Source organism: Chiloscyllium punctatum, chromosome 17 (genome assembly GCF_047496795.1).
Source record: "Chiloscyllium punctatum isolate Juve2018m chromosome 17, sChiPun1.3, whole genome shotgun sequence".
NCBI lineage: Eukaryota > Metazoa > Chordata > Chondrichthyes > Orectolobiformes > Hemiscylliidae > Chiloscyllium > Chiloscyllium punctatum.
Window position 1 is genome coordinate 59,553,076 of NC_092755.1, and position 264,461 is coordinate 59,817,536.

At 42.7% G+C, this 264,461-nt stretch overlaps 1 protein-coding gene and 2 non-coding genes across 7 annotated transcripts; all 3 read left to right on the forward strand.

Annotated features, from left to right (window-relative positions):
- Positions 1 to 4,888: 4,888 nt before the first annotated feature.
- On the forward strand, positions 4,889 to 235,009 carry susd2 (sushi domain containing 2). Of its 5 annotated transcripts, none has more exons than XM_072587276.1 (16): positions 4,889 to 4,903; positions 105,058 to 105,232; positions 132,617 to 132,821; positions 136,613 to 136,764; positions 145,650 to 145,817; positions 149,511 to 149,685; positions 151,264 to 151,465; positions 154,865 to 154,950; positions 161,923 to 162,191; positions 164,898 to 165,053; positions 174,008 to 174,172; positions 178,913 to 179,161; positions 183,807 to 184,079; positions 184,560 to 184,736; positions 191,989 to 192,085; positions 234,919 to 235,009. In XM_072587276.1, the coding sequence occupies exons 2-16, from the start codon at positions 105,151 to 105,153 to the stop codon at positions 234,992 to 234,994; spliced, it is 2,532 nt and encodes an 843-aa protein (XP_072443377.1). In that variant the 5' UTR covers positions 4,889 to 4,903; positions 105,058 to 105,150; the 3' UTR covers positions 234,995 to 235,009. The 5 variants fall into 5 exon arrangements, with proteins under 5 accessions (XP_072443377.1, XP_072443375.1, XP_072443376.1 ...); XM_072587274.1 differs by lacking the exon at positions 4,889 to 4,903 and adding an exon at positions 72,502 to 72,567; XM_072587275.1 differs by lacking the exon at positions 4,889 to 4,903 and adding an exon at positions 77,767 to 77,865.
- LOC140488248 (U6 spliceosomal RNA) lies at positions 174,291 to 174,394 on the forward strand. Its single transcript, XR_011963043.1, has one exon. It is a non-coding gene; the product is annotated as a U6 spliceosomal RNA (small nuclear RNA).
- A 27,340-nt stretch (positions 235,010 to 262,349) lies between the features above and the next one.
- Positions 262,350 to 262,456, forward strand: LOC140488245 (U6 spliceosomal RNA). The gene has a single exon (XR_011963040.1). It is a non-coding gene; the product is annotated as a U6 spliceosomal RNA (small nuclear RNA).
- The last annotated feature ends 2,005 nt before the right edge of the window (positions 262,457 to 264,461 follow it).

Sequence of the window (264,461 nt, forward strand, 5' to 3'; positions counted from 1 at the left end):
GTACCAGCCTCCACCACTTCTTCTGGCAGCTCATTCCACACTCGCACCTCCTTTAGGTGAAAAAAAGTTGCTTCTTAGGTCTCTTTTAAATCTTTCCCCTCTCACCTTAAACCTATACCCTCTAGTTCTGGACTCCCCCAACCCAGGGAAAAGATCCATTTACCTTATCCACGTCCCTCATGATTTTTTAAACCTCTACAAAGGTCATCTCTCAGCCTCCAATGCTCCAGGGAAAACAGCCCTAGCCTATTCAGCTTCTCCCTATAGCTCAAACTCTTCAACCCTGCCAACATCCTTGTAAATCTTTTCTGAACCCTTTCAAGTTTCATAACATCCCTCTGATAGCAGGTGTTTATTGCTAATATGTTTTCAATGGAAAAGTTGCAACATTAAAAATATTATACCTAAATTTGTGAAGGATTAAGAAGCTCTAATGAGTTTGAAACCTGAGTGGATCTTTGCTGCAGGTGAAGTTTAGCCTTTGATGCATGTGGAGTTGTCAATTTCCATGAAGAGGTCTCACATTGCTGTGCTTTGGAGTCAGAACAACAGTACAACCAGAAACTGCACCATTACCTTTTACATTGCAGTGACCATTAACTTGAGGAAAGAAACGGGTCTACTCAAAATCTGCTGGTTTTCCAGTGTATAGAACCGCCAATGACTGAGGGTTGCAGACTGGCATATTTCAAGGTCCAGGGCTACATATTGAGAGCCACTCTAAAGTGTGTGGCATGGACTGCAAATAGGCAAAGAGGAAAGATACTGCCCAAAGATTTTCAGACAAAGTATACAGTGTTGTTGGGAATTGGGTAAAAATCCCTTGGGCTTTGGCATGTAACAGATATTATAAATATGTGTAAATGTAATAGCTGACAATATTAAAGGGCTGGCTACCAAAGTGTAATGCCAACTTTGTCAATGGCCATGCAATGCAATTGGATAGTTTTTACGAATTAAGTATGGTTTTGGAAACAAGATACTTCTAAATGGCTGCCAAATGAAAAATGCTTGATTAGGACACAAACATGGCAGTGTAGTAGCATGCTGCCTGGGGTCTAGAAGCTTCCAGGAATAATGTAGAAAGACATTAGGCAGTAACGAGGTGTTATCACTGCCACCCCCTCTACACTATACATTCCTCTGCCACACAATATTGTTCATAAGAAGTTTTTGCTTACAGTCATTGCTTCAATGAGAATTTTCCACTGATATCAATATTGAGCTGTTCTTGCTGAGTAGGGCTTCAAATCAAGCAGCATTGTCCTGTAGACATTCCTGACAAATCAGAGGTGTAGCCTGGTGCCCAGTTTTAAGAAGCCTGCACTAATTTGTATAGAAAACTCCTTACTGTTGTCATAATGTGGGGAACATTTAACGTTGCATGATGGGAAAAATTGGCCAACTCTCGACTTATAGATCAGTAAGTTAAAAAGGACTGTGACAAAAGGTGAAAGACAATAAGCAGGCTGAATGCATACAAAATCTCTAACCTTGTAACAGCTCCGCACATATTTTGAACTGCAGATTTTAGCCTAAACAAAACGTCCGTACATAGAAACAAAGTTATGGAATGACGTGAATGATTGATGTTTTGAGAAACCAATAAGGCAAAGTTCAGTGTTATGGACGTTAAACATTTCATCATAATCTATCACTTCTCAACATATTTTAACGTACATAAATGCTATTCTTTCCTTTGTAAAGGTGCAAAAAAAAACTTGGAGAGTGCTGGGATCCTTTGGTTTCTCCCTCTCTTATGTTTTTTAGCCAAGAAAAAACTGCATGTGGTGTTTCTTTTAATAAAGACTGAATGTTTTTCAGTTCAAGGTTGTTTTTGAATCTATGTCTAAGTGTTGAGTTTGCTTTCACAGATCACTGCTAATTAAAATCTGATTCAACACTGTATCATACCTAGTGTACAGCCAGGTGTACATTACAATTCTTTTACCTAACAGGCATTTAGCACCATTCAGGTTCAAAACAGAGCCACCAATGAAAAGATCTGATGAATCTGAGAGTGACAGTGAGCATGATGCACCAATGGTCGAATGACATGGGGTTGTCTGTGTATAAGGGAATGGAATGGAGATAACATTTCCAGCCAATGAGAGTTTAGTATTCCAATAAGTATCCTTTGAGTCTCCTTTTATAGAATCATAAAGTCAGACAGCATGGAAACAGACCCTTCAGTCCAACACCAACCAGACATCCCAATCTGACCTAGTCCCAGTTGTCAACATTTGGTCCATATCCCTCTACACCCTTCTTATTCATATACCCATCAAGATGCCTTTTGAATGTTGTAATTGTACCAGCCTCCACCACTTCCTGTGGCAGCTCATTCCATACATGCATCACCCTCTGTGTGAAAAAATTGCCCCTTGAGTCCTTTTTAAATCCTTCTTCTCTCACCTATGCCCTCTAGTTTTGGACTTCCCCACTCTGGGGAAAAGACCTTCACCCTATCCATGCCTCTCATGATTTCAAAAATCTCTATAAAATCACCACTTAGCCTACGACACTTCAGGGAAAACAGCCCCATCTGGGCTTCTCACTTGGCTGTCCCATTCATGAGAAGCTGTGGGACCTGAAAGCTCACATGCCCATTCCTGCTGGATCTCTGATATCAACACCTTTTTGAAAAAGGAGCCATTGAGGCCTACATCCGTTGAGGAAGATGTTTGCCTCAATTATGAGTGGAAAGTGCTGGGGAAAATCAGCCTGTCCAGCTATGTCTATGGAGTGAAAAACAAGAGTTAACATTTTGAGCTTGGAATGGCTCTTCTTTCAAAGTTGATATTGGACTAGAAATGTTAACTCTATTTGTATCTCCATAACTACTGCCAAACCTGCTAAGTTTCGACAGCATGATCAGTTTTTGTTTCAGATCCCTAGCAATTTGCTTTTATTCGAGTACAGGGCTAAAATTTGGTCAAGTTTTAATATCTCATATGCAATTGAACTTGTTGAATTAGAATCCCTACAGTGTGGAAAAAGGCCCTTCAGCCCAACAAATAATCCCACCAAGACCCGTTCCCCTATGTTTGTCTAATTCACTTAACCTACACATCCCTGAACACTATGGGCAATTTAGCATGGCTAATTCACTTAACCTGCACATCTTTTGGATTGTGGGAGGAAACTGGAGCATCCCAACCTATGTAGACACAGGGAGAATGTGCAAATTCCTCACAGATAGATGTCTAAGGCTGGGATTGAACCCAGGTCCCTGGTACTGTGAGACAGCAGTACTAACCACTAGACCATCATGTTGCTTGAACTTCTTCTAGTTAGACTCTTGCTGGTGGCTTCCTTTCCAATATTTTAATCCTAAATAGATTTATCATAGAGACCTATCTCCAGCCAATTAATTATTAAGATTCTTCTCCCCTTTACTTGACTCCTTCCAGTATGAAGTTAAAAGAAAAAGTTCATGCTTGAAGCCAATAAATTCTTAATCAGGTTTTCTTCATGGGTTGGCTCAAAGCCATTAAATCATGAAAGATCCTTTTCCTTTTCATTGGCATTTCAGCTTCAAGTGGATAAATTATTAACTGAAATGTTTACTTCATGTGTCAGTCAAAAGGCAATTAATTACAAAATGATTAGCTCTGCTCACACTTTGACTTTAAGTCAATAAATAATTAATCAACAAAATAGGTCACTTCAATCTCTTCAAGTTCACATCCATTAGAATAAGATAAATATTTTCACGCACACCCTGACTGAAAGTCAGCTGCTGCTGATAATCAAATAATGTGTTTTGCCTCACCTACCCGTTGCTAAGTCTATCATCATTTGAGAGCTATATTTTCCTTAGTTTAACGAGAAAAAAAACTAGTGACAGAAAACAATGGATTTTCTTTCATTTTTAACACAACTAGTGAATTGCTGATTTGATAGAATGGATTTATTGCTCTGCCTTAAAAGTACTTGCTTGGTTTAAATACAAACAAAAGAAACTTACAAAACTGTTAAGGGCGGTTTTATAATATTGAGATGGTTTCTGCCCTAACCACTGAGTGTCGACTTCCTTTTTAGCACAACTCTGTTGTGGAATCATTTATGCCCACCCTTAAATTCATAACATTTCAATGGATGGAACTTATATCTGTCCTGTCCCTTTCACTTTAACATTGCCCACCCCCCCGCCCATCTTTCCTTGGAGCTGTATTTCCTCACAGCTGTGGAATTTATACAGCAGAAGTTATGCTGCTTAAGGTCTGAACATGGTTCCAATAGTGAGAAGCCATTAATTACATGAGTACTTAATGACAGGGAGAGATGTGACCTCAGTGGAGAAGTCGAAACTGCAGGGTTGAAGATTGATGGTGGAACAGAGAAATTGGGGTACGGAAAGATGTGACATAGTTATTTTTTTCTGGGACTGAGGAGGGTGGGATGACAGTGCAGTTGGAGAATGACTTGAGACCAGGTAAGCAAAAATAAGCGATTTTAAGTTAGTGTCATTGGGAAAGTCAGTGGGATAAAGGGGAATGCAAAATTGCTAAGGAGAACTGCATACCAGCTATTAAGAAAGTATGAATCCCCAGAGTGGAACTTGAACCCAGAAGCTTCTGACTCAGAGCTGAGAGTGCAGCAGGTAAGTGATACATAGAACCTTCTCGTGTTCTTTGATAATCTTTGCCAGTGCAATACTTATGAATAAATAAATAATGTTACATGATTATCTGATTAACACATAAAGATTGCAGCACAAAGCCAATTGCCTGGAGGCTGATTTTCCTTGAAGGCAAACAGAGATGTTCTCCCAGCAAGGTTCAGCCAGAGGTCAACTGCTAATGGAAAGATCCAGATATGCTTGGCCACCTAACCAAGGAGCCACTTTCCAGTGATATCCGAGACAAGCAGCAGCCCTATCCTCCTTTAATTTCCACCAGTAAGTTATTCAAACACTACCTTGATTCTGGTTCACAGGATATGGGTCATGGACAGGGTCATAGGTCCATGGGAAACTCTAATGTTGCAGCAGTAGCAAGTTTTTACTGACCTTCTAATCTTTGAAATTCTCAACCTGAGATTACTATGGATGCTCAGTTGTTGGGTTAAGTCTGAGATTGATAGAATTTTGTGTAGTGTTATGGGTTAATTTGGGTATGTAAGTAAGGTAGTTGATAGCATCACTTGTGTTAGATTTCATGACTGCCAGAACCACTGGGAGATATTTCGATGTAGAAGCTTTGTGTATCTGATCATATATAGAGTTAGCAAGCAATGTTCAATAAAAGGTAATGTTTATCAATAATAGGGACTCCTGCAGTCTCTATCTACCCAAATGCCAGATATAACCAGATGCCAATCACAGATGGTGATAACAGATTGTGGAATCCAAGAGAGGGAATAGATGTGGGATAGGACAGGAATGTAGAATTGAAGTAAAAGATGAACTGTGATTTTATTGAATGGCAGAGCAGTTTGGAGAGGCTTTATTTGTTAATTTTGTTCCTGCTGTATGCTCTTCTGAAAAAGACATGATCAGCTGTGGGACAGCAGAAGTGTTGGGGTGAATAGGCCTGGACTTGTGGGGTTCGCCATCTTGGACGTAATTTCCATGTCCTATCATGTAAAGAGTATTTTTGAAACATCCACCCCATTGTGAACTCTTGAATTTGTTAATTAACAAATCCTGGAACTGGAGATAAAGTGGTTGGCCTGAGAGTGGACACCTTTTTAATGTTTTTACCTGAGTGGATTTTAGCACAACAAATCAAATCCTTTACTTTCTCATTTAGCGAAACTCTTTTGGGCTACACTTTTGGACACATTGGCAGATAGTCAAGTATAGACTGAAGAGGCACCATAACCTTTTAAAATTCAAAATCCTGTTACTATCAAACAGGACATGGGAAAAGAAGGTAGCTATTTCATTTCTCAACTGGTCATAGCAATTGTGAATTTAGAGCAGGATAGCGACTGTGATATCACTAGTGATAGTGACAATAATAGTGATAATGATATTGAGGGCCACAATGATCATAGAATCTCTACAGTGCAGATAGAGGCCATTTGGCCCATCAAGTCTAGACTGTCACCCCCCAAAAAGCATCTCACCCAGCCCCATCCTATCGTAGCTTTTCAGCGCTAGCCCACCTCACCTCCACCTCCCTAGGCACTATGGGCAACTTAGCATGGCTAATCCATCTAACCTGCAAATCCTTCAACTGTGGGAGGAAACTGGAGCACCCAGAGGAAATCCACAGAGGCACAGGAAGCATGTGAAAACTCCACAAGGCTGGAATGAAACCCAGGTCCCCAGTGCTGTGAGGTAGGAGTGCTAACCACTGAGCCACAGCTACCTGAAGAAGGAGTGGAACTCCAAAAGGTTGTGGTTTCAGGTAAACCTGTTGGACTATAGCCCGGTGTCATGTGATTTTTGACTTTGTTCACCCCAGTCCAACACCGGCACCTACACATCCGTGATGGTGATACCAGTAGTGATAGGGAGGGTGATAATAATAGTGACAGCAGTAGGGATAACAATATTGATAGGAAAAGCAAGAGTGATAACAATCATGATAGCAACTGTGATAGCAATAATAATATCAACAGTGACAGTGATAACAACAATAATAGTGTTGGTGATAACAGAGATAGTAATAGTGATAGGGAAAACAACGATGACAATAGTGACAGTGATAGAGATAACAATAGTGATGGCAATAAGTTTAGCAATAGTGATAGTGATGGCAATAGTGCTAACAGGAGTGATGGTGTTAGCTCTAATGATAACAATATTGATAGTGATAGCAATAGTGAGAGTGATTACAATGGTGATAGATTTCAATAGTATGTAAACAGGTATAATGGATATACATAGGAAATTTAATGGAGAGAAGTGTGAAGGAATACATTTGATAGGAAGAACAAGGGGAGATAACATAACCAAACCACATAATTCTAAAAGGGGTGCATGAATACAGAGGCCTGGATCTATATGTGCTCAAATCTGGCAGTGCTTAAAGAGGCATACAGGATCCAAGGCTTTATAAATTGAGACATTGAGTATTATAATAGAACATTTCAAGATCATGAGAACTGGGTAAATAGGATAAACTGATCCTATTGGAAGATGAGCCAAGAATGAGAGAACACAAAACAAAATGATTGACAAAAATATTTAAAGCCGACAAAACATTTTTATGCACTGAGTAGTTTGAATCTGGAATGCAATATCAAAGAGTGTGATGAAGCCAGTTTCAATTGTAGCTTTCAGAAAGGAATTGAATTAAGTCTTGGAGATAAAACAGTTGAAAGGGAAAATGGGACTGAATAGGTAGGAGGATGTTTTTGACCAACACCAACTATGGAGAGAAGATGGGGTTCAGGAACAACTAAACTGTTCTTGTAGGCATGGACATGATGGGCTGACAACCTCTTTCTATACTGCAGCTCGTCAATGATTATCGAATCATGTGGAGCACAAACACCAGCACAGATGAGTTGGGCTGAATAGCCTGTTTGTGTTCAGTGAAGTCCATGTGAAAGGACTAGAATGATTCAGTCCTCCCTCCAGTAGTTGCTGCTGTGGCAACTTTTCTATTTCCCAGCAGTTTGGTGCTGGAAATGCTCAGCAGGTCAGGCATCATCAGTGGAGTGAGAAACGGAGCCAACACTTCATCAGAACTTTTATTTTGAGTATCCAGCATTCGTCAAAGAGTGAGTCATTGCAGTTATCCAGTTTGTATGGTACAACAATGAACACCACATTCTGTACCATTGTCTACTTACAGAATGTCTTTACGAAAGATGATTTACGCAGCAAATGGCTGCATTCAAACCTGAAGGGGTGAATAAGTTCCTCTCCTTTCACCAATGAAGTTGGCATAACAGAGTTTTGAATTTATAAAAAGGTATGCTTTTTTATTCGATATGGGGAAAGATTGGAAGGACTGGGCTTGATTTCACAGGAGTTTAGAAGATTGATAGGTGACTTAATTGAAGTGTATAAGATCCTAAATGGTCTTCTCAAAGTGGATGTGGAAAGGATGTTTCCTCTTGTTGGGAAATCCAGAATTACGGGACATTGTTTTAAGATTAAGGGTCACCCTTTCAGAACAGACATAAAAGGTTTTTATCTCAAGAGGGCTATGAGACGGTTGTCCATATATTACATAATCATGACAATGTCAAATGCTAAGCAAATGTTGATCAATATCGTCTGAGACCAACAGCAACTTAAATTTATCTTGTGTCTTTAATGTATTAGAGGAGTATTTTGACGCAAAGTATGACATGGAGTCATGACAGGAGATTTTAGGGAGATGACCAAAAGTTAGGTCAAAGAGGTAGGTTTAAGGAATGTCTGAAAGGAGGGAAGTGAGTTACAGTAGTGGAAGTACAGGGATGGTTTTGATTCAAGGTAATTGAAGGCTCTGTCACCAAAAGAATATGAGTTCTCTCATAGGGGCTGTTAATCTGGTCCAATCAGGGAGCCCTGCATGACAGATAAGAACAGGAGTTCTCACACCTGCACACACACAACATGGGTGCTGGGGAAAAATAAGTACTCCTGCAGTTAAGCGGTAGTGTGGGGGTAAAAAGGGGAAAGAAAACAAAAGAAAAGAAACAGGAGTTCTGTTCAGAAGTTCTGTTCACTCTGAGAGCTGGCTCTGAGGGAGCTGGATCAGTATCAAGGACTCTTCACATGTAAATAAAGGGTGACAGGATACCAGCCTCTGAAGAGTTATTTCATCCATCTACCCAGGGGATCAATCCCGGTTCAATGAAGAGTATAAGAGAGCATGCTCGGAGCAGCAATAGGTTTATCTTGAAATGAGATGTCAACAACTGAAGCTACCGTACAGGATGGCTTGGATGCTAAGCAATGGAAGCAGCACGCATCAGTCAGGACTGAGTGATCCCACAGTCAAAGGATCAGAGTTCCTCTGCAGTCCTGTCACAGCCAGTCAAAACTATGGGCAATTAAATAATTAATAGGAGAAGGAGGAGGAGGGTCCACAAATATCTCCATCCTCACTGATGGAGGAAGCCAATACAGCATTGCAAAAGGTAAGGCTTGAATCCATTTTCAGCTGACACAGCCAATTGTTGTCCTTTTGAAATCCTCTCGACCATCAACAAAGTGATGGAAGAGATCCTTCTCAGCCCTGTTAAACAGCACTTACACTGGAATAACCTGTTCATTGATGTTCAGCGTAGATTCCGGTGGACTTACTCCGCTCCTGATCTCATTATAGCTGTGGTCAAAACAGAGAAAAAGGAGCTTAATTCCGGAGGTGAGGGGAAAGTGACTGCCTTGACATCAAGGATCCAGTTGATTGGGTTTGGCATCAAAGGTACCTAGCAAAACTAGAGTCAAATGGTATTGGGGGAACCTCATTGCTGATCGGCATCACACTGAGCACATAGGACCGTGGCTGCTCCAGGACATCTCTGCAAGAGGTCCTGAGGAGAGTGTCCGAGGCCCAACCATCTTCAGCTGCTTCATCAATAAGGTCAGAAATGGGGATGCTTGCTGAAGATTGCACAATGTTCAGAACCTTTTGTGACTCCTCAGATACTGAAGCAGTCTGTGTCTACATACAGCAAGACCTGAACAATACCCAGGCTTGGACTGTTAAATGACAAGTAACATTCGTACCACACAAGTGTCAGGCAATGACCAGCTCCAAATAGAAAGAATCTATCTTCCTTCCCTTGACACTCCATGGCATCAACATTGCAGAATCACCATCCGCGCCCCCCCCCCCCCCCCCCCCCCCACCTCCTTGTCAACATCCTTGTGGTTATCACTGACCAGAAACTGAACTGGACTGACTTCATAAGTGGCTACAAGAACAAATAAAAAGCTAAGAATTCTGTGGTAAGTAACTCATCCTCTGTTTCCCCAATTCCTGTACACCATCTACAAGGCACAAGTCAGAAGTGTGATGGAATACTCCCCACTTGTCTGGATGAGAGCAGCTCCAACAACACTCAAGAAGCTTGACACCATCCAGGACAAAGCAGCTGGTTTGATTGGTGCCACAGCCACCACCTTCAACAATTACTCTTTTCACAACTGGTGCATAGTGATAGATCTACATCTAGATGATGCACTGCAGCAACACATTAAGGATCCAATGACAGCACCTTTGAAACAGCAACCACTTAATCCAAGATGGAGGACGGGAAAAAATTTCTGGTTGTAAGAGCTGCTCCTTTTTTTGAGGTATTTTAGGGGTTGGAGGTGATTTCCTCGAATTGCAGGAGCAGCAATTACTGTTTCACATGTTGTTGCATTGTTTTGGAACTTTGGAAAAAAAAAGTCAAAGCAACAGCAGTTTTAAAAGGGAGAAGAGCAGACAAAAGAAGCACATAGTGAGGACAGTGCAGGAGAGAGAGAGCGAGAACCTGCACAGTTACTGCCTTTGCTGTTTGAATTCGTGTATCGCTGGACATCGGAGTGCATCTGGGAAAATTAACAAACAGTGAAATTAGAGGAACTGTTGGGTGAAGTTCACAGCACAGAATCAGATAAGTTAATCGTGGTTTTAAGTCTGTTAAGAGAAAGGCTGCATGAGTGAATATAGTGGATTATTTCTTGATTATATGTTTTTGGAGATAAGTCTCTTGATTAAACTTAAAATATAAGCCATCGTTATTAATTAACCTGGGGCAGTGTTTGTAGAGGAATAAGATGGTGTTATTTTCTGGGTCTGTAGATTGTGAAGGAGCAAAAATGGCCTTTAGTACAGTGATATGTACTTCTTGTCAGATGTGGGAGTTTAAAGAGAGTTTAAGGGTTACTGTGGATTATATCTGCCATAAATGCTGTTGGATGCGAATCTTATCAGATCGAGTGGATCGGTTGGAGAGACAGATAGAAGCGATGAGGAATTTGCAACAGCAACAGTATGTGATGGATGGCAGTTATAGGAAGGGGGGAAGTCTCAGATACAGTCATATAGATGGGTTAACTCCAGGAAGGGTAAGAGAGGTAGGCAGCTACTGCAGGAGTCTTTTGTGGATTTACCCATTTCAAACAGGTATGCTGTTTTGGAAAATGTAGGGGGTGATGGATTTGCAGGGGAACATAGCACGAACAGCCAAGTTTCTGGTATTGAGACTGTCTCTAATGCAACGAGGGGCATGTCGGCTTCCAAGAGATCAATTGTGTTAGGGGATTCTGTAGTCCGAGGTACAGACAGACGTTTCTGTGGCCAGCAGAGAAAAAGCAGAATGGTGTGTTGTTTCCCTGGTGCCAGGATCAAGGATGTCTCAGAGAGGGTGCAGAATGTTCTCACGGGGGAGAGGGGCCAGCAGGAGGTCATTGTTCACATTGGAACCAATGAAATAGGAAGGGAAAAGGTTGAGATTCTGAAGGGAGTTAGGCAGAAATTTAAATAGGAGGTGCTCAAGGGTAGTAATATCTGGATTCCTCCCAGTGCTATGAGCTAGTGAGGGCAGGAATAGGAGGATAGAGCAGATGAATGCATGGCTGAGGAGCTAGGGTATGGGAGAAGGATTCACATTTTTGGATCATTGGAATCTCTTTTGGGGTAGAAGTGACCTGTACAAGAAGGACGGATTGCACCTAAATTGGAAGGGAACTAATATACTGGCAGGGAGATTTGCTAGAGCTGCTCATGAGGATTTAACTTAGTAAGGTGGGTGAGACCCATGGGGATATTGAGGAAAGAGATCAATCTGAGACCGGTACAGTTGAGAACAGAAGTGAGTCAAACAGTCAGGGCAGCCAGGGACAAGGTAGGACTAATAAATTAAACTGCATTTATTTCAATGCAAGGGGTCTAACAGGGAAGGCAGATGAACTCAGTGCATGGATAGGAACATGGGACTGGGATATCATAGCAATTACAGAAACATGGCTCAGGGATGGGCAGGACTGGCAGCTTAATGTTCCAGAATACAAATGCTACAGGAAGGATAGAAAGGGAGGCAAGAGAGGAGGGGGAGTGGCATTTTTGATAAGGGATAGCATTACAGCTGTGCTGAGGGAGGATATTCCTTGAAATACATCTAGGGAAGTTATTTGAGTGGAACTGAGAAATAAGAAAGAGATGATCACCTTATTGGAATTCCCTCTCATAGTCAGGGGGAAATTGAGAAACAAATTTGTAAGGAGATCTCAGCTATCTGTAAGAATAATAGGGTAGTTATGGTAGGGGATTTTAACTTTCCAAACATCGACTGGGACTGCCATAGTGTTAAAGGTTTAGATGGAGAGGAATTTCTTAAGTGCATACAAGACAATTTTCTGATTCAGTATGTGGATGTACCTACTAGAGAAGGTGCAAAACTTGACCTACTCTTGGGAAATAAGGCAGGGCAGGTGACTGAGGTGTTACTGGGGAGCACTTTGGGGCCAGTGACCATAATTCTATTCGTTTTAAAATAGTAATAGAAAAGGATAGACCAGATCTAAAAGTTGAAGTTCTAAATTGGAGCAAGGCCAATTTTGATGGTATTAGGCAAGAACTTTCGAAAGCTGATTAGAGGCAGATGTTCGCAGGTAAAGGGACGGCTGGAAAATGGGAAGCCTTCAGAAATGAGATAACAGGAATCCAGAGAAAGTATATTGCTGTCAGGGTGAAAGGAAAGGCTGGTAGATATAGGGAATGCTGGATGACTAAAGAAATTGAGGGTTTGGTTCAGAAAAAGAAGGAAGCATATGTCAGGTATAGACAGGATAGATCGAGTGAATCCTTAGAAGAGTATAAAGAAAATAGGAGTATACTTAAGAGGGAAATCAGGAGGGCAGAATGGGGACATGAGATAACTTTGGCAAATAGAATTAAGGAGAATCCAAAGGGTTTTTACAGATATATTAAGAACAAAAGGGTAACTAGGGAGAGAATAGGGCTCTTAAAGATCAGCAAGGCGGCCTTTGTGTGGAGCCACAATAAATGGGGGAGATACTAAATGAATATTTTGCATCAGTATTTATTGTGGAAAAGGATATGGAAGATATAGACTGTAGGGAAATAGATGGTGACATCTTGCAAAATGTCCAGATTACAGAGGAAGAGGTGCTGGATGTCTTGAAACGGTTGAAGGTGGATAAATCCCCTGGACCTAATCAGGTGTACCCGAGAGCTCTGTGGGAAGCTAGAGAAGTGATTGCTGGGTCTCTTGCTGAGATATTTGTATCATCGATAGTCACAGGTGAGATGCCGGAGGACTGGAGGTTGGCAAACGTGGTGCCACTGTTTAAGAAGGGCGGTAAAGACAAGTCAGGGAACTATAGACTGGTGAGCCTGACCTCGGTGGTGGGCAAGTTGTTGGAGGGAATTCTGAGGGACAGGATGTACATGTATTTGGAAAGGCAAGGACTGATTCGGGGTAGTCAACATGGCTTTGTGTGTGGGAAATCATGTCTCACAAACTTGATTGAGTGTTTTGAAGAAGTAACAAAGAAGATTGATGAGGGCAGAGGAGTAGATGTGATCTATACGGACTCCAATAAGGTGTTCGATAAGGTTCCCCATGGGAGACTGATTAGCAAGGTTAGATCTCATAGAATACAGGGAGAATTCGCCATTTGGATACAGAACTGGCTCAAAGGTAGAAGACAGAGGGTGGTGGTGGAGGGTTGTTTTTCACACTGGAGACCTGTGACCAGTGGAGTGCCACAAGGATCAGCTCTGGGCCCTCTATTTTTTGTCATTTACATAAATGATTTGGATGTGAGCATAAGAGGTACAGTTCGCAAGTTTGCGGATGACACCAAAATTGGAGGTGTAGTAGACAGCGAAGAGGGTTACCTCAGATTACAACAGGATCTGGACCAGATGGGCCAACGGGCTGAGAAGTGGCAGATGGAGTTTAATTCAGATAAATGCGAGGTGCTGCATTTTGGGAAAGCAAATCTTAGCAGGATTTATACACTTAATGGTAAGGTCCTAGGGAGCGTTGTTCAACAAAGAGACCTTGGAGTACAAGTTCATAGCTCCTTGAAAGTGGAGTCGCAGGTAGATAGGATAGTGAAGAAGGCATTTGGTATGCTTTTGTTTATTGGTCAGAGCATTGAGTACAGGAGTTGGGAGGTCATGTTGCGGCTGTACAGGACATTGGTTAGGATACTGTTGGAATATTACATGCAATTCTGGTCTCCTTCCTATTGGAAGGATGTTGTGAAACTTGAAAGGGTTCAGAAAAGATTTACAAGGATGTTGCCAGGGTTGGAGGATCTGAGCTATAGGGAGATGCTGAACAGGCTGGGGTTGTTTTCCCTGGAGCGTCGGAGGCTGAGGGGTGACCTTATAGAAGTTTACAAAATTATGAGAGGCACGGATTGGATAAATAGACAAAATCTTTTCCCTGGGGTCGGGGAGTCCAGAACTAGAGGGCATAGCTTTAGGGTGAGAGGGGAAAGATATAAAAGAGACCTAAGGGGCATCGTTTTCACGCAGAGAGTGGTAAGTGAATGGAATGAGCTGCCAGAGGATGTGGTGGGGGGCTGGTACAATTGCAACATTTAAGAGGCATTTGGATGGGTTTATGAATAGGAAGGGTTTGGAGGGATATGGGCCGGGTGCTGGCAGGTGGGACTAGATTGGGTTGGGATATCTGGTCGGCATGGACGGGTTGGACCGAAGGATCTGTTTCCATGCTGTACATCCCCATGACTCTATGACAACGGCAACAGAAGTTGGGATCCCCATTGTCTGCAAGGTTTCCTCCAAGTCAACACCAATCTGATTTAGAAATATATCGACATTCCTTCACTGTTGTTGGATCAAAAATCCTGGAATATTTCTGTGCTCACCACCAACTTCTCCAGGGCATTTCAGATAGGCAATAAATGCTGGCCCAGTCCATGAAGCTTACATCCAACTTTGAAAGTATTCTAAAAGTTTTCTAATGAAAATTAGAATGTGGCTTGCAGTCCCAGAGGCTGGTTCAATTGTGGGCTTCAGGTGGCAACTGGATAAGCATCTTTCGAGAAAACTGAATTGGTGAGTGGGGCTGGCTACATTGTTCTTTCAGACAGCTATCCCATACTCAATGGATTTAAAGGCCATTTCTGTACTATTAACCATTCCATGATTATATGATGCAAAATGGTTCTTGTGCCAGCCTGCCTCACGCCAGTGAGGAGTACTCTCACTGACTATGTGGTGCTGGAAAACACAGCAGGTCAGGCAGCATCGGAGGAGCAGGAGAATTGATGTTTCAGGCATAAGTCCTTCCTGATGAAGGGCTTATGTCCGAAATGTTGATTCTCCTGCTCCTCAGATGCTGCCTGACCTGCTGTGCTTTTCCAGCAATACACTCTCGACTCTGATCTCCAGCATCTGCAGTCCTCACTTTCTCCCACCGACTCTGCCAACATTGGTAGTGCCAAGTTCAGGGACGGTGTATAATGGTGGGCACAGTGATTTAACATCCCTCATAATCCCTCTCCTGAATGCTGCTAACGTGCTTAATCAGGGACTTGGGCCACCATCATTGACTGAATTTCACATTTGTCATGTTTATGAAAAAAGCCGTGGCTGAGGGTAAAGTCGTTCTTGCATTTTCTCTTGGCTGTGGGCAGGGAATCTACGTGGTGAACCTCAGCTGTCTCCCTCGATGCTGTGAATGTCTTTGACTTGGTTGACTGCCTGTTTGTAATGAATACCTAGTGGCAGATGCGAATTGCTCAGCGTTGCCTTAAATGGACCTGCATTCTATTAAGACATGAGCGGGGTTACCAACTCTGATTGGATCGATTCTGTCAAGGTTTCTCACCTGCCCTGCCCTCTCAGTGCCACCAGTAACCACCTGATATTCCTACCATCATATGCTGCCCACCTTCCCCTGAACGGACAGTGAAAAGATTCCTAATTACTGGATTAGATGCTTCCTGACTATCAATCAAACCGTTCCTTAAACGCCCTCATTTCCAATGTTTCTACAACTAGAAATAAAATTTTTCAAAACAAATAAAATCAGTTTTAAACATTTACTTTTATATTTTTCTCCCAGGTCACTTGCGGGAGATTATTATTTATTCTCTTGAAACTCTAGGGCAATTCAGCCGCTGAATGGACTCTCTAACTTCAAATAATGTCGATCCTGCTGTTGTTGATCTTACTTTGTGCACCTCCTGTACAGCCATCAAGTTGTATGCCTCACTTTGTCTAAGCACCTGTGATCTGTCCTTGTTTGCTATGATCTGCCGATACTGCTCGCAAAACAAAACTTTTCACTGTACTTAGGTTAATGTGACTACAGCAAATCAAATTGCAGTATGACTTGGAGAGATATTTTGCTGAGGGCTAGAATCTGAAGTAATATATATCCCACTTGAGGTTCATTCTCGAAGCAATGCTGTGTTACGGACTCTTGGGTCTTAAAATTAAACTCCCTATGATAGCATTTAAGCATGAAGCATGAAGTGATGGAAGTAACAGATTTAAAACAAACTTCCCAGGGCAATCAGGAGCTTGATTTGGAACCAACTGGTTCTGTCCTGTGTTGCTATGGTAACCCCTGGCAGGGTGTGGTTGGGTGAAGTGATGCCAACAATCTTCCTTTCTACTGTTTTGAAAATTGAAACACTGAATGGTTTAACCAGCCTGTAATGCTGCATAAACATCAAAATGTCACTGGAAACCTGCAAAATGATCACAGAACTTCTCAACGTTAAAATACAATTTCCAGGGGTGATGATGCACACCATCTCACTGCACTACTCTTTTTCTTAAATCACAAAAAGATTCCTCTTCCTATTGTGTGGGCCTGTTCAGTTAAAGACCTGCTTCGTCAACTGCTGTAGGGGGTATCTCACCAGTCAGTCTTAACAAGGAGATATAGTTTACTGAAACAAGCACAGGGAATACTGGAGAAACCCAGCAGGTCTGGCAGCATCTGTGGAAAGAGAAACAGAGTTGATGATTCAAATACAGCTCAAGCCTCCTCCCAGCTCATCACACTATCCCCCTCCCTCCCTCCCTCACACTCCTAAACTGGCCAGGATCTCCATTTGCCATTTGGATGCAACATTACGTCAAGTCCCTGTCTCCCCTTAGGTAGATTTCAAAGTTAATATGTCACTACTTTGGTGAAGTGCAGATGCTCTGCCAAATATTAATACTGTAATTGAAATTACATGGTAATTTGTTTCATTATTGTCTGAAGGAGTTTGCCAAATGCAAATTACAACAATAACTACATAGAGTCATGGAGATTTACAGCACGGAAACATGCCCTTTGGCCCAATTTATACGCACCTCCTAGTTTTCACAATTAATCTTACTATGTCTTACTTTATTGTACAATTTTTTGAGACATCCTGAGTTGTTTTGTTCTTTATTGAGTGGCAAAAGTCTTGTGTCTCCAATTTCCACAGACTGACCCTCTCGGTGCCTGAAAACGAACATAAATAGTTTCCTGCATAGTTTGAAATGCTTTTGTGGTCTGTAACTGTAGAGAAGCTCTGAGAAACATTAAAATTACAATGTTTGGTTTGATTGTTTTTCTTTTTCTGCAAAGACTGTACAGAACTGATTTAGAACCTTTGTATGTACTTATAGATGATTTTAATGAATAAAGTATATTTTTGAAATAGTAAAAAAAATCCACAGAGTAATGCACTCTTTCCATTTTGTGATTTTTCATTGTGAAATAAAGGTCTGAAACATCTCCAAAGGAAGAGGATAAACAGGATTTCAGATTAATCACTCTGTTGCATAGTTATATTGTATTAAGGACCATCTTTACTGATGTATCTCAGCTGGTTTCACCCTGCCTGTAAAAGTATTTTCTTTTTTTGATTGACAGCCACAGCTGGGCAGGTTTGGAGAAGAAACACATTGAGCAGTAATGTTGGCGCATGTAGCCAATAAAGGAGCCTGACCCCTCAGTGTATTGTGTGAGATCTATTTGGCTAGGCTAGCATTGAGTTACTGGGCAGTTAATATCATCTGGTATTCCCCTCAGTGATAGAATCTGACATATTCCCCATGTTTGAGAGTCATTGATTGGGTCTTTGGATGATAGATTCCCATAGCTCTGTTCAGCAAAAAAAAAAAGAAAAAGGAAGAGCAGTTTACAGTCTGGGTTGATGTGGTCTCATGTGTGACATTAGACTAAGTCCTGATTGACATCACTGATTGCAAACACTGCCTATGAAGCCAGTGTTGGAGCAATGGGTAGAGGGATTGTCCTTGTATCATACCTATTTGTTTTGATAATAGTTGAACTTAGCCTCCCCAAATATCAAAACTACTCGATGTCAGAAACTTCTCCATTTGATTCATTCCAAATTTTTTTTTAGAACCCATTAATTTCATTTGCAGGCTTTTTTTTTGAATGGTCAAGTGTTAAATATCTTGCTGCAGAGGATTTATTGCACAGATAATAAATGAAAGAAAGAGACTGATATTACTTATGCCATTCCGTTTAAATAACAGCAAAATTGACCATTATTTAAATGGTGAAGAATTGCAGTATGCTGCTGTGCAGAGGGATCTAAAAATTCATGTGCACCCGTCACAAAAGTGGGTTTGTAGGTCCAACAGGTGATTAAGAAGGTAAAAAGGAATATTGTCCTTCATCGCTACAGGGATGGGGTTTAAAAACAGGGAGGTTATGCTACAGCTGTATAAGGTGCTGGTGAGGTCATGGCTGGAATACTACACACAATTTTGGTCTCCTTACTTGAGAAAGGATGTACAGGCACTGGAGGGGGTGCAGAGGAGGTTCACTAGGTTGATTCTGGAATTGAGGGTGTTGGCTTATGAGGAGCCATTGGCAAGACTGGGACTATACTCATTGGAGGTATTCCTGATGAAGGGCTTTTGCCCGAAACGTCGATTTCGAAGCTACTTGGATGCTGCCTAAACTGCTGTGCTCTTCCAGCACCACTAATCCAGAATCCTCTACTCATTGGAGGTTAGGAAAAAAAAGGTGGTGGGGTGGGGAGGCGTTAGATCTTATTGAAACAAACAAAATGATGAAGGGAGTAGATAAGGTAGAAGCAGGGAGGTTGTTTCCACTGTCAGGTGAAACTGGAACTAGGGGGCATACCCTCAAAATAATGGAGAGCAGATTTAAGACTGAGCTGAGGGGGAACTTCTTCATCCAAAGGGTTGTGAACCTGTGGAATTCCCTGTCCAGGGAAGCATTTGAGGCTACCACGTTGCACGTTTTTAAGGAAAGATAGACAGATTTTTGAACAATAAAGGAATTAAGTGTTATGGTGATCTAACGGGTAAGTGGAGCTGAGTCCACATAAAACAATCAGCCATGATTTTATTGAATAGCACAGCACGCACAAGGGGACAGATGGCTTACACCTGTCTCTATTTCTTATGTTCTTAAGCCATTGAGTTATACTGGTTTCATTTATTTGCAGTGACAAGCCCTAATGCAACATTTAGATCAGTTCCTAAGATGACACTTCAGCTCACTATTTCAAAAGACAAAGATTACCTTTCAAGGGACCCCAGCAAGCTTTCCTATTCTTTTTTGAAAAATACAGCATTATATAAAACTAGACCATAATACTTTTCCATCCTTCTTTTCTGATCAGGATCCCTTTCATTGCTCTGTAAATTTTAAAGTCCTAAAGAAAATGTATCCCATTCCATTGGAAACCCACAGTGATAAGGAGAAATCATTAACATTTTCTTTATTCTGTCGTAGGGTGGAGGTGTCATTGGCAACACCAGTGTCTACTGCTCAGCCTTGAACTCAATGGTATTAGGTTATTTCAGAAGGCAGTTGCGAACCAATCAAATTATTCTAGAACTGTAGTCATACATATGCCGGCCTGGGTAAGAATGGCAGATTTCCTTCCTTAAAGGACATTAGTGAATCAGATGGGGTTTTTTGGGGACAACCAATGAAAGTTCCATGGTGAATATTATTGAGACTTGCTTTCAAGCCTGAATCTTTATGCATTTTAATGTAAATGCTACCAACTCCCCGATGGGATTTCAACATCCATTAGCCGGTGCTCTCGATTACTCACCGATTAGATTACCACCTTTTCCCTGACAAATATCACTAGTGGATGAAGAACTTAATAGATGAATAGGTTGGTGCAGTGGTTTTAATTGAGTTCATTGTGGAACTGTGAGCCAGGGCTCTTGTGGTACATGATGATGTACTTAGTTCTGAGCCAGGAAGACCAGCTTCAAGCCCCACCTACTGCAGAGGTGTGTAACAATATCTTTGAGCAAGTTGATTAGATAATGTCTACAAATGAGAACCAATGGTGCTACTGCATTACCTTCCCTCCTCAGTGGAACCTTGTGATCCACGCCAGGCCCTGGCTTCATTGGTGGAGTTAGGAGCTTGGAAGTTTATTATTACTCCTGGGACAAATTCTACCTGCTTTCCTCTCTTATTATCCATCATTGTTCTGTTGTATGATTGTTGGGACCTTGTTTTTCACTGTTAGGCTTTGATGAGTGTAGACGTTATTTTGCTTTCATTTTTTGTTCTCCCCTCTCCAGTCTAACACCATCTACACCTCACTCTATTCCTTTCACCCCCATGTATCCAACTAACGTCTCCTCAATTACATCTATCCTAATTCTTTCATCTATTCCACACATGCAATGGCAAGATCTCATTCATACCTGCTGTCCTGAGAAGGGAAATTCACCACAGTATCATCACTGTTCATGGGAAGCATTTTATGTGACTTCCTTCTGGAACCTGTCTTAAGTCTATCCCAAATGGAAGGCCTCAGTTCTATTGGCTGTCTGTACAATTCTTCAGGAGATTCCTTGATATGGGAGATCCATGAGCTACTTATGCAATGGCTTAGAGAGTCCTGTGTCTGTAACACAAATACTGCATGCATTTCTTTCTGTTGAGGTTGTGATGGCTCTGTAGGGATTGTGTGGGATGTTCACCATCGCTTGCAATGAGAAGACCCCTCCTGCCCTGGTTATCCTTTAGTGAGCAGAATTAAGGAGAATCTCAAGGGCTGTTATTCTTATATAAGAAGAATGAGAGTAACTAGAGAAAGGGTTGGTCCACTAAATGATAAAGAAGGAAGGTTTTGTGTCGAACCTGAGAAAATGGGTGAGATTCCCAATGATTACTTTGCATCAGTGTTCACTGAGGAGAGGGACATGATGAATGTTGAGATTAGAGATAGAAGTTTGTTTACTCTGGATCACGTTGACATAAGGAGGGAAGACAAGTTGGGTAGGCTAAAGGATATTAAGGTGGACAAATCCCCAGGACCGGATGGGATCTATCCCAGGTTGCTGAGGGAGGCAAAAGAGGAAATAGCTGGGGCCCTGACAGATATCTTTGTAGCATCCTTAAACACAGGTGAGGCACCGAAGGACTGGAGGGTTGCTCATGTTGTCCCCCTGTACAAGAAGGGTAGTAGGGATATTCCAGTTAACTACACACCTGTGAGCATGATGTCAGTAGTGGGAAAGTTGCTGGAGAAGTTTCTGAAAGATAAAATCTATTTATATTTAGAAAGGAATAGGCTTATTAGTGATAGGCAACATGGTTTTGTGCATGGGAGATCGTGCCTGACCAACTTAATAGATTTATTTGAGGAAGTGACCAAATTGATAGATGAAGGAAGAGCTATAAATGTCATATATATGGACTTTAATAAGGTTAAATAAGGTTCCCCATGGTAAACTAATGGAGAAAGTAAAGTCACATGGTGTACAGGGTGTTCTAGCTAGGTGGATAAAGAACTGGTTGAGCAACAGAAGACAGAGTAGTAGTTGAAGGGAGTTTCTCGAAATGGAGAAAGGTGACCAGTGGTGTTCCACAGGGATCAGGCAAAAGTGAGGACTGCAGATGCTGGAGATCAGAGTCTAGATTAGAGTAGTGCTGGAAAAGCATAGCAGGTCAGGTAGCATCCGAGGAATAGGAAAATTGACATTTCGGGCAAAAGCCCTTCATCAGGAACTCTTCCACAGGACTCAGTCCTGGGGCCACTGTTGTTTGTAATATACATGAATGATCTAGAAGAAGGCATTGTTGGTCTGATCAGTAAGTTTGCAGCTGACACGAAGATTGGTGAAGTAGCAGAAAGCATTGGGGACTGTCAAAGAGTACAGGAGAATATAGATAGACTGGAGAGTTGGGCGGAGCAGTGGCAGATGGAGTTCAGTCCAGGAAAATGTGAGGTGATGCATTTTGGGCAGTCTAATTCTAGAGCAAACTATGCTGTAAACAGAAGGGCCTTGGGAAAAGGTGATGAGCAAAGAGATCTGGGAGTGCAGGTCCATTGAACCCTGAAGATGGTTGCACAAGTGGATAGAGTGGTCAAGAAGGCATATGGTCCTTGCCTTCATTGTTTGGGGTATTGACTATAGAGCTGGCAGGTCATGTTAAAGTTAAACAAGATGTTTGGCTGCATTTAGAATACTGTGTACAGTTCTGATCGCCACATTACCAAAAGGATATGGACGCTTTGGAGATGGTGCAGAGAAGGTTTACGAGGTTGTTGCCTGGTATGGAAGGTGCTAGCTATGAAGAGAGGTTGAGTAGGTTAGGATTGTTTTCATTAGAAAAAAGGAGATTGAGGGGGGACCTGATTGAGGTCTACAAATCATGAGGAATATATACAGGGTAGGTAGTGAAAGCTTTTTCCCAGGGTGAGGGATTCAATAACATGAGGTCACGTGTTCAAGGTGAGAGGTGAAACGTTTAAGGGGGATACACGTGGAAAGTACTTTACACAGAGGGTGGTAGGTGCGTGGAGCACGTTGCCAGCACAGGTAGTAGAGGCAGGCACGGTAGATTCATTTAAGTTGCATCTGGACAGATGCATGAGTAGGTGGGGAGCAGAGGGTTACAGAAGCTTAGGAATTAGGCGATGAGTTTAGACAGTGGTTTTGGATCGGCTCAGGTTTGGAGGGCTGAAGGGCCTGTTCCTGGGCTGTAAGTTTTCTTTGTTCTTTGTACTCTCTTCCACCGGGCAGAAGCTACATTTGGCAGTACTTGAGATTGCTGCCTGCTCATTGGATCCTATTTGAGGTCACATCCTTAAGGTGATCCTTATAAGAGCAAATGTCAGCTTCCAGTGACTTCCAACAAGGACGTAGCTTGTCATGTCAGCTTATCTCCTGCTGAAAGCTTCATCCGTGCCTTTGTGCTTTTAGCTTTACCGTTTCAGTGCTCTCCCTGGTACGACCCTCTGCAAAATTGAGGTAATTCAAACCTCCACTGTCTCTGTCCTAACTCACACAATGTTTTGCTCATTAGCTCTCTCCTGCGCACTGATCTACATTGATTCCAATGTCAGCAGTACCTTGGAAAGTTATTTGGGTGAAACTGATAAAGAAGAAAGAGATGATCACCTTATTGGGATTGTATTATAGACCCCCTAATAGTCAAAGGGAAATTGAGAAACAAATTTGTAAGGAGATCTCAGTTATCTGTAAGAATAATAGGGTGGTTATGGTAGGTAATTTTAACTTTCCAAACTTCGACAGGGGCTGCCACAGTGTTGAGGGTTTAGATGGAGAGGAATCTGTTAAGTGCGTACCAGAACATTTTCTGATTCAGTCTGTGGATGTACCTACTAGCAAAGGTGCAAAACTTGACCTATTCTTGGGAAATAAGGCAGGGCAGGTGACTGAGGTGTCAGTGGGGCCAGCGATCATAATTCAATTAGATTTAAAATAGTGATGGAAAAGGATAGACCAGATATAAAAGTTGAAGTTCTAAATTGGAGAAAGGCCAATTTTAATGGTATTAGGCAAGAACTTTCAAAAGTCCCTTTAGCCGGTAAAGGAACGGCTGGAAAATGGGAAGCCTTCAGAAAAAGGACAACGAGAATCCAGAGAAAGTACATTTCTGTTAGGGTGAAAGGAAAGGCTGGTAGGTATAGGGAATGCTGGATGACGAAAGAAATTGAGGGTTTGGTTAAGAAAAAGAAGGAAGCATATGTCAGGTATACACAGGATAGATTGAGTGAATCCTAAGAAGAGTATAAAGGAATAGGAGTATACTTAAGATGGAAATCAGGAGGCAAAAAGGGGACATGAGATAGCTTTGGCAAATAGAATTAAGGAGAATCCAAAGGGATTTTACAAATATATTAAGGACAAAAAAGGGTAACTAGGGAGAGAATAGGGCCCCTCAAAGATCAGCAAGGCAGCCTTTATGTGGAGCCGCAGGAAATAGGAGAGATACTAAATGGGTATTTTGCATCAGTATTTACTGTGGAAAAGGACATGGAAGATATAGAATGTAGGGAAATAGATGGTGACATCTTAAAAAATATCCACATTACAGAGGAGGAAGTGCTAGATATCTTGAAATGCATAAAAGTGGATAAATCCCCAGGACCTGATCGGGTGTACCCGAGAACTCTATGGGAAGCTAGAGAAGTGATTGCTGGGACTCTTGCTGAGATATTTGTATCAATGATAGTCACAGGAGAGGTGCCAGAAGACTGGAGGTTGGCTGACATGGTGCCACTGTTTACGAAGGTTGGTAAGGACAAGCCAGGGAACTATAGACCAGTGAGACTGACGTTGGTGGTGGGCAAGTTGTTGGAGGGAATCCTGAGAGACGGGATGTACATGTATTTGGAAAGGCATGGACTGATTAGGGATAGTCAACATGCCTAGTGCGTGGGAAATCATGTCTCACAAACTTGATTGAGTTTTTTGAAGAATTAACAAAGAGGATTGATGAGGGCAGAGTGGTAGATGTGATCTATATAGACTTCAGTAAGGCGTTCGACAAGGTTCCCCATGGGAGACTGGTGAGCAAGGTTAGATCTCATGGAATACAGGGAGAACTAGCCATTTGGATACAGAACTGGCTCAAAGGTAGAAGACAGAGGGTGGTGGTGGAGGGTTGTTTTTCAGACTGGAGGCCTGTGACCAGTGGAGTGCCACGTGGGTCAGTGCTGGGTCCACTAATTTTCATCATTTATATAAATGATTTGGATGTGAGCATAAGAGGTATAATTAGTAAGTTTGAAGATGACACCAAAATTGGAGGTGCAGTGGACAGCGAAGAAGGTTACCTCAGATTACAACAGGATCTTGATCAGATGGGCCAATGGGCTGAGGAGTGGCAGATGGAGTTTAATTTAGATAAATGCAAGGTGCTGCATTTTGGGAAAGCAAATCTTAGCAGGACTTATACACTTAATGGTAAGGTCCTAGGGAGTGTTGCTGAACAAAGAGACCTTGGAATGCAGGTTCATAGCTCCTTGAAAGTGGAGTCGCAGGTAGATAGGATAGTGAAGAAGGCGTTTGGTATGCTTTCCTTTATTGGTCAGAGTATTGAGTACAGGAGTTGGGAGGTCATGTTATGGCTATACAGGACATTGGTTAGGCCACTGTTGGAATATTGCATGCAATTCTGGTCTTCTTCCCATCGGAAAGATATTGTGAAACTTGAAAGGGTTCAGAAAAGATTTACAAGGATGTTGCCAGGATTGGAGTATTTGAGCTATAGGGAGAGATTGAATAGGCTATGGCTGTTTTCCCTGGAGCGTCGGAGGCTGAGGGGTGACCTTATAGAGGTTTATAAAATCATGAGGGACATGGATAGGATAAACGGTCAAAGTCTTTTCCCTGGCATGAGGGAGCCCAGAAGTAGAGAGCATACATTTAGGGTGAGAGGGGAAAGATATAAAAGAGACCCCAGGGGCAACTTTTTCACGCAGAGGGTGGTACGTGTATGGAATGAGCTGCCAGAGGATGTGGTGGAGGCTGGTACAATTGCAACATTTAAAAGACATCTGGATGGGTATATGAATAGGAGGAGTTTGGAGGGATATGGGCCGGGTGCTGGCAGGTGGGACTAGATTGGGTTGGGATATCTGGTCGGCGTGGACGGGTTGGACCAAAGGGTCTGTTTCCCTGCTGTACATCTCTATGACTCTATGACCTCTCCCTGCCTCATCTCTAGGATCTCCCTCAGCCTTACATTTCAAATTCCCAGCACTGGCTGCTATGGCTTCAACTGCCAAGGCCTTAAATGCTGGAATTCCTGTCCTCAACCTCTCCGCCCACTCTGCCTCACTTTCTTCCTTTGAGGACTCTTTAAAATCTACCTCTTTGGCCAAATCTGTGGTCATCTGGTTTAATATCTCTTCTTGTGGCTTGGTGTCAATTTTCTATTCTATCACATTTGCAAAGCACCTTGAACCGTTTTTGCATGTTAAAGGTGCTATATAAATGCAAGTCGTCTTTGTCTTACATTCGCTCTTGGATTAGCTAGAAACTGGGGTCAGCTCTGGAGTTTGGGACCCTCGCTCTGCATAACAACAGTGTGATTATTCATGGTGCGTACATGACTCTCTCGATGACTGGGGTCACTAGGTTCCCTATTCTCGTTGCCAGCTGTTTGCCCTTGCATTCGAATAGACTGCAGACCTCACCAGCGGCGTTTGCCACTTAAGCCTCGTCTAGTGTTACACACGGACACACAACTCTCGTATATCTTTGTATTAAGACTGCATTCGTTAGCCGACCCTTACAAGGGTTGAACTCAATAGTGACCCCAAAGTGACCAGTATAAAACCATGAATTGCTGGCCCAGCAACCAATTATGACTTGACCTACAGCCTTCGTCACCTTGTGTTTATGGACTGGACCCTGCGTTTCCGTTTCTATCTCGGTAACACGGCAGCAGGGTGTCTATGCTTTTCAGGCGATGATGACCCAGGATGCAATGAAATGGAAACCCCAAGGGTGAGGGTTAGTGTTCAGTTTCAAACTCTGACTCTCCCCGGACTGTATTTGAAAATAAAAGACGTGACATTTGGACTGACTGGGCTCGGGAAAAACACTCTGTACATTATGATTTTGGCAGCTTCGTGTTCCCGCTCAGTCACGCAGACTGAGCGTCTCAGACCAACCTCCCCCTGATACAGCAGCTCCTCCTCCTGCCAACTGTGGACATCTTGAAGGAGTGGAGCCTTCCAGATTGGCTGCACCATCAACCTCACAGAGTTCTCCTTATCCCATTATGGGACATCATGACTGAACGCTTGAATGTTTTGTATTGTTCACCACTGCTCTTGAATATTACTATTCGTGGGAATTAGTGTGTAAGTTCATTGCTGCGTTTCCTACTTGAAACAGTGACTAGAATTCAAAGGGTACTTTATTGGCTCTTAAGGATGTCCTGGGGTTGTGACAGGCGCTATATAAATGGAAGGTATTCTTCCTTCTTTCGAAGAAAAGACATTTTCTACGGCTTTGGGTGCCCAAGGCACGACATTCAGTGAGGCTAGACTGGCAAATACTATACCAGATGTACTATACCTAAGTTATTACTTAAATTTGCACCCCTGTCAGAATTTACAGTCATTTGATTGGGGAAGGCTTGTGGCACAGTGACTATTGTCACTGTCTGTGAACTGGAAACTGTTTAAACCCTGGGATTTGATGGATGGGGAAGATGTGTTCATGTTGTGGCCAGAAAATCTGGCTATCAACCTTTTGAGTTCTTCCAACACACACAAATGACAGGCACTGAGAGTTGGAAAGAATGTTGTAGCCTCGAACATCACTATCACCTCGAACACCACTAAGCAGAGCTCTCATTGGAGAAAGTTCCCATTTTTACAGCAGGTGTAACAATGACAGCACTACAATCCTGACCAAAAATTGTTTGGGAGCACTCCATGTCCATGTCAACCCGAAAACTAAAGGAAGTGGAATGGCCACGTCAAAGAAATGTGGGGCCTCAGAAATGGGAGGTTAACCTGTCGTCCCAGTGAAAGTGCAGCAAGGTTTAGGCTTGCAGAATGGAGTTAACAACAGCACAGAGACAGGAGCCCAGTCCCGGAGGCAAATCAAGAGAACTACCATGGGATAGATGGAAAGGCAGCACTGATTCTCTTCTGTAATCACAGAGAAACAAATACAGTCGTCAAAATGCTCGTGTTCGTATGAAATTCTGAGATGTGTGACTCTTTTGTGAGATGTTGTCCCATTTTCATTAAAGGAAAAAAAGTAAGACTTGCAATTGTATCTCCACTGAATGCCTCCAAGTACTTTATAGTCATTGACATACTTTCTGAAGTGTTGTAATGCAGCAGCTGTGGCAGCTAATTTGAATATTGAATCAGTGAATCCCCAAAGCTTGGAAGCAGGCCATTCAGTCCATTGAGTCCACACTGACCCTCTGAGGAGCATCCCACTCAGACCCAAACTCCCTATCCCTGTTATCCTGCATTACCCATGGCTAATCCACATAAACCACACATCTTGGGACTGTGGGAGGACAGCCATGCAGACATGGGGAGAACGTGCAAACTCCACATAGACTATCACCCAAGGGTGGAATTGAACCTGGATTCCTGATACTGTGAGGCAGCAGTGCTAACCACTGCTAAGCACTTAGCAAACTTTCACAAAGTGCCTTTTGTAAACTGATGATGCTTGAGGGATAAATATTGGCCAGGACAAAAGAAATAACTCCCTACTTTTTCTTAAATCAAACCATGGAATCTTTGAAATCTACCCGAAGAGGCAGAAGAGGCCTCTATTTATCATCTCCACAGTCCCAGTGCTGGCCTTAATTTCTGTGGTTAAGCTACAGAGTGGGAATTGAATGTGGAATTTTACAATTACAGAGATGAGCATGCTGCTAACTGAGCCGGGGCTGATCAACAGTTGATGAGATGATGGGATGTAGAATATTTGGGAAGTGGTCCTGCAGCTGAGGAATGCAGAGTTGTTTGTGGATTGGACACATACAAGGACCTCAAGACTCTGGTAATGTTGGGTTATGGTCTAGTACCGTTGCGAGCCATGAGATCTGACACTGGTAGCATGGAGTGGGATAAGGCTAGGGGCAGGGAATAAGGTTCACATCATGATTGAAGGAAGTGGATGGATCAAGTTAAAGTAGTTTAACCTCCCTGGGGCTATGTTTAGTCCACCTTGTACCTCTCCCTTGCCAGCATCATCCATATTATTGGATCATGATATCCAGGATGTTATAACTGGCCGTGTGTGTGGTTGTTCCATTTCATTTACTTATAAACAGTGGGTTTCAGCAGGATAAACTGACTGCAAATTTAAATTTGTGATAGTAATATTCAATTCCTTAATTAAATAAAACAGAACAACTTACTGACATTTAACCAACCTGAGAAACCTAACAAGGAATCTTCACTTGTTGGGACTCCATGGCATAGGTACCTGAGAGAAATGCTGTCAGTGACCCCCATGGTCTCTTTCTGCTAATTGTCAATGCAATGGGGAGAGACCACATTCCAGTCTGTCCAGTTGATGTAGCTGTCTTGGTCAGGATGCAAAGCCCTTCATCTTTATCAGGAGGCACTCAAAATCAGAGGTAACTAACGTGTTATGGCCAGGGACCTTTTCTGATTCATTCATGGGACAAGGGTATCACTGGCCTGACCAGCATTTATTGCCCATCCCTAATTGCCCAGAAGGCGGTTAAGAATCAACCACGTTGCTGTGGGCCTAGAGTCCATTTAGGCCAGACCAGGTAAGGATGGCAGTTTCCTTCCCTGAAGGACATTAATGAACCAGATGGTTTTTTTCTGACACTCAGCAATGATTTCCTGGTCATTGCCGGACTCTTATTTCCAGAAATTTATTGGATTCAAATTCCACCATCTGCCATGTACCTTTTGAAGAGGTTGTATCCAGGATGAAGGAGTTGACTTATCAAGAAAGGCTGAACAGGTCAGGCCTTTAATAGTGAGGAACAATCTTATTGAAAGATACAAAATTATAAAGTGACTTCACAGGGTAGACGTTGAAAAGATGTAAGGTAAAAACAATGACTGCAGATGCTGAAAACTCAAATACTGGATTAGTGGTGCTGGAAGAGCACAGCAGTTCAGGCAGCATCCAACGAGCAGCGAAATCGACGTTTTGGACAAAAGCCCTTCATCAGGAATAAAGGCAGTGAGCCTGAAGCATGGAGAGATAAGCTAGAGGAGGGTGGGGGTGGGGAGAGAGTAGCATAGAGTACAATGGGTGAGTGGGGGAGGGGATGAAGGTGATAGGTCAAGGAGGAGAGGGTGGAGTGAATAGGTGGAAAAGAAGATAGGCAGGTCGGACAAGTCCGGACAAGTCAAGGAGACAGTGCTGAGTTAGAAGTTTGAAACTAGGATGAGGCGGGGGAAGGGGAAATGAGGAAGCTGTTCAAGTCCACATTGATGCCCTGGGGTTGAAGTGTTCCGAGGCGGAAGATGAGGCGTTCTTCCTCCAGGCGTCTGGTGGTGAGGGAGCGGCGGTGAAGGAGGCCCAGGACCTCCATGTCCTCGGCAGAGTGGGAGGGGGAGTTGAAATGTTGGGCCACGGGGCGGTTTGGTTGATTGGTGCGGGTGTCTCGGAGATGTTCCCTAAAGCACTCTGCTAGGAGGCGCCCAGTCTCCCCAATGTAGAGGAGACCACATCGGGAGCAACGGATACAATAAATGATATTAGTAGATGTGCAAGTAAAACTTTGATGGATGTGGAAGGCTCCTTTAGGGCCTTGGATAGAGGTGAGGGAGGAGGTGTGGGCACAGGTTTTACAGTTCCTGCGGTGGCAGGGGAAAGTGCCAGAATGGGAGGGTGGGTTGTAGGGGGGTGTGGACCTGACTAGGTAATCACGGAGGGAACGGTCTTTGCGGAAGGCGGAAAGGGGTGGGGAGGGAAATATATCCCTGGTGGTGGGGTCTTTTTGGAGGTGGCAGAAATGTCGGCAGATGATTTGGTTTATGCGAAGGTTTGTAGGGTGGACGGTGAGCACCAGGGGCGTTCTGTCCTTGTTACGGTTGGAGGGGTGGGGTCTGAGGGCGGAGGTGCGGGATGTGGACGAGATGCATTGGAGGGCATCTTTAACCATGTGGGAAAGGAAATTGTGGTCTCTAAAGAAGGAGGCTATCTGGTGTGTTCGGTGGTGGAACTGATCCTCCTGGGAGCAGATATGGCGGAGGCAGAGAAATTAGGAATACGGGATGGCATTTTTGCAAGAGATAGGGTGGGAAGAGGTGTAATCCAGGTAGCTATGGGAGTCGGTGGGTTTGTAAAAAATGTCAGTGTCAAGTCGGTCGTCACTAATGGAGATGGAGAGGTCCAGGAAGGGGAGCGAGGTGTCAGAGATGGTCCAGGTAAATCTAAGGTCAGGGTGGAATGTGTTGGTGAAGTTGATGAATTGCTCAATCTCCTCGCGGGAGCACGAGGTGGCGCCAATGCAGTCATCAATGTAGCGGAGGAAGAGGTGGGGAGTGCTGCCGGTGTAATTACGGAAGATCAACTGTTCTACATAGCCAACAAAGAGACAGGCATAGCTGGGGCCCATACGTGTGCCCATGGCTACGCCTTTGGTCTGGAGGAAGTGGGAGGATTCAAAGGAGAAATTGTTAAGGGTGAGGACCAGTTCGGCCAAACGAATGAGAGTGTCAGTGGAAGGGTACTGTTGGGGACGTCTGGAGAGGAAAAAAAGGCTTGGAGGCCCTGGTCATGGCGGATGGAGGTGTAGAGGGATTGAATATCCATGGTGAAGATGAGGCGTTGGGGGCCAGGGAAATGGAGGTCTTGGAGGAGGTGGAGGGCGTGGGTGCTGTCTCGAATGTATGTGGGGAGTTCCTGGACTAGGGGGGATAGGACAGTGTCGAGGTAGGTAGAGATGAGTTCAGTGGGGCAGGAGCATGCTGAGAAAATGGGTCGGCCAGGGTGGTCAGGCTTGTGGATCTTGGGAAGGAGGTAGAACCGGGCAGTGCAGGGTTCCCGGACTATGAGGTTGGAAGCTGTGGGTGGGAGATCTCCTGAGGTGCTGAGGTTCTGTATGGTCTGGGAGATGATGGTTTGGTGATGGAGGGTGGGGTCATGGTCGAGGGAGCAGTAGGAAGAGGTGTCCTCGAGTTGGCGTTTGGCTTCAGCGGTGTAGAGGTCAGTGTGCCAGACTACCACTGTGCCCCCTTTATCCGCTGGCTTAATGGTGAGGTTGGGATTAGAGCAGAGGGATTGGAGGGCTGTGCGTTGTGAGGGTGAGAAGTTGGAGTGGGGGAGGGGGGTCGACAGGTTGAGGCGGTTAATGTCCCGGTGGCAGTTGGAAATGAAGAGGTCGAGGGCAGGTAATAGGCCAGCGCGGGGTGTCCAGGTGGATGCAGTGTGTTGGAGGTGGGCGAAGGGGTCCTCGGAAGGTGGGCGGGAGTCCTGATTGTGAAAGTAAGCTCAGAGGCGGAGGCGACGGAAGAATTGTTCGACGTCACGGCGTGTATTAAATTCATTGATGCTTGGGCGGAGGGGGATGAAGGTGAGTCCTTTGCTGAGGACTGATCGTTCGTCCTCAGTGAGTGGGAGGTCTGGAGGGATGGTGAAACCTCAGCAGGGCCGGGAGCTGGGATCTGGTGTGGGTGTGGAGCTGGGAGTGGGGTCGGAGCCAGTACCTGGAGTGGGTGTGATGGTGGGGGGAATGGGGGTGGAAGCATGAGCTGGGGTAATGTTGCCCTCGGGGTTCTGGGGTGTGGGGATAGTGACAGTGGGGTCTGTGGGGGGCGTGTCAGCAGAATGCAGGTGAGTGGCGCTGGTGGAGGCAGAAGTGGTGGTGATCATGGCAGCAGGGGTGGCGGAAAGATGTACTAATGGGGAAATCTCAAACTGATGGGGACATCGTTACAGACTAAAGGGACATTTATTTAAAACTGAGATGTGAATGGATTGCTTCTCTTGGAGGGTAGTGAATGTCTGCACTTCTCTTGTGGAGTTATGGAAGCTAGATCACTAAAAGTACTGAAAGAGGATGTGGATAGATTTTCAAATAATTGAGGAGTTGAAAGCTTTGAGGAGCTGGCACAAAAGAGGAGTTATGGCCTGGGGCAGATCAGCCCTGGAGGGGTAGGCTTGAGGGGCTGAATGCCCTACTTCTCTTCATGTTTCTAATGTTCTTATGTACCTATGATAACCTCCTGGATTATGAATATACACATACACTAATGGTATCATTTGGCTTTGGGTGATGGTGTAAAATGGGCAATAAAGGATTATGCTTGTTGTACATCTCCCTGATTTTTAGATCCTTTAGAGAAAGAAATTCCAGAGAGTGTAAAGCGTGATATGTTAGGACTTGAGATTAGATTGTGGAAACAGGTCCTTCGGCCCACACCAACCCACTTGCCTCTGACTAATGCGCCTAACACCATGGCAATTTACCTGCCCGACACATCTTTGGACTTTGGGAGGAAACCCACACAGACAGGGGGAGAATGTGCAAACTCCACACAGACACTTGCCCAAGGTTGGAATAGAACCTGGGACCGTGGTGCTATGAGGTAGCTGTGCTAACCACTGAGCCACCTGTGCTAACCACTGTGCCACCATGACACCCCAGTTGGGGTTTGAGATTATTTTGAGGTTTGAGATTATGTTGGGGTTCGAGACTGTGTTGGTGTTTGAAACTGTGTTGGGGTTTGAGATTATTTTGGGTTTTGAGATTATGTTGGGGTTTGAGACTGTGTTGGGGTATCTTGCTGCCAGAACCATCGGCTTTTCAGTCCTTTTCCCACTGGTCCTTTTTTCGATCATGGCTAATGTCTATTTCACTTTGGAAATGACAAGGCCACCAAAGGTATGCAGTAGTTGATTTGCTAGTGACGGAATGGGATATTGGCCAACTTCCTTGTCCTTTCATTAACCAAAGGAAATTGAAACCATTCGGAGTGCTCCAATGAGTTAGGTAATTCAACACAGTCTGGAATTTGAATTGTGGGCCTCTTGGTCTGTTTTTTATCGAACAATCATTAATCCATTTTCCACCAGACTCTGAGTGAATAACTGAAGTTGGTTTTTTAAAAAATTATTAGGTTTCCCCTACTACTTCTGTGAATTTATCCACAAGTTCAGACGATGTTATTAATCTTGAAAACTGTACAGATTTATTTGACTGAAATTCAATCAAAAGAGATGCTGACTTGAAGAGATATTGCTGGGGTGACTGAAAGCTTTCTCAAACACACTTTTTAAGAAGGATCATAACAGGTAAAATAAGCGATGGAGTAGGGAAGGAATATCAGTGCGTAGGGGTTAGTTGGTTGAAATCATGGTTACTAATGATGTGGTAAAAGGAATAAAAAATGCAGAAGAACCCAGTAAAGAAGGAGAGCAGAGATATTAAAGGGTTACAGGGATGGAGTGTTATCATTTAGTAGGGTCTGGCATGTTTGTGTGTGGTCAAATGAACCAGGAAGCAAGTGAAGTTTATATGTTTTTCCATAATATTAGTGTAGGACCTGGGTGTGCATGTGTATTTATATATGGGGAACAAGTGGTGGAGTTTTGTGATGTGCAAGTTGAAATAAAGCTCACTAGAGAAGCAGAATCTAACCAACCTTTAACCTTGACTTTAACATGGAACTGGTTATAAAAGTTGGAAAGGTTGGGATAAAGATGATAAATCTGACATGATGGGGGACCGGGTTCCAGTATAGGTTGGTGGGAGACACTTGAGATGAGATAGGACAAGGCTAACAGATGCTGAAGGATGGGAATAGAGCTGCAATAGTTGTGTCTGTCAGTGACAATGTATCCAGTAAGTAACTAAGCCATTCAGACTAGAGATGTTTGAGTTTTATTGCCTGCTGTATTTGCTGATCACAGTTTGGGCCTCTTGAATAGGCGTTACAATTGTCATCAGAACTCATCAGTTTTCACTCAGGAAAAGGAGAATATTGTAGAGTAGAAGAATGAGGTACGAGATATTCAACTAGAAAGGATCGAGGTTAGTTACGAACAGCTATTATCAATTCTAGAAGGAGTGAAAGCAGACAAGTCCCCTGAGCTGGATGGGATTTATCCAAGGATTCTCTGAGAAGCTAGGGAGGAGATAGCAGAGCCTTTGGCTTCACTATTTGAGTCATCATTGTCTACAGGTTTGGTACCAGAGGACTGGAGGATTGCAAATGTGGTGCCCTTGTTCAAGAAGGACAGTAGAGATGACTAAGGTAATTATAGACCAGTGAGCCTTACTTCTGTTGTAGGAAAGGTTTTGGAAAGGATTATAAGAGATAAGACTTATAATCATCTAGCAAGCAACAATTTGATTTCAGATAGTCAACATGGTTTCGTCAAGGGCAGGTCATGTCTCACAAACCTCATTAAGTTTTTTGAGAAGGTGATCAACCATGTGGATGAGTATAGGGCAGTTGATGTGGTATACATGGACTTCAATAAGGCCTTTGGTAAGGTTCCACATGGTATGCTGTTGGAGAAAATGCAGAGGCATGGAATTGAAGGTGATTTAGCAGTTTGGATTAGAAACTGGCTTTCTGAAAGAAGGCAGCGAGTAATGGTTGATGGAAAATATTCAGCCTGGAGTCTGGTTACTGCACAAGGATCTGTTTTGGGACCACTGCTGTTTGTCATTTTTATAAATTATTTAGCCGCAGGCATAGGTGGATGGATTAGTAAATTTGAAGATGACACTAAAGTCGGTGGAGTAGTGGACAGTGTGGAAGAATGTTACAGGTTGCAGGGGGACTTGGATAAACTGCCTGGCAAATGGAGTTCAATGCAGCTAAATGTGAGATGATGCACTTTGGGAAGAATAACAGGAAGACAGAGTACTGGGTCAATGGAAAGATTCTTGGTAGTGTGGATGTCCAGAGGGATCTTGGAGTCCATGTACATAGATCCCTGAAAGTTGGATAGTGCTGTTAAGGTGTGTTAGGTTTAATTCGTAGAGGGATTGAGTTCTGGAGCCGCAATATCATGCTGCAACTATACAAAACGCTGGTGCGGCCACACTTGGATGTTTTGTACAGTTCTGGTCCCCATATTTTGGGAAGGATGTGGAAGCATTGGAAAAAGTGCAGAGGAAATTTACCAGGATGTTGCCTGGTCTGGAGGGAAGGTCTTATGAGGAAAGGCTGAGAGACTTGAAACTGTTCTCATTGGCAGGACGAAGGCTAAGAGGGGATTTGATAGAGACATACAAGGATGATCAGAGGATTAGATAGGGTAGACAGTGAAAGTCTTTTTCCTAGGATGTTGATGTCAGCATGTATGAGGGGGCATAACTACAAATTGAGGGGTGATAGATTTAAGATAGATGTCAGAGGCAGGTTCTTTACGCATAGAGTGGTAAGGGCGTGGAATGCCCTACCTGCTAATATAATCAACTCAGCCACATTAGGGAGATTTAAACAATCCTTAGATAAGCACATGGATGATGATGGGATAGTGTAGGGGGACGAGCTGAGAATAGTTCACAGGTCGGCACAACATCGAGGGCCGAAAGGCCTGTTCTGCACTCTATCATTCTATGTTCTATGTTCTAACCCTTTAGCTAGAGATGGAAAAATGATTCCTTCTCCTAGTCACCATCTAGCTTGTATGGTTGGATGCAAATGAGATCGAGCTGATGGTGATGCCTCCCGAGTCGAAGAGCTTGCTGGCTTGTTGTACATGCTTGTGACTGAATAATGCTCGTAAACTATCAGTCAGTCTGGACAAAGTTTGAAAGAAAATCAGTTTAAATAAGAAAATGCTCCAATCAAAATTCGCCAGTAGATACTGATGCATTGCAATCAAAGTGACGAATAGATAAAGCAGTTAAAACGATAGGGAAACTCTTTTCGCTTATTCTTGTTGACAGTCAACGTTGTAGAATCAGAATTATCTAAAATAATGTGCCATCCTTCAGAGCTTCCTTACGTGTGTAAGATACAGGCAAATACAGTTTGCCTGCTTGAGGTATAGCACTGAGTGTAGCTATACAGGCATTTGCTGGGTGTTAGTCAGAGGGTGGAGGTTGCTGTTGAACAAAATAGGAAGATAATAAGAAAGTAATTGTTGTTGCTGGACTTCAGGAATGCAAAGAACATCAGGGAGGAAAGTTACACTGTTTCAGCACACTGGTTAATCTGTTACCTGCCCAAAGACGTCAATAACCAACTTTGGCAAGAAGGTGCTATGATCATGGAACATTATTGTGGCTGCTGTTGTAGTACAGTTCAGTCATCACAAAATCCAGTTTATTGTCGTATTTCTGATGATTTATTTCCAATTGGCTTGAGTCAGTCAGTTGAACTTTTATCACTTAAATCACTGATGCTGGTATTCTCAGCCGTGACTGAAAGCAGCTAATAGATTGTACGGTATAGTTTTGGAGGTGTTCACATGTGAGGCATGATGTGGAGGTGTTGGTGTTGGACTTGGGTGGACAAAGTTAAAATCACACAACACCAGGTTATAGTCCAACAGGTTTATTTGGAAGCATTAGCTTTTAGAGCCCTACTCCTTCATCAGGTAACTAGTGGGGCAGCAATATAAGACATAGAATTTATAACAAAAGATTACAGTGTCACACAGCTGAAATTATGTGTATCATTTCAGCTGCATGACACTGTAATCTTTTGCTATAAATTCTGTGTAATATGATCTGTTCCACAGCTACCTGATGAAGGAGCGACGCTCCAAGAGCTAGTGCTTCCAACTAAACCTGTTGGACTATAGCCTGGTGTTGTGTGGTTTTTAACTTTGTCCACATGTGAGGTGAGAGATAATAATAATCTTTTGAAGAATTCAGAATAAAGGAGTTACATGAAGTATTTCATTTTCTCCTTGTTCAGGTGCTGACTGAAATTTGGGTTGGTTTTACGTGGCCTTAGCTTGGTAATGTGAGATAGAGTCATAGAGTCATACAGGACAGAAACATACCCGTCGGTCCAACCCGAACATAATCTTACACCAAACTTGTCCCACCTGCCAGCTCCTGGCCCATATCCTTCCAAACCTTTCCTATGCACGTATCCATCCAATTGTCTTCCACATATTGTAATTGCACCTGCATCAATCACTCCCTCAGGAAGTTTATTCCACACGCAAACCACCCTCTGTGTAAAACATTAGCCTCTTACCTCTTTTTTAAATCTCACTCCTCTCACCTTAAATATGTGCCCCCTTGTCTTGAAATTCCCCATCTTATGGAAAAGAGAATTACCATCAACTCTATCCGAACCTCTCATTATTTTATAAACTGCTATCAGATTACCTCTCAACCTGATGCGCTCCAACGACAAAAAGTCCCAGCCTATCCCATCTTTCTTTATAACTTGAACCTTCCATATCCGGCAACATCCTGGTAAATCTCTTTGAAACCTCTCCAGCTTGACAATATCCTTCCTATAACTGGGCGACCAGAACTGGACACAGTATGGATCTTCTCAAAACTTGCTAGGACGCAGTGTTCCAGGAGAAGTACAACCTCAACATAATGTCCCAATCCCTATACTTGAGATGTTGTCAGAAATTGTAGTCATGTTATGCTTAATCTACCCTCCACCCTGGCTGAAAAGGCCCTTGTGATTTTTTGCTCTTGGCTGCCTATGGACAACGTCTTGCATGATTTACCTAATGTGCATTACCTAATGTGCATAAAGTGTTTTCTGCTTTCGTCTTAGATTTCCAGCAATCTCCATTAAAATCATTCCTGCTTGCTTAGCCCTAGTCTCACACACAATCCTTTTGCATCGGATTTTCCCAGAGCGAGCTGAAATAGAAAGTGGGGAACAGCAAACAACTGGAATTTTGCCTGAGTACAGGGCCTTAGTTTATAAAGAGGTGAGTCTGCTGCACAAGTGGCAGGCAAAGGCAAGAGAGTATGGGTGGGTTGTCTCCCCCTTGGACAACACGGAATGAGCCATTGGCTGCTGCTGGCCGCCAACTCAAGCTGTAAAGAAAGTGGGGAAAAGTGATGGAGGGGTATGTCTAAAAGATTGTGAGTGGAAGCTATGGATTTTGGATGGAAACACTTCTGTTAAGTGCCCATTTCCTATTTTACAAGAAATGCAAGAAAATGTCTCTGCAAGTCTCTTATTCTCTACCTTAACATTCCTTGGTCAGGGCAATGTGTGCTTCTCAAAATTCTGTAATATGGATATTGTTGGGATGCTGTATTTTGTTTTTTGCGGGTGTATGCAGACTGTGTTGGGCAAATATTACAACTGAAAACCAAAGCCGCAAAAGCAACATGGCTACACATTTTGGGGGGGGAGGATGCCTGGAGAAATGAACACAAATACATTCAAGAAACCCAATTGGATACTCAATTTAAAAAAAAATCACCTGCATTTAACTAACTTCATAACATTTCAGGGAAAATAAAGAGTTTGGTCCGTTTGCTTGTCTTGCAACAAAGCAGGAAGCTGACCACACACATTTGAAGTTATGAAAGTGTGCTGTTGGAAAAACACAGCTGGTCAGGCAGCATCTGAGGAACAGGAAAGTCGACGTTTTGAGCATAAGCCCTTCATCAGGAACCTTGGGGCGGGGTGGGGGGGTTGGGAGTGGGAGGTGGTGGTATGGGGGGGTAGGCACCAAACGTGGGGGGTTGGTGGAGCTGGGGGGAAGGTAGCTGGGATTGCAATAGGTCGATGAAGGTGGGGGATAATGGAGCTAGGTCAGACTGGAGGGTGGAGTGGATAGGTGGGAAGGAAAATGGACGTGTAGGACAGTTCACGAGAGTGTTGCCAAGTTAGAGGGTTGGATTTGGGATAAGGTAGAGGGGAGAGGAGGAAACTGATGAAATGGAGCCAAGTCTATATGTGAAGGTAGCTATCACTTGTTTGTTATTCTTTCACAAGATATAGGCGTTATTGGCTAAACCAATGTCTACTGCCCATCCCTAGCTGTGGAGGAAGGTTGTAGTCAGCTGCCTTCTTGAACTGCTGCAGTCTATCTGATGTAGAGACACCCACAATGCTGTTGGGGAAGGTGTTTCAGGACTTTGACCCAGTGACACCAAAAGAACAGTGATGTGTTTCGAGGTCAGGATGGTGAGTGGCTTGAGGGGATCTTGAAGGTGGTCATGTTTCCATGCATTCGCTGCCCTTGTCCTTCTACAACAGAGATTGTTGGTTTTAGAAGAGCTGCCAATAGAGCTTTGGTGAATTACAGCGGCACATCTTGTACTTGATATGAGGTTTGGATGTTAAAGATGAGGTGTTAAGAGAGCAGGTTGCTTTGTCCTGGATATTGTTGAGCTCCTTGACTCTTGTTGGAGTAGCACTTATTGATGCAAGTGGGTTCCAAAGCCAGAGTTGACAGTTTGAAGGTACAGGGAAGACCATTTAAGACTAAGCTGAGGAAAACCTCTTCAGCCAGAGAGTGATGAGCCTGTGGCAATCTCTGCCATAGAAAGCAGCTGAGGCCAAAACATTGAATGTTTTACAGAAATAGTTAGACATAGTTCTTAAGGCTAAAGGAATCAAAAGGTATTAGGGGAAAATGGAAACAGGGTGCTGAGTTAGTTGATCAGCCATGATCGTATTGAATGACCTACTCCTGCTCCTATTTTCTATGTTTCTATTTTAGTGATCAGGCTTTGAGCAGGCAGGAGGTGAACTCTGCAAAACCCTTGTACCCGATATGGTCTCCTTTATTGGTCAGAGCATTGAGTACAGGAGCTGGGAGATCATGTTGTGGCTGTACAGGACATTGGTTAGGCCACTTTTGAAATATTGTATTCAGTTCTGGTCTCCCCATTATCGGAAGGATGTTGTGACACTTGAAAGGATTCAGAAAAGATTTGCAAAGATGTTGCCAGGATTGGAGGGTTTGAGCTATAGGGAGAGGCTGAATAGGCTGGGGCTGTTTTCCCTGGAACATCGGAGGCTGAGGGGTGACCTTGTAGAGGTTTATAGATGCATGGACAGGGTAAATAGACAAGCTGGGGAGTTAAGAACTAGGGGCATAGGTTGAGGGTGAGAGGGAACAAATTTAAATGGGATCTAAGGGGTAACTTTTTCACACAGAGGCTGGTGTGTGTTTAGGATGATCTGCTAGAGGAAGTGGTGGAGGTTGGTACAATTACAATATTTAAAAGACATCTGGATGGATATATGAATAGGAAGGGTTCAGAGAGACATGGGCCAGGTGCTGGCAAATGCGACGAGATTAATTTAGGATATCTGATTGGCATGGACGAGTTGGACTGAAGGGTCGGTTTCCTTGCTGTACATCTCTATGACTCTAGGACTTCTGATCAATAGTAACTGCAGGATGTTGACAGAGGGGGATTCAGCGATGCTAGCAGCTTTTAATATCAAGGGGAAAGGTTCAGATTCTCTTTCATTGGAGAAGTTCATTGCCTGGTATCATGCGGCATGAAATTTACTTGCCACTTGTCAGTCCAAGTTTGAATCTTGACGACATCTCGCTACATATGAACACAGATTGTTTCAGCGTCTGAGGAGTTGAGAGTGGTGCTGAGTATCGTACAATCGTGGGTGAGCATCCCCACTTAGTCATAGAGTCATAGAGATGTACAGCATGGAAACAACCCTTCGGTCCAACCCGTCCATGCCGACCAGATATCCCAACCCAATCTAGTCCCACCTGCCAGCACCCGGCCCATATCCCTCCAAACCCTTCCTATTCATATACCCATCCAAATGCTTCTTAAATGTTGCAATTGTACCAGCCTACACCACATCCTCTGGCAGCTCAGTCCTTACATATACTACCCTCTGTGTGAAAAGGTTGCCCCTTAGGTCTCTTTTATATCTTTCCCTTCTCACCCTAAGCGTATGCTCTCTACTTCTGGACTCCCCGACCCCAGGGAAAAGACTTTGTCTATTTATCCTATCCATGCCCCTCATAATTTTGTAAACCTCTATAAGGTCACCCCTCAGCCTCCGATGCTCCAAGGTAAACAGCCCCAGCCTGTTCAGCCTCTCCCTGTAGCTCAGATCCTCTAACCCTGGCAACATCCTTGTAAATCTTTTCTGAACCCTTTCAAGTTTCACAACATCTTTCCGATAGGAAGAAGACCAGAATTGCACGCAATATTCCAACAGTGGCCTAACCAATATCCTGTACAGCCGCAACATGACCTCCCAACTCCTGTACTCAATACTCTGAAGGAAATAAAGGAAAGCGTACCAAACACCTTCTTTACTATCCTATCTACCTGCAACTCCACTTTCAAGGAGCTATGAACCTGCACTCCAAGGTCTCTTTGTTCAGCAACACTCCCTAGGACCTTACCATTAAGTGTATAAGTCCTGCTAAGATTTGCTTTCCCAAAATGCAGCACCTCGCATTTATCTGAATTAAACTCCATCTGCCACTCCTCAGCCGATTGGCCCATCTGGTCCAGATCCTGTTGTAACCTGAGGTAACCCTCTTCGTTGTCCACTACACCTCCAATTTTGGTGTCATCTGCAAACTTACTAACTGTACCTCTTCTGCTCGCATCCAAATCATTTATGTAAATGACAAAAAGTAGAGTGCCCAGCACCGATCCTTGTGGCACTCCACTGGTCACAAGCCTCCAGTGTGAAAAACAACCCTCCACCACCACCCTCTGTCTTCTACCTTTGAGCCAGTTCTGTATCCAAATGGCTAGTTCTCCCTGTATTCCATGAGATCTAACCTTGGTAATCAGTCTCCTATGGGGAACCTTGTTGAACGCCTTACTGAAGTCCATAAAGATACATCTACTGTTCTGCCCTCATCAATCTTCTTTGTTACTTCTTCAAAAAAATCAATCAAGTTTGTGAGACATGATTTCCAATGCACAAAGCCATGTTGACTATCCCGAATCAGTCCTTGCCTTTCCAAATACATGTATATCATGTCCCTCAGGATTCCCTCCAACAACTTGCCCACCACTGAGGTCAGGCTCAACGGTCTATAGTTCCCTGGCTTGTCTTTACCGCCCTTCTTAAACAGTGGCACAATGTTTGCCAACCTCCAGTCTTCCGGCATCTCACCTGTGACTATCGATGATACAAATATCTCAGCAAGAGGCCCAGCAATCACTTCTCTAGCTTCCCACAGGGTTCTCGGGTACATCTGATCAGGTCCTGGGGATTTATCCACCTTTAACCTTTTCAAGACATCCAGCACTTTCTCCTCTGTAATCTGGACATTTTGCAAGATGTCACCATCTATTTCCCTACAGTCTATATCTTCCATGTCCTTTTCCACAGTAAATACTGATGCAAAATATTCATTTAGTATCTCCCCCATTTTCTGTGGCTCCACACAAAGGCCGCCTTGCTGATCTTTGAGGGTATACTCCTATTTTCTTTATACTCTTCTTAGGATTCACTCGATCTATCCTGTCTATACCTGACATATGCTTCCTTCTTTTTCTGAACCAAACCCTCAATTTCTTTCGTCATCCAGCATTCCCTATACCTACCAGCCTTCCCTTTCACCTTGACAGGAATATACTTTCTCTGGATTCTTGTTATCTCATTTCTGAAGGCTTCCCATTTTCCAGCCGTCCCTTTACCTGCGAACATCTGCCTCCATTAAGCTTTCGAAAATTCTTGCCTAATACCATCAAAATTGGCTTTTCTCCAATTTAGAACTTCAACTTTTAGATCTCGTCTATCCTTTTCCATCACTATTTTAAAACAAATAATATTATGGTCATTGACCCCAAAGTGCTCCCCCACTGACACTTCAGTCACCTGCCCTGCCTTATTTCCCAAGAGTAGGTCAAGTTTTGCACCTTCTCTAGTAGGTACATCGACATACTGAATCAGAAAATTGTCTTGTACACACTTAAGAAATTCCTCTCCATCTAAACCTTTAACACTATGGCAGTTAAAATCCTCTACCATAACTACCGTATTATTCTTACAGATAGCTGAGATCTCCTTACAAGTTTGTTTCTCAATTTCTCTCTGACTATTGGGGGTCTATAATACAAACCCAATCAGGTGATCATCCCTTTCTTATTTCTCAGTTCCACCCAAATAACTTCCCTCGATGTATTTCAATGAATATCCTCCCTCAGCACAGCTGTAATGCTATCCCTTATCAAAAATGCCACTCCCCCTCCTCTCTTGCCTCCCTTTCTATCCTTTCTGTAGCGTTTGTATCCTGGAACATTAAGCTGCCAGTCCTGCCCGTCCCTGAGCCATGTTTCTGTAATTGCTATGATATCCCAATGCCATGTTCCTAACCATGCCCTGAGTTCATCTGCCTTCCCTGTTAGGCCCCTTGCATTGAAATAAATGCAGTTTAATTTATTAGTCCACCTTGTCCCTGCCTGCCCTGACTGTTTGATTCACTTCTGTTCTCAACTGTACCCATCTCAGATCGATCTCTTTCCTCACTATCTCCCTGGGTCCCACCCCCCCCCCACCTTACTAGTTTAAATTCTCTCAATCAGTTCTAGCAAATCTCCCTGCCAGTATATTAGTCCCCTTCCAATTTAGGTGCAATCTGTCCTTCTTGTACAGGTCACTTCTACCCCAAAAGAGATTCCAATGATCCAAAAATGTGAATCCTTCTCCCATACACCAGCTTCTCATCTGCTCTATCCTCCTATTCCTGCCCTCACTAGCTCATAGGAGAAAGTGAGGACTGCAGATGCTGGAGATCAGAGCTGAAAATGTGTTGCTGGAAAAATGCAGCAGGTCAGGCAGCATCAAAGGAGCAGGAGAATCGACGTTTCGGGCATGAGCCCTTCTTCAGGAACGTCGATTCTCCTGCTCCGTGGATGCTGCCTGACCTGCTGCACTTTTCAAGCAACACATTTTCAGCTCACTAGCTCGTAGCACTCGGAGTAATCCAGGTATTACTACCCTTGAGGACTTCCTTCTTAAAATTTCTGCCTAACTCTCTGTAATCTCCCTTCAGAATTTCAACCTTTTCCCTTCCTATGCTTTTGGTTCCAATGTGGACAATGATCCTCTCCCCCGTGAAAACATTCTGCACCCTCTCTGAGACATCCTTGATCCTGGCACCAGGGAAACAACACACCATTCTGCTTTTCCTCTGCTGGCCACAGAAACATCTGTACCTCTGACTACAGAATCCCCTAACACAATTGATCTCTTGGGAGCCGACATACCCCTCGTTGCATTAGAGCCAGTCTTAATACCAGAAACTTGGCTGTTCGTGCACTTCTGACCATATGATGGAGAGGAGGTCATTGATGAAGCAATTGAAGATGGTTAGGCCTACGACACTCCCCTGAGCAGCATTCCTTCTAAACTGCTCATGACTGCTCAGAGATTCTGCGCATGGTGCTTGCATACCAATCGCCATGCCATCACATAAACCTTCGATTACAAAATCTACTGCCATGTATGAACCTCGGTGGAAAGAAATTTTGGGATAAAATAGCTTACGAACATCATCAGCTATATCCCAAGCCAACTTCCAACAAATACAACCGTCTTCTTGTGCGCTAAAAGTCAAATTTGGGATTGAAAACCAGTCTTGTAATTGTGAACATGACAGTTAACATTAGTTGTTGCTGGCGCCAGTCTGATTTGTGAATGTCTTTTAGGGAAGGGAATCTGCCATCCATTCCTGGTCTCACCCACCTGGGACTCTTGATACACAGCAATGTGACTCGAAATGTCCTCTGAAGTGTCGTAACTAGCCACTCAGTTCAAGGGAAATTAGGAAAAGGCAACAAACGCTGGGGTCCAGGTAGCTACACCCATGAAAAAAATAAAGGGAGAAAGAAAGAAAGTATGACTCCAACATTGGAAAGATTTCCTTTGATTTCTGTTGTCTCCAATTTTCTAAGCTACATTGCTGTGATTACCTTTTGCTCTCTCCATGTAACAGGAATTAAGTCTATGGATTCCGTCAGTTTGAAGATCTCTTGTGTGTTTATCTACAGCTAAACCTATGGCATACAATGCAGAATAATTGCTAGACACATACTTGGCTCAGGATGCTACAGGGCAGAATTGCTGCATGCTCTGGTCATATGATGATATTCTGGCACTGGCCCTCCCTGTCTGTTGAGCTGTTAAAGCAGCACCTCTCTTAAAACACTGATACAACAGCCACTTCTTTCAAAGGACATACCTCAAACATTAAAAGTCAAAGCATATAAACATTGGGTAATGGCAAAATTAGCTATACAGAGATAAGAATTGTAAAATCACCAAGTACAGAGATAAATGTTGTAAAATTTAGTCTAAGAGTCCATATCTTGTTTTGGTGCTTGAACGAAAACTTTTCCAGAACTCATTACGGTGTAACGATTAGGAGATGCTGATTATGCCCTTGGGTGTTCTTGTTTCACAGATGCACTGTCAGCTGTTGACTGTTGTCCTGGAGGTCTGGCACACCGTCATCAGTTGGGTGTGTTGCTTCATATCTCCTGTGCGCAGTTGGTATATTGTGCAATTGTAGCTGGCTCTGTTCCCCCGCAATGTTGCTCAGCTGTGCGCTATTACTTGTAAGACCTCTGCTCACTGCATTTTGGATAACTCTGCAGCTAGCCAGGCTCCCATTGTAGAGAGCACATGTTATTGCTCTTTGGTCCCACATGTACCTGAGGTAGTTCCACACCTGCACGTCAAATCATGTGCCATCTTTATCTTCCCTTGTCTGTTGGGAAGTGTGTTCTACATCAAGAGAATTTGCTCTGGTGGTGCCTTGGAAAGACCATTCTCACTTACCTTGCGACGGTAACCCTGTAGCCAGAGATGTAGCTCTGGGGTGTTGAGTGGCAACACAAACACGCTACTTCATTGTCCCAGCCTTAAGAAATTGTGATTTAATGTTACACACCAATTTTTCAGCAACATCGTTTGGCCTGGTAAAATGCGATGTTACATGATTCACAGCCAATTTTACAGCTGAGTCCCTGAAAACTCTGACCCTGTACTGCAGCCCATTACCAGAGATGATTTCTTCAGGGGTCTCGATGCTTAATAATTTATGCGATGTCATCTCCAGCGGTTTGTGATTAGTTTCTACAGAGAGCTGCTAACCAAACCGGTGAGTGTGGGCTCTCATGATCCCAAATACCAAAGTGAGTGTATCATGTGATTATATTGGAGTAATCGAATAATTCCTGAGACAGGCTTTTGGATTGGAATGCAAACAAGAGCTGAGTGAGCAGGTTATTGCTGAACAGGTGACACTTCATTTCACTGACAATGATACTTTCCATGACTTTGACTAATGATCTCAAGTAGACTGATAGAGCAGCATTTGCCCAGGTTGAATTTGCCTTGATTTTGTGGATGGGAGTAATTTTCCACATTGCTGGATAAAAAGGTCAGCATTGAGGATATATTGGCACAACAGGGCCAGCTCTAGAATTCAAGTCTCCAGTAAAGGGGCTAGTCCCTTGGGCATTGACCCTCCAGCACTCACAGCGTCTGTGGAGGGTACATGGTGGTCCTCTAATATGGAAGAATGTATGGCCCAGTGTACCCCTCAGAGAATTTCTGAGATTGACACCTTCTGGGCTCAGGCATCACGCTAGCATAGTGCCTCTAATGATTTGGAGGAAATGCCCCTCTCCCCTTCATCCTGCAGTGCTTTATCTCTCTCTCTCTGTCTTGATCTAGCAGTAAAAATGAGAGCATACTGTGTGGGATATGGTGCGTGGAGCTCGCTTCCATTCCAATAAAGTTGAATGAAGAGGCAGTGACAGAGACAACAAGGGGAACTGGTAAGAAGAAGTTGGTAATGATGAGAGTGCCACCCAAGATGCATAGTCATTGACGAGGTCTCTCTGTATGTAGTTTAATCTTCAGGGGGAGAGTCACAAGACAACTTATTTGAAAGCAAACACGATGGTGGTGTTAGTGACATCAGCATTGCACAGCCTTCTGGTCTTCAACACTAATGAGGTCCTGGTGAATCTTGCACAGGTCCCAGCAGAATCTATAGGCCCTCCTTCCCCCACAATCTTACCTCAGACAGGAGCAGTAGGAAGAGGTGTCCAAGGGAGGAATGTAATATGTGATGAGTGGATCCATCCATTGAAACAGATACTGCAAACCTGGTGGGTTTTTCCTTATGTTTAGAGAGAGAGAACACAGCCCAAATGTGCAGGAGGACTGTCCAAGCTCCAGGCTTCTGAGGAGAAAGCACCTCGGGTGAAGGGCGGCCAGTCACACTCACAGAGACAATAGGCTGCCTGTGTGATGAAGGATGTTGAGAGCCACAGATTGGAGGCTGTTACTTGGAGCAGGGACTCTGGATAGGATCCTACCTGCTAGAGTTCCCTGAGGCTGTGACTGGAGGTGTCCATGCAGCAGTAGGGACTGTGCTGAAGTCCTAAGTAAGGGTAACTGACCTTGAAGCGTTTAATCCTTTCTCACTTTATGGATGCTGTCAGACCTGCTGAGTGTCTCCAGCAATTTCTAACGTTCTATTTTTGTTTGGTTCACGCTCTTTTTGTACCTGGTCAAGTTGTTTCTTGAGGGTATGGAATGTTTGTCGGTATGCCGCTGTTACTAAATAGTACACACTAAGAGTAACCTCTCCTGCTGCTTCATGGTCAGTGGTACTCTGCTCAGACATGAATGAGTAAACTTGATAAGCTTTCTCTGTCAGTCAGTTCTGGACCAACAGTGAACATTGCTGGCTGAATTAAAAATCACACAACACCAGGTTATAGTCCAACAGGTTTAATTGGAAGCACTAGCTCTTGGAGCGCTGCTCCTTCATCAGGTGGCAGTGGAGAACACAATTGCAAGACACAGAATTTATAGCAAAAGTTTACAGTGTGATGTACCTGAAATTATACATTGAAAAATACCTTGATTGATTAAGTCACTCACCTGTTAGAATGACCATGATAGTTTCACTTCTTTCATATGTAAATCACAAAACTTTTTTAAAAGTTACATTCTCAGGTTAACTGGAACAATTGGTGTCAGCCAGATAATATGTTGAAGGTGTTAGCCCCCTGTGTTCCCTGTCTGTGCCATAATGTTTAGACTGATTCTAATCTAAAAAGTGAGTTAACAGAGTCTTACATGGATTCATGTGGGACTAGATTGGGTTGGGATATCTGGTCGTCATTGACGAGTTGGACCGAAGGGTCTGTTTCCGTGCTGTACATCTCTTTGACTCCTGATTGTGATCGCGGTAGTCCTAGAGCAGTGGCCTCTGGTTATTGGTGAGGCAGCAGCGGCAGAGCAGGGGACTCCTAGTTGTGGAGTGAGTGTATGTTCCATGGCGTCAGTGAGGTGGGCCCAGTGGCGAAGAGATGGCGCCTAAAGAGTGATGTTGGTGTGTCCAGCACAGGTGGTGGTGAGGCAGTGGAAGTCTCCCTTTCAGATACTGGAGGCTAGGTGCTTGTATAGACTGGGCCAGAAAAACTGTCATTCTGAACTTGTTCATTTCTTTATTTTTCCAATTTATTCCTATGATCTGTAATGCTGGATTTTTTACCTTTTTATTTCTCTACGTTTTTTCCCCCAAGAATTTGTTCTTAAAAACCTGTACCTTTCTACCTAAGATGACACTGTAATGTGGCAACTTCTAAACTTTTCACTATACTTATTTGAGTACATGTGACAATAAAGCTAATTCAATTTAATTCAATTTACCATCCTCTGACTGAAGAAATTCCTCTTCATCTCAGTCCTAAATATCTTGTGTTTGAAGTACTTTATTGTTTATAAACAGCTTTTCAAAGAACAATTTGATTCCCCATTCCAAATGTTTCCTTAATCAGTGGGTTCTAATCATATCAGGGGTTAATGTCTCCTTTCTTTACTCACCCCACTCAGTCAGTCACAAAAAATATTCTTTCCTTTTTTCTTTTTAGCACATACTCAATTCAACTTATTAAACCAGATCAAAAATGAAGGAGAACCAATTCCAAGGTTTAACTGAGTGAAAGAGAATGGTTGCTGGTTGGGTGACATGGTGGCTCAGTGGTTAGCACTGCTGCCTCACAGCGCCAGGGCCCTGGGCTTGATTCCTTCCTCGCGTGACTGTGTGGAGTTTGCACATTCTCCCAGTGTCTGTGTGGGTTTCCTCTCGCAATCCAAAGCTGTGCAGGTTAGGTGAATTGGCCATGCTAAACTGTCCATAGTGTTCAGGGATGTATTGGCTAGGTGCATGAGTCAGGGGCAAATGTAGGGTTGGTGGCTGTTTGGAGGGTTGGTGTGAGCTCGTTGGGCCAAAGGACTTGTTTCCACACAATAGGGATTCTAAAGAGAGTGGAATTTGATTAACTATTAAAATAGGAAAATGTGATGTGAAACACGCACAACAGTTTACAAAGTATTGGGGGAGTAGGTATCTTAGTATAGGCTAAGTTGTTGAGTTTTAAGATTAAAATTTGAGTCCCAACTATTTGGTTGTTATTCTGTTTCCTCAGCAATGATGAAGCTTGTAGATAATCTTGAATTCTCAGTGAAAGGTAGTTTTACCAAGTTGCTTTTATCATTGGCACTATCTTGAGATTGAGAGTCAGTAGAAGAGAAGAGATTTCAGTCACCCCGCTGTTATCGCTCCATTTTGCTTTCTCCCTCCCATTGTTCAAATCGATCTGCTTAAATATCAAACAATTGCACATTCCAAATCAAGCTCCATTATCTTATTCAAACCGAACATTCTGCAGGTAACCTTTAATATGACAATATGTGAAGTAACTGTGAATAAGACAAGAGATGTGAGTTTCTTAAAGCCCCACTGAGCCCCTTGATTAAAATACTAGTTCCGAGACAGCTAACTTTTTTTTAGATTAGATTAGATTACTTACAGTATGGAAACAGGCCCTTCGGCTCAACAAGTCCACACCCGACCCGCCGAAGCGCAACCCACCCAGACCCATTCCCCTACATTTACCCCTTCACCTAACACTACGGGCAATTCAGCATGGCCAATTCGCCTAACCTGAACATTTTTGGATTGTGGGAGGAAACTGGAGCACCCAGAGGAAACCTCTTATATAACATATGGGTTGTCTGTGTTTGCCATGTGCCATTTTAGGCCAGTTACATCCCTTTGAAAATCATTTTTAGCTGATTTAAAATCTTGGTATTAAATTCAAATAATTAAAGTTGAATATTGATGGTCCAATTTCTTTACAATCGTAATATTTATCATAAAATCAGAAGTAGGAATGTTTGTTGAAGAATTTACGGTGTCCAGTTCCATTTGCAATCCTTCAGGTACTAATGAATTGGAGATGCCTGTGTTGGACTGGGGTGTACAAAGTTAAAAATCACACAACACCAGGTTATAGTCCAACAGGTTTAATTTGAAGCACTAGCTTTCGGAGCCCCACTCCTTCATCAGGTGGTTGTGGCTATAAATTCTGTATCTTCCAATTGTGTCCTCCACAACCACCTGATGAAGGAGCAGCGCTCCGAAAGCTAGTGCTTCCAATTAAACCTGTTGGACTATAACATGGTGTTGTGCAATTTTTAACTTCAGGTACTAAGTGATCTATGTTCACACCTAGCAAGACCTAGAAAACATTCAGGTTGAATTGAATTGAATTTATTGTCCCGTGTACTGAGGCACAGTGAAAAGCTTTGTCTTGTGAGCAATACAGGCAGCTCACAGAGTTAAGTAGCATAGATAAGTAAATAATAGGTAAACATCAGCAAAAACAAAAACACAGGGACAAGCGAGTGTTAAGAGTTTGAGTCCATTCAGTTTTCTAACAACATTGGGTAGAAACTGTTTTGAAACCGGCTGGTGCATGTGCTCAGGCTTCTGAACCTTCTTCCCGATGGTAGGTTAGATTACTTACAGTGTGGAAACAGGCCCTTCGGCCCAACAAGTCCACACCAACCCACTGAAGCGCAACCCACCCAGACCCATTCCCCAACACCTATCACTACGGACAATTTAGCATGGCCAATTCACCTAACCTGCATTTTTTTTTGGATGGTCGGAGGAAACCGGAGCACCTGGAGGAAACCCACACAGTCACGGAGAGATTGTGGAAACTCCACACACAGAGTCGCCTGAGGACGGAATTGAACCTGGGTCTCTGGCATTGTGAGGCGGCAGTGCTAACCACTATGCCAATGTATCCATGGTAGAGGTTGTAGAAAAGCATTGCCAGGGTGGGATGGATCTTTGAGAATGCTGGCAGCCTTTCCTTGACAGCGGGCCTGGTAGATGGATTCTATACATGGGAGGTTGACCTTTGTGATTGTCCGGGTTGAGTCCACCACTCTCTGTAACCGTCTCCGATTGTAACTTGAATGGTACAGTTGCCATACCGGGTCTACATCAGGTTTGGCCTGATAAGTGGCAAATAATATTTACACACATGTGTGTGAGGCAACAACTCTCTTCAACAAGAAAATCTAACCATCTCTTCTTGATACTCAACTCTATTAGGATGACAATGTTAACCAGACATTGAATTGGACCCTCTGTACAAAAGCTGTGGCTACAAGAGCAGGTTAGAAACTGGCAATCTTGTGATTCATTTTGAAAGCTTTTCCACTACCTACAAGACACAAGTTAATGAACCAGGAGTGTTATAAACTACTTCCTACTTACTTGGATGAGTGCAGCTCCAACAGTACTCAGAGAGTCTCTTATAAATGCAGCCCACTTGATTGACACTTCATCTATCATGTCAAACATTTCCTCCCTCTATCACTGATGAGGATTTGCAGCAGAGTGTATCATTCACAAAACACACTGTAGCAACTCACCAAGACTCTCTTTCACAACACTTCCCAAACTCATGTCCAGTTCCATCTAGAAGGACAAGAGTAGCACTTGCATGGAAACGCTATCACCTACAAGTTCCCTTCCCAGTTGTGTGCTATTCTAACTTAGAAATATATTGCTCTTCTTTCAGCATCATTCAGTCAAGAAACTCTCCACCTAACAGCATTGTGGGAATATCTTCACCACGTCGAATAATAAATCCCCGAGCAGGCCAATTGAGTCCATGTTAATCCTCTGAAGAGTATCACCCCCTTACCCTGTATCTTCCTATGGCTAAATCCATCTAGCCTACACATCCCTGAATGCTATGGGCAATTTAGCATGGCCAATCCACCTAACCTGCACACCTTCGGACAGTGGGAGGAAACCAGAGCACCCAGACAGACACAGGGAGAATGTGCAAATTCCACACAGACAGTTGGCTAAGGGTGGAATTGAACCCAGGTCTCTGGTACTGTAAGGTAGCAGCGCTAAGCAATGCGCCACTGAGCTGCCCCAACTAGAATGATTCAAGGAACTAATTTACCATTCTGTTCTCAAGGGCAATTAGGGATGCACATGAACACTTGTATTCTTGTGAAAGGCTAGCAAAAGGAATTGATGGATACTGTTGGAAGCAAAGGAGACAGGAGTGGAGTCTTGAAAGGAATTTTGAAACCTCTTAATAAATGTATGTAGCTCCATGTTTTACAGAGCAGAACACCAGCCCTTTAAAGTGATTATGTTTATTTGCAATGTACCTTTGGATTAAATTTGAGTTTTATTAAAACTGTTGGAACCTAGTTCATTTTTAATTAGTCTTTTATTCCTTTGCTATGATCTCAGTTGATGTTATTACTGGATAAGACAGATCCCAGATTGAAATCTGGCTTGATCAAACAAATCTTATTTTTCTGGTGTTAACAAGGTGAAACCTAAGCACACAAAGCTACAGATTTGGGTTTAACAATAAAATAGAAGTTAATTATGCAAAAGAAGGGAAGATAAAATAAAATAAACCTAACTATTTACATATAACCAAAATTCAAAGATTTCAAAATACATATCTCATTAATGTCAACAATGCTCCTTTCCAGCCCTCAGACCAGAGAAAATTCCTTTCCCTTTTACATCTCTCGGGCTTAATATAACTGCAGCTTCAATTTCCTGTCTTGTGAATCTGATAGCCTCTTCCTGGAGTTTTCATGCAACTGAGCTTTGACTTTTTCAGTTTCGAATATCTCCTTCAGGGTTTTACAAATACTTTAGTCCTGGATTTGAAAATTAAACTGTTCAGATTGAGGCAATCTCTTTCTTAACAGTCCTGAAATGACTTCAATTTCTCAGGAGCAACTGTTTTGCACATTCAAGAAAGACTCCTGCAAACTGTCCCAAACTGAAACCAAAAACCATTTTACGGGTGTCTTCCCTAACAAAACTTCCAGAATCTTCTGTCTGGAAACCTTCACTTTGTTTGTTTGTATACTCTCCTGATGTAAACAAAACCTCATTGCTCTCTGGGAAGGAACTCTCTCATATGTCATTTTAAAAGGAAATCACCATAGCTACAGAAATACTTGCAGGTTAATCATTAAATCCCTCCAGAAACATTAAAAAACCTCATATGCCACTAATTCAAAATTCAAAAATCTAAAATAAATGATATTGAAATAGATATAATCACACATTGTACAGCACATTATTTCCAACAACTTCTTCCCCTCTTCACCGTTTCGCCTGAACTATACTGAGGTCTCCTTACAACTGTACTGTAGATGCGATATGTTATTTTATGCTTTGTCAAATGAACTTTCTTTGGACAAGTTGAGAAAATGAATACACTTTGTTTGACCTATTAATACTCATAGACCTTGACATTGTAATTTGGGATTGGTTCATCAAACCTTCACCTGATGAAGATTTTACCAAAACTCTACACTCCCAAGTTTCATACTGGAGAAATCAGTTATATTAATGCCAATCACAATGTCCTGCCTTGGCTTGTGGGATGAGATCAGGGTTGCTAACTCTGGCTGGCCACGTCCTTGGCAACTGTCCCATACTGGAACTCCTAATCATAGATTATCCAACAAACCAATCCTCATTGGCTTTTGCCATCACGTTCCAATTAGAAAGCAAATAGATGCTTCAATATATTGGGCCTGTCAAGCAGCACATACTTCCCATCTTTGATACTTTTCTACCTTATAAAATTATTCAAAGATACTTTAAGGAACAATAGTAGTCTTAATTTGGAGGAGCCGGTGTTGGGCTGGGGTGGACCAAGCTAAAAATCACACAAGACCGGGTTATAGTCTGATAGGTTTCTTTGGAAGCACTAGCTTTTGAAGCGCTGCTTCTTCATCAGATGTATACACACCCTCTCAGACTTATACCCCATTAAACTCACATGCATACACATGCACACACTCTCTCACAGACACTCACACACCCACACACTTGCCCAAATGCACACATTTACTCATTCACCCCTGCATGCACACACATATAGGTTTGTGGGGTGAATTTGTACTTGCAGAATTACATTTTATTTTGTGCAAAAACTGAATAAATCCATGCAAAATTCTGTAAATCCCACTTTAGAAATAGAATCAGTCTGACCTAACATTGGGACACAGACAGACGTTAACCTCACACCTGCATTATCTGAGCTGAGATGACACCTATTGTTAAAGCTATCTTGAGAATGTAATTTTAAAAAAGTTCTGGGATTTACATATGAAAGAACTGAAACTAACATGACCATTCTAAAATATGAAACACTTAAGTTAAATTTGTTAAATATTACATTCCATGCCACTGTAATCCTGTTGCTATAGGTTCTGTGTCTTATGATTCCGCTCCACAACCACCTGATGAAGGAGCAGCGCTCTGAAAGCTTGTACTTCCAAATAAACCTGTTGGACTATAACCTGGTGTTGTGTGATTTTTAACTTAAGAAACAATACAGTTCTTAATGCTTTTTGCCTTAAAGTCCTCATAGGAGTGTTTTTTACATCTACTATGAGATGCAGGTATTACTGGCTTGGTCAGCATTTATTGCCCATCCCTAGTTGTCCTTGAAAAGGTGGTGCTGACAGCTTTCTTTAACCACTGCAGTCTATGTGCTGTGGGTAGATGCATAGTGCCCTCGTGGAGGGAGTTCCAGGTGAGCAGTAAATTAGCCTTCATTCTGGAAGTAGGTTTGCTCAATGAGCTGGAAGGTTTGGTTTCAGATGTTTCGTCACCATACCAGGTAACATTATGAGTGAGCCTCCGGATGAAGCACTGGTGGTATGACCTGTTTTTTATTTAAGTGTTTAGGTTTCCTTGGGTCAGTGGCATCATTCCCTGCAGTGACGTCATTTCTTGTGGTGGTGCCATTTCCTGTACTTTCTCTCGCGGGTGGTAAAGGGGATCCAAGTCAATGTATTTGTTGATAGAGTTCTGGTTGGAATGCCATACTTCTAGGAATTCTCGTGCATGCCTCTGTTTAGCTTGACCTAGGATGGATGTGTTCTCCTAGTCAAAGTTGTGTCTTTCCTCAGCCGTATGTAAGGATACTAGTGATAGTGGATCATGTTGTTTTATACCTAATTGATGTTCATGTATCCTGGTGGCTAGTTTTCTGCCGGTTTGTCCAATGTAGTGTTTGTTACAGCTCTTGCATGATATTTTGTAAATGACATCGGTTTTGCTTGTTGTCTGCACAGGTCCTTCATGTTCATTAGCTGCTGTTTTAGTGTGTTGGTGGGTTTGTGGGCTACCATGATGTCAAGAGGCCTGAGTAGTCTGGCAGTCATTTCTGAGATGTCTTTAATGCAGGGGAGAGTGGCTAGGGTTTCTGGACGTGTTTGTCTGCTTGTTTGGGTTTGTTGCTGAGAAATCAGTGGACTCTGTTCATTGCGCACCTATTCTTTTTGAATACACTGTATAGGTGATTTTCCTCTGCTCTTTGTTGTTCTTTCCCACAAAAAAGCGGCTAATGAACTTGAAGGACCCTATGCAGACAACAAGCAAAACTGATGTTATTTACAAAATACCTTGCAAGAACCGTAACAAACACTACATTGGACAAACAGACAGAAAACTAGCCACCAGGATACATGAACATCAACTAGCCACAAAAAGACCTGACCCACTCTCACGAGTATCTTTACATACAGATGAGGAAGGACACCACTTCGACTGAGACAATACATCCATCCGAGGACAAGCCAATCAGAGACATGCGTGAGAATTCCGAGAAGCATGGCATTCCAACCAGACTCTATCAATTAACGCATTGACTTGAATCCTATTTACAATCCCTGAGAAAAAGAACAGGAAATGGCATCACCACAGGAAATGACATCACCACAGGGAATGACACCTCCAACCCAAGGACGCCTAAAGACATAAATAAAAAGTGAGTAATACCACCAGTGCTTCATCCAGAGGCTCACTAAAGATGTTACCTTGTAAGGTGATGAAATATCTGAAACCGAACCTTCCAGTTCAGCGAGCAAACCTCCAGAACCTCAATCTGAGCTACAAACCTTCTCAAAACTCATTAGCCTTCATTACTGGAGGACACTTGGCTGTTACCAAGTCTCTGGTCTTGAGACTGGCTCTAATGCAACGAGGGGTACGTCGGCTTCCAAGAGATCAATTGTGTTAGGGGATTCTGTAGTCCGAGGTACAGACAGACGTTTCTGTGGCCAGCAGAGAAAAAGCAGAATGGTGTGTTGTTTCCCTGGTGCCAGGATCAAAGATGTCTCAGAGAGGGTGCAGAATGTTCTCACGGGGGAGAGGGGCCTGCAAGAGGTCATTGTCCACATTGGAACCAACGATATAGGAAGGGAAAAGGTTGAGATTCTGAAGGGAGATTACAGAGAGTTCGGCAGAAATTTAAAAACGAGGTCCTCAGGGGTAGTAATATCTGGATTCCTTCCAGTGCTACGAGCAAGTGAGGGCAGGAATAGGAAGATAGAGCAGATGAATGCATGGCTGAGGAGCTGGTGTTTGGGCAAAGGATTCACATTTTTGGACCATTGGAATCTCTTTTGGGGTAGCAGTGACCTGTACAAGTAGGATGGATTGCACCGAAATTGGAAGGGGACGAATATACTGGCAGGGAGATTTGCTAGAACTGCTTGGGAGGATTTAAACTAGTAAGGTGGGGGGGGGGGGGGGGGGGGATGGGACTCAGGGAGATAGTGAGGAAAGAGATCAATCTGAGACAGGTACAGTTGAGAACAGAAGTGAGTCAAATAATCAGGGCAGGCAGGGACAAGGTAGGACTAATCAATTAGAGGAGAAAGTGAGGACTGCAGATGCTGGAGAACAGAGCTGAAAATGTGTTGCTGGAAAAGCGCAGCAGGTCAGGCAGCATCCAAGGAACAGGAGAATTGACATTTCGGGCATGAACCCTTCTTCAATGTCGATTCTCCTGCTCCTTGGATGCTGCCTGACCTGCTGCGCTTTTCCAGCAACACATTTCCAGGACTAATAAATTAAACTGCATTTATTTCAATGCAAGAGGCCTAACAGGGAAGGCAGATGAACTCAGGGCATGGTTAGGAACATGGGACTGGGATATCATAGCAATTACAGAAACATGGCTCAGGGATGGGCAGGACTGGCAGCTTAATGTTCCAGAATACAAATGCTACAGGAAGGATAGAAAGGGAGGCAAGAGAGGACTGGGAGTGGCATTTTTGATAAGGGATAGCATTACAGCTGTGCTAAGGGAGGATATTCCCGGAAATACATCCAGGGACGTTATTTGGGTGAAACTGAGAAATAAGAAAGGGATGATCACCTTATTGGGATTGTATTATAGACCCCTCAATAGTCAGAGGGAAATTGAGAAACAAACTTGTAAGGAGATCTCAGCTATCTGTAAGAATAATAGGGTAGTTATGGTAGGGGATTTTAACTTTCCAGACATCGACTGGGACTGCCATAGTGTTAAGGGTTTAGATGGAGGGAAAATTCTTAAGTGTGTACAGACAATTTTCTGATTCAGTATGTGGATGTACCTACTAGAGAAGGTGCAAAATTTGACCTACTCTTGGGAAATAAGGCAGGGCAGGTGACTGAGGTGTCAGTGGGGGAGCACTTTGGGGTCAGCGACCATAATTCTATTCGTTTTAAAATAGTGATGGAAAAGGATAGACCAGATCTAAAAGTTGAAGTTCTAAATTGGAGAAAAGCCAATTTTGATGGTATTAGGTAAGAACTTTCAAAAGCTGATTGGAGGCAGACGTTCGCAGGTAAAGGGACGGCTGGAAAATGGGAAGCCTTCAGAAATGAGATAACAAGAATCCAGAGAAAGTATATTCCTGTCAGGGTAAAAGGGAAGGCTGGTAACTATAGGGAATGCTGGATGACTAAAGAAATTGAGGGTTTGGTTCAGAAAAAGAAGGAAGCATATGTCAGGTATAGACAGGATAGATCGAGTGAATCCTTAGAAGAGTATAAACAAAATAGGAGTATACTTAAGAGGGAAATCAGGAGGGCAGAACGGGGACATGAGATAGCTTTGGCAAATAGAATTAAGGAGAATCCAAAAGGTTTTTACAAATATATTAAGGACAAAAGGGTAACTAGGGAGAGAATAGGGCCCCTCAAAGATCAGCAAGGCGGCCTTTGTGTGGAGCCACAATAAATGGGGGAGGTACTAAATGAATATTTTGCATCAGTATTTACTGTGGAAAAGGATTTGGAAGATATTGACTAGGGACATAGATGGTGACATCTTGCAAAATGTCCAGATTACAGAGAAGGAAGTGCTGAATGTCTTGAAACGGTTAAAGGTGGATAAATCCCCAGGACCTGATCAGGTGTACCCGAGAACTCTGTGGGAAGCTAGAGAAGTGATTGCTGGGCCTCTTGCTGAGATATTTGTATCATCGATAGTCACAGGTGAGATGCCGGAAGACTGGAGGTTGGCAAAGAAGGGCGGTAAAGACAAGCCTGGGAACTATAGACCGTTGAGCCTCAGTGGTGGGCAAGTTGTTGGAGGGAATTCTGAGGGACATGATGTACATGTATTTGGAAAGGCAAGGACTGATTCGGGATAGTCAACATGGCTTTGTGCATGGGAAATCATGTCTCACAAACTTTATTAAGTTTTTTGAAGAAGTAACAAAGAAGATTGATGAGGGCAGAGCAGTAGATGTGATCTATATGGACTTCAGTAAGGCATTCGACAAGGTTCCCCATGGGAGACTGATTAGCAAGGTTAGATCTCATGGAATACAGGGAGAACTAGCCATTTGGATACAGAACTGGCTCAAAGGTAGAAGACAGAGGGTGGTGGTGGAGGTTTGTTTTTCAGACTGGAGGCCTGTGCCACAAGGATTAGTGCTGGGCCCTCTACTTTTTGTCATTTACATAAATGATTTGGATGCGAGCAGAAGAGGTACAGTTAGAAAGTTTGCAGATGACACCAAAATTGGAGCTGTAGTGGTCAGTGAATGAGGGTTACCTCAGATTAAAACAGGATCTGGACCAGATGGGCCAATGGGCTGAGAAATGGCAGATGGAGTTTCATTCAGATAAATGCGAGGTGCTGCATTTTGGGAAAGCAAATTTTAGCAGGACTTATATACTAAATGGTAATGTCCTAGGGAGTGTTGCTGAACAAAGAGACTTTGGAGTGCAGGTTCATAGCTCCTTGAAAGTGGAGTCGCAGGTAGATAGGATAGTGAAGAAGGTGTTTGGTATGCTTTCCTTTATTGCTCAGAGTATTGAGTACAGGAATTGGGAGGGCATGAGGACATTGGTTAGGCCACTGTTGGAATATTGCGTGCAATTCTGGTCTCCTTCCTAGCGGAAAGATGTTGTGAAACTTGAAAGGGTTCAGAAAAGATTTATAAGGATGTTGCCAGGGTTGGAGGATTTGAGCTACAGGGAGAGGCTGAACAGACTGGGGCTGTTTTCCCTGGAGCGTCAGAGGCTGAGGGGTGACCTTAGAGAGGTTTACAAAATTATGAGGGGCATGGATAGGATAAATAGATAAAGTCTTTTCCCTGGGGTGGGGGAGTCCAGAACTAGAGGGCATTGTTTTAGGGTGAGAGGGGAAAGATATAAAAGAGACCTAAGGGGCAACGTTTTCATGCAGAGGGTGGTATGTGTATGAAATGAGCTGCCAGAGGTACTGGTGGAGGCTGGTACAATTGCAACATTTAAGAGGCATTTGGATGGGTATATGAATAGGAAGGGTTTGGAGGGATATGGGCCGGGTGCTGGCAGGTGGGACTAGATTGGGTTGGGATATCTGGTCGGCATGGACAGGTTGGACCGAAGGGTCTGTTTACATGCTGTATATCTCTATGACTCTATGACTCTAATTGAGGGTAATTCTGGATGGTTGGTAACCAACAATTTGAGAGCGTTGTTTCACCTTGGTGATGGTCTTTGAGATATAATTTAGGCAGCTCTCATGGAAGGAATCTTACTTTTGATTTATGGGCATCTTCCTGTCCAACTTATACATCTCCTGAGGATGGTTCACAAAATGCTTCTTTCTTTTCCTTTCTCTTGAAATAAATATTACAGAAGAGAAGATTTAACAAAATATAAAGGCAGATAAATCCCTGAGACCTGATCAGTTGTTTCCCAGAACTTTGTGGGAAGACATAGCTGAGCCTTTTGCTGAGATATTTGTATCATTGACAGCCATGGGTGAGGTGCTGGAAGATGGGAGGTTGGCTCATCTGATGCCATTATTTAAGGATGGCAGTAAGAAAAAGCTGGACAACTGTAGACCGGTGAGCCTTATGTCAATGGTGGTTTGTATCAAGGTTGTTGGAGGGGATTCTGAGTTTGAGACAAAAAAACTGCAGACAGTGGAATCCAAGGTAGACAAGCCGGAGGCTGGAAGAACACAGCAAGCCAGGCAGCAACTGTAAGTGGAGAGGTCCAGTTTTCGGGTGTAACCCTTCTTCAGGCCTGAGGCATTCTGAGGCAAGGATTAATAAGGGATAGTTTATCTGGCTTTGTTTAGATGGACCAATTATCTGAGGAGTGACAGATGGAGTGTAATTTAAATAAATGTGAGGGGTTGCATTTTGGTAATGTGAACCAGGCCAGGACTTATGTACTTAATAGTGGGGCCCTGAGGTGTGTTGCCAAACAAAGAGACCTTCGGGTGCAGGTGCATAGTTTCTTGAAAGTGGAGTCACAGATAGACAGAATAGTGAAGAAGGCATTTGGCAAACTTGCCTTTATTTGTCAGTGCATGGAGTATAGGAGTTGGGAGGTCATGTTGTGGCTGTTCAGAACATTGATGAGGCTGCTCTTAGATTACTGCGTACAATTCTGGTCACCCTTCTATAGGAAGGATGTTTTTAAACTTGAGAGGGTGCATAAAAGATTTACAAGGATGTTGCCGGGACTGGAGGGTTTGAGCTATAAGGAGAGGTTGAATAGACTGGGGCTTTTTCCCCTGGAGTTGGAGGCAGAGGGAAGACCTTCTAGAGGTTTATAAAAGCATGAAGGGCGTGGATAGGGTGAATAGCCAAGATATTTTTCTTAGGGTGGGGAGTCCAGAACGAGAGGGCATAGCTTTAATTTGAGAAGGGAAAGTTTTAAAGAGGACCTGAGGGGTAACTATTTCATACAGAGATTGATGCATGTGTAGAACAAGCTGCCAGAGGAAGCGATAGAGGTGGATACAATCACAGTATTTCAGAGGCATCTGGATGGGTACATGAAAAGATGGGTTTAGAGGGAAATGGGCCAAGTGCTGGCAAGTGGGGGAGGTCTGACTGGGATGTCTGGTTGGCGTGGATTGTTTGGACCAAAGAGTCTGTTTTCATCCTGTATGAATCTATGACTACATAAATGACTACAGGTCCAAGATATGTTGGGCAAACTACGTACCCAGACTTCATTTAGTCCTGGGTCTGTTACTGGACATGACATGAGATATCAATCTGCAAGTGTTATAGTCTTGTGTAAATAGTACAAAAAGTTAATGAGGTGGAAGAGCTGCCAACATCACAGTTCAAAGTCAACCACTAAAGGAATAAATTATTTACTTTTTCCACTTGTCTTTATGTCAATAAATAATTGACCACACCCTTTGACTGTCAATAATCACTTAATAAATAGTTAGCCAGCTCCAAGCTACAAGGAACAAGAAGGTCATGGATTTATTCCTGGTATGTGCTGCATTAGTCACAGCCACAAAGGAAGCAGCTATAACCTGCCTTAAAGTCCATGGGTCAGCCAGGGGAGGAATCAAGCGAAGTTTCAACTTGTCCAGTTATCCAGGATGGAAGCAGACGCAAGTGAGGACTGTGTCAGGTTTAGGGCGAATGGAGATAGGGTTTAATAAGTGTGCAGATGAGCCAATGAGCTACATTGTCATGTAATTTTGACCTCAACCACATTCTCAGAGGGACTCTGTTAGAAGGTTGGAACTGAAGCAGATTTGGCTAAAGATGACTGCTGCAAGATCCTTGTGCGTAAAGTGTTAGGTGAACACTGTTTGATAAAACATCATGAGACCTGGGCCTGAGGTTACCTGAAGAACAAATGAAGCCAAGTAACACATGGTGGCAGACATCAACTGAGAGTTTCCTCAGGAGAATCTGAAGAACCATGAGGTGAGATTGCAAAACCATGGGCAAAAATCCTGAAAAGGTTTCCCAAATAACTGGAACTTTAACTTACTTGAAGTGAGGAAAGTGAAGTACATGCTGCATGCTGACAAGTAGCAGCAGGTCATAGAGTCATACTTCTACAATTCGTCAATGCCATTAAAAGACTAAAGCAGCTACATCGATGGGTGCCATGGAACGATGCCCAAATACTGAACAGCTTCAGATCTTGATTAGAATCAGCAACAGTAGTTTCTTATATGCTATAGTCCCCATTGTGGAAATGTCCTCATCAGACAGAGAATTGATGAAACCTCCACAGATTTAGTCAATCCTAAATCTGTCTAAATATTGACTAGTCAGTGTTTGGTTCCTAATTTAGCTCCAGGAGAAGCCTTATTATTAAGGTTTCCCATTTCACCCAGTGATCCCAGAAGCTAGGGGAATCGATGCACTCCTTCATTAAAGATTTATATAGATTGGCCAATTCATGTGACCACCACAGGTCCTTGATGACAACCTCTGATGACGAAGAGTCATCTCGACTCAAAACGTTAATTTGCTCTCTTATCATGAATGCTGCCTGATCTGCCGTGATTTTCAGCGTTTTTTGTTTTCAGTTCAGATTCCAGCATCTGCAGTAATTTGCTCCTAATCTCTGCTGCTTTGAGAAGACTTAATATTAGAACTCACCAGCGTTCAAAGCCAGCCACATGGAATAAGCTGCTAGAGGAAGTGATGGAAGCTGGTACAATTACAACATTTAAAAGGCATCTGGATGGGTATATGACTGGGAAGGGTTTAGCTGGATATAGGCCAAATGCTAGCAAATGGGACGAGGTCAGATTGGGATGTCTGGTCAGCATCGATGAACTGGGCCAAAGGGTCTGTTCCCATTCTGCATGATTCCATGAATCTAAGAGCACAGAACCACAGTGTGATTTGGGGCAATTCTGTAGGTTGATCCAAAGATAATTGCACTCCCAACTAAATATCTCACTAAAGTTGCAGAAAAGACAGGAAGTGCCGCAAGATTTCTCAATAATTGCTTCCATGTTGATGTCAACAGTAATTTTCAGTGATTCTGTAAATCAAGAGGTCACTTGTCTTTTAAAGATAAATAAAAAAAAAAATCAACCCCCAAAAGGGAGGCAGTGGGATAGTGGCAGTGTTACTGGACAAGCAATCCAGAACTCCAGCCAATGCTTTGGGGACATCGGTTCCAATCCCATCACGGCAGATGGTGAAATCTAACGTTTCCTTAGTAAAATTGATCTTAAAAAACTATCTGGGTTACTAATGTCATCAGTGGAAGGAAATCTGTCAGCCTTGTCTTGTCTGGTCTACATGTGAGTCCAGACATCCAGTTGCAGTTAAGGATGGCAAAAAATGTTTTCCTAGCCAGTGACACCAACATCTCACGAATGAACAAAAAATGATGGTGAAGCCAATCAATTGAAGAAGTTGAATAGTCCATGAAATTGGCACACTGGATCCTCTGTGGCCCAAACACCATCATCTGCTTCAATGACCTTCCCTCCATCATAAGGTCAGAAGTATGGATGTTCGCTGATGACTTACAATGTTCAGCACCATTCAGTGGGACTGACCACTCTCCGATCTGCCCTTCCTCACATTCATTCAGAGGCATATCATTCCTGTTAGAGTAAAAGGTAAGGCTGGTCAGATTAAGAAACAATGGATTAATAAAGATATTGAAGTTCTAGTTAAGAATAAAAGAGAATCTTATTTTAGATATAGACAACTTGGTTCAATTGAATCTCTTAATCAATTTAAAGAGTCTAGGGGCATTCTTAAGAAAGAAATCAGGAAGACAAAGAGGGGATATGAGATAGCATTGGCAGAAAAGATTAAGGATAATCCAAAGACACTGTACAAATCCATTAAGAGTAAGAGGGTAACTAGAGAGAGGGGAGAGCCTCTTAAAGATCAAGTGTTATGGACTAGGCCAGACCACTCAAAACATTCTTAAGCAGACAGCCCAGATCATAACTTTGCAATTTATTTTGGTAAGTGTACAGTGATAAAATAAGTGTACAGTGAAAATTACCCAGATTAAGATAGCTAGGTTGACTACTAGATTTTAAAACAGACAAAAATTTATTCACAAAATTACACAATGAAACACAAAGAACAGAAGAAAGAACTCCTACAGAACTCAGTCTATCCAAACTAGACTTAATTATGCTGCTCCAAATATACACAACACTCCCCATAAGCAAACTCCCATTAAAAACCAGTATAAATGGAGCACATGCTTGCAGATTGAAGTTGAAGGGCAGAAACAGAGAGAGAGAGAGAGCGAGAGTTTCCACACAGCTCACTATTCACCTCCTCACCATTTTAAAACTGAATTAAGCTGCTCAGCCAGAGAGCTGACAATTCTCCTTTCATTTTACAAGTCACTTGGAAAACATGACCACTTTGGCCTGAAGTCTCATCCGTTTACATATAAACAAAAGGCCTCTCAAAATCCTTTCATCTCAGTACCAAACCAGACTGATGAAGGGCTTCTGCCCGAAACGTCGATTTCGCTGCTCGTTGGATGCTGCCTGAACTGCTGTGCTCTTCCAGCACCACTAATCCAGTATTTGCTTTCCAGCATCTGCAGTCATTGTTTTTACCTGATCGGAGCGCGGCCTGGTTTATTGTCCCTCTGAAAAAAAATCAAGGACAGAGTCTCCTTGAGCCAAGGAACCGCTTTTAGGAAAGAAGGGACTAGCTTTGTGACACAAAGAGGCCATCTTTGTGTTGAACCCCAAGAAATGCAAGAGATACTAAATGAATATCTTGCATCAGTTTTTACCTTGGAGAAAGAAATGTAATCTAGAGTACGCAGATAAATAAATGTTGATTTTTTAAAAACAGTTCACATTACAGAAAAGCAAGTTCAGGATCTATTAGAGAATATAAAGTTGGATAAGTCTCTAAGACCTGATCCAATGTTTCCCAGAATGTTCTGAGAAGTAAGGAAGGACATTACAGGGCCCCTTGCAGATGTATTTGCATCATCTATCCCATGAGTGAGGTGCCTGATGACTGGAGGGTGGCTAATGCTGTACCTTTGTTTAAGAAAAGTTGTAAGGAGAAACTGGGGAACTATCGACCTGTGGGTCTGACTTTGGTTGTGGGTAAATCATTGGGGATGATTATAGGATTTATGGACATTTCGAGTGGCAAAAATTGATTAGCGATAGTCAGCATGGTTTTGTGTGAAGAAAATCATGTCTCACAAACTTGTTTGAGTTTTTTGAGGAATTTACTAAAAAGATTGATGAGGGCAGAGCAGTAGATGTTGTTTATTTGGACTTTAGTAAAATCTTTGACAAGGTTCTGCATGGTAGACTAATTAGTAAAGTTAGGTCAGGGTGGCTTTGCCAATTGGACGCAGAATTGGCTTAATGGCAGGAGACAGAGTGTGATGGTGGAAGGTAGATTTTTGGACTGGAGGCCAGAGACCAGTGGTGTTCCACAGAGATCAGTTGTGGATCCTCTTCTGTTTGTCATATTTATAAATGCTTTGGATGATAATATAGAAGGCATGGTTAGTAAGTTTGAGGCTGACACCAGAATTGGTGGCATAGATTAGATTAGATTAGGTTACTTACAGTGTGGAAACAGGCCCTTCGGCCCAACAAGTTCACACCAACCCGCCGAAGCGTATACCACCAAGACCCATACTCCTACGTTTACCCCTTCACCTAACACTATGAGCAATTCACCTAACCTGCACATTTTTGGATTGTGGGAGGAAACCGGAGCACCCGGAGGAAACCCACACAGACACGGGGAAAATGTGCGAACTCCACACAGAGAGTCGCCTGAGGCGGGAATTGAACCCAGGTCTCTGGCGCTGTGAGGCAGCAGTGAAGAAGATTTCTAAAGGGATCTTGATCAAATGGGTCAATGGGCTGACGGAGTTCAATTTGGATAAATGCAAGGTATTGACCTTTGGTAAAACAAACAAGGGTAGGGCTTATACAATTAATGGAGGGCCTTGGGTAGTATCACATATGGGCAGAATGGTTAAAAAGGCGTTTGGCATGCTTGCCTTCATTGCTCAGTCCTTTGAGTATAGAAGTTGGGAAGTCATGTTGAGGTTGTACGCGACATTGACCCAGTCATAGGAAGGATATTATTAAGCTGAAGAGGGTTCAGAAGCGATTTACTAGGATGTTGCTGGCTTTGGAAGGTTTGAGTAATAAAGAAAGGCTGGATAGGCTAGGACTTCTTTCACTGGAGCATAGGAGGTTGAGAGGTGACCTGATAGAAGTTTACAAAATAATGAGAGACATAGATAGAGTTAATGTTGGTTGTTTTTTTCCCTAGGATTTTCACTAGCAAGCACATTCTTAAGGTGAGAAGAGAGATTTAAAAAAGACATAAGGAGCAAATGTTTTACACATTCTCCACATGTGTGGAATGAACCTCCTGGGAAAGTGGTGGATGTGGGTGCAATTACAACATTTAAAAGACATTTGGATAAATACATGAACAGGAAAGATTTGGAGGGATATGGCCAGGAGCAGGCAGGAGGGACTAGTTTAGTTTGGGATTATATTTGGCATGGCCTGTTTGGGCCTAAGGATCTGTTTCTGCACTATGTGACTCTATGACACTATAACTCTCAAATCAGATGAGATTTCAGTCGCATTTACCTCAACGTTTCCTGAAATACCAAAGCTTCAATCCAAGAAGAAGGAGAAACTGAGGCACCTCTTGGCAAAGTATAATCACTCCGAGGGTTTGATCAGTTTCATTATATAGCTCACCCTGCCATGTTTGAAGAGGATGAGCCGATTTCTTTGGAAGCTGTTATGAAGGGAGTCACACACACACAGCTTAGCACTCTCGGCCCAGTTTCAGCATTTGAAGAACGAAGTCCTGCAGTGCCCGACTCTTCAGTTACTGCAGCAGATATTCATCCATTCCAAAGTGAGCTGGATCCGTCACCTCCCATTCCTTTGTTGCCACTTTAAAATACAATTGTCCATTAATGAAGAAAAACCACGCGTGGAGCTACGGAAGATGTTTTGGAAATATGAATGCTCTCAACTGTACAGGGTGGTCCCAGTGATCTTCCAACAGTCTCTGGACAGATTCAGCCCGGTGAGATCTTGGAGCATGTAGATCACAACAAATTCACCATGTGTAGCAAGGCCTCTCAGCAACAGAACTTTTCTGTGAGAATGCAGAAGCTACTTTAACCTCACCTAGTTTTCTACAAATACAGTCAGAAAGGACAGTGTTTGATCAATGTAGTTCTGATGACCTTAATGGCAAATCTTCCAGGGTGAGAAACAATGTCTGCAAAGATTTTTGACAATATTTTGCATTCCAGTTAAGTGTTTTTTGAAGAGTCAACCCGATTCTCTGTAGTCCTCCAGATGATTCACTCATCTCTCTGTCTTAAACCTGAGAGAAAGGCACAAGAAGCTGAAAGTATCATGAGACTGTTATGAAGAGGAACATTGATATCTACCAGCCCTTATTGAATGCTGTAACCATTTATTTGTGTTTCATTGTCAAATGATCCTTTAACTGAAGATATAGAGAAAGTGCTACGTTGTGAGTCCGACAATACGGCAGTCAATAGGAAGTGGAACCTCTCAATGAACACCATTAGTCTTGATATTGATATTGATATTGATGCAACCATTGCCCAGTTCGAGTCACCACGTTATAGCAAGGATGTTATTAAGCTGGAGACCTTTCGGAAAACATTTATCGGGGTGTTGTTGGGCATGGAAGGTTTTGAGTTGGGATATTTTTCAATGGAGTGTAGGAGTTTGAGGGGTGACCTTGAGAGGTTTATAAAATCATTAGGGGTAGAGGTAAAGTGAATAACAGGTGTCTTTTCCCTCGACTGAGGGATTTCAAGACTAGGGAGCACAGATTTTAAAATGAGAGGAGAAAGATTTAGAAAAGACATGAGGGGCAATGTATTTACACAGAGGGTGATTTGCACATGGAATGAACTTCCTGAGGAAGTGGTGAATGTGGGTGCAATTGCAACATTTAAAAGACACTTAGACAAGTCGATGATTAGGAAAGCTTGGAGGTCTATGGGCCAAGTGCAGGCAGGTGGGACCAGTTTAGTTTGAGATTATGGTCGGTAGGAACCGTTTGGACTGGAAGCATTTGTTTCCATTTTGTATGACTCTACTAACTACCCGGAGGCACTCCTTCCTTTTGGTATCTGGAAGTCTGAAATGAAGAGACCCATTTCAGCTCGGAGGCCAGACCATCACCCTCCTACACCGTTTTGAATTACAATATCATAAATATTGCCAGAGTGGCTGAACTGTGAACACCAGACTTTAGGAGGAGATGGTGAGGTTATAGGGACTTTCAGTTGAATGGGGATTCTTAATGTTTAATGATAATTGCTAGCAATGTTCAGAAAATACTTTCAGTTAACAATTACAGCAAACTGAGAATGTACATGTGAGAGATAGGGATTGGTGAGTATGCAGATGAGCCATTGAGGTATGCAATGATGTGACTGTAGCCTCAGTGGTCAGGTAATAGAGACTTTGCTAGAAGGTTGGAACTAGAACACCTTCAGGCAGAGTTACCTGCCTCAAGATCCTGTGTCTATGGTGTTAAAAGTCCGAAAGTAATTCTGGCCTGAGCTTATCTGAACAGATCATCCACAAACACAAAGGGTGGGTGTTTCCCCTCACATTATTCTGAATATGTGATGCAAACTGCATGGAATGGACTCAAACATGTTTCTGGAACTGTCATTTTGGCTCTCTGTTAATTCTGCTGTCTCAGCATTTTCTAGAGAAACATGACCAGCTGGATACTGGGTGCAGTTTTGGTCTCTGTGTCTAAAGAAGAATGTGCTGGCATTGGAGGTGGTCCAAAGGAAGTTTATAAGGATGATCCCGGGAATGAAGTGTTTGTCATGTGAAGAGCAGTTCAGGTCTCTGGTTCTGTAACTCGACAAAATTTCGAAGGATGAGGGGGATCTCTTTTAAACTTGCAGAATACTGAGAGGCCTGGATAGAATGGATGGGAAAAGATGTTTCCAATAGTAGGAGAGACTTGGATGCAGGGGCACAGCCTCAGAGTGAAGGGTTGGCCCTTCAGAACTGGGATGAGGGGTGCTTCATACACTCTTTATATGGACTGGTTACAAAGGCCCAACAATGTCTCTTCTTCCTCAGGCAGCTGAGGAAATTTGGCATGACGGCGAATATCCTTGCCAACTTTTATAGGTGCACCATCAAGAGCATTCTATCTGGATGTATCACTACCTGGTATGGCAACTGTACCATTACAAATTGGAGACAGTTACAGAGAGTGGTGAACTCGGCCCGGACAATCACAAAGGCCAACCTCCCATCTATAGAATCCATCTACCAGGCCCACTGTCGAGGAAAGGCTGCCAGTATTCTCAAAGATCCATCCCACCCTGGCAATGCTTTTCTACAACCTCTACCATCGGGGAGAAGGTACAGAAGCCTGAACACACACACCAGCCGGTTTTGAAACAGTTTCTCCCCTACTGTTGTTAGAATACTGAATGGACACACAAACTCTTAACGTTTGCCTGTCCCTGTGTTTTTGTTTTTGCTGCTATTTACCTATTATTTACTTATCTATGCAACTTAACTCTGTGATCTACCTGTATTGCTCACAAGACAAAGCTTTTCACTGTGCCTCGGTACACGGGACAATAAATTCAATTCAATTCAATTCAATTCAATTTTCTTCAGCCAGAGGGTGGTTAATCTGTGGAAATCATTGCCTCAGAAAGCTGTGGTGACCAAGTCATTGAGTGTATTTGAAACAAAGATAGATAGGTTCTTGATTAGTGAGGGGCTTAAGGGTTATGGGGAGAGTGAGGATTTAGAAGCATGTCAGCCATGCTTGTTTGGTGGAACAGATGTAAAGGGCTGAATGGTCTAATTCTGCTCCTATATTTCATGGTCTTGTGATATGGCACGGGATTTATGACAGTGACGCATCCATTTTCCAGAGCAATGTGACAGAGGTCTGTGGGCCTCATCTGCCTACCTGGAAGAGACCTACGGTAATGGCTCTTCCAACCAGCAAGAGGCTCACTACCACTTTCCTCTTTGCAACAACAGCACAAGAAAATCCAACATTGTTTGGGCTGGTTGGAGTGGTGTTAAATCTATTATCGGGTTGACCTTGTCTCACTGCCTCTCGGAAGAGGAGTTGATTTGACTTGGGAGATGATCGATTGAGATCTCCAGCCCCTGGATTCCCCTCAGTGACAGCAATTGAATCCTGTTGCCCATGACATTACAGATCGCTTCCTGATTTCAGGAAAACTCTCTGCCAAAGACATGTTCAGACTTCCCATGAGAAAAACCATCCCATCCGCTATCTCCTGGTTCCTCTGAAGACATGGATGCTCTGGATTCAGTTTAGAAACATATACTGGGGGGACTGTCACATGCCAAGAGATTAGAGAAAAAAACTGCTTTTCTGTCTAGAAAGGAGTGAATTTTGTATGTAAGATTTTCACGTGTGTGGAGAAGGTAAACCAAGTATGTCACTGTAAAATAAAATATAATAAAGGATTGAGGGTCAAGGGAGGCCCCTTGAAGATAGATTGCATGAAATTCATCTCCATACAAGGAGTGCAGGTTGTTGTGCTATAACGTGCGTTTCGTGAATGTGAATTCACCATAAAGTTTTTGACAAACTGGGGATGCTGTTTCTAAAGCACAAACCTTTAAAACTTGTGCTGGCTGTTACACGATTCCATCGCCAACACTTTAAGTGCCATTTCTAAAGCGTGATTTTTCTATAATGAGGGGTCGCACAAGAATGCAACCACTACGTTATAGATGAACTACCTGTCTCCGGGTAGGGTGTTTTGAAAAACCCTGGCTTTGGCTGTGACAATCAAATTCAAGATCACTTTGAATGGATGAATTCCATTGGATTAAATGACCATCTGTAATGTCATTTGAAGAGATGTCTGTTTCGAAAGACATTGCAGGGCAATTAATACATATGAAGCCAGCCATATGAAGTGAGCAAAGGCAGACAATTAGATTGGAAAAGTGAACCTCATTGCTGTTGTGTTCAATCATGGACTGAAACCCAGGATAAATTTATTTTATGTTCTTTTACTGTCTAGGTAAATCGAAAATTAAGTCTTTGATTAATTATTCTCTCCTTTTAATTGTGAGGTCTATGTGAATTAACCATTCTTACCAATGTGTAAAATAATTTCTGGCTTCCCAATCTCCCCTTTATCAATGTGCTTGAAATATTTAGAGACACCGTTAATCGTAGCACCAGGAAAGCAACTTATCTTCCTAAACTTACACTCACTGCCACAGAAGCTCTTAACTGTGCCCCTGACAGGAGAGTCCCGTGTAGTAATTGCTCTTTTAAATGTTTTCAAATGCTGCCTAACACAAGAATCATCCCTAGTGTCCAATAACTGACCACCCCATCTATTTTCCTCGATGTAAATCTTACTGTCCAAAGATATTATTCAGAGCTGGAATTTCAAGCCTCGTTTGGAGTTCAAAATGGTGCTGGTGTGAGAAATGTGAACAGCCAGTAACATTAACTTTTGACTCTGTCAAGTACATCCCTCTATAAAGAGCCTGTGCCGTGTGGCGAATTATTCAAGCAGTTTGCTGCCCAGATGGTGGTATTAAAAACTCCTCTGTTCTGCAGTAAGTACATATGTGCCTTCCAGCAGTGACAATCCGAGTCAGTGTGTAAATCTGCCATTGACTGTGACAATTTGAATTATGTTGTATCTGTGTGCACTTCTGAATTTTTTTTGCATTTGAGTTATATTTTAAAACTTTCTGTGTTGTAAAAATATTGAAACAGTAAAGATATTGCTGAGGCCTGTTGGCGCAGTAAGAAATTATAGTACATGGCCAATATGGAACAGGAATGCAATTTGTGGCCTTATGACATTGGACTCTTGAATTAGAACAGGAGTCAATTACAGTATACAGCGCCAGAAAGCTAATAGTAAAAAGAGAAGTTTGATGTCAGATATAGGTTCTTAAAGCAGTTTTCTATGAATGGATACATTGAATATCTTGACGTTGCATCGTCTCTCCTTCGTCATTGCTGATCCTCAGTTTCCTCAGTTTCAATTGTACATAAAGCTCTCTGTCTGCGCGATTCCTTTTTCACCCATTCATTTGTAGTTAATTGTATGTACTTTCTACTATGGACTTATTTAAATCTGCTGAAGTTGATCAGGTTATTCAATCTGTTTTGTTTATTTGCTGCTGACATTTTATCCTCTTCTGTTGTGCTTTTCCAAAGCTGGATCAATAAATGGAGTAATTAGCGTAGGCATTTTCTGTCATCTGATGTACAGCAAGTCACAACTATATAACCGCTGCTACAAACAAGGCCTTCTGATATATTTAATTTCAATTAAATGCCAAAGTAGTGGAAATGGATGCAGTTATTTTCTTTTGAACAAATGTGGATACTATTGATGAAATGTCAGAATGTAAACCTTAGTAAATGCTCAAACATTTTGATGCATGGATTTACGACCCTCTGTGTCACATAAGCTTGGCCTTCTTTCTTAGAATTGGGGACCCAACAGTTTATTTGGTGCCACAAAGTAATTCCCATTTGTCGGATTGTTGGGTCTGCCCTTTCTTCTGTGTTGGGCTTGCAAATGGCTTCACTTCACTCATTGAGCTTTATCACACAGACACAGACACACACACATAAGCACAAACACATACACGCACAAACACACACACTCCTTCTTTCTCTCTCTCTCTCACACACACCCACATGCACACACTATATTTCTGTAAACTCAGTTAAAAAATCGCACCACATTAGGTAATAATCCAACAGTTTTATTTGGAATCTCCAGCTTTCGGAGCGCTGCTCCTTCATCAGGTGGTTGGGGAGCAGGATCATAAGACACAGAATTTATTGCAAAAGATTACAGTGTCATGCCACTGAACTGATATATCAAACAAACCTGGATTGTTGTTAGGTCTTTCATCTTTTAGAACGAGTTGCAGGTTTTGGTTCATTAATATGTAAATCCCAGAACTTCTTTTAAGTCACATTCTCGAGATAACTTGAGGTTTTATAACAAAAGGTGACATCTCAGCTCAGACAATGCATTAAAGCTGTGAGGTTAGAGTCTGTCGGTATCCCAATCTTAAGTCAGACTCCTCCACATCATCTGTAAACTCAGGTTTCATTTTATTAACTTAGCACGTTCATAACAGCATGTGCCCAAGCTGGGACATTAATATATTAACCCTCCCCCGGTCTTCCAAAGTAACACAGCAATTAACAGTCTTTCCCCGTTTTCAGACAAGGTATTGGCTATATTCCAATACCTACTGTCAACTGATACATCTTGTCATCCCTAATTCCCAATAGTTTGTCTCCTCAGATCGATTTACGCTGTTTTGCCGACCATTCACCATGAACCCCATATCATTGGTCACACTTGAATTTAGATCAAGAGGAAATTGTAAGGTATAACCTATCCGGAGAAAATGTAGTTATTTCATGACACTGACGGTAGGTAAGTATTCAAGCACCTAAAATGTGAAATGTTTTAATGAGAGCGGGCTGTTGGGTAGAAGACATAGAATCCTAGAAAATCCCATTTGCGTCCCTCTATCATTATTTGATTTAACAGGACAGATACAAAATGTTTTTGTTGTTTGTTTTAGGTCTGACAGAATGATGGTAAATATTTATCCAGCCTCCAACTTAAATATAAACTTATTCTGCTTTTCTTCCCCACATTTCTGCTGCTAACACTATCTCTTCCAACTGGCTTGATTGTGTGGGTTAGTGAAAGACTCACCCTGTGGCCTGAAGCTTTTGGATTGCTGGCAAGTGTTTTAGAAGCAAATTGAGTCATAACTTTCAAAAGGGTCTGAATAAATACTGGAAACATTTGCAGGTTCATGGGGAAAGCACAAGAGAGTAAGTCCAAGAGAATACATCTTTCAAAGGGCAGGCACCAACATGATGAGTGAAATAGCATTCCTCTGTGTTGCTATTTTGCAAAGATTTGAGCTTATGTTTCCTCACATGAGTAGTAAAAAGGACGACTTAGATATTCAGAGTTGGTGATCTTTAATGTTTGTTTGAAGATACAAAGAACATTACAGCACAGGAACAGACCCACTAAGACTGCACCGATACATGATGCCTTTCTAAACCAAAATCCTTTTGCCCCTACATGGTTTGTATCCTCCTGTTTCCTGCCTATTCATATATCTGTCAAGATGCCTCCTAAATGTTGCTGTTGTATCAGCGTCCACGATGTCCTCTGGCAGCACATTCCAGGCATTTATCACCCTCTGTATAAAAAAACTTGTCTCTCACATCTCCTGTAAACGTTCCCCCTTTTACCTTAAACCTATGCCCCCTACTAATTGTCATTTCCATCCTGGGAAAAAGACAGCAACTAACCACCCGCACCTCTCGTAGTTTTGTAAAGTTCTACCAGGTCACCTCTCATCTTTGACTTTTAAATGAAAACAAACCAAGTTTGTCCAATCTCTCCTCATAGCTAATATCCTCCAAACCAAGCAACACCTTGGTAAACCATTTTTGAACTTTCTCCAAAGCTTCCCCATTCTTCTGGCAATGTGGCAACCAGAACTTTACACAATATTCCAAATGTAGCCTCACTAAAGTTCTATACAGCTGCAAAAGATTGTGGGCATAGATCCCTCTGTATGTTGATGTTACTCAGTGTTCTGCCATTTACTGTATATTTCCCTCCTGCATTGGGTCTTTCAAAATGTGTCACCTCACATTTGTTCAGATTAAACTCCATCTGCCATTTCTAGGAGGTTTCCAGCCTATCTATATCCTGTTATATCCTCTGGCAATCCACCTCATTATCTTTAGCTTCCACAATCTTTATGTAATCCACAAACCTACAAATCGGGCCACCTGCATTATTCTCCAAATTATTTATCTGTCCCCATTAGTAGGACAATAGGGATCCTGTGCAGAACATAACATGTCACGAGCCTGCAGGCAGTAAAACACCTTCCACCGCTACTCTCTGTCTTCTGTGACTAAACCAATTCTGTGTCTATCCTACTAACTCACTGCAGATCCCATGTGACTTCACCTTTTGTATCAGCCTGCCGTGAGGGACCTTGTCAAAGGCCTTGCTAAAGTCCATGTGGACAACACTCACCACCTTGCCCTTCTCAAACATCTTTGTCACTTCCTCAAAAAACTCAATTAAGTTTGTGAGACACGACCTTCTCCGCACAAAGCTATGCTGCCGATCACTAATAAGTCCATATAAATGAGTAAATCCTGTCCCTAAAAACCTTCTCCAATAATTTCCAGACCACTGGCATTAAGTCCACTGATCTGTAATTTCCCAGACTATCCCTGTTGCCCTTCAAGTTGGGATAAATGAGATAGGGAGCAGTCAAAACCTCTGATGCTGCTTGGCAAATTGATGGCATGTAGTACTGGGACCTGTAAGTTACTTGGAATCTAGTTTTCCAACAATTTATTTAAGCTTCTCGTGTTTGATTTTTATGAGGTTCTTCCAATTTTTGCGTTTTTGTATCTCAATTGCATTTTAATACTTGGTCTTGATTCTGAGGTCCTTTGCAGTGAGAGTGTTGCTCAAAATTACAGCTGACGATACTGATGGAGAAATGTTTGTTTTGTTTATTTTTTTCAGCAGTAGGAAAATTATTGGAAAAGATTCTTGGGGACAGGATTTACTTATATATATGGACTTATTAGCTATAGGCAGCATAGCACTGTGTGGAGAAGGCTGTGGCTCACAAAACATGATTGAGTTTTTGAGGAAGTGACAATTTACAATTAGTTGATGCTTTCCGAGAATGAACAGATTGAGGATATGAGATTGGAGGACATCATGCAAATGGATCAAACTTTCATCCGTGGTTAAGAGTTCAGTGCCATGGTGTTCCATGCCAGAGATGGTAAGAGGATTTGTCCTTCTCAAGGGCAGGGAACTTAGAGACACTGGCTTCATTGTTGAAAGCAGATTACATCAGTCTTTGCTGGTTGCTCTTTGCTATAAAGTGTGGAGTAGATTTTAGGTTTGTACTTGCAGTGAGCTGATTAATCTTTCAGCGATCTTTCGAGAAAACGGGCTCAGCAAAAGGTAGGCTTCCATGTGATTTACAAATTTAATACAAAATGAAAGATAGATTAGGCGTGGAGTCCACAAGAAGATGGTCAGTAACCAGAGGACAGTAAACAGAGTTAAGATATATTAATTGGCAGAAAAAAAATTCAGAAAGAAAATGAGAATTTTGTTTATTTTACACAGTGAGTTATGATGCTCTGGAATGTACCACCTGAAAAGGTAGCAGCAGTGAGTTCAGGAGTAGCATTCAAAATGGATTATTTATATTCTTGAAGAGAGTTAGTTGCATAAGATCAGGGGAGTGAGACTAATTGGATCGCTTTTCAGAGAGCTGGCACAAGCTTAAGAGGCTAAATGGCCTCCTTCTGTGCTCTAGGACTTTATGGATCCATGTACCTTTTGTTCATGATCTCCTCACCTCTCGGAGGTGCATTGGTCATGTCTTTCAATGGTCAATAGCTGTGATTGATTTAGTGGTAAAAGGCAGAGAGTGGGGATAATGGGTTCTGTTCTCAAGCTAGAGGGAAGTATCCAGTGGAGCAGGATCTTGTTGGCAAATTGGGATTGGGGACTGAGGTTGGCGGATGCATGCTTTTCTGACCCCAGCCATCGTGCCAGCATCCCCAATCTGTTGTGGTGGTCTGTAAGGTTTATGATTGGGGTTAGATTGTGACCTGGTGACCCACCTGACTTTGAACAATAACTAATTCAGCTGTTTGCCAGCTCACAGGCGGTTTGACAAGAACTCAGTTGCAATTTATGAGCGAAGACGTGGGATCCATGTTGGACCTGGAACAGCAAAGGAAGGCAACAGTGCAGTGAGGAGCCCGTTATATCTGCATCATTTGACAAGGTGGGCTCATAAAGCAGTGCATGGCTGAGAGGGGCTTTCATCCACAGTGACCAGCCATGAGTAAAGTTAATGGAATTAATGGTCTGTGTGTACTCAGCAGTTCCTGACATTTCAAGGATCGTGGGGTCATAAAATTAGGGTACAATAAATATTATGGGTAGAGTGCACTGCAAGCAAGCCAACAGGTGGACAGGTAATGAATGGGGCAGGAGATACAGATGAGAAGAGATTGTGAGAATCAATATCCTCAGTAGCAGGTGCAGAGCCCTGGCCATAAGGAAAGCAGAGGAGGAAATTGAGGGTAATGTACTGACTGAAGAAGCTCCCCCGATGTTTCAGAGAGACAATGCCAGAGGTAACTGCACCCATCTAGGCAGGTCATAATTGAGATTCTGCCCTCAGACCTTGCAGTACCTCTTGCCATGCTCTCCTATAAATTACCAGGGCTTTGAAATTCTTTTCACCTGGCCTTTCCAAGGATTTTGGTGGACCTGTCACTAATGCAATATTTCTGAACCCTGGGAGGATGATCAAGTTTAAACTGATGGGGTCCCATGCACAAGGATTCACCTCCATTGCTGGATTTCTGCAGTTACAGGCCATTATTGATTGCACTCTTTAAGCTGCAGAATAAACAATAACTGAGATGGATCAACAGCAAAACTTCCACTTCAGTGACATTTAGCCAGTATGCAACCTTTACAAGCGCTTCAAACTCATGTGTGTTGGTATCCTGGCACCTTCCTCCCACAGCTGTCCTGGGGCCCATTGCTCTTCCTGCCAATGCCGCAACCCTGCGGATGGTTTCTTGGCAATAAGGGATTTCCCTCAATGATGTGGCTGCTGACAAGTTCCAAAACACAGGGGCAGAGGTGCTACAACTGAAGCTAACATGCCACCAGCCTTCTGAAGATGCCTTTCCTGATACTTAGCCTCTTGCCAAAGTCCTCGTGTTACGGTTATTTGCTGCATGGTCCCCTGGAGAGATGAAGACCTCGAAGAGATTGAATTGCTCGATCGACCCACAGCTCTTCTGTTGTTGAGAAGGAATTACAAGGCAGGATGGTGGCTGTTCCGCACAGAGAATTGACCAGGGCTGTCTCAGGAGTCAAAGCTGTCATCAGAATGGTGAGAATGCCAGGGCATATTTGATCCAGGTACAAGTCACTTGAACTCTTTCCATCCAGCAAGACTGCCTGCTGTGGGCATGGGAACACAGCCAGAAAATGTACAATGTTGAATAGTTCTATTTTTAGCAGCACTGCATGGTACACAGATGGCACATTGAAAGACCATCGCCTCCCTTTGCCATCTCTCCTCTCCTTTGCGGATTGCCATTAAAGAATGGAAGCTCACTTGGCTGGGATCATGACACAACACCTCCAGTGTAATTAAAAGTTAGTAATTCCCACAAGCACAAGTCAAGGTCACCGGTCAGTACACTAAACACTATGGTGGCTGTTGGTCTCCCCCACTTCTGCACAGTATTTCCCTTATGACCCGATGTGAATGCAGCCTGTTTCCATGTGACCATTTGCTGCTTGGATGCCTTCGATGGTCACCTCGTTGTCGGAATGCTAATAAGGGCTGCTGCAGTGATGTCAAGGCAGGGTCAGTCTTCATTACAGGGTCCGACTGTATTGATGGTCCTTTAGTTGGAGAGGCTGAGGAGGCCAATGATCACAATGGGGGTCCATGAGGGATGGTATCCTCATCGTCAGCAGTGAATGCTTCAACATCTTGGATTGCTTGAATTGAATTTAATTGAATTTATTGTCACGTGTACCAAAGCACAGTGAAAAGCTTTGTCTTGTGAGCAATACAGGCAGATCACAGAGTTAAGTTGCATAGATAAGAAAATAATAGGTAAACATTGGCAAAAACAAAAACACAGGTCAGAGTTTGTGAGTCCATTCAGTATCCTAGCAATGGTAGGGTAGAAACTGCTACGAAACCGGCTGATGCATGTCTTCAGGCTTCTGTACCTTCTCCCCAATGGTAGAGGTTGTAGAAAAGCATTGCCAGGGTGGGATGGATCTTTAAGAATGCTGGTGGCCTGTACTTAACAGTGGGCCTGGTAGATGGATTGTATAAATGGGAGGTTGGCCTTTGTGATTGTCCAGGCCGAGTTCACCACTCTCTGTAACTGTCTCCGATCTTGAATGGTACAGTTGCCATACCAGGTAGTGATACATCCAGACAGAATGCTCTCGATGGTGCACCTATAAAGGTTGGCAAGGGTATTTGTTGTCATGCCAAATTTCCTCAGCTGCCTGAGGAAGAAGAGACATTGTTGGGCCTTTGTAACCAGTGCATCCACATGAAGAGTCCAAGAAAGCTTGCTGTGGATAATCACTCCCAGGATCAGTTGGGCCATAACTTGCATCCAATCCATGAGCTTTCATATAATTTGCGCCACTAACTGGTCAATGCTAGAGAATGTAGCCTGCATTCTGTCAGTCTCCTATTCCTGTTTCTGCTCAAATGCAGCTAGCTATGACTTTCCATGAAGTTGACCATGCTCTCAGTGGAGAAGCTCATGTTCAAAATCCTGGGCCAATGGCAGGACACATGAGCTGAATGGACATTTCCAATGTCAACCTTGGACTGCACCCTGCCTGAAGGAACTTGAACATATGAACGGACACACATCTCACTCGACTGGATAAGGCATGTTTCCAAGGCTGTATATCTGCCCCCAATTAAGTCTGGTCTGGTCCATTCTCCGTCATCTGAAGGGCACTATAGCACACTCTGACCCTGTCTTTGCTCCTGCTCGTTCATGATCTGCTTTTTACCCAGTGCTGCCCCAATCCTAAATGTGATTGAGGATGCACTGAGGTGTGTGTACCTGTGCTGGTGGATGGTGTGTTTGAATGATGTGCTCGATGTGTGGCTGCAGTTTCTGAGGACTCGAGTGATGCTGCTGTAGCATTGGGCTGCTCCCATTGGTCCTTGTGCTAGACATAACAGGGAGATCATGAGTTCTCACCTATGCATGGCCGAGACCCCCTAATGGAACTGAAGTCTTAGTGAGCTGTTAGATGAAGGGGTAATTTCCATTAGAAGAAAAAAGGCAAGCTTGCTAAACTTCTTCTTAACCACCCTGTTAGCCTTTAGAATTTGAGGATTGCACTGTAAAGGTCACCAAAGGTTTTTTTGCAGGTATACAAATCCCTGACTGGACCCCAAATGCAGTACAACAGACTGGGAGACACCTCTTTGCTCAATTATCCAAGTTGTACCTTTATGCAGGTTCTTCTGTGGGTCCTCACATGACAATTGTATGCGCATATGAATTAGGAGCAGGAGTAGGCCATTCAGTCCATTTGGCCTGCTGTACATTTGATGAGATCATAGTTGATCTGATTGTGACATTAACTCTACCTCCCTGACTATTCCAGACACGCTGTGACTCCATGGTGAATCAAGAATGTCTCTGCAGAAATTCTTCTGTTTTTAAAAATGCTCAATGATTCTCTGCCTCCACTCCTCTCTGGGGAGCTTCGTTCCATTGGCTCACAATTCTTAGAGCAGAAGAACATTTCTCCTCCTAATCTTAATAACATATCCATTCTTTTTAAACAGTAACTGCTGGTTCTGGGCATGTCTGCAAGGGAAAACACTCTTTCTACACCCACTCAGCTAAGTCCCCTCAGGATCTTACATATTTCAATATGATTACCTCTCATTCTTGTAAATTCTAATGGATACAGATTTCTCTATTCAACCTTTCTTAAATCAGGAAACAAATGCTAAACACTGTGTTCTAGATACTGTCTCACCAATATCATATATAACTATAGCAATACATCCAACATCAATACTCCATTCCCCTTGCAATAATTGATAACATTTCATTTGACTTCCTAATCACTGTGTGCTAATATTTTGTGATATATGTACTGGGGCATTCATAATCCCATTGTACCTCAGAGTTATGGAGTTATGCAGCATGGAAACAGACCCTTTGGTCCAACCAGTCTGTGCCAACCTTAATCCCAAACTAAACTACTCCCACTTGCCTGCACTTGGCCCATGACCCTCCAAACATTTCTTATTCATGTAATTATCTAAATGTTGCTTAAACATTGTAACATATCTGCATTCACCACTTCCTCTGCAGTCTGTCTCTGCTTAAGTAATAGGATACATTTCTATCCTTCCTGTCAAAGTGGACAAGTTCACATTGTGTCACGTTACACCCCATATGTCATTTTTTTCATCCACTCACTTAACTCTTTGCAGATTCCTTATGCCCTCCCCATTACTTAGTTTCGTACCAACATGTTTCATCAGCAAATATAACAGCGCAAACAAGGTTTTATTGTGTGCAATGACTTTCAATGTGGTATCTTGTCAGATACATTTTGGAAATCTAAGTACACTATATCAACAGGTTCCACTTCAACCAATTGCTCCTTATTTACTTGGAGATCAGCAATAAATTAGTCAGACATGATTTTCTTTCACAAAACCACGTTGACTCTGTCTGATTGCATTTTCTAAATTCTCCTCTGTTGGCTTGTTCATAAGAAATTTTAGCATTTTCCTTGTGTCAGAGCTTATGCCATCAGGAGTGTAGTTTCCTGCTTGTTGGGTTCTCTCCTTTCTTGAGTAGAGAAATTATATTTGCTAATTTCCAATCCGATGGGACTCTTTGAGAATCATGGGAATTTTGGACAAGTTAAAAAAAAGTATTGACCATCTCATCAGCCACTTCTTTAAGACCCTTGATGAAATCCATTGGTGCCTAAAGACTTATCAGCATTTCGTTCTAGTCCCCTTTCCCTAGTGATTGTAATTTATTTAACTGAGGAAGTCAGCTAACAGTTAACTAATTACCTCTCAGTGGAGGAAGAGATGTTTGAAGACTGTTGTAATATGAAGGTGGCACCAACAAGTATTTGGAACATGGCATACGTTTCCAGGCATTCACGTCAGAAGGACATGTTAGCCCCTTGGCAGGAACTCAGTGCAAGTTCACTAGAATATTACCAGGGCTTCAACAGTTAAATTATCAGGAGCGATTACATAAACTATAGTTGTATTTATTGGAATAAAGAAAGTTAAAGAGTGATTTGATGGAGGTTATTAACAGTGTGAAGAGAATTGAAGAGTACATGGAGTGAAATTACTTTTACAAAACTGAGGATATTGAAGATCAGGGTAAAACTTCAATATCAAAATCAGACCATTCAGGAGAGATGTTCTGACACACTTTATACCAGAGTATAGTTGAAGCTTCTAACTCACATCCACAAAATCAACAGATGCCAGCTCAGTTAATCATTTTAAACTTAAGATCAATACATGTGTATTAACCAAGTACATTGAGGGGTATTGAACTAAAGGTTAAAGATAGAATTGGAATGCATTTCAGCCTTGATTTAATTGAACAGCAGAGCAGGCTTGGAAGGCTGAATGGCCTGTTTATTTTTCAATGTTCCTATGACAATGGCTTTGGTATTTGTTGAGTGAGGGTAATAAATGTTGGTCTAGCCAGTGATGCCCTCATCCCATGAATAAATAAAAAAAAGCTTCTAAAATGCTGTCTAATTTGCATTTAGCATTTAGAATCATACAGTCATAGAGATGTACAGCATGGAAACAGACCCTTCAGTCCAACTCATCCAGGCTGACTAGATATCCTTACCTCATCTAGTCCCATTTGCCTGCACTTGGCCCATATCCCTCCAAACCCTTCCGATTCATATATCCATCCAGATGCCTTTTAAATGTTGCAATTGTACCAGCCTCCACCACATCCTCTGGCAGCTCATTCCATACACTTACCACTCTCTGCGTGAAAAGGTTGCCCCTTAGATCTCTTTGATATCTTTCCCCTCTCACCCTAAAACTATGCCCTCTAGTTCTGGATTCCCCCATCCCAGGGAAAAGACTTTGTCTATTTATCCTATCCATGCTCCTCATGATTTTATAAATCTCTAAAAGGTCACCCCTCAGCCTCCAACGCTCCAGGGAAAACAGCCCCAGTCTGTTCAGCCTCTCCCTATAGCTCAAATCCTCCAACCCTGGCAACATCCTTGTAAATCTTTTCTGAACCCTTTCAAGTTTCACAACATCTTTCTGATAGGAAGGAGACCAGAATTGCACGCAATATTCCAACAGTGGCCTACCAAATGTCCTGTACAGCTGCAACATGATCTCCCAACTCCTGTACTCAATACTCTGACCAATAAAGGAAAGCATACCAAATGCCTTCTTTACTATCCTATCTATCTGCAACTCCACTTTCAAGGAGCTATGAACCAGCACTCCAAGGTCTCTTTGTTCAGTAACACTCCCTAGGACTTACCATTAAGTGTATAAGTCCTGCAAAGATTTGCTTTCCTAAAATGCAGCACCTCGCATTTATGGTTGAGAACAAGAGTCCTTCATGGTAACCTCAACTAATAACAGGAATTGAACCCATGCTATTGACTTCGTTCCAGGTTGCAAACCAGCCATCCAGCCATCCAGCAAACTGAGCTAAATGCCCCTCCAATGATAGACCAGCCCCTAACCTTACACAGGAAAAGATATTGAATAATATTGAGAATTAGTTGTGGATTACAGTCAGCAGTCTTTTCTTTCTTAGGTCGGCCTTGGACCGGTGTGGTACTTACATTAAGTCAAACTGATTTTTCCATGTTCTTATGCCGCTGTCCCAAAACCCAAAGGAGTTTTGTGGCTACAACTAGGGAAACAGATGAATGAATGAATTCATCAGACTCTTCAGAATCATTAACATCTGCAGCTGAAGAATGTGTAATATCCAGGACTGCCTCATCTGTCAGCTCTGTTGTGCAACAGATGATGTTGTCCACTTCAGTACAGATTCCATGGTCATTTTGTCTGTAATTTCTATGCGATTCTCCCACTGGTAAGTGAAGAGAGCCCTGTCAGCTGTTCCCACCCTGCTCCTCCTAGTTCTCAGGGTCTTGCCCAATTTTCATCCATTTGAACCCAGCGTCACAGAAGCAGCTGCTGACTGTGGCTTCTATTGTCATGGTCCACATCTTCCTTGTTGTGAGCATGGCCTCTAGAGGAGCTGTATTGTACTGCTACTTGCTATCAATGGCCTCAGTAACGGAGAGATCAGCTGACATCGGTAGTTGATGTTTTGGTTCTTAATCATATCCTGAGCCTTGGACCAGTGACTGGGGCTTAGTTATGCTGCTGCGAGGCAGGAATATCACCTTGATGCTCTTGAGGCCAAAGATGTCAGGGTATGCGGAGCAATTGTCATAACGAGAATAATGGTTCCTTTGTTTTGCTGATACATTTTGTCCACTTTCCTGATGCATGCCTCAGAAATTCTGGAGATCGTCAGATGGTTTTGTTGGCCATGTCTTTGACCTTTGTGAAGTAAGTGGCTTTCTGAACTTCCCTATCACAAGAAGCAGCAGCTTTTTGCTGCAAACTATAACAGTGATGTATTTCTTGTTTCACGTTCCACCATTACACCTTTAAACATTAAAGAACAATCTGGTTAAAAAAGACATTGAAACAGTCCCAAATATTTCACATTACCATATCCTTTGCTGCATATTAGTTGAGGACATCAGTAATAATGTTTTGCAACCAACCATCTGTCTTTGTTACCATCTTCACTTACCACAGGGAATACCTGTATAATGTTGAGCCTCATTTGAATCCATCCAGCCATCCACCACTCCAGGTTAACTCCTGTGGCCTAGCTCTTTGCGAGGGAACGTCCCTTTTCAGGATTGGGCCAGACATGAGAATATTTTCTGCATGAGTGGTCTTGCACCACATTAGCTGAGCTTCGATGGCTGGATAGTCAATCTTCCTCATCAACTTCCTTGCTGGAGAGAATCACCATTTGTCAAACTCTTCCAAGATGTTTGCCTTGTGTTTCAGAATCAGTGACAAACTCGATAGTGTAGTTTCTCTTTCTCTGTTGTTTAGCACCACATTGGCCTAACTTCCTTCCAATTGGTTGGGATGGTCATATGACAAAAATGCATGACTTTGACTCATGTGGAGTGACCAGCCTGCAATTTTGGCTTATCACAGGCATCCTAATGGATTTCCTATTCTGGTGGGAATGTCTGACCAATTCACTACTCCTGGAGTTATCCAAGTCTGAGTCATCGGGAATTCATTAGGTGGCTGAACTGAGTTCTCTAACCAGCAATGTTGATTCATCTCTGCAGAATTTCAGACAGTAAATATGGGCGGAATTTCGAAATGCACAAAGTAAGCAACCAATGAGTTAGCAACTTGTCACTGAGTGCGGCTCAAACAGGCACAGGGGGTGGCATGGTGGCTCAGTGGTTAGCACTGCTGCCTCACAGCACTAGGGACACAGGCTTGATTCCAGTCTTGGACAAATGTCTGTGTAGATTTTGTGCATTCTCCCCATGTCTGTGTGGGTTTCCTTTGGGTGCTCCAGTTTCCTCCCTCGATCCAAAGATGGGCAGGTCATGTCAATTGACCATGTTATATTGCCAATTATGTACTGTTTAGAGGGTCAGTGTGGACTTGTTGGGCTGAAGGGCCTGTTTCCACACTGTAGGAATTCTATAATAAAAACAAAGTGTGAGCTTGCAAATTTGGTGAATGAAGGAAATTAGATTTTTAGCTCTCTCTTTCTAAATGGGGGTCAGTGGTTTATGTTCATTTTTGGGAGATACAAGTATTGTAATTACGTTTACAGGTTGAGTAGTTAAAACAATTTGATATATCTGCAGATAATCATTCAATGATCTGTTTAAACAATTAGTTAAATAAAACACAATAACAGTGATATGGCAATTGGTGTAAAGCAGCTGTACTGCGTGTGTACTGATGGATATCTGTGCAATCAATAGCATCAATGTGTAGTAATTGCGTTTTTTTTATTGCAGGCAGTCCCTGGGTTGTGAATGAGTTCCATTTTTGAACTCGTTTGCAAGTTGGTTTATACGCAAGTCAGAACACAAAGCAGGGCAGTACAAAATAGCTATTCATAAGTAAAAGAAATGTTTGTATGTTGGATCCTTAAAATTACACCCCTGTATGCATTCATATGTAGGAGTTGGAAATTCGTACATCTGGGACAGGTGTATTCATTCCTGGAATGGGGGTATCACTAGCCAGCCCAGCATTTATTGCTCATCAGTAGGTGCCCTCAAGAAGATGGTGGTGAGCTCCCTAGTTGAACTGTTGCAGACCATTTTGTGGAGGCTGACCCAAAGTGCTGTTAAGGGGTGAGTTCCAAGATGTTGACCCAGGCACATTGAATGGACAGTGATATATTTCCAAGTCAGGTGAACGACTTTTTGAAAAAGTTGAAGGTGATGGTGTTCTCATGTATCTGCTGCCCTTGTCTGTCTAGATGGAAATGTGTGGTGGCCTGAACTGCACACAATAAAATCTAAAGTCACCGTAGTACTTTGCTGTCATTAGAGAGTGATACTGATGGTGGTTTAACACAAGGATCAGCACACCTCAGGCAAGGGGATACATTGAGAAGGAGAGCCCTTCAGCTAGTGCAGGAATTGAACCTATACTCTTGGTCTCAAAACCCAGTCATCCAGCCAAATGAGCTAACGAACCTCAGTGCTCTCGTTGTAGATACCCAAAGTTATGTACAACTCCAACATGATCTCCCTTCTTACTGACAAAGACAAACATCCTGTAAGCCTTCTTTATCTACCCTATTAACCTGTTCTTCTATCTTCAGGGATCAATCCTCTGAACATCCTAGTGTTCTCTCTCATCTTGTTCTTTCTTCCAAAGTGCATCATCTCACACTTGTCAGGGTTAAATACCATTTGTCACTGATATACTTAACTGACTAATCCATTTATATCCTCCTTCAATGTAACACCCTCCTTCTTACTGTCGATTCCCTGGCTAATCGTTGTGTCATCCACAACCTCACTTAGCATTCACCCCTCCATATTCCCACCTACCTCATTTCTGAATATCACAATTAGGAACTCAGCATTGCTCCCTGTGTTACGGAACAACACACCAGTCTCCAGTCACACAATTTTTCATCATCACCCTCTACCTGCTGTCATGAAGAAAACTTGCCAAGTTACCCTAGATCCCATGAACTTTTATCTTCTTTGACAGTTTCCCATGTGACACCTTGTCAAAGGCCTTGCTAAAATCCATAGAAACTGCATCAACTATCTACACTCATCTATACACTTGGTCACCTCCTTGAAGAACTACACCAGATTTGTTAGGCATGACCTCCTTCTGACAAATCCATGACAGGATATGGCAGATCTGCAGAGCTTAGATATGATTTGTTAGTTGTGGTCCAGCTTTTGGTCATTTGTCTTAATAGCTCCTAATTTGGTTCAGTATCATACTTCGCTGCATGAAACTGTTGGAAGTGGCCTGGAATTTTCCATTATCTTTGAGATGCGATATAAATACAAATTGTTATTGCAATGGCAATTGACATTTTATTGCCTAATTTTGAGGTGATCAGAGGTTTCACTCAAGACTGAATTATTCTGATTATCAGAGAGAATTTATGAATCTTTTAGACTTAGTACACTGTTTATCTAATATAATTTTCCACAATAGTTTGTGGAATTTCTCCTCATTCGTTTTCCAAGGTAAACAAAAATAGCTTTCAAGCATCTGATTGGTGGCTCTAAACATTGTCACAATTCAGGAAACCATCTGCAACTATTGATACAACTCCCAGTGTCATAACCTTCTGTCATAACCCCAAAATGATACAGACCCATAGAGTCCCATCAAGACTGCAAACCCTATTTCTGACCCTGATTGGATTGAAAATTGGAGTGACGTAGGGTTGGGTGGGGAGTGAGGATGTAGTAATGTCAAGTGGGGGGGGGGGCTGTTAAGTCAGGGTCATCACAGGGAGTGTCAGATCGGACAAGGGAGTGTCGTGGTTTGATTCGGGTCACAGGCTGAGGGTGTTGTTTTGGGTCAGCTCAATGGTGTTGTCCATTGTTGGGGGTGGGCAAGTGGCAACAGTAGTATTGGGAGATTGTTGGATCAGATCGGAGGGGGTGCAATTTGTGTGGTGCTGGGTCAGATCAGGGTTGCAGGGGCGGTTTGAGTTGGTGTGTAGTTTTGGGTCTGGCGGGGAGAGAGTATCATGTTGTGCAAGTCGTGGCAAGGGGGAGTGTAGATTGGGTCTGGATTGGGTCAGTGGGAGGGGGAAGGGAAAAAGGGGGAGGTGGTGTCCGCTGGGGAGGCGAGTGTCGGGTCAGATCAGGAGCGTTGGTGTTGGATCCAGTGGGGTCGGGTTGCCTGATCTGGCAGGTGCAGGAACTGCTTTCAAAGTGGTAGGAATGTCAGGGGTATTTGTTGACAGAGATTGGGCAGGAGAGTGTTAGTCTTGGGTTCAATTTAATAGTTAGAAAGGAGCTAGAATAGAATTTTTGTAAATATATTTATTAGCAAATTTTTTTTAACTTTACAAACATATAAAGTTATTGAAAAATGCAATCAATAACATATATCAGTATAATAAAAAGAAAACAAACACAAAAACAATACAACCTACCCTCTAATACAAAACAAACCCTAACACTGTGCAAAGCAACACCAAAAAAAACGAAAAGAAAAAAAAAAGACAGAATACAGAAGAGCTATGCTCGGCGCAAAGCTCCCAAACAGAAGAACAGGAGCATTGTATATATACCCGTATTAACTCAGGAGACCCCCTCCAGGGCCCAGGACTTGACAAATCTAACCATCCTGGTTAAACAAACGCCCTAGTTAAGACAACTGACAAATCTGTTTCCAAATAACTCAAGTAGGGCTGCCATGTCTTATAAAAATGGTCTGTTGTGTGGTGCACCACATTTGTAAAAAAGTCCAAGGGAATATGCTCCATAATTAATTTCTGCCATCCCAGCAAGCCTGGCGGGTTCTCAGACACCCAGTTCATCAGAATATTCTTCCGTGCACAGTAAATAAGAATATTAAATAGTTTCTTCCCATGCTCATCTAAAGATGGTAAAGTTGGTAGACCTAAGAGGAGAAATATCGGGTCTACTTTGACTTCAGTCCTCAATACCCTCCCTATCTCTCCCGCCTCAGTGCTCCAATAAACACGGAGCCTGTGGCATGTCCAGAAGCAATGGGTAAGAATACCTACACTTATTTTACATTTGGGGCACACTGAAGATGCCCCTTTTTTAAACTTCGCCAGATGGTCTGGTGCCAGGTGAGCCCAGTGCAGAACTTTTAACTGCGTAGCGCATGACCTATTACAGATTGAGATCGTTTGAGTATTCTCCCATATGTTCTCCCATGTTTCAGAAGAGATCTCCACTCCTAGCTCTTGCTCCCAGACCTCACATAACTGGTTAATATCCTGCCAGGCCCTGCCACCCAACAGGCGATAGGGGGTACTAACTGAAAGGATGCTTATGGAATGTATTGGGCTTATAGGGCTTAGTGAGAAGCGTAGTCTTCTTCTGGCTGAAATCCTTAACCTGAAAAATACAGAAAAGATCTCTGCTGGGCAACCCATATTTGCCGTTCAGTTGCTCATAAGGCATCATAACCTCCCCCTCAAACAAGTCTCCCAAACTAGAAACTCCTCTCGCTGCCCATAGTTTGAACCCTGAGTCTATCATCCTTGGTCGGAACCCTGGCATGCCAACTATAGGTGTAAGTGGGGAAGACTTGGATAAACAATCCTCACTCTGACTCATCGCCCTCCATGTCTTGACTGTACTAATGACAATGGGGTTCCGGCAGTGGTCCGTAACTGTCCTCATCTTATCCATGAACAACAGGTTAATAAGAGGGCACTTTACTTGGGAGGTCTCAATATCCAGCCATATTGAGTTTGGATTGTTACCTACCCAATCGCAGACAAAGGACAGCAGGGAACTCAATTGATATCTCCTGATGTCTGGGAAATCAACTCCTCCCCCTCCTTGAGGCAACTGCAATTTAGTAAGTTCAATGAGGGGCTGCCCACGATGTCGGACAAAGGAACCAAACCACCCCATAAGCTTCCATAGCATTTTCCTGGGAAACATTATAGGGAGCATACGCATGGGATAAAACAAACGAAGAAGAACATTCATCTTAATGAGAGATATTCGGCCCAGCCATGAAATTGGAAGAGCCTCCCATCTCTGGGGATCTCGCCTAATATTGTCGAGCAAGTGAGCATAGTTAGTCTGAAATAACAGATCAAACTTGCGGGTAATAAAAATGCCTAGGTATCGGAACCCTGCCCGTGACCACTTAGAAGGGAACTTAGGGCCACCTTCAACTTCTGGCACATCCTTAAGATTCCCCAAAGGCATAGCCTCCAATTTTGCAAAGTTGATCTTATATCCTGAAATAGCCCCAAATGAATTGATACATTGTATCAAATGGGGTACGGAGGTCATCGGGTTTGATAAAAACAGAAGGACATCATCCGCATACAGTGTAATCTTGTGTGCCCTCGATTCCACTTCCGGAGCGGTTATGTGGACGTTCTGATGAACGGCCTCTGCCAGCGGCTCTATCACCAACATAAACAACAATGATGAGAGGGGGCAGCCTTGCCAACTACCCCTATCAATCATAAAATTCCCAGACTTCACCCCGTTGGTGATGACCGCGCCAGAGGGTGGCGATATAAAACCTCCACCCACCTAGCAAAGACCCCACCCAACCCAAACAGTTCTAAGACATAAAAAAGATACAGCCATTCCACCCGGTCAAATGTTTTGTCTGCATCTAAGGAAATCACCAACCCCTGAATCAATCATTGCTGACAAACTTGGACCGTATTCAGCAACCTTCTAATATTATTAGAGGACCTACAGCCCCTTATAAAGCCTGTCTGGTCCTCTTTAATAATATGGGGGCAACACCCTTTCCAATCTCAGCGCCAGGATCTTGGACAGAATCTTGAAATCTGTATTTAATAGAGAGATGGGCCTGTATGAGGCACAATCCTTAGGAACCTTCCCCTTCTTAAGAATTATGGAAATATTAGCTTCTCTCAAAGATGGTGGTAGGCACATAGGAGTGATTGTACATCTCCAACATCGGCCCTGACAGAATCCCTATAAACTCCTTATAAAACTCACCCGGAAGACCATCAGGGCCAGGCGCTTTCCCACTCTAAGGTTGCCTAGCTGCCTCCTGTATTTCCTGAACTGTCAAGGGGACATTAAGGAGAGAGACCTGTTCCAAGGTTACCCCGGGAGGTCCAAGTTCTTAAAAAAGGTGTCCATTTTAGCACTCCTGTCTTCGCAACCTTCAGACTGATACAATTCAGAGTAAAAGCTCTGAAAAGCCTCATTACTCTTTTTAGCATTGTATGTAAGGACCCCGGCGCTGTCTCTGATTGCAGTAATGGATTGGGGAGCATGTTTTTTCCTAGTCAGGTACACTAAATACTTCCCTGGCCTATCCCCATATTCGAACAGCCTTTGTCTAGCAAAAGCAAGTTCTTTCTTTGTGTTTTGTGTCAGTATTGAATTTGAGGCAGCCCAGAGGGCTGTGATCCGCTGTAGCTTAGTCACTGAAGACCGCGCAAAATGTGTCGCCAGAGCGGCTTTCAACCGCGTTTCAAGTAGATGCTGCTGTTCCTCCTTCTGTCATTTCTGGCTAGCCGAATAGGAAATAGCTAATCCCCTAGCAAAGGCCTTAGCAGTCTCCCATAGCATGGACGGACTACTAGCTGTGCCTGAGTTGATCGTCAAGAATTCCTGAAACTCCTTCAAAATGTATTCCACAAATTTGGAATCCTTGAGGAGAAAAGGGTCCAAATGCCAGTGCCACAAATCTAGCCCTACACTCTTGGCCTTAACCTCCAGATATGCTGCCGTGTGATCAGAGATAGCTATATTCCCAATTTTACAACTCATAATCGAAACCAGAAGGGCCGAGGGAGCCAGAAAGAGGTCAGTCCTTGTGTGACATTTATGTGGGTTTGAGAAAAAGGTGAAGTCCCTGCCAGTAGGGTGAAGACATCTTTAAATATCCACCAGCCCCAACTCCTCACATAAGTCAACCACCTGCTTGGCCCTGCGAAGAAATAGTTGGGGGCCCACAAGGCATCCTGTCCACTGTCGAATCCAAAAGACAATTAAAATCTCCCCCTACAATAATGTGCTGTGTTCCAAAAGCACTCAACTTAGAGAAAGCACTAATCAAAAATTTGAGGGGATGCGCCAGAGGACAGTAGACATTTAAAATGCCATATTACTCCCCATGTATCAGGACTTTAAGTATCACAAACCATCCCTGCTCATCTTTCACCTGCTCTAATAATGTGAATGGAAGATTTTTCTGGATAAGTACCGCCACTTCCCTACTTTTAGTAGTAAAGGATGAAAAGCATACCTGGTCATAACCCCTCTGTTGTAATTTCAGGTGTTCCCCATCATCAAGATGGGTTTCCTGCAACAAAGCGATATCAACATTTTTCCTCTTAAGGCTAGAAAGCACTTTCTTCCTTTTAACAGGCGAATGACTTCCCTTAATGTTCCAAGTGCACCATTTAATAAGGCACTTAGCCATATCCCCTTTCAGAGACCCTTGAGCCTCTGGGAGGGAGAACCCTGCTTACAAAGTGCCGAGCATAAGTAAATAAAGACCCATAGAATCGAAAAACTATATATACAAACACTACTCTATCATAACTATAAATAACACTACTACCAAAAAATCTACAAAGAAAACCAACTATAGAACCTTGAATGGAAGATTCTTCCCCCTGCCCATAGGGGGCACTCACCCTACCCATACCCTCCTTCACAGCTCCTTCAAACCCGGACTGTGCCCCAGCTTTAGGCCAGAAAAAACAACAAGGAGATGATCCTAAAATCAACAGAAGAAAAGACAAAGTCAGGATGAGCACTCCACCCATCTCTGGCTTCATGTCACCCCTACTTGTGACTAAAAGAGAAGCAGAACAAACAAAAAAAAAGGGAGAAAGACAACAAAGAACATCCACAAAATTTCCCATCAGAAAGTCCAGTTATTAATAAAAAGGAACAACTTATTCCAAAGTTTTTTCTCCCTTTTCCAAAAAGGAAATTATGAGGGAGAAAGAAAGGCATAAAAAAAAGGAAGGGAAAACATGGGGAAAGATAGAAAAGAGAACAAATATTAACCATATTCTTTAGGCCAAACCATCTATTTTAAAGTGTCCACAAAGTTTTTAGCCTTATCCGCCGAGTCAAATGTATAAACTGAGTCCTCGTGGCTGAAACGAAGCACTGTGGGGTATCTCATGGAGTATTGGATGCCCAGGTTCCTCAGCCTCTTTTTAACTTCATCAAAGGACTTCCTCTTTCGAATTACAGCTGCAGAGAAATCCTGGAAAAACATGATTTTTGACCCCTTGTATAGCAGTGCCTGCGGATCTTTTCCCAGGGATCTGGAAGCTTCTATGACTTTTTGCTTGTCCTTATATGAGTGGAAGTGCACTAGAACAGAGTGGGGGTGCTGCACTGGGTCTGACCTGTGCACTGTAACCCGATATGCCCTTTTAATCTGCAACCTGCTGGACTCGATGTGAAGGCCCAAAAGCTTCGGCAGCCAGCTTTTAAAGAAGCTGACTGGCTGTTCACCTTCCTCAGCTTCAGGGAGCCCGACAATTTGGAGATTTATCCTCTGACCTCGATTTTCGAGGTTGTTGATATGGTTTTGCAAGGCTCCAGCACCTGAATCCGACTGGATGAGGACTCCACCGCAGCTTGCGAGGCCTTAGTTCGACCCTCCACCTCCTCCAGCCTCTCCCCGAGGCCCTGGATCTCCTGCTCGTGCGACTGCAGCATGGATGCGATAGGTTGGACCTGGGCACGAATCTCCCCACGGATTTCCTCAATCGCAGCCGCAACTTTCAAGGTAAGTCTCTCCATCGCCGCAGCCAATTCCTGTGAGTCTGTCAGATCCCCAGGGGGTTCAGGAGAGGCTGCTGCTGCTGCAGTCTCTGGTGTGGTAGGGGCTGCAGGGGAGTGTCCGCCCCGCTGCTGTTTGCTCGCTCTTTTTCCCTTTGCCGTCCTTCCCGCTCCCAAATATTAACAAATATGTGGTCTGCAAGGTTTTAAACTAATAATTCCACCATATAAGTTGGCCAGGGATGGCAAAAAACACCGGCATGCCTCGGCTGTTAGGCAGAGCTGTCAACAGCAGCTCGACAGAATCGCCGCCATCTTGCCGAGTCAGAATAGATTTTTAATCCTGTAACTTTTCCTGCATAACTATGTATAATTAAATGAGTGGGAACCCTCTGAATTCCAGAAGCTGAAGGGGCTGATTCAGAGGTTTTCAGATGCTTTGAGATTCCACATTGGAAGCTTAATTTTCCTGGGTGGTTTGTATGGAGCCAGCTGTCTAGTATCACCTTCTGTATTTCTCCAGTTGACACCATGCAGTCCATTCTCTGACCATCGGAATATCTGGGACAGTACTGCCAGCCATCTAAAGGACAATAGGGCAATTATTGATCATTTTATTATATATAGCTATTAGCTAATGGCAAATTATGGAATAAATGTGGAATACAGAACTCACATATGTGTGGAGGATAGATGGACAGATGTCAGCTCAGCTTTGTGGGCTTCTTGGAATCCCTTTCTGGTCCTGCTTCCCAATCTGAAAATCATGATTGTTTAAAATTTAAATTTAGCCCCATTCAATTCTCCTTTTCGATTTCTTCGCCACCTTTGCTTCGAAATGATCTCTCAAACCAAAATCATTAAAAGAGAGGATCTGATCACTTGCCTTAATGTCACTTAAAGCATAAAAAACGATTGGTGCTCTCAGGGATAGGGGTTGCCTGGTCATATTACCACAGGACTGCTAATCCAGAGACCCAAATAATGCAGCCAGGTTCAAACCCCGCTATGGCAGAGGGTGGAATTTGAATTCAATAACAATCTGATTTTTGATGTGCTTTATCATTGTAACATGTACTTATATACAGTGAAAAGTATTGTTTTGCGCAATGTCCAGACAAATCATACCTTACCTAAGTAACCTAAAACAGAATGCAGTATAGTGTGACAGCTACAGAGAAGGTGCAGAGACAGACCAACACTAATATATGAGAGGTCCATTCATAAGAATCTGTTCTTAAATCTATTCGCAATTGTTTTCAAACTTTTGTATCATCTGCCTAATGGAAGAGGGTGGAAGAGAGTATAACTGGGTTGGGAGTGGTCATAGAGTCATAGAGTCATAGAGATGTACAGCACGGAAACAGACCCTTCGGTCCAACCTGTCCACGCCGACCAGCTATCCCAACCCAATCTAGTCCCACCTGCCAGCAACCGGCCCATATCCCTCCAAACCCTTCCTATTCATATACCCATCCAAATGCCTCTTAAATGTTGCAATTGTACCAGCCTCCACCACATCCTCTGGCAGCTCATTCCATACACGTACCACCCTCTGCGTGAAAAAGTTGCCCCTTAGGTCTCTTTTATATCTTTCCCCTCTCACCCTATACCTATGCCCTCTAGTTTTGGGCTTCCCGACCCCAGGGAAAAGACTTTGCTTATTTATCCTATCCATGCCCTCATAATTTTGTAAACCTCTATAAGGTCACCCCTCAGCCTCCGACACTCCAGGGAAAACAGCCCCAGCCTGTTTAGCCTTTCCCTGTAGCTCAAATCCTCCAACCCTGGCAACATCCTTGTAAATCTTTTCTGAATCCTTTCAAGTTTCACAACATCTTTCCGATAGGAAGGAGACTAGAATTGCATGCAATATTCCAACAGTAGCCTAACCAATGTCCTGTACAGCTGCAACATGACCTCCCAACTCCTGTACTCAATACTCTGACCAATAAAGGAAAGCATACCAAATGCCTTCTTCATTATCATATCTACCTGCGACTCCACTTTCAAGGAGCTATGAACCTGCACTCTAAGGTCTCTTTGTTCAGCAACATTCCCTAGGACCTTACCCTTAAGTGTATAAGTCCTGCTAAGATTTGCTTTCCCAAAATGCAGCACCTCGCATTTATCTGAATTAAACTCCATCTGCCACTTCTCAGCCCATTGGCCCATCTGGTCAAGATCCTGTTGTAATCTGAGGTAACCCACTTCGCTGTCCACCACACCTCCAATTTTGGTGTCATCTACAAACTTACTAACTGTACCTCTTATGCTCGCGTCCAAATAATTTACGTAAATGACAAAAAGTAGAGGGCCTAGCACTGATTCTTGTGGCACTCCACTGGTCACAGGCCTCCAGTCTGAAAAACAACCCTCCACCACTACCCTCTGTCTTCTACCTTTGAGCCAGTTTCGTATCCAAATGGCTAGTTCTCCCTGTATTCCATGAGATCTAACCTTGCTAATCAGTCTCCCATGGGGAACCTTGTCGAACGCCTTACTGAAGTCAATATAGATCACATCTACTGCTCTGCCCTCATCAATCTTCTTTGTTACTTCATCAAAAAACTCAATCAAGTTTGTGAGACATGATTTCCCATGCACAAAGCCATGTTGACTATCCCGAATCAGTCCTTGCCTTTCCAAATACACGTACACCCTGTCCCTCAGAATTCCCTCCAACAACTTGCCCACCACCGAGATCAGGCTCACTGGTCTATAGTTCCCTGGCTTGTCCTTACCACCCTTCTTAAACAGTGGCACCACGTTTGCCAACCTCCAGTCTTCCGGCACCTCACCTGTGACTATCGATGATACAAATATCTCAGCAGGAGGCCCAGCAATCACTTCTCTCGCTTCCCACAGAGTTTGCGGGTACACCTGATCAGGTCCTAGGGATTTATCCACCTTTAACCGTTTCAAGACATCCAGCACTTCCTCCTCTGTAATCTGGACATTTTGCAAGATGTCGCCATCTATTTCCCTACAGTCTATATCTTCCACCTCCTTTTCCACAGTATCTTTGACGATTTTGGCTGATTTCCTGATGCAGCAGGAAGTGTCGATGGAGTCAATGGAATGAAGTCTGATTTTTTTGTAATGGGCTGGGCTGCATTCAGACGTTTCTATACTTTCTTGCAGTTTTGGGTCAAGCAGCTGACATACCATGCTGTGATGGATCCGGATAGGATGCTTTCTATAGTGCATCTATAAAAGCTGGTTGGAGTCATTGTGGACATTCCAAATTTCCTTAGCCTTCTGAGGAAGTAGAGACGTTGGTGTGCTTCCTTGAATTTAACACCAACGTGGATGGACCAGGATGGATTGTTGGTGATATTTGCTACTAGGAACTTGAAGGTGTCCACCACTTCCACCTCAGCACCACTGACACAGATAGGGGCATAAAGTTAAAAATCACACAACACCAGGTTATAGTCCAACAGGTTTATTTGGAAGCACTAGCTTTCGGAGCACTGCTCTTTCATCAGGTGGTTGTGGAGAATAAGATTGTAAGACACACAATTCAAAGACTTGGAATATTTGTTAAGTCTCTCATCTTTTAGAAAGAACATGTTGGTTTCAGTTCTTTTCATATGTAAATCGCAGAGCATTTAAAAGTTACATTCTCAAGTGAACTTTAACAATTAGTATCATGTTGGTCCAGATAATGCATTGAAGGTGTGAGCTGCCCTGTGTACGACTGTCTGTGCCACAATGGTCAGACTGATTCTAATCTAAAAAATGAATTTACAGAACCATGCATGGATTCATGCAGTTTTTGAGCAAAGTAAAATTTAATTCTGCAAGTACAAATTCACCCCACCAGCTTATATGTGTATGTGTGCATGTGTGTGTGTGTGTGTGTGTGTTGTTGTGTGTGTGTGTGTGTGTGTGTGTGTGTGTGTGTGTGTGTATGGGGGTGTGCTTTATGAGTGGTCTGTGAGAGAGTGTGTGTACGTGTGTGAGTGTGTATGTGTAAAGGGGTGTAAGTCTGTGAGAGGGTGCATGTGTGAGTGCAGGAGTGTATGTGTGAGCATGTGAGAGAGGATCTTCATGAGTGCATGTGTCCATTTTGACAGGGCAGCGAGGAGAGAAGGTGGAGTGAGGTGAGGGCTGTCTTTGTGGGTAAGTTTTCCCACTTAAAAAGGGACTTACCTTGGGAGTCGGGCCTCCATTTTTGCAGAGTGGCGAGGAGAGAAGGTGAGGTGAAGCGAGGGCTGCCGGGAAGGGTAAGGGCTTAATTTATATTTGGGCAGTGGCTAAACCCGAGATACGACACGTGTAGTATCTCCCTCCCGCCCCCCTCCTCTAGCCAGAAGAAAAAGACTCTGTAAGGTAAGGCTTTTATTTTTTCTTTATCTTTTTTTTCATATATTTAAGTGCATTGTTTGGTTTTAGTTAGTTCATATAAAGCTAAGTTAACAATGGCAGGGGACCTCAGACCCATGGCATGTGCCTCTTGCTTGATGTGGGAGCTTAGGAACATGTCTCACGTCCCTGACTCTTACACTTGCAAGAAATGTGTCCAGCTGCAGCTCTTGTTTGACCACATGATGGCTCTGGAGCTGCGGATGGACTCACTGTGGAGTATCCGAGATGCTGAGGAGGTCGTGGATAGCACGTTTAGTGAACTGGTCACACCGCAGGTTACAATTGCTGAGGGAGACAGTGAGTGGATGACCAAAAGGCAGAAAAAGAGTAGGAAGGCAGTGCAGGTGTCCCCTGTGGTCATCCTCCTCCAAAACAGGTATAACCGCTGGGGGAGATGGATCACCAGGAGAGGGTAGCAGGTGCCAGGATCATGGCACCGCTATTCAGAAGGGCAGGAAAAAGACTCAGAGGGCCATAGTCATAGGGGATTCTGTTGTGAGGGGAGTGGCCGAAAACGGGACTCCTGGATGGTATGTTGCCTCCAAGGTGCTTGGGTCAGGGATGTCACTGACCGACTGCAGAGCATTCTAAAAGGGAAGGGTGAACAGTCAGTTGTCTTGGTACATATAGACACCAACGGTATAAGTAAAAAACAAGATGAGGTCCTGAAAAGAATTCAGGGAGCTGTGAGAGAAATTAAAGAGGAGGACCTCAAAGGTAGTGATCTCGGGATTACTACCAGTGCCACGTGCTAGCCAGTGTAGAAATGAAAGAATAGGCAGGTTGAACACATGGCTTGAGGGATGGTATAGGAGGGAGGGTTTCAGGTTTGTTGGACATTGGAACTGGTTCTGGGGAAGGTGGGACTATTACAAAATGGACGGTCTACATCTGAACCAGACCAGAACCAATGTCCTTGGGGGAGGTTTTGCTACTGCTGTTGGGGAGGTTTTAAACTAATGTGGCAGGGGGCTGGGAACCAGAAGAGAAAGCAAGTAGGCAGCGAGGTGGAGACTGGAGACTGTAAGAATCATGAAGATAGCATTAATAAAGGGAAGCGTAGGCAGAGAGCAGAAGAATGCAAAAGACCTGGTGGCCTGAAATGCATCTACTTTATTGCAAGGAGTATAATGTGTAAAGCAGATGAACTTAGGGCTTGGATTGGTGCCTGGGAGTATGACATTATTGCAATCACAGAGACTTGGTTGAAGGAAGGGCATGATTGGCAACTAAATGTTCCAGGATATAGACGCTTCAGACATGACAGGAAGGGAAGTAAAAGGGAAGGTGGAGTTGCATTGCTGGTCAGGGATGATATCACGGCTGTGCTAAAGGAGGACACTATGGAGGTTTTGGGTAGTGAGGCATTATGGATGGAGCTGAGAAATAAGAAGGGTGCAGTTACATTGTTGGGGCTGTATTTACAGGCCTCCCAGCAGTGAGTGTGAGGTAGAAGAACAAATAGGTAAACAGGTGATGGAAAGATGTAGAGGCAGTAGGGTAGTGGTGATGGGAGATTTTAATTTTCCCAACATTGACTGGGATACACTTAGTGTCAGAGGTCTGGATGGGGTAGAATTTGTAAGAAGTGTACAGGAGAGTTTTCTAGAGCAGTGTGTCAATAGTCCAACGAGGGAAGGGGCCATATTGGACCTGGTAGTGGGGAACGAGCCGGGACTGGTGGTAAAAGTTGCAGTGGGGGATTTCTTTGGGAACAGTGACCACAATTCTGTAAGTTTTAGAATACTCATAGATAAGGATGAGAGTGGTCCTAAAGGAAGAGTACTAAACTGGGCCAAGGCCAATTATATCAAAGTTAGGCAGGAGCTCAGAAATGTGGATTGGACACAGCAATTTGAAGGGAAGTCCACATTTGAGATGTGGGAGGCTTTCAAAGACAGGTTAAAGATAGTGCAGGATAGGCATGTCCCGTTGAAGGCAAAAGATAGGAAGGGCAAGGTTCATGAACCATGGATGACAGGAGAAATTTTACGACTAGCCAAGAGGAAAAGGGAAGCATACATAAGGTCTAGGCAGCTAAGAACAGAATGGGCCCTGGAGGAATATCGGAAGAGTAGGATAAGTCTTAATTGAGGAATCAAGCGGGCTAAAAGGGGTCATGAAATAGTTTTAGCGAGCAGAATTAAGGAGAATCCCAAAGCATTTTATTCTTATATAAGAAGAAAGCGGTTAACTAGAGAAAGGATTGGTCAACTAAAGGATAATGAAGGAAGGCTATGTGTCGAACCTGAGAGAGTGGGTGAGATTCTGAATGATTACTTTGCATCAGTGTTCACTGAGGAGAGGAACATGATGAATCTTAAGATTAGAGATAAAAGCTTGATTAGTCTGGATCACGTTGACATAAGTAGGGAAGATGTGTTGGGTACGCTAGAGGTTATTAAGGTGGACAAATCCCCAGGATCGGATTGGATCTATCCCAGGTTGCCAAGGGAGGCGAGAGAGGAAATAGCTGGGGCCCTAATAGGTATCTTTGTGGCATCCTTAAATACAGATGAGATGTCGGAGGACTGGAAGGCTGCTCATGTTGTCCCCCTGTACAAGAAGGGTAGTAGGGATATTCCGGGTAACTACAGACCAGTGAGCCTGACATTAGTGGTTGGAAAGTTGCTGGAGAGGGTACTGAGGGATAGGATCTATTTATATTTAGAAAAGAATGGGCTTATCAGTGATAGGCAACATGATTTTGTGCGGGGGAAGATCGTGCCTTACCAACTTAATAGAGTTCTTTGATGCAGTGACCAAGTTGGTAGATGAAGGAAGAGCTGTTGATATCATACACATGGCCTTTAGTAAGGCATTTGATAAGGTTCCCCATGATAAACTAATAGAGAAAGTGAAGTTACATGGTGTGCGGGGTGTTCTAGGTAGGTGGATAAAGAACTGGTTGAGCAACAGGAGACAGAGAGTAGTAGTTGAAGGGAGTTTCTCGAAATGGAGAAAGGTGACCACAAGGAGCAGTGCTGGGGCCACTGTTGTTTGTGATATACATAAATGACCTGGAAGAGGGCACTGTTGGTATGATCAGCAAGTTTGCAGATGACACAAAGATTGGTGGAGTAGCAGAAAGCATAAGGGACTGTCAGAGAATACAGGAGAATATAGATAGACTGGAGAGTTGGGCGGAAAAGTGGCAGATGGATTTCAATCCAGACAAATGTGAGGTGATGCATTTAGGCAAGACTAATTCTAGAGCAAATTATACAATGAATGGAAGAGCCTTGGGAAAAGTTGATGAGCAGAGAGATCTGGGAGTGCAGGTCCATTGTACGCTGAAGGTTGCTGCACAGGTGGATAAAGTGGCTAAGAAGGTATATATTATGCTTGCCTCCATTGGACGGGGTATTGAGTATAAGAGCTGGCAAGTCATGTTAAAATCGTACAAGACATTGGTTCGGCCGCATTCAGAATACTGTGTACAGTTCTGGTCACCACATTACCAAAAGGATGTGGACGCTTTAGAGAGAATGCAGAGAAAGTTTACGAGGATGTTGTCTGGTATGGAAGGTGCTAGCTATGAAGAGAGGTTGAGTAGGTTATGATTGTTTTCATTAGAAAAAAGGAGATTGAGGGGGGATCGGATTGAGGTTAGCAAAATAATGAAGGGTATAGACAGGGTGGATAGAGACAAGCTTTTTCCCATGGTGGAGGTTTCAATAATGAGAGGTCACGCTTTCAAGGTGAGAGGTGAAATGTTTAAGTGGGATACATGCGGCGAGTACTTTACACAGAGGGTGGTGGGTGTCTGGAATGCGTTGCCAGCAGTAGTGGTAGAGGCAGACACGGTAGATTCATTTAAGATGCATCTGGACAGCTGCATAAGTAGGTGAGGAGCAGAATGATACAGATGCTTAGGTGACAGGTTTAGGCAGTAGATTTGAATCGGCTCAGGCTTGGAGGGCTGAAGGGCCTGTTCCTGGGCTGTAAATTATCTTTGTTCTTTTTTGGGGTGGGTGTGTGTGTGTGTATGGGTACCGAACTTAGCTATCAGCCTCTGCTCCCTGCTCGGCCACGTTTTGTTGTTGCCTGTTCCAAAGTCTGCCTTTGAGGATGGTCACCCGAAGGTCCGAGGTCGAATGTCCTGGACCGCTGAAGTGTTCTCTGACTGAGAGGGAACTGAGGCGTGTCCCCCATTCTGCTTCCTGATGTTAATAACCAACTCCTTCATTCTGCTGACATTGAGGGAGAGATTCTTGCCTTTACACTGTGCCACTAAGCTCCCTATCGCTTTTCTGTACTCTGACTTGTGGCTGTTTGAGATCTGACCAACTGTGGTGGTGTCATCAGCAAATTTGTAAATGAAGTTAGAATCAGGAGTCTGAAAATTACCACGTATCCACTATCAATTGTTGCAAAACCCATCTGGTTCACTGATACCCTTCAGGAGAGATAATCTGTGTCCTTACTTGGTGTGGGTGACATGTGACTCTAGACCTACAACAATGTGGTTGATTCTGAACTGTCTGCTGAGCAATTAGGGATGGACAGTAAATGCTGGCCTAGCTAGTGCCGCCCTCATCCTATGAATGAATAAAGAAAAATGAGATTGGTTGACTCAGTTAGGTGGATGGAGAGTGTGATGGTGGAAAAGGAATGAGGCAGGATGAAGAACTTATGCCTGAAATGCCGATTCTCCTGCTTCTCGGATGCTGCCTGACCTGCTGTGCTTTTCTAGTACCACACTCTTGACTCTGATCTCCAGCATCTGCAGTCCTCACTTTCTGTCTGTTAGCTGGATGGCTGGTTTACAAAGCAGAGTGATGCCAAACAGTGTGGGTTTGATTACTGCACTAGCTGAGGTCACCAGGAAGGTCTTTTCTTCTTAATCTCTCCCTTCACCTGAGGCATGGTGAGCATCAGTCTAAACTACCACCAGTGGTGTCTGTCTCTAATCCATGGTCTGGTAAGTCTCTGTTTATAAAGTCATGCAGCATAGAAACAGACTCTTCAGTTTAACCAGTCCAATCCCAAACTAAAGTAGTTCCATCTGCCTGCCCCGGCCCAAACATTTCTTATTCACGCACTTACCTAAATGTTTTTTTAAACGTTGCAATTGCAACCCCATCCACCATTTACTCTGGAAGTTCATTTCACACATGAATTCTGTGTAAAAATGTTATGCCTCATGCCTTTTTAAAATCTCTCTTCTCTCACCTTAAAAATATGCCCCTAGTCTTGAAATCCTCCACCCGAGAGAAAAGACGCCTGCCATTTCCGGAAACGTCCTGGTAAATCTTTCCCGAACCCTCTCCAGCGTAATAATACTTTATAAAGGGACTATATCTGATTACTGTATATACTAATTAAATAGCATTGATCATCACAGGAGGTCATAGCTACATGGCAAGATGAAGCTGTACTAAGATGTTTCTTGAACAAAAGTTTTTCTTACCTCTGTAATTCTTCTTTAGTTGCACTATGAGACCATGATTGTTATGGTTTGTGGGTGTATCTTACATTGTCATTGTGACTACATGTACTTTATTGGCAGTAAAGTGGGATCATGAATGGTTCTACATATATGCAAGTCTTTTTTGCTCTTTCAGCGGTGGTTATATTGTCTACAGCTTGGGGCCTTCGCCATGGTGTAAAATTTGAATTTAAGTATAAGGAGATTTAAACAGTTAGAAGACTCACTGCTGGTCAGCACATGAATTAATGTTGACATCTGTATTAAAGTCAGGCTCTGTAGTTACCTTTTGAATATTCATTGAAGTATTGCTGTCCACAGCTGGGAACAAGCAGCCACAGTGTGCTGCAATAAGGTCAGTTCATTCAGGGGCAGTGATACATTTGTACAGCATCAGCAGTCACTGACCTTTGAAACAAAATTAGGTTCAATAAATGATTCTTCAGTTTCATTGTTCACTTACTTGTTTATTTTTAAACCCCAGGCATTCCCAGCAGCAGATGGATCAATTTCCTCTCTTGGGCAAATAAGAGTATGATTTTTTTTCTCTCTCTCTCTCTTTCTCGTGAGCTTCACAAACCTTCCCGAAGATATTAACAGACTCTGGGTGCTGTTGTTGTGAAACCACAGTTCAACGAGTGGCTGCTGAATCAACACCTCACCATGATCAAAGGCAAAGAGCAGAACTTTCAACTTTTTTGCTCCCTAGTGATCGGGCTTATTTCCTACTCTACACTTCAAGCAGGTAATTCAAATAATCGTTGGGAATAGTGCAATTCTTTTCCCGCTGTCCTTTCTTGCAAGACTTTATTTCTGACATTTATGTATATTTTGATTGGTTACTTTTGACATAATGGTAATCTGGCATAATTTATGAATGGAATTTAGTCAGAAATATTTTAAAGCATGCAATTAATAAAAGCACAATTAAACACGTTAAATCATTTACTGTGCACAAAGTTCATTTCTGGAGAGCCCAATGCATTCTGAACTGTTTTTCTGTACAGGGTCCTGTGACTAGCTAATTGCAACTTAAAACTTCTGTACAATTACCAGCCGACCTGAATGTTTTTAGAATAAGATTGTTATATATTGGACTTGAATCCAGAATAATGAGATATCAAATCTCACAAAAGTAGCTGCAGGCCACTTTCATATATCCCTTGGTCAGGAGTTTTTCCCCATAGCTAATCTTTGGCATGCTGTGCTGTGACTGCGCTTTCTCTATTCACAGAACAACCATATCTTTTGTTACAGAAACTTTACAAGGGACTCCTTCACTATTTTACCCTTTACCGTTATTCTCCCTTACTGAATTTTAAAATAATAATTACTTTTCTGTGCTCTTTGCCCGGAATGTCTTCATTTGTACTGAGTTTAATAGCAGCAGCCACAATCCCACGTCTCACCCTGTCGACCATGCTATAGGGAGAATTTAATGATCCCCGTGGGTATAGGCTGGGGAGTGGGGGGGGGGGGCGGAGGTCGTATAATGGGGCTGGAAGGCTGGGGGTGGAAAGCCATCATCTTCCCAACTCCCTTCCAGATAAATTCAGTGTGGGCCAAGCTCAGGACTATGTTCTGAGCTGGATTAAACCATGTGGGAAAGTTGCAAAGGACAAATCCTTCAAAAGCAAGTTCCCGTAATACTTTCACCAGTAATTCCAGTTCTGAACTGGCAATTGACAATCACTTCTGAACTGGTAACTGAATATCAGTTCCTGAACTGGGAGCCAACCAGGAGCACTGGCAAACTTAGCTGGCAATTTAATAATAGTAATTTATTGTCAAATATATTTATGAAAATACAGTAAAATGTGGAAAGGACACCATAAGCCGGCACCATTTTAATTAAACAGAGTCATAGGGTCATAGAGATGTACAGCACGGAAACAGACCCATGGTCCAACTCGTCCATGCTGACCAGATATCCCAACCTAATCTAGTTCCACTTGCCAAGCACTTGGCCCATATCCCTGCAGACTCTTCCTATTCATATATCCATCCAGATGCCTTTTAAATGTTGTAACTGTACCAGACTCCTCCACTTCCTCTGGCAGCTCATTCCACACATGCACCATCCTCTGCGTGCACATTATAAAAAGAAATAAATCACATAAAGTTGGGCCAAATCACATCTTTTGTTCCATACATGGCTTCCTGGTTTCCCAAGTGGCTACGGGACACTGTCACGCTCTGCAGTCACCAAACCATTCCCTGCCTCTACTGCCACCGACCAGACCCGGAACATTCTCTCTGCCAAAGCTGCCTCATCGCCACCGAGTCTGCAGCCACCACCATAGCCAGGAGACTGTCCCAATTCTTGAGGACCAGGACCCATCTCAACCTCCAGAACCAACTGACCATGCAAATTAACTCCTGAGGACCCGAGGGATCATTCAATCCGCTGCCACCGAAATATCAGATGAAAAGAGTGGACCCCAAATCACCGATACTGGGACAGTTGCTCAAGTTGTGATCGCCATGGCCACAGAGGATGGACCGGATTCACCACACAACAGCTGCCCCCAATTTCTCTCCATTGCAATGAATTTGATTGTTAAAGTTAAAAGAAGATAAAGAAAATAAGAAAAATGATGTGGTTGATCAAGTGAGATGGATCAGATGGGCCGGGAGCCTGAACACCTCCTAAACTTGCCACATTCACCATCTTGAATTGCCATTGATATTAACAAAGTGCCCAGTAGCCACTTCCTCCAGTGCTGCTGATACTATAAGAAACACTCGGTGAAGTGGTTATTTTTCCAGTTTATCTAGCGGCATTTATTTCTGGTCCACTGATGTGTCGCATCAGTGAGGATTGACAGAAGTCAATAATCAACCTGAATGTATGCAATGCATTTCTGATGTGAGTGAGGGGGCTCTGGATTGCTGTGTCCTTCAGTTGAATTTGATGTCAGATCTCCACAAGTGCAGATAAGTACTCAGAATAAAGCAAAGACATTGCACATTTTTTTCTTCTGGTTGGCTTTGCTCTTTTCTTTTATCTCCTTTTGATATTAGTTTACTTTTCTTTTGGGCCTCTGGCAGCGACAGCAGTGCCAGTACCAGCCTGCCCCAGCCCATGGTCTCCTAACGAGCAAGGAACAGGTCCCGGGCTGACTCCCCCCAGATCAGACTCACAGGTTAGGCAGAGGCTCCAGGCCCACAGCAAGGCCCGAGCACCTGAAGAAGGAGAAAGGTGATCTCCCAGTGTGTCGGTCTCCCAGTGTGTCGGTATCCCAGTGTGTTGGTCTCCGAGTGTGTTGGTCACCTAGTGTGTTGGACTCCCAGTGTGTTGGACTCCCAGGGTCAGTCTCCCAGTGTGTCAGTCTCCCACTGTGTCGGTCTCCTTGCGTGTCAGACTCTCAGCGTGTCAGTCTGTCAGTGTGTCAATCTCTCAGTGTGTCAGTCTCCCAGTGTGTCAGTCTCCCAGTGTGTTGGTCTCCCAGTATGTTAGACTCCCAGGGTAAGTCTCCTAGTATGTTGGTCTCTCAGCGTGTCAGTCACGCAGTGTGTCAGTCTCCTAGTGTGTCGGTCTCCTAGTATGTCGGTCTCCCAGTGTGTCGGACTCCCAGGGTAAGTCTCCTATTGTGTTGGTTTCCTAGCGTATCAGTCTCCCAGTGTGCCAGTCTCCCAGTCTGTCAGTCTCCCAGTGTGTCGGTCTCCCAGAGTGTTGGTCTCCCAGTGTGTCGGAGTCCCAGTGTCAGTCCCTATTGTGTTGGTTTCCAAGCATATCAGTCTCCCAGTGTGCCAGTCTCCCAGTGTGCCAGTCTCCCAGAATGTTGGTCTCCCAGAGTGTTGGTCTCCCAGTGTGTTGGTCTCCCAGTGTGTCGGTCTCCCAGTGTGTCGGTCTCCCAGAGTGTCGGTCTCCCAGTGTGTCAGTCTCCCAGTGTTTCAGTCTCCCAGAGTGTCAGTCTCCCAGAGTGTTGGTCTTCCAGTGTGTTGGTCTCTCAGTGTGTCAGTCACACAGTGTGTCAGTCTCCCAGTGTGTCGGTCTACTATTGTGTTGGTCTCCCAGTGTGCCAGTTTCTTGGTGTGTTGGTCTCCCACTGTGTCACTCTCTCAGTGTGTCAGTCTCCCAGTGTGTCGGTCTCCTAGTGTGTTGGTCTTTCAGTGTGTCAGTCTCCCACTGTGTCAATCTCCCAGTATGTCAGTCTCCCAGTGTGTCAATCTCCCAGTGTGTCAGTCTCCCAGTCTGTCAGTCTCCCAGTGCGTCGGTCTCCTAGTGTGTTGGTGTCCCAGTGTGTTGGACTCCCAAGGTCAGTCTCCTAGTGTGTTGGTCTCCCAGTCTGTCAGTCTCCCACTGTGTCAGTCTCTCAATGTATCTGTCTCCCAGTGTGTCAATCTCCCAGTGTGTCTGTCTCCCACTGTGTCAGTCTCCCACTGTTTCAGTCTCTCAGTGTATCTGTCTCCCAGTGTGTCAATCTCACAGTGTGTCTGTCTCCCACTGTGTCAGTCTCCCACTGTTTCAGTCTCTCAGTGTATCTGTTTCCCAATGTGTCAATCTCCCAGTGTGTCTGTCTCCCAGTGTGGTGGTCTCCTGGTATGTCGGTTGCCAATTGTGTCAGTCTCCCAATTTGGTTGTCTCCCGGTGTGTCAGTCTCCCAGTGTGTTGGTCTCCCAATGTGTCGGTCTCCCAATGTGTTAGTCTTGACCTGGTGTGGAGGTCTTCTCCATCTCCAGCATCCAGGTGTCCCAGCATCCTGGCACGGTGGTCTCCTTAGGTGGTGGTTTCAGGCCTAGTATCCAGTAGCCCAGCATGGCCGTGTCATCCTGACGAAGACTTCAGGGTACTCCATCGTTCCTCTATCAGCTTTCCCTGAGTCCAGGAGCTGTCTACTGAACCGTAATGAACCTTGTAACCTTTATTTTATATTTATATATGACTTCTCTGATTGATGTAGGTGCTATGCTGTGGCAACATAAGACTTTTCACTGTAGATTTCTTGTGAAAGTACACAGAACGATGAATTTCTATTCTATTCTATTCTAAGGTTTTTCTGGTGAAGAAAAGAAACAAACATATCAAATAAAATATATATTATCTCCACTGATGACGATTAATTTTGGAGCAAATACTCAGAATATGATTTTGAGTAAAAGCCCAGCAAATGTTGAGTGAATCAGTATCTTCTCAATCATGCAGTTGCTCCATAGACTTGCTTTCTTAAACGGTTCCATAACCATTCTGAAGAAGGGTCACTGGACTGGAAATGTTAACTCTATTTTCTCTCCGCAGATGCTGCAGACCCCAGCAATTTCTCGTTTTGTCCCATAACTATTGTTGAACTGCTGTCGCATTTGAAATATCTGAAATACATATCACATCTGATTGCCTCAAAAGTTTCTTGAAAATGCTTTACGAGATTGATACGCTCTCGGAGAGATGTTATCTGCCCGTTGGACAGATTCAATCACTTTGAAAACAAGTGCAATCCCACCTTCAGCGTTGATAGGGGAGTGCTGGAACAGACCCCCACATCCTGGGCAGTGCTGTAACATCCTTTAAAACCCTTCAGAGCTTGCACTGTGACCCCACTCATTCCATTGGATCTACCCTGGCAGCCTAGACCCTACCGAACCGAGCAGCTATTGCTGTTGCTTCTCCTCAGCCAGCGACATGTCCTTTGGACCTGGCCTTCCTCCTTTACCTCAGTCTAGGCTGGGGGAGGAGAGGGAGCTGATATCTTTGGGAGTTGCTGGCTGGGGGGAGGGTAATTTAGAGGGGGAGCTTGCTGGAAGATTGCTGTAATCAAGGGTATGTAGTGGAGAATTGGGAGGTTGTGATGCATAGGTGTTGGGGGGGCAGTGGAAACCGGGAGTTGGGGGCATTTGAGTGAGTCAGGCTCTACAGCCCAGAGAGATTTTGGTGCAAGTCATGGAATCATACAACATGGAAACAGATCCCTCGGTCCAACCAGTCCATGCTAGTCTTGTTCCCAAGCCAAACTAATCCCAACTGCCTGCACTTAGCCCATATCCCTCCCAACCTTTCCTATTCACTTATCCAAATGTCTTGTGAACGTTGTAATTGTACCCGCATCCACTACTTCCTCTGGAAGTTCATTCCACAAATGAGTGACCTTAAGTTTAAAAAACTGCCCCTCATATCGTTTTTTTACATCTTTCTCCGCGGGGATGAGGTGTGTCAATAAAATGTGGAGCTGGACAAAAACCCAGGAGGTCGAGCAGCATCAGAAGAGCAGGAAAGTCAATGTTTCAGGCAGGACCCTTCATCAGGACCTGAAAACGTGCCCCCTAGTCTTGAAATCCCCCACCTTGGGAAAAAAGACACTTGCCATTATTTCATAGACATTAATGGAATAAAAAATAAAGCAAGATCCACAATTGAGATGGTTCTGGAATACAGAATGCAGGTCATTCTGCTGTAACACGTGTTTTGTTAACACAAATTCACTGTAACACGACTGACGAACTGGGGACACTGTTTCTAAAACGCGAACTTTTAAAACGTGTGTTGGCTGTAACATGATTACATCGCCAACTTTAAATGCTGTTTCTAAAGCGCGCATTTTGTATAATGAGGGGTTGCACAAGAAGGCAATCATCGCATTATAGAAGAACTATGTGTTTGGCAAGCATATTCATTCATATAAATGCTGAAGTTTTGCCTCACACACCAATCATACATTTCTGAACTGGTACTGATAATGCCTGTTGAAAAGTATAGGTGCCAATTCAGTACCTGGGAAATCTGACTGCTTGCTGATGATTCATTTCCAGTTTATTGTTCACTTTCAGCAGAGTGTGATGGGGACCAGCTCAAATAAAAAACCGATTCTAGCTAATCTTGAACCGGCCCTGATTGAGAAGTACTATCTAAAGGCTTGTTGTTACATCTACACTGTGGGATCTAAGAAAGTGCTGGGGTCCCCAGTTAGTGTCACACTTACAGGGGCACGGAATTAATTACTGGCACAATTTTTCCCCCATTGCTAGCCACAGTGACAGCTGAAGAGGGTCGAGTGTTTCTTCTTCCTCTCATACCCAGTGGCATGTGATGCCTCCTACTATTTCCATTGCTTTTACATCCAGCAGATCAAAGCTCTGCATTGCTTCTCAATCCAAATCCTCTTTTCATGTGAGTAGGTTATCACTGTCATTTGGGTTTTGGAATGGGAAGTCATGATATAAACAGTGATGGTCGGTGGGGTGGCGGTGGTGGGGTGGTGTTCGGAGGGGTGGGTTGGTGGGCAGCACTTATCTTTTGCTCAGATGGTATGGACTGAGAGCTTGAGGCCAGCACAAGGGGTGCATTGTGAAAGAGGTACTCTCCCTTCATAGGCCCAGAATTCAGCACTGCAACACTCAGTTCCAATTAACATCATTATCTGTTGTGGTCCTTGAACTCATAACTTTCTGACGTAGGTGCAGAAATGCTACTGTGAAGCCAGGAATGTCTCCAAGTCAGCACCATTTCTGACCTATGTAGCTATCGGTGCTTTGAATCTCACCCTCTGCTTTCCTTTACACTAACATCACTCAGACCTTTTAAAGCCCACAATGATGTGAATACAGCATAAACTGACACTGCTGTTGTGCTGAGATTCAGAATAATGACTGCTTTGGGAAATGGAACTGCAGCACTTATTTATCTATCCATTTCCAACACTGTACTTCCCCTCTGTAAATCTAATTTAGTTTTATCTAAAGGATTTGTGGCCAAGGTCACCTTTATCTCATGCTAATTCTGGATTTGTCAACAAAATTCTAACAATTGTAATCTAATCTCTAGATAGCTTTGTACAAAACACACTGATCTCAAATCTGACAGCCTTGTGTGAGGAATTTACCTCTCTCTTCCCAAGGCAATTAATTGTGGCACTGAAGCAACAAGATGGAAATGCTACTTAGTTCAACACGTAAAGTATCAATATTGCCTCTGAGCCGTGGATTAGTTTTTAACGTATTAAACCTTGATATCAAATCCCCAGTTGTCAGTGGAAATTCGATTATGGTGCGGTTATCAGTTTAATTATCAAATAGAGGCAGGCTGTAACTCCCAGTGACATGTTAACACTAACTCAAAATTAATTTGGAAAGGTGCCTATTGATATCTTCCTGTAAATTGTTTAAACGTTGCTAGGCATTTTCAATCCAGTGGAATTATAAAAGAATTCAAATGGTCCTAGTCGGAACTGTGAGGGAAATGTTTTGACTATTTTACAAGAACTGAACTTCAAAAGTACTTGATTGGCTCTATAGTGCTTTGTGAGATCATGAAAGGCCCTATATGGAAAAGTAATTATTTTTTTCTTTTAGTGCGTCATAGCCAAATGTAATTATTAGATAAAAATGGAGGACGAAGGCAATTCTCACTGTAGGAGAGTTCATTAATCTAGAAAAGTGTGAAGATCTTCCCATTCTGAAAACAAACTATCTTACAAGTCTTTTTTTAATCTTTTCATGGTATTTGGGTATTACCTGCAATGCCAGCATTTGTGGCCCATCCCTAATTGCCTTGAGAAGGTGGTGGTGACTTGTCATCTTGAACTGCTGCAGTCTATATAGCATGGGGCATCTGTGGTGCTTCAAGTGCGGGAGTTCCAGAGATTTGACCTCATTGTAGAGATGGAGTGGTGCTGTCAATTTAAGTCAGGATGTTAATTGGCTTGGAGTGGAACCTATAGGGGATATTCTGATTCCTCTGGCGCCCTTGTCCTTCTAGGTTGTGGATTTGAAAAGTATTGCTGAAGGAGGTGACTTTTTGCAGTGCATCTTACATAGCCACTATACTTCTGTGAATGTGAATGGAGTGAATGTTAAACTTGCTGAGTAAGGTACCAAACGTTTGTGCTGTATAGTGTCAAGCTTCTTGAGTGTTATTGAAGCTACACCCATCCAGGGGAGTATTCCATCATACACTTGTAGTTGGTGGACAGGCTTTGGAGAATCAGGAGGAGAGTTATTCACCACAGAACCCTCATCTTCTGAGCTTCCCTTCCAACATTTTCATTCTAACACTGATTCCAACCTCCCATTGCTTTGTAGAGAAATGCATTCCAACTGTTGGTCTCCCTTTACATGAAGTGGAGTTTGGTGACATTAGTTCTAAATCTGTCTTTGCCCTAACTTGAACCTGCACCCTATTGTCTTGATTTAACTTGAAGTGGAGTAAAAGTAAATTTCAAAATGCATTGTCGGTGAAATTAACTGTGCCAATAAAGTATGCAACACTTCATGTATTATAATGAACAGGTTTAAAGAAGTAGGCAAGATTGAAACCTTTTTTATCTCCTATAATTTTACAGCTTCTTTTCAGACCAGATGAATGTAAGTTGGACTGACATTGATAAAATATGTAAAATTGCCTTGAATTGAGCCAAGCACAAGTAGAATGCTAATTGCTGTGTTTCCAAGAATGAATATTACAATATCCTTCACAAATAAAATATTGTGCTACTACAAGTTAATATTATTGTTTGGAAATCACCCTTTTCTGTTTTGCTCTGAACGTGCCATTAAGACTTGACTGAATCTATGTACAGAGCAAAGGCAGTGTTCTCTTTATCTGAGTGCTTGGTTGGAAATGCTGTGGATTGCATGTAAATGGAGCTTATGATTAACGAAATGTAATATTTAAACAATAATTTGGTTTTTCTCAAGAAAAACTTCAAGTAGCAACTAGAGAAGGTGATTATATTGATATCTTAATATATTTATTCATGGCAGTTAATCTCAAGAAGGTATTTCAAAGCTGGCACCTCATTGGATAGAACTGTTACAGAATCCATTTTACTACTGATCCTTGGCCATGGCCTATTTTATAATAGGTTACACTGTGATAGCAAATCGGAGACCTATGTGATTACTTGTTCAAGGTTGGCCCCTCTCCCACAAGGGGTGACTATCGGATTAGTTACAAATTAAATGTGCTGATGGGGTGTGTAACAAGTCTCAATGCCAAACCAATTTTCTTTCATGCCTTTATTTGTCTTGTTTTAACTTTCTTTCACTTTTGCCCTCATATAGTCATAGATTCATACATCTCGGAAACAGACCCTTCGGTCCAACCAGTCCATGCTGAATATAATTCCAAACTAAACTAGTCCCACCTGCCTGCTCCTTGCCCAGACCCCTCTAAACTTTTCCTATTCATGTGCTTATCTGAATATCTTTTAAATATTGTAATTGTGCCCACACACACCCCACGCTCCAGTTGCTTGGATGCTGGTGCCAGGGTGGCATGGTGGCTCAGTGGTTAGCACTGATGCCTCACAGTGCCAGTGGCCTGGGTTTGATTCCCGCCTTGGGCGAGTGTCTGTGTGGAGTTTGCACATTCTCCCTGTCTCTGTGTGGGTTTCCAGTGGGTGCTCCGGTTTCCTCCCACAGTCCAAAGATGTGCGGGTAGGTGAATTGGCCATGCTAAATTGTGCATGGTGATAGGTAATAGTGATAGGTGCATTAGTCAGTGGAAAATATAGTCGAGGGGAATGGATCTGGGTGGGTTACTCTTCGGAGGGTCGGTATGGACTTGTTAGGCTGAAGGGCCTGTTTCTACACTGTAGGTAATCTAATCTAATCTATAGTTGTGCCAGAATAAGTGTTTATAAATATGTTTGATTTTAAATAAGTACAGGCACATACCATTCAGTCCATGAATCTTAATCATTGTAGTGACTGTGGAATCCAAGTTTTCTGCTGTCTTTTTCACGTATTTCTTTTAAAACTACTCAATTGATACTTAGGTAATGAATTCCACATTCTTGACATGTTTTGTGTGAAGAACATTTTTCTTTGATTTTCTTTAAGAGTGCACATTCCCACCTCCCTGTTCAAAATTTTGTGCCTATCTTAGATATTCTTTCAGACTTAGTGCTAGCTATCCACTGTAAGCAGACCATACACCTTATGTCCAAAGGTAAACAGATGCTTGTCTAACCTGGCTGCCCTGCAGTAATCAGAATTGAAAGCTATATCTCTTATACAAACCCCTCACATGCACATCCAGTCCACCACAAACTAAAACTTTGAAACCTGTTAGCTTTCTTCAGAGTATGAGAATACTCTCGGAACTCACTTATACAAAGGTGGCTGAGGCGAGTACCATAGACTCATTTAAAGATGAATATGTGAGGGACAAAAGTTAGAAAGGCCTTGGTAGTGCAATAGTGGAGTCGTTACTTCAGAACTAGAAGACCTGGGGTCAAGTCCCATCTCCTTCAGGGGTGTATCATAACATGTCTGAATAAGTTGATTAGAAAATATCTAGAAGGGTGTGCTGATAAAGTGAGGTAGTTGGGAGAAGGCTCATGTGACATATAAACAGTGTCCTCTAGGTTCAATGTGATAATGCGGTAGCTTTAAGAGGTTATTTTGTCCTGGTTTTTTTCTGAAGAGAAGTTTTAAAGCAGAGGTACCGAGCAGTCTACCAAAACCACTAGAGTAAACAGCTTATGAGGCATTGTTTTTTAAAAATTAGGATGATAAAAGCAGCATGAATGGATGGGGAAGAGCTCTCACAGAACCAGGATGCTTAGGTTTTTTTTCAGCAGCAGTTGTTGCTGGGCTCTCAGCGGGGTTGGAAGGCAGTGAATCTCTCCCAGCTGCTACACTCTCTCTCTGAGTTTTCTCTGGATGTTTTTTCTCCTGGGCTGTGGGAGTTGTATGTGAGACAATTCTGTTTTTGGAATTTGCCTTTTGCTAAGAGTATGTTTATGGGATATTACTATATTGGAACAGTTAGTATTAAAATAATTTACTATTCTGTTAAGATTTCCAATAGAGTTAAGTTATTCCAAGTTCCTCTTTCTTTTGATATTTGAACTACAATGTTTGAGTAAGTTGTGTTGTGCTTAATGTCAAGTAGTTTGGTCAATTGAATTGCATCTGGAGCACAGCACCTCACACTTACCTTTAAAATAGGGAAAAAGTTAGGGTTTTGGCTACCTTCTTATTATATTTTGAGGGTATCTGGTCTGTCCGTAACATCAAGGTGATGCCCAACACCCATCTGCTGTGCCATGAAAATAGCTACACCTGTGCAGAGTGAAGCTAATGTTTCTTTTATTCCAGTGTTCAGGCTGGTGTAAAGGGAAGACACCACACACAACAGTAAATGGAGCAAGTGGTCAACATATTGTCAGTTGTAAACGAAAATTTGTATCCTTTATCTCAAAACAAAAGGATTCCTGGTGTAATTGGTAACCATTTGGATCATTGTCAGTGTTTATGAGTCATGTGAGTGTCCTCCCACCTAGTTTACCCTATCAGCATATCCTTCCAATCTTCTCACTCCTCATGTATTTATCTAACTTCCTCTTAAAAGAATCAGTTCTAATTGCTTCAGTTTTGATTTGTGCCAAATGAACTCAGGAAGACATATTGTATAGATATTTCATTGGACCCTAACAATTGCTGAGAATCATTATTGCCTCTATTCTTAGGCCTGAATTATTTTATGGTTGACTAAGTCAGGATATGAGATCTTCAGATCTATGTGTTGACGAGATTGTGCAGTGATTATCAATTCAGTTAAAAATTAAGTGTTGTGGTCATAGGTTGTAACTCACAATGCCCAGCTGAATGTATAACTGTTTCCATTCATTCCAGGCACCTTCAGTTCCCTCAATGTTCCTTACATCATTGCTCTATTGCCCTTTTCTCCAGGCTAAGCTTCCTCAATACCAGAATGGTCAACAGCTTTGGTGTGGATTATCAGCTATTTTTCTCAATCTCTTTTATTTCCCTACAATATTCATAGAATCCCTACAGTGTGAAAGCAGGCCATTCAGCCCACACCGTCCCTCTGAAGAGTATCCCATCCAGACCCAACCATCCTACCCTATCTCTGTAACTCTGCATTTCCTATGGCTAATCCATCTAGCCTGCATATCACTGGACACTTGGGGCAACATAGAATAGCCAATTCACCTAACTGACACATCTTTGGACTGTGGGAGGAAACAAGAGCACCCACAGGAAACTTGCACAGATACGGGGAGAATATGCAACATCCACACAGACAGGCACCAAAGGGTGGAATTGAACCCAAGTTCTTCATGCTGTGATGCAGCAGTGCTAACCACTGAGCCACCGTGCCACCCAGCTTAGAATTGGATGGTGTTTTTGAGACTGGAATTGCAATTTGCAATCTTCCTCCCAACCCTTCCTGTTGAAGGAGGCAGCATTCTGATTCGGCTAACTTATTGACTGATTTGTAACATTGAACTGAGTGGGGCCTGAGCTGCTTGAGCACAAACAGAGTGCACTGAAATCATGCGCAGCAGTCAGCTAATTTTCTTAAAGGCAGCCTGTCCCTCCAAAAGGGAGGCTGCTGCTAATTGCTTGTACTATACTAGCTGTGCATAGCAGCACCTCATTTGAATACTAAGGAAGAGTGAGAGAGAGAGAGCTTCATCGTTCACAGATGTGGTATTTAGGGCCTTATTCCTTGAATGTTAACAGGACGTACGTGCTCATGTTACTGAGGGGGGGTCAATGATCTCTCCACTCTGCAGGCACCCTGCCTCTATTCCTGATGAAGGGCTTTTGCCCGAAACGTTGATTTTCCTGCTCCTTGGATGCTGCCTGACCTGCTGTGCTTTTCCAGCACCACTCTAATCTAGACCCAAGAACCCTCAAGCCAGGACATTGGGAAGGAGTTGGAGCTAGTGTTGAGGAGGTCAACTCTAGAGTCTAACCCTGAGAATTCGGTATTAGTATCACAATCGGTTCAATGACCTCACATGGGTGGACAAGGTCAGCAAATACATTTTCAATGGACATCTGTGAACCACCACAATATTCATATTTTGTGCTCATTCATCATCCTCCCACTACTGGGACTCAGGATTAATGACCAGGTAGTCTACCTCACCCTCATTGCATAATTCCAGACACAAAGAGAGTTCCTGGAAGATTTTTGAAGCCATTCATCCATGAAAGCACATTACCCTAACAGATTCTGCTCTCTCTCTCTCTCTGTTGTCTATCTTCACAAATACTCTATCCCTGGGGAATATTGGGGAATTGTTGAACGAGTGCTTCTGCTATAGCCAACAATGCCTGGAATGGGATTTGAAGCCAGAATTTCAAAGACAGAGATGCTACAGGCTGAGCTACAAGATTTCCCCACAGCGCAGGACAGCACATAACCAGCAAGAGCACAAAAGAACTGGCAGGACAAAGATCTAAAGCACTAAGTAGGGAATCATTCAATGCATCTTGGATGACAGAGATGTATTTGGCATCCAGCATCCTGAGATTCATCATCCACCATGTCCTGCCCCTTTGTGAACAAGCACGTAAATTATTTGTTAAGGACCTCACCCACTCTCTCTGGCTCCCCACATGAATTCCCTCTTTTGTCCTTGAGTTGGTCTACCCTTTCTCTAGCTACCCTTTTGTTCCTTATACATGTATAAAATGTCTCAGGATTTTCCTTAATCCTGTTTGCCAAGCACATTTCATGGCCCCTTTTAGCCCTCCTTTGTTCTGAGTTCTTTCCTGCTATCTATGTGTTCTTCGAGGGCTCTGTCTGTCTGTCTGTCTTCAGTTTCCTAAACCTTATGTTTGCCTCCCTTTGCTTTTTGACCACGCTCTCGATTTCTCTTGTCACCCAAGGTTCTCGAGTCTTGCCATCCTTATCCTTCATTTTCACAGGAAGGTACTGGTCCTGCTCTGTGATAAACTGGTCTTTAAAAGATTCCCATATGATAGTATTTGCCCTCAAACAACTGTTCCCAATATACATAAAAACATACATAGAAACATAAAAGATAGAAGCAGGAAAAGGCCATTCGGCCCTTCAAGTCTGCTGTGCCATTCATCATGATCATGGCTGATTGTCCAGCTCAATAGCCTAATCTTGCTTTCTTCCCATAACCTTTGATTCCATTCACTCCAGGTGCTATATTGAGCCACCTCTTGAATACATTCAATGAATACATGAAGCATTAGAAATAAGATGGATGAGCTTGAGGCTCTTTTGGAAATTGGCAGATACGATATTGTGGGGATAACAGAGACGTGGCTTCAAGTGGGCAGGGCCTGTGAAATGAATATTCAAGGCTACACGTGCTATCGTAAGGACAGACTGACAGGCAGAGGGGGTGGGGTGGCCATCTTGGTAAGGGATGATATTCAGTCCCTTGCGCGGGGGGACCTAGAATCAGGGGGTGTAGAGTCACTGTGGATAGAGTTGATAAATACTAAGGGTAAAAAGACCCTCTTGGGAGTTATCTACAGGTCCCCAAACAGTAGCCTGGATGTCGGATGTAAGTTGAATCAGGAGCTGAAATTGGCCTGTCGCAAAGATGTTACTACAGTTGTTATGGGGGATTTCAACATGCAGGTAGATGGGGAAAATCAGGATGATATTGGACTTCAAGAAAGAGACTTTGTGGAGTGCCTCAGAGATAGATTCTTAGAACAGCTGGTGCTGGAGCCGGCCAGGGAGAAGGCAATTCTGGATCTGGTATTGTGCAACGAACCAGAATTGATCAGGGGCCTCGAAGTGAAGGAGCCATTGGGAAGTAGTGACCATAATACGATAAGCTTCAATCTGCAATTTGAGAGGGAGAGGATACAATCGGAAGTGACAATATTTCTGTTGAATAAAGGGAACTATGGAGCTATGAGGGAGGAGCTGGCCAAAGTTCAATGGTGCAATACCTTAGCAGGGATGACAGTGGAGGAACAATGGCGGATATTTCTGTGTATAATGCAGAAGTTGCAGGATCAGTTCATTCCAAAAAGGAAGAAAGATCCTAGGAGGAGGCATGGGTGGCCATGGCTGATGAGGGAAGTTAAGAAACATATAAAGTTAAAAGAGAAAAGGTATAACATAGCAAAGTTAAGTGGGAAAACGGAGGACTGGGAAGCTTTTAAAAAGCAACAGAGGATTACTAAGAAGGAAATACGCAGAGAAAAAATGAGGCAATAATATAAAGGAGGATAGTAAAAGTTTTTTTTAGGTATGTGAAAGGCAAAAAAATGGTTAAGACTAAAATTGGGCCCTTGAAGTCAGAAACAGGGGAATATATTACGGGGAACAAAGAAATGACAGAAGAATTGAATTGGTACTTCAGATCTGTGTTCACTGGGGAAGACACAAGCAATCTCCCTGAAGTAACAGTAGCTGAAGGACCTAAACTTAAGGGAATTTATATTTGCCAGGAATTGGTGTTGGAGAGACTGTTAGGTCTGAAGCAGAGTCCCCGGGGCCCGATGGTCTACATCCCAGGGTACTGAAGGAGGTGGCTCGAGAAATCGTGGATGCGTTGGTGATTATTTTCCAGAGTTTGATAGATTCAGGGTCAGGTCCTGTGGATTGGAGGGTGGCTAATGTTGTACCACTTTTTAAGAAAGGTGGGAGAGAGAAAGCAGGAAATTATAGACCAGTTAGTCTGACCTCAGTGGTGGGAAAGATGCTGGAGTCTATTATAAAGGATGAAATTACAACACATCTGGATAGTAGTAACAGGATAGGTCAGAGTCAGCATGGACTTATGAAGGGGAAATCATGCTTGACTAATCTTCTGGAATTTTTTGAGGATGTAACTCTGAAGATGGACGAGGGAGATCCAGTAGATGTAGTGCACCTGGACTTTCAGAAAGCTTTTGATAAAGTCCCACATAGGAGGTTAGTGAGTAAAATTAGGGCGCATGGTATTGGGGGCAAAGTACTAACTTGGATTGAAAGTTGGTTGGCTGATAGGAAACAAAGAGTAGTGATAAATGGCTCCATTTCGGAATGGCAGGCAGTGACCAGTGGGGTACCGCAGGGATCATTACTGGGACCGCAGCTTTTTACAATATATGTTAATGATATAGAAGATGGTATTAGTAATAACATTAGCAAATTTGCTGATGATACTAAGCTGGGTGGCAGGGTGAAATGTGATGAGGATGTTAGGAGATTACAGGGTGACCTGGACAAGTTAGGTGAGTGGTCAGATGCATGGCAGATGCAGTTTAATGTGGATAAATGTATGGTTATCCACTTTGGTGACAAGAACAGGAAGGCAGATTACTACCTCAATGGAATCGATTTAGGTAAAGGGGCAGTACAGAGAGATCTGGGTGTTCTTGTACACCAGTCAATGAAGGCAAGCATGCAGGTACAGCAGATAGTGAAGAAGGCTAATAGCATGCTGGCCTTCATAACAAGAGGGATTGAGTATAGAAGCAAAGAGGTTCTTCTGCAGCTGTACAGGGCCCTAGTGAGACCACACCTGGAGTACTGTGTGCAGTTCTGGTCTCCAAATTTGAGGAAAGACATTCTGGCTTTTGAGGGAGTACAGCGTAGGTTCACGAGATCAATTCCTGGAATGGTGGGATTACCTTACACTGAAAGACTGGAGCGACTGGGCTTGTATACCCTTGAGTTTAGAAGACTGAGAGGGGATATGATTGAGACATATAAGATTATTAAAGGATTTGACACTCTGGAGGCAGGAAGCATGTTTCCACTGATGGGTGAGTGCCAAACCAGAGGTCACAGCTTAAAAATACGGGGTAGACCATTTAGGACAGAGATTAGGAGAGACTTCTTCACCAGGAGAGTGGTGGCTGTGTGGAATGCTCTGTCCCAGAGGGCAGTGGAGGCCCAGTCTCTGGATTAATTTAAGAAAGAGTTGGATAGAGCTCTCAAGGATTGTGGAATCAAGGGTTATGGAGATAAGGCAGGAACAGGATACTGATTAAGGATGATCAGCCATGACCATATTGAATGGTGGTGCAGGCTCGAAGGGGAGAATGGCCTACTCCTGCACCTATTGCCTATTGTCTACTGTCTACATTCAATGTTTTGGCATTCCCTATTTCCTGTGGTAATGAATTTCACAGGCTCACCACTCTTTGGGCGAAGACATGTCTCCTCGTCTCTGTCCTAAATGGTTCACCCCGAATCCTCAGAGTGTGGCCCCTGGTTCTGGACACACCCACCATCGGGAACTTCCTCCCTGCATCTACCCTGTCTTGACCTATTAGAATTTCGTAAATCTCTACGAGATCCTCCCTCACTCTCTGAGCTCCAACGAAACAATCCTAACTTATTCAATCTCTCCTCATACGTCAGTTCCGCCATCTCTGGAATCAGCCTGGGAAACCTTCGCCGCACTATCGAGAGAGCAAGAGCATCCTTCCTCAGAAAAGGAGACCAAAACTGCACACAGTATTCTAGGTGTGGCCTCACCAAGGCCCTGTATAACTGCAACAACACATCCCTGCTCCTGGACTCAAACCCTTTCACAATGAAAGCCAACACCCCATTTGCCTTCGTTATCGCCTGCTGCATCTGCATGCTTACCTTCAGTGACTGGTGCACAAGGGCACCCAGCTCCCACTGCACACTCCCCTCTCTCAATTTACAGCCATTCAGGTAGGAATCTGCCTTCTAGATTTTGCTTCCAAAGTAAATAACTTCACATTTATCCAAATTATGCTGCATCTGCCATCGATTTGCCCTCTCACCCAACCTGTCCAGATCATGCTGAAGGATCTCTGCATCCTCATCCCAGTTCACCCTCCACCCACCCCCCACCCCCCTCACCCCCCACTCCCACCCCACCCCCAACTTGGTGTCATCTGCAAACTTTGAGATGTTACATTTTGTTCCCTCAGCCAATTCATTAATATACATTATGAATAGCTGGGGGTCCCAGCACTGATCCCTGTGGCACCCCACGAGTTACTGCCTGTCAGTTATAAAGGACCCATCAGTTCCTGCTCTTTGTTTCCTCTCTGCCGACCAGTTTTCCATCCATCTCAATACACTTCCCCCAATCCCATGCACTTTACATTCCCCAGTTCCTGCCTAATATTGTTGTAGATTCCCCACATTAGTACTTTCTTATGAGGACTACTGTTATCCTTATCCATAAATAACTTACAGAATTATGGTCCCTGTTCCCAAAATGCTCCCCAACTGAAACTCCTGTCATGTTGCTGGGTTCATTCCCCAATACCAGGTTTAGTATGGCCCCTTCCCGAGTTGGGCTATTTAAATATTGTTTCAGAAAACCGTCCTGGACGCAACGAACAAATTCTATCCCCCATCCAAGCCCAGGGCACTAGGGAGTCTCAGTCTATGTAGGGGAAGTTAAAATCGCACACCACAATAGCCCTGTTGCTTTCACATTTTCCCATAATCTGTCCACATATCTGTTCCTCTATCACCCTCTGGCTGCTGGGATGCCTGCAGTAAAATCCATTAAAGTGATTTCTCCCTTCTTATTGCTGAGCTGTACCCATTTGACCTCACTGGATGAGCCCTCCAGTACTGAGTATAGCTGTGGTGTTCTCCCTGATCCGTAATGCAACTTCCCACCCTCTTTTACATTCCATTCTATCTTGCCTGAAACATCTAAATTCTGGAAAGTCAAGCTGTTAGTCTTGTCCCTCTCAGCCAAGTCTCTGTACTAGCTACAACATCATACAGGTAGCTGTTCTAAAACGCGATGGTTGCTTTCTTGTGCAATACAATAATTGCAATTTGGGAACAGTGCTCAAAGTGTTGGTGAACGTTACAGCCAACACACATTTTAAAAGTTAGTGCTTTAGAAACACTGTCCCCAATTTGTCAATCGCGTTACAGTGATTTTATGTTAATGAAATGCATGTTCTAGCAAAATAACCTGTCATTATATATATTGATCCGAGCTCTAAGTTCATTTGTCTTCCCTGTCATACTCATTTCATTAAAAAAAAACGCACCTCAGACTGCCATTCCTGTTGTGTTCACTATCTCTCCTGTGTCTGTTCTTCCTCTCAGTCTTACAGGTCTTAGTCTCTAGTTTCTCCTCAGTCATTTCGCCTTGCTGACTTATTGGTCTGGCTCCCACCCCTGCCACACTAGTTTAAACCCTCTCAAGTGGCACGAGCTCACTTCCCTGCCAGGAAGTTGTATAGGTCACACTTTGCCTGGAAGACATCCCAATGATCCACATGCGTGAAGTCCTCCCTCCTACACCAGCTCTTTGGCGATTTATTTAACTGTATTATCTTCCTCACTGGCATGTGGCACAGAGATTAATCCTGAGATTACAACCCTAGAGGTCCTGCTTTTCAACTTCCTACCTAACCTCCCTTTGCAGAACCTCATCTCTCTTTTTGCCTCTATCATTAGTACCAAAATGCACCACAACCACTGGCTGCTCACCCTACCCCCAGAATACCCTGCGTCTGCTCAGAGCCATTCTTGACCCTGGCACCAGGGAAGCAACACACCATTCTGGAGGTTTGCTCGGAGGGACAGAAATTCTGACCTGTGCCCCTGACTATAGATTCACTTATCATTGCTACTCACCTACATTTCAATATGCCCTCTGTATACCAGAACCACTGGCGCTGCTGTCCCCTGGATGTCACTTCCCCTAATAACAGCATCCACATGATATATGTGTTTGAGAGGGGGATGGCCACCGGGGACCTCTGCACTGCCTGCTCCATCTTCCTGGTGGTCCCTCAACTCTTCTTGGATTATGTAGCCCTTACAGGTGGTGTGACTAACTCGCAAACTGTGCTGTCCAGAACACTCCCAGCCTCATGCTGCTCCATAGTGAGTCTATCTGCAGTTCCAGATACTCCACATGGCTAATCAGGAGCTGCAGCTGAACACACTTACTATATACGTGGTCACCATGGAGACTGGAAATGTATTTCCCACGTATTGCAGGAGGAGAATCCCATGGGCCTGAGTTGCCATGCCAACCAAATCTTGTCAACCAAATCAATTTCATTAACTACAGACAATAATCCAGGGACTGATTACACACCATTACCCACCAGTCACCAAACCCACTCTCTATTCCTAGCAGACTACAAGTATAAAAATGAAGCACTTTATCACTCTCCAGACATTACTTGGTCAGTCTACAAATTAGTTCCTGAGCAGACAAGTTTAGCTCACCTTTTGAGCCATAACACCATCTCTGGAGCTCCACTCCTAGGTTCACTCCCAGGTCCACTTTGACTGACCCCACTCCTCAGGTATTTATCCTGCTACTCCCCCCACCCCAGGTACACTGTGACTGACCCCACTCCTCAGGTATTTATCCTGCTACTCCCCCCACCCCAGGTACACTGTGACTGACCCCCTCCTCAGGTATTTATCGTGCTGCTCCCTACACCCCAGGTTCACTCTGACTGATATCGCTCTTCAGGTATTTATCCTACTGTTCACCCCCCCCCCCCCCCCCCCCCCCACCCCGGTTCACTCTGACCGATCCTTTCCTCAGGCATTTATCCTACTGTTCACTCCCATTTACACTCTGACTTACCCCCCCCCACGTCAGGTATTTATCCTGCACCCCCCCCCACCCCAGGTTCATTCACCTTCACTCTGTTGCTGCTACTGTTGTTGCTCGGCCTGTCATCTGTTGCAGACTTTGAACAGGCCACTAAATCCTCTATGTTCTCTGTGAGGATACAGCAACATTCCTTGCCAAATCCGGGAACTTGTTACAAAATTTCTAGATGTGCTCAACAGGACATCTACAAATTTTACTATCACAAATATTAGTTCAAATTACCTTAATGGCTGTTGAATGTTAGTTCTTTGGTGACAGAGGGGAGGGGGTTGTTGGGACCAGAAGGGATGCTGGTTGCTCTATGTCCTGAAAGACAGACAACTGTACTCGATGGACCAAGTTTGGTATAACTACATTAGATCAGTCACAACGATGATTTGGCCTCTTGACATGACCAGTTGGGAAGTTTTTGATACACCATTGCACATGTGAGACAGTATCTTTCACTCACATTAAAGTCAGGGTTCAGCTATGAGCCAAGCTGAAGAGAGCTGGAAGCCATCCATCTCACATGGAGGGTGAACTGAGTTATGAGCGAATATGGAGCTTTAGAGCCAATTTTTATGACTAATATTTCTGTGCTGTGGTCCTTGGTTCACCATTTCAATTTCAATCAGTCTCCTGTTTCCACTCACTCCTTATCTTGTAAGATTCACTCCAAATTTCAGTGAGAATGTCACAGTAATGATTCTTTGACTTACTGAATATGAATTCTCTCACTTCACAAATGCTACCATCTACTTATATCATGCTGGGTATGACAGCCCACTCAGCTAATGCCTTACTCCCCATCAATCCCCAGTGCATTGTGTTAAAACTCTTCCAGGCACTCGCCAATATGTACACTCCTCTAGACCTCCTCTCATGCAACCTGCGTCTCTACTTTACAATCAGTGGTAGCAACTTCTACCATCTTTCCCACAATGCCTCTTCCTTTTTACATCTCTCACCCCACTTATCTCTCAATGGTCCTTTTCATCACCTTCCCAATATCCTTCTCAATTCTATTTGAATCTGTCACCTGCAAATGCAAAGTACCTTAGAACAGTGTTATATATAGAAGATACAATATGCATGCAGCTTATTTTTTTCTATTCTACGCGGCCTTGGACAAAGAGTTTGATCTCATGGAGCATTACATTTGGGGTAGTTTTGAGTCTAAAGATTACAGTGGATGAATATGCAAAAGATTCAACTTCTGAAAAGCTGTTTGCAATTTTCTACTGAATGCTCAGAGCTGAACAAAGGCAAAGAAGTTTCGAGTCAAATATGGACTGGAGATGAACACTGACTGTTCACACAAGCAGACTTATTTTTTGCAAATGTTGTGGTATTTGGTACAGGTTTGATGTTGGGAACGACACCAGTGTAACCAGCTCCCACTGAAGTTCAGCAGTATTGTGATTAATGATTCAATTATTCTCTGTTTGGTTGTGTTAATCCTGTGTTGACTGATCTATGTGCACTGTGTGTGATTAGTTAAGATTGGGTATGGACTCGGGGGAAGGTAAGCAAACGATAGAAAGCTGGAAGATAGAGTGAAATATGTAGTGGAAATGTTAAAACACCACAATTAAAACTTGTTACACAAAGGGTGTGATCTCTGAAAAGGTCAAGCCATAAAATATAGAATAGATGGCATTACCATTGGCAAATCCCTCCTCACCCCAGGGCATTGCCATTAACCAGAAACTAAACTGGCTGAACATTAGAAATACAGTGAATATAAAAATCGAACAAAGTCTGGGAATTCTATTGTGATTAACTCTCCCCTTGACTTCCCGAAGCCTGTCCACCAAGTCAGGAGTGTGAAGAATACTCTCTGCTTGTCTGGATGAGTGCAACTCCAATAGCACTCTAGAACTTGAGACCATCAAGGACAATGCAGCCTGCTTGTTTGGAATCCCAACCTACACCTTCAACATTCACTCCCTCCATCACTCACACATAAAGGCTGCAGCGTGTAGCACTTAAAAGATGAATTTTAGCAATGTGGCAAGCTTCCTGCACAACACCTGCCAAATCCATGACCTCCAACACCTAGAAAGACAAGGTTGATAGATAAATGGGAACACTACCATCTGCAAACCACACACCACCCTGATTTGGAACTATATCAACGTTCCTTAAGCATTACTGTATCATTCTGGTGGAACTCCCTTCCTAATAGCGATGAGCATTATCTACATCACATGGAGAGCAGTGGTTCAAGAAAGCAACTCACCACTACCTTCTCAAGGGCAAATAGGGTGGGCAATCTAAATGCTAATGCTACTCACTTCCCTTGAACAGTATACTGGATATGAAGAAAGCAACAGGCAGGAAACAGCAAAAGGATTTTCTCTCCCTCCACTAAATGGACAAGTAGTTTACTTTATCCTGTGCATCTTTCCAGATTAAATGACAAGTGAATTCCCATTGACCTTCATCTTTGCTAAAAGGAGACTAGAAGTTGAAGCTTTTAATCTTGGTCTTATCAGAACTAGGGTGCAAGAAATAGACTTGGGTAGAAAAGAAAGACACCATTTATACAGCATGGGAAAAGCATGCTGAAGGGTTGGATCTCCATTGCAGAAAGACCAGTTGTCTGTCAATCTTAATTCTCAGAGCAGGCAGGTCGATTCTGGTTGATCAGGGGGTTACTATGGTCTGAGAAATAAGATTGATGCATAACTTGTTGTTGCATCATCATCAGTGCTTGTTCCTCAGGCTGTACAGAATGGTGTCTCTTTCCTCAAGCCTGTTTTTTTGTTTCCTGGTTCTGATAAATGCAAGATGAAAAGCTTCATTTCATGTCTCCTTTTGGCAATGTTTATGATTTGTATTATCAAGCATTTATTAATGTGACCGTAGTCGGAATTGACAAAATCATTACTCCCGCTGTGAGTGTGGCAGGAAGACTGGGCATTAGGTAACGATTATCCTTCTTGTAAAATTAACGGAATGCAAATAAGGAGAGCTCTTACAAAAGGTTGACAATTTCCTTGAACAGATTATGAGCTGGTGGGCAGACTCAAAACTCTCTCCTTCTTCTTCACATTGAACTCAACAACAGCAATTTGCACTTGCTGAGTATCTCCAGCATTTACTGTTTCTGCACCACTAAAAAAACACATTATCTAAAGAGGATCATACCAATAAGTCACCTGAAAACCATGGAATAAAAATCAGCTCTGCCTGCTTCCTGACAAAATAGCAATAGTTGAAAATGAGCCAATGTTCTGTCCATTGGTAAGTTATCAAAGCAGGGCCCTCTGCCCTGTCAGGTAAATGGATCAGATCTCCCAGCACGATTAAAGGAGACTACATTAAATCTCTTGATTTAATGTAACAATATAAAGTAGTCTGATGCTGTGCATATGAGAAAGAGATATAGGCTGTCACAGCCTCAGGACATCCCAAAGTACTTTACAGCCAAAGAAATACTTTTGAAATGTGGTCACTGCTGATAATTATGATAACCAATTTGTACACAAGTAGCTTCCACAAACTGTAATGTGAGAGTGGCTGGATAATTCATTTAAATTTTGTTAGTTAAGGGCTAAATATTGACCTGGGCACTCGAGACAATTTGTCTGCTCCTCTTTGAATACTGCTGTGGGATCTGATCCATTTACCTGTCAGGGCAGCAGGACCCTGGTTTGATGACTTACCAATGGACAGAACATTGGCTCATCTTCAACAATTGCTACTTGGTCAGTAAACAGAGCTGATTTTTATCCCATGGTTTTCTGACGACTCACTGGTATGATCCTCTTTAGATAATCTGTTTTGTTTTAGTGGTGCAGGAACAGTAAATGCCGGAAATACTCAGCAGGTCAGCCGGCAGCAACTTTGGAGACAGAAACAGAGATAACCTTTCAGGCATGTGACCTTACATCAGAACCGAAAAAGCTAGAGATCTAAGAGATTTCGAATGCGTCAGAGGATGGGGTAAAGAACAAAAAAGAAGGTTGGGACAGGGTGGATGGCAAGAGATTAAACGATAAGGGTCTTTATTGGGGCAGCCTTGAAGTGACATGAAGAATTAAACAATATGTTTAGAAGAAACAAAAGCAGAAATTATTGGAGAATCCCAGCAGGGCTGGAAGCATCTATGGAGGGAAAGCAGAGTTGATATGTTTAGATTAGGTTCCCTACAGCATGGAAACAGGCCCTTTGGCCCAACAAGTTCACACATTCCCCTACCCGATATTTACCCCTGACTAATGCACCTAACACTATGGGCAACTTAGCGTGGCCAATTCACCTAACCTGCACATCTTTGGATTGTGGGAGGAAGCTGGAGCACCTGGAGGAAACCCACACAGACACAGGGAGAACGTGCAAACTCCACACAGTCAGTCGCCTGAGGTGGGAATTGAACGTGGGTCCCTGGCACTGTGAGGCAGCAGTGCTAACCACTGAGCCACCCCACAGTGTAGAGAAGGTGTGAAAGGCAGAATCATGAGTACAGGTACTTCTTCGATAATGTAATGGTTGTGTTCTTGTGCAACCTTGCATTATAGAAAAATCGCAATTTAGAAACAGTGCTTAAAGTGTTGGCAACACATATTTTAACATTTGGCGCTTTAGAAACAGTGTCCCCAATTCGTCAATCGCATTACAGCGAATTTGTGTTAACGAAACTCACGTTATAACCGAATGACCTATAGCTGCAAATGAATCAAGGTATATATTAAAATGAAGTAAAACTAAATGGGAGGAAGGGGATATCATTGACAATTGCTGAACTCAGTGTTGACTCTGGAAGGCTATGAACTGCTCAGTTACAAGATGAGGTGCTTAATCTTGCATCGAGCTTCATTCAAACACTGCAGCAGGCCAAGAGCAGAAAGGGAATAATGCGGAGAATTAACGTGGATGATTGGAAACTCAATATCATGATCTTGGACTGGATCTAGGTGAAGTGGTCACCCACTCAGCCTTTGGTCTCAACAGATAGAGAAATTAATTGTAAACAGTGAACAAAATACGCAAACATAAAAATAAAACACTGCAGATGCTGCAACTTTTTTTTTAAAAGTTGAAATGGAACTGGGACCAGGACAGATAGAGTGAGGTCTTACTGATGGAGAGAGAGGTTGAGCTAGTGGCAGTGCACGGCACTGAGGGTGGATCTCAGGATGTTGTCAGAATAATTGCTCAAGCAGTGTTGTACATCATAGAGACCCTGGATGGATTTAAAACCGTAAAGATAGAATTTCAGTTGAATCCACATGGAGAGCTTGAGATGGCCACTCAGGTAGGCAATTTAAAAGCAGATTTTGGTAAATACCTTATCAGAGACAAGGAGGGAAATAGAAAGCAGTAAAGGTGAACAAACAGAAAGATTTGAAAGGATACCTTGTGGTAGAGAAGAGCAGAACTTCTTCAAGGTGGCTGTACCAGGAGGAGAAGTGGTGGTGAATAAACATTAAATTAAAAAAATTACAGATACTGGACCGGTTCCATTGGATTTTCAATGTTAACTCTGTTTCTCTCTCCACACATGCTGCAAGACTTGCTGAGTTTCTCCAGTATTTCCTGTTTTTCAATTGTATGACATAATACACTGTATTGCCATGATGCAGATACACAAATTGCTGTTTCATTGGAAGGAGGTATGCATGGAGAGTAAAAGACAGACATTTCATTTTCTGTGTCTGCACGGAATGGTGCCTGAGGAAAGGGAGAGGGTGTTGGGGGCGTGACCTAGACCTAAACCAGAATGTTGCAGAGAGATCAGTCCCTTTGGAATGATAAAAACAGAGGGCAAGGAGGGTGTGTTTGGTGGTGGCATTACCTGGAGGGGGAAAAGATAGCAAAAGGATGTGCTAAATACAGAGACTGTTAGGGTAGAAGGTGAAAGCAGGAAGAACAGGATTGTTGTTCTGGGAATTGGGAAAAGGGCTTGAGCAGAAGGGCATCAAATAGAACAGACATGTTTGAATGCTTTTTAAAAATTTATTTGTGGGATGTGGGCATCGCTGGCTGGTCAGCATTTATTGCTCATCCCAGTTCTTGAGAAGGTGGAGGACAGCTACAGTCCACCTGCTGTGAGCTGACCCACAATTCCCTAAGGGAGGGATTTCCAGGATTTTGATCTAGTGACAATGAAGGAATGGCGAAATATTTCCAAGTCTGGATGGTGAGTGGCTTGAGGGGTTCTTGAAGGTGGTGGTGTTCCCATGTATCCGCTGTCCTTGTCCATTTAGATGGAAGTGGTCGTGGGTTTGGAAGCTGCTGTCTGAGGATCTTTGGTGAATTTCTGCAGTGCATCTTGTAGACAGTACACACTGCTGCCAATGAGAGTCAATAGTGGAGGGAGTGGATGCTTGTCAATGTAATGCCAATCAAGCGGGGGCTGCTTTGTCCTGAATGGTGTCAAGCTTCTTGAGTGTTGTTGGAGCTGCACTCATCCAAGCAAGTGGAGTGTATTCCATCACACTCCTTACTTGTGCCTTGTAGGTGGTGGCCAGGCTCTGGGGAGTCAGGAGGTGGTTACTCACAGCAGTATTTCTAGCCTTTCACCTGCTTGTATATTCACTGTGTTTATGTGGTTTGTCAACTACACTAGGAAGAGATTCCTCAGCTTCGGATAAGTGCAGACATAATTGAAGTCCTGTTGTGGAAGGTTGCATCAACAATATGATGGAAACCAAGAAATTGGGAGAATGGAATAGAATCCTTACAGGAATCAAATATTGTCATGATAACTGTGTGTGGGGAGTGGACAATGGGCTTATAAAAATCATAGAAACAGATATCAGCCTTGCAATCAGGCAATTTTGTTCCATCACTCACTTCAGTATTGGTAATTTGAAAGTATATGATTCAATCGTGAGTATGTTTTATATTTTTGTTTCCAGATGCTCAGAATTCGTGTCAAAACAGTTGTGGACAAAGGTTGGCTGATTGTTCCTGTCATGTGACCTGCAAATCATTGCGAACATGTTGCCCAGATTACAGCGACTTCTGTCTCCGGGTATCTCCTCAATCAGGAACCTTAATGGGAGGAGAAGATTTTGTCATCGTTAATGCAACATTTAATGCTCAGGACAAGATAATTTGCAAGTGAGTCTGATATAGTCAGTAGACACCCTACCTAAGGATTAGTAATATAAAACAAACGTGTTTAATTTTGAATACACTGCAACAAAATATTGTCAGTTTTTTCTTTTAATCCAAAGATAAGAGTATTTTATGCTATAATTAGTGTTATTTCCATAATGTATCCTTTGTCAAATGGTTGGGTACATAAGCAGCTTGGACTAGTCTGCCCAAATGCTATTCATCAGGTTAGATTTTCAGTCGATTACAGGATTGACGTACAATCTTCATTAGCCCACTGAGACTCTTTTCACTTTGCCTCCATGTGTAAACAGACATTGCAGGTCTAGAGCCTGTCTGATTTTCTTTCCCGCTGTTCGTTACAATTCACCTTTTACTCTAGCTGTCTGATAACCATTTTCAAAAGGCATTGCTACAAGATCTCAAATATACCAAGTATTAATGCATTGTAGCTATTGCTTTGTATTGATACAGAGCCTGGGATGGAAATGATTTTTTAAAAAAGTTCATCACAGCCTCTTTGCACCTGTACTCCATGCCCCTGTTAATAAATCCTAGGATACTGTATGTTTTATTAACCATTCACTCAACCTATTGTGCCTCATTTTTCACGACTTATGTACATATACACCCAATTCCCTTTGTTCCTGTAATCCCTTTAGAGTTCCAAATTCAATTTTATATTGTGTCTTCATGTTATCCCACAAAAATGAATCACTTCACATTTCTCTACAATTAACTTAATCTTCTATCTGTCTCCCCACTCCATCAACTTGTATATTTCCTACATTTTCTTCTGCACAATTTACAAAGCTTCCAAGTGTTCTATGAACCACAGATTTTGAAATTGTGCAATTTAGAACAAGGTGCGGGTTATTACTATGTATCAGGAAAAGCAAAGTCCCAAAACTGACCCCTTGTGAACTCCACTGCAAACCTTCCTCCATGAGCAGACATTATGCTTTGTTGCAAATTGGGCAACCTACCTCTTTGGTCTAATTCTCTGAGAGGTCCGGAGTCGAGTAAACATTAAGACATTTGTTGCACTGCACGAGTCCATGTATCCATACTACTGTAAATGCTGAAAGCCCTCCACATCTCTCCACTGACTACGTGGCATCATCATCGTGGGTGGTGTGAATCATATTGTTCCAAATATTAGATTAGATTACTTACAGAGTGGAAACAGGCCCTTCGGCCCAACAAGTCCACACCGCCCCGCCGAAGCGCAACCCACCCATACCCCTACATCTACCCCTTACCTAACACTACGGGCAATTTAGCATGGCCAATCCACCTGACCTGCACATCTTTGGAGTGTGGGAGGAAACCGGAGCACCCAGAGGAAACCCACACAGACACAGGGAGAATGTGCAAACTCCACACAGTTAGTCGCCTGAGGCGGGAATTGAACCCGGGTCTCTGGCGCTGTGAGGCAGCAGTGCTAACCACTGTGCCACCGTGCCGCCCTATTAATCCTTTTGGGCTCATATACATCAGCTCATACACATCACCCCTCAAGTCTTTGCCTTAATTATTATCTATTACATACATTCATCTTTTTACAAATACACACTACTCCGTCTCCCACAAGCCTCTGACTTCATAGCTTCATTTGGTTTGGAGGTTCACATCTCTCCCAGAATGTGTTTTTGTTTGATCCAGATAAATGGCGGTCTCTCTTGTGAAACTTGGTACTTGACTTGGATGGTCTTCTTAACAGAGTGAGGTTTCAGCTTCAACTCCTGGTTTATCCCAGAATATAACTTGTGGATGTTTCTGATCTGTTCGAATAAGACTCCTTCTATCTTATGGTATTTTCTGCTGTATGTACTATCCAAGATCTCTGTTGATTTTCGTCATTTTCATGATCATATCCTCTCTGTTTTGATCCCGCATCCATCCCTTTTGACCTTCCCACAACTTTGGCAAATCCCTGGCAACAGAAATACTTCTACCAGGTAAAATCCTGTGGATTCTGGAAGTCTGAAACAAACACATGAAATCCTGAAGAAACTCAGCAGATCTGGCAGCATCTGTGGAGATAGAAACAGGGTGAATAATTTGAATCAAGTACGACTCTTCATCAGAACTTCATGTTCTAATCAGATGAATCCCACTTGGCCCCTCGCCTTGAATGTTATCACACTTCAAGTGCTCATCCAAGAACTTCGTAAAGATATGAGGTTTCCCACCTCAGCCACCCTCCAAGGCAATGCCTTCCAAACCCTCACCAACCTCTGGGTGAAAACATTTTTCCTCAAACCCTCTCTGAGTCTCCTGCCTTTCACTGGAAAATTATGACCCCTTATTATTGTTCAATCAACTACCCATTCATTTATCTGTGACTCATAATCATAGACGCCACTATCAGGATATCCCTCAGTCTTCTCTGCTCCAAATAAACCCTGAGTTTATCCTGCTTCACTTCATAGCCTAAATGGCTCATCCAAGGCATCATCCTGGTGAATCTCTTTTGTAACCCCTCCATTGCAATCACATCCTTTCTCGAGTATGGTGACCAGAACTGCACACAGTACTCCAGCTGTGGCCGAACCAAAGTTCCTAACAGCTCCAACATAACCTCCCTACTCTTACAATCTATGCCATGACTAGTAAAGACAAGTGGCCTGGCAGGCCTCTTAACTATCCTATTAACCTGTCCTTCTGCTTTCAGGGATCTGTGAAGGAGCATCCCAAATGCCATTCATTGAGTGCTCCCTTGTCTTGTTCCTTCTTCCAAAGTGCATCAGTTCACACTTGTCCGGGTTTTAAATTCCACATGCCACTGAACTGTCCATCAGACCAATCCATTTATATGTACCTATAACCTAACACCTTCCTCCCCAGTGTCAACCACCAGACCAATCTTTGTGTCACCTGCAAAACTTACTCATCGTCCCCCTAACATTCTCATCTCTGTCATTTATAAATAACACATACAATAAGGGACCCAGCACTGATCCCTGTGGCACAACCATGCACACCAGGCTTCGGTTACACAAACAGCCTTCTGCCACTACCCTCTGTCTCCCATCATTAAGCCAATTTTGAATCCAACTTGCCAAGTCACCCTAGATCCCATGAGCTTTTACCATTTTTAAAAATTTGCTTCATGTTTCTTATACTTTTAATAAAATAAGGACTTCTACATCGAAAGCCCCTTTCAACCATAGGATTACCCACAGTGAGTTTCAGCCAATAAAATATTTTGGAATAGTCGCAATGAAGAAAACGCAGCACCCAATTTGCTTAACGCAAGCTTTCATAAATAAGACGATCACATTGGCTGGATAACGAGTGCTTTTGTGATGCTGTTCGACAGATAGATTTTGGCCAGGATTCTGAGGATAACTTACCTGGGTTCCTTAACACTCCACCTGAGTGGGCAGCAAAGACCTCCTTGGTTTAACATACCCACTAGGAGATGGACCCCTGACAGTGGAGGATCACTTTTGTAACCCAGTGGACTGTCAGCCAAGTTTCCTTTCTGCCATGTCTTCAAATGAGAACCCACAACATTTTGCCATTGAATGTACAAGGGTGAGAAACTGAGCCTCACATTATCTCAGTATAAAACTGGCATTCTGCTTTGATTCAATCTGTGAGCTTCAGTCAGTTTTGGCTCTATCTTTATGCAGGAGATAGCTGTCAGTCCTCTTGTCTGCACCTCTGTCTTCAGATATGTGCTGGTCAAAGTTAAAGCTTATGATCTTGTGAATCCCAAGTTAATTGAAAGGTCTTATTTGCTGTAAGTTTCTGTTGGATTAAATTTCAACACTGTCCCATTTCAGGTTCAAGTCAGACATTTGTACCAATGGTTACGTTGATGCTGAACATAGGGCTCACTGTATCTCACCATTGCTGTATGAAAATGGAAGGATACAATTTGAGTTGTCAACAGATAATGGAATGACCTTTAATCGCCGAGGGACATGGGTGTCAGGTCAGTCAATTTCCTTTGGCTAAATCTTTTCATTAAATCTCTCACAGGATATGGGCATCATTGGCAAATTGGTGGTGAGCTGCCTTCCTGAACGGTTGGAGTTCACTTGGTGTGGATATGCTCAGGGTGAAGTTGAGGAACCTCCTTGACTTATAGCACCCCATTCGACCTATTAAATAAACAAGTTCAGAGAAGTTTACGTGAAGTTTACAATTAACACGAGTAAGGCAAACCACTTTATTGATATTATCTCAGTGAAGCCAATAAGCCTGGTGAGCACAAAAAAATCTTGCAAATCTGATGAGAATTGCTAACCCAAGGCCTTTGGTAAATGTGTTACCATCAAATGCCAAGCCTCTATCCATGGATGTTCTGTAGTGGGATATGATGATCCTTGGGATTTAACTCATTGTCCATTGAAAGAATGCTTTGTGGTAAATGGGACTATCTAATCACCTGAACAAGGACTCTTTAAACTGGAGAAGGTATTACCTAAAGAGTTATTTGTCCTTTCCTTGCATGTATTTGTTCTCCACTCAGAAACTGCCCAGAGCAATATGACAGGCTCAGTTTTACCAAGATTGTCAGGAGCCAACACTGGGCTCAGATCCAGCTTTGAGGTGGCTGTAATGGAATGCGGCTGGACACTCTACCTGAACATAGAACAGTGCAGCACAGAAACAGGCTCTTTTTCCACCATGTCTGTGCTGACCATGAGGAGAAAGTGAGGACTGCAGATGCTGGAGTTAGTTGAAAAATGTGGTGCTGGAAAAACACAGCAGGCCAGGCAGCATCCGAGGAGCAGGAGAATCGACGTTTCAGGCATAAACCCTTCTTCATGTGCTGACCATTCAGAATTAATCTTCTCTGTCTGCCCATGGTCTGTATCCCTGTATTCCCTGCCTGTTCGTGTGTCTGTTGAAATATCTCTTAAATATTGCTGTCTTATCTGCTTCTACCACCATTCCTAGCAGCACTTTCCAGGCACCTACTACCCTCTGGATAAAAACCTTGCCTTGCACATCTCCTTTAAACTATTCCCATCTCACATTAAATCTATGTCCCTCATTTGTGACATTTCCACTCTATGAAAGAGACTTTGACTATCCACCCTATCAGTGCCCCACATAATTATATATATTTCTATCCGGTTGCCCCTCAGCTTCTGTCACTCCAAATGAAAGGAATCCAAGTTTGTTCAACCTCTCCTTATAGTAGCATGCTCAGTCCAGGCAGCATCTTGGTAAATCTCGTCTGCACCCACTCCAAAGCCTCCACATTACTCCTTCAGTGCAGGCTGGTTAAAATTAGCCAGGGAACCAGCCGACCCAATCAAACACCATGTGGAGATGTCCTGGCAACTGTCTTATGGGGTCTTGTGGGTATTGGCAATCTGGGTAAGACAGTGTGAAGATGCCTCACGATGGAGGCAAATGCAGCTCTAACCTTTGGGGATTCATGGGTTCGGATCCTAGTTATATCATCCGAAGGTGCAGTGTGTTCCAGTGTTCCGGGGCATAACCCCTTGACACAAATATTGTTTAAGGTGGTGGTCCTTGATGAAATTTCAGCAAAATGCATTGGGCCAGGTTTTCTGAGGAGTAGCAATCCCACACTGATTACCGTTACACTCCACTTTTACAGAACGAAGGAGCTCTGCATTTCTGACAGGCGATTCCAGTCAGGTCTGGGTCCCCATGCGCAACTTCCATCCAGGCTGCAGAAATTATTTTGTGGCCATTCGAAAATCTAGGCCATTGTACCCCATGTATCCAATTTGCCCTGGAGCCTTGAGGCCTTGACACATTAAAGCTGCTGACTCCAATTTTGTCAAATTAAATTATGTCATTCAAACACGATGCAATCTTATTTAGAGTTATCTGAGCTCCTGTCCCTGGACCCCCTCTGCTCATTTGAATGTAGTTAATTGTCAGCTTTAACAGATGATCAATGCCTGAGCATTTACTGCCTTAGACAGTGGTGGTGTATTTGCTGTAACAAGTATGTGTGGAACCAGAAATAATTTAATTATCCATGTCCTACCAGTGACTGGTGAGTGATAAATTAGCTTTTAAGAAGGTTGTGACTTCATGCGATGTCCAGAATTGGATGAGTAGTTGCCCGAATGCCAGCTGAGAAATATGATCTGTGACAGGCTGACAACTTTTTAATGTTCTTTCATTGCATGCTTATGACAAGGTCAGCATTTGTTGCCTATTCCCAATTTCCCTTGAAATGTGTGGCTTGTTAAGTGTTTTTAAGAGGGAAGTTAAGAGACAATCCCATTACTGTTGGCCTGATGGGCTTTTTCAGCAACACACTATCAATCTGCCTTCCCACCTATCTGGTCCACCCTCCTCTCCGACCTATCACCTTTACCCCCACCTCCATCCACCTATTGCACTCTCAGCTACCTTCTCCTCAGCCCCACCCTCCTCCACTCCCGAGACTCCCAGTCTCATTCCTGGTGAGGGGCTTCGGCCTGAAAAATTGATTTTCCTGCTCCTTGGATGTTGCCTGACCTGCTGTGCTTTTCCAGTAACACACTCTCAACTCCGATTCAGATCTAGGCCAAACCAGGCAGCAGATTTCCTTCCCTAGAGATCATTAGCAAACCAGAAGGTACTTACAGCAGTTAATGCCATGCATATCATTGCTGAGACTGGCACCAGCTGTGGTGGAAGGATTTGAACCCATGTTCCCAGACCGTTAGCTGAGCCTCTCATTTCCTGGTTCAGTTTCCATCATGTCGCTATTATTGCATTGTGCTTGAGTTACTTACCCATTGTGTTGGGCCCTGCACTAGGTTCATGTGGCAATCAAAGGAAGTCGGGGTGTTGGGTACCATGTTATGAAAGATGTGTCAGGGTGGCTGAACATCAAGGACTTCATGAGATAATGCAGACAATGATGTCCTTGTAACATTATGCACTAGCACACCTTGTGGGATGAATCCAATTTGTCAATTTGCTTCTGCTGGAAAACAGAGCGGTGTGGGGTGGGGGTAGGGCAAGGTTTGTAACAACTTTCTACAGACTGCATACTGGTCGTGGAATTTTATAATTTCAGGTAACTTTTAGCAATTAAGCTGTAATAGTAAAGTCGCAAGTGACCGTGGAAAATTGATCTCCATCTGCAGGAAAAATGTGAATTCTCCTCAGCTCAAATAGGGATGAGTACAACACAAAACCCTTCTCAAAAGGTGAACACTTTTAGTGTTCTAATTAGTTCTAATGAAACATGAATATGCCATAATTTACTAATCATAAACTCCTTGAACTTTGCTTTTTTAGCTGGAGTGCTTAATGAACCCCTTGATTAGATTGTTATTCTGTAATCATACCTAGATATTCACTGTACTATTTATAGAATTTGCAAACCACATCATATTCTGTAAAAACTTACAAAAATGACTTTTTTTGAAAGGCACAAGTATTTAAATTAATCTCTGAAAAGAGGGAGTCAATAGCTTTCCAAAGTGGGTGGTTTGGATTTGTGGAAATATTATTCTGATTAAGATAGACTAGATGATTGGGATATTAAAAATTCCTTTCGCCCATTAACCCAACACAGCAAACTCTAATCCAGGATGTGACTGAGAAGTATTTGATCAGCATTCACAATTTAATAATATCTTGACACTAATTGGCCTAATTCGGAGACCAAAGTTTAAGGAGCTTATAATCTTCAACTTCTGACCTTACATCTATCTGTGACCAATTAACATCAATAATAAAAATTATTTTCCATTTAGTACGATGAATATTTAAAGCTGAGCTAGACAGATTTTTTTCATCAGTACATGGATTAAAGGAAGAGGCAAGAAAGTGGAGTTAAGGTTTATCAAATCAGTCACGATCTCATTGAATTAGGAAGTACACTCGATGGGCTGAATAGCCTACTTCCTCTCCTAAATCTTATAATCTTGTTTATTTGGTGTTCAGTCCATACCTGTGTATGGGAGTACATTCAGAGCTGCTGCTAATGCCAATTGACCTTCGAACTAATTAATAAATAATTGTAAGTTATTATCTCAAGTTTATTGTTCTGATAAACTCTTCTGTTTATTAGAGCAAAATGTTATGATCAACTAAATGGAGAAGCTTACTTAGTATGAGCAACTTCTGTGCTAAAGCAAGCATGATGCAATTTGATTTAGCAGAAACTGTAGGGTCATGCCACAATAATAATTCGGACTAATTTCACACACATGAAAGACATGGTAGGGTGCACATGGAACTGCTAGCATTTGGGCATCAGCCACTTGTCAAGCATATCACACAAATTCCCTTCCACTCAACCCTGGTGAGATGTGAGTTCGATCCAACTGGACACGCAGAGTGTGGAATGATGCCCATAGTTCCAGAAATTGCAGTGAATTCGTAGGGAATCAGTTACTGCAGTTTCCAGCCAGTGCGCTTGTAATACCATCAACAAAGATTCAGCCCTACCTTGTATGTTTAATTGAGGTCAAAAAGACAGGCTGTTACATATTTGTAATGATTGCTTCCAATGCTCAAGTAGAGGTGTCAACCACAGATTTATCATTCAGTTCGATTTATTGACAATGTATGGAGGATATTCAAAACTATTAAAATGCTTTGTTTGTTTAGTCTAGTTTTTTTTAGAAAAATGACCCTTTGGGATTCAAATATGAAAATATTGCAACAGGACCCGTGTACTTTATGTCAACTGATAGGGAAGAGATAATTAAAACTTGACAAACTACAAACAACACAAATGGGAATGATGCACAGGGTACAGGTGCTTCCAGTTTATAGCTTGTAATGATTTGCACAATACTGTCTTCATATATAAATGGAGCTGTCCAACAGTTCACCTAAATATTTACTGTGCAGCAAATAAACCCTTGGCAAAATACAATAATGTTATACTGGTATAGTTTCTCCAGATTTTTACATCATAAAGCAACTTTAAAAAGGTTTACATCGGAAGTGGTTGGGTCTTCGGTTACATCCTTCAGACGCACTGTTGCTATAGAACTAGGGAAGGTAAATATTATCGTGGCTTGTTCATATTACAGAATTATTCAATATTTATCATCAGAGTCATAAATTTGTCAAGGCTAACAGAATAGTGCTGCAACATTTGCTTTCAGGGCTTTTGTGAGTGTCTTTTCCTAACTTAGTTCCCCCTTAGTGGTTGCAGCATAACTGAGGAAAGTGATTGACTTTCACTGGGAGGGGGTGGGTGGGTGGGGGGGTAGTGTAGACAGCCCTGCAGAATGATCTTGTGCAACTCTGGCTGAAGGAGGCCCAGTGCTGACTGGAACCACCTTGAATGGCTAACAGCAACCTGCTTTGTAGACAATCACATGGGCACAGGCAGAATGGCAGTCAGGACTGGGCAGCAGCTTCATGCTACATCGATAGAAAAAAAATCCTGCAGATGGTGGAATCCAAAGCAGACAAACAGGAGGCTGGAGAACACAGCAAGCCAGGCAGCATCAGGTCAATGAGGTCAATCATCAGGTAGAGAAGTCAATGTTTCTGGTAGAACCCTTCCTCACGACTGAGGAAGAATTACATCTGAAACATTGACTTCTCTCCCTCCTGATGCTGCCTGGCTTGCTGTGTTCTCCCAGCCTCCTGTTTGTCATGGACGTCTGTACATGTGTGTGTGTGTGTGTGTGTGGGTCAGTGTATGTGTGCATGCCCTCCTCCACCTCCCTCCCAGATTTGCCACACACAAACACACACACACACACACTCCCTCAGTGTCATGTAGACCCCAAGGTCAGCTTCCAACCACATATCCTCGCCATCATTCAGACTGCCTTTTCCCAGCTTCCCAACATCACGTGACTCCACCCTTCAGCTATTACATATATATTTTTGTTACCTCTAGACATAATTATTCCAGTGCACTGCTGGCTGACTTGTTATGCTGTATCTTTCATAAGCTTGAAGTGATCCAAAACTCTACTCCTGTGCCCTAACCCCCATTGCCCCTGTCTGCACTGATTTATAGTAGCTTCCAGTTAGGGAACATCTTGATTACGAAATCAAAACCAAAAGAACTGCGGATGCTGCAAACCAGAAACCAAGACAAAAATTGCTGGAAAAGCTCAACAGGTCTGGCAGCATCTGTGGAGAGAAATCAGTGTTAATGTTTCGGCTTGAGTGACTCTTCCTCAGAATGAGTTTTTCCAGCAATTTCTGTCTTTGTATTCTGATTATAAATTTTGTTTCATAATGCCCTTTGTAAACAAGTTGAATTTTTAAAATCATATTAAAGGCAATAGTTAAAGACAAATAAAAATGTCTCAGCTGGTCAGGCAGCACTGAGCTAAACAATCAGCCATAATCTAACTGAATGGCAGAGCAAGCTCGATGGGCTTGTATGGGCCTATTCCTGTTCCTATGTGTGGAGAGATACAGAATTAAGATTGAAATTGAAAGCATTTGCACCAGGATATGTTTTGTTAATCTGAAACGCTGACTCCATTTCTTTCTACAGATTTTGTCTGACCTGTTGAGTATTTCCATCAATTTTACATTTATCAATATTTCAGGGGTACACCATCCACATTAATTTCCATATCTGAACAAAAGTTATTGTTGTGCCTGTCACGGTTAAATAGTTGCGGTGTGAAACTGAACAGAGAGAGTTTAAGGACTTTGGGCATTGTAAGTGTGCAAGAGTGAGGTAAGGCTAAGAATGTAACATCCCAATTATACCTGATAAGAAATGTTGGTCCGTGTGTGATAAATGGAACACTGCATGAAGCTTGCAGTTCACTTGTTAGGACAAAGCATTCACTGACCTTGATTATATTTGCAGAGTAATTAAAGTTCTTTCTGCACTGCAATCTCAGGACAGAAATGTCTGTGATGGCCATCTTCTCTCCCACTTCCTCCTCACTGTCTCCTGCCCATCCTCTGCCAGCAGAGAAAATTTGGAGCATACTCTCTGCATTGTTGCAATATTTGCACTCTGCTGACACAATCTTTAGCAAAGAATTTGAGAACTTTCTGTAGTTAGAATGCACACATCTCACCCCCATACACACTTTTAAGAGATCCAGCTGAGTTTTAAATGGTGATAGTCTTGTACAGCCTTGGATACCTTTTGAGGCAGAACATAGTACTGAGGCCTACTTAGTACTGAGGCCTACTTAGTACTGAGCGACATTGTACTCTCATTGTAATGAGCAGACAGCTTGCTTGTTTCAATGAGTGACCAAGAGTTAATCATTTGCACATTCCCCGGTATCTGCATGCATTTCCTCCAAGTGCTCCAGTTTCCTCGTACAGTCCAAAGGTGTGCAGGTTAGGTGGACTGGCCATGCTAAATTGCCCAGAGTGTCCAGGGATGTGCAGGCCAGGTGGGTTAGCCATGGGAAATGCAGGGTTACAGGGATAGGGTTGGGGGGGTTAATTCTGGATGGGATGTGCTTTGGAGGATCAGCGAGGACTTGATGGGTCAAATGCCTGCTTACTCAATGTAGGGATTCTGCATTAAAATCCCTAAGTCTGTTATTTATCTTTCTCCAATTTTTCCCTTTATGTTAAATACTATCCAATTTATTCAAAAGGAAGATTTTCTTAAATTTACAGTCTCTAATTACTACCTTATAATATTTAGAATGAGTGAGATAAATCTTTATCAACTAGCATAATGAAATATTAATTTATTTTGGACTTTACTAGGATAGATTTTTAATCACAGAAAAGATTTGATTATTTAGTATCACTGAATATGTATGAATATCAATTGATCTATCTGTCAAATGCAGTGATGATAAAATGTGTTATTTCTAATGGCAGAGGGTAATATTAGCAATTCTAGTCAATCAGCTCTATCTGAGGCCAGACCCAGAATCATATGTAGATTTCCAAATAGGACAAGAGAACTCTGAGATTTTCCAGGAAAGCAAACATCTTCCAGTTGCTGGGTATCTTTGAATAACCTTAGTGTACTCCAACTCAACACCCTCAGGTATATTTGACCAGAAAGGAGCTTTAGGTTTTAAAACCCAAATGGTAGCTCAGTGGTTAGCACTCTTGTCTCGCATTCACAGGGACCTGGGATCAATTCCAGCCTCAGACAACTGTCTGTGTGGACTTTGCACATTCTCCCCGGAACTGCGTGGGTTTCCTCTGGGTGCTCCAGGTTCTTCCCAAAGTCCAAAGATGTGCAGGTTAGGTGAATTGGCCATGCTAAATTGCCCACAGTGTCCAGGGCTATGCAGGCTAGGTGGATTAGATTAGACTAGATTCCCTAGCAGGGTTACAAGGATAAGGTAGTAAGTGGGTTTGGGTGGGACGCTCTTTGGAGGGTTGGTGTGCTCTCAATGGGCTAAAAGGCCCGCTTCCACACTCTAGGGATTCCATGATTCTACTCTATGAATCCATAGTAACATTTAAAAGGCATTTGGTTGGGCATATGAACAGGAAGAGTTTAGAGTGCTGAGTGCTGGCAAATGGGGTTAGACTAAATTAGGATATCTGGTTGGCATGGATGATTTGGACAGAAGGGTGTGTTTCCGTGTTGTCCAACTCTATAAAAAAGACATTGGAGGGTTGAACTTCTGCAGTATATCGCTTTGGTCAACTGCCAGAACTCCAGGAAGACTGTAAGTGCCATCCATGTCTGTGTTCAAGGATTTTGTGGATCTACTGCCAAAGTTTACATAGATTTTCATGAAAGGTCCCCTTACAGTGATTCCTTTCTGATTACATCTTTATGAAGTATGGGTGAGGAAATCAGAGCTATGGTGTGGTAGATTTGTCTACAATTCAGGCTTCTGGTGAACACTGCTCCTTCCCCATTCTCCCTCACTGTGAGCTCAGACATTCAGAATTACTCTTATTAAGTGAGCTATTTCATCACCTTTCTATTATGTTTCTTTAATCCCACAGTACATCACAGCAAATTCTCATCCCTGAAGAAAAGCACCTTGGTGAATGCCACCAAATGGCAGTACTATGGCACGCCCAACGTTTCAGGGGATCTGACTCTGGTTTGGAACACATCATTGATCTCAGCAACCTCTGTAAATATTGAAGTCTGGGGATATCAAGAAACAGGTAAGTTGCATTTCTGTGTGAATACAGGCAGCTTTGAGGGAATGTACAAGACATTGTGATGTTTGCAAGCAATTAGACAACTGCACCGCTTTTATTCCCACTTTTGTCCAAAGTCTTTGCAAGAACTACATTGAACTTACATTACAGAAAAAGATCTTTTGGCACACTTCCTTTATTCTGGCGTTAATGTTCCACTCAAGTCTCCTCCCACTCTATTTCATTTCACCCTAACAATGTATTACTTTCTCCTTTGGATGTTTAGCTTCTCTATAAGTACATCTATGTTTTTCACTTTAACTACTCTCTGTGGTACAGAGTTCCACAATTTAACCATTTTCCAGGTAATGAAGTTTCTTTTCAATTTGGATCTTATACTCATGTCTCCCAGTTTTGAATTCCCTTGTTGATGATGTAAATTGAATGACTGATTCCTAGAGATGGCACCAGAATGTAACTCAAGAAATCCTGTTTGATGACAGAATAGAAATATAATTAAGTGCAAATATATTGAAATATAATTAAGTGGCCTCCCTGGGTCCTGTGATCTGTTTTTTGTTTCAGTTCCTGTCCCATAGCTGTCCTTTTCCATGCCCCACAGCCCTGCAGGAGCACTCCTGATGACTTGGATGGTTGGGCCCATCAGCTGTATAAAACAAAAGAGTTGCTTAGAAAGAAAAGTCTGTCATGTTGACCCTTTGCACATGTGCAAGAGCACATGGCCTACTGGGAAATGGTTTCTCACCAGAGTCTGAAACAAGGTCAGGTTGTGTTCCATAACTCATCATTTAGCTTGGTCGTTGGTACTCTGTACCAAATCTCATTTACTCACCTTTTGCCCATATCTAGCTCAGTCACAAAGCTGAAATAATTCACCATCCAAAGCCAATTTCCACGACAGGGTTAAGCCAATCTTGTTATTCTTAATTTCTTTCCTTTAAATCCTTCACAGTTTCATTCCCCCCTATGCAGGACAATGCCTTCACCTTTAGACAATCCAAATTTGTGATTCTTTGACACTGGTCTTTCAGGCAACTCTCAACCCCTGATTCAAATCTCTGGATTTCTGGTTCTAAACCTCTACAGCATTTAAGAGCATCTTGAGTCCAATTCCTTGACCAAACTTTCCTCTCCTAATCTTAGCATTTCATCTCTCCATTTTCCATCCATCCACCGATGGGATGTCATAGAGCCATAGAGTCATAGAGATGTACTGCACGGAAACAGACCCTTCGGTCCAACCCGTCCATGCCGATCAGATATCCCAATCCAATCTAGTCCCCCCTGCCAGCACCTGGCCCATACCCCCCCAAACATTTCCTATTCATATACCAAACTATATGCCTTTTAAATGTTGCAATTGAACTAGCCTCCACCACTTCCTCTGGCAGCTCATTCCATACACGTACCACCCTCTGAGTGAAAAAGTTGCCTCTTAGGTCTCTTTTATATCTTTCCCCTCTCACCCTAAACCTATGCACTCTAGTTCTGGACTCCCCTATGCCAGGGAAAAGACTTTTTTTATCCTACCCATGTCCCTCGTGATTTTATAAACTTCTGTAAGGTCACCACTCAGCCTCCGACGCTCCAGGGAGAGCCTATTCAACCTCTCCTTATAGCTTAAGTCCTCCAACCCTGACAATATCCTTGTTGATCTTTTCTGAGCCCTTTCAAGTTTTGCAACATCTTTCTGCTAGGAAGGAGACCAGAATTGCCTGCAATATTCCAACAGTGGCCTAACCAATGTCCTGTAAAGCCGTAACATGACCTCCCAACCCCTGTATTCAATACTCTGACTAAAGGAAAGCATACCAAATGCCTTCTTCACTATCCTACCTACCTGCGACTCTACTTTTAAAGAGCTATGGACCTGTACTCTAAGGTATCTTTGTTCAGGAACACTTCCTAGGATCTTACTTTTAAATGTATAACTCCTACTAAGATTTGCTTTCCCAAATTAAACTTCATCTGCTACTTCTCAGCCCATTGGCCCAACTGATCAAGATCCTGTTGTAATCTGAGGTAACCTTCTTTGCTGTCCACTACAATTTTGGTGTCATCAGCCAACTTACTAACTATATCTCTTATGTTCATATCTAAATCATTTATGTAAATGATGAAAAATAGTGGACCCAGCACCAATGCTTGTGGCACTCCACCGGTCACAGGCTCCAGTCTGAAAAACAACCCTCCACCACCACCCTCTGTCTTCTACATTTGAGCCAGTTCTGTATCCAAATGGCGAGTTCTTCCTGTATTCCACGAGATCTAATCTTGCTCGCCAGTCTCCCATGGGAAACCTTGTCGAACACCTTACTGAAGTCCATATGGATCACATCTACTGCTCTGCCCTCATCAATCTTCTTTGTTAGTCCTTCAAAAAACTCAACCAACTTTGTGAGACATGATTTCCCATGCATAAAGCCATGTTGACTATCCCTAAAACAGTCCTTGCCTTTCCAAATACATGTACATTCTGTCCCTCAGGATTCTCTCCAACAACTTGCCCACCACCGAGGTCAGGCTTACTGGTCTATAGTTCCCTGGCTTGTCCTTACCACCCTTCTTAAACAGTGGCACCACGTTAGCCAACCTCCAGTCTTCTGGCACCTCACCTGTGACTATTGATGATACAAATATCTCAGCAAAGGGCCCACAGAGTTCTCAGGTACACCTGATCAGGTCGTGAGGATTTAACCACTTTTAAGCATTTCAAGACATCCAGCACTTCCTCCTCTGTAATATGGACGTTTTTCAAGATGTCACCATCTATGTCCTACATTCTGGATCTTCCATGTCCTCTTCCACAGTAAATACTGATGCAAAATACTCGTTTAGTATTGGAATGTTTTCACGTTCAAGTAAATAGCTGATTATATGTTCTCAGCTACACTTGGCAATCTTGGTGTTATATAACGTACCTTGTCACTTCCAACTGGGTTTCCCAGTTTAACACAAAAGTACCAATTTGTGCTGGCATCTTGATTGAGTTGTGTAGTCCCATGAGCTTGTGTAATCGAAAAAGCTACTCAACAACAAATGATATCAGGAGGCCACAGGGATAACTGTATGAGATGCCTGTGTTGGAGTGGAGCTTCACTAGAGATAACAGCAAGACAACAGATAGAAATGAATGGCCACTATCACCCTCTTATTGTACCATGATGGCTTTCCCCATCCAAGCAAAACCGGGTGTCCTGCATTCTGGGTTCACTCTGAAGTTTATCAGTTTAGTTTGGATGAGGGACGCCATCATCATTTAATAGGAAGTTGACAGTGGCCATTCACTTCCATTAGCCACAAATTAAGTTTTGATCTTTTCTTTTGTTTGGTTTGAGGTGTGTAGAGTGGGAAACAAGTAACTCCATAGTCTTTGGTGTTGGCCCATCCACATTTAATTAGGTATTTGACCGATTCCTGCCACTCTCTGTAGCCTAAATACCAATTGTCACATGCTGCAATGTGCAGCCAGTAATCCACCAATTGTTGGTGCTCCTAGTGTTGGCCTTTTGAGCTGCAGCTTTCAGTGAGTTGTTGTCACACATGGAAGTAAGTCTTTGTGGTTTGAATTTTATTCCCAGAACCAGGAAAGTTATGGATTTGTAAACTTTACATGACAAAATACTTTAAACGATAAATGTACATAAATTTAATAAAGGTAATTGAAACTAAACAATTGACTAATTCTCCTATCAGGTACACCATACTCAGAATCCTGGGAAGGAAAATGGACTTACCTCTATTCACTTGAAAAAGCTGCACCAAACAGCGGGACTTTCAAATTCACCCCTCAGCCTGCTAAAAAACCCTATTCTGAATGGGAGATTGGAATGCTGCGACTAACCGCTGCGATTCAAAGCGATGGGGCAGCGTGAGTACATTCATCTGTTTTTGGATATCTATGCCGGGTGTATAATCAGAGACTCTTTGGTGGATTTCCAATCTAAGACTTGGTATTAAATTAGCATTTCTGTTCAGCACGTTACTCATTCCTAGTATAAGGTTAAAAGCAACATAATTTCTCACCATTCTGACCTGGAATCGGTTCCTAATTCTGCCCATATTGGGAACCAAACATAGGGGCTGCAACTGTGCACACCGTCAACATCAGCATCAGCAGCTTGACGTTGTGGGGAGTGAGAGATGTTCCCAGCAATAGATAACCCATTCCACCTAAGGGGTGGGGTCTTCGTTACTGATCATCACTAAGTGGTCTGGTGTCATGTGTGAAGCTTCACATCTCTTTCTAGTTTGGTCAGAAAGCGGAGACATGAAAAAACTTTGCTGAAATTGTGTCCACTGCGCCTCAGTTGGTAGTGCTTCCAGTTCTAAGTCAGAAGGTTATGGGTTCAGGTTCCAGGGACATAGGCACACAATTCATTGAGCAGACAATTCATTGCTGAATGGAAGGGGTGTTGCATTGTTGGTTGAGACATAATTGATTTTAGGAGGAGGGCCCTATTCTCAGAAAAGAACACGGGTGTTCCCTACCTTTCTGCACTGACCACCATTCTTGCTGAAGAGAGACAATGAAGGGAGCTGGTGTATAAGCAATCAAAATATGATCGTGCTGCCATCATGACACGCAGCCAGAACATGTCAGTGAGATAGAATAGGTTGAGTTGTACTCTACATCCAGTCAGCTTTTAGATTAGATTACTTACAGTGCGGAAACAGGCCATTCAGCCCAACAAGTCCACACCAACCCGCCGAAACACAACCCACCCAGACCCATTCCCTTGCATTTACCCCTTCACCTAACACTATGGGCAATTTAGCATGGCCAATTCACCTGACCTGCACATCTTTGGACTGTGGGAGGAAACCGGAGCACCCGGAGGAAACCCACGCAGACACAGGGAGAATGTGCAGACTCCACACAGAGAGTCACCTGAGGCGGGAATTGATCCCAGGTCTCTGGCGCTGTGAGGCAGCAGTGCTAACCACTGTACCGCCCACTAGCTTTTGTTGACTCATTGAGCACCTTTGACCAACTTTTATTGTTAATTAATTCATGAGATGCGGGCAATGCTGGCTAGGAGAGCATTTATTCCCTGTCTATAAGTGGAGTTAAGACTTAACCGTGTTGCTAGGGGTCTGGTGTCATATGTAGGCTAGACCACGTAAGGATTGCAAATTTCCTTCTCAAAAGGACAATAGTAAACCAGATGGGTTTTCACAACAAAAAGCAAATGGCTACATGGTTGCCATTAGGTTCGCTTTGTATTCCATATTTTTATTGAACTCACCATCTGTCACGATGGGATTCAAACCCACTTCCCCAGAACATTAGCTTTTGCATTAACGTGTACCTTGATGAGCAAGAGCATAGAGGCAACATAAATGTCCTTGGTCTTTTTACTAGGCATTGCCAGTAGGTTTCCTGTTAGATTTGAAAGATTTATAAAGTGAAGAACTGACCTTGACTTTTGCGTCTATTTTGATTCAGTAATGTCAGAGCACTATGGAGTCCAAGCCATGCCCTAGCTTGGCACCTGGAAGAAAAGTTCAGAGAAGACTCGGCTGCCTGGGCATACCAGAAATGCTTGGCCTGGCACAAAACTGAAGAGACACTACCAAACTTCCTGTTGGAGATTGCAGATTGCCCTTGCACCCTGGCACAGTCACGGGCAGATTCAGGACGATTTCATGTAAGCATAATATTTTGTTGGAAAAGGAACTGAATTTTCATATAAAGTGGACAGCTTTTTAAAAAAATGCTCACCCTGCCAATAATTTCCTAAAATCCTCTGCTCAAATGTAGAACCTTGTTGCTTGCAGTGCAACCTCATTGGTGCCAGTCAGCTTCTGTACGTAGTTCAAGTGGCTCAATCTTTATGTGTGAGTCCCAACAGTTGGAAAGTTAAACTCCACTGATGGAAGAACAGTTATTTCATTGAAACCCCATTGCAGTCTAATTGGGTGAACCCACCTGTGATGTGGAGTTTATCACAGCTACAGCTAACTCTGCCCTTACCTGGTGCTGACGTGCCTGAACATTTGGGCTGTGATTGGGACTGGGAGCCCTGATTTCTCCTTACTAAGGAACTCAGATAACTGCTGGCCCAGATAAGAACCGAGTCCCCTGCAAAGCCAGTGGGACTGAGCCTGAGGGTTTCCAGAGTCAGTGGCTCAGTATTGCCTGCTAAACAATCGGGGTAGTCTTCAATCAACCTACTTCAGCATTTTGTTCTCCAGCTCAGTCAGAAATAGATTACTCAGTCATTTGTTTCATTATTGTTATTGGATCATGTTCAATGTGAGGTAGTTGCTTCATTAGAACAATCACGACACTTCACAGCTGGTTGAGCTCTGGGATGGTTACTAGTGAACTGCATTGGTAATGTGTGCATCTTAATTCGGTAATCTCTAAACATCTCACCATATACATGCTTGAGACCTGTGGCCACTGCTAATATACCCGAGGTTCTCCAATACCAGGCAGTGAGAGAGAATTCACTCCATTATTGGCAGATAGAAATTTCAGCTTGCGACTCTGTGTGATAAGGTTAGGGTTGGGGTTAGGGTTAGGATGAGGGTTAGGGCAGCATGTTTGTCACAGACATAGATTGATTGGGGTAGAATATGGTGTATCTTGTGAACTACAGTTCAGTAAGCAATGATCCTTCCATTGTGCTGTCTGGTCTGGATATGCTGCTCCGTGTATCTCTTCCAATGACTATTTTATTTAATCATGTAGCTATCCTGATTTATTGATGAATTGGGGCTGCACAGAGATATAACCAGTAAGTTTCTAGACTTACCGGTGTAAGAGCTTTGCATGTTTATACAGATAGATTTAACTACATACAAAAAGTCAATAGCTAATGTAAACATTAGTTCCCGAGAGACAGAGGTAGGAGAAGTGAACAGGATGATAAAGGAAATAGCGGAGACTTTGAGCAAATATTTTGTTTGCCTTCACTAGAGAAGTCACAAATTATACACCAAAAATAGTTGAAATTAGGAAGTGTAACACTGCCATTCAACAAATGAGGAAAAGGGGAAATAGAGAATTAAAGACCATCAGCCTGATATTAATAGTCAGGAAAAAGCTGGAATCTATGATCATGAATATGTTAACAATATTCTTAAAAACTAAGTTAACATAGTTCTATGAAAGGGTGATCATGTTTGACAAACTCAGTTGAATTTCTTGCAGATGTAACTAGTAGAGTTGACAAAGGGGAACAAGTAGATGTAAAGAAGTTGGATTTCTAAAATGCAATTAAAATGTTGATACAAAAGATAAGGACTTATAGAGGTGGAGTAATTTATTCACATGTTTGACTGACAAGAAATAAAGAGTTGGGTTAATTGGGATACTCTCCAGTCAGCAGGCTTGACTTCCTGGATTGCTGTAAGGATCAGTGTAAGGTCTCAGTTATTTACAATCTATAGTAATGGCTTAGACAGAGAGATTGAGAATAATGTATCTAAGTTTGCTAATGATAAATCTAGGTGGGCATGTATATTGTAAGAAGGGTATAAAGATTCTGCAAAGAGATATAGACAGCTTAAATGAATGAGCAACAAAAAAGAAATAGAAGCAAGACTTGTATTTATATCTCACTTTTCAAGTAAACCAGATATTTCACAGCCAACGAAGGACAATGAGGTGTGGTTATTGATATAGTACAGGAAACAAAATGGCATGTAGAGCACAATATATGGGGGAAGGTTATTCATGTTGGTACCAAGAATAGAAAAGCATTTTTTTTTTAAGATCACATCCCCTACAGTGTGGAAACAGGCTCTTTGGCCCAACAAGTCCACACAGACCCTCCGAAGAGCAACCCACCTAGACCCATTCCCCTACATTTACCCCTGACTAATCCAGCGAATACTATAGGCAATTTAACACGGCCAATTCACCAAATCTGCACTTCTTTGGAATGGGGGAGGAAACCAAAGCAAACCCACTGGGAGAATGTGCAAACTCCACGTAAACAGTTGCTTGAGGCAGAAATTGAACTTGGGTCCCTGGCACTGTGAGGCAGCAGTGCTAACCACTGAGCACCGTGCTGCCAGAAATTGAGCTGCAGTGAGCCTGATGTGATTTGAAGACACCACCTTCTGATGTGGAGTCAGACATTCTGCTGCTGCGCCAAAAGCCCACAGCCAACTGCTCCGTGCTAATGTGTGAAATTTCTAAACGTTGATGCTCAGAGAGATGTCGGTGTACTCATACATGGAACAGAGAAAATTAACATGCAGACAGTGAGTTATTGGGAAGGTAAATTGCAATTTGGCCCTTATTACAAGGAGATTAGTGTACAAGAATAAGGAAGTCTTACTACAATTGTACCTGGCTTTCATGAGACCCCACTTGGAACACTGTTCAGTTTTAGTCTTCATATCTCAACTAGAAGAGACATGCATTGGACCTGTTGCTATGGTTCAATAGATTGGTCTGGAGTTTAGAAGAGTGAAAGATGACCTTAGTGAAGGTTGATAGGCTAGAGACCAAGGGGATGGTTTTCCCAGGTTGAAAACTATACAACTGGCATTATGGTATAAGGATAAGGGACAAACTATTTTGGAATGGGACGAGGAGAAATTTCTTCCCTTGTGAATCTTTGGGATTCTGTATCCTGGAGAGTTGTGAATGCTTCATTCTTGAATATACTATAGCCTGAAATAGACAGATCTTTGGAGCCTCAGAATCAAGGCACCAGACATTAAGCAGGACTGTAGAGTTGAGGCAGAAGATCAGCCATAATTATATTAAATGGCGGAGAAGGTTCGAATGCTCTACTGCTTTTGTTTCTTCTATCATATAATGAAGTCAGGCTGGAAGAAAAACAAGGAGTTTTCGAATAACGGTAAACATGTTTATATTTTTTTCTTGTGAGACAACTAAGATGACATTTAAAGGAAATCATCTCCTCTCAGCTTTCTTTCCTCTTCACAAGCAGGATGTCACTAGTGGTGCTTGTGCGCACTGCAAAGGCACTCATTCAATTCCACTGGGGGAGTATGAATTGAAAAAGAAAGACTTTAAAGATGTTTGAAGCTGGACTGACTGAAAGATCTCATTTCTAATACAGACAGACTATGGGTGTGACATTGAGAAGGGGAGTAAATGTACCTATCACCCAGGAGCTGCACACTGTGTTCGAGCTATCCAAGCAAGGTAAGTGATAAGTCAAGTCTCCTGTTCCATCCAAACAATGAAACTTAGAAAATAGGAAGAAGAGTAGGCCATTTGGCCCATCAAGCCTGCTCCAACATTCAGTATGATCATGGTTAATTCTTGACCTCATGCCACACTCCTACTCTATCTACCTACCCCTTGACACCTTTAGTGTTTAGAAATCTATTTCAATAATTAGTAACTTGGTTTCCACAGCTTTTTGTGGTACAGAATACCACAGGGTCACCGACCTTTAACCAAAGAAGTTTCTTCTCATGTCAATCCCCTATCCTGAGACTGTGACTCTTTTGTGTGGAGCTCCTAACCAGGGAAAACATTATTCCTGCAGCCCTGTCAGAATTTTATACATTTCAATGAGATTCCTTCTCATTTTTCTAATCTCCAGTGCATACAGGCTTGGTCAACTCGACCTCTCCTCAACCAGCACTCTTGCCTTCCCGGAAATTCAGCTGGTGAATTTTCACTGCACTTTTTTAATGGCAAATCTCTTAGGTAAGGAGACCAAAACTGTGCATGGTACTCTGGGTATGATCTCACCAAGGTCCTGTACAGCTGCAGTAAAACATTCTTGTTTCTGTACTCAAACTATCTTACCATTTACCATCCTAATTGCTTGATTGCATACCATGACTGGTGTATGAGATCATCTAGGTCTCTCTGTACATCCCCATTTCCCAAACTATCACCATTTAAATAACACTCTGCCAGTCCTGTTTCACTCATTGAAGTGGACAACATCACATTATTCCACGTTATACTGCATCCGCCACCTCCTTGCCCACTCGTTCAACTTATCTGAATCACCTCAAAGCCTATTTACATCTTCCTCATGTCTCACAATTTTGGAAATTTCCGAAATATTACAGTTGATCAGCCAAATTGATGATATATGCACGCAACCCCTGTATCCGTTCAGTTACCCGCGGTTTACTGCGGCCCTAACATGTTAAAGGGAACAATCCGGAACCAGGGACTGGGGCTGCTGAGAAGGCAAATTTTCCATTTAAATGAATGGGGGGGAGGTCGAGGAGGGGAACTACTGCATTGTGAATAGCCGGGGCCCAAGTACTTTTCCTTGGAGGACCCATTAATCACCACTTTCCATACTGAGATTGACCTGCCTGCCAACCTGTTCTCATTCCATGCTTACTACCAGTCTCATGTGCTTTGATTTGCACACTCACTTCCTCTGTGGGACCTCAACAAAAGTTTTCTGAATGGCCAAATACACCATCCACTCCTTTCCCATTATGTTATCCCATAGTTATATCCTCAAAGAAAATCCCAGCAGTTTGTCAAACATAGTTTCCCTTTCATAAATCCATGTTGACTTTGTCTAATCCCAGTGATATTGCCTAGGAATCCTGTTACCCTCTTCTTTTATAATAGGAATCCTGTTACCACATTCTTTCTACTAGACTCCAGCATTTTCCCTCCTGTTGATGTTTAGCTAATTGGTCTGTAATTCCCTGTTTTCTTTCCCCTTGCTTAATTAAACCGCAGGGTTACATTTGCCACTGTTCAGTTTGCAGCCACTATTCCAGAAGCTATGGAATTTTAGAAGATGACAACCAATGAATCCAATATTTCTGTCGGCTTGACCTTTAGTACCCTGGGATGTAGACTATAAGGCCTTGGGGATTTATCAGCTTTCAGTTCCATTAATTTCCCCAGCACTGTCTTTTTTTGTTTATTAATATTGATGTCCTCATTTCGTCTTTCTCATTATACCCTTGGTCCCCTAACTGGGAAGTTATCTATGCCTTCTTCTGTGAAGACAGAAGCAAAGTAGTTGTTAATTTCTCTGCCACTTTAATTTTCTATATGAGCAATTCTCAGATTTCAGACTGTAAAGAGCTTACATTTGACTTGACCAATTTTCTTCCTTTTTTCAACCTTTTCAATCTTTTACAGTTTGCTTTTATGTTCCTTCTAAATCTACTCTGATACTCTTTTCCTGCCCTCTTATTACATTCCTTGATCCTCCTTTGCTGAAATGTAAACTGTTCCCAAGCTTTAGGTTTGCTACTTTTTCTAGCAAATTTATATGACACATCTTTGGATCTAATACTACCTACCCTTAATTTCTTTTGTTAGCCATGGCTGGACTGATTTTTCTGTTGTGACTCTGTTCAACAGTTACAATTCATTCCTTAAATATTAGCCATTGCTCATTTACCATCATGCCTTTTAATGCAGTTACCCAAACTGTCACAGCAAACTCACCCATCATACCCTCATAATTTCCTTTGTTTATATATAGGACCCTAATTTTAGATTCAACTTCCTCACTTGCCATCCTGATAAAGGACTCTTAACATTTTATGGTCACTCATCCCTAATGGACACCATAAAACAAGATTATTAATTCTTATTCGTAGTTATTCATTGCACAATGTTGAATTTAGGATAGCCTGATCCCTAATTGGTTCTTCCATACTGGCATAAAAAACAATACACACTCCAGGTGTTCATCCACCACAATATTATTGCCAATGTGGTTTCACTGTTGATAAATAAATTAAAGTCCCCGATGATTAGTGAATCGTCCTTGTCACACCTCTAATTTCCTATCCCACCCTGGCTAATTGTACATTTAGATTTTCTGAGTTGATCACCTTTCTCACTATTGAACTGTCATCCTTTACTGCAAGGCAATCCCACCAACCTTTTCCTTTTTTGTTTGTCCTTTTGAAATATTGAATGTCTTTGGATATTCAGTTTCTTGCCTTGGTCAACCTACACCATATCTATGTAATTGCAATCATATTGTATCTGTTTACCACTGTTAATTCATCTTCTTTAATTTGAATGCTCTGTGCATTCAAGTAAGATACCCAGAGAATTGTTTTCTTCACATTTTTACGATGGTCTAGTTGCTGGTAGCCTTTCTTTTCTCTACCTTCTACTTTTGCTTTCTAGTATTCTATCTTTCAATTCTATTTTCATTTGATCTCTTGTGCCTCCCTGGTCTGTTTTCACTCCTGTCACTCTAACTTAACTACCTCCACACTAGCGAATGCCCCTGCATGGATATTTGACCGGGTCCTGCTGGGCTAAAACCCATTCACCTGCAACAGGTCCCATCTTCCCAACAAACAGTCCCAATGCCTTAGAAATCTAAATCCCACCAACCTGCACCATGCATTCACCTGATCCATTCTTCTGTTCCTGATCTCACCAGCATGTGGCACTAGGAATAATCTTGAGATTACTACCTTTGAGGTCTTGCTTTGAAATTTATCTCCTAGCTTCTTATATACTGCTTACAGGATCTCATCACTTTTGTTTAAACCTGAATTGTTGGTACTGATATGAACCATTGCCTCTGGCTGTTACTCCCTTCAGAGTGTGTTGCAGTGACTCAGTAATATTCTGGTCCCTGGTCCTAGGAAGGCAACATTCAATCAAGTGTCACGTCTGTGACTGTAGAAATGTCTATTTCAATAGAATGTACAATAGAATCCCCTATCATTATTGCTCCCCTTCCATCCCAAATATTTCAATTGAAATAAGGCTTATGTGTAAGCCACGTATAGAATCCCTACAGTGTGGGAGCAGGCCATTTGGCCTATCAAATCCACACCGACCCACCGAAGAACATCCCACCCAGACCCAACACTCTACCCTATCCCAGTAACCCTGTATTCCCCATGGCTAATCCACAGAGCCTGCACATTCCTGAACACTGTGGGCAATTTAGCATGGCCAAGTCCACCCTAACCTGCACATCTTTGGACTTAGGGAGGAAAACCAGAGCACCTGGAGGTAACCCCAACAGACAGATTGAGAATGTGCAAACTCGACATAGACAAACTCCACTCACCCAGGTCACTGGTGATATGAGGCAGCAGTGCCACCCATACATGCTAGTATAGAACTTTTCATCATACTGGATTAGTGGTGCTGGAAGAGCACAGCAGTTCAGGCAGCATCCAACTTGCTGCCTGAACTGCTGTGCTCTTCCAGCACCACTAATCCAGTATTTGGTTTTCAGCATCCGCAGTCATTGTTTTTACCTTGTAGAACTTTTCATCAGTCTCTTTGCAATGTGTTGCTGTGAAAACATATTATCATTTCACAGATGAGACACTAGGTGGAGCACCTTCCCTATACAGTATGTGAAGCTCACAGACCGAAAGATATGCACACTGCTGTAGCTTACTCAGGTCTTTATTGCAGCAAGGACGTATTGCAAGGATCAGCTCTGGAGGTACCTCTTGCGTTATGCATGGTTTGGGGAAGGAACAGAATATGATAGGAGTCAAAGCGGGGGAAGGAAAGAGAGGGAAGAAAGGGCTGGATTGAAAGCATAGGCAAGAAAAGGGGAATAATAAGATGAGTGTGAGAGGAAGGGGAGAGAAGAAAGGTGTGAATAAGAGACAAAAAAAAGGAGGCTACCAGCAGAAGGAAGAGATTGAAAGTGTTGTGGAGACAGTGAAGAGAGTGGGGATGGAGAGATTGGGTGGGAGAAGGGCAAATCCAAAGCAACGTTGGCCTCAGTGTGGGGAAAGCGGGGTCAGGACGAGAACTTTGTGAGGGCCCTAAAAGTCTAATAGTTCCTCAACAACTGGGGGATCAGTTTGGCCCCGTTGCTAGCAAGTAATAACACTATAACTTGCTCTGCCTGCTGCCGTTTCCTGGAGGAGAAATTAAATTCAAAGCTGGAAATACTCTCCCAATATTTAGCCCTCAACAAGCGTCACAAAAACAGATTATCTGGTCACTTTCACTTAGCTGCACGTGGGATATTGCTGTACACAAAGTGTTTTCCACATATCATCAATGACAACATTCAAAAGTACTTCATTTCGGTAAAGCACTTTGAAATGTCATGAGGTTATCCAAGCAGTTTATAAAAATACTTTGTTCTTTCTTCTATATTATTCTGGTGTTTCTAATTCCTCTCTGGGGCCTTGGGACTCTGAAGTATGTCCAATCATTTTCGAGCATGCTTCTAAACAGCATATTTCTGGCCGTAAGATCATAATTTGATGGCTGTTGATAACACGTTTTAATTTGGTGTAGCCTTTATTGTTTTATTTGTATTTGTGGTTTTCAACACTATGTCGTAGAGTCCCTGAGCAGTCCCACAATATTTGTACTTTCTATCTCTTTTACCCTCTCTGTTAATCTCTGTCCCTTTGCTTTTTCCTCTCTTCTATCTTCGTCTCTCTCCTTTTCATTGTAAATGCCTTGTTACACTTTTCCAATTCACTCTCTCCCTGGGCAAGGGGCTCCACCTTATGGTCTAGTCGTAAAATTGTCTTGCGGCCTGCTTCATTATACTATCCCCTTAGTGCTTCTATTATTTTGCTGTTCCTTTTTTAGAACCAAATGGGTTGAGTGGTTAAGGGATTTTGGGAGGAAAGGATTTGATTGATCAGCATTTTTGTTGATGCCTGTTGCAGTTCCAGAATGCTGAATTTAACACTGAGACATGAGCAGTGCATATGAACTTGTATTTAAGACAGGAATGTAATCAGAAAGGTTATTGATGCAAAATAGAGTTATAAGAGACACAATGACTGGATTGGAAAGGTAGATATTTCAGGACTATCCTTATCTTTTGTTTAAGTATACAGATAATTTATTAGTTAATTGGTTTACTTTACTCCAACAAGCTGTACATTTTGATGGGGCTGATTGATTTGTTGTTTACTTAATTTTATAGCTTAGTTAAGCTGCTCTGCTAATGCCTATGAAAGAGCTCTGTGCTTGACATCAACAGACCCTTGAACAATAGGCTTTATCGCAGAAAGCATCCTGCTGGTGAGCTTGTGTGCTTAGATTTGCACTTGTTAACCCCTCGCCTCTGGCCAGCGCTGGCTCTTGGTTCAATAATGCATTGATTTAAACTTCTCTTCCTTGTCTTCAAGTCCCTTCACGGCCTCACCATTTCCTTTCTGTTTCGCCTCCTCTATATCTATATCTCCAGGTATCTCTGCTGTTGTCTAATTCTGGCCTCTTGACCATCCATAATCTGCTCTGGCTCAACTTTAGTGGCCATGCCTTCAACTGCCTCAATGAACATGTCTGCCTTTACCTCGCTTCTCTCCTTTGCAATTCTCCTTCAGTGAGCTGTGACTTGACTGACAGCTGTCGTGCTGCTGGGTGGTGAGGTTCTAATTTCAGGTTTCGTTCTAAAAGAGCAAGGTTAACACTCCAGAGCAGTATCCAGAGAATCTCTACAGTGTGGAAGCAGACCATTCATCCCAACAAGTCCCTATCCCTGCATTTCCTATGGCTAACCCACCTACCGTATGGGTAATTTAACATGTCATTTCACCTAACCTGCACACCTTTGGACTGTGGAAACAAACTGGAGCACCCAGACAGAGGGAGAATGTGCAAACTCCACACAGTCACCGAAGGCTGGAGTTGAACCCTGGCGCTGAGGCAGCGGTGCTAACCACTGAGCTACTGTGCCACCCTTTTGGAGAGACTGTCTTTCAGTTGAGACATTAGATCGAGTCTGCTTCCTTGCGTGAATGCGAAATAACCCATTGTACTGTTTTGAAAAAGAGCAGGGAGTTATCACAACATCCTGGCTGACATTTTCCCCTCAGTCAGCATCGCCTTATCCTGCTCATTACTATTGTTGTAGTCTGCATGCAAATTGGCTTCCAGTGGTCCTCCCTCACAATGATGAATACAATGTAAAAATACATCATTAGCTGTATAGCAATTTCAAATGTCCATTGATCATGAAGAATGCTAAATAATGTTTTTTTTTGTAAAGGTACCTCTGACTAAATAATGTTTCATTTGTCCAAATATCTCCTGATGTGGTTTGGTGCCAATCTTTGTCCATTTATGCATCTGCAATGAAACAGGGCTCATTTTGTTCCTTTTAAATGTGTTACGTAATCCAAGTTATTGTTGTTTTGTTATTGACGGATTTTCTTTTCCGCAACATTTTCCCACTGATGGATTATTCTTGCTCCCCAGCCCCAAGTATGGAGCAGGACAGCAGTGCTGCTATGACGCCCAAGGCAGACAGATTCTAACTGGAGACTCTATTGGAGGCAGCACCCCTGACCGAGGGCATGACTGGGGCTCCCCACCATACGAGAAGCCCCCAAGAGTTCCTGGCTTCTCTCACGGACTCTACGACGTGATTAGCTTCTATTACTGCTGCCTGTGGTCAGATAACTGCCAGTATTACTTTCTACATCGACCTTCAAGTGACTGCACAACCTACAGACCTCCAAAAGCCGGTAAGGGAGGACAGCAATGAATCATAGAATCCCTACAGTGCGGAGGCAGGCCATTCAGCACATTGACACCGACCCTGTAAAAAGCATTCCACCCAGACCAACAACCTTACACTGTCACTGTAACCCTACATTTCCCACAGCTAATCCACCCAGCCAATACATTTCTGGACACCATGGGCAATTGCGTGGCCAATGAACCTGACCTGCACATCTTTGGACTGTGGGAGGAAACCGGAGCACCTGGAGGAAATTCACACAGACACGGGGAGAATGTGCAAACTCCACACAGACAGTGGCCTAAGGATGGATGGGTACTTATCCATGCAGTGATGCATGAAGACAATAATGGATAGTCTAAATGGTCTTGAGAATCGCCAAAGAAGTCCAAAACCAGGACTTGTTTGTCAGGCCTATTGTCAATTTAGTCAAACAGCTGAAAATATTATGGACCTCAAAGCATACCATTTTATGACAAATAACCACAGATTTCTTTCTCTATTAACTTCAGTTTGATCCATAAGATTATAAGATGAGCCGTTCAGTCCATCATTTCTGCTCCCCCATTCAATGAGGTCATTCTGATGTACTGGTCCTGGAGTGTGTTCAGAGAAGATTCACACGAATGGTCCTAGGAATGAAAAGCTTAACATATGAGGAATATATGAGGACTCTGGATCTAAACTCAATGGAGTTTAGAAGGATGAGGGGGTATCTAATTGAAACATACAGAATACTGAATGGTCTGGATAGAGTAGATGTTGGGAAGATGTTCCCATTAATAGCAGAGTCCACGATCCAAGGGCACAGCCTTAGAATGGAGTTAAGGAGAAACTTCTTCATCCAGAGAGTGGTGAATCTATGGAATTCATTGCCACACAAGGCTATGGGGGCCAGGTCATTGAGTATATTTAAGACTGAGATAGGTTCTTGAGTATCAAGGGGATCAAGGGTCATGGGGAGAAAACAGGAGAATGGGGTTGAGAAACCGATAAGCCATGATTGAATAGTGGAACAGACTTGATGGGCTGAATGGCCTAATGTCTGTTCCTATGTCTTATGGTCTTTTGGTCTTATGATCTGATAATCCTAAAATCCACTTTCCTGCCATTTCCCCGACTCTTGATCCCCATACTGATTAAAAATCTGTCTCTCTCAGCCTTGTATACACCTAACAATCCAGCCTTAATTGCCTATTCCACATATTCACTGCCAGCTGAGAGAAGAAGTATCCCCTCATTTCTGTCCTAACTGGGACAGTTAGTCTGAGATTATACCTTCTGTCCTTGGCTGTCCCACAAGGGGAGCCAGCCTTTCACTCTCTGCCCTGTCAGTTCTTTAAAGAATTGTACGTCCATCAATAAGGCTGCTGCTCATACTTCTAAACTCCAATGAGTATAGGCTCAACCTACTCAACCTTGCCCCACCAGACAGTTCCTCCATACCTGTTACTAACTTAGTGAAGCATCTCTGAATTGCCTCCATTGTTAGTGTATCTCTCCTGAGATAATGGGACCATAACTGGTTCCTCTTTCACTAGGCTTCTCGTGACCTTTCTCTGTAGTGAGCATTTTGTATAATGACCATCTGATTCACACTTGCCTGGGCAGCAAGTTGAAAAATGCCTTTGATTCTGAGATTGTAATTTCACTGCTGTCCCCAACACCCTGTCTGTTCCTCAAATTACACTGGGTGGGTAATGCATCAGACAGTCTCCCATCCCTTGGGAATGTTGAGGTTACTTAAGATTAGATTAGATTACCTACAGTGTGGAAACAGGCCCTTCGGCCCAACCAGTCCACACCGACCCTCCAAAGAGTAACACTCCCAGAGCCACTTTCCTCTGACTAATGCACCTAACACTTAATGGACCATTTAGCGTGCACCTGACCTGCACATCTTTGGACCGTGGGAGGAAACCGGAGCACCTGGAGGAAACCCACGCAGACACGGGGAGAACGTGCAAACTCTACACAGACAGTCGCCCGAGGGTAGAATCGAACCTGGAACCCCGGTGCTGTGAGGCAGCAGTGCTAATCACTGAGCCACCATGCCTCATTCTGCCTCCACCACTAAAATGTAGGTGGCAAGGGGAGGTGGCTGTTAGGATTAAAGGTGGAAGGAGTAGCGTGGGTATCTCTTTTGTCCCTGAGCCAGTCAGATCCATCTTTCAAACACCCCTTGGGCTTACCTCAAATTTTGGATTCCTGACACTTCTCCATCAGGAATTGATTGTAGTTCCGGCAGTGCCCATTACTCAGCTCTGGTGCTACTGAGCCTACAGAGTGGCTGGACAATCCAGTTGGTTAATAGTTGTCTATGATGGGATTTCCTCTCAAATGGAGATCCATGCATGACCCTGACTCCATTAAAATTGTTTTCAGTGTAATATTACTGTGGGGCAATTGGTTATTGGGTGGGCCTTTTGGCTGGGATTGAGGTCTGGTGGAGCATGAAGGCAGGGGCAGAACTCCTGCTGCTAGCCCCAGCTCCTGACCTGAGCAATGTAAGCCCCGGACAGATCCAGGACTGAAGGATCCCTCTCGGCCATCCCATTCTGAACCCTATAAGAGAGCAGGATTTATGGATTCCTTGTAAAATTCACCCTCACGAATCCAAATCCAAAAAAAAGGCATTCTTAAAAATATAGAGATATATACAAATTGTTGGAAATATAGACATTTTTAAATTTCTTGAACTCTCTTCTAGGTACAACATTTGGAGACCCACATTTCTTTACTTTTGATGGGGCAAACTTCACCTTCAACGGGAGGGGCGAGTACACACTGGTAACAGGAGAAAGAAATGGCACAAATGGAGTTTTAGAAATCCAAGGAAGGACAGAACAAGTCAAGACTATAAATGGTAAGATTCTACAGGCAGTGGCCATTCACTGGGAATATTAGAGCATCTCATTAGTCTGGTATGCTCATCTCATGGCCAATAGCCAACGTCCATCTCTAAACATGCAACTGAAATGGGCGTAAGGCAAAAGATCTGGATTGTTATACTGTACACTTCAGTGGAGATGAAGTAAAATATCCCTGAAATAACTCCACAAAGGCTGGTATCATGTCACCGAGTCACCCTTTATTTACATTGTTAAAAATCACACAAAACAAGGTTATAGTCCAATGGGTTTATAGAGTCACAGAGATGTACAGCACAGAAACAGACCAATTGGTCCAATTCATCCATGCTGACCAGATATCCCAACCTAATCTACTCCCATTTGTCCGCACTTTGCCCATATGCCTCCAAATCCTTCCTATTCATATACCCATCCAGATGCCTTTTAAATGTTGCAATTGTACCAGCCTCCACCATTTCCTCTGATAGCTCATTCCATACACGTACCACCCTCTGCATGGAAATGTTGCCCCTTAGGTCCCTTTTATATCTTTCACTCTCACTTTAAACCTATGCCCTCTAGTTCTGGACTCCCCACCCCAGGAAACAGACTGTCTATTTATCCTATCCATGCCCCTCATGATTTTATAAACCTCTATGAGGTCACCCCTCAGCATCCGACACTCCAGGGAAAACAGCCCCAGCCCATTCAGCCTCTCTCTATTGCTCAAATCCTGCAAACCTGGCAACATCCTTGTAAATCTTTTCGGAACCCTTTCAAGTTTCACAACATCTTTCCGATAGGAAAGAGACCAGAATTGCACACCATATTCCAAAAGTGACCTAACCAATGTCCTGTACAGCAACAACATGACCTCACAACTCACAATGTTCTGACCAATACAGGAAAGCATACCAAATGCTTTCTTCACTATCCTATTTGCCGATGACTCCAGTCTCAATGAGCTATGAACCTGCACTCCAAGGTCGCCTTGTTCAGCAACACTCCCCATTAAGTGTATAAGTCCTGCTAAGATTTGCTTTCCCAAAATGCAGTACCTCGTATTTATCTAAATTAAACTCCATCTGCCACTTCTCAGCCCATTGGCCCATCTGATCAAGATCCCATTGTAATCTGAGGTAACCTTCTTTGCTGTCCACTACACCTCCAATTTTGGTGTCATTTTCAAACTTACTAACTATACCTTCTATGTTCATATCAAAATCATTTATATAAATGATGAAAAGTAGTGGACTCAACACTGATCCTTGTGGCACTCCATTGGTCACAGGCCTCCAGTTTGAAAACAACCCTCCACCACCACCCTCTGTATTCTATCTTCAAGCCATATTTGGCAAGTGCTTGATTTTTATGCTGAAGTAGGACTTGAACATAAATGGCAGCAACAATGCTGCCAACAAGTTAAAAATCACACAACACCAGGTTATAGTCCAACAGGTTTAATCGGAAGCACTAGCTTTCGGAGCGCCACTCCTTCATCTGGTGGTTGTGAGGAGCGGCGCTCCAAAAGCTAGTGCTTCCGATTAAACCTGTTGGACTATAACCTGGTGTTGTGTGATTTTTAACTTTGTACACCCCAGTCCAACACCGGCACCTCCAAATCATGGCCAAAAAGTCAGCAGAAAAATCACATTAATCTCACAGTGGAGAAAACTAAAACTATCTAAGTGGCATCATATGATGATACTTCCTACATGTCTATTCTGTAGCAAACAACAAATGATACTTGATCATAGCTTCCCACATGCCAGGAGGAGGAGCAATAAGACAAAATAAGAATGGAGTATTGAACATCACACAAATTTACATCACAGCTACATTTAATGCAATCATCTGAACGATGTCCAAAACTTGGACATCTGGGCAAAGCTGAACTTCCCTATGTAGGTTTACTTGAAGTGATTAAAGAAATATTTCTACAATATTTTAATTACAACAGTTAGCAATACCTGGCATATGTAAACAATAGCAACACATACACGGTTTAGATAAACCACCAAAGTTATTTAGAAAGCAAGTTTTGAGAGGAGTTGAGTTTTACAACTAAGACAAATTAAGAATAACAATCTCTGAAAATGGTTTTATTTGGTAGTACGTATTTGTATATGCATAGTACATGACACTGACCTAGCTATCTCAGAGCTGGCTCCTTGAGTGAGCACAACACCTGACAGTGCTGTTTTTACCTATCATTGAGGGCTCCCCGATTGGATCAGGTTAACACTCCCAATCAGGCATCTCATACTGTATGTGAGGACGAATTACGACAGATGCTGGAATCTGTACTGAAAACAAAAGATGCTGGAAATCACAGTGGTTCAGGCTTCATCTGTGGAGACAGACCAAGCTAACGTTTTGAGTCTAGATGACTCTTTATCAGAGCTGGTGTGGAGTGGACAGCATTTATGTTATAGTTGCAGGATGGGAGTACTGGGGAATAAAGAGTGTGGATAGTTTTTTTTTGATAATTGATACTCATCTAGACTTGAAATGTTAACTTGCTCTCTCTCCATAGTTGCTGCCTGACACACTCTGATTTTGAATATATTTTGTTTTCATAATCTATGAGGTCCACCTGGCTGACTTTGTTCCAATCATTACCGTCTCATATTTCCCTGCTAGATTTTGATACCTTGAGTCATTTCTTTTCTCCTTATTAGTTGTTTAGTACAGTGAACTGAAATTTTGAATGGATTAAAAACAGGTAGTTGTACCATTTCAGGAGTTTTGTTTACGTTCCCGAATAACTGACCACACAAACAACTAACTTTGAACTTCCAATCTTGATTACATGATAACAATGTGGTACAGCGAGTAGTCCATATGAAAATAAGTAAACATAATGAATCTTTTAGCAAAAAAGCCAGTGGGGACATGAAGAAATTCTTAGGCAATGAGCTGCATGCACAATCTGGGACAGGTGGTGAAAAAAGATTCAAGAAGAACTTAAAAAAGTGCAAATAAATGCCTGAAGCTGGAAACTTTGTTGGGAAAGTGGCCAGCTGACTCCTAGATGTTTTGATAATCCCAAATTGAGGTCTCAGTTTTGGTGTAAAGGGCACTGACAAGTAACTAGCTATAAGCATGTATCAACTTTTCACTTTAAAATGAGTTGAGGCTGTTACCAGGAATAATTGAACAGACTTTTGGGGGTGTGGGATGTGCGATGTGATGGGGTGTCAGATATTCCTGGTCCCAATTGGAACAGAATGAGGTTTGACTGAGAAACACAGCTGGTGAGTGGGGCAATTGGAAGTCCTGCCTCCTGTCTTACCCTCAGTCACTTTCATAAGAGCAAGGGGAGAGTAGTCCTGGATCTCATGCACTTGCATAGAGGATGAAAGTGTCAACATGTGGCTCACTGAGAGACCTTCCTTTGTATGTTTTCTAAATTCCTGCAAATGACACCAGCCTTGTGGAACTGTGAACAGAAAAAGTTTAAAAGCTAAAGTAAGTTGTTTTGCTTCCTTCACTGTTCAGAAAATGCTGCAGCAGGACTTTTCCATGTTTATTCAGGTGAGCTGTGACAGTTCAGTGATTGAAAGATGTAATGAGTCCTTAAACAATGTGTTTGCCAGATTGTTGCTTCTATCATGTGATAATCTGTCAAGTAAACGATCGACATTTATAGATATGGAAAGTCTTCACATGACTTAAAAAAAAATTCATCTCGTGGATTAAAAAAACCCACAGTACAATTGACATTGTTTTAAAGGTAGCCTAATATACTAACAAAGTGCAAAGTTTCATCTCGTCCCATTGTTTTTATGTATTCAGTGTCACTATCTATTGAAATTGCAGTTCTGAAGTCTGTTTGTTAACTGTGGGAGTTTATGGGCTCTTGGCTACAATCCAATTAGCCAATCATTTTACACAGGTTTCAAATTGGTTATATAGATGTTTTGAAGAAACTGTTTGCTCAGACAACTTTACAGTACTCAACAGCTTTTAGTTGTATAACTTTTGAATTCTGTTCACAAAGTGGACAATGACTTAAAGGTGTGAGGTAGGGAAGAATGAGGGTGAGAAAGTAAAGGAATAAAGAAGTGAAGAGATGAGGAAGTGCAGAGATAAATAGGTTATGAGGTGAAGGGGTAAATTGACAAAGGGCATTTAAAAAGTGACCAGAATGATTAACTGTATGTTGGTAAGTCACTGACTGGCTTGGATAGACTAGGCCAATGTTTTTTGCCTATTGTGGCAGCCATTTCAATCTGTCTACTCAAGATGGTCTCCAGACAACTTAGGACTTGAATTCTTGGAAGATCCTGCCAACCTGCAAACTAGAGATCCGATCATAATGGCAGAATTATTGAGGCCGTGCAACAGTGAGTAATTATAGCAGTGTAAAAGTGGGTATTTATATCAAAGCGACAGTGTCAAACTGAATAAATAAACAAGTGTGACCAGTGAGTAATTGTAGCAGTGTAATAGTGAGTAATTATAGCAATACAATAGTGTGTAATTATATACGTCACACATAGCAGTGTAAGAATGGGTCATTATATAGTCTGACAGATGGTATTATATCAGTTTGACTTAAAAATTGTTCCTGTGTAAAAGTGAGTAATTATAGCAATATAAAAATAGGTTATTATAGCAGTTTAACAATAGATTATAATAGCAGTGTAATAGTGACTAATTAAAGCTGTGTAACATTGAATAATTATAGTACTGTAACAGTGAGTACATAAAGCTGTGTAATAGTGGATAATTATGGGAGTGTAATAGTGAATCATCAGAGCCATATAACAGTGAGTATTTATTGCACAATAAGGTGCTGTTTCTGGAATAGTTAGTGTTGGAGACTTGTTGCATTAAACTCCACCTAATCTGGTAATATCATGTGAATGTCAGTGGGGTAAAGGCAGAACAGCTCTTGGTCTTGAAGAGTGAAGACGTCTGCTCATTATCATCGTGACAAGGTCTGTCTTACTAATTGAGCTTGACTATTATCATACAGTAAACTATATCTGAAGAGCCCCTTCTCATTAAGACCCACTTGTGGTCATGTTTGGCAATTCAGCAAATGTATTATGGTAGCAGTGGAAGGAATGGTTAGGTAATAGTATAAGGTAACGATAGTGAGAATTCCTTTGGTTATAAAAGCAGAGAAAACTCGTGGACCGAGGAGCAGGGAAATCTAAGGGATTCAAGCGCAGTAGTGGACATTTACAGGATTAATGACTTTTTGTAATCAAGGGCTACTCATAGAAACAGCCAGCAGCTGAACTATCACCCATAATGTGGATAAACAGCTCACAATGACCTGCCACTGTTCGAATATTATAAGGCATGGTTATAGAAGGAAATCAAGGCCCATGGAAATAATTTAAATCAAGATTGTAGCACCAATAATATCTCAAAATCAGAATTAAGGTGACAAAGGCACCATTTCAAAGACTAAACAGGGTCTAACAGAATAAGGTAGTACAGGGGATATTGAAGCTGCAGTAAAAACAGGAAGTCCATAACTTAAACTATGGATCACGCAGGAAGAATTTATTAAAGCAGCCAGCTTTATTTGGGAAATAATCGAAAGCAACAGGCATAATTTATTAGGCTGTGAAAGATGGGAAATCATCCATTTAGCTACATAAAAATAGGACACCTACATTTAGACTACAAAAACATGGGAAAAGCTTCATTAAACAGGACTGAAGTACAGCATTGCTATATTGCAGAATGCAAAGCCTTAAACAAAGAATAATTCACCAGCCTTGCTATACTGTACAGTTTAAAAACCTTTCAGGTATGGGAAAAACAGCATTGCTATAATGAGGATGTAAGAATCACCCTGGGAAGAGATTAAGTTATCACTGATAATGTTGCAAGTCAGGAATGAAAACAGCATTGAGATTTCTAATAGGAGTTTAAACATTTTAAAACACTTTTTAAAATGAAGAACACACATTGACAGGAGAAATAATACTGCTTGGCAGAAGAAATTTTAGAGATATGCCAAATAGAACAGGGGATTGGACATTTTGGAGAAAACAGTTTAAAGATTTAGAATTGCTGCCGAGCTACACATAAAATTACAAGCTAGAAGTGACAGATAATGAGGTTATAGCTTGTCAAAATGTTAAAGAAAGCATAGATAACTTTCAATAAAGGTTTATAAACATTCGACATGTACTTTAATCAGACAGCAAAGCATAGCTTTTCAAATTGGAAGAAGTAACCAAGAAGAATCACAGAGACATCCTGGAAATTGAAGGACAAACTCATCACAGGAGAGTAATGGAATTTATTCAGTGTATAAGGATACCATAGCTAAAGACAATCATGGCAAGTTAACAAAAGGAGTCGTCCAGATAGCAGACAATATGAGTCAGTGTCATGTTCTGTTCGAAGAAACACCTCAGTCATAGAAGAACATAGAACAATACAGCACAGAACAGGCCCTTCGGCCCACGATGTTGTGCCGAACTTCTAACCTAGATTAAGCACCCATCCATGTACCTATCCAAATGCCGCTTAAAGATCCTGAAAAATGAACTAGAAATTCTGATGACAATTCTGTCTCTAATTAGTATTGGTTGTAAGTTGCATATTGCAAAATACAAACAATGAAAAATGACCATTTACTAAGTTGTCAATAGTTTCTCCTGAAAACTGTATTTTTAAAAAAATCTTGCTGTTATCCATAATACTATTAGTTCTTAAGTAAAATAGGTGTCAAATGCTTTTGACATCATCAAAGCTATCAGTATCTTCTTGAGCTTTTTTTTTTAGATTACTTACAGTGTGGAAACAGGCCCTTCGGCCCAACAAGTCCACACCGTCCCGCCGAAGCGCAACCCACCCATACCCGTACATCTACCCCTTACCTAACACTACGGGCAATTTTTAGTATGGCCAATTCACCTGACCTGTACATCTTTGGAGTGTGGGAGGAAACCGGAGCACCCAGAGGAAACCCACGCAGACACGGGGAGAATGTGCAAACTCCACACAGAGAGTCGCCTGAGGCGGGAATTGAACCCGGGTCTCTGGCGCTGTGAGGCAGCAGTGCTAACCACTGTGCCAACGTGCCGCCCTCTCTGTGATTACTGTAGTCTGATAATGTTTCCATGGAATAAAGCAGTGTACTAACTTGTTCTGCTTCTGAATTGGTGTGTTGCCCTGAAGCAGTTCCATATCTCATTGTTTCTTTCATGCTGATCAATTTAATTCACTGATGCCTGAAAGATCTGTAACCTTAAAACTGCCTGGTCCGTAATAACTGTCTTCATTCCTTTGCGAAATTAATTTTCTCATTTAAATTCTGAAAGTATTTTAAAAAAATTTTGGTTTTTTGAGGTGCTTTTCAAATTCGAGTTGTGATTTCAATTCAGTTGCTACCTAGCTTGTTGAATCTTCAAGAATTCTTTTGAAATTACTGTTAAATGTTAATTATAGATCTTCCTGTAAGCTGTTAAATTACAAAGAGTTATTGCTTAAAGAAAGACTTCAATCTACTTTGATTCACCTGCGATTTGTTTTCTGTATTTTAAATTATCAAGATTTCTTTTATCTTTATATGCTTTAAATTGTCATTCTTCACAAATTTAAGATTTTGATCTAGAGAACTGTGTGGGAGTTTGATACTTAGTGGTGTTTCGCGTCCTTTTCAACAATATTGATGATTTGATTTGACTTATTGTTGTCACAAGTACCTAAGTACAGTGAAAATTTTGTTTTGTGTGCAGTACACGCATGCCACTGATTTGTTATATCAGTGTATTTATGGGTAATTATGACAGCGAATAAGAATAGCGGTGTTACAATGAGTAATTGTACCACTATAACAGTGTGGAATTATATATATATATATACAGTGTAATTAAAGTAGTATAAGATGAGTAATGATGCAAATGTAACATGGATAATTAGAATAGTGTAACCATAATTATAAAAGGAGATATTGAGTAATTATAGCAGTGTAAGTGCATAATTATAACAGTGTAAGTGCGTGATTACAGCACTGTAACAGTAATTATATAAGTGTAGCATCGTGTAATTGTACCAGTGTAACAGTGAGTACTTATACCACTGTAACAGTAATTACATCAGTGTAGCAGTGCAATTACAGCATTTGCAACAGTTAGTAATTGTAGTAGTGGGTAAAAGTACATGATTGGAGCAGCGAGTAACTGTAGCAGTGGACAGTGAATAATGAAAGCAGTATAACAGAGTATTTGGAGCAGTGTAACAGAGAGTGATTGATTATAGCAGTGTAACAATGGGTAGTTTTATCAGTGTAACAATGATAATTTATAACCATGTGGCAATGGGTAATTGTAGCAGAGTAACAGTGAGTAATGATACCTATCTAACAGTGAGTGATTATAGCAGCGTCACTATGAGAAATAATGGCACTGTGATATTGAGTAATTATTGCAGTGCAACAGAGAGTAATTAGAGCAATATAACATTGCATAATTACAGCAGTGTCAACGGTGAGTAATTATTGAAGTGAAATGTTGTGTAATTATAGCAGTGTAACAGTGTCTAATTATAGTAGTTTGACAGTAAATAATTATACCAGTGTTACAGAGAATAATTATACCAATCTGCCAGTGAGGAGTTCTACCAGTGTAACAGTCTGTAATTAAGAATACTATGTAAATTGAAAATATAATAGTGGAAATTATAGATGTATAACTGCTAAATGATGGCAAATTACAGTGGCTAATTGTAGCATTATGGTGGTGAGGATTTAGCATAATTGAAGTCAATAGTTATAGAATTATAGCATTGGACAATTAAGGTACAATAAAATGGCTATAAAACTGTGGACAATCATAAACACCAGGAGTTGGCACAATCATAAGTTGGATTGGACCTTGAATTCCAAGCCTGATAAAAATCTCCTCTAAGATTTGTAGCTGCAATTTTTATTCTGTTCAGGTTTATGTCAGAGCATTATTGATTGGCAATTAGCTGCATTGCCTTTTTACAGGGACATATGCAAATTCGACTGGCTTTACTGCTGTTGCTATGCAGGAAGGTGACTCTGATGTGATTGAAGTCCGTGTTCCAACCCATTCCAACAAGGCCAGTTTGGAGGTGCTGGTCAACCATGGGGTTGTAACTTTCAATGAGCAAAGCTGGATGGATCTTAAAGGTGAGTTTTCTTTTGCATTTGTGAATGCTCAGGTAACCTGGATGCACCCAGCTATTTCATGTACTGTCCAGGCTGATAACTCTTATGCTGTGGACTGTCCTTCTGTCACCATCAGTGCTCGCTTCAGCAGCAGATATATTAAAATTGGAATGATACAGAGAAGATTAGCATGGCCCCTGTGCAAAGGATTATATGCAAATTTGTGAACTGTTCCATATTAGGGTGGCATGGTGGCTCAGTGGTTAGCACTGTTGCCTCACTGCACTAGTGACACCAGTTCAATTCCACCCTCGGGTGAGTGCCTGTGTGGAGTTTGCACATTCTCGTGTATCTGTGTAGGTTTCCTTTGGGTGCTCTGGCTTCCTCTGGCAATCCAAAGATGTGCAGGTTTGGTGCATTTGGCCATGCTAAATTGCCCTGTAGTGTCCAGGGATGTGCAAGCTCGGTGGATTAGCCATGGAAATGCAGAGTCATAGTGATAGGATTAGAGAGTGGGATGCTCTTTGGAGGGTTGGTGTGCATTTGATGAGCTGAATGGTCTGCATACAAACTGTAGGGACTTTATGATTCTATACATGGAGGAGCAGATTGGGAGACAGATTTTGAAAAGGTTGCACAAGTAACAGGACTGTTGCCATTGGTGACTGCAACTTCCCTAATAGTGATTGGAACCTCCTTAGTGCAAATAGTTTGGATGGAGCAGATTTTGTCAGAAGGATTCCTGACTCAATATGTAGATAGGCCAACTAGAGGGAAGGCCATATTGGATCTGGTGCTTGGCAGTGAACTAGGTTAGGTGTCAGATCTCTCGGTGGGAAAGGATTTTGGTGATAGTGATTACTATAGATATGGAGAGGGATAGGAGCAGACAGTATGGGAAATTATTTAATTGGGGGAGGGGACACTTCAATGCAATGAGGCAGGATCTGTGGAGTTTAAATTGAGAGCAGATCTTCTCAGGGAAATACACAACAAAAATGTGGAGGTTGTTTAGGGAACACTTGCTACAAGTGCTGGATAGGTTTGTTCCACTGAGGCAAGGAAGGGATGGTAGGGGGAAGGAACCTTGGAAGACAAGAGATGTGGAACATATAGCAAAGAGGAAGAAGGAAGCTTACTTAAGGTTGAGGAAGCAAGGATCAGACAGGGCTCTAGATGGTTACAAGGTAGCCAGAAAGGAACTGAAGAATGGACGTGGGAGAACAAGAAGGAGGCATGAAAAAGCCTTGGTGGTTAGGATTAAGGAAAACTCCTAGGCTTCTACACTTGTGAGGAACAAGAGGATGGCCAGACTGAGGGTAGGGCTGATCAAGGATAGTGGTGGGAAGTTGTACCTGAAGTGGAAGGTAGGGGAGGTCCTTAATGAACACTTTGCTTCAGTGTTCACTAGTGAGAGGGACCTTGTCATGGATGAGGACAGCATGAAACAGAATGATATGCTCAAACAGGTTGATGTTAAGAAGGAGGATGTCCTGGAAAGTTTGAAGAACATAAAGATAGATAAATCCCCTAGGCCAGATGGCATATATCCAAGGTTTTGATGGGAAGCAAGGGAAGAAATTGCTGCTCCTTTGGTGATGATGTTTGCGTCCTCATTGTCCGCCGAAGTAATATTAGATGATTGGAGGGTGGCAAATGTTATTCCCCTGTTCAAGAAAGGGAATAGGGATAACCCCTGGGACTTATAGATCAGTCAGTATACGTCTGTGTTGGGCAAATTATTGAAGAGGATTCTGAGAGACAGGATTTATGATTGTTTGGAAAAGCATAGTATGAGAGATAGTCACAATGGCTTTGTGAGAGGCAGGTCATGCCTCACGAGCCTTATTGAATTCTTTGAGGATGTGACAGAACACATTGATGAAGGTAGAGCAGTGGATGTCATGTATACGGATTTTAGCAAGGCATTTGATAAGGTTCCCCATGGTAGGCTCATTCCAAATGCTATGAGGCATGGGATAAGGGGAAATTTGGCTGTCTGGATCCAGAATTGGCTGGCCCATAGAAGACAGACAGGGGTGTAGACGGAAAGTATTCAGCCTGGTGCTTGGTGACCAGTGGTGTTCCATAGGGATCTGTTATGGGACCTCTGCTCTTTGTGATTTTTATAAATGACTTGGATGAGGAAGTGGAAGGGTGGCTTAATAAGTTTGCTGATGACACAAAAGTCGGTGGAGTTGCGGATAGTGTGGAGGGTTGTTGTAGGTTGCAATGGGACATTGACAGGGTGCAGAGCCAGGCTGACAATTGGCAGATGGAGTTCAACCTAGAAATGTGGGAAGTGATTCATTTCAGAAGGTTAAATTTGAATTCGGATTATGGGTTAAAGGCAGGATTCTTAGCAGTGTCGAGAAACAGAGGGACCTTGGAGTCCATGTCCATAGATCCCTCATCGATGCCACCCAAGTTGACAGGGCTGTTAAGAAGGCGTTTCGTGTGTTGGCTTTCATTAGCAGGGGGAGCTCTATCAAGCCCTAGTTAGGTCACATTTGGAATATTGTGTTCAGCTCTAGTCACCTTATCATCACCTCAGGAATGATGTGGAAGCTTTAGAGAGGGTACAGAGGAGATTGACCAGGATGCTGCCTGGGACTGGAGGGCTTGTCTTATGATGAAACGTTGAGGGAGCTAGAGCTTTTCTCATTGGAGCAAAGAAGGAATTACAGGTGACTTGATAGAGGTGTGCAAAATGTTGAGAGGCATAGATAGAGTGGGTAGCCAGAGACTTTTTCTAGGGTGGAAATGGCTATCATGGGAGCAGGGGGGTGTGGCATGATTTTAAGGTGATTAGGGGTGCTGTCAGAAATAGGTTCTTTACACAGAGAGTGATGGGTGCGTGGAATGCACTGTCAGCAGTGGTAATGGATTTAGATACATTAGAGACATTTAAGTGAGTCTTGGATAGGCACATGGATGAAAGTAAAATGAAGTGGGTAGGTCATTCTGAGCTTAGAGTAGGATAGAAAGTCAGTATAACATTGAGGGCTGAAGTGCCTGTAGTGTTCTATACTCTATAACTCTCAACAGGTTACAGTCTCACTCCAAGAATTTTGGCACCAAGGTGCCGACACTGCAAGGTAGTAGTGAGGAATGCTGTACTGTCTGAGCTGCCAGCTTTTGGATGAGACTTATATTGATGCCCCACTCGCCTTCTCCGGTAGATATATAAGGTCCCATGGAAATATTTTGGAAAAAGCTCAGTCTTGCCAGCCTCCAATGGTATATTTATCCCCCAAACAATATTAGGAAATAGATCCTAGTTCTGAAGAAGACTCAGATTGGACTCAAACTGTTAACTCTCTTTCTCCCTCCGCAGATGCTGCCAAACTTGTTCTTGTTTGTGTTTAGAGTCCTAGAGTCAAAAAGATATACAGCACAGAAGCAGACCCTTCGGTCCAACTACTCCATGTCGACCAGATATCCTAAATTAATCTAGTCCCATTTGCCAGCACTTGGCCCATATCCCTGTTAACTCTTCCTATCCATATACCCATCCAGATGCCATTTAAATGCTGTAATTGTACCAGCTTCCACTACTTTCTCTGGCAGCACATTCTGTACACATACCACCCTCTGTGTGAAAAAGTCGCCCCTTAGGTTCCTTTTAAGTTTTTCCTCTTTCATCTAAAACCTTTACCCTCTAGTTCTGGACTCCATCATGCCAGGAAAGGACCTTGTCTATTTACGCTAACCATGACCCTCATGATTTTATAATCATCTGTAAAGTCGCCCCTTAGCCTCTGACGCTTGAGGGAAAACAGCCCCAGCCAATTCAGCTTTTCCCTATCGCACAAACCCTCCAACCCTGGCAATAGCCTTGTAAATCTTTTCTGAACCCTTTCTGAAGTTACATAACATCCTACCTATAGCAGGGAGGCCAGAACTGCACACACTATTCCAAAAGTGGCCGAACCAATATCCTGTACAGCTGCAACATGACCTCCCAACTCCTACGCTCGTTGCACTGATCAATAAAGGAAAGCATACCAAGCACCTCCTTCATTATTTTATCTCAGCAAGGGGTCCAGCAATCACTTCCCTAGCTTCCCACAGAGTTCTAGGGTACACCTGATCAGGTCCTGGGGATTTATCCACTTTTATGCATTTCAAGACATCCAGAATCTCCTCCTCTGCAAGATGGACATCTTTCAAGGTGTCACCTTCTATTTCTCCAGATTCTGTACTTTCCATAGTAAAGACTGATGCAAAATACACATTTAGTATCTTCCCATCATCTGCAGTTCCACGCTTTGACTGCCCTACTCTCTCCCTAGTTATCCTTTTGTCCTTAATATATTTGTTAAAACCCTTTGGATTCTCCTTAACTCTATTTGCCAAAGCTATCTCATTGCCCTCCTTCTTTGCCCTCCTGATTTCCCTCTGAAGTATATTCCTACTGCCTTTACTCTCTTCTAAGGATTCACTCAATTTCTGTTGTCTATAGCTGACATATGCTTCCTTCTTTTTCTTGACTAAACCTTCAATTTCTCTCGTCATCCAGCATTCCCTACACCTACCAGCCTTTCCTTTCACCCAAACAGGAATATACTGTCTCTTGGAAAAGCAGCATCTGAGGAGCAGGAGAATCAGCGTTTCGGGCATGAGTCCTTTGTCAGGCGACAAGAATGCAAGTCTATCTTTGTCTCTTTCTAAATGAGCCACATTTTTGGGTGAAGGCTCCACGACACCACAGGGTGATGTCTCAGAGGGATATTTATTTGGCTTCTTGTCCTCCCCCAGGTGTTTTTGTATATTCGGCCACCCCGCAGAATGTTACTGTCATGTTTCCATCTGGAGCTGGTGTGGAAACGCGAGCAAGAGGTGCGCTCTTGAGTATCACGGTTCTTTTACCAGACACATTCATGAACTGGACAGAAGGTCTCTTTGGAGTAATGAGTAACAGCTCAGATGACGACTTTACCTTCAGGAATGGCTCGGTTCTGGCTGCTGATGCCAGTCCGGAAATGTTCTACGAACTGGGTACCAGCTGTGAGTAGACCTCTCAAGTTGCTAATTCTCCCTTTTGACCCATATCGAGACATACATTTTGCTGCACAGCCTTTTAATCGAATTCCAGCTGTAAGTTGGTGATGTCTTTTACTAAATAACTCCAACATAACTTGTCACTTATGACAAATGGCATAATTTTGCAAGCAACCATTTTGCTTTGTGATTGGTGCAGTGGTCAATGGTTTGATTCATCTGTTTCTGATCATTCGATTGGTAACTGAGTAGGGCTCACTTTGCTTGATTGGTTAAACCTGGGAGTTAGAGTAAACAAAAAGGCATAGCAGCTTGAGGTGAGACTAATAATGGGTGAAGGCATTTTGTGATTGGAATGATGTTTTAAAGCGCTGTAAAACAAATTACTTCAGAACAAATCAGCAATTGAGAAAATGATTCACTATTCCAGAGTCATTCTGATAACTCCCATTTTCTATTCTCATACTGGTGAACTTCCGAAAGCCTCCCCTCCTGCTCCCTCCATCTTTAGTTTGAACAACAGCTCAGAGATGTCTTTGTCATTAAGGTTGTGGTCTCTGATCTGCTGTCTTTGCCCCTCCTTGCTTCCCTCCCTTCCTCTTCGTGACCAAGTCAGACATCCTGTAAGATTACCCTCTGCCGTAGCCCTGGACTTTCTCCTGTTTCTCGCCCGTTTCCCCTTAGATCCCCTCCAAGCCCATCCAGTCCAGAAAATGTACCTCGTGTTCCCTTCACACTATTCCCAGGAAAACTGGTGATCACCCAACTTCAATTCCTCACTCTTATATTAGTGAATGGTGTCAATGATTCCCTCCCCTGTTTTAATACTCTTATGTTTGCAAAGCTGTCATCAGGCTGAAAACATAATGCTAGATACCTGCTGCTGACACTCATGACTGCCTGTGGCCTGTCTCTTTGCTTGTCTGATACTTGCCAAAATCTCCTCTCATGAACGATCAGGAAAGTTGATGCCTTCTGACTGAATTTAGTGGTCATCTGCAAAGCAACAACACTCGTCTCTGGCATTCAATCAAACTGCAGATTCAGCAAGATTATGAATTTGAAACAGGAACCTGAGGAACAAAGAACAAAGAAAATTTACAGCTCAGGAACAGGCCCTTCGGTCCTCCAAGCCTGAACTGATCCAAATCCATTGTCTCAACCTGTCGCCCAATTCCTAAGCATCTGTGTCCCTCTGCTCCCCACCTCCTCATGCATCTGTCCAGACGCATCTTAAATGAATCTACCGTACCTGCATCTACTATCTCTGCTGGCAATGCATCCCAGGTACCTACCACCCTCTGTGTAAAGTACTTGCCACGTGCATCCCCCTTAAACTTTTCACCTCTCACCTTGAAAGCGTGACCTCTCGTTATTGAATTCTTCACCCTGGGAAAAAGCTTATCTCTATCTACCCTGTCTATACATTTCATGATTTTGTAAACCTCAATCTGATCCCCCCTCAATCTCCTTTTTTCTAATGAAAACAATCCTAAGCCACTCAGCCTCTGTTCATAGCTAGCACCTTCTATACCAGGAAACATCCTCGTAAAAGGAGGGGTTACAGACTAAGCATACAGGGTAAGTCATTTAGGACTGAGATGAGGAGAAATTTCTTCACTCACTGAGCATGTGGAATACCCTGCTCCAGAAAGGAGTTCAGGTCAAAATACAGTAGCGCCTCGACATATGAATGACCCCATTCACGAACAAATTGGTTTACGAACAGGATTGTACGTAAAATTTTGCTTCAATGAAATTCAAGGTACGAACGAAGGTACGAACGCATAAAGCCCGTGTGTGACCACGTGGTTTCATTGTTCTGCTTTGCTACGTGCTTGTTGAATGCAAAAGCTCTCGGGCCCCACGTGATCTCATTCAGTTCGTCTTTGGCACGCGCGCGCTGTGAACAGCGTTCGTTGCTACGTCCAAGCATTCTTCCGCTATCCGAACAATGGGAAAAATTGATTCAGTTCGCAAACTTTTCGGTCCGCGAACCGGGTCCCGGAACGGATTAAGTTCGTAAGTCGAGGCGCTACTGTATTGAATGTTTTCAAAAAGGAGTTAAATGTAGTTCTTAGAGCTGAAGGGAATCAAAGGGTATAGGGAGCAAGCAGGAACTAAGTTGGATGATCAGCCATGATTATGTTGAATGGCAGAATGGGCTGAAAGGGCTGAACAGCATGCTCTGCTCCAATTTTCTATGTTTCCATGACAAATTCCTTCCTGACCTTGCCCTCAGTGTTAGCCAGTTGTGTGTGGTGACTGCATCACATAATCTATACAGATCAGGCTCTTCAGTGAATGGTAATGGATCAAAAATGTAAATCCTATTTATTTGACGTGAATCACTTGACAAAATTTAAAATATAATCATATTTTTAATAATAATGTTTTATTTAAAACATTTTTATAGCTATTTCGAGGGGATTTGATAATTCATTTTAAAAAGTGTTATATCCAGAAATATTTCAAATTCTGATAAATTGTGTTTGAAAAGTCATATATTTTACATTTTAACCAGATAAACCAGATGTTAATGTAAATGACATTTAACAAGATCTTTTAAAAGTTTCCACGTTGATCTTTTAACAAGGTTTATCTGAATTGTTTAAAATGTAATTTGCACTAAAACAATGAAACTATCTAATGAATCATCTTTAAAATATGAAATGAATGATCTTCCAGAATTATTTAATTGAATCTATTTTCATGTTAGAATATCTTTTCTAGGAATGCATCTTTTTGACGTTTTTGTGAATTAAGGAGGCCCTCAGTGCTTGGAAGGGGACAGATTTTTTTAAGTGCAGGCATTTTGTTATTAGTGAGAAATAAACTGAAATTCAAGGGAAGCTCTATTAAATATTCAGCTTAGTAACAGTCATTGCAAGGACCTGCGAGCCTTGGATTTGCTGCAACTTCTGAATTTCAATGCTATAGTCTATATTCCAGAAATTACTGGACATGCTCCAGTGCTTCAAATGCAAAATATACTAAAGTACTGGGACTGCAAAATCCACCTCAATGTTTTTGACCTGTGCTCCACATTCTACTCATTAATCTGACTCCATCACAGCGTTCATGTCCTATTCACCCCTGAGTGAAACTCTCCTCTGCATTCCCCCCCCCCTCCCCCGTCCCCATCCAATATTCCTTCCACAGTGCAAAGCTCCACGTCTGCATTATTGTCACCACCTTGCCTCAGTCCGTTTACCCTATCCATGTTTTTGTAACTTCTGGGCTCAACTATTCCAAATCTCTTTTGGCTGATCTCCTATCTTGCAATTTCCATGAACCCCAAGTACATTCAAAGCTCACTATTGGTCACTATTACTTGTTGTTATTATTACAAATCTGCAGTTGAAACCAACTCGATTGGTGGTACAGAGCTTGCCTATTGCTGAGAAAGAATCTGCATTTTGTGCAAGATTTTCTTCTTGCATTCATCAGGACAATTTGCAAAATACTAATAAAAACGGAAACTGGATACTGTGTGAGAAAATTGTGCAGATTGATTGGCGAATGGACTCTGATTGGTAGAAGTGTTGTCGTGGAGAATATATCAGTTAATGATCACTGACAGTTAACTGCCAAGCTTTGTTTAACCTTAAACTAAGGAGATTGATTCTGTTTAGTCAAGGCAGTGTTCTGAAGATGAAATGGAGGATGGCTGTCAGGTTATTTGTTCAACTGAAAGAGAAGCAATGTGTATGTGAATCTTCAATCTATGAAGACCAGGGCCCCATGCATTCATAAATGTAGCTTCCAATAGATGCAAATGTACCCTGCAAGTCTGACTATCAATCTCAAATTGGTTTTAGCACAGTTATGACTATTTAGCAAATGCTATTCTATCATAAAATCACATCTAATATTGGATGCTTAGAGTGATAGAGTCATAGAGATGTACAACATGGAAACAAATCCTTTGGTCTAACTTGACCATGCTGACCAGATATCCTAACCTAATCTAGTCCCATTTGTCAGCATTTGGCTGATGTCCCTCTGAACCCTTCCTGTTCATCTACCCATCCAGATGTTGTAATTCAACCCACCTCCACCACATCCTCTGGCAGCTCATTCTATACACACACCACCCTCTGTGTGGAAAAAGTTGCCCCTTAGATCCCTTTTAAATCTTTCCACTCTCACCCTTAAACTTAAGCCCTCTAGTTTTGGACGCCATAACTTGGGGAACAAACCTTGGCTATTCACCCTATCCACGGTTTGCATTTTGCTAACATGGGTTGGTTAGGTACACCTGGTTTAAATGGTCGACGGGACTTGCTGTCCCTAAGCTCATTTTTTTTTTGAGTTGTCCTGATGAATGCAAGTTTAAAAGCTTTGACAAAATATTACTCAGATGTTCCCAAGCCTACAGAAATGTGAAACCCCTTCCACCCCTGTCCCCATCAACACACACGCTTTTCAGATCCAATCCCAGTTTTTCTGAGTCATTCCCTCACGATTTACTTTGACTCTTCCAGTTCTGTGATCTCATCAGAAACCAGACTAGACACCACACTAAACTCTTCAGATCGAAGCAGCCACTACTTTTGTTCCAGGCCTTTGAATTGGCAGGTTTTGATTCTGTAAATGTGTCAGTGCATGTTCAGAGATCTCCTTCAATGCATTTATGTTTCCTTCCTAGGGGCAATTGAAAACAAAAGTTCTCTCTTCACTTACGACAGCCAGTTCTTGCTGGATAATTACTTGCATGCTCCGAAGCATCACCCGGATTTCACTCCCGTTTTCTCAGTGACGGTTGACCCTGCGGGTCCATTGTATGCTGAAATGTCAGCACTGTGTCAAGGGAACAGGTTTTGCCAGTTTGATACGCTTGTAACTGAGGACCTTCAGGTGGGAAATGCGACAATGGTCTCCTACGAGAGTTACATGAAGTTGGTTGAAAGCCTTGAGCCAGGTGAGATATGTAGCTGTTGTTTGACCCTTTAAAGTGTCTGCATGAAATTACTTAGAAATCACAGCACTGTACATGACCATTCTTATTAATCTATGTCAGTGTTTCTGTACACATGAATATCTCTTATCCTGCTCTGTCTAATCCTGTTACAGCTTTTTCTATTCCTCTCTCCCCTATATACTTTGAGTGTCATGAATCAGTGATCTAAAGGACCAGTTTTAAGAATAGCTTCCATTGGTTGTGAATGCATTTTTCAGATCTGTGCCCTTGAGGAAGGACTCATAAATCCTACTTTCTTAAGCTGTCAGTGTTTGATGAAACGTTTGTTGCAGAGAGCATTATCACATGAAGATGTTCGCAATAGCAAAAGAATACTCAGTGTTAGGCAGGATATTATAATCTTCTGAAACGTCTTTATGTTTCTGAGTATTGGGTTTCACATCACTGATTCACCCTTTTCATTCGGTTTTGATTCTTCAGTGATCGCCTGTGGGTTTCTGGATGAGCCCAAGAATGGGGCAAAGAAAGGGGACCTCTACTTGGTTGGAGCATCTGTGAATTTCACATGCAATCAGGGCCACGTCCTTTCAGGATCAGCTAGGCGCACATGCCTGCCATCTGGGCAGTGGTCCGGACAGCCCACCTTTTGTATATCTGGTAAGAAAGATATTTGTCTTACAGGCTCTGCACACCATGAACCCATCACACCCTGCATAAGAAACAGAAATCCGTGGGATCTGATGGGATTTGTGGAGAGAAGCAGAATTATCATTTCAGGTTCTGCCACCTTTCATTGGAAAAGAGCACTTGCTGCTTTTATTTCAGATTTCCACCACTCCCCTTATTCACAATACACAGAAACTCAGGAGGGAAAAAAGATCTCCACCACTTTACAGAGAAAAGAGAGGCAGAGAGGAGCATGCATTGTGACTTTGATTGTCATCCAATCACATCTACTCAACCATAATTGCTCCAAAATTCTTTATTTCTCAACCCGTCCACTACACACCAGCACAGTGCCTTTCATTACAATGTCACTAAAACTGAGCTGTTTATGCTTGTGCACCTTCTTAGTGACTGGTTAGGGGGTGTCTTTGCCATACTAGTGCTTCCAGGTAGTGCCAACCCGTGACTGCAGCTCCTGGGAGGAAACTGTGAGATTGAACTGTGGGCAACTGGTTTTGAACTGATCTCTGTTGGATTCCACTGAGAGCACAGTGGCTTGGTGGTTAGTACTGCTACGTCACAGCGCCAGGGACCCAGGTTTGATTCCAGCCTCGGGCGACTCTCTGTCTGTGGTTTGCAGATTCTCCCCGGGTCTGTGTGGATTTCCTCCGGGGGCTCCCGTATCATCCCACAGTCCAGAGATGTGCAGGTTAGGTGAATTGGCCATGCTAAATTGTCCATAATGTTGAGGGATGTGTAGGTTGGCTGCATTAGTCAAGGGAAATGTAGGGGTTTGGGTCTGGGTGGGTTACTTTTCGGAGGGTTGGTGTGGGCCTGTTTCCACACTGTAGGGATTCTATGACCAATTCTGCTGGAATTGTCAGAAATTCTGCTGGGGTTCTCAGTGGCTGAGTGAGCACCAGTACTTGTCAGCCAGCACCAGTTGTTTACCCAAACCAGTCAAAACCATCCCATTCCAATGGCTCAGTGGCCATCCAGTTGTGTGTGGGCCCCTCCACCTCCACTGATTATTTCTCTCTCATTCCATTGGACTCTTCCCTCTCCAATCTTCACCTTCCCTCCTCCTGCGCCGATGACATTTGATTTTTTTTTTCTTTTTCTTTTTTTTTCCTTTTTTTTATTAAATCTCCTGGTTATTTCTTTTTTTTTTAACCCCCCACACTACCGCCTAACTGCGGTAGTGCTTATTTTTATCCCCTGCACCCATGGTGTGTGTGTGCAGGTGTGAGACACAGTGAAAGACACAAAGTGCACAAGCTGAACCCAAAGGACTGTCCACCGGCCGACAGGCGCTCGTGCCCTCCCCGGAGGTCAACTTGGCGCCGGGTGCTGTTTGATTTTTTTTTTTGCTATTTTTTTTTTTTTTTTTTTCTTTTTTTTTGGTAGTGCTTATTTTTATTCCCCAGCACCCATGATGTGTGTGTGTGTGCAGGTGTAAAACACAGTGAAAGACACAAAGTGCACGAATCTTTATTCAATTTCCACCACCAGGAAGATAGGAAAAACGCCCCAGTGGCCACAAGTGACAAGCACTGCCCTTCACATCAAAGGGCACCAATGACATTTGATTTTGCTCTGTCCCTCCTCATGCTCTCTCAATGTAAACTATTTGAGGGGTTATGTTTGTTGTCTCATTGATCTTTACATTTTGTTTGTGCAGAAGCAAAATTGCAAGAATCACACAAGTGACAGTTTCAAAGGAGATTGGCACGTTTTGAAAAGTGTACCTGATCTTAATTCAGTTCTTGAGAATAAACTCAGTGCATGTACAAATTAATACATTGGGAAGATTTCATATCAGAAAGAAAAAATACAATAAAACCAAATGATTTCATGTTGTCAATCACAGACTTTGTTTCATCTTTATTCCATGAATATTCAGTGGGATCGGATTTTTTCTTGTACCCTCCGGGCATTTTGTCAATTTCTCTAAGGTTTTGCAGCCCTGCCAGCCGGCTGGTGGTAAACTGCCCTCTTTCTGCAGACGGCCCTGCGCGGTGAGCTCCTGCAATTCTCGACATTATGCTACACCGTCTCACCATGAGGTGGCGGTAGCAGTCTGGGTTGGCTGACAGGAAAACAACGGGGCGCCTGGCAGTGTGGCAAGGCTGGGAGTCACAAATGCTGTCCCTCTGAGAGAGGAAACAGGGTCCATGCCTGCACACTGCCACTGTCCAGAACTGCACCTCACTGAATGTTATCATCTGCTCCAGCACAGATTGCTCGAATGCTGTGAGAGACCAAAGGTAGACAGGCAGGAGGCTGGAAGAACACAGTAAGCCAGGCAGCATCAGGAGGTGGAGAGGTCAATGTTTCGGATGTCACCTTTCTTCAGGACTCAGTAAGAGGCCTGCAGGCCCCTTGGAGCATTGAGATTCACAGATGTAATGGCAAGAGTTGGAGCCTGAATGGCAGAAACTGGACCCTGAGCAGCACAGTCTGAATTTTCCCCTCCATCTCAATCTGAGGTTCCCCTCAGTCTCAGTCAGACCTTCCCACGTATCGCAGTCTGACCTTTCTCCTCATGTCTCAGTCTGACCTTTCCCCCATGTCTCAGTCTGACCTTCCCCCCCCCATGTCTCAGTCTGACCTCCCCCCCATGTCTCAGTCTGACCTTCCTCCCCCATGTCTCAGTCTGACCTTCCTCCCCCATGTCTCAGTCTGACCTTCCCCCCCATGTCTCAGCCTGACCTTTCCTCCATGTCTCAGTCTGACCTTTCCCCCATGTCTCAGTCTGACCTTTCCCCCATGTCTCAGTCTGACCTTTCCCTTCTGTCTCAATACACCAGTCAATGAAGGTAAGCTTGCAGGTACAGCAGGTAGTGAAGAAAGCTAATAGCATGCTGGCCTTCATAACAAGAGGGATTGAGTATAGAAGCAAAGAGGTTCTTCTGCAGCTGTACAGGGCCCTGGTGAGACCACACCTGGAGTACTGTATGCAGTTCTGGTCTCCAAATTTGAGGAAAGACATTCTGGCTACTGAGGGAGTGCAGCGTAGGTTCACGAGGTCAATTCCTGGAATGGCGGGATTACCTTACACTGAAAGACTGGAGCGACTGGGCTTGTATACTCTTGAGTTTAGAAGACTGAGAGGGGATCTGATTGAGACATATAAGATTATTAAAGGATTGGACACTCTGGAGGCAGGAAACATGTTTCTGCTGATGGGTGAGTGCCGAACCAGAGGACACAGCTTAAAAATATGGGGTAGACCATTTAGGACAGAGGTGAGGAGAAACTTCTTCACCCAGAGAGTGGTGGCTGTGTGGAATGCTCTGCCCCAGAGGGCAGTGGAGGCCCAGTCTCTGGATTCATTTAAGAAAGAGTTGGATAGAGCTCTCAAGGATCGTGGAATCAAGAGTTATGGAGATAAGGCAGGAAGAGGATACTGATTAAGGATGATCAGCCATGATCATATTGAATGGTGGTGCAGGCTCGAAGGGCAGAATGGCCTACTCCTGCACCTATTGTCCATTGTCTATTGTCTATTGACCTTTACCCCATGTCTCAGTATGACTTTTCCCTTCTGTCTCAGTTTGACCTTTCCCCTCCATCTCTGTGTGACCTCATCCCCAGTGCCTCAGTCTGACCTCCCCACCACCCCCCATATCTCAGTCTGCCCTCTCCCCTGAGTCTCGGTTGGACTTCTCCCCCCTTTGTCTCAGTCTGACCTCTCCCCTTTGTCTCAGTCTGATCTCTCCTCTGCCTCTCAGTCTGACCTACCCCCGTGTCTCAGTCCGACCTTTCCCCTATGTCTCAGTTTGTGGTTTCACTGCTACACTGCGACTCCAAGAAGATTTCACTTGTGTTGAGACAGTGCCCAAAAACTGGTCTGCCAGTGTCCTCATGGTATTGGTCATTGGGGTCACTTAGCTCAGTTGGCTGGATGTTTGTGATGTAAAGTGATGCCAACAGTGTGGGTTCAATTCCTGTACTGGTCGGTGTCATCCATACTCCTTGCTTTTTGGCATGGTGACCTTCAGGTTAAACCCAGTCACGTCTCTGTCTCTAATGAGTGAAGGGACCATTGGCATCTCTCACTTTCCATCTCAGGCTGAAAGAACAACATTCACAGGTACAGCTTTAAGTTCAACACAGGTTGAAATAAACTTGAGTGGAGATTTCTTCTTATAGCCGCTGTATGTGTTATCTGACCACTCCAAAAGCTAGTGCTTCCAAATAAACCTGTTGGACTATAACCTGGTGTTGTGTGATTTTTAACTTTGTACACTGGCTCCTCCACATCATCTTTATGTGACCTAGCACTTCCAGGTCAGGTGTCATCCTATGAGGGAGAGCGTTTGTTTTAATTTCTTACTTAGGAATTGTGCAATATCAAATACTCGAACATGTACAATTAACAATGTGATATCCCCCCCTTATCAGACCAAAACATGTCTGCGATTAGCCTGCTTGGTGTATGTAGTTTAGACTGAAATAACTCCAGAGACCAGTAAGCCATCACCATGTCAACTTTTATTTACACATAGAAAGTCCTTGACTATAGTACTGCCTTTTCAGAACCAGGCCTCAGACTGCCAGAATCTCTGACCCTCCTGTGCTTATCTGTCAGCCAGGGCTCCTTGATTGGACCAGATTAATAGCCCCAACCCTTCAAATCTTTCTCTACACATTCATAATCTGCCTTTTCTCCCATGTCAGGCAACATCTTGAAAAATTCCTTCACGGAAGCTCCCACATTGAACAGCAATAGGGTTTGATGAGAGCACTTTCTGCCCCATTGTCATTCTGTCCATACAACTTATCAATATAGATGTCGAACTCCTCCAGCCGTACTTTCTATTTCACACCGACAGTATTGGCATCACTCAATTCACCCGTCAGCTCCTTCCAAAGTCATCACCACTACCACCTTGAAGGACAAAACAGCTGATACATGGGAATACCACTATTTATAACCTCCTTCCAAGCTACTCACCATCCTGACTTGGAAATATGTCACTGTTCGCTCACTGTCAAAATCCTGGAATTCCCTACCAAATGGAATTGTGGGTCTCCTGACAGCACATGGACTGAAGCAGTTCAAGATGGCAGCTCAACATCATGTTCTCAAGGGCAATGGGGATGGGCAATAAATACTAGCCCAACCAATTTTTCCCACATCCCATGAATAAATTTACAAAAAAATACATGGGAATGCCCCTATTCTCCTTGACAGTGGCGCCAGCTGTCTGGCAGGTTTACCAATGCCCATCAGCATTCTCTTGTAAAATGCCCCATCAAAGGCTTAGTTTGAGTGCAATGCAGCAGAACTGGTTAGTAATCTCTGAGGAGCTGGTCAGAAATCTCTGAGGAGTTGGTTACCAATGTCTTAAACACTGGTTAACAATTTCTGAGAAGCTGACTAACAGTCTCTGGGGAAGTGGGCTATGAACTGATTTCCCCCCTGCTCAGGCCTCAGCCCATTGATGCCCAGTGTCCTAACATGTGCTGCTCCTGACCCAATATTACAGTCTCAGGCATATATGGTGCCAGTATCTGTGCTTCTGTTTACAATTGTCAAATCAAGCGCTGTGGCCTCTTCCTTAGATGTCTGACACATGACACTACAGTGGCAATGGGTGTCAGTTCTTGGGCGTCTGGTAACAAAAATGTGGGAACGATTGATCTGAGGGAACTTGGGTGGCTGGAGAGCTAGATGTCCATGGACCCACCAAGTAGCTTGCACTTCATGCCAGGCAGAAGAATTAGGGTGACGTGGGAGTTGGGAAGGGCCGTATAAGGGAGGAATATAGTTAACTTGAATGTTCTCAGCAATACTGTGTTTAACAGACTGTCCCAGCCAGCATCATAAGATGGCGCACCATCCGCTCTCGCTGTCTGAGATAGTTGCAGACATCCCTGTCCCTTTGCCCTTGTATATACCACCTTTCCTTATAAGAGAGAAGGATGGATTGTAATCTACTTGGATGGTGTGCCTGCTATTGGATGAATCACTGGAGGTACCTGTAGAGGAGCTGCACAAAATGGCTTCTGCATTGTTAAATACCACTGAACCAAACCGAAACAAGAAACTGCAGACTGATGAAGATCTGATTAATTTCAGAAGTAACGGTTTAACCTGAACCACAAGGCAGGACAAATACAATTTTGAGAACATGTTGTTTACAAGAAATTGTGATAGGCTAAGACAAAAGTGAACGCAGTCTTTGGAGAGTTTAATTGGTTGTTACCAAGCAAACATGCTCCATGCCTGACTATGAACAATGTATATAAACCCTATGCAAACTCTTTAGGTTGTCTGATTCTTTTGGTGGTCTAGGAGTACTCGTACTTCTGGGCTGAGCAGAGGCTACCGACCTGGCCTTATCGAAAAATAAATGATTGCTTGTGTGATTGACAAAGAGTCGTTTACAGGTGTGTTTATTGACCTATCGCGCAATCGAGAGACCCCCGGGGGTCCAGATCTTCATAAGCAGCAAGCAGTGGCTGTGAGGCTGCGTAACTTTGGAAAGTGGGTGAGGGTGAAGGGTATCTGAATCTTCTTTGTGAGTCCCTATCACTGGGTGATTGCGGTTGAGTTTGTGATACATTGTGTGAGAGATTGATGGGCAGGAGATGTCCCTTGAAAATGCATTCACTGAACTTGGCCATCTGGCTGAGGTCATTGGACCTGTGACACTGCTGCCAGTTCCTCAGGGTCAGATTGCTAGGTTTGCCTTTGCTGGATACCTGCTCCAACACTCTGTTATGAAGGTAAGGTTGAAGGCCTCCTGAGAGAAACTTTGCATCTCTCTTTCTTTTCACCTCAAGTGCAGCATGGGAAAACCCGGCAGGTCTCTCCGTTGCCTCTTATCTGTGTCTCATCTTGCAGTCAGTTCCTGAGTAGATGGTCAGCTGCAGCTTTTGTGCACAATTCCCTTTTAAGAAGGGAAGGCCATCTCAGTGATGCATAGGTTAGCTCCAGCACAGGTTGAGCATGGCAGCACTGGGCTGCATCATTGAAATGGGAAAGCAACAAAAAAGGCCTGGGAATGGGCTAATTGTGAATTGGGAACTCAGATATAAAAAATTAGAACTTTTTCTCACACGTATTTTGACACAAATGAATTACCTCGTAACTATAATCAATTGTCGACAAGGAGGGAATGAATGGGAATAATTTTATGCTTATTTTACGATATCTGGTGCATGAAACATAATTAGTGAAAAGAGTCTTTGAAGCTTATGACCGTGGTAATGCTTAGTCTTTGTTTTACAGAGAACATTCTGGGCATCGTGCTAGGAACTTTACTTGCCGTGTTCTCCCTGGTTGTAATTGGAGTGATCTTATTCGTGAACGAAAAGCGTCTGAAATTGTGAGTTAATTTTTTTTGTGAAGCTCTTCACTGTCATTTTTTTTGTCTCTTGTTTTTTTTTCCTCTTCTTTCTTCCCTCATTCTCTCCTCCTTCTGCTAAAGGAGTGGCTCATACTGGGATACAGCCTGTGGGCACCACCTGCTTTCCAATCCTTCTTCTCTTGGCATTTTTTCTGCATCAAACCGAAACGCGCTAGTCATCAAAACTGATCTCATCCTCACTTAGCAACAACTTAGATAGTGCCTGACAATTATAATGAGACTTGGCTAGGAGCCCAGACTGCTGTAAATGGTTTTACTTTGTTAACACAGCTGTGGAAAAGAGGAAACTTTGGTGATTGACAGCTTTATGATGCTGTAATAAGCTCTTTTTCTCTGTGATCACTTTTGTTACTGGCTCAATATTTATTTGTATAAGATAAAGAGGTGCTAGCTGTTATAGCTTCCGTTATTGAAATTTTAAATTGATTGACCTTTTTTAGGATTGTAACATGGGCAGTTTTTTAAAAAGCAAATTATAATGAGTGTGTTTTTAAAGCAATTGTGCACATACCATTGTTACAATTTTCATTGGTTCTGCGCGGTGTGCTCACTGATTGATTGATTTATTGTCATGTGTACCGAAGTACAGTGAAAACGAGCAGTACAAGCAGATCATAGTGAGCATGAATGTACAGAACAAAAGATTTAGTCAGAGGCATGTAGATTACATTGCACAGGGCGTACAAGAGAAACCAACGTTAGCAAGATCAGCATTATTGGAGGCTACATTGTACATTCAATAGATTAGAAATGGCAGGGAAGAAGCCATTCCTGAACCTACTGGTGCATGTGTACCTTCTTGGATTACAATATTGCAGCTTTTATGTCTATGTACATCTCACTGATGTACAAAGTACAGTATAATTTTAAGACCACAAATATGGGAGCAGAAGTTGGCCACTTGGCCCATTCAGTCTATCCCACCATTGAATCAGATCTCAGCTGCTCTGATATTCTCAGCTTTCCTGCCTATTCCTCGTAACCCTTGGTCCTCAGACTGATTAAAAATCTGTTTGTCTTAGCCTTAGATATACTTATTGATCCAGCCCTCTGTGGTAAACAATTCAACTGGCTCACTATCCTCTGAGACACAAGTTTCTCCTCATCTCTTAATCTGCTCCTTACTGTGTGATTATCTCATCTGGTTCTAGACTCTTCCAAAAAGGGGCAATAACTTTTCAGCCAGTACTTTGTCAAATCCCCTTTTTCAATAAAGTCACCTTATTCTCTTGAACTCCAATGAGTACAAACACCAACTACTCAATCTGTGCTTGTAAGAAAATCACCACACAGGTGGCCCAGTGAATTACAGAATCCCTATAATGTGGGAACAGGCCATTCAGCTCATTGAGTCCACATCAACCCTCTGAAGAGCATCCCACCCAAATCCATTTCCCTACAACCCTGCATTTCTCGTAGCTAATCCACCTACCCTGCACACCTCTGAGCACTATGAGTGATTTAACATGGCCAATCCATTTAAGCTACATATCTTTGGACTGTGGGAGGAAACAGGATCACCCAGAGGAAACCCACATAGACTCAGGGAGAACATGCAAAGTCCACACAAACAGTCACTTGAGGCTGGAATTGAACCTGGGTCCCTGGTGCTGTGAGGCAGCAGTGCTAGCCACTGATCCACCGTGCTACCCAGATCTAGACTGTGCCTAATACTGAATTATCTTTCCTTAGTTAAGGCACAAAACCTGTTTGCAGTTTTCCAGGTGTGGTCTGACCAGTGCCTTGTGCAGTTTTAGTAAGATCCCTCAACTTTTATACACCATTCCCTTTGCAACACTGGCTAATGTTTCATTTATCTTTTCTAAGACATGCTGAAATTGGATTCTAGCTTCTTTGATTCACACATCAGGATCTCTAATCCTTCTATATTGCAGCTTTCTGCAGCCTTTCCCCATTTAAATAATATTTTCTATTCTTCCTGCCAGAGTGTGGAACCTTATTTTGATTTGGCCAATCTGAGAGGATTTGACTTTTGGTGAGCCTTGTAAAGTAGATTAAGGGATGGTGGGCCTCTACAAAACCAAGCTCTTATTGAAAAGGAACCCAGGTCATCTGGTTCCCCTTGGTATTTCTCACATTGGTAAGACCAGGCAGGCTAACTTGAAATTTCTCCTGAGTAAAGCTGAGTAAATAAATGAGCTTATAAGATTTTGTGTCTGTCAGGCACAATGATAAGTGATGCACAGGAGTACAGAACTAGATGAATACAAAGTCAAGAATATCAGAAATAGGGAGGCCATTCTCCTCTTTGAGCCTGTTCTGTCTTTGAATCAAATCATGGCTGAGCTGAAACTATCTACTTTTGCTCTGTATCCCTTACCAAAGCAAATTCGATCTAATTTTTGTGATTTTCAACAGACCCAACCTTAACAGCATTTTGTGGAGAAAAATTCCAAATTTCCTCTGGTCTTTCTTTTAAAAGTGCAGGTAATAGGGAAGGTAGATTAAACGTAGACCTGTATTTCAATGGAAATGGAATATAAAAGTAGGGAGTTATTGGTAAAACTGGGTGAGGCACTGGTCAGACCACAACGAAGTGTTCTAGCTGTAATTTTAAGGTTATGCTGCATCGTTCTCAACTCCGCCACCAGAGGGAATAACTTGCCTTTATCAACAATGTTAAATGATCTTCTCAGAGTGAATGAACACTGGATGGTAGGCCAGAAGAAGGTTTGCTCAGAGTGCGAGGCATACTTTGTTTTAAATAGAACTGGTGTAGAATTTCATCCATGTTATATGTTTAGAGCTTTCTTCCACAAACGGTAGTGGATACTGGATCAATTGTTAAGTTTTTGTTAATCAAAGGTATTAAGGGATATGGGCCAAAGGCAGTTATGCCACAGATCAGCCATAATCTCATTGAATGGTGGAACAGTCTTGAGGGGCTGAATGGCCTACTCCTGTTCTTATGTTCATAGGAAGACAATTGTGCCTCATTCTGGACTGTAGTCAGTGAAAGGATACATCACGTGCTATGCTCAATGTGCTGTCAATTTGATATCAACCAAAGTTAAAATAACAGCCCCTGTCTGTTCAACATCAATTTAAACAGCACCAGATTACAACAAACCAACATGAGGAATGAATTTTTCTGAAAAGCCTTCTGGAAGGTAGGGTGCAAGTTCCCACAGGGGTCTACCCCTCCTCTAACCTTGCAGCAGAAACCTGGAATAACAAAGGATCAGCCCTCAATGTTGAATGAGTCCAGTGAGAAATTATCTTTGTGAAGGATTAAATAGGCTGGGAGTTTACAGTTTTGGGAGTCAGCACTTAAGAGGCTTTCTACATAAGACTGACAACAACTTTGGCATCTCTGTATGCACAGTTAAATGTGGAAATCCGGAAGTCGCTGTTTATGACTCATAGTTCCTCCACAGGGTACATTGGCACAGTCTTCACAGATCCAACCATCACAGAGGCCTGGAATTTCCTTCACAGGTTCTTTTTGTTTGGAATGGTGTGTGTGTGTGTGTGTGTGTGTGTGTGAGAAAGATCCTTCAGTCGTCAAGGCGCCCATTCCCTTGTATCCATTGTCTCTTGCCAGGTCATGCCCCTTCCTATCCCAAAGCCCTTTGTAGCTCCTCAGTCAACTTAATGTCGACTGGAGAACCTTCAAAAATTCAATGGCAAGAATTCAAACCAGATGATTTAACATAAACTACAACGCTTTTGCACACTTGGCTGGCTGTTGAATGAAGATGGTAAGAATTATTTAGTCAAGAGGAGCTGATTTATAACAGCCATACTAAATTATACCTACAGACGAATAAACGCTCTGGCTCTAAAAAACTAATCTTACAAATACAAAGTTTCATTCCATCAGAAGAATATTGCATAATTCAGAAGTCATAAACGATTTTTATTTTATTCTTCAAAGATTGTTAATCATGTTCCAGTTTCTTCTGTAGTCCCACCTGTTAGTCTCAATCTTCATTTCATTTTTCTGTTTAACAATAAAAATGTGAGCTAAAACCCATACCTTTAGCTTCCTTCTTGGTTGTCTGTAGGAATTCTGCAATCTAATTGTTTGATCAGCTTCCTACCTTGTTGGTGGATATCACAAAAAACCCTTTAAATCCTGCCAAATTCAGAGTATGTTGGAATAGAGAACATGCCTTAAAGTTACAAAATCTTTATAGGCAGCTTTCATCAAGGTCAGTAGTGGGCACATTCTTGTCTCTGCAAAACCTGGGCAATGATTCATACCTGTTATTGCACTGAGAATGGAAATAATAAGTTTTTGACTTTTTTTTTCCAAACTCCTGATGACACAAAGATCTAACTATGGTTTAAAAACTCTCTGAGCTTGTACACAGCTGAGATTTGCACGGGAAACTTGGGGCATGGGTTTAACAAGCCATATTTTGGCGTTGGCCAATCCACTTGATGAATTATCTCAAGGCCTAACTGTAAGTGGAAGCCCTTTACCTTTTGTTGTAAAGTGAATTGTTGTCATTATTCAGGAGTGTAGGAACAGGAGTAGGTCATTCAATTATTTTATGGTTGATCTGGATCGTAACTCTAGTTATCTGCCTTGGGTTCCATATCCTTTGTCAAACCAAAATCTGTCAATTGCAACTGTCAAATTTTTAATTGATCTTCATCCTGAGCAGCTTTTTTTGGGAAGAGAATTCTAGATTTCCATCCCAGTGTGTGTAGAAGTGTTTCCAGACATCATTCCAAATGGCTGAGAACTAATTTTAAGCCTAACTTCAATCCTTCCTTGTTTTGGATTCCTCTCCTCAATGTTTAGGATGGCATGGTGGCTCAGTGGTTGGCTCTGCTGCCTCACAGCACCAGAGTCCCAGGTTCAATTCCAGCCCCAGGTGGGAGTCTGCACATTCTTCCCATGTCTGAGTGGGCTGCCTCCCCCAGTCCAAAGATGTGCAGGACAGATGAATTGGCCATGCTAAATTGCCTGTAGTGTTAGGTCCATTAGTCAGAGGGAAGTCGGTTTGGGTGGGTTATTCTTCGGAGGGTCAGTGTGGATTTGTTGGGTCGAAAGGCCTGCTTCCACACTATAGGGAATCTAATCTAATTGCTGTCCTCATAAGTTTGGCCATCTTATTAATCCCCCTTTACTCAGCTCTACTCTAAGAAGGATGATCCCAGCTTCTCTCTTCACACCACGTGATCCCATTGCTGTTTGGTTTTTTTTGTCACATCAAACAGGTGGTCCTCTCTCTTGTGTGATGTCCTTTTGCCTTCTGTAACAGTTTGAAATGATACATGTACTAAGCTAATTGTTGCATCTCTTCAATACAGTATCTGCTCCTCCCTTTACAATAATATTGGGAGTGGGAGTGAAGAGCTCAGCTCCTAAGTTAATCTTTAGTGATCTGTACCCTCTTCCTAGTTGTCTGCTGCTGAAAACCTCATCTGTGTCTTTGTTACCTCTGGACTGAGCTATCTGAATGCTCTGAAGAAGGGCCATAGAATCATAGAACTATACAGCATGAAAACAGACCCCTCCATCCAACTCGTACATGCTGAGCAGATATCTGAAATTAAACCAGTATTTGGCCCATATCCCTCTAAACCCTTCATGTACCCATCCAGATGCCTTTTAGATGTAAGTATACACTCAGCACCCTCTGCATGAAAAAGTTGCCCCTTAGGTCCCTTTTATATCTTTGCCCTCTCACCCTAAACCTATGCCCTCCAGCTTTACATTCTCCCACCCCTGGAAAAGACCTTGTCTATTTCCCCTATTCATGCCCCTTAAGATTGTTTAAACCTGTATAAGGTCACCCCTCAGCCTCCAACGAACCAGGAAAAATAGTACCAACCTATTCAGGCTCTCCCTATAGGTGAAACCCGCCAACTCTGGCAACAGCCTTGTAAATCCTTTCCAAAACCTTTCAAGTTTCACAACTTCTTTCCTATAGCAGAGAGACCCAAAATTGAATGCAGTATTCCAAAAGTGGCCTAACCAATGTCCTGTACAGCCACAGCATGAACTCCCAACTCCTCTACTCAGGGCACTGACCAATAAAGGAAAGCATACCAAGCACCTTCTTCACTATCCTATCTAGCTGTGACTCTCTTTTCAAGGAGCTACAAACCTGCACTCCAAGGTCTCTTTGTTCAGCAACGTTCCCCAGGACCTTACCATTAAGTGTATAAGTCCTGCTTTGATTTGCCTTTCCAAAGTGCAGCACCTCACATTTATCTAAACTAAATTCCATCTGCCACTCCTTGGCCCATTGTCCAACTGATCAAGATCCCATTGTACTCTGAGGTAATCTTCTTTGCTGTCCACTACACCTCCAATTCTGGCATTGTCTGCAAACGTACGATACCTCTTATGTTCACATTCAAATCATTAATATAAATGACAAAAAGCAGTGGACCCAAGACCAATCCTTGTGGTCACAGGTCTCCAGTCTGAAAGGCAACCCTCCACCACCACCCTCTCTCTTCTACCTTCAAGCCAGTTACTAGTCCTCCCTGTATTCCATATGATGTAACCTTGCTAACCAGTCTAGCATGAGGAACCTTGTTGAATGTCTTACCAAAGTCTATATAGATCATGTCCACTGCTTTGCCCTCATCAATCCTCTTCGATCCTTCTTCAAAAAACTCAATCAAGTTCTTGAGACATGATTTCCCATGCATGAAGCCATGTTGACTATCCCTCATCAGTCCTTGCCTTTCCAAACACATGTAAATCCTGTCTCACAGGATTCCCTCTAACACTGATGTCAGGCTCACCAGTCTATAATTCCCTGACTCTTTCTTACCACCTTTCTTAAGCAGTGGCATCACGTTAGCCAACCTCCAGTCTTCCGGCAGCTCACCTGTGACTATCGATGATCCAAATATCTCAGCAGGGGGCCCAGCAATCACTTCCCTAGCTTCCCACAGAGTTCTAGGGTACAGCTGATCAGGTCCTGGGGATTTATGCACTGTTGTGCATTTTAAGATATCCAGCACCACCTCCTCTGTCAGATGGACATTTTTCAAACTGTTGCTGTTTATTTCCTGACATTCTCTATCTTCCATATGCTTCTCCACAGTAAATACTAATGCAAAATGCTTGTTCAGTATCTCCCCCATCTCCTGCAGTTCCACACATGTACTGCCTTGCTGATCTTTGGGGGATCCTATCTCTCCCTAGTTATCCTTTTGTCCTTAATGTATTTATAAAACCCCTTTGGATTCTCCTTACCCCTATTTAGCAAAGATATCTCACCCTCTTTTTGCCCTCCTGACTTCCCTCTCAGGTATACTTCTACTGTCTTTATATTCTTCAAGGGATTCACTTGACCCCTGCGAATACCCAAAATATGTCTCCTCTTCTTCTTGACCAAAACCTCAGTTTTTCTAGTCATTCAACATTCCGTACACCCACCAGCCCGGACCCAAAACATTAACTCTGATGTCTTTCCACAGATGCTGAGATTTTCCAGCAATTTCTGTTTTTATCTCATTGGTCTTCTGACCGGACATGCATCCTTTGTAAACTTGAGCTCGTACCAAGATTTGCTGCTTGTGGTTTAGGGTGAACCAAGTCCAGTTCAACCATCATCCCTTTGACACCGACCTGCATTTACATTTTTTAAGTTGTTCTTGATGACTTGGTGAAGCAATGTCTTGTGACCTGTTTGTTTGCATACATTTTTAATGAGGTTTTGCTGCAGTTAGTATCTCAGTGAGAAACATGAAGTAGGGAAGAGCTGTACTGTTGCTTAATGACACAGAGACACAGAAAAATGCAGAAGAGAGTTAGTCAGTGTGTGTATCTGGGAGTACCAGAGAGTGGAGACATGGATTCTTTGATAAGATATTTGACAAGAATGCTGTAAACACACAATGGGGAATTTGTGCTTGCTCTGAAGTTAATGCCATAGAGTTTAGTTTGTAGTTTGTTTTAAATGCCAAAAGGAGAAATACCCATTAAAGAAAAAACACATAATGCAGAAATTTGCCAGAAGGAACCAGGTTGCAGCTATGCCAAACCGATCAAGAAGCTTTGGCGTGCAGGTTATAGTAAATCTTCATTTGGGTTTTGAGGTGGAAGAATAACAATGGGATAAAAGGAAAATGGTTAGCTTGAATCCTTTTCTGTTTTTTGTAATGAAAACATTCCAAACTTTTCATGTGTTATGATATAGTGCACATTTTCCTCATTGAGTAAACATTTTATGCATTGTAGTAAAAGTACACTTGCAGACTCTTGTAAACGTGTTTGGTAACTGACCTCCACAGTTAACCAAAGAACAAAGTCAGGGTCTACCAAGTCAGATTTCAATCTAGGATCTGACGTATTTACTATTAACATCAGTTAGGATCAAAACACTGTTCCATTGTAAAGTGCTTCTGAAAACCTGCCTCTCATTGACTGAGCTTTTGGTGATTTGTTCCAAAACTTCTTATGTGTCTCGGTGTAAAATTTAGTTTGATAACACTTTTGTAAAGAACCTCCAGGACATTTTGCTAAGATGCTAACTGCTGCTGTTGTGTTTATTCCCTCCTGAGTTAGTGACATTGCAACAGGAAAGTAAAATTGATGATGATCCTTTTCATGTTTCTTCAAGCAGAATGGCATCTCCTGTAGGACAAGTTAACATGGCTGACATTCCCATCATCCTTTCTGTCAGATATGAAAGATTTCATTGCTAAACAATTTAAATGATGGAAAAATCCATCACAAAGGACTAAATGGGTGAAACAAAGGAGTGGCTCAAGACAGTTTACAAACCTCTCAAAGGCTCAGAAAGCAAGTAAAAATGAGCTAAAATTTAGCCATAAGCATCATGGAGGCCTACTGTTTAAATTCCAGTCTGTGCTAAGGAAAGAGTTGGGGCAGATTATTAAATAGCAGCAGGACGAGGTGGGTAAGATTGAATGATGTCAGGATCCCACTGCTTCTGGGGCAGATTTGAATTTTCAAAGGGACAGCTGGAGAAGGAAATGGGAGGTTTGATCAGCTCCAGTCGATGGCCGATTGAACTCCTTGTGTGTTTCCGATTGAAATCTCAAGTCTTCAATTAATCGAATCCAAATAATCTGATGCATACTAGTGTACACTGGTTAGGGTTTGCAACTTGACCATTAGATTAGATTAGATTAGATTCCCTACAGTATGGAAACAGGCCCTTCGGCTCAACAAATCCACACCGACCCTCCGAAGAGTAACCCACCCAAACCTATTCCCCTAGACTATACTTACCCCTGACTAATGCACTTAATACTATGGGCAATTAGGAATAAACTCTCTAATTGACTCAAAGCTGATGTATCCTGGATCTTCTTGCATCATTTCCAGAGCTTCTTTTGTTGCCATGGACACTGTCAGTCCCCAAGGGAGCTGGCCTTTCACTTCAGTAAGACAGCAGCAGGCCACATCATGGCCGCCGCCTACCTTAGCTACAGGTGTCGGGTATGGCAGCTCCCACTTCTCACCGTCTGTCCAATGGGGCTATTTGAATTTACAGGTAGTGTCACAATAATAACACGGCTTGGGTGCAAGAATAGGACTTGGAATACATTGGGTGTCAGGTTCTCAACACTGCGCTGAAAATCGAATTCCTGCAGGCTAGTGCTGGAGGTTTCATTTTTGCCCGGCCAGGGGAATTGAGAAATTGTCCAATATTCTCATTCTTGAGGGCTGCTCAGGAATCCATGCGGTAAAATGCCCTGGTGTGCATGCAGAGTGGGGGCAAGCATCAGGCATTGAAATTCACATCGAAGGAATAATCACTTGATGAAGGTGGAGACGAACTGCTGACAATGACGGACTGTACCTCAGTTCATTCAGCAATAGATCACAGTCCAAAACAAAGCAAAAAACACCACTCAGACTTCAGCACCACATGAGAAGCAAATGTTCTATTGCAAGGTGACTGCAGCCATTTTGAAATTCTATAAGCACAGATGCAAAACTGTTTGACAAAAGGATTGTACTGTGTGAATTGTATTGTAAACAGAATCCCTGGCAGGAAATAGCTTTCAATTGTTGAACAAAAGCTATCTCCAGGTGTATTGAATATCCTTTAATCTAAAGTGATGAGTGAGTGCACAGTGGAAAAACCACCTAATGCAGTAAAGCAGACTCTCTCCATTGTGTATGGCCACTCCCAGGTATCTCACAATGAGAAAGAGAAAGTGACAGGTCCCAGGTGCCTGCTACCTCGACTAGGAATACTCGACTGAGGAAATATCAAGTGCAATTCTGTTTAAACCTCCTGGCAGACACCCACGTATCTCCTCCCAGTCTTATACAATACAGCTGCTTCAAGAGGAAGAAAATACATTGAGGCTATTGGTGCTGTGGACTGCGCCCACCTGTGCAGTGAGTTATAGGACAAGGGGTTAGGGGTGTTGATCAACACAAAGTGAGATTCAGCTCACAAGTTAACGACAGACTGGGAATTAATGAGTGATCCAAGTGATTCAGACACTTTCTGAAGAACAGTCAACACTCTTGGTGATCGTTAGCCACCCTCCTGCCACAAATAACACTGTCAAGGAACAGGTTAACTGATTGTACCACTGTTTGTGCATAAACTGGCCAGTATTTGCGTAGTGACTTTAAGCTTAGTATTGTTCCTAATAGCTGCGGTAAATGCAGACATCTCTTTCCAATTCGCTTCCCCTCTCCACGTCCACCTCAAAAAACTGTTCATCTGTCTCCTGAGTAATGCTAAGGTCTTTGGCGTAGAAATCAGTAATCATTTTGCTAAATTTTCAGATGAAAGGCAAGGCCAAAAGGCCAATTATTTCAGAACTATGGCTGAAAGAGATCTCTGATTGTCATCAGATGTTTTATTGATGTCTGTCTGAAGCAGATAATATGTAGTGCTGTTTCCTGAGACAGACAGTTTCATGAATTGGGTCACTGTGTATTCAGGACACACCTTTCAATAAGAAGCGCTAGCAGACCCCAGAAGCCCAGCTGCATCTATGAAAAGCTACCTCTGCAACAACAGCGTCAGCAAGTTATATTTGTGCAGTGCCATTAAATAATAATAAAATATCCTGTTTTATTTCACAGAAAATTTAAGGCAAAATTAGACTCTGAGCCCACATAAGGAGATGTGAGACCGAATAGTCAGAAACACAGTCGAAGAGTTTGAAGGAACTTCTTTCACCTTCTCAGCAGCCGTAGCATTGTATTCCTCACTCTGTTCTGCTACCCAACACACTTTGTATGGTATGATCTGCCTGTACTGCACACAAAACAAATGACAATAATAAATCAAATCAAAATTCAGTAAAAGAGAAAGGTGAGGATTAGAGATGGAATTCTAGACATTAGGGCCTTGACAGGACAAAGCCTGGCCACCATGCCTCATGAGGTTAAATTTGAAAAGCGTGGTGCTAAAAAAAACACAGCAAGTCAGGCAACATCCGAGGAGCAGGAGCATCGATGTTTTGTCGATTCTCTTGCTCCTCGGATGCTGCAGCACCACACTCTTCGACTCTGAACTGCAGCATCTTCAGTCCTCACTTTCTTCAAGGGTTAAAATCTGTAATGCTTAAAGGGCCAGGGGTAGAGTAGAACAGATACCTGAAAGGGTTACAGTGATTGGGTAGAGCCAGGCCAGAGGGAAATTTTAAAAAATAACAATGAGATTTTCCAAAGTTGGCAGCTTAACTTGATGTTTTGGCTAATTTCGGTCAATGATTACAGGAGTGAGAGGTGAATGAAAGTTGGTGCGAATGGAAAAGAATCAGTATGTGGATGGAACTGCAGCATGGAATGAAGGGAAGCCAACTAGAGGTTTATTGAAGTACCATCAGAAGAGACCAAAAGTGAATTAAAGGGACTACTTCAGATTTTGATGCCATTATCTCTTCACCCAGAGAGTGGTGGCTGTGTGGAATGCTCTGCCCCAGAGGGTAGTGAAGGCCCAGTCTCTGGATTCATTTAAGAAAGAGTTGGATAGAGCTCTCAAGGATAGTGGAATCAAGGGTTATGGAGATAAGGCAGGAGCAGGATACTGATTAAGGATGATCAGCCATGATCATATTGAATGGTGGTGCAGGCTCGAAGGGCAGAATGGCCTACTCCTGCACCTATTGTCTATTGTCCACTCAAAGGCTTGGTCATAACTGAGGCCAATAACAGGTTGAAAAAAAAATTGAGGGAAGCCTCAATGGGAGAAAAATGTTGAATGTTGTGGCTAAGCATCCTGCTCTGAATCCGTACCTACAATGTACACTTTGGTTAAGGATAGATTTCAGATACACTTGGACCCATGAATGTTCTGATGAGCTGTCTGGTGCTTGTTTAACGACCTTTCTTGGAAATGGTAGCAGATCAGGCCTACTCAACCCAGTATTTTGGAATCTCAATGTGGCCTGAACAACTAAAAACAAAACACACGGTTATGTAACTGTGTTTGATATCCCACTTTACTCTGGTAAAGTGACAGCTGCTGGAGTGGCTCTGAGGAAGGTCCCTGCAGTGCCTTTCATTACCACAGATTATACCTTATAGCAGATGTGCACAGTAAGACTCCAAAGAGTGTTCCTGGCGTTTTGGAGGTTGTGACTCCAATCAAAAGGAAAACCAGGTGCCCTGTAAAACACACTTCCTGGTAACCATCACTCATTTTCCACTGCACATGAAGAAGAATTTCAATTTGTTTCATCACCTTGAATAGCTGGTAATAGTTGCGTGGAAGTGTAAAAGGAAATCCAGAGTGAATAGTGACATTCTCAATGAAATAGATTTGACGGCTTCTTTAAGAATGTTCCATGTTTAAGGAACCAGGTTGAGCCAACTTTAGAATTTATCAAGCATTCTGTCAGCTGGGATTGAATGAGTAGCACTTCATCCTGATTCAGATACTCATGGGTTGTAGTCCTGTGCCTGAGACTGCAGTGTAATACTAGGATGTTGCTAAACTGTTGCTGAATCATTCCTGAAATGAGAAATCCTGTGACGCTATTCAAAAAACGAGCAAGGGCACTCTCCCTGGTGTTCTGCCCAACATTTCTTATTTAGCCAACATCTCTATAATTGATTTCTGGCAGCCATCCTTCTGTGGGAGCTTGCTGTGCGTAAATTAATGACTGCATTACAAATGAGACGGCAAATCCAAGTGTTTCATTGGCTGTAAGATACTTTGGGAGAACCTGACTTTATAAAAGGCACTATATTAAAGCAGCCCCATGCTTTTCTCGTCCTGTTTTCCTTCCAATCTGCCTTTCTCACTCTCAGAGTAATGTTTTTCTGATGTCTGACAGTATCTCCTCTCTGCTGCCTCTCTTTAGAATAACCTGGCTCAGTGCCAAGTCTGAGGTAGAGAGAGGATATTATACCTATCTTACGGCACTGATTTGTTCTGGAAGTGAATTGATTGTCCCGTGTACCGAGGCACAGTGATGAGCTTTGTCTTGCGAGCAATACAGGCAGGTCACAGAGTTAAATAGCATAGATAAGTAAATAATAGGTAAACAGCAGCAAAAACAAAAAAAAATGCAGGGACAGGTGAATGTTAAGAGTTTGTGAGTCCATTCAGTATTCTAACAACAGTAGAGTAGCAACTGTTTTGAAATCAGCTAGTGCATGTGTTCAGGCTTCTGTACCTTCTCCCCGATGGTAGAGGTTGTAGAAAAACATTGCCAGGGTGGGATGGATCTTTGAGAATGCTGGCAGCCTTTCCTTGACAGTGGGCCTGGTAGATGGATTCTATAGACGGGAGGTTGGCCTTTCTGATTGTCCAGGCCGAGTTCACCACTCTCTGTAACCGTCTCCGATCCTGAATGGCACAGCTGCCATACCAGGTAGTGATACATCCAGACAGAATGCTCTTGATGGTGCACCTATAAAAGTTGGCAAGGGTATTCACCATCATGTCAGATTTCCTCAGCTGCCTGAGGAAGAAGAGATGTTGTTGGGCCTTTGTAACCAATGCGTTCACATGAAGAGTCCAAGAAAGCTTGTTGTGGATGACCACTCCCAGGAGCCTGACACTCTCCACTTGTTCCACCTCTGTGCTGTTACTGTGTAGAAGGGCATGAATAACATCCTGCCCTAGGTCAATAATGAGTTCCTTGGTTTTGTCAGCATTGAGAGCTAGCATGTTCTCAGTGCACCATTTTTTCAAATCTTCCATCTCCTGTCTGTATTCTGTTTTGTTGCCATCTGAGATTCAACAGACTATGGTGGTGTCATCAGTGAACTTGTAAATGACATTAATCTGGTATTTGGTGATACAATCATGGATATACAGTGAGTACAGTAGGGGGCTGAGTGCATACAGATTGCCCCACTCTGCTTTTTACTGTTTTCAGGCTTCATATGTGAGTTTAAAAACTATATGCTGTATGTGCTTTTTAACCACTGGGGCATCACAGCTGAACCTGTCCCTGACCTCTTCTGATGTCCACGTGTATACTTTCTGCTGAAGTCACCAGATAGCGAGCTGGAGTGGGATCCGGGATCATATTTAGCCCTCATGCTCTTCCCCGACCACCCCACCACCAGTCCCGCTCCAGGTCAAAGAGAGCAAGGCTTGAGTATGATGGTGGATTGAACCTAAGACAACACTGTTTGTACAGCTCAGTGACATCCTTTAATCATGAGGCCATTAGGAAGGCTGTATGCTATGTTAGCAGTGTTACATTAAGAGATGGCTTTAACGGAGTATAATACTCCTGTGTGTACTATAAATCAATGGGGAATAATTGGAAGAATATCGTACACTATCATCACATTTATCATTTATAACCTCACTATAGCTCTATGATTTTTGAAATGTTGCTAATTAATCACGTGGAGATAATAGATAGTTGTTTGAAACACATCTCCTCTGTTGGGCTGTAGGGAATATTTTTAACACTCAGTCGTACTGTACATTAATTCCTGCCAGGCCAGGCCATTTTTTTATTGTGTCTTATGTCACTGGGTGAGAGGAGGGAGTGGGTGGTTTGTATGTTGGACAAATGGAGCACTCTGTTTAGTTGGTTACCTCCGTGTTTTGGGGACTGCTGAGTGTGGCATTGGGAGTTCTCTGTTATTCACACACTTTAAGGCAAAAAAAAGACTGGTAAGTTAGATTGGTTCAACTTGAACATTTGCAAGAGAGAGATAATCGGTTGAAGCTTTCCAGCTTGCACTTATCACAATTAAACTAACTTTAGAAAGGGAACAGCAATTTCTGCAGCATGGAGTGCTGGTTGGTTGGACTATGTTTAGCCCGGAGAGCCAGCAGTAGCTGTAAACTGTTGTATAACTGATTAACTTCTGATTGAATAGTTTCAAGTTGCTTAGTTTGAATGTAATTGGATAATTGAGATTGACAGGTAACAGCTCCTGCTCCATGTTAACCACATTCTAACAAATCAGCCCTCTTTTCTCATGCCGTGTAAATTGGTGTTTCCATTATAAAGCTGATTTCCTTGTGCTTCTGTCCTGATGAATGCAAGATGAAAAGCTTCAACTTCGTGTTAGTTTTTTAGCAACGTTTAAGTTCTGTGCCACCGAGCAAGTAACAGCTGTATTCCACAGGTTACTCATCTGTGTCCTAACATGAACTACAAGGTACATCAGCAACAGAATTAAACTATCGTGCTCAACAAGCACATTGCTTTCCTTTATTAACTGGACTAACCAATCACTTATGGAGATGTTGGTTAGCCACAGTACAGATCCAACTGTACCAGCTTCTTCTGTCAACCATTTAAATGGAGGTGCTAACCCAATGAAAGTGGAAGTTGACACAAGGGTATAATTTGTTCATGGCATAGCATTTGCTCAGGATTGAAAAGCCACAAGTATGTACGAAAATATCCCAAGGTGCGTCCAAGGCTTTTGATTCGTGGAGCGACATCAAGAGGTACAAGGGCAGGTGAAATGATTTTACAGAGCACCCTTGATGAGGGCAGGTACAGAGGTGCTGAAGTGTAGGGAGGAAATTGGAGACCTTAGGGCTAACTGCCAGCATGAAGTGATGGTAAACGGGAATGCATGAAAGGTCAAAATTGTCGGCATGTTGAAATCTCGGAGGGTTGTAGGGCTGGAGGGAGATTATTTGTTAAGTAAATTATTGACTAACAAGAGAGTCCCAAGGTTATGAGGGTTAGGCTGGAACATAGTGTTGAGGTCACATTTAGATCAGCCATGATTTTATTGAGTGGTGGAGCAGCTGGAGGGATTAAATGACCTACACCTGCTCCCATATACAGGAGGGAGGGGACGATGTTGAAAACAAGGATGCAAGTGTAATTTGATTAGCTTAGATTCTCTACAGTATGGAATAATTGCCTCCCTCTTCCACTAAGGATAGTTTATCTTAGTAGACTCATATAGTGTGTATATTCTTCCTGCTCAGTGGCAGTTGGAGCAGAGGGCGATACCTAATGTTCCAATGGATGTTATGGAGTGTTAGACCTCTAAATGCAAGAATTGTTTTCGGAGTGTAGAGAACCTGAGATTTGATGTGCCCTCTTCAGTTTCCAAATAGTGTGTTGTGCTTCTAAGCTTCTTTGTCCACAGTCGTAAACCAATTGATAAAGTATTGGCTGTCTACTGTAGTCTGTCACAGTGATACAATTGGTGAGCATTCTGATCAGCTTCGAATGGGCTCACACACCATCAGCTCCTGGGAAGGCAAGCAATGTCTTGATGCAGGAAGGTGGATGCTGTGACCTGGTTTTGGACAGAGTTCAGGTATCGGTAAAGAAAACTTTCTTTATGAGGGTGCAGTTGCCTTTATGCGAGGACAGGCCATTGAAGACCTTATTGAAAATTAAAAGGAGGAAGTTTTACCTTGTCCATTTCTAAAATAGCAGAGTTAAATTAGCTGCTGTCTGATCTTTAATAATTCAGTGTAAAAATATCTTGAGGTTTCTTTAGTTTTGAGTCTCCAGCTGCAAGGTGAATGGATTTAGGTGCGTTGACCATTTTAAGAGCATAATTGTATGAACGTACAGCCAGATTAAATGGAAAATATTGCAGGCGCTCGGGAGTTCAAACAATACTCAAAAATAGTGCAACTGCTTACAAGGTCAAGCAGCATGTATGGTTAAAGGAACAAAGTCAATGTTTCAGGGAAATGGTCATTCATTAGAACTGAAAAACATGAGGGATTTAACTGGTCCTAAGCAGGGACAGGGAAAGGGAGAAAGGGTTCAAGAAATAAATAGGGTTGACAGCAGGAAAGATTGAATAACAAATGAGATGAAGTTATGGGATAAGTACATTAAAAGGAAACAATAAATGGGCCAGATTGGAGGAGGCATGCAAAGAATAACAGAATCATTACACACAGCAGCTATCTGAATGGGAGCAATGGTTATCATCTGAAACTTTATACACCTTGATCAGATCCCCCTTTTAGCCTTCCCTGCTCTAAGGACTTAAAAACCCAGCCTGTCCAGTCTCTCTTCATAGTTGAGTCACTCCAGTCCAGGTAACATCCTGGTGAATCTCCTCTGCACCCTCTCCAGTGCAGTCACATCCTTCCTACCGGATTGTGAGCGGAACTCTACACAGTATTCCAGCTGTGGCCTAACTAATGTAGCTCCATCATAACCTCTTTGCTGTTGCATTCAATTCTTTAACCAATAGCGACCAATATGCCTTCTTATTCACCATATCTACTTGTGCTGCCAACTTCTAACATCTATTGACATACACACCAATGTCTCTTTAGTACTTCTTGTGGCCAATACCCAGAATTAGGCTATTCAGTATTCAGTCATGGCTGATGTGTTTCTCAACCTATTCTCCTGCCTTCTCCCCATTACCTTTGATCCCCTCACTAATCAAGAACCTATCTCTGTTTTAAATCCACTCAATGGCTCGACCTCCACTGCTTTCTGCAGCAATGAGTTCCACAGAGACATCACTGTCTGTCTGAAGAAATTCTTCCTCATCTCTGTTCTAAAGGATCATTCTGAGGCTGTGCCTCAGGTCCTAGAGTCTCCTACTAGTGGAAACATCTTCTCCACGTCTACTCCGTATTCTGTAAGTTTCAATCAGATCCACCCTCATCCTTCTAAACTCCATTGAGTAAAGACCCAGAGTCCTCAACCGCTCCTCATATGACAAGCCCTTCACTCCTAGAACCATTCTTGTAATCCTCTTCTGGACTCCCCACCACCCCCCCTCCCCCAGCACATGCGTATATACACACACACACACACACACAAAACAAATGTGATACGGGGCCCAAAATTGCTTACAGTATTCCAAGTGTGGTCTGCCCAAAGGCAGTATTGGTTGATGAGTCATGTTGTAAGTTTTCAGGTTTAACGTTCTGGAGTTTACATGGAGATGGTGGCTGAGAAGATTGACCAAGAGGTGGTGGGGGCGGAACATACTTGCCTCTGCTGGTTATGGAAACTACAACTGGATTTTAGGTTGATCCAGCCAGTGAAATGTCTTCGGTGCCAACCTTATCCCTGATGAAGTCGGCTGTCCAGTTAGAGGGGTGGCAGCTGTACTGTCCCAACAGCGCCACCAGGAGTGGTGGCTAGTGCTGGGATTGCCGCAGTCCAGGGCCAGCCATGGTGGAGAGGGTAAAAGGGTACAAGTAAGTGGGTTTGGGGATCACTGGTGCCAATCAGGCAAGCCTCTGTAAGGGAGGCATTGGGAAAGTTAGTCACAAGGATTGAGTAGTCTCCCAATGAAGGTGTCTCTTTCTCTTGGCGTTGGCCTCTGTGGGCCACAGGGTGCTCCATCACTGGAGATGCCTTGAATGCGTCCACAGGGAGGCTGTGAGGCTTTACAGGAGGTGAGGTGTCCACGGATCACATATAAAATTCCAGGAAGGGACCCCATTAAGTGCCTATTAATTAGCTACAGCTGAACCTCAGGAGGTAATGAGGACTACAGATGCTGGAGAGTCAGAGTCAATGAGGTGTGGTGCTGGAAAAAGCGCAGCAGGTCAGGCAGCATCCGAGTAGCAGGAGAGTGGATGTTTCCAGCAGGACCCTCCACCAGGATCTGAAAAGCTATAACATGGGGTGGCACGGTGGCTCAGTGATTAGCACTGCTACCTCACAGCACCAGGGACCCAGGTTCAATTCCAGCCTTGGGCAAATGTCTGTGCGGAGTTTGCACATTCTCCCTGTGTCTGTGTGGGTTTCCTCCAGGTGCTCTGCTTTCCTCCCATAGTCCAAAGATGTGTAGTTTAGGTGAATTGGCCATGCTAAATTGCCCGTAGTGTTCAGGAATGTGTATGTTAGGCCCATTAGCCGGGGGTAAATATAGGGCAGAGGGAATGGGTCTGGGTGGGATACTCTTCAGCGGGTCAGTGTAGACTTGTTGGGCCAAAGGGCCTGTTTCCACACTGCACGGATTCTATTCTATGTCTCATTAGTTCTGGTGAAGGGTCTTGCTCAAAATGTCAACTCTTTCCTCCTCAGGTGCTGCTTGAGCTGCTGTGCTTTTTCCAGCACCACACTTTATCGACACCCTGCCACCACACCCCGCCCTACCTACCCACCATGACAACGGAGCCTCAATTGGCTTAAGGATGGGAAAACTGCCAAATGTATCACTGATAGGGATGGGCAATAGGTAGGGCCACCACCCCTAGGAGATATTGCAATTGAAACTGTAGTCAGCACTGAATTCAACAACTTCAGGTCATAAGCCTCTTATAACGGACATTATTGTTGGTAACTTTATTTTCTCTTCAGCTGCTCTAGCTTCATTTCTTTACTTGTCCCATCATCATGCCCTTTTGCATATTTTCCTTTAGCTGCTCCTGCCTTCAAAACTACCTCCGCTCTCCTCTTTGATCATTCCTCCTCTCCGTGCCTCCATACTTGCCAAGAGCCTGTCACTGTCCTAACCATTCCCAGTCATGACAAAAGGTGATTGAACCAAAATGTTAACTCTGTTTCTCTCCGTAGATGCTGTCGACCCACCAGCCTGTTCCGCTGAAACCTCAAATCCACAATTATTTTCAGACGGTCTCGCTGGTCCTGTGTCTTTTGAACAAGCACGGAAAAACAATATTCACCATTTCTCTTTCTTATCCCTTTTGCAGGAGAAAAGCCAAAATGGCTGCCACTTCTCACGAGTATCAAAACACCAACACGGCGAAAACTGAGAACATGTGACCCTAGGGAATGAACCCCAGCCCCATCCCCACCCTTGGCATGGACAGCCCCCTCCCTCACCACCCTCTGATTTGCAGTCAGCCCAGCAAACACTGTCTGGGAGATGGATCTCTCTCTCTCGCTTTTTAATTTCAGAAGCCTTCGGAAAAAGGGATTACGCACTTTTCAGAACGCGGCGGATAATCTTTCAGACAGCTGTGGGCCAACTGTTGACAAATTAATTGCGGCTGCGTGCTGGTTACAGGAATTTAAATGATCATTTTTTAAAACATCTAATGCCTGCATATGCTGGGGCCGGCCAAATCGTTCATTCAGTTCAGCCTGTAACAATATCAATACCAGCCACAGGACTGATTGCTCAGTGCAAGACTGGTCTGGTTGACAGGGTTGGGAGTATCGATGAGTTTAGATTTGTCAGCGTACTGATTACTATCCTCAGTCTGCTGTGAACTCTGACCTTTCTGTTCCTTCCTCCACTCTCTTATGGTTCAACACTTTGGGGACTGCAGAGAGGAGGGAGCTGAGGGCAGTCCAGTACTTTTGCAGATGCACAGAGAGATCCTGAAGTGATCAGTAGAGCCACATGAAAGTTGTAGCATGGAAAGAGGCCATTTGGCCCATATGCCTGCACCATTTGAATAAACCAGCCCTCCTCCCCCATTCTAATCCACTTTTCGGTCCTGGTTCCAGGTAACAGTGCTTCAGGTACAGATCCACAGTCCTTTTAAATGGGGTGGGAATTTCAGCCACAAATACCAAACTGGTCAGTGATTTCCAGATCCCTACCACTCTCTGGGTGAAAATGATTTCCCCCTCTCATCTTCTAACAATTACCCCTCAGCTTTCACTGTTCTAAGGAAAGCAATCCTCGCCTCCGCAGAGTTTGCTTATAGCTTCCATTCGCACGTTCTGGCAACAATTTCTTCTGTACTCTTTCTATAGCAATTTTTAGAAAATGGAATGAGGGTGTTGCTGGCTAGGCAGCCTTTATTGCTCATCCCTAATTTTCCAGGTCAGAGTTAACCACATTGCTGTGAGTCTGGAGTCATATGTAGGCCTGACCAGCTAAGGGTGGCAATTTCCCTTCCCTAAAGGGCATTAGTGAACCAGATAGGGTTTTACCAAGATTCATCACCAGGCTCTTAATTCCAGATTTTGTTTTAATTAAATTTAAATCTGCCCTAGTGGGATTTGAACCTGCATTCCCAGAACATTACCTGGGTCTCAGGATTATCAGTGTAGTGATAATACCACTAGGACATCACCTCCCCTGAATTAGATCCTTCCTGTAATGTGATGACTGCAAAGTGAAGTCCCATAAATCTTTCTGACCTCACTATTGGTTCAATTTCTGTATTCTTCTTCTAATTTTCTGAGAGATGCAGGAAAAGGTTCACTGGATCTCCATTGGCTTATTCTCTTTTTCAAAGGGGGCACGTAATATGAACCATGTGACTTTTCCGCACTCCATGGTGGTGCTGCTTTTCACAGTTTTGCATGATAAACACTCCAAAGGCTAACCGAGCACAGTGGAATTTCCTCCACACCACCCTGTCTGTACGGATTAGAATTTGCAATGCATTCAGAATCCTGCTGCCAGGACCAAGCAGGGGTCTTGAAGATCTGATTGTCAGTAGGCACCACTAGCATGATCTTTCCAGGGGTGCCCGACGAATTGGCAACACTCACCATCCCCTTGAGAATGGGCTCCTGCTACTGCTCATCCTGGCAGCTATGGAGTCCTCTGTCATACCCTTTGGGAAAGATGGGGACCACAAGGATGCCACAACCCAGAGCTGCCTTCATGGGGATAGATTCAGAGATGAAAGGCCATTCAGCCCATGAATCACACTCTCGGTGGCTCTTTGGGCTGCAGATGTGGTGACCCCTTTCTTTGACATTTGGCAGCTCGGACACCAGTGGTGGCGTAGCCTGCCATAGGAGGGCACCTCCATGGTGACTGGTAGCTACTTTGCTAGCGGCAGAAAATGCTAGCAAATACTCTCACCCTCAATTGCCCCTAATTCTGACCTTAACAACCTGGAACAGAGAACCCGTTTTACCCCCTCCCTGCCTCTCAAAGTTTGCAGAGGATGTGTTTGTGGTGTTTCTACCCAATTTTGTTGTCTTGCTGTTTCCTCTCTTCCACAGTGGAGCTGGGAAAATTCAGGGCCAGCCCTAGTAATAACGACAGGAGAGATTCTCGTCCAAATAACTGTGGCTGTGGGGGCTGTTCTTGGGTTAAGAGCATCAGATTTGAGTGGACACTTTTGTTCACCTTATGCACACACCTCAACAGCTGTTGAAGGTTAATTCACTCCAAGGCGAAGGTCAATGCCTATGCCAAAAGCAAGTCTGGTGGTGGTGGATCATTCAGTTAGTGGAGACAGTGATAGGAGGCAATTGTGTCCACTTAAGGCCTCATCCCAATGCTGCTGGTATGCCCCCAATGGAGGGTGTGTCGGGGGATTTGTGACTTGCTTGCAGCTTCTGGCTGGTAAGAAGGACTTTGAAGAAGGTGGGCATTGTTTTTAGACACACATTCAAAGGCACTCTATGCCCGAAGAGGAAGTGGGTTTCGGGAATTGGGGAGGGAGGCCTATTGAGAGCCATCCTCTGTCCTAGATTGCTGCTGACCCTGCCCACAACACCTCTCTCTTCATCACTCTCCTGCCATTGGTGTCCAATAATGATGGTGGTCCTTGGGTGGGTACAGTACCAGCAGCAGCCACCGCCTTCTGAGTGGCACTGCTGAGTTAATGGTCTTTGACTGGCCGACAGCTTTAAACTGTCAGGATGCCCGGGGTCTTTAGTCGCTGGGAAGACCCACTGCTGCCCAGTTAAATGCCTGATTTGAACTTAATGTGACAAACAGAAGTGACAAGGGACTTTTGTCAGCTGATGGCTGAGAGTCACATCACCTCTGTTAAATACTACTGCAAACTTCTTCCAGCTAGCAGACTGCACGCTATATTCACCTGATCAGCCTGGGCAGCATTCAGGTTCCAAGGAGTGACAGGATAATACTTTAAGACTGTGTCTCTCACTTACACCTATGTCATTGATTTTCTCAACTAAAAATGAGAGTTTTCTCAAAGAGATAACATCTAGCCAGCTATGTTCACTTTATAGCATTGTGTGATTGTTGAATGTAGCAGCTTTTCAGAGTTCTTTCCTAAGTAACCTAAGCTGCCATTTTGTGCAATAAGGCTATTAGTTCAATATGTAACATTGTGCAGTCTTTTTATATGATTGAAAATATCATTTACTGCTGACTTGATTAAAAACAACACAAATTTATTTTTTATCTGACATATGTATTTGCTTCCTTTGACTTTCTGTTTGCTAGCAATGTGCAATTTATTTCACTTTAGTGTTTTCACTGTTGTTGCCGTCACGTGGAGTGCAGTCATCATTGGGTCCTGTCTCTTGATAGCAACTCCTCTTAGTAAGCCCAGGAGATTCTTCACAAAAAGGGTGTTGTCTCTCAGGGGTACAGTTTCACTAAGATCTAACTTAATCAAAGAACAATGAACTTTACAATTAGCAGGTTCCTTACAAAGTGAGTCTGGCCTCAATGGGGTTTTTAAGTGGAGGAATGAAACAATTATTATTAAATTTAACATTCATATTTGTCAAACTATTTCAGTAAATACCATAATTGTTTTGACTTAAGAGTCAGTGCAGTTGGTATATGCACATTACTAAATCTAACAGTTGAGAAATCCAAACTAATGTGCACGCAACCAAACTGAGGCAGTGGCTAAACTGCAGCAGATTTGCATTACGTTAGCTCCTTCACTCAATCATTTTCTGAACCATTTCCAGCCCACTCTGCTCAATTAATCAATTGAATCAAAATCTCTGGAGGTTGTTGAGACATAGTGTCATGATTGGAATGAGGTCAGCCAGATGGACCCCATAGACTATGAGTTCCCTGATTGGGGCTGTTAATCTGGTCCAATCAGATATAAACAGGAGTGTCAGACATCCTGTTCACTCTGAGAGCTGGCTCTATGGGAACTGGATCAGTGTCAAGGACTCTCCATGTGTAATAAAAAAAAAGAGGGAAAAAAACAGGAGTGCCAAACATTTTGTTCGCTCTGAGAGCTGGCTCTGAGGGAGATGGATCATTGTCAAGTACAATGCACATGAAAATAAAGGGTGACTTGGTGACGGGTTACCTGCCTCTGCAGAGTTATTTCACATAGAGTCATACAGCACAAAAACAGACCCTTCGGCCCAACTCGTCCATGCCGACTAGGTTTCCTAAATTGAGCTAGCCCCATTTGCCTGCATTTAGCCCATATCCCTCTAAACTTTTGCTAATGATAACTTTTGACTTATCTTGCACCAGTGCCCCAGACCAAATTTACCCAACCACATCATTCCCCCTTCAACACAAACTACACATGCCAACACTTGGGGTTATTTTGGAAAAGGAAGTGGGCAGAAAAAATATCTTTGTGGGCTACGTATAACTTTTTTATTAAATAAAAATGAATTATATCTGTTTTTGTTGTGCTTGGTAAACAGAAAATATCTCCCAACCCCCTCCAACCACCCCGGTCTTTGTGTTTCTGAGTGAGAGTGGGAAACTGATTGGTGTATTGAATTGTGGGCCATGCCCACTCAAAATCAGGTGGAGATTGTCCTAGCTATTACAAAACCTGAACTACTATTGGTGAGAAGAGAGTTTCAGTCCATTAGTCTGGGCTACATTTTAAACCAGAGGAAAAACTATGTTGCATTCTTCCTGTTGTCCAAAGGAAATCATTTCTATGGAACTGGTTTCAAAAAAGAATCATGAAACTTAAATCTCTATGGGTCTAACCTCTCAAGAGTGAGCTGAGGGGTCGAGGAGTGGCAGATGCAGTTTAATTTAGGTAAATGTGAGGTGCTGCATTTTGGAAAGGCAAACCAGGACAGGACTAATGCATTTAATGGTAAGGTCCTGGGGAGTGTTGCCAAACAAAGAGAACCTTGGAGTGCAGGTTCAAGTTCCTTGAAAGTGGAGTTGCAGGTAGATAGGATAATGAAGGCCTTTGGTATGCTTTCCTTTATTGGTCAGTGCATTGAATATAGGAGTTGGGAGGTCGTGTTGCGGCTGTGTAGGACATTGGTTCGGCCACTTTTGGAATACTGATTTCAATTCTGGTGTCCCTGCTATAGGAAACATGTTGTTAAATATGAAAGGTTGCCAAAAAGGTTTACAAGGACGTTGCCAGGGTTGTAGGGTCTGAGCTACAGGGAGAGGCTGAATAGGCTGGGGCTGTTTTCCCTGGAGTGTCAGAAGCTGAGGGTTCGCCTTGTAGAAGTTTATAAAATCATGAGTGGAATGGATAGGGTGAGTAGACAAGATCTTTTTCCCAGTGTAGGGGGCTCCAAAACTAGAGTGTATAGGTTTAAAGTGAGAGGGGAAAGGGACTTAAGGGGCAACGTTTTTACACAGAGGGCAGTGTGTGTATGGAAAGAGTTGTCAGAGGAAGTAGAGGAGGCTGGTACAATTGCAACTTTTATTTAGGATATCTAGTTGGCATGGACGAATTGGACCAAAGGGTCTTTTTCAGTGCTGTACAACCCTGTGACTTTATGTTGATGATGAGACAACTACAATTCCAATGTCCCTCCTCATTAAGGAATCAATGTCTAGATACAGGCTACTGCTGAGCTTGGAGGAATGAAGAAGGAAGCCAAGGTTAATTGCGATATGGAAACTGACTGGCTTTTGACAGCCTAATGATCATAGAGTCATAGAGATGTACAGCATGGAAATAGACCCTTCGGTCCAACCCGTCCATGCCGACCAGATATCCCAAACCAATCTAGTCCCACCTGCCAGCACCCGGCCCATATCCCTCCAAACCCCTATTCATATACCCATCCAAATGCCTCTTAAATGTTGCAATTGTTCCAGCCTCCACCACTTCCTCTGGCAGCTCATTCCATACACGAACCACCCTCTGCATGAAAAAATTGCCCCTTAGGTCTCTTTCATATCTTTCCCCTCTCACCCTAAACCTATGCCCTCTAGTTCTGGACTCCCTCACCCAAGGGAAAAGACTTTCTCTCCTTATCCTATCCAAGCCCCTCATGAATTTGTAAACCTCTCCCCTCAGCCTCCGACGCTCCAGGGAAAACAGCCCTAGGCTATTCAACCTCTCCCTATAGCTCAAATCCTCCAACCCTGGCAACATCCTTGTAAATCATTCTGAACCCTTTCAAGTTTCACAACATCTTTCCGTTAGGAAGGAGACCAGATTGCACGCAATATTCCAACAGTGGCCTAACCAATGTCCTGTACAGTCGCAACATGACCCCCCAACTCCTGTACTCAATACTCTGACCAGTAAAGGTAAGCATACCAAACGCCGTCTTCACTATCCAATCTATCTGCGACTCCACTTTCAGGGAGCTATGAACCTGCACTCCAAGGTCTCTTTGGAGAAAGTGAGGACTGCAGATGCTGGAGATCAGAGCTTAAAAATGTGTTGCTGGAAAAGCGCAGCAGGTCAGGCAGCATCAAAGAAACCGGAGAATTGACGTTTCGGGCATAAGCCCTTCTTCCTGAAGAAGGGCTTATTCCCGAAACGTCAATTCTCCGGTTCCTTTGATGCTGCCTGACCTCCAAGGTCTCTTTGTTCAGCAACACACCCTAGACCTTGACCATTAAGTGTATAAGTGCTGCTAAGATTTGCTTTCCCAAAATGCAGCACCTCACATTTATTTAAATTAAACTCCATCTGCCACTTTTCAGCCCATTGGCCCATCTGATCAAGATCCTGTTGTAATCTGAGGTAACCTTCTTCGCTGTCCATGACACCTCCGATTTTGGTGTAATCAGCAAACTTACTAACTATACCTCTTATGCTCACATCCAAATCATTTATATGAATGATGAAAAGTAGTGGACCCAGCACCGATCCTTGTGGCACTCCACTGATCACAGGCCTCCAGTCTGAAAAACAACCCTCCACCACCACCTTCTGGCTTCTACCTTTGAGCCAGTTCTGTATCCAAATGGCTAGTTCTCATGTGGTCAGAGGTGTCATTATATTAAAAATAAAATTTCAGGGACTCTCTGGAAAAAAAACACCTTCCCATATCTGTTTTGTTTGGGGTAGCTTCAGTATTTATTTCCTCATGTGATCAGGCGGCAGCTATTTTGCAAACAACAATATCTCAAAGTCAAGAAACCCACATTCCAGAAACCGGGAATAGGGAAGGGAGATGGGGTTTGGATGCATGGCATTTGGAAAATTGAGTATGTCAGATCAGGCAGTGGATGAAACAGTCATCATGTGTACTATATTTTCTGGGTAATTTCCACTTGGAGATCAAGGTATTCTAAACACAATGGGATGATCTTGCGTTTGCTACACAGCTGTAAGTCTGATGTTATACCAAGTATTTTCACTTTCATCCAAACCAATTTGAATCTAGAGGACAAGTTGCAATGTGCCACAGAATATGTTGCCACACATAAGAACTCATTTCGCTGCTTTAGACTGGTACATCCACACAGGCTTTCATACAGTCATACAGCACCGAAACAGACCCTTTGGTCCAACTCGTCCATGCCAAGAGGATATCTGAACCTAAACTAGTCCCATTTGCCATATCCCTCGAAACCTTTCCTATCCATGCACCTTTCCAAATGACTTTTCAATGTTGTAATTGTACTCTCCTCTACCAGTTCCTCTAGAAGCTCCTTTCATACATGCACCACCCTCTGTGTGAAAACATTGACCTTCTGGTCTCTTTCAAATCTTTCCCCTCTCACCTTAAACCTACGCCCTCCTTTTCCGGGCAGCCTTTTTTTCACACAGGACAACTACTTTCAAGCAGCTTTCTGAAGCGTCCATTCTTAAGTATCAACTGTGACTCAGTAGCACTTCATCATGAGTCAAAACTTTGTTTAAGGTTTGAGCATATGATTCACTGTAGTAGAGTATTGAGGAAGTGTTACACTGTCAGAGGTACTTTGAGAAGAGATTTTGAATTGATACCTTGTCTGTTATTTGCAGTAGAAAGTTCAACAGACTTCTGTTGAGGAAGAGCAGGGATGGCTTGGCCAATGTGTATCCCTCAATAAACTTCACTAAAATGGTCTGCTGAACTCTGACCATGAAGGAAGCCTAGTGGTCTCCCTGGTGACATCTTCAGCTTTGTCATGGTGCAGTGGTATCCCAGCATTCTTTGCATGGGATTGCCTGTTGATGATGTCCAAACAGCAAGTCACATTTAAGTATTTTCGCAGACACCGCTTTGAAAAACACAGACATAAAGTCACTTAGTCATAGAGTCATAGAGATGTACAGCACGGAAACAGACCCTTCAGTCCAACTTGTCCGTACCGACTAGATATCCTAAATAAATCTGGTCCCATTTGCCAGTATTTGGCCCATATTTCTCTAAACCCTTCCTATCCAGATGCCTTTTAAATGTAATAATTATACCAGAGTCCACCACTTCCTCTGGCAGCTCATCCCATAAAACATTTTCACCCACCAGATGAAAAGTGAGGACATGTATGTGGTCTTTGCTTTGGTTGCCAGTGTTTGGCACCTTGGGGTCTGGTGGTTTCTGTCACCTACACCCTGTATTTGGACAGTCTGAGGGTTGTTTGCAGTAGTTCCTGAGGTAGGTCAATGATTTCGGGTTTTCCTGGCTAAACTCTACGTTCTGCACGCTGTGCGGAGGTTGTGAAGTTATCTGCAGCATCCCATCAATTCCCAAACATGTTGCCCCTCCTCCACCCCTCACACACAGACCCAAACTATGTCCATGGAATCCAACCCTTAACTGGTCATCATCTCATTCCGTTTTGTGGGAGCTTGCTGTGTGTAAGTCGATTTGTGTTTTTCCACATTACAACACTGCACTTACAAGGCACATTATAAGCTGTAAACAACTTGGTATATCCTAAAGTGGAAGCCTCCTACAATGAATGTCAGCATTTCTTTCTTCATCATGGGTAGTGACTCGTAATATGCTTATCAAAGCATTACAATGGGGGAATTTTGTTTCGCTGTTACACAGCATCCATCAATGCTGTCTTTACAACAATGAGAAATGGCAATGAATCTGATTTGCCTCAGTCTGTCCCTCCCAGGCACATTACTGGCAATAACAGTGCCTTCCACAGACAGCCCAGGTAAGATCAGCTAATTTGGCACAGACCCTCTGTTTTACATATGGGACTGGTTTATTCAATTTGGAACCTTCTTTTCATGAAAATTTGGCACAAAGTTTGATTGCTTTCTTGCCTTAGAATCTCTGCTGATTCACAAGCAGAGCCCGACTGGAAGGACATAAAGAAGAGCCATACTATTGTTGGCATTTGCTTACAAGACACAATATCTAAAGAAACATTACTGCCTCATGAGGAAACTTAATTCCTGGAAGAACCAAGAATGTCTGATTCCAGCAACACTGCCAGGCCTGCTGTGAAATGAGATACTATCGTTGTCCTGGGAACTTCTCCAACGTGTTGTTTGTGTTTTTACTAAGACTGAACCAAAATGTTCCCCTGATGGGACAGAGATAAAGACTGCGCTGTCACAAAGCCAACTGCATAATAGGAAAAATCCGGGTTTGATTCTGACTCTGTGTTGATTTAGTTGAATGTAACAATAACAATTGACAAAACAATTCTGTGTGATCTGCCTTGAAGGGGCAGGTCCTCTTGTTGGCCTTTGGAGGTGAAGTGACTGCCTGGACACAGTAAAGTAGATAGTGGATGGTTTGTTAGTGGCTACAAATTCACCACTTTACAATGACTTGTGGGGAAGATCACTGTTACCCGTTGACAGGATTACTCAGATTGAAGGAGTTAGCTATGGCCAGCAAACAACCTCTGAACAACCTGAAAATAGGGATAGGAAAGAGGCAAATACACATATGAGTCTTTTCCTGTTTCCCTACATATTAGAAACTAACATGTCAGAGTGTGTGTGACAGTGAGAGTGAGTGAGAGTGTAAGAGTAAGTGCATTGTTTGTGTGTGAGAGCGAGTGAGAGTGTAACAGTGAGTGTATGAATGCATGAGACTGTGTGAAAGAGTGTGTGCAGGTGAATGTGTAAAAGTGAAAAACCACACAACACCAAGTTATTGTCCGACAGGTTTATTTGGGAGCACTAGCTTTCGAAGTGCTGCTCCCTCTGTGCTCTGAAAACTAGAGCTTCCAAATAAACCTGTTGGACTATAGCCTGGTGTTATGTGATTTTTAACTTTGTACACCCCATTCTAACACTGGCATCTCCACATTGTGTAAAGGTCAGTGTGACTGCATGCAGATGAATGTGTGAGTGTGCAAAAGAGTGAATGAGAGTGAAAGTTTGAGTGTGTGCAAGTGATGGTGTGAGTGTTTGCACGTGAATGTGTGAAAGTAAGTGAGTGTGTGAGTGTGAGGGAGAGTGAATGTGTGAGAGTGAGCCTAAGAGTGCTACCTGCTACCCTTGCTGTAGCCCCATAAAATTAGTCTTATAATTTGAATCTTGTTCATAATAATGCTTATTTGTAGTTTTGATAATAGCAAAATAAATTTCTGATGCCTCATTTTTCCAACATTAGCCTTTCTCGCTCCAGCAGTAAGAAAAAAATGGGAATGTGCTTCCCCATGCGAAACAGTTGGACTTCCTGAGTTAGAATTTAAGGAAAGAAACATTTAAGGAAAGAAACAAATCATAAAGGGTCTTGTGGGTTCACGTGAATACTTCAATGAAGACAGAGAACTGAAAATATGGCATAGAATGAAGGTGCCCGTCTCTCTCACACTTTCAGACAGTGAGTTCTAGATCCCAGTTACCTACTGAGTGAACAAAATTCTTCCCAAATTCCTTCAAATCCTTCTGCTGATGACTTTAAATACGTGCATCTTGATTTTTTGACTATTCTACTGAACTGAACTTTCCTGTCCACTTTACCTAGGCCCATCATGATTTTGCACAGCTTCATTCAATCAAACCTCTGCTGTCTTTTTCCCAAAGAATAAACTCCATCCTATGTGGTGACGTTTCTCCAGATGACCATTTTGGTTCTTTGTGGTATTTGCTGCTCTGTCAGAATGTGGCATAAGGTAAGTTTCACTGCCACTGTCTTTGCTTTATCTTGGGTATATCTAGAAATTAGCAGTAGAAGATACACTACTGAAGAATATCTACAGAAGACACACTGTGCATAGCTAAGATGGTTTATTGCATGATAGCAATAAGTACAACTATATTTAGTCAGACATGATTACCAGGACCTTAGGGAGCTGGTCCAGATTTTTTTTATTCATTGGGTGTCACTGGCTAATCCTTAATTGCCCTTGAGAAGGTACCTTCTTGAACTGTGGACTCCACAATGTTGTTAAAGAGGAAGTTGTTTTGATTTTGACCCAGCAACACTGAAGCAACAGTGAGATAATTGTATTTTGAACGGAGCAGATCCATCTGATCAGACACCATGTGGTATCATTAAACAGGTGAAAATAATGTAATATGAACATGAGTACAGCTGAGCCATTAGCCTAAACAATATCTTCCCCAAGCTTTATTTCAGTATATTACCTTATTATGTTTACACCTACCCCATCTTTACTGAGTCTCTGAGACACAAATGCAGGTGGTCCAGACATTGTGTATTTTTCTCAGACTTCAATCTCTTCCGAGGTGGAAGAATGATAGGTCTCTTGCTTGAGGAATGCCTGTTATTCTGATCACTTTTGCAATGGAGAAGCTTTTATCTCTTGGATATCCAACACAGAGGATGTACACTTTCTAGATGTTGTTGTTATTGATCTATTATCACATCTGGAGGACACTTAATCTCTCAAGTTTTCTTCTGGAGGACCGATCCTCTGATGAAATAAGTATTTTCTTGTAGTATCCTTGAATGAGGGATTAGCAATCACTCTCTCATTGGAAGAGGTAGTGAATCTTTTGCAGTACTGTCGATACTTAGGGCATGTAGTGTCTTCTTTTTGGCATGGAATCACGTGCAGCTTATCTCTCTTGAGTTATTGGTCAGGCTGTACATTTTCAGTCAGCCAACGTGTTACTTGAATGGTGAAATAGCCTTTTTCAGATGGTTTACCACATTAGTGAGATATTGCTGCTCACTCAGCATTATCCCTGTCACTGCCATTAACTGTGCTGTTTTAGAACACAGAGGACTGAATATTTCCATCAGTTCTGTAATGTCTGTGGCTTTCTCAAGGTTGGCAATGTGATATAGCTCTTTCATGTCAACATCGATTTGGATTCTGTCATCAGTCTTGGAAGTCCAACGAAGTCTTCTACCAGTTGTCCTTTGACTGGTTGGTTTATAGGGATTTGTTTCTGGATTTATGTTTAGGCAACTGTTTACCTCGAGCAGTTATCTTGTAGGTTGTCGATTTCCTGTACCTCTTCTGACGAAGTCGAAGTTGAGACAAGCCTGCATCCTCAAAAGTGAAGTTGGTTGATTGTTACCAACATATACCTTTCGAACTCTCTTACTGGTGTTGTGCTGTACTGCATTCCTACGTTTCTGACATTTATTCCTTCGGCACCATGGAGTCTTGCCTTTGTACCGTGCAACCTCTGCTTCTTCAGCCATGGTAACTGGTCTGATAGAATACCAAACCAGCAAGATGTCCATTAAAATAGGCAAATTCATTCTCTTCTGGCACATTTGGATTAGTTAGTTCCTCCAGGACTGCCTCAAAATACTTCTCCCTTAGAAGTATCTCAACATATGTTTTCTAAAGGTAGTGAGTGCTCTGCTGTGTAAATTTCTCAATGTGCGTGACCAATATTTCTACAGTTCTGAAATTGTTTCTTACTTCTGCACATCTCCTGGAAGTATCAGATTTGAAAACACAACATTCATTACTGATTGCTGGAAAATGTCAATGTTTGTTAGTTCTTGTTGCCCTATAGTGCTGACACTGGCCTTTAGCATCAAGTGTTTGGCTTGGTCTCTGTGCAAACTTGTCATAAGCCTCTCGAAAGTGTTCATTCCTAATAAAATAAATAGATTGTTGGCTTCTTGTAGTAGTATTGATCTTCTTTTCTCAGGATCTGTCTAACAGTCTTTCTGGTTTCTGCTTCCAGCATGATTTGAACTCCTTTCTTCAAAATTAAGTCTTCATCAAGAATTTGAAGAACAGTTCTGTCTTTTTTGAATTCTGATATCAAAGCTCCATATTCTGTTCAGGACATCGCTAAAATTGTCTATGGATTCTCGAGTAAACAAAACACTTCTGTAAAATTGTAGCCATTCAAGAATCTTATTTGTCCTGAAGTTGAAGTTGTTATCGAAACAGTTTTAGAACAACTTCAAAAATTGCCAGCACTTTGTTGTTCCATAATCAAAGCCACTGATCGTAATGGTGTATTAACCAGCTCAGCCTCAACTTTAGAGTTTAATTTTGGGAAAATGTTGTATCTTAAGAGCATTTTGCCTCAAGGATGTCCAACTATGTGTTCTGTGTGGTCTGTCTCTGAACTTAATGTTGCCAGGACGCACTATAACTTTTTCCATTCTTCTCAATCTTCTTACTACAAAGCTATTTTAAATCTGTATCATTGCAATATTGCCTATAATCTGCTGTTCCTTAAGCTTGTCTTCTTGTATTCATGGATGTTGATTTAAAGTTAATTACTGTAGAACATGCTGGACTCAGTGCAGCATTCCTCATGCTTACCTTTTTTTAATGCTGTATTATTGTAGTAAAGACCTCAATAAAGCTTTAAATGGTATTTTGGGCTGTTGTCTGGTAATTTATTTGCTTTCAAGCCTTTTGAAGTTTATTTCTTTGTAATACTGTATCTATGTACTGTTTACTGGCTTTGTCTGCCTTTTCAGGGTCTTCTGGGAATTTATTAATCAAAATGATGGCTACCAATCCTCCTTGGATTTTTCTGTTTCTTCCTGGGAAAGTGGGTATTTTCCTGCCTTTCATGATGTATAACATCAAGGACCTCTCCATAAATGTTTGAATGCCATTCTCTGGCTGTGGCCTTTATAAATCTTTCTGCTGAAATTGTGGCTTATATAATGTATCCTAGTCTTTTAAAATCTTGAACTTTTCCTTATTTTCCTTCTTCCACTGTACCCTTTCACAAACTTTCTTTAAAAGTGCTCATTTTCAGCTTAAAAGACTTTTGATTAATAGCTTCTCAATTCTGTAGCCTGAATCTGATTTTTTTTTCCTGGTCCTTTCATGGTATGTTTTAGCAATGCTTCATGGAACCAGTTGTGAGAGATGAGAACTTTCTTTGACTCTCTTTTTCTTTTACTCTCTCTTTCCTTCCCTCTCCAATATTTGCAGCATTTTTTGTAAAGATATTATCTTTTCCCTTAGGGAGATCTAATGTTACCTCCTGAAGCCTTCTGTTGCTTATCACAGAGCCCTCTTTGCTAGTGTGGCTGGCTTTTCTCTCTTTTGAGAGACACTTTCTCTCAGCACTTCTCACCAGCTTCTGAATGACACATTTTGCTTTTTGAGTGATAAGCTTGCTTTTTTGTTGCTTCCACAGCTGCCACTCTCCATCTCTCTGGATAACCATGCGTTAGCTGCTGATTGATATTTGTGTCTTGATTAACTGGCAATGCTCTTAACATGGTAAACTCGCTTGTTTGATAGGTTTTCTAGGTCTTCTGGGGCTTTTCTCCTGGTGGTGAGGATCCAATATGCACCACTGCAACCATTCCTGTTTTTCTCTCAATGATAATACCTTATAGTATTTGCCTCTACTAGTTTGTGGGATTGGCTAAGGGTTGTCTGCATGCCTATTTATCTTATTTTCTCTTGGTCCCATCTAATTATTAGCAGTATGGCACACACCACTGTAGAGTATCTACAGAAAAGGCACTGTTCTTAGATAAGAAGAAGGTGCATTGCATGATAGCAATCGCCCAACAGGGCTGTTGTTCTGGAATAATTATGAGGACTAGGGAGCTGGGAAAGAGACTTCAGCTTGCAACAAAAGCAAGAGTAAAATTCCTTATGTTCATCCATAGACTGTGTATTAATAGAATTGGTGAATCCAGTGTAACACAGTCATTAACACCTTCTGAACCATTACATTGTACAACATATCCAACCTTCCCTCATGGCAAAAAATCCCTGGCAGCATCCTTGTAAATCTCCACTGTAACTTTTCCAATTTGGTCACATCCTTCCCAGAATGTAATTAATAGACCTGTACGCAGTTTTCTAGTTGTAGTCTGACCATTGTTTTACACAGTTCTAGCATAACCCCCCTTCTCTAATAATCCATGGGCTGCATTTTACACCCAATCACCAGACATGCCTTCATGGGAAGGGGCCTATATACAATGATGGCTAGCCAGCCCATGACCTTCCAGCCCATTATCGACTTGGTCCCTATAAGTCATAGTGGGTGAGTGCCAAAATTGACCGTTTTAAAATAATTAACAGGCAACTGAGTTTGTTAATAAAACAATTGATCCTGAATAATAAACTGCTGACACCATTAATTGGTTGGTGTAAGCTGACGGGTGTGTCTGTTTAATAATAGTAAAACAAGAATGACAATAAAAAAGGACTATTATTTGAACAATTAAAAAAATTGCAGCATGCTGCTGTGCAGAGGGATCTGGGTGTCTTTGTGCATGAATCACAGATGGTTGGTTTTCAGGTACAACAGGTAAATAAGAAGGCAAATGGAATTTTGTCCTTCATTGCTAGAGGGATTGAGTTTAAAAGCAGGGAGGTTATGTTGTAGCTGTCTAGGGTGCTGATGAAGCCATACCTGGAGTACTGCAGCTTTAGTCTCCTTATAGAGAAAGGATGTATTGGCACTGGAGGGGTTACAGAGGAGATTCACTAGGTTGACTCCGAAGTTGAGAGGATTGGCTCATGACAAGAGACTGAGTAGACTGGGATTATATTCATTGGAATTTAGAATAACGAGGGGGAATCTTATAGAAACTTATAAAATTATGAAGGGAGTCGATAAGATAGAAGCAGGGAGGTTGTTTCCACTGGCGGGGGAAACTGGAACGAGGAGGCATAACCTCAAAATAAGGGGGAGTAGGTTTAGGACTGAGCTGAGGAGGAACTTTTTCACCCAAAGGGTTGTGAATCTGTGGAATTCCCTGCCCAGTGGCTACCTCATTAAACTTTTTTAAAGCTAAGACAGATAATTTTTCGAACAGTAAAGGAATTCAAGGTTATGTTGAGCAGATGGGTAAGTGGAGCAGAGGCCACAAAAAAGATCCACCATGATCTTATTGAATGGCAGAGCGGGCTCGAAGGGTCAGGTGGCCCTACTCCTGCTCCTAGTTTTTATGTTCTTATGGTGAGATTTAGAAAGTGTCTTGTTAAATAACTTTGTGGGAAAAGTGGGTGAATTTTTAAAATGTATTTTTGGGGATATGGTTGTCTCTGGCTGAGCCTGCCCGTCCTGAACTACCCTTGAGAATGTGATGGTGAGAAGCTTTCTGGACCCACTGCAATAATTTGGTGTAAGTATAGCCAGTAAGTCATTGACTCTGATTATCCAAGATGTCTCCATCTAAATGGACCAGGGATTAACTGTCTCCATAGCCCTTTCCTCGCCAAGTGATTCATTTGCACATTCTCGATATAAACTTATTCGTACATGCCACATTCTTTGTACTTGAAAGACATGTGTCCAGATATTTCACTTTTTTCACTGACATTACCAATCTCAATTTATGGAAACTCCTAACTGATGATTAATTTCCTCCAGAGAATGTGGCTGGGCATGGTTATAGCACAATGTTTTATTAATTTGCACTAAATGAAATTTGTGCCAAAAGTTTTGGCAATGATTTTGTTGACTTCAGCTAAATTGTCCAATAAGATCAGCTTTACCACATGGATCCTCCAGGCCAATGTGCCTCAATGTTAGTATTTTAATCCAGTTGTTATGACCGAAACAGAAACCTACATACAGTTTGCACCTCTGCTGCCTCAGGTGCTGGTGAGTGTCATGCAGTCATCAAAAACTCATCCTCAGTTTTTTAGGTAACCAGTTCAGGATAAATATCTGCTCACTGTAAAGCTATCACTAACACATATGCACCAGGCAGGTTAAATAAAATACAATGGAATAATTCAAACATGTTGAATTTTGCATAAATGACAACGCAACCAATCTGGTTACCACCAACAGTTAGAGTAACATATCACAGGTTATGATGTTAGAGGCAGGTTCTAATCAGTCTAACGAACAGCAGTCATTGGTGTAACAGGATTATTCTATGTTGATTCATCTTTGCTTCAACTGTTAGTCAACAATTCCTGCTGGAACTGTGACATGGTTGATAACACAATCAGATTTGCTTATACAGTCAGTTCTGTGATGTGCGTTTCTTCAACGCGAATTGGCTATAATGCAATTGAAGAATTTAGACTGTTATTTGTAGATTGTTAACTTTCCTTACCTGTATTGCCTATAAGGTGGTTCTAGTTTAAATGGTGCAGCTATTAGACGATTTTCTTGTTACGCTGGATCATACGGGAATGGGGCCATTGCATTATATCAGAACAGATTGTAATATACTTTCCAGCCAGATAATCTTCCATGAGGAGGTTAAGGAGGGTTAAGGAATTAAGGAGAATTCAAAAAGGTTTTACAAATACATTAAGGACAAAAGGGTAACTAGGGACAGAATAGGGCCCCTCAAAGATCAGTAAGGCAGCTTTTGTGTGGAGCTGCAGGAGATGGGGAAGATACTAAATGAGTATTTTACATCATTTATGTGTTTACTGTGGAGAAGGACATGGAAGATATAGAATGTGGGGAAATAGATAGGGATGTCTTGAAAAATGTCCATATTACAGAGGAGGAGGTGCTGGATATCTTGAAATGCATAAAAGTGGATAAATCCCCAGGACCTCATCAGGTGTATCCTAGAACTCTGTGGGAAGCTAGGGAAGTGATTGGGGAGGGGACAGATATAAAAGAGACCTAAGGGGCAACTTTTTCATGCAGAGGGTGGTGTGTGTGTATGGAATGAGCTGCCAGAGGAACTGGTACAATTGCAACATATAAAAGGCATCTGGATGGGTATATGAATTGGAAAGGTTTGGAGGGATATTGGCCAGGTGCTGGCAAGTGGGACTAGATTGGGTTGGGATATCTGGTCAGCATGGACGAGTTGGACTGAAGGGTCTGTTTCCATGCTGTACATCTCTATGACTCTGACCAAATAAGGCTCCAGTAATAATTCCGGTTACTTTCACATTTTTTTTCTTAAGTGATTGCCACTGTCTGCAGTTTCAATGAATGCTCCCTGCTTTCATTGTGCTTTAGAACATTTTCCTCCCGCCTTTTCTGTGTTCTTACTAATATTTCCTAGTTTTCCTCATCTGTTGTGCATTGTCTGCTTAGGCTTCGAGTAAACCCTCTTATCATTTGAATTGTGGTTTGTGACAGCTCCGAATTTAAGTACCTCATAATGTTTCGAGACAAATCCCATTTTTTGTGGCCTCAGTTAATTATTCACATTTCCTAATGGCGTTATCAAATGAGTCCATTTAATAATACCTGCTATAATCTAGCAGTAATGTTTATGACTGATTCCCATGGTCTGTGACTCGAATAATAATGTCATGGTTTTCCTAAAGGATTCCTGCTCTCTGTGGTTTCAATAAACACTCCTTGTCTTTACCAGGTTTTAAATAGTGGATCTGCAGCTTTTCTGCAGCTTTCATAAACTTTCCTAGACTTTTTCTTGTTATTTCTTGTCTGGTAAGGCTTTGAATATGCTCCCTTATCACTTTAATTCTGGCTTAGTGATCGTCCATGACCTCAGTGTGAATTATTCAGTGGCCTTGGATTTATTTGCTGGGGTTCTGTTTGTGATGGGGGGGACTCTTAATTTGAATTTCTTTACCTCTGGCTTTCCCCATCTGTATCCTGTGCCATTTGTTAAAACGTTTTCCCTTGCCCACCAGGGATTTTAATTTTACTCACAAAGACTCCAATGTCCATTCACTTTCCAGCCGAATCCTGACTGAATGTTCGGTTCCTTATTCTGCTGATTGTCTGCATGAAGAGGATTTTTAAAGCCATCTGAAGATGTCTGAAGAAGCCAGCATGTCATGTCAGCCACCCTCATTGCAAACCATTGTATTGTCTGAGGTTGCCTGCACAACTGTTCACCTGATGATAACATTGCTGACACCATCCTCTTTTGTGACAGGCATCGGACAGGCCTGTTTGCTTGATCTAGTGTGGAAGAGGCAAACCACTTACTAGTCAACTGAGATGAAGATCTTGTCTTAAACAAGATCTAGTTTACACCACGTTGACAATAGTGACTATGAGGAAGGCATGTCAGGCCATTCTTACTGCTTACCCATCCTACGCTGTTCTCCCATCAAGTCTTTATGACATTATTTTGGTGGATGGAGACTCCCCAGTATTAACCATTCTTGACATTTACACTGTCATTCAACCATTCATGGTTGTTGGGAATTCCAATGAGGTCGCTTCAAATAAAATTGCTTCTAGAAATGCAGCTATGTGAACTCAAACAGAAAATGTGTAATGCCGATATGATTGATAACATGGTGTTCCTGCAAACACCATCTCACTATCTTTGTTTGTTAACATATCTTTGTACCTACTGCTATGGTGCTTCAAGCTCTTTAAGTTGACAATATTAAACAAAAAAACAATTTTGCTTACCAGTTTCTCATCTTCTTTCAAAGCCTTGTTAGTGACTGGATTTGTTGGTTTGATCCAATGGTCATCAGTGATTACCCATGCGTCCTTCCAGCCGAGGTCACTGAGCAGTTGTCAGAGGTTTATCAATAGCCACCTAGCTCAACACACAAACAAATCATTCATTCCTGAGGTACCACAGTTTTAAATTGGCAGAAGGTACTAGATTTGAGTGAGCAACTAATTTTCGTTTCAAAATAAAATGAAAGTGCTCCTACAATTAAAAACCCCATCACCCTAAACACACCTTCCTTGGATGAATTAGGGCACAGCTATGTTTCTTCACAAAACTCAAAAGATTTTAACCAGGTAGTTAATCCTCTTCTTACTGCATCTGTGATCTCAATCTCAGACTTAAATGTGCCAAAGTATATATCCTTCATTACAATGGCATCCACTAAATGTTCTTTGTATTGTAACTCCTGAACTTACGCAGTCTTAAGCTAGAGAATCCACATTTATTTTGAAGGAATTCATTTGCTCAATCATTTCAAGTTTTCCTGGTTCACAACTTACTACATTCCTCTCCTTCTTCTTACTTCTTGGAGGCTCCTCACCCTCCCTCTTCAACTCATTGTTCATCTTCCTTCTCTTCCCACATCACCCCCACCCCTGGTAGATGCCCACAGTCATCCTAAGCCAGCCCTTTACCAATTCTGTCCATTCTACTTATGGGTGTGATTTTTTTCTGATCAGGCGCCTCTGTGTTTGAATTTGCCTGGGCGGTTTTTGTTGGCTTTTGGGCATGCATTTGCCCACTGTTCTTGTGTATTTTGAATAATGGTGTCATGTCTTGATGATCAGGATAAGTGAGACCTTCTAAAACTCGCTGGACTCTGGGGCAGTTCCAGCAGATTGGAAAACAGCAAACGTGATGCACTGTTTAAAAAGGGAGGTAGACAAAAGATGGGGAATTACAGACCAGTTAGCTTAAACTCCGTAATAGGGAAGATGTTTGAATCTATTATCAAGGGAAGAAATAGCAAGGCATCTAGCTGGAAATTGTTCCGTTAGGCAGACGCAGCATGAGTTCATGAAGGGCAGGTCATGCTTCACAAATCTTTTGGAATTCAATGAAGACATTAAGAACATGATGGACAATGGGGATCCAGTGGATGTGGTGAACCTAGATTTCTAAAAGGCCTTCAATAAGGTGCCGCACAAGAGGCTGCTGCATAAGATAAGGATGCATGGCATTATGGGTAAAACATTAGCATGGATAGAGGATTGGTTGACTAACAGGAAGCAAAGGGTGGAGTTAAATGTGTGCTATTCTGGTTGGCAATCAGTAACTACTGGTGTGCATCAGGGATCACCATTATTCACAATTTATATGGATGATTTGGAGTCAGGGACCATGTGTTGTGTGTCAAAGTTTGCAGATGACACTAAGATGAGTGACAGAGAAAAGTGTGCCGAGGACTGTGAAACTTTGCAGAGGAACATAGATACTTTGAGTGAGCGGGAAAAGGTCTGGTAGATGGAATACAATGTTAATAAATGTGAAATCATCCATTTTGGTAGGAATAACAGTCAAAAGTATTATTATTTGAATGGTAAAAAGTTGCAGCATGCTACTATGGAGAGGGACCTGGGTGTTCTTGTGCATGAATCACAGAGGGTTGATTTGCAGGTACAACAAGTAATTAGAAAGGCAAATGGAATTTTGCCCTTCATTGCTAAAGGGGTTGAGTTTAAAAACAGGGAGAACATGTTGCAGCTGTATAGAGTTGGGTGAGGCCACATCCGGAATACTGTGTGCAGTTTTGATCCCTTTACTTGAGAACACATGTACTGGCACTAGAAGGGGTACAGAGGAGGTTCACTAGATCGATTCCAGAGGCTTATGAGGAGAGGCTGAGTAGACTGGAATTATATTCATTGGAATTTACAAACATGAGGGTGGATCTTATAGAAACATATAAAATTATGATGGGAATAGATAAGATAGAAGTAGAGAGGATGTTTCCATTGGCAGGTGAAACTAGGACAAGAGAGAATAGCCTCGAAATTAGAGGGAGCACATTTAGGGCTGAACTGAGAAGGAACTTCTTCACCCAGAGAGTTGTTAATCTATGGAATTCCTTGCCCAGTGAAGTAGTTGACGGTACTTCAGTAAATGTTTTTAAAGCTAAGATAGATAATTGTTTGAACAATAAAGTAATTAAGGGATGTGGTGAGAATGCGGGGTAAGTGGAGCTAAGGCCACGAAAAGATCAACCATGATCTTATTGTATGGTGGAGCAAGCTCGAAGGGCCAGATGGCCTACTCCTGCTCCTAGTTCTTATGTCCTATTGGCCCGATTGTGAATAATGAGACAAACTTTAAACTTAGAGAGTTTGTTTACTTCTGCGGCTACAGATGCCAACAAATCTCAAGGCTGCAATAGTGAAAACATCTGAGAGAGCATAACTTCTTGTACCTCATGGCTCTAGTGTTGATATGACAGGAGAGTAGAAAAGCAGTAGGATCTATACATACAATTTCACCCCCCCAAACAGTTCCTGGGGTAGAGTTATCAACCCTCCAGATTGGCCTGGAGTGCCCAGGTTTGAGGGTAAATACCCTCGACCCTGTTCTTGAAAAAACTCTGGAGAAAATTATAGAGTCATTAAAACAAAATTGTGCATTTCCTTCCCACTGCTTGTTAGTTGTAACATCTTGGAGATTGGGAAGAAGAAATGTTTGACTGATGGTTGAGCGAAGAATTTTATTTCCTCTAATATAATTAAGAATTTTATTTCTGATTTTCGATTGCTTAAAAAGATAGGGTACCATGATGTCAAGAAACTGGGGGTGGGGGTGTGTGTGGTTTGGGGCATTTGGATGCAGACGTTTACAAAACAAAACCTTGGACAATTGGGGACAGTGGAGAAGTACTTAACGGGTTGGTTTGAGTTTACAGGAACCTCCTATCAGATAAGGATATTTCGACAACAAAACAGGAGGATGTGGAAATTGAAGAGATTACAGCCTGTGAAAAGTGATGGACTCATTAAAGGCATGTTTGCCCCGTCTCATTTTATTTCTCTTCTCTTTAGGTACACTTCCCCAGCACACACTACGACTCATTCTACGTTGGAGACAGAGGGAGGGAGGGCTGCAATGCCAGTCTGAATCTATCAAATGCTGGGACTACTTTGACCTCTTGACCTATTTTTCTTGCAGTTGCTCAGGAGAGATACTTAATCCCGGTTCAGCACATCTAAGGAGAAATTCGACAGTAGTTTACACCTTAGCAGCAGCTTGATAGTGAGCCAAGTGTCCGAGCCTCCATGGGAACTTGCTGCGTGAATACCTGAAGCAAGCAGAGGCATCTTTGAATGCCTCACTTGTGTTGAGTCAGAAGATCTCAGTAAGGGGAGGAGGGTGCAGGGGGAGGTGAGGGGTGGGAAGGGTGAGGGATGGGGGCGGGTGAACAAATCAGCCAGTGCTCTAACCTCTCTCGTCACTGCTTGATGACTTGGGCTAGTAGTAAGTCGGTCACATTACAATATTACTTTAAGTGGAATATCTTGGTGTTATATGAACAGGATCACATGCTGAGGCTCACCTTTGATAAGTTGGAAGGGCTGCTACTTGGCACCAGTTAGGAGACATCAGCTGCAACTGAGGAACAGGTTAGAACAACCAAGCAGGAGAAAAGTGTTTACATACAATCATAGTTAAAGTATTTTACACGATGTACCATACTGATTGCTTGCTAATGTTTTCAAATATTCAGTGATATCATTAAAAAAAACGTGCTGAAGTTCAAAGGTTTTGTGATTTGTGAAAGTTTCCGATTTGTACTTTGGAGATGATCAGAACACGGTGAGAACGTGTTCTAACCTCAGCATCACAAATGAAGGACTCTCCTTCTCAACCTCTCCCCTCGCCTGAGGCATGGTGACCCTTAGGTTAAACCACCACTAGTCATCTCTCTCTCTGTCTAATGTGAAAGCAGCCCTATGGTCTTGTAGGATTGTGGTGGCTTTACCTTTTTAACATCCCAAAGTCACCATGGAGTAATACCATTGCAATATCACCAAGGGGGAAACACCATTCAAATATCAATATGAGAAAACATCATTGAGCTATCAGCATGGGAGAACACCATTGCAGTCTCACCATGGGGGAAATGTCATTGAAATATCGACATGAGGGAACACCATTGCAGTATCATCATGGGGGACCTATTGCAATATCATTATGGGGGAACACCATTGAAATATTACCATGGAGGGACACCATTGTAATATCAACATGGGGGAACATCATTGAAATATCACTATGAGGGGGAGGGGGGGGATACCATTGCAATATCAACATGGAGGAATGTCATTGAAATATCACTATGGGGTGGACACCATTGGAATATCAACATAGGGGAACATTATTGAAATATTACTATGGGGGAATACCATTGGGATATTAACATGGGGGAACATCATTGAAATATTACTATGGGGGGACACCATTGCTATATCAACATGGGGGAACATTATTGAAATGTCACTGTGGGGGAGGGGGAACACCATTGGAATATCAACATGGAGGAACATCATTGAAATATCACCATGGGGGGAAACCCCATCCCACAGCATCAAGGTTGGTTGATAACATATATGGATAATACTTCAATGCTGACAGTTTCTCATAGCTGTCAAGAAAGGAATCATTTAAAAAGGCAATAAAAGCAGGTCAGAATTGCCTAATTAAATTGGTCAGCAGTTAGCTACAGTCCATGAATTTGTACACTTTCTACCTTGAGTACTTTACCATAAGGTCTGATCTATCATGTGTAGGCACAAAGAATGGGGAAGTCTAGATATCATCATTGTTGGTACATAACAAGTACAGGGATGTCTCCCTTTACAGATATTCCAATGAACTTTACTAGTAATCTATTTCCTACTTACAATTGTGGCATTTCCATCAGCTGTACCAGTCTAACTCTCCTTCCTGCTCGGCGTACAAAATGGGTTTTGGTGGTCTGTGTTTTGAGTATTACTGTCTCATTATGTTTTCCATGTGCTTACTGTGCCTTTAACTTCCAGGTTGTGTGACCTCCCTAATATTGTGTCCTTGTTTGCTAGAAAATAATGGACTTGAAGTCTTGAGTCAGCTGCTTACTGTTGTTTGAATTTTATCATCCCTCTGGTACAGGATAGGGTCGTAGAATCTTGGAATCATAGCATCATAGAGATGTACATCAAAGAAACAGAACCTTCGCTCCAACTCGTGCATGGTGACCAGATATCTTAAATTAATCTCGTCCCATTTGCAGCAATTTGGCCCATATCCTTCCAAACACTTCCTATTCATGTAGCTATTCAGATGCCTTTTTGAGTGGACCGGCCTCTATCACTTCCTCTGGCAGCTCATTTGATACACACACCACCCTTTGCGTGGAAATGTTGTCTCTTTTATACTTCTCCCCTCTCGACTTAATCCAATGCCCTCTAGTTTTGGACTCCCCCAACTTGGGAAAAGACTTCGTCTATTTACCTTATTCATGCCCCTCATGATTTTATAAACCTCTAAAAGATCACCTCTCAGCCTCCGACACTGCAGGCAAAAAAGCCCCAACCTACTCAGCCTCTCCCACAGCTCAAACCCTCAAACCCTGGCAATGTCCTTGTAAATCTTTTCTGAACCCTTTCAAGTTTCACAGCATCCTTCCTATAGCAGAGAGAACAGAATGGCACACATATTCTAAAAGTGGCCTAACCAATGTCCTAACCAGCTGCAATATGACCTCCCAACTCCTACATTCAATACTCTGACCAATAAAGGAAAGCATACTAAACGTCTTCTTCACTATCCTATCTCCCTGCAACTCCACTTTCAAGGAATTATGAACCTGTACTTTGTTCAGCAACACTACCCAGGACCATACCATTAAGTGTAGAGAAAGTGAATTCTGCAGATGCTGGAGATCAGAGTCGAGAGTGTGGTGCTGGAAAAGCACAGCCGGTCAGGCAGCATCCGAGGAGCAGGAGAGTCGATATTACAGGCATGAGTTCTTCATCAGGAATGTGATGAAGGGCTTATGCCCGAAACATTGATTCTCCTGCTCCTCGGATGCTGCCTGACCTGCTGTGCTTTTCCAGCACCACACTCTCGACTCTTACCATTAAGTGCATAAGTCCTGCCCTGATTTGCCTTCCAAAATGCATAGAAGGTGGCAACTCGGAATGGTGCCATAAGTGGAGAGGGTAGGTCATGGTGGACTGCCCACCACCTTCCTGATGCCAAAGAGCTTTATCAGTTCCAGGAAAGGTGAAGATGTCTTTCAAAGAAAAGCCTGACCACTCCCTGGGGCTGGGGTCAGGGTCGTTCTGTGGGCACTCTTTGGGCACCCCTCCATCCCCAATCCCAAGCCTGGGCCTGCCTGATTGCCTCAAGCAACTCCTGATAAAACTTGTCCTGTTTTGTAGACTAGCATCGGTTTCTGGCAGCTGCAATCCCTGTAGTGGCCATTTACATTGGTGGTGCTGCTGAGTCTAAAGGGATAGGCAACCATCCCAGTGTGACCTCCCCTTCTTTGAATGGTCTGGGGCGGCAATGAGTTTTTACCACACATCCTGCCTACTCAGTTTAATTGATTGCTTTGGAGATGTGAATGGTGTGATTTTGGGACCCTGTATGCCTTCTGGAAGATGGGTCTCCTGGCATTATGTTCCAGATTAGACTTCACTTGAACCTATTTTACAGAGGCACAAGAAGGACAGGCACCCATTGTAAAATTGAGCCTGTTGTTAAATGAGAATAAATTCAGTCCATCTGTCTGAGCAAGAGGTTGAAATAGTAGGATTGCACAGACTGCAATGGGTCCCAGAGTGCAGACCCATTAAGGATTAGGCAAGTCCATTCACATACCACAGGCTGTAGATATTCCCTTCAACACTGCTGTTATGGACATGGGTTCTTGCTGTCAGGGATTTCTGCTGAAGGGATAGTTCCTGACCCTTGTGAGAAATCCATAAACAGAGGCTGAATGTTATCATGAGAGCTGTCCGTTCAGAAGGTCACCATTGGGTAGACAGTTCAAAATGAGATTTCAAGGCCTGTACTAAGCTGGCGAATCACTGCAATATGTGTCAGCTCAGGTGGGTCTGGTGTCTGTAGTTTGCTGCACTCTTTGTAACCAAATAATTCAGAGGTTGGAGGATCTGGCAGAGAGAAGTCCTCATCCTTAGATAATAAATGTGCAAAAGATCTGTCAGATTATGAAGAGGATTCAGAACAAACTGCCTCTGTACATTATGCCAACACAACCAAGGCCAGGATCACTTATGTGATTACAGAGGAACCCTGTACAAGAAAGCTGTGAGCTAGACATCATAACCTAACAACGGGATCCCTCATAAAAATGACATATAAACTCATGAATTAGGAGTGGATATCAGCTTTTCAGGTCATCAAGATCCTTCACTCAATGTGACTATGGCTGAACTGCTTATGTTCTGAATTCCATATTCCCATCATGCTTCTTGAGTGTTGTTGGAGTTGCCTCCATCCAGATAAGTGGGCAGTGTTCCATCACACTCCTAACCTGTGCCTTGCTGATGGTGGCCAGGCCTTGGGGAGTCAGGAGGTGAGTTACTCGCCCCAGTTTTCCGAGCCTCTGACCTGCTCTTGTAGCCACTATGTTAGTGCAATGGATCCAGTTGTGCTTCTAGTCAATGGTAACCTCCAGGATGTTAATAGTGGGGGATTCAGTGATGATAACACCATTGAAGTGGTTAGATTGTCTCTTATTAGTGATGGTTATAGTCTGGCATTTGCATGGCACGAATGTTACTTGTCGCTTGTCAGCCCAAATTTGGATATTGTCCAGATCTTGTTGTATTTGAACATGGACTATTTCAGTATCTGAAGAGTCATGAATAGTTGTGAATCCATACACATAGAGTTAAACATGGGAATCCAGAAGTTGCTGTTAGTGGTTTCATATTCCTATATAGTTTACGCTTTTGATACCTTGCAGATGAAAATCAATTGGAATCACTAAACTGACATAACTCTTACTTTCTACACAAATGTTTTCACATTGCATCATGAAGTGTAAGTTGGGTTTCTAATGCCTTCTACGTCTTAGTTACTTTTATACAACCTCCCTAGCCCTGAAAAATATAATTTAACATATGGAATGCAAACCACTGACAAATTGGTTTAAAGTTTGTTTCTGATATTTCAACTTCTGCCTAATCCTTTGCACGGTTCCCAAACTTTATTTTACTTTATTGTATTTTCTTGAAAATGTACTAATTTTTCTCAGTCACCATCCACTGAGCCAGATCAGCCAAGATACAATAAGAAAAGGAAAGCAGCTCAGAAGTTTCTCTGAACCATTCAATGTTCAAGTATGATGTTCCACAGAAGGTATTTGGTATGTTTTCCTTTATTGGGCAGAGCATTTGAGTATAGGAATTAGGAGATCATGTTGCAGCTGTACAGGACATTGCTTAGGCCACTGTTGGAATATTGCCTGCAATTCTGGTTTCCATCCTATTGGAATGATGTTATGAAACTTGAAAGGGTCCAGAAAAGATTTACAAGGATGTTGCCAGGGTTGGAGGATTTGAGCTATCGGGAGAGGCTGAATAGGCTGGGGTTGTTTTCCCTGGAGCGTTGGAGGCTGAGGGGTGACCTCATAGAAGTTTATAAAATCATGAGTGGCATGCATAGGGTAATTAGACAAAGTCTTTTCTCTGGAGCGGAGGAGTCCAGAACTAGAGGGCATAGGTTTAGGGTGAGAGGGGAAAGATTTAAAAGGGATCTTAGGGGCAACATTTTCATGCAGAAGGTGGTGTACATATGGAATAAGCTGCCAGAGAAAGTGGTGGAGGCTGGTACAATTGCAACATTTAAAAGGCATCTGGATGGATATTTGATAAGAAGAGTTTAGAGGGATATGCGTCAAGTGCTGGCAAATGAGACTAGATTAGGTTGAGATATCTGGTCAGCATAGATGAGTTGGACAGAGGGGTTTGTTTCCATACTGTACGTCTCATTGACTCAGTAAGAAATTTGTTTTGGTAGTGAATCTGGCCAAAGATGACTTCATCCCCTCTGAGCCACACGGATGTAGGATATCTCAGATTAGATGTTCACTAGTTACTAGATTACTAGTCATCCAATTCACGAGATTAATTATTGGTTAATATCATGATTTCACCCAGGGTGGCAGCAGGGTTACTCAAGTGCCATGGTGACTCAGATTGGAAGAGAAGGTAATGCAGGGTTCCCATGAGTGCTTAATCCTTTGTGGAAATGCATGTACAGGAATATCAGGCGAGGGGCGCAATCCACAATAAAATGGCCCATGCCTCCATGTAGGCAAAAGTGAGGACTGCAGATACTGGAAACCAGAGTTTAGATCAGAGTGGTGCTGGAAAAGCACAGCAGGTCAGGCAGCATCGGAGGAGCAGGAAAATCGATGTTTCGGCCAAAAGCCCTTCATCAGGAATAGAAGCAGAGAGCTTCCAGGGTGGAGAGATAAATGGGGAGGGGGCTGAAGAGAAGGTAGCAAAGAGTACAATAGGTGAATGGGGGTGGGAATGAAGGTGTTAGGTTAGAGAGGAGGGTGGGGGAAGGTAGCAAACAGTACAATAAGTGAATGGGGGTGGGGATGGAGGTGATAGGTCAGAGAGGAGGGTGGAGCGGAGAAGTGGGAAGGGAGATTGTCAGGTAGGACCAGTCATGAGGATGGTGCTGAGCCAGTAAGTTGAGGGGAGAGGAAATGAGGAAACTGGTGAAGTCCACGCCTCCATGTCGCTTACTCGCATATAATGTGCTGCTGAGGAGTAGCCATTGTCTCTGGAATCTTACCCAACAACAGAGACATACACGTCATAAAATGAGAGGAGGGCAGAAAGCAGAGATTAAAAAGCTAAGAAGTAAGGCACCCTCAAGGTAGAAAGATAAAAGAGTATATAAGGAAGATGCATAAGAAAAATTTGACTGTGCATCATGCATCACTGGATACAGCATGAACAACATGCATATTAAAACCAATCTGGCCACAGTGTAAATGCATCACAATGTATTTATTTTTGTGTGAAGCACCAGCGCGTTATTTCTTTGTGACTGCTATATAATTAAACATTAATAACTTTATGATGATTTTCTTATTTACAAAACATAAAGTAAAGCATTTACATGTAACTATAATGGGTTTGTCCTTTATTATTTATAACAATCCCATTGCCCTGAGAGGTTTTAGATTAAATACCTGCTCTAAATAAAGAAAGACATCAGCGGGCACAAACACTTGAATGTTCCTGCTCTTTCTGATTGATGATTACTTCCCATGATAACCTTGATACTATTGATAACATAACGATCATTTCATTTTGTACAGGCTTTTAAAACATGAGCAGGCCATCACATTAATCCTTTTAACTGTACCGCTGTCTCCCAAGATATGCCCTGGTGGTTTAACATAGATTTCTCATGGTTAGTAAACAAAACAAAAACTGACTCAAGTGTGTTGGCAACAATAGTTAGAATAGAATAGAAATTTATTGTCATGTATACTTTTGCATGAAGAATACAGAGAAAAGTTTCATAAGTTGCCCCACCACAGCACATACAAACATAATTAAAAAGAAGTAATAGGGCCTTTATAATAGAATAGGGACTATTGCAATTGGGAGCCCCTTGTATTTCTCCTCATTGTGTCAGCTGATATTCAAATGTCTCTCCAAGGAACCCTCTTGTGAGGAACATTTCCTCCTTTGTGTCATGGGTAACGTCATGAACACCCTCATAACCTTCCTATATGGAACTCAGGAAAAATCTTCCTCTGACAAGGAAATGCATGAATTATTTAAAAATAACACGTTGTATAGAGATGAGAAAACAAGGAAATTGTGATGATTTAGACATGCTTTAAGAATGTTTAAAGACTCATTTATTTCTCCTTACTTTTAATTGTGGCCTGAAATGGATTGATGTAAAAGCCAAGGATTTTTGATGGATGAAGACCATAGACCATATGAAATAGGAACAGCAGTAGGTCATTCAGCCCCTCGAGCCTGCTCTACAATTCCATGGCTGTACTCTATGAAAGCAAGTTACATGGCACTTCCAGTTTGGCTTTTTGGTCCAAGAAATGGGGAAGGCCTACTTATAGATGAGCTAGAGTCAGGGGGATGCATACAAATGGAGATTTGGCTGGCAAAAAGTAGCTGATTGGTCTGTGAAATGGTGACCAATTGTCAATGACAAAAGATCTTCTGCCAGCTATCAACTATATGATTGGCTCTCAGATATTGAGCAGCTCCAGAATGTGAATGGTTGGGTCAGAAGCCAGTGGAGCTCTGGAAGAAAAGGATCTGCTTTTTCTCTGAAATAAAAAAAATCACAAGTTTGAAGGCTGATTGCTAGCTAATTTTCCCTCATCAGTCGCTGTAAGCTATGACTCATAATTAATAAATCAGAGACTCTTATAAGCGCGTACCGGCCAACTGGTGCCTTCTGAAAACAAGTAAAAATACTTGGAGAAGGAAGATTGAGAAGCAGTGTTCTGATTAGCAACAGGATCATCTCAGCAAACACTGTAAATAAAGACTATTGAATTTTCTTCCCAATCTTCACCTCCACCCAAAACACCCAGCATTTTTTTGTGTCTGTGTGAGTGTAAAGGGGAGCTCATAAGTGGGTTTGAACTTTAACTAATGGACTTATATATCAATGGTTCATAATTGTTTATCTGTCATTTAATCTATTTATTTGTCACAAATAGTAATTCTTGTTAAGTCGAAAGACCTGGTGTGCTTTTTGTCAACTTATGTCCAAACGACAGATGAATTGGGGGAATTTCTGTGTGCTTTTTGTTATCTTTAACTTCTGTGGTGACTTCATGAATAGTGGGGCTTGATTTTCTATCAGAGTGAGGTGTAACAATACGGACCAAATGGAATACTTGTCATGATCCTGCTTTGAACAAGCTGTCAAAGGAGATTAAGGAAATACTGGAAGGACAATTTCAACAGTGATCTATCACAGAAAGGGATTCAGATGACTGAAGTGTCCAGGGAACTTCACCAATAGCAATGGGTTGATTTTATTCAGTTCCGTCACTGCTCTGAAACTGATAAACTAGAATTTAAGATTTCTGGCAGTAAAAATAAAATCCATAGTAACTAAGGAAGAACAAGAGCAGTGGGAAGAAAAGAAATGTATTTATATATCACCTTTCACAACTGCAGGATGCGTCAAAGTGTTTTATAAAAAAAATCTTCTTGTAGTATCTATTGTATTATAGCGAACAGCGATATGATTATTAGTAGTTAATCTGTTTTCATAAGGTTGATTGAGGCATTAAACATCTACTAGGGTAGCTGGATGAAATTCCTAGCTTTTCTTTTAGCGGTACAAATGGGAGTTTTAACATTCTCCTGAGAGATTGGAGGGTGCTTCAGTATACAGGATGGATCACCACATTTTCTTAGCATTGTACTGGGGTTGGACTGGATTTTACATTCAAACTTCTACAGATGGACTTGAACTCACAAGCTTATGAGCACGGTCATCAACCACAAGAGGAAAAGAGGAGAACAAGCAGGGGAGGGAAAAGAAGGTGGTGTACAGCAAGGAGCTATGATGTGGAGGTGCTGGTGTTGGACTGGGGTGAACAAAGTTTAAAATCACACAACACCAGGTTTGACTAGCTACCTGATTGTACTTCCAAGTAAACCTGTTGGACTATAACTTGGTCATAGAGCCATAGAGATGTACAGCACGGAAACAGAACCTTCAGTCCAACCCGTCCATGCCAACTAGATATCCCAACCCAATCTAGTCCCACCTGCCAGCACCCGGCCCATATCCCTCCAAACCCTTTCTATTCATATACCCTTCCAGATGCCTTTTAAATATTGCAATTGTACCAGCCTCCACCACTTCCTCTGGCAGCTCATTCCATACACGTACCACCCTCTGTGTGACAAAGTTGCCCCTTAGGTCTCTTTTATATCTTTCCCCTCTCACCCTAAATCTCTGCCCTCTAGTTCTGGACTCCCCCATCCCAGGGAAAAGACTTTCTCTATTTGTTGTGGTTCTGTTCGCCGAGCTGGGAATTTGTCTTGCAGACGTTTCGTCCCCTGTCTAGGTGACATCCTCAGTGCTTGGGAGCCTCCTGTGAAGCGCTTCTGTGCTGTTTCCTCCGGCATTTATTTATCCTATCCATGCCCCTCTTGTTGTTATAAACCTCTGTAAGGTCACCCTCAGCCTCCAACGCTCCAGGGAAAACAGTCCCAGCATATTCAGCCTCTCCCTAAAGCTCAAATCTCCAACCCTGGCAATATCCTTGTAAATATTTTCTGAATCCTTTCAAATTTCACAACATCTTTCTGATAGGAAGGTTCCCGAATTGCACACAATATTCCAAACGTTGTGTGAGTTTAAACTTAGAGAAAGGAGGGGCGAGGTAATGATTTTGGAAAAGGACTTGGGAATGAGATTGGGAACAGTCACCGTGGAACAAAAAATTGATTCTACAGAGGCTGTATTAGAATTTCAATGGAGTCAAACCTGAAACTACTTGGTTGCTGCAAGCCATTTACTGGCAGACAGAAGAGATCAAGATATCACAATGTCTGGGCATTAATGTACAATTACAAAATATGTCCCACAAATTATATTCACAAATCTATCACTTGCGAGGTAACTGGACTGAACAGTCAGCCTTGTCTGGTTCTTTAGTTAATTAGGTTCCTAGGCTTCAATCCCTACAGTGAAGCCTAAAGTGTCTCCGCTTTGTCATCTACTCTGTGCTTAGCTGTTAAATTCCCTCTTTTATGTCCCAAAATACAGATGCTTTGTCTCAATAAAACAATTCATTTATGTCCATTCCAGCTCAGTCTCTTGGTTTCTAGAGCACCAAGCAGATTTAAACATCTTGAGCTCAGAGTTATTTGGTCATTGCCAGTTCTTACTGAACATTTGTAGAGACATCTGCTCAGCAAAACAATTATTTATAAATTAATCTACGATAATTTCATTCAGCACAGCTCATATTACACCAAGCAGCATCAATCAAGTGTTTAGTTTACATTTGACATATCCTCTTACAGCTCGCGTGATAATTCACAAACCACAATTCATTCTTAGACATATAAATACGCATTATAAAAAATATAGAGAAGGGAGAAAGTTAGGTTACTTCCTCAACAGTGTGAAAGTGGATTCGGTGTTGGAGGCCATGACATCAGTACTTTTTGATTTGGGGGCAGATTACTGTGTCAATCAACACCTGCACTTATGCTGTTCTTAGGGGCTGAAGGATTTCAAATAGTGGAAGCCCAACAATATGCTAGCTTAGGTAATACATTCTCATAATCTTCTTGTGAGACAGAGTTTATGAACCTGTTTAATGATGGCCCTTAGAACTCTTTGACTTAACTGATGTTATATCACTGGAGTGTAGGAGGTTGAGAGGCAACCTTATAGAGGCTAATAAATTCAAGATGGGTGTAGATAGGGTTAGTGGTCAGTATTGTTTCCCGAGGGTTGGGGATTTCAAGACTAGGAGTCATATTTTTAAATTGAGAGGAGAGAGATTTAAAAGAGACACGAGGGGCAAATTTCTTTACACAGAGGGTGGTTCGGGCATGGAATGAACGTCCTGAGGAAGTGGTGGATGTGGGTACAGTTACACCATTTAAAAGTACATGAACAGGAACAGCTTAGAGGGATATGTGCCAGGAGCAGGCAGGTGGCACTAGTTTAGTTTGGAATTATGTTTGGTAAGAACTGGTTGGACCAAGGGGTCTGCTTCCATACAGTATGACTCGATAAGAGCAGGACAGTTCCTCAGTGTCTTTGCCAATATTTAGCCATCAATTAACATTGCTAAAAAAAGGCTCATCTTGTCATGATTACTCTTCTGGGATTTGTTGTGTACAAATACAGCTGTATGATTCTATGACTCTATGCCAATGGTTAACCATTGTTTATAATATATGCTTCATCAAAGTTAATTTCATTCATTATAGCTTCCTTGAAATTTCATCCTTTAAATTCAACAGGATTTTGGAAAACTACCCTGTGGAGTTTGGCTTGAAGTGTATCTTGCTACATAACACTGTTGCATAACAAGTTCTTTAGCTTTTTAGCTTAATGGTATGCGACTGAGGAGGTGTGTAACGATCACCCTAGTCCCACTGCATCATGGGTCACATCATAAAATAAAAATACCATTTCTAATTACTACGATGACCAATAAAATACTTAGAAGTACCAGCTTTCAAATAATATGATCTCCCAATCAGGTTTTGTAAATAATACAATTATTGGTTTAAAATTAAAACAACATATATTCAATGAGGATTCAACAATTTGTCATACACAGTCAGCGATGTAAAAGTATAAATGCTTCTCTGTCTAAACACAAAAACACACTCTTCAGGAAAAGACAATTAAACAGAATTTCTCAGCAGAGTTGGTTATTCTTGAAGGCAAAAGGAAAAAGGACAGAACTTTCCAGAATTAGTTGCTCTGATGTCCTGGCAGGCAAATCACAAATCTACAGTAATCCTCGAAGTCTTCCAGACAAATATTGCTCAGTAGATACAGCCTTGTGCCCCTTTTCTCAATTATTCTTCAACAAGGGGGTTTTCTTTTCAGAAATGAAAGTGTTCAGCTGGGCTGCTTGTTCTTTGCTTTATTCTTACACAGAATGTGGACACTGCTGTCAAGGCTGGCATTTGTAGCATGTCTGTAATTACCCTTGAGCTGGGTGGCTTGCTGGGTCATTTCAAAGGGCAGTTAACAGTCAGCCACATCACTGTGGGTTTAAGGTCACATGTGGCCCAACACTAGGCAAGGAGGTAGATTTCCTTCCCAAAACAGGATGAGTGAACCAGATAGGTTTTTACAACAAGGTCATTATTAAGCTAACTTCTAATTCCAGATTTTATTGAAATCAAACTTCATCATCTGGCCTGATGTGATTCAAACCCCTTTCCCTCAGATAATGAGGCTGGATATCGGCATTACTTAGGTAAAAACAATGACTGCAGATGCTGAAAACCATATACTGGATTAGTGGTGCTGGAAGAGCACAGCAGTTCAGGCAGCATTCAACGAGCAGCGAAATCGACGTTTCAGACAAAAGCCCTTCATCAGGCTTTTGTCCGAAACGTCGATTTCGCTGCTCGTTGGATGCTGCCTGAACTGCTGTGCTCTTCCAGCACCACTAATCCAGTATTCGGCATTACTTAGTCTGGCAACATTGCCACGACACCACCAGATCCCGAAGCAAGCTCTGAGTGAGGTTTACGCCAACCCAGCTTGTCCTTAAGATGTTTTCTTTGAATTACCCTCTAGGTGGTGCAAGCAGCATGGATGGTCAAAGAGATTCCCTATACCACTCTCCAATGACAGGAAGCAGAAGCCAGTCCCAGAAAAGCCACTACAGTGTGCCTGTTGTCATTCCATGTTAGTGATAGCGGTCTGGTTTTGAGGCCTTGGCGGGGGGGGGGGGGGGGGGGGCAGCTGTGGCAGTGCAGTAGCATCCCAGTTGCAGCCTGGAACCTGAGGAAGTGGTGAGGGAGAGCAGCTGTAGCACCTGCCCCTGGGGAATGGCCCTTCTGGCTCCAGGAGGAGTGCCTCCCTGCAGAGTGTGGCAGAGGAGGAGGGGTGAGTGATGGTAGGGTCAGCACAGTGAAGGGGCCTGACTCTGCAGCCACCAGCAGAGAGGGGCACTCAGCCTGCTTCCTGACACAGTTAGTTGACGTCACACGCTGCATCTGCATCGGCTGCCATTAATAATAATAATCAGTCTATAGTGTCTTCATAACACTACCATAAAGGCCTATTACAGCACCAACTACAAATTTAGCAGATACAACACGCACATGTGAACGTTTTCTCAATGTATTTTTCCATTTAGATTGGGTGACAAATGAGTTTTGAATGTATTTTGGAATAGTGACACTCTGAGTGGTTTTAAAATATAACTCATTGATCTGGGACATTTAAGGTTTCTAAATACATGACAAAATAATAATTGGAAATTTGCCCATCTTTGAGGAGGCTTTCCTCGGTCTGCTCCACTCTCCGGGTAGAATATAAGAGGATGGTTGCCTGATCGTTCTCTCAGTTCTGCTCCTTTTCTGCTTTCACAACAATGCTTACTATTTCTCTAAACTGCCCATTCATCTTCAGTTGAACCTCCGATATCTTCCTCTGTCCCCCATCCTCTCAATGCATCAAAACCAAGATTCCTTGCACTATCTCTTACTTTAAATCACATTATCCAAGGATTACCAAACAGTTGCCCTCTGATAAGCCAAAGACTCTTAAAACTCCCCCTGCACATTATGACGACTTCACTTTTGCCCTGAGTGCTGCCCACGAGGTCAACCTTGCCCATGGAAATATTGTGTCTCAATGAAGAAGATATGACCAGGTACTATAGCTCTGAAAGCAATTAAAAGTGCAGTGGTCCTCACTGGAATGTCCATACCAAGGTACCTGGACAGATCCAAATCAATGAGTTCGCTCACCTCAGTTGAGGTAATGTGAGGTCTACCACCACTAACTGCCTTTAATGTCTTTTTGTTCAGGAATGACAAATGATCTTGTGAACAAGTTACCCATTTTCTCTTTCCCTTTGGAAATTTATTTGAGGTAACAATTGAGCCACTCAGCCACTGACACAAAGAAACATTTTCTATACACACTTTGGCCAATTGAGTGTCCACATTTGCACACGTTCAGAAAGTATGGGTCCACTGCCAGTAATTTTCAAACTGTTAGTTTCAATGGATGGAAACTGGCAGGTGTTAGGCAAAAGGTTTCCTGACTGTGGTTGCCGTGTAAACCTTCCAGCAGCTCAGACTCACAAATAAGGATTTTATAAAAATTCATTCACAGGATGAGGGTGTCAATGACCAGGTCAGCATTTATTACCCATTCCTAATTGCCCAGAGGGCAGTTAAGAGTCAACCACATTGTTGTGGGTCTGGAGCCACATGTAGGCCCAGAACAGGTAAGGATAGCAGATTTCCTTCCCTAAAGGACACTAGTGAACCAGATGGGCTTTTCCAACAATCAACAATGGCTTCATGGTCATCATTAGATTCCTAATTCCAGATTTTTTCTATTCAATTCAAATTCCACTGTGGCGGGATTTGAACCTGTGTCCTTAGAATCTCAGCTGGATCATTCCTGATGAAGGTCTCCCGCCTGAAACGTCAATTTTCCTGCTCCTCGGATGCTGCCTGACCTGCTGTGCTTCTCCAGCACTACTCTAATCTTGTCTCTGGATTAATAGTCCAGTGATAATATCACTGGGTCATTGCCACCCCTTACTTGGAGTTGAAGACTACTAGAGTCTCCAGTACCAAACCTTACCCCAACAATACTTATGAAGCTCGATATCATTCCCGGACAAAGCCACCCATTTCATTAGCATTCCATCCATCACCTTCAACCTTTACGAGTGATGTACGGCAACAGCAGTGTGTACCGACCATAAGATACTCTACAGCAACATACCAAGTCTCCTTCAATGCCATTTTCCAAACCTGTGACGTATAACATCACCACCAAAAGCAGCAGAGATTGGAAATAGCAGCCCCTGCAGGGAGCCCCTGCAGCCTCTCCAAATCACAGACCAATTAAAAGCAAAATGCTGGAAATCTGTAATAAAATGAGAAAGTGCTGTAGAAGCTCAACAGGTCTGTAAGCATCTGTGGATCGAGGAAGAGAGCTAATATTTCCGATATGAGTTCATGAGTTTGATGTGACAGTTCTTCAGAATGTGCAAACCTGCTGAGGTTCTCCAACACTGTGCGTTTAGGTCACACACAATACTGACTTGGAACTGTATTGCTGTTCCTTCACTGTCACTGGGTCAAAATCCTGGACCTCTCTTTCTGATAGCATCACGGATGTACATACACCTAATGACTGCAGCAGTTCACCATCCTTTCAAAGCCAATAAGGACAGTGATCCTTATTGCCAGTGATGTTCTAATTAGACATATGAACAAAAAAAATTCTGAACAGAGCAGGGAAAGAAATGAAAAATAACTTTCTTGTTTCCTTAGATTAGTAGATAGAGTCATAGAGAGGTACAGCACAGAAACAAACCCTTCTGTCCAACTCGTCCATGATGACCAGATATCCTAAATTAATCTCGTTCCATTTGCCAGCATTTGGCCCACATCCCTTCTATTCATGTACCCATCCAGATGCTTTTAAATGTTGTAATTGTGCCAGCCTCCAACACTTTCTCTGGCAGGTCATTCCATACACACACCACCCTCTGAGTGAAAATGTTGCCCCTTAGGTCCCTTTTAAATTTTTTCCCCTCTCACTTTAAACCTATGCCCTCTAGTTTTGGATTCCCTTACCCTGGGGAAAATTCCTTGACTGTTCACCCTATCCATGCCCCTCATGATTTATAAACCTCTATAAAATCATCCCTTAGCCTCCAATGCTCCAGAGACAACAGCCCCAGCCTATTCAGCCTCTCCCTATTGCTCAAATACTGCAACCCTGACAACATCCTTGTAAATCTCTTCTGAACCCTTTCAAGTTTCACAACATCCTTCCTACAATAAGGAACTGGAATTGCACACAATATTCCAAAAGTGGCCTAACCAATGTCCTGTATAGCTGCCACATGACCTCACATCTCCTATACTCAGTGCTCTGACCAAAAAAGGAAAGCATACCAAATGCCTCTTTCACTATCTTATGTACCTGCATATCAACTTTCAAGGAGCTTTTGAGTGAACTTGCACTCCAAGGTCTCATTGCTAGGCAACACGCCCCAGGACCTTACCATACTGAAGGAACATTAAGGAAACAGCACCTGTCCAGAGTAATACTCCTTTGTAATAGTCTTTGGAAACAGTCCTTACTACTGACACAGAGTAACTGTCCATACATCTGTACAGAATGTACTCATCGTCATAATTGTGGTCCACAGAAACGATCATGGTAGTGATTTTAGTATGATTCCATTTGTGAATGCAGAGTCATATATCTCCCCATATAGCTCAGTACATAATTATTATATATAGATGCATTGTATTGGTCCGTAATGTATTCAGCATTGTACTGGATGATAATATCCAGTGGATTGGTCTCCTTATAGTTTCAGTCCATATTATGCAGTACTTAGTGCTGTTCTATAGTGCGAGCACATATTATACAATGTGTAACAATAGTCCATGACAATAATCATTCAGAGACTTTACATGGTCTTGCTTCATATCTGATTTGTGTCATTCACGACATGCAAATGTAGAAAATATTTGCACTAATTTTTTGCAGTCTTAGTATAAAGGTATATAACTTGACCATTGACGTCCCTCCGTGTTCTTATTTTCACTTAAGTTACAAATGGAATAATTCAGAGTTTCTAAAACTTAACTATTTTTCTTTCATCTCAGGTTGATGGAATCACTTTGGAAGGCATAATGGAAAAACAGCCAACAAGTTATTGACTTCTATTCTTAAATTATTAATTTGAAATAAGAGCAAATATATGAAGTTTTTAAAGGATGTTATGTTGGAGAGTGGTGCAGTTGTTGTCATTCATATATTCAATGATGTGAATTGGATGTTGTGCAAACAGGAAGATGTACAGTAAAATTGAAAAATATAATTTTGATAAGCAGATCATTGAACCGTTGCACTAATGCACAGAGAATGGTAATCTATTTCTAAGGAAATAAAAAAAATAAATCGTTTAAAGTATTGACAATAAATATTGCCTCTGAAATCTCGTGTCCATCTCAAAATAGAGAAACTCTGCATTGAAATGGTAGAAATTTCCACAAAGGTTCTCCTGTTTGCCAAAGAAATCCCAGGAAAACCTGTGCATCTATCATTTCTAACTATTTCCAAAATTTTAGCGGTTTTTCTGACAAAGCTATGGGAGAATGATTGGGAAAAGCTTGATGAAAATTGAACTCTGTTAAGCTTTTGCACAGAGATATCTTTGCAATGGAGTTTCAAAACTCGTCAAAAAAAAATCTGATAGTCTGATGTAGAGATGCTACTTGGTGCATTCGCACTGCTTTGAAGGAAAGTTCTGCTCTATTTAATATTAATAATGCAAATGGATGAATGAATTTTAAGAAGATAAACACAGTTTTACAGGCTGTGCCTGAACTGGAGTCTGGCATACAAAGATAGTCAGGACTACACAGACTAACATGTTCAAAGTCTGAATCGGGGATGACGTATGTGGTTGTCACTTGCTGACACTGTTCATTTTCTCCAGATGCAAGCCCTGCTGATGCTAATGGGACTAAAAGATTGTTGAGACACATTCTATGGTCCTGAATTTTCTCCCCCATTATTGTACCATTTGCTGTCACAGAGAACTCCATGCAAGTTTTCTGGGTGAATGAATTTGCACATAGTTTAGGTGCCAAACAAATTGCATTCTAAAACAACTGGGAATGACTTAGGTCCCAGGATACTCTTCAATGCAGAAGTGGCACAGTGCCTGAAGGCTTCAACCTTTAATAGGGCACTTGAGGACTGCAGGTTTTACTCTTGACCCTTTTCTCCTGGTGAAGGCTTTTGCCCGAATCATCGATTTTCCTGCTCCTCAGATGCTGCCTGACCTGCTCTGCTTTTCTAGCACCACTCTAATCTAGACTCTGATCTCCAGCATCTGCAATCTTCACTTTTGTCCTTTCTCCATTATCCACTCAGGGCATCTCTCAACCTCAAATGCAGTCCCTCTTGCCAGACTCAACTGGGTCTACATCATACAATGCCAGTGCAGCATCTTGCTAATGGGCAGTGAATATTTCACGGGAAGGCCCTCCTAGGAGAAACATCTAGAGCAACAAACTTCTGGACCATGCCAGAAGGAAGTGGGCCTGTCACTCATTGCCAACTTCTCGGAATGTGGTGGGGGCAGGACTAATCAAAATCAAAAAAAGTGTGGTGCTAAGCACAGCCAGTCAGACAGCATCCAAGGAGCAAGAGATTCGACATTTCAAGCATAAACATTTCATCAGGAATGTGTGATTCCTGATGAAGAGGTTATGCTAGAAAAGTCAACTCTCCTACTCCTCAGGTGCTGCCTGACTGGCTGTGTTTATCCAGCACCACACTTTTTGACTCTGATCTCCAGCATTTGCAATCCTCACTTTCTCCTAGGTCTAATTGAAACATTTACAAGTGAATTAGTCTGTGATTTGTAAAAGGGGAACGTGCAGGATTATGAGGAGAAGGTGCGAGAATTGAATGAAGTGACATGTTCATTCAGAAAAGGCTGGTACAGACACCATGGGCCAATTGGCCTTCCCTGGGATGTAATAATCATGTCTTTGGCCACACTGTCTCTTCTCAAGTCAACATTCTTCCCTTCATCCATAAAGATAGGTTGGGTATGTCATTTGGGAATATACAAAGAAATTGACCAAGTTGTGAGATGGGTTAGGACTCTAGCACTGAGGATGAACAGAACTGAAGGAAAAAAAGGATGAAAAATCACATGTATGTGAAGCCAGAATGGGTCACTCAAGTTTGGAAACTCTCATAGATCTACAATCTCTTTATTTCTACCTGACTCAGGAGAGTATGAGAGCAACAGCATTCAGCTTACACTGGACAATCTTCCAGAGCATGGTTTGATGTCGTGTCACCATACCATAGATACTTCTCATGAGAGAGAAGTGACTGGTGGTGATTTAACCTGAAGGCCACCAGACCTCAGGCAGGGGAAGAGGTTGAGAAGGAGACTCCTTCATGGTAACCTCAAACCAGTGATGGGAATTGAACGCATACTGTTGGCATCACACTGCTCTGTAAATCAACAATCCAGACAACTGAGCTAAACCCAATGGAGCATGGCTTGAAAGAAGAAATTGCCAGGCAAGGTGCCACATGCTCAGTTTAGGACACATGGACATAAATACTCAGAGCAGGAGCAGGCAATTCAGCCCCTCGAGTCTGCTACCCTATTTAATACAATCACGGCTGATCTCATCTCACCCTCAACTCCACTTTCCTGCTTGCTCTCCCTAACTTTCAACCACATTACTAATTAAAAAGCTGGCCATCTACTCGGTAAATTTACTGAATGCCCTCGCATCCACTGCACTCTGGAGTAGTGAATTCCAGAGATTCACAACCCTTTGAGAGAAGTAATTTTTCTCCATCTCTGCTTTAAATCTGCTAGCCCTTCTCCTAATACACTATGATCTCTTGTTCTAGATTGCCCCACTAGAGGAAAAACCCTCTTGACAATTACTTTGTCAAACTCCTTTAGAATCTTATATGTCTCAATTAGATCTCCCCTCATTCTTCTAAACTCTAGAGTATAGGCCTAAACTGCTCAGTCTCTCTTCATTAGACACACCTCTTACCTCTGGAATCAATCTCATGAACCTCCTCTGAACTGTTTATAATACAACAACATCCCTCCTCAAGTAAGGAGACCAACATTGTGTGCAATACTCGAGGTATGGACTCTCAAATATTTTGTATAATTGCAATAACACTTGCCTACTTTTATATAAGTTTCTTTAGCAATAGATTCCAAAATTCCATTTGTCTTTCTTATTACCTGCTGTACCTGCTTTTGAGTTTTCTGCAGTTCATGCACCAGAGCCCTCTGCACTAAAGCACTCTGATGTTTCTCGCCATTTAAAGAATAACATCACACTGATCCACGTAGACGTCATCTGCCAAATTTTGGCCTATTCACCTGATTTATCTATATGTAAATTTCTTCTTTCTTCATTGCAACTTACTTTCCTAACTATTTGTCCACAGTACCTTCTATGTTCACATCCAGGTCTTGAATATAGAATGCATAAAGATGGGAGCCAAGGACAGAACTCAATGGGACCTCACTAGTTATTCCTTGCTAATCAGAGAAAGAGTAATTTCTCCTGACTCTCTGCTTTCAATCGGTTAGCCAATCAAATGATTAGCTAAGCTGATAAATTAGCCCTAACCTTATGTGATCTTACTTCGTATTAATGTTTTGTCCGTACTGGGTTTTGTTTTGTTTGGTCAGATTGATTGTCAAAGCTGCCCCTTCATGTTGAGTCCACTACTAACATCTTAAAAAGTTAACTCAACATGTTTTCAATCCTTTGTTAAGCCCAATAAAAATATATATAATGAAAACATTGAGTAAATTCTGGGCTTTTTTTTGTAAAACATAGGTATGCTTGGTTTAAAGCTTATGTACACCCCCTATCTTTCACTTCAATTTCCTGCACACCATAAAGACCAGCTCGGACCTGGGACTTGGAGTGTCTTGGTCCAATGTTCCTCCACTATTGCTCTGATTAAACCATTAGGAATGTGCAAGAACATGTCTGGTTCTGAGTTCCTGTCTTCATCCAACATCAATGAAGTAGAGATTAGGAATGTGTGGTGAGTAAGTTGAGCCTGTTTGACAATATGAGGTTAATGTTGTGGTTCTGTTCGCCAAGCTGGGAACTTGTTTTGCAAACGTTTCGTCCCCTGTCTAGGTGACATCCTCAGTGCTTGGGAGCCTCCTGTGAAGCGCTTCTGTGCTGTTTCCTCCGGCATTTACAGTGGCCTGTCTCTGCCGCTTCCGGTTGTCAGTTCGAGCTGTCCGCTGTAGTGGCCGGTATATTGGGTCCAGGTCGATGTGTTTGTTGATAGAGTCTGTGGATGAGTGCCATGCCTCCAGGAATTCCCGGTTCCAGTTAACGATCCGTATACACGAACACCAACTAGCCACGAAACGACACGACCAGCTATCCTTAGTAGCCACACACACAGACGACAAGCAACATGAATTCGACTGGGACAACACTACCATTATAGGACAAGCCAAACAGAGAACAGCCAGGGAATTCCTAGAGGCATGGCACTCATCCACAGACTCTATCAACAAACACATCGACCTGGACCCAATATACTGACCACTACAGCGGACAGCTCGAACTGACAACTGGAAGCGGCAGAGACAGGCCACTATAAATACCGGAAGAAACAGCACAGAAGCGCTTCACAGGAGGCTCCCAAGCACTGAGGATGTCACCTAGACAGGGGACGAAACGTATGCAAGACAAATTCCCAGCTCGGCGAACAGAACCACAACAATGAGCACCCGAGCTACAAATCTTCTCCCAAACTTTGAATATGAGATTAAATTTGATGTCGAACGTATTAATGGTACGAAAGCTCAGAAATTGTTACTTTATCAGCTTAAGAGAAAGGTAGGTTTTATAAAGCAGTTCCTGATGCAGGTGTACATATATTGGGAGTAAATACTGAGGGTTCACATTCAAATGTCAGTGCACAACATGGAACATTTCTTTCACTTAAACAAAACAAACCCTATTCATGGTGCATAAGAATGGCCCGAATGTCATTATAAACCTCTTGCATTCAAAATGATAACCAATAGGACATTCAAGTCCTGTCTGTTTAGTAAAACCACCCCAAAGCAGTGATCAGGAGACAGTTCAAGCTTCTGGAGATGTAACATCAAACAAAGTTGTTACTAGCTTTCATCTTATTGAAACATATAAAAACATATTGATGGAAAGACCCTTGTGAATTTTACACTAAAACTCAGCAGCTGTGGCCTGTCCAGCTCCATGACATGTATCGGACTATTTACAGATATCCTATTACACTGTCCACCTTGATTTAAATGATCTAAAAGAGCTGTACATCCTGTATGTCTTTAGCTTGGGCATTAGAATCCTGTGCATCTTGGAAATATAGGGAGGGGTATTGGGTCAGTAAACCCCTCAGGCCTGTTCTGCTGAAAGTGAAGCAATAAAACGTGTGCTAAGCAGATGTGAAACTGACTAGCTCGAGAGTTAGAAATCCACTTTATTCACAATGCAATCTACTCTTACTTTAATGCTTTTATCGATAAACTGAATACTGCTGCTCTGGCCACACAAATCCTTCTTGGATCCATGCGTTGAAAGCCAGTTTGAGAAGCTTGCCACAACACGACCTGAACCAAGCTCCTGCTATATGTTGAACATTGCCTTAAAACTACCAGCAAATCTCCAACCCTGCCCTGCGCCTTATCTCTTCTCATTATCCAATCTGACCTTGTGCATACCCTCAGTCTGACTTGAAGGCTTTCTGTCCTCACTTGTGTTGCAATCCTGCATGACTATTATTCTTACCCAACTGGTACCCCATGCCTCTATCATGGCAATATGGCCTAATGTCATACTTGTTTTCTTCCCACCTTTACTAAAGCCAAAATTTTGTGTCAGACCTGACCTTCGGCTGCTCCCTTCCAGGTCATGTCCTCCTCAATCATACCAGAGAAAGGCAGCACATAAAATAGAGAGGAAAAGATGACAAATATGAACAGGGAGAAAAGTGTACGGGAGTGAATGAGAGAGGAAATCACCAATTAGTCAGACCCAGAAACAGAAATATGAAGACTACAGAACCCACACAAAAAAAAAATTCCTTGCTCTGATTCTCTGCCAGCAAAGCCCCCGCACTAATGAATGAAAGCAAAGATAACCATGCTTATAGTCGCAACGTCACCCAGAGGATCTGCTTGTTCTGTGGCGCTGTGGAGTCCATGGACCATGTACATATGAGGTGTGGGCATTTGCACTCCCTTTTTAGTTTTCTAGAGAACCTTCTCCTCTGCTTTCAGCTGCACTCCATTCCCACACTCCTGATCTTTGGGCACCCAGTGCGGAGGGGGGGATGGGAGGTCAGAGGGTCTCCTTGTCGGTCTGCTCCTGGGCCTGGCCAAACTGGCCACAAACAGGTCCAGGCAGTGGGCCATGGAGGGGGTCATTATGGCTGATTGTCTGCCCCTTTTCCGTGGCTACATCCGAGCCCGAGTGTTTTTTGGTGAAGGAGCACGCGGTGTTTACCAACTCTCTCGAGCTGTTCATGGAGTGATGGGCACTGCAGGGAGCGAAGTGTTTTATTTCCCCCTCCAAATCTATTTGGATTTAATCCCTGCCCTCCCCTCACCTGTTTTGATCATGCAGCATTGCCCTTTGATGAGAAGGGCATTGCTTGTCACTGGTCACTCTGGTGTTTCCTTTCTTCCTGGTGGTGGAATACAAAAAGAAAGTCTCAACGAGCAATAACATATTCATCCCTCTGGTTTGAAAAATATAAACAAACAAATTGAGCAAATAACAGTCCGCAAACCTCTAGATATGAATTTGCAGAAACTAAAATAATAGAGATTGGAAGCACAACAGTGTGTGAATACTTGTGATACTGGGCATTATAAAATAAAGCTTTACCAATATCACATTTGTGTGAAAGGAAGGGAGGTGGTGTTGGATTTGTTGAAAGGTGAAGGAAAGATTTGTATTCATTGTTGAAAAATGACAAGACTCTTGTTAATGTGAATACAACTGAATTTCTTGCAAGTGAATGAGGAACATAATATGACGCTGCTGAAAAGGCTTGTGAATGAAGTTTATCGTGCTGAGCACATACCTAAAGAATGCAGAAAGACAATAATAATTGGATTAGGAATAAGGGTGAGGTAATCAGCACTGTTGCTTCTCTATAAGATTTTCTATACTGAGATGAACATATGAGTTAGACCAGGGTCATTGGCCCCTTAGACCTGGACTACCATTCAATATGCTCATGGCTAATCTGATTACTCCACTTTCCAATCTACCCTGAGAGCTTTTCACTCCCTCGCTGAGTAAGAATCTATCCAACTCTTCCTTAAAAATATTCAAAAGTTGTCCTTCCACTGCCTTTTGAGTTCCAAAGGCTCATCACCCTCTGTCAGCAAAGACTTCCTATCTCTGCAGAAAATGGAGAATCCATTACTTACAAACATAATTACCGTGCCTCCCCCCACTGCCTCCCCCCCCCCCTCCCCCCACCACCGCCTCGGCTTCTACATTCTGCAACAAGTGTAAACAACCATCAATCCTGTCAAGCCTCCTCAAGATCTTATATGTTTTAATCCATTCGTCTCTTACTGTTCTAAATTCTAGCAGATATAAGCCCAGACTGTCTGACCTTGCCTTCTGAAATATTTTCAGCATTAATACTTATATATGAAGCTGTGCTAAACGTACCTTGAAAGGTTAGGGTTGTTCAGTCATATACATTTATTTTGTATATAATTCATACATATGTATTTTTCACACCTTGTTGAGTCTTAATTTCTGGCAACCTCTCTAGAAATGAAAATTTCCTTTCAAAAAGTGTGGAGTCTCATTCATCTTAAATGGGAATTCTTGTTTGGGATTTCATCTAAATTAGAATTAAAACGTCTCCAATTTTTTCTATCCCTTTTCGCAACATCACTGTTAATCTCAATGTTTTTTGCTTTTTGTACATAATTTATCATTGAATTAAATATTCTGACACACGCCCTGGTTTAGAGTCTATCCTAAATAAAATGTGTTTCTCTCAGTGTTTGGGCACTGATTGGTTTGTGCCTGTTCAGATTAAGTTGGACAGTGCACAGATTCGGTCCACCTATCTGGGATATCTGATTGAATGGATCCCATGCTGCTTACTTCTTCTTGGTGTTGCCAACTGCTTCTATACTTGCAAGAGAGTCCAGTATCATTGTTCACATATGATGTGGTGTAGCTGGCCTGCTCTTCCTGTGATGTGGAGGAGCCGGTGTTGGACTCGGATGGACAAAGTCAAAAATCACATGACACCAGGTTCTAGTCCAACAGGATTATTTAAAAACACAAGCATTCGGAGCACCACTCCCTCTACAGACAGCTATTGAGAGAGAATACACTGGACACAGAATTTATAAGTAAAAGATCAAAGTGTCATACAACAGGTGCAAATGCATCTGATCTGAGATGTCACCTCTTTTATTCTGATAAAACCTTTAGTTATCTTTGGGCAGTGGCTTGAAAGAAATTCTGGAATTTACATATTAATCAATCGAAACCTGCATCTCCATTCTAACTGTTGAAAGACTTAACAGCGACCTAGGTTTGTACAATACATTTACATCAGTTGTATCACTCTTAGATCCTTTACTTACAAATTCTGCATCTGATATATCCTCTCTCACAAGCTACCTTAAGAAAGAGCAGTGCTCTGAAAGCTTGTGTTTTCAAATAAACCTATTGGACCATCACTCAGTGTCGTGTGATTTTTAACTTCCGAAAGGCAAGCTGCTTTTCTGAAAGGGACAGTGCACTGAAGAATTTTGCTACAATTTAAATGATGGAAGTGTGAACACAATGATAGAGAGAAGGACTGAGGGAGATCAATGTAGCACAAGAGGCAACAGTGATGGAGGTGAACTGGAGGAGAGATGCCATGGCTCCAATGGGGATTCCTTTGAAAGGGAATGGAAGATGGTGGCCAGTAATATCATTTCCTGGAGTCAAGACCCAAAGAGCTGGTAGCAGTGCCACACCAGGTTTGATGATCTTGTGTATGTGGTCAAAGTCAGTGACTGTCTCTCCAAATGCTACTTGTGCTCCACCACATCACCAACTTCTCATACAGTACTATGCACCATGTTCCCATCACTCAAACATTACCAATTCTTAGCAATCAAGATTCACACCTAACATTCAGATATCCCCTTCAGTCACCAGCTAGTTTCATCATGTCTAACTGTGGGAGGCATATCGTCCACACACAGTGTGACACAATTGCTGATGTTCTACCTTTCTCTCAGCTGGACAGTTATAGAATCATGGAATCCCCTACAGTGTGGAAGCAGACCATTCAACCCATCGAGTTCACACTGACCCTCTGAAGAACATGCCACCCAGACCCACCCCCTTACCCTACCCCTGTAACCCTGCATCTCCCATGGCTAATCCATTTGACCTGCACATCCTTGAACACGAGGGGCAATTTTGCACAGCCAATCCAACTAACCTGCACATCTTTGGACTGTGGAAGAAAACCAGAGCACCTGGAGGAAAGCCACACAGACGTGAGGAGAATTGCAACTCCAGACAGTCGCCCAAGGGTAGAATTTAATTTGGGTCCCTAACACTGTGAGGCAGAAGTGCCAATCACTGAGCCACCGTGCTGCCCCAACAGTTGGACCTATTATTGTGAGGAGTAGAGCAAACCTGGCAAGGGTGAGGGCTACCTACATCGCCTGAGCCTTGCAGAAAGGATGGGGCTGGCTGCAATTGAGACAATGTGTAGATTGATGCCATGTTCCTGTGTGATGCCACTTCTCAGTTCAGAGCTCACCCTCATCCTGAAATCTGGCATGATGAGAAGCTGCAGATGGAGTCAGCATGGATTGTTTTCCTCCTGCTCCCCTTCACTCACATCGAGCTCTTACTGCTCATTCACCACAAAGTCTGGGCTACAGTTGATCTTTGAGAAAGGGAGACAAAAGGAAATGGAACCGTTAGAGGGGAATTATCTGGCTGAGTAAACATGGAAATATCTCGGCTGGACACCACAGAGGAGACTGATGTGGAGGTGATACTGAAGGAAGAAAAAGTTGGTTTTAGACCAGGATGATGTAAGTTACAGCCACTGTCTGTGCTGAGGTGGCACGGTGGCTCAGTGGTTAGCACTTGTGCTCGCTTCGGCAGCACATATACTAAAATTGGAACGATGCAGAGAAGATTAGCATGGCCCCTGCGCAAGGATGACATGCAAATTCGTGAAGCGTTCCATATTTCGTTTGGATGGCCAAGTGGCTCAGGGGTTAGCACTGCTGCCTCACAACACCAGGGTCCCAGGTTCAATTCCAGCCTCAGGTGACTGTGGAGTTTGTACATTCTCCCCGTGTCTGTGCGGGTTTCGTCCCACAATCCAAAGATGTGCAGGTTAGGTGAATTGGCCATGCTAAATTGCCCGTAGTGTTCAGGGATGTGTCGGTTAGGTGCATTAGTCAGGGTGGATTACTCTCTGGAGGGTTGGTGCTGACTTATTAGGCCAAATGGCCTGTTTCCATACTGTAGGGATTCTAAAGTAAAAAATGAGGCAGATTTTGGAGAAATTTACAAAGGACAACATCTATTGTTAGAGCAACCTCTTATATTTTAAGCAAGCATTAGATGGTGCATGGTGAGAAAGGATATGCCATGTCTTCAGGATATTAGGTGTTCCTGAGAAAGTGTCAGACTGATAGCAAACCACTGTGACAAGTCCCTGTGCATTATTAGAATGCACAGGAAGCTGCTGGAATGGTTTAGATCAGCAGTTGTTGGGGTGAGCCAAGGATACACGCAGCTGCTTGATTTATTTAACCTTGAACTGGGAAAACTTACCAATCTTGCACAAAATAGTGGTCTTCGAGGAACCTCCGTAACTGGCAAGATTTTAAAATATCTCGAATTTGCAAATGGGATTACACTTCAGTAATGTTGAAACAGTGGAAAACAAATAAAAGAGGTGAATGTAGACAGGAGAGGGGAAGTAGGTTTTCAGATTAAGGAGGCAAAGGTCACGACCTTTGAACGGTATCAAGTAGATGAATAGGCGGAAAGGTTTGTGTTTCTGGGTGGGTTAGTGTCAGAGAATGGCAGATATAGACATTAGAAGTTGCTTTTGGATTAGAGAGGATATAAAGCCTATAGATATTTTGGGGAAACAGAGGTAAAAGGAAATGTTAGTTATCTCCTTATTAATAACTGGACCTGGTGTTTGAAACTTGAGAAAAGTTGACAAGCTTAAGATACCAGAAATACTGAGAGAAATGCAGGGAAAGTTCAGTATTCTGAGTTGAGAATGTAATAATAAGAACATAGCTCCTACAGAATTTGGAATTCATTGCCACAGAAGGCTGTGGAGGCCAAGTCATTGAGGGTATATTTAAGACTGAGATAGATAGCTTCTTGAATATCAAGATGATCAAGAATTACAGGGAGAAGGTGGGAGAATGGGGTTGAGAAACCTATCAGCCATGATTGAATGGCAGAGCGGACTCGATGGGCTGAATGGTCTAATTTCTCCTGCTATGTCCTATGCTCCTATGGAAGGTCCAAGATTGATGAATGATGGTTTCCAAGAATAGAAACAGTTGGACTATGTTTCCAGAGGTACATGGAACAACAAACCATGGACTCACAAAGTCAAAACTGACTTGTCACACCATGGGACATAGTTGGCCAGGGGAGTTCATAGCAGAGTGAACTCATTCAGCTCATTGCCATTACTAAACTGATGGACTGTGATTTGAATCTAAGAGTCTGGGAGCTGAGAGGAAAGCTCAGCAACTCTTGACTGAAAGAATAGCAGATTTCTCCATGTATTAGAATACCAAGCCATTTGGAAATTGTGAATAGTGGGATCCTCCTGACTTCTTGACGTGGATTTGTGCCAGATCAAGGGGAGGGGAAGCTAGAGGTTCTTGTTGTTTACAGTTTCAGATCAATTCCTGACAGTCCTTTCCCCAGAGTGCTCACAGATAATGGGTCAAATGTAACACCCTCCCCTGAGGTGAATGTGGATGTAGGGGGCATTGAATAGGGAATGGAAGGGTGCTGATGAGGTTCACTTCTTGGCACTGCCCCAATTAAGTCCACGATGGGATGGTTTGTTGACACCCTGTTTGCTCTTACGGTAATGGAAGATTTGAAATAATGCCCATCTTTGGGCGGCACGGTGGCACAGTGGTTAGCACTGCTGCCTCACAGCGCCAGAGACCCGGGTTCAATCCCCGTCTCAGGTGACTGACTGTGTG

Coding starts and splice junctions, on each gene's coding strand:
- susd2 (XM_072587276.1), top strand. CDS start 105,151: ATGATCAAAGGCAAAGAGCAGAACTTTCAACTTTTTTGCTCCCTAGTG. Junction 105,233..132,616: donor CTACTCTACACTTCAAGCAG/GTAATTCAAATA, acceptor TTTTGTTTCCAG/ATGCTCAGAATTCGTGTCAA. Junction 162,192..164,897: donor CTACAGACCTCCAAAAGCCG/GTAAGGGAGGAC, acceptor ACTCTCTTCTAG/GTACAACATTTGGAGACCCA.